The 231,261-nt window shown below is 38.6% G+C and overlaps 1 protein-coding gene across 1 annotated transcript; it reads left to right on the top strand.

The window, feature by feature from the left end:
* The first annotated feature begins 73,103 nt into the window (after positions 1 to 73,103).
* On the top strand, positions 73,104 to 231,060 carry LOC150081713 (uncharacterized). The gene is made up of 7 exons (XM_090380293.1): positions 73,104 to 73,216; positions 163,020 to 163,129; positions 171,414 to 171,505; positions 175,236 to 175,337; positions 198,803 to 199,314; positions 205,849 to 205,982; positions 230,879 to 231,060. Exons 2-7 carry the CDS (start codon positions 163,033 to 163,035, stop codon positions 231,058 to 231,060), a joined length of 1,119 nt encoding a protein of 372 aa, XP_090236419.1. The 5' UTR covers positions 73,104 to 73,216; positions 163,020 to 163,032.
* Positions 231,061 to 231,261: the final 201 nt, after the last annotated feature.

Below are 231,261 nucleotides of genomic sequence, written 5' to 3'. Positions count from 1 at the left end.
AAACCGACGTTGGTGTGGAGGCGGAGGGGGGGGATTTATTGTCTCATACCGATTTTCGAATAATTTAAAAATTAAAGAAAGAAACAAAACCACAAATTCCTCTACTTCTACAATTCAATACGAGTATATTACAGAGAACAAAAACATGCAGCCATAAATTGAAACATATATATTATAGACTACTGTAAAAATCATTCGCGAACAGCTCCACAGATCATAAATTATTACTGAACTTTGAACTTTCCCATTTAAAAGCTATCTACTTAAGTCATACTATTAAAAGTACCATTAACCAATATATCGGCTTTGTATTCCAATTGTTTATTTATTTGTGCCGATAACAATTCCAATATTCGCTTTGACCTTTGATTTATTTTTCATTTAATCTTACTTGGAGGATCTCGGCTATCATCTGGAGGTTTTGAAGACAACTTCTTCGGAGACTTCTGCTTCTTCTTTGAACCGGAAGGTCCTGCTGTGGCCATAATCCAACTAGTAACTGTTCGTATCGCTGTCTTGCAAGCCAATTACTGCCTTCCTGCCCCTAAATATTTTTCCCAATATGCCTAGTTATGACGCATTCCTTAAAAGGGGAAGGGCTTGCAAGAATTCATGGAACAGATATTTTCAACTCCCTTTTATATAAGTGAGTTTGCAGAATTGTGAGTAAATCAAAATATAAAACACAGCTATATTTAATAAATTAAAATGCTGTAAAAGTTTCAGAAAGGTAAGGATATTCACTTCGTAATCTACAGTAATACTTTGCCAACCAAAGAAGTACAGTAATTCTTTTCACGCAGGATTTGCAAATTATAGGGGTGGAAGGGGGGGACGCTATCAGCTGTTTTGTACGTTATCTACTCTTCGCCCTCGTGGGTAACACAATGAATATGATCACCGTTCTCCCCACACCGAGTGGAAAAGGTCCGAATTCGAATCCCGTCAATAAGCGAGGAATTTTATGGACTTTTTTCACAACATGGCTGAGTTAGTCGGTCTCACGCGAGGGTGCATGGTTTTTCCTCTCTAAAATTCCGATTTTTCGTCCAGAAAACAAGCAATTCGACTATGAAATACAAGTAATTTACATACAATGTGCGGGCGCCTCATAGCCTTAGCTGCTTTGGCGCCTAACGTGCAAGCATCAATTAAACTTTTTTAAGAACACAGAACAAAAAATTAGTTCCTCGTAGTTTTAGGGCATATAACAGAATGAACACGAGTATCTTCGCGTGTTTGCTTACAGCACGAAATTGGAATATAAGGTTAACCAGTTTTCTCTATTTACAGGTGTATACCAGCTGTGACTGAAGAAGAAAGGATTTGCATCACGAAAAACGTCACGTAGAAAAGATGTTTTTCAGCAGTAAAAAGGAGTGCTAGAATTTCGCAGGTCTAAAGGATGGATATCTTGTTAAAGTAGTTGCTCAGTTTGCGGGTGTTTCAAAAAGAATATTCATTTAAGACAGTATAGGGAATGATAACAAGATGATAAATGTGAACGGGACAGTTATCATCCTGGAATACAGGATAATTTCCCTCTTCGCAATGGTCTTTGATGAGAACACTGCGAAGAGAATTGCATAAAATGGATGTCTGGAGTAAGTTAAGAGTTAAGAGTTGCACATAAAAAAGCCCACCCGAATACAAGCTTAAACAATAAAGAGTGGAGATTTAATGATTGGAAAGTTCTGATGTGGTGTGACGAATCCAAATTTTGGCTATACTTTAATTATGACAGGCACCGAGTTCACAGGAGAAGCAATGAGACATTTAATCGAGACGGCGTTCAAGGTGTCGTACAAGCTGGTGGTAGTGATGGGCCACTGATGCTTTGGGCATGTTTTAACTGTTAAGAAGTGGGGCCTACTTGTAATACCAAATAGAATGGATTATGCCGGCCATACAAATATCCTGGATGATCAGATCGTGTCTTTTTCTGAATAATTGAGGACACTCATGATTTCGACACTCGTGTATTCCAGGATGATAACTGTCCATTCATAGGGCCTCTTCTATTTCAAACTGGCACTAGGAACGCGAGGGAATGGCAGAGCATTTAAATTGGCCAGTGTAGTCAATAGATTTAAATCCTGTAGAGAAAGTAGAGGACCGTCTTGAACGTTGGTGAAAACACAACGACATCCACAAAACCTGAATGAATTAGGAACTCAGTTGTTTTCGGAATGGCCAAATATTGATAATAACCATTTAAGGGATCTAGTTGAATGGCAATCAAGAATTAATGAAGAGATTCGTACGAAAACAGGGGTTACACATTTTAATTAAAAAAATTCACAGGTGGATAATTTTTGTCTGGGAGGGGACTATTTTTATTATTTAAACTCATAGAGTGATCAAATTAGGTAACCTCGGGATGGGATTCCACGGTTTCCCCACCCGGAAACTCAGCCATCGCGGCTGGTTCAATGGTTACTGTCCTTTCAAACTGTGTGGAAAAAAATCTGAGTTCAGCCGTCCCAAAGAGGGGAAGTCATGGGCTTATTCACACATTTTCATCAGCTTAGTCGGTCTCTGGCTAGGATTTTATGCTTCTTGGTTCAGGTTTTCGGGTTTTTCATCCAGTAAACTGGCAAACTAACCGTGAAATATATAATTTACAGACAATGTTAATGCTTCAATTCTTAGTTATCTTGGCGCAAATTCAAAGCCCTCTCCAATGGCACAGCACCATCACATGGTTTGCAAAAGAACTGAGTACAAATCCCGCTTCGGCGGTAGAACTTTTATTGGCATGGCCAAGTTAAGTGAGTCTTGGGTGGGAAATGTGTGGTTTTATCTGTTGGAAACTCAGATTTTTCATTCAGAAAACATGTAAGCCAACTGAAGAATCCCGCCATTGCAGACATAATATTCTAGTGTCTCATGGTCTCAGTTGCCTTGACGTTTTACACACACAAAAACAATCAAATTAAATTCAATGAAAATTCTGGATTTTCCATCGTTCCAACAGAACAATGAAAAGAGGGTTGGGATTGATATTCTTTCCTTTGCTGACCTAAATATCCAAGAATATTATATCTACTTGGCTTCTTATTTATCTCGAGTTGGATTTTAAACAGCTTATCTAGATTTGGTTGGTTGAGGTATTCTTTATTAATGAGTATGGGTGGGGAGGTCGATCCACCAGAGCAATGTAGTGTTATGGAAGATGTTATGGTTAATTTTTTCGAAGAGCTTCAAAGGGGTACACCCTATTTTCCTTTTGTATGAAAGCATTCCCCTGCAGAAAGTCACCCGGAATATACACAGTAGAGGTTCAATGAGGTAGGTGCTACAAACTCTCAGCATGAATAAGGTAAAGTTGTCAGGCCCAACAATTATTTTGTACGCTGTTCATTGGTACTGTAAGGTTTTCGTTATTATTATGGTATTAAATTTGGAGCCCTTGTGGGGGCTCTGAATTTAGCACAGTTAGTACAATCACCGTCCTCTCCACAAAAGGGAAAAGACCTAAGTTCGAGTCCCGTCAATTACCTGAGGAATTTTTATAGCCTTTTTCACAACGTGGCTGAGTTGAGTCTCAGGCGAGGGTACCATAGTTTTTTTTTTTTTTTTTTTTTGCCTGGAAACTCGAATTTTTCGTCCAGCAAACCGACTACGGAATACACGTAATTTAGAGACATCATATATGGCGCAATATGGCTTAGGTTGCTGATGCGCATAAAACCCAACAACAACTGAATTCCGGTTTCTGTTTAGTTCTTCACTTCTTCTTAGTGACTGTCGTAGAAGGTGGGTTATGGCGCTGGTTGAATCTTCAAGACGTACTAATGTCTTGTTCTGGTTGCTGGTATACAAATGTTTGTCTTTCCCCAACAACATGGGTATATTCATCAATTTTAAGTTCTCTATCCGTGCTGTTTGTTATTCTGTTGCATTTTTCTGGGTACCATTATTTTAGTTGTTGGTTTTTTTTAATACATTTTAGAAAATGAACTCTGTCACGCTTACAGGCTATCCTGTCTTTATGGTCCCTGCTTTCCCTTTTCTGAAGTTTTTTTTTTTGATGGTCAGTTTTGTATTTTGCTCTAGGAGTTTTGTTTACTTTTCGCGAGATCCTCCCTCCCCCATTAATAGTACATATACGATAAACTTCGGCGATTAGAGCTGCAGCTTGCTTTCTTATCAATTCACCTCGACAACCATTTCCATCCACATTGATACTGCATCTATGTCGATTCAACGAGAAGATACTGTATTTGGTTCAAATAATCTTGTTAAGTCCCTTCTTTCAGTGATTAGAGTTCAACTTGATGCATTTTAAAATTCAGATCGCTGGGAAGTGATCAGATTGAAATTTGTTGCTATCGTCCCCAGCGACCCTGGTGCACAGAGTTCAGCGAGGCTAAAAAGCGGAGCTAGATATTATCAAGCTCCGCTTTTGATTTATGTTTTTGGATGGACATGTTTAAGTCTTCTGAAACAATCGTGGGCAAGTCTGCTATAGGACGTATCGCTAACAAAGCCAAGCGTGTAGCACAGTTAGTGGAATCGCCGTTCTCCCCATACTGAGTGGAAAAGACGAGTTCTAGTCCTGTATGACATGGACCTTTTATGGTCCATTTTCACAACGTGGCTGAGTTCGTCGGTCTCTAACGTGCATAGCATGGTTTTTTCCGGGTTTTCGTCCAGCAAACAGGACACTCAATTTAGTCTCCCATCTTCCTAAAACCCTACAACTGATAATCACGTGTATGACAACTGAGCACTAAGTTGGTTGTCTCTAACAAGCGTTATGAAAATGGTTTCGAACACAGTTTATTGTCGTATGAAATTCACCATGGTAGAATATTGACATATGTAAAGAGTGGCACCTGGAACGTCTGTTCAACTTCTCCTCGTGTCTTTGGGAATAACAGAATCACTGTAAAAGAGCTAGAAACGTGATTATCGTAGGTTTGCGTGAGTAGTGTACATGTTCTGTGCACTTGGCTATTCAGAAGCATCTGTTACCTGGAGAGATAATTTTGGTTACTGGTCCACAGCATGGGAAGGTGGGTCAGTCGCAGCAGAGCATATACCGTCTCAAAAGATACTCTGACCCACCTGTTGTTGCCAGGTGGTCCAGGATCCTCTGGGGACTGTTCTAGAGGTGAAAACCATGGTACTGGTTATATATAAAAAAAAAAGACTGGTGCTGGCTAGAAAAAAAAATTACCATGGTAGAAGGCGTCAACTTTCCCCTTCATGTTTTTCCTACCATTCCCTATAAATTTGTAGCCAGCGAAGCAGCTACGATGTTAAGTTTTCGCTAAATCAGCTTTAAATAGTCAGAAAAAATCAAATTCAGATTACAGAGGATGGCCTGCAGCGTGGTTAGTTTTCGAGAGATTACTGTCGGTACACGAGAGGTTGCAGTTAAAGAAATTTACTTCTGTTTTGTGTACATTTTTTATATGTATAAATAAAAGTGGAAAGTTTACAATAAAATACATACCTTTATTTTACTAATTTCTTGTCAATTAATTTTATTTTGACATTGCAGTATTGTTTCAGTAAAGCTCACCTAGTGTGTTGAACCTTTTATAAACTGCAGGTGACCTACTCCGCCATAGATACGAAATGCACCCCCCTATCATTTGGCTGGGAGGCAATTTCACTGTAGACGCCATGCAGTCTGGAAGGCATTCTTCACCTCTACGGTGAATCGTTTTGTCTCCCATCAGAGCCAAGCAGGTTGAATTTCTTCTCATCCGAGAAAATCCACTGATCGAAGGTCCATTTGACATGCTCCTTAGTTTTTGTGGAAGAAAAGTGGTCGTCACCGTCCTCCCCACACCGGGTGGAAAAGGCCCGGGGTCGAATGCCGTCGATGACCTGTTTTCACGCCGCGGCTGAGTTAGTCTGTCTCAAGCGTAAATAGCAAGTTTTCATCCCCAGAAACTGCGGTTTTTCGTCCAGCTAAACAGACAAATCGACCATACGCAATTTACAGACATAAGACACAGCAAGGCAGATGAATTTGATTATTCGCGTGGCCTAAAAATAGTTTTTTGGGCTCCTTACACAAAATTAATCGGGCCTTTCATTTTTTGAGAGAGGGGTTTTTTCTTAGGACGACGGCCTACAAGTGCATTTTTGAAAAGGCGTCTTCTGACTGTTACTGCACTTGCTACCACTGCTGTATGTTCTTCCCATTCTCTTTTCAGCTTGGACGAAAAAGCTTCTATTTTAAGGTAAAAGCCCTGCAGATATGGAGAACGGCTTAGGTGTCCATTGCAAAGTTCTAAGGGGAGAATTTAATCCTTAAGGAAAATGAATTAGAAAGGTTTATTCACCCGCGTGGAGAAGACGCACCATGGACAATCGTGGAAGACTGTCTTAAGTTAAACTCTGGGCAGCGACTGTCGAACATAGGAAGAAGTTTCCTCCCAGCGTGGGAGGGAGGAGTCTAAATTTAAAGCAGGACTGGACGATTATCTTTTAGTAATCGTCCAAGTATTGTTTTGACATTTTGGCTAATGCAGAAAATTCTTTTGCACCATTCGGTCTCCGTAATACGTGAGAGTTAGGGAACTTTTCCCGAAAGGGAAAGTGAGGACTCGTAACGGTACGTTAGCTGTTAAACAGACGAAGAAGTTACATTTGAAATCAAGGAGCGTCTTAACTCAGTGGTTTTCAACCGGAGTGCCGCAACAACATTACAGGGTTGCTATGTAATTTGGTTTTAAGCTACTTAAACTATTTTGAAACTTATTTCATTAGAAATAAGTTTACGATATCCATTGTACCGTATCTTTTTAGTTTTGCTGTGATCTAAAATCGATGATTATTTAGTATGTCTTTATAAAGAAAGAAATTCATTATAAGTATATAAAATTCGTATTATGAAATTTAATTTTCTTTATATAATTCATGTAACAAATTTTTAAACACAAAGCAAATCTGATTATTAAAAAGTCAAAAGCAACTGTGTTAGCCATTTCTTTTGGCTTAGGGGCGCCGTGAAAAAAATTACTGGGACACTAAAGGCGCCGTGAACCGAGAACGTTTGGGACCCTCTAGTCTAGAATCGAAACAGTTAGAATCGGTATTTATCTGTGTTATTGGGTATGAAATAAGTTGAGATCTTACACTGATCTAAGGTGTAAAGCGAAGGCTTGCAGAAATACAAGCGTTCTACTACGGTGAAGAATCTTTTGGCAAAAAAAAACTAAATAAACAACTTTTATTTATAAAACACAGAATTTACATAAAAGTGGCTTAAACAAGATGGCTAACTATTGAAGTAACAAGGCTAAACTGATTTAAAAGCAGTAAAATTGTCATTTGGTGGTTTGACGAATATAAACAGCTGTATAAAAGAGGTGGTGTTCACTTGTTTCTTCTTCGTTGTAGTCCAGAATTCTTTTATGAAGAAACACCTCCAAATGTCTATAAAACAAATAAATTGTCATTAAATCAAGTAAAATTGGAAAAAACAAAAAGGAACTTTCTCCGTTGATTAAAGATCGTTAAATTTAGCATTTAACTAGCTCGTTATTGGAGTGAAGAAACTTTAATATACATGGAATTACAATATTTTGTAAAAAAGTAATTTAGATCAAACTACGCTTCTAGATTTTTTCCGAGTTAAGTGATAGTACTTAGACTATACTTCCTTGAGGTATTCTATCTACACTATCCTACCACAAATAAAGAATTCGGTTGAATTGAAACTACACAATGTAATCTCTGATCGAAACCCAATAGACAAATTTGCATATCCACAACAGTATTTTTAAAACTGTTAAATATTTAATCACGTACTTGTTGGAGTTGTGCAACATCAAAAGGAGAAAGTCCGTATCTTATGGGACAGCAGTATTGGATGTATAGTAGCCCATCTTGACAATCTTTTGATTCCTCATACACTTCTAACATTGTTTTATGCCATAGAACCAAGTTCTCATTGATTATCAGAAGATACACTTGTTCTGGGGGAGCATTTAAGGCTGACCTACATAAAAAAATTGAGAATAACATCGTTGAAAGTTAGACCATTCAAGTTCAAGTGCTTAGGATTATTTCAACACAAACAATTTTTTCATTTAGATAATTTATTCTAGAATAGCTCTGGTAATTGAAGTAGCTGGACTGTTACTTATAAATATAGTATTTAAATAGTTCTCTTCTCGAAAAAACAATCTGCTAACAGAATTTGTTATTGCTGCCAAAGCAAGTTAACTTGCTATTTTTACGGCCGAGAAAAGAAAAGATTTACATTTGCATGCAAGGCAAGAAAACAAAAAAATACTTACCTTACTGTAGACATGAATTGGCCAACAGTGTGCTCCTCTGGGGAAATGGCAAGTCTGTAACCCAAGCCTCCGTGGATAGGGTCACTCAGCTGATCCAAGGAAGGTTCCAAAACAATCTATGCCGATTAAAAGATCTTTACATTTCATAATTTTGAATTGCTAATTTTGCTTTAAGCAATCTTAACTAATCACATTAGTTAATGCATGTAGTGAATTAACTTGATTATTCAAAGGCGCGACCACTTATAGAAGTTGGATTAATAAAAGTGCAATGTAATTCTTTTTAAACCAGTGAACTAATCGTTTTAATTTTATCGCACATTAAGTGCATATTACGACGAGGACAACACTTATTTCACCTATCTCTGTCGAGTTAAAATAAAATAGCGCAAGCGTTTTGTTACTTAAACAATTTGTTGGATTTATGACTAGCATTTCACACATCTACTACGATTAACTTGGAAATCGCGCAATAATTCACGATTTGTTCAGTAAACTGAACACCCTTAAAAAAGCAACCACTCAGCATGTGCAAATGGATTTTCGGTGCTTGTCACCCAATATTCAACTACCACAGTCCACATATTTAATAATCTTGCCGCAATTTCCGATTTTAATGAAGTTGGGATTACTCAATTATTCAAAAAACCCAAGTTAACAAAATCCATCCTCTGGGAGTCCAGTTGCACTCTGACGGACAGTGAAAACTGTAGTTTTACCAGACATACGAACACGCCTAGAAACGCGGATGAAATCTCAGGAGCCGCACAATGCAGTCAAAATACAGCAAAGAGCTTCCAAATTCATCTGCTTATCTTAATGGGAATTTTTAAGACTTTAGGAAATACAAATCAATTGAATCAAGGGGGTTACCAAACCTTAAAGGTTTACTGAAGCGTACTGGTGCTTCGTTATGACGCATCATAGCTGCCACCTCAATAACCAATAATTCAAGACAGGTGAATAGAAGTAACAGCTATTCCAAACTGACGTTGCAAATACTACTTATAGCATAGAATGTATTGTCTTAAGACTTCCTTTATAAGTTTTAAGCAGGAATTAGAGCAAATGCCAATTCTTAAAATTCACTTAATATCTATATTTGAGAAACTTTCAAACTACTCGTGAAATTAGTGATACTTTATATTCTACCCTACTAGCATTAGTGCCGTTCCAGGGTGTTTACATGAGCATCAACTTACCGGAATCATCCTAGGATTCATCAGCCTGGCTGCTGCAGCAAGTGCCCTCCGCTGAGCTAGAAGAAATGAATAGGAACAATAAAAATTAAATTCTTATTCAGAAAACTAAGTGGGTATGACTTTCTTTCATTTGAAAGAAAAAATATGGAATCTAAATAAAATATTGTTCTGGGATTAAGATCCTTATATTATGAGGAGCGGGACTTCTGCCACCAGTACATTTAATGAGCCTGCAGATAGCAATGATTGTTTTGGAACGAATTTAATCTGCTTGAACTTCACGTTAGTTTGGTATGTGAACAACTAAGTTCAGCTGATTCTCTAAATTACGCAATTAGATCTTTGGAGTATGTTACAGTAGCTTAAAGAAACTTGACTAATCTGAAATTGAGATTAGTTTATAGGCTTGCTGCGATTATGAGTAAATAGATTTTAGTTCATACTTAAGACTGCCAAGAAAGATCATGTACCTCATCGCGATTTGGTAGACTTAGTTATATCAGCGGTTCTTGCAGGTTGCCCATATTAATATTTCGTCCGAAACGTTTTCGTAGTGAGGGATATGTCGGGGCCTAGATATCCTCAATATAGACAGCTCTATACATCATTTACAAGATTGCGCTGTAAGCAAAGAAAACATTTGGAATATTGGATTAAATGATCCATTTCAAGATCTCGGACAGCCTCACTTCCTATTGCTGAAACTACACATGTGAGGGCATAAATTCGAAATGAGGAAGGATGGTTGCAACTTATGAAAGGAAGTTTACTTTTAGCCAGCGGGTGTGCGATTGTAGGAACAAACTTTCATCTGCTGTGGGAGCGTGTAGTTTAAATGTAACTAGACAAATTCTCGGAGATGGACGGGTGAGGTCCATAGTTTTGGTCGATGGTCTGGAAGTTAGCTTTCTTGCATCATTTGCCACTACCAAGCTGAATTGAGCTTGTGGTTCTTGGAACCATTTAGCCAGTTTAATGTTAACGTTTGTTCTGAATTCGTCGCTGCAGGATTCTATTTAGCTGCCATCTGAAATTCTTTTATTAATGATACCGTTAATTCTATCCTAATGCCACTTATGCAGTTTTTGGATATTGCTGAGCATGCCGTAGCAACTCGTAATTTTGAACATTCATTCATTGTAGTTGAAACGAAGTACAAAAACTCAACTCATCCGAAGAATTACTTTCAGATTAAATACAAAGCCCATTTTGTTACTAAGCTTTAAAATGTCACGGGTTCCGAATGCTTTTAGCTTCGTGTGATGCATAACTTATGAGTATGCATCTAAGCTGAACTAAAAGATTTTTCCGAAGTCAGATTTTAACTTATTCATAGTGAATCCACTAAGATACTTCGAACTATGCTCAATGTTGGTATTAATAGAATGGTCAATTGGTGCAAGGAAGTTAGTTTATTTCGGGAAAAAGCTACTCAAGGATCAATTCTAGTGAACGAATTTGTCGATCTCAGTAACGTTTCAGAAGTCATGGAATAATTCTCGAGGATGGCAAAGGTGCATTTTTTCAGTCAATTCCGACCGTAAAATTATTGAAGAATCGATTTCTTCTGAAATTGGATATTTATGGTTCTTTCTGAAAGACGTGTTCTTATGAATGATTCTTGTTGAATTGAAGTGATTTTAAGTGAAATTGGGTACAGGAGCTTGAGCACCACTCAAATCTTTGATCCTTGGAGCGTGGGTCGTATTAAAAATACGAATCATTCCAATAACAGTAATCTGGAAAGGAAGATTATTGGCTTTAACAATAGGAAAGTGAACACTCCCTTTACCTTCTATAAAATAAAGAAAAAATAACATTTTTCGTTCACGTAAGTTCTGTTAAATGGTCCTTTTTCCGAGATAAAGCTCTTTCATCAACATTGAGTTAAACGATCTACTGAAATCAAACTACGAACGCGATCAACAGTTTCTGAAGTTGTCGAAACAGGCCTGCCGTTTCTTGGTCCAGTTCAGATCCTCTTAACCTTTAAATCGAGAAAGACAACTTTTGCTGGCGATAATCACTTGTCGCCATACACAATGTTTGCCTCGCTAACACCTACAATTAAGAAATTAATATTATGGAGCTGCTTCGTTACGAACGGAAATGTGCTGAAATGCATTCGAAAAGAGGGAGGATGCAGAGCATCTAGCTGCTTTCTTATAAAAAAGGTAGATGCACTCTATTACCATTATTATAAATAAAATCAGCGATGTTTCACGCTCGTTTTTTACGGGATAATACAGCAAGGCAGATCACTTTACGCCAGGGTTTCAGACTGGTGTCGCGAGCAAGTTTGCAAACTGCTCAAACTTTTTTTATTTTAAATTCAAAACCAAATCACTCATTTCGTTTAAACATCACTTTTATGAGCACCGAGGGCTGCTTAATACATGCAAGACAATTTTGTATATTCAAATACAGTGGACCTAGTACTAAGGACGGGGGAATATCAGGATGTGTAGAGAACAAAGTTTGCTCACAAGGAAAGTTAACCGTCGAATAAGATCTTAACCCTGCGGTCGCGCGAAATTCTTTTATACCAGCAAAAATTTAAATATCTATAACTCCATTCTTTGAACATTATGAAAAAAATCGATTCTGCATTAAAAATATTTAGTTTTAAAATTAAATATTGTTTAGACCTGCCAGACAGTGAATGCACATTTAAAGTGCAAATATGGGACAAATTACACTACCTTCGAAATTAAAGTGTTTCCCTGCTGGCCAATTAAACTGACAGGTATAACAAAGTCATGCTAATAGTAGTTCTATACTAGATAGAGTAAGCAGTAAATTAAAATCCCCAGAATTACGCAATCCGCCTCCCCCCCGCCCCGAAACGTAAGAAATTTATTCGACCTGCAATAAACTACAAATGGATTTATTTTGGGCAAATACGTTTACATCAAGGAGTTTTGTATCGGTGGATCTGGTCCATTTGCAATTACATGAAAAACTATGAATTACGGAAAGGAAAATAACTGTCCTAGGAATTTTTGCAGACTCATTGTATCAATCACCTAAAACGAAATTAATATACTTTGACTGCAGTGACCGTCTATTAAAACCAACGACAGGATCAACTTGGTCAAGTCATTTCCAGAAAGTGAATGCAGAAGGCAGTTCAGAGATTCTGCGCCCTTACTGCATTTTGATTTCAAGAATATGCTCTAACAATGTTAATGTCAAGCGAGAGGGAAATTACACAGCTGGATACATTTTATTAGTGTATTATTCAGATATGAAAGCCTCCTTTTACATTTGAAAAATACAGGACTTAAAATGTAAAAGTGGAAGCTAAAAAAAAAAACAAAAAATTGGAAATTCCAGTGATTTGACGACGTGACAAGCCGAAAGTGAATAACCACAGATAAACAAAGGAAACTGTTTCGTTCATTAAATGAATAAGGAGGATTAGAAAACATTAAACTTCAGCTGACATTATAATATAACGCGCATTAATGCTCTCACCCAGCGACTTCCTTTCCTTATAAGGCCTAAAATCAAAACGTTCGCTATTACGTCTGTCTGGACCATCTCCATTACCCATCGCACCGGAAGAACCACTTGCTTCTTCAGCCATTCTTATAGTTATACTTTAAAAATATAAAAACGACCTCGACTAAAAGAAAAACACTCACCTACTGTCACACTTTTCGTTTTTCCTTAAATAGTCTTATAATGGTTGAACGTACTGCCATTAGATGGCGTCCGTCATTTACTTACATTATGTAAATTCTGCATCTCCTTTATCCACGGAAACAAAGAAAATGAGGCAGTATTGGAAATAAAATAACACCGAGTGAAAATCTACGAATCCGGTTATTGCTAGGCAATTAAAATACGGGCTGAGAAACTGAGTAAAATATCGACTACTGTCTTTAAATTATAAATACCTTTCTTGTAACTATAATTAATTAGAATAGCGTAAAGTAACAATGACTCTTTGGCTATTATCAGATAATATGTTTAGATAGTAGAATATCATTTTTATGAACTCTAAGTTGTCTTTATATTACGAATTATGTGGCTAATACAGTTTTATTTAGCTCAGTCTACCCTTGGTTATATTGATTGCTCTCACAGACAGGTTAAAAATATATATACAGGATATGTTCTCTTGTGAGCTAGCATGAAAAATCAAATTGGCTTTAACTTTTTAATTACTTTTATCTTATTTGCATTACCAGTGGCAGTGACAAATGATGCAATAAAGCAAACTTCAGTATCAGCCAAAAAAAAAAACACGATACCTCCCATTTCACCTATTCATTCCCACCAATAGTTTGTCTAGTTCTTCCTTGAATTTCTTTAAACTATCAACATCCACAACAATAGATGGAAGTTTGTTCCAACAATCAACCACCCATTAGAAATTGGATAAAGACAAACTTCCGCACATCTACTCTGCAACCGACCTTCCTCATTTGCGAATCTGTGCCTCCTCATGTGCGTGGACTGAGCAAGAGGAAGAATCCCATTGGCATTGAGCTTGCTCAATCCATTCAGAGCCTTAACAACTCAGTCAGATCACCGCGAAGGCGTCTAGTCTCCAGACGCTGCAATTTACAGAACTGAACCCTTTCTTCGTAAGAGCACCCCTTCGTTCCTCTCACCAATCTCGTTGGCCTTTTCTCTACTCGTTCCAGCAGCTCCACATCCTTCCTAAAATTAGGCTTCCAGACCTATATGCAGGACTCATGATGTGGCCTGACCATTGTCTTATACAATGTGACAATCACCTCCTTATCTCTTCACCCATCCATTCGCTCCAACAGTTTGTCCACTTCTTCCTTGAATTTATTTAAGCGTTTTTTCCAGCAATCAACTACCCACTGGCTAAAGGCAAATTTCCCCACATCATTCGACGACTGTCTTTCCTCAATTTAAGTTTATGCCCCCCTCAGGTTTGTAATCTGATCAAGAGGAAGAATCCCATCAGCACTGAGCCTGCTCAATCCATTCATGTCTTTATACACCTCAATCAGATCAGCTCGCAGGTGCCTAGTCTCCAGACGCTGCATTTTGCAGAATTTAAGCCTTTCGTCGTAAGAACACCCCTTTCTTCCCCTCACCAGTCTTGCTGCCTTTCTCTGTACTTGTTCTAGCAACCCTACATCCTTCCTAAAATGAGGCCTCCAGACCTGCACGCAGCACTCAAGGTGTGGCCTGACCATTGCCTTATACAAGGGAACGATCACCTCCTTATGTCTGCTAGCGAAATTCCTGTATATAATTGACATAACCCGTTGAGATGACCTGACGGCCTAACTGCATTACTCAGAGAACTTCATATCTGCATTACTCGGAAAACTTCATATCTGACTGCACAATTACACTAGGTCTTATGCATTTTTCATTACCCTCATTGTAGTACTACGCAGTTCGTACGTTACTCTGGGATTACTTCTACCCATATGCAGCAGTTTTATTTCTCAATTTAAAATTTCATTTGTCACCTCAGCCTATATGTCTAACTTTTCTACATCCTGTTGAGTAGCATACTGTCATTAACAACCCTGACAACCTTTGTATCATCTGAAAACCCTGATATACCTTCATCAATATCATTGATAAATATAGAAAACAACAATCGGCCCAACACCGAATCCTGGGGAACTCCACTAATAATAATATTAATACACGAAGAGCAATGTCCATTGAACACTACTTTCTGTCTTCTTCCACTCAACCATACCTTTATCCATAGCAGCAACGTTCCCTTAATGCTACACTGCTCCAATTTGTACTGCAGTCTTTTAGGTGCAATAGTGTCAAAAACTTTCCTGAAACTAAATATATGATATAAAAATTATACACTGAGTGATCACTGAATTATGACCACCCCTATGAAAACTGAATGCGACCCGTTGATCACGTGAGGTACGAGAGTGCTGAGTTAGTCGGCCTCTGTAGCATAGATAGGGTGTCAGTGGTTTAGTAGGTAGTACAATTCCGAGCGTGATGGGTAAAAGGAAGGATTTATCCGACTGATAAAGGACAGATTGTGGGTGCTCGACGAGCTGGTACCTCGATTTCCCAAACGGCTGAGCTGGTGGGGTGTTCGAGAGCCACCGTAGTTAAAGTGTACCAGAATTGGCCTCAAAATGGTCAAAACTGCAAAGGTCAGCAAACGGTTGATGTTAGAGGTGAACACCAGGTCCGACGACAACAGGCAAACAGTCGCAGCATTGTTGAAGAGTTGACTACCCAATACAACATGGGCCAACCCGGAACAATATCTAGCATGACTATGCGTCGCACGCTCGCATGTATGGTCTATACCAGCAGACGACCCCCACGGCATCCTCTCCTAACCAAGGTTCATCGGCGTAAAAGACTCGCTGGTGCAAAGAGCATGCAAGTTGGATGTTAGAAGATGTGCTGGTCGGATAAGTCACATTATTTACTCCACACCGTAGATGGTTGTGTACGGATTTGGCATCAACAGCATGAGGCTCTTGATCCATCCACAGGGCTAACAACTCTTGTGATTTCTGTTGTCCACCAGCATTCTGGAAACCAGCCAGTAATCGGGGAATCCATCTAATCTTCATCTCCTCGTATATATATATATATATATATATATATATATATATATATATATATATTATCTCTAAATTGCGAGTGGTCCGGGGTTGATTTACTGGACGAAAAACAGCCTGAGTTTTCGGGAGTAAAACCATGCATCCTTCGCCTAAGACCTACTAACTCAGCCACGTTTTGAAAAATGTCATTAAACATCCCTCGCGTCATTAGCAGGATTCAAAATCGAGTCTTTTCCATATGATGGAGGGAGCGGTAATTATATTAACTCTGCTACTGGCGTTGTCCATCTTAGGATATCCGCCCTTAGATGGACAACGAATATGTCATCGAGCAATTTAGCAGGTTGTTTTAGAATGTCCATATACTTACTGAGACTTGAACATCAATGTCCCTTCATGATATGAGCTCGTGACAGTGTGTGTGTGTGACTTCCATGATATGAGCTCGGGATAGTATGTGTGTGATGCATACTTAAATCCAAAGTATTTTTGCTCACACGAAACGCGCAATCTCTCGCAACAATCTTCGATATTGATGCCGACATAAAAAAAGGTGTTCTTCCTAAAAGAAATTAATTTATACCTTCTCTTCTGAATATACAGTCAACCTGAGTTCTTATCTCTCACCTAAGTAACACTAATGAAATAAAACGGCCAACAAACGAAATATTGAACACAATTTTCAGAAGTGCCTCTATTGGAAACACACGCATCAAGTATGGCGGCGCACTGTGGCAAAGGTTGTTAAAGCGCTGTAAAACACACACAGAAAAGGAGAAAAACAGAGCTTTCTTAACAGTTCGGAATTAAGACTTAATCATGGCAGCCTGACAATTAGTATCAGTATTGGTAAAAAAATTTCTCAAATATCGGTCGCGTTCAAAAAGCATTTACCAGTCCAGGGGAATTAATTTATTTTTCCAGACTGGAAAATCTGTTTCAAAGTGGCTGTTCAACAACCACGTGAAGTTGGTCTGTTAGTCTGAGCCCGGAAGATGGAAAGCATTCCACGACTCTGAGACAAAGGGTGGGCGTACAGCTTGTTGACTTGATCATTAAAACTCGTGTTCTTCCAAACGAATTTTTTCTCTCTCTCTCTATGACTAGGCGAATTAATTAGGGCTTGTTGTTACTGTTGTTATCTTCACTATTGTTACTTATTCTCGGTGGGCACCACCACCCAGACGGCACCGTTTCAAGGCTTGTTGGCCTTTCATCGGTGGGTGGGCAGGTACTCTGGTATTGCGGACATGACAGTCCAGTTGTGAAGATAATCACACAATATTATTATCAATATTATCTATATTGTTATATCAAATTATCTTCTATAAGTAGATTATAGACCTAGTCAGGATCCTTAGTTTATTCTAAATTGAGATAGCGAGATTTCGAAGCTAATCAATACTTACGAGTCCGTAGAAATACCGTTCGTGAATTCCCGCCATTTTTACACGATAGCATAAGCTTAGTGTAGTATAGTGCATAATATAATATTGTCAATTAATCAGTAAATCTATTAATCTTGATAAACTTTATTGTCAATTAAATTGTATTTTTAACTCTATAAATATATATAACGACTTAATCGTAACAAATAATTAATACATAACTATAGTGGTACACGTGATACGGAAGTTGTATAAAGGGAACACTAGATACCGAAAAAAAAAAAAAAAAAAAATATATATATATATATATATATATATATATATATATAACATAACTGTTTTGGGATATAACTTAAGGATTTAATTTTTGTTTTAAATTTTATTGAATTAAATTGGAATCATGACTCTGACCAGAGCAGCAAAGCAAAAGGCTCAAGCTAATGGGAGTGCTGTGGTTCGGGGGAGAACTGAGGGGGGCAGTTGCCCTCTGAATCACAGTCTATTAAAATGCACTGTTTGCTTGATGTTTGCGGAGCAGTCGGGTACGGGACATGATACTGCCAAGGAGGATGTCTTTGTGTGTGCACGATGTAAGGAGTGCAAGGAAATCAGGCGACAACTCAGCGTTGTTATGGGCCTTTATGAGACCTTGAAGGACAGGGTGGATGCCCTCGAAGGAAATAAATTGAGGGGCCCATCAAGCTCTCAGCTGCCCACATCAACGCCAGAGCTTGCACTTGGTCATCAGGCAACACAGGGGCAGCCCCCTAGGCAGAATGCGCTGGTCCCACAGGAACTAGTAGTTGTTGGTGACTCTATTGTCAGGGAAACGGGGAACATGCTTTGTAGGATAGGTGGAATAGGACCAGGGTATGTCTGCCAGGGGCAAAGGTTGATGACGTTGTAGAGCGGATATCATCTTTTAAGGGCACAAAAGGTGATATAGTTGTACACGTTGGCACTAATGATATTAAGAGTAGGAGACCGGCGGAATTACTTAGCAAGTACAGGTCACTGTTGAAAAAAAGCCGTGAATTAGGGTTGAACTTGAAAGTGTCTGCAATTCTGCCCAGACACGATAGGAGGGAGTATATGATGAGAGCCTTGTCGATCAATTCGGCCCTGGAAAGATTGTGCAAGGCTGAAGGGGTAGAATTTTTTTCAGCCTGGACTGTACTTGTTAACAGGAGAGATTGCTTCTACAGGGATGGGATACACTTAAATAGAAAGGGTGCAAGAATATTTGCTGATGCTATCGAGGCAGTGTTAGGTGGGTCGGAAAACTGCTAGTTGGGGGGGGGATACAAGGACTAATAGATTAACAGTAGCCACTGGCAGAGGTGGAAGTGATTCTTGCACTGCTTCTATTCAAATGAGCAGAAGTCTGAAAAACAAGATTCAGGATATTTCAGAGATTGCTGGCAGTCATTGCGTTACAAGTAAACACATGGGTTGTGTTAGGGTAGCTAAGAATAGAAACAGGTGCATGTATACCTGCGTGTACACCAATGCTAGGAGTTTGGTAAATAAATTTGATGAATTTGAGGTATTGCTCAAAACATCAAAGGCAGATATTGTTGGGATATCAGAGACGTGGTGTCACACAGATATAAGTAATGCGGAACTGGAATTTGGGGAATACAATGTATATAGAAAGGATAGACAGGACAGGAGGGGAGGAGGGGTTATGCTATTAATTAAGAAACACATAAAGTCAAAGGAAGTGAAGCCAGTTAACATCGATGGACAGGGCAGTGTCGAGTCAGTTTGGTGTGACATAAGCATAGGGAAATCAAAATTGAGAGTAGGAGTGTGCTATAGGCCTAATGACTCTGATGAGTATAATAATATATTGTACAGGGAAATAGAGTGGGCCAGTAAATCAGAGAGTCTTATAATGGGGGATTTTAATTTCCCAGATATTGACTGGAATTTGTGGGTTGGTCACTCGCACACTAGCAAGGCTTTTGTGGATTTATTGGATGATTGTTTTCTACATCAGCATGTTCGTGAGGCAACAAGAGGGAGCAATACTCTTGATCTGATTATCAGTAGTGATTCTTCATGCATTAAGAACCTGCAGATAAATGAACCACTAGGTGGCAGTGATCACAGTGTGTTGAAGTGGGATTTACTCAAGGAGGTAACTACCATCAGAGGTAAAGGGAAGGGTTTTTGTTTTCGTAAAGGCGACTATGATGGTCTGAGACAGTATTTAAATTCTATACAGTGGGACCAACTGATGATGTTACCAACAGCAAACTCAAAATGGGAAGCATTCAAGGAACTAATCTTGGTGGCTACCAGGCTTTACATACCAACTAAGAAATATTGTTCAAGGTTTAGGCCTAAATGGTTGTCAGATGGACTAATGAGACATGTGGCAGAGAAGAAAAATGCATGGGATACATACAAATTAATGGGTGACATGGAAGCCTATGATAGATATAAGTTGGTCTGTAACCAAGTCACAAAGGAGATTAGGCAGGCAAAGGCAGACTACGAAAAATCCTTGGCAAAGGATGCAAAGAAAAACAGAAAGGAGTTCTTTACATACTTGAAATCGAGAAGGAAAGGGATGAATCAGATTGGTCCACTGGATATTGATGGTTCAACAGTTGAGGATCCGGCTCAGGTGGCTAACAATCTAAACGAGTATTTTGCATCTACATTCACGCATGAGGAGTTATTCAGGAAGGAGAATGATGTAGGTAAAGTAAACATTGGCAGTGAGCTGGATGATTTTGTAATAACTGAGAGGAAAGTGGAGGAGAGATTGTTGAGGATAAACATAAAAAAGGCACCTGGGGTGGATGGGATCTATCCAGTTATATTAAAGGAGGCAGCAAAGGAAGTATGCAAACCCCTAGCCATAATTATGAGAGCTTCTTTGGACTCAGGGGAGGTACCCATAGACTGGAGATGTGCAAATGTAACCCCAATTCACAAAGGAGGATCAAAGGCTGACACAAGTAATTATAGACCTGTTAGTTTAACTTCTGTTCCAGGTAAATTAATGGAGGCACTGGTTAAAGAAGCACTGCAGGATCATCTAGACAAGAATTCAGTTATAGCTCAGACGCAGCATGGTTTTGTTAAGGGCAGGTCTTGCCTGACCAATTTGATTGGATACTATGATGTAGTCACAAAAGAACTGGATGCAGGGAATAACTTTGATATTATATATTTGGATCTTAGAAAGGCTTTTGATACTGTTGCACATGGAAGACTGCTACACAATTGGAGCAGTGTGGCATTGGAGGCAAATTGCTGCTATGGATAAGGGGATGGTTGAGTGGCAGACGACAGAGAGTGGTAATCAATGGACACTGCTCAACGTGGACTAATGTTATTAGTGGAGTTCCTCAAGGTTCAGTGTTGGGTCCATTGTTGTTTTCGGTGGGTGTTTATGAATGATATTGATGATGGGATATCAAGTTTAATGTCTAAGTTTGCAGATGATACAAAGGTTGGCAGGGTCGTTAAGGACACTACTGACGCTATGCTGCTGCAACAGGATCTGGAAAGGTTGAACAGATGGGCTGAGAGGTGGCAAATGAAGTTTAACATTGACAAATGTAAAGTACTACATATGGGTAACAGTAACCCCAGAGCAATGTATCAACTCTGCTGTACTACACTGACAGTGGTGGAGAATGAAAAGGACCTGGGGGTAATTGTGCAGGCAGATATGAAGTTCTCTGAGCAGTGCAGACGAGCTGCAAGAGTAGCTCATGGTGTCTTGTCAATGATATACAGGAATTTTTCTAGCAGGGATAAGGAGGTGATTATTCCCTTGTATAAGGCAATGGTTAGGCCACATCTTGAGTACTGTATACAGGTCTGGAGGCCTCATTTCAAGAAGGATATAGAGCTGCTGGAACGGGTACAGAGAAGGGCAACAAGATTAGTAAATGGAACAAAGGGTTGCTCTTACGAAGAAAGGTTTAAGTTTTGCAAATTACAGAGTCTGGAGACTAGGCACCGGCGAGGTGATCTGATAGAGGTGTATAAGGCTTTGAATGGTTTGAGCATGCTCAATGCCAATGGGATTCTTCATCTTTCTCAGAATAATCACCTGAGAGGGCATAAATTCAAATTGAGGAAGGACGGATGTCGGATAGATGTGCGGAAATTTGCCTTTGGCCAGCGGGTGGTTGGTTGGTGGAACCGACTTCCATCACTTGTTGTTGAAGTTGATAGCCTAAACAAATTTAAAGCTCAACTGGACAGGTATTTTGAACGAACGGAGGGGTGAAATGGGAGAGGGTTTTTTTTTTTTTTTTTTGGCTGATGCTGAATAAGCTTGCTTTCTTGCATCAAATGCCTCTACTAATGCTAATGCTAATGCTAATGCTAATATGAGAGACCACAAACGTAGTTTTTTGCGTTACTTATTCGAGGTAGTGCAATACATGGCAACTCGTTGTGAAGGAGGAGCACAAATGAAGTACAGATAAAATGATGCCTTTTTACACTACAAGCGCAGTTTTTTAAGAGTGATCTATGGTGTGTTCACACCAATATTATATAGATAAAACATATTAATATTCCTCCGCTTTAAATCTATTTTTTAAAAGAAATTCGAAACCGTTTGCTTGTTCCATAATGCTTACTTTACTCCACCAGAAACTCACTCATTTAATACGAAATTATGATATTAATGATTTTGTTAACAGGAAAAGCCTGAGAAGAATTTATGTTGAAACTCTGTGTTTAAAAATCAGTTTGGTTGAAATTAGTCAAAATATATTTGAATTATATATATTTTTTGGGTTTCCTGTTTTTTGTAGGCTCTAGACACAAGTGACTAATGAAGAAGACAATCCTACTGTGAACTGATGTGGCCATAAAAAACAGAAATATTTTTATTCATCACAGTTATTGATAACGAGGTAATTGTAGTACGTTTTGTAGATACCAGATGGCAGCACAAAATGGTTTTAAATGATAGTCGGCCATATGGAATGCAGTTTTTATTACACAAAATTTTATGATTTTATTACTGTCTTATTTTCATAATTTTTCTGGAAAACAATAATTAATTTATAGTAAAAAGGCAGAGTAGAAGTAATTTACAATATAATGAAAGTAGCAGTTTTAAGTGGCGGCACGAAATTTTAGAAACTAAAATGGAATATATTATACGTACGTAGAAAAATGTGAGTTTATGGCCTGTGTGTCGTTATGGTACTGCTACATAATGTAATTCAATTGTTTCACACTAGATGGCAGGACTAAAATATTTCAAGTTAGAATGCAGTTCCTGTCAAAGAAATTATAGCTTAATTTGGGGAACAAGACGGTAGTTTGATTTCTGGTTAAAAAGCATGAATTTAATCGGTCATGCTAAGATTAGAAATTACTTTTGAATCACGCACAAATTTTTAAAAACTGAAATAGAATATACTATACTTAATAACAAATACTAAAACGTATACTATAAAATATACAGTACTATACGTCAAAAAGTAGGTTGAGAGAGGAAAAAAAAAAAAGAAAGAAAAAGAAAAAAGAAGTCTAATGAATTTCGAATATTACGAAAATCAACCGTGTACGTTTATGGTATTGCTATCACCCACAAAACTACTGAAACAACAATATCAAGGATAAAGATAGTTGGTATTAGTGGAAAAATAGCTAGTTCCCATAAAAGCCATAAATAACTTTAAAATTTTAGCTTTATATTAAACAGTATTTTGTTGTTTCGTTGGAGATTCGTTCCCGAACCGGCGCGCAGTGACCAATTACTTAAGTCTGTGTGCGCAAGTTCACATGGCATGCCAATTTATAATTATTAATCATGCTTTATGTCTGCACGCAGTTGTTCATTGGGTGATTTGTATGTTGCGCGGGCCGAAAAAGCCTGTGTGGGAAGAGGAAATCCTGCGATCACTGACTGCAGCTCCAATTGAAGAGACCTTTAAGAACACTTACCTTTTATGGACCTTTTTCACAACGGGATTGAGTTAGTTGATCTCAACCGTGCGAGGTTATCACGGTTTTTTCTCCCAGAAATCGGCATTTTCATCCAGCAAACAGCAGCAAATTGACCATAGAACATATGCAATTTACAGACACCATACGGCGTGTAATATTGTCTGATACACCTAAAACCCTACAACAACCAATCTACCTTAATTTTAATCTGCGGTTGTCCACAGGATTCGAATTCAGTCCTCTAAAAACGAGTGTCGTCTCCTTCTACTGCACAGCGCAATATGTCCATAGTAGCCCTTGACCCATTAAACTTACACTCAATAACAATTGCTACCACTGCGCGGGCAGCACAGTGGTATCGTCACCGTCGTCCTTACACTGTGTGGAAAAGGATTGAATCCCGTCGATGAAGCGAGGAACGTTTAACGGTTTTTTTTTTTTTTTTTTTTTTCCAACTCCATGGCTGGGTTAGTCGGTCTCAGGTGTAGATAGCAAGGCTCCCCCCTTCCCTCCGAAACTCGGGTTTTTCGTCTTGAAGAAGGCAAATCGAACAGAGAACACGTAATTTAAAGACACAATACGCATGGATAGTTGAAGTGACTTTCTAGGTGACGCTAATGTAATATACATAGGGTCGGAGGTGGTTGTCCCTATACCACGTACAGTCAGTGGCGTGATTCGATAGGGACAAAAATGGGAAATTACAATTCAAACTGCATATGATGCAGACTCATGTTATTTGCTATTGTTCGAGCCTGTCGGACGGTCTTGACAATCGCTTCAAATCCTGGCTGAGGTTTTCCACTAGCCTCGCATCTAGCTTTTAAAGGACTCAGTCACAAACTACGAAAAAATGTTCCTTCTGAGTTTATGGGTATAACTACAAATACCGATAATAGGGGAAAAAAAAGGAATCGCTTCCGGAATGAATAAAGTTATGAAAAATTCGGTGGGGTACGTCTATAATAGGAATTGTCACAAAAGGTTTCATTCCAGATTGATTTTCATTCTTTGCGGCTGATAAGAATAACAAAAAAAAAAAAAAGCAAAAAAAAAAAAACAAAACAAAAATGTTCTTCTTTAAGATGAACACTTCATGTTTAATTACTGGGCTTGGCTCTATTAAGGCTAAGTTGTATTATTTCAGACCGGAAAGGTGAGATCTTTGTTCTTGCGGCTTCTTTTCAACAATGATGGAGGCCATTTCATTTCAAAGGTTTAATATTGGAATATCAACAACAAGAATATCAAGTTTTTTTCTGAATAAGAAACACTTGTTCAGTTAGCTCTCTTGTATTTATGACATAAGGCACAAGCTCTATATATCCGATAGCAATGGATGAATACTACGAGGTGCGTTCAAGTTATGAGGGCTGCAAATTTATTTCTCATAGAGTACACAAGGGGTGACACTTGCTTCACTTTTTAACACCCACTGATAAATGGCAGAAGCAGTTTCTTGTTGCTAGGAAATCTTCTGTCCCGAAGAGCATCTTTCATCGTTGGGAACAACCAAAAAGGTCAGGCGAGTATGGAGGATGTGGGATAACCCCAATGTTGTTTTCTTTAAAAAAATTCTGCTCATTTCCAGAACGATGGGGTGAAGCTTTGTCCTAATGGAAACGAACATGATTCAATCTGTGTGGACATTTTTTCTGAAGTACTGGGAGGAACTTTTTTTCTTCAGAACTTCTTCAAATGAGTTTCTTGTCACTGTAGTGCAATTAGGTGCACAATGTGTAAGGATTATTCCATCAATATCACAGGAAACAGCAACTATAATTTTCTTTGCACTTGCAGAAACAAAGGGCAGACTGTCGTTTAGTTTCTGGATTGAAGAGTGGAACCCATGTCTGATCCATCGTGACACTCGAGGAAAAGAAAGATTCATTCACTGCATCATCTCGAGTGAGCACTGCGTCCCACAAGTTGACACTACAAGTTGAGTGAAGGATGCTATTTTAAGTATTATAAACAATGTGACATAGTGCATTGTGCTGCCATCTTCTGAAAACATTCAGAACGAATTAAAGTTAGACTAAAAGCAGTCCAGCGAGTGTACTTCGATTATTTTGGAGACCTTATAACTTGAACGCACCTCGTACAAGCAGCGGACACTAAGCTATTTGGGATTGTATGATGACTACAACTAGAAAAAACAATGCAAAATGCATAATTAACGAGTCTAATGCCACTCTTTTGGTGAGGGACAAAGCAAAGCTTGATGTAGGATGTTTTGGTTAGTAAAACGATCAAAGTACAACCACAACCAGCCAGAGGAACGGGAGATTGACTGATAATAAGTAATGATCGACCCAACATTCTAATACTGTTAAGGGGTTGTAGGAAAGGCATATGAACCTAACCACCACTACTTCAAAACAAAAATAAATAAATAAAAACTTTCCTTTATCGCTGCTGAGTTGGCCAAAGCTGAGGGACTGATCAAAGATGGTAGTACTCCTGCATGACTTTAAAGCAATATGGGTTTAATAAAGGAAAATCTGCTCAGGTCGCCATATGCTGTGTAATAAATACAGTGAAGAATATTAGGGCTGGAATGTGCTTGGATTGTTCAACTTTAAAGGAGTATACGACTGGATCTGGTGGGATTCTGAAGAGAATTTGTGAAGTAGAACGTTCAGGTAATGTGTGATGATTTCAAGAGCCACTTCGGTAATAAAAGTAGTTATTTTTTTATAAAAGTTCAAAAAACAAAAAAAAAAAAAAAACAAAGATAGCGGAAGAGGAATTTCAAAATCGCGAATAAGAAGTCTATTATGGGATGTGGTCAAAGGGTTTATTCTGGATGCTAAAAGTGCATTTGTTCTATGGAAAAGTTCCGCAAAAGAAAGATATCAAAATCAATGACAAGGGAAGTGAACTTAATTCAGCACGGGAACAGAAAGATGTAAGAAAGCAAGCTTTCTTACATCTTTCTTCTGAAAAAAAAAAAAACCCTTCCCATTTCACCCATCCATTCGCTCCAAAAGTTTGTCCAGTTTCTCCTTGAATTTATTTAAGCTACCAACTTCCATAACGACACATTGGAAGCTTGTTTCAACAACCAACCACTCGCTGGTTCCAGGCATTTTCGTACAACTGTTTTTCCTCAATTTGAATTTAGGCCCCTCAGGTGCGCAATCTGAGCAATTCATAGAACCCCAGAAGAAGAGGCTGACGAGCTCAATACGTACTTTACAATGATATTTACAGATGAAAGTACGTTCGAACAATAAGCAAAGAGAAACCAGGAGTGAGTTAGACTGCTGTAAAATAATTGATATAATCATCTAAGTCAGTGGTTCCTAAACCATGCTCCGCGGATCCCAAGGGAGCCGCGAACGGTTCCCAGGGGGATCCGTGAATAATTTCTGTAATGACTACTTTGAATATTACATATTTTTTAAAACAAAATCTAAATATCTTTACAGACTAGATTTCGCACCCAACCTGAGAATTCAGTTGTCGAGAATTCAATTGTCTGCAGTTGTCTGAGAGACCAAAAAAATATAAAGCACCATTCTTCACATTAGCAGCGTATGAGGAACCATTGATTGTATACTCAAATAAGGAACCATTGACTGTATACCCAAGTTTTTAGCTTGCTCAGTGGGATATATATCCCGCTGAGCAAGCTAAAAAACAGTCACATCTCCAATACTAAGGAAGGCAAGTCATCATCGTTTAGATGATTCTTTGAGATGGCGGACCACTTAAAACTGCACAGTCGCAGGCGTTGGTGGCACGTTGACTTAATGTGTTACGCAGTGTCGTCTCGGCACTATGGAAGCAGTTCCTCTGCGCGGGTAGCACAGTGGTATCGTCACCGTCTTCCCCACACCGGGTGGAAAAGGCCTGAGTTCGAATCCCGTCGATGACGTGAGGAACTTTATTGTTTTTTTTTTCACTCCGTGGCTGAGTTAGTCAGTCTCAGGTGTAGATAGCAAGGTTTTTCCCCCAGAAACTGGGATTTTTTCGTCAAACAAAACAATCAAATCGATCAGAGAACACACACAATTTACAGGCATAATATATAAACGGGAATATGTAAGAAATTACGGGTGGCCCTAATATTTGAATTTGAATCCCATTAACCACAAACTACCGCAGAGCTCGAAAACTGGTGCCATAAACATGTGAATTGGAACTCTGACAAATGGAGTACAGTTCTGTTCTCTGATGAGTCCCATTTTAGCCTACAAACAGATTCTAGACGTTATTTCATGTGAACACAACGAGGAATGTGGTAACATCCCTCCAACATCAGAGAAAGGGACATTTATGGTGGAGGCGATGTTCTGGTGTGAGACAGAATAATGATCAACGGCTGCACACAACTTCATGTTTTTGATAGGGATACCGTAACTGCGCAGAGGTACAGAGAATAGGTCCTAGACCTCTATGTGCGACTTTTTAGGGGTGTAGTTGGCCCAGATTTTCTTTTCATGCAGGACGACGCCACTGCACATAGATCTCACGTGGTGGAGTAATATCTTGAAACTGAAGATATCCAACGACTGCTGTGGCCAGCACGATCGCCAAACTTAAATCCGATCGAATATGTATGGAACGCCTTTGGGCATCGTATTGCACACAGACAGCCAACTGCTAGGTTACTTGGTCTGTGCTGGTGGAAGAATGGGATTTCTTGCCACAGAATCTTATAGACGCCCTTATATCGAGATGGTTCACCGCTGTTTAGACGTTGTTTAGACTTGTTTAGACGTTGGAGGGATCATACGCTGTACCGATGTCATGTGACCATATTTTGAGTATCTTGTATCGACTTCTACAATGTAACCGTTTTGGTATTTCTTATACACCTATAAACATCCCTTGTACTTGTCCGAAGTTTCTTGCTGTCTCCTTCTTTCATCGTTATTCTATGTACACCACCATACCAAATTTTATCCTGCTTCATCGTATAAGCTGCATGAGTTGCACCACATTTGCACCACAAGGGCGGGTAAGCTTCCCTAGAGATTGTACACGAGATGAGTGTAAATGAGTTTCTTCTGGCTTCGCAACCGCCAACCAATACATACTAAAACAAGTTTGGCTTTAACAACTTTCACAGTGATAGACTTAAGTTTTGTTCCTTTCACCTGGTTTCTGTGCCCGTAATTTTCTTTTAACTTTCCAAATCTTCAACCAATTCATGCATAGGATTCAACTAAGTAGTTATGTCAAAAAAATTAATAAATAATCTTATCTGGATTAAAGGTATTACATTATGGACGGTGCTGAAATAGGGACGTAGTCACTTTTCAATTTTCCTGTGAGAAGGATCCCGTGAATCCTTTTATACAAAATAAATGAATAAAAATATATTATTTTCTTTTTTATAAATTTCTGAATTCCTTCTTTTTAAGTCGTCAAAATTTCTTTTTGTTTCCTAAATATTTTACTGCACTGATTTTTGAATTTCTGATCTCTGTGTGATACATCGAATTGTCGCGCATGCACCAAATTGTCATACACCAAATTTTCACACAAAGGGAAACGTTATTCACTAAATTATCTCAAACACCGAATTCGCATGCACTGAATTGTTGCCTGCAGCGAATTGTCATGAACTGAACTGTCGTATAACGAATTGACGTGGGTCCATATGTATATAGAGTTCATTATTGCATATGAGAAAAGAATATATTTTTGGGTTGAAATAAAGAAGTAGAAATCACATAAATAAAGCCCTCGTGGGTAGCACAGTTGGTAGGATCACCGTCCACCCCACGCCGAGTGGAAAAGACCTGAGTTCGAGTCCTATCGATGACGCGAGGAATTTTTATGGGTCTTTTTCATAACGTGGTAGAGTTAGTCGGTCTGAGGCAAAAGTAGCATGGTTTTTTCCTCGAGTTTTTCGTCTATTAAACAGAAAATCGACCTCAGAACACACGCAATTTACAGACAATATACATGGACAATTTGTCTTAGTCGCTAATGCTCTTAAAACCCTATAACAACAACAATAGAAAGATTTGGAGTTTATGACCAAACTTGGCTACTAGGATGGTGCTTACCGCCAATGTTAATTGTTCTACCTACTGTATTTTATTGTTTGTAAAGAGTGCTTTTTTCATTCTGGAAGACGCCAACACCATTCCGATGAAGGTTCCGCAATCCTGGGTACTCCTGGGGACCTGGGGCATAACGTTCCATGAACAGTATTATTGGGAAAAAAAAAAGGCAAATATGGTGACAGAGTTATGACGTGGATATGTGTATATGTAAAGGGAAGCTCCTAGAACGTCAGTTCCTCCGCCTCGTATCTCTGTGAAGAACAGTACCACTGGAAAAGGGCCAGATATGTGGGAATGTAGGTTTGTGTGTATTATGTGTGTGTGTGTTCTGTTCTGGCCTCTTGGCTACCCAGAAGCATCAATCACTTGGAGGGATGATTCTGGGTACTCGTCCACAGCACGGGAAGGTGGACCAGTTCCAATAGTGCTCGTACTGTCCCAATTCCAGATCCTGACCCACTGATGTAGCCAAATTTTGTTCAGTTATACATTATATACAAAATTAAGACAAATGAGGTTACAATCAGTATCAAATGAGGTTTTAATTGAGGTCCCATTTCAAGACCATGAGAACAATTATGAGATAGTGATCCCGATCCCAGGTGACCCAGAAGAAGATGAAACTGTAGATAACAGCTGCCGTCTTTTCTCAAAAACTTCTCTGGCAAAACTTTGAAATTCCCAAAAATATCTTAGAATTCTGGATAAGTAAAGATTCCTGTAGAACACAATAATTTGTGAGAGTTCTTCTCTGATCCTCGTATTTAGTACATGAATATAGTACGTGATCCCAACTCTGTCTCACCGCAAAGACATAAATCTGTAGTAGCCATGTTGTGCCATTTTACCTCATCATAACTCTGTTATGATGTAAGGTAAGGTGTATTGATGTCATGCGGCACCAGGGGTTTCCCCCATCTCCGCGTTGCTTTCATTGTGGGTGTACCAGTTCACTGAAAATGCCAGAAATTTAAGTGTGTGGGTATTGTACATGTGTAATGTCATGTACCGTTGTTCATCTGGTCATTTAGCCGCTGGACCCCTGCTGGAGCCCAACGTTGCCCCACCTTCGCCCCGTGAAGGTAGACCAAGCACCCAGTAGACTTAGTTACTCTGGCAGGTCCTGCCGCTTAGTTTCCTGAGATTTCGGCGGCTAGGACCTATATATATATAAAAAAAAAAAATCATAATATGTATGTGTATATACACATGTATATACTCATTTCACTTGTCTGCATACACCATACGTTGTATGCCTATACACACCGCTGGGGGGTTTGATATTACGTAGATGGATAGGCCGAGACTGAGCGAAGATTATTTTGAGTGTTGTTAAATTTAGTGTGTGGGGCGTTCGCGTTGAATATAGATAGAGTAGGAGGGGAGACAGAAGACTGGGGGGTAAAGATAGAAATATGGGAGCGATAGAGGAGATGCCCCCAGTTGGTCAGTGAGGCATGCCCATGCCTCACCAGAGAGGAAAGGGGAGGGGGGGTTCGGCGAGGGGAGACAAGGAGTCTCCGCCCCGCCGTGGTAGGGTTGGAAAGGAATCGAGTCAGGTGCTCGATTCTGGTCCCCAACGAGTCCTGATGGCAGCGAAGCTGCATGGTTCAGGTCCGTGTGGCCCCTTTGCAGATTCAGGGTTCAGTCAGTCGCAGAGTTGTAGACCATGTCCTTTTATTCTCGTTGGAGGTATGGAATTTGTTGTGGAAAAAAAAAGAATAGTCCCATTTAGTTTCCGGTTGTGTTGTTATTTGCTTGTTGGGCCAGTGTGGCTCGGCGTCTGTTAAACAGTTTCTGTGCAAATTCGGTGAATGCCAAATATGGTCCTTTATCGTCCAGAATGAATTGCTCCTGGTCCTTGGGTGAATGTTGTAGTCTTGTCACCAGCTGGCAGCGGATGTCGTCGTATTGGTGGCAGTCATACATTAGGTGCGACCAAGTTTCTGGAACGCCACAAGTGCAATTTGGATTTTCAATTATTCCCATAGTTGTTAGTTTGGCATTTAAGGCACCATGTCCTGTGAGTAGGTACGTCACAAACAGACCAGGTGCGTACCAGGTTGGTAATTTAGGTTGGAATCTATCTACATTTGGAAAGAATTTATTTGTTATCCGACCTTTGATGGAGACATCCCATCGTGCCTGCCACGCCTGCAGCAGGTGGGTCTGGAGTCTTCTTTTTTCAGCAATGCGGTTATTTCCTGGATCTCCGTTGAAGTCAAGGTGTGTACAAGCATTGCCTTTAGCGAGCTCATGGAGGATGCCTCTCCTCACCACCTCTAGGTCTAAGGGGAGGGTTCCTGCGATGACTTGCAGAGCGTGTGTGTGCTCACTGTGCTACAGGCGCGAGTAGCAGTGAGTAGCATGATTCTATGTATGGAATCAAGTATTCTTAGGTTTGCAGCTCTGCTGGCCTTTTTGTACCAGGCACCAACTGCGTATGTCGCGATTGGTAAGAAGGCTGCTTTATAATAAAACATCATCGTTCTCTGTTTCAATCCCCAGTCTCTTCGGAGGCAGTGCAGTTTCTTATTTTTCTTCTTATGTAGTTTAGGTGCGGTTTGAAGGATAAGCGGGTATCCAAGATGATGAGGTATGATGTGGTAAAATCTGTTATGATGAGGTAAAATGATACAACATGGTGCACTTTATGTGGACTTCATCATTAGCCCATCAATTACTTTGTAATATCAAATGAAATGATCGCCGATTTGAATCTTCCATTATCAGCAGCATGTGATATTGGAATAAACAGTCAAATATGTCTGTTTTTTTCAATAATTTTCTTCCAAAGTGGAGCCTTCCTGTCGTGAATTCTGAATTCAATTCTTTCAATTATGAATTAAAATTAACAATTTTGGCAAAACTTATCATTCTTCATCACTTATGCAGATAACACAAAGAATTTTTATCTTCATCAAGTGCAACGAGGACACTGTTACTCATTACACACCAACCACCCTCACCACAACAACACGCCTATACCAAGAGCCACATAGAATAAAGACCTAGGCATCATCTTTGACTCAAAATTAAGCTTCACCCAACACAACACTCATAAGCATAGAAATCCAAAAAGCCACGTCGGTAATTAAACAGGAATAAGCATCCATACACAGCAGTAAAATAATCATATCTAATTCTGCATGTACCCGATTTTAACATTCGATTCCGAATGTGGTCTGGTGCTTCACAACGCACATTCAAGAAATTCTTTGCCAAATAATACTGGATCTTTAGTTGGATCAATCGGAAACTCGCCTTTCCATTCACAATCTCCAGAAAAATCTAAAGCAACCTCAAAATTAAATCAGTGGAACTAAGAATCAAAACAGCTAACATCACCATATTCGCCAATCTCGTCTCTCAGATAACCAACGAACCAGGTATTGGCCAAATCATCACTCAAATACCTGTCAGAAACATACTCATGAAGTCATCCGCTTTTCAAACAAACCTCATAAGTACCCACCGGATGGACAGGCTGTTCCCACTCAGCAATACAACTCATAAATCACTTTAGGACTGACACTCTCCTCAGTATCTCAACAGAAAAATCTATCGAGAAGATATCCTCGGCTTGTTTATAAACGTATAACACAGCAAGAAACGGCAAAGTGCCACAACAGAAACGAATGAAGAATCAATTAGAACTGAAAACAGCAGATAATCCAGACCAACAGACAGAAATCAAGTTCCACTCCAAAGATACTGATGTAACCGTTTCGCAGATTTTAACTTGTGTCTTCTTAGTCCTCAGAGCAATGAAGAACTTGACTGTATCTTTGCAGCAATAACTTATTTATTGCCGAAAAGATTTGTTTATTTTTATATTTATTTCTTTATTATTATTTATTTCTGCAAAAAGTATTTATTTATTTACTCCGTTAACATTATCTCTCTACAATTGGATTTTTGAAGGCTGTCTGTCAATCCACACTAGTTAGAATTCGTGTCTAATTCTGCATCAAATTGGCAACTAATGTGGGCAGGTGGAAGTGAGTGAGTGTGTGTGTGATTTCGAAATGACACACATTGATACAACTACAGTGGACACTTTCAGCATATATATTCGTGAATAATATCAAACTTCGATGAAGTAACCAATCTGTAGTTTGTAAAAAGCAAAATTTCTTTCTTTTGCAGTCATCTCTTTTTCAGAATTCTGTTCCTTTACCTGCATTTTGTTTTACGTTATAAGACAGAGAAATTTCTCTAATACAGAAATTTAAAATTAAAAATCACACGGCGAGGCATTGAGCACACTAGTTCACGAAAGTGTTCCACAGGTATTTACATCAATGATTGCTACACCGCTGTCCATAATTCCGTCGTATTCCTGGGTGGAAGATCCAAAGCTCGAACAGACCTTTCCACAGCATACCAAAGGTGCTCCACAGGGTTAATGTTCGGTGAACGGGGAGGCCATTCCATGGTGGTAAAATATACGGAGTGCTCTTCGAACCATGTTCTAGTCACCACGGCTCTCGGCTGTGGGGGACGCGCATTGTCCTGCTGGAAGAGTCCATTGCCTTGTGGGTGTACGATGATTATGAAGGTATGCAGATGACTATGAAGGTATGCAGAAGGTCTGCAAGGATGGACACGTAACCTGGACAGTTCAGGGATGCGTCTAGACGTACCAGAGGTCCTAACGTGTGCCAGTTGAACACGGCCCAGACCATTACCGACCCTCCACCTGCCTGAACAGTTCCTTGTTGACATGACGGGTGCATAGCTTCGTACAGTTTCCGCCAGATACGCACTCTCCTGTCCGCTATAAATAACTGGAAACGGGACTCATCGGACCAGGAGACCCGTCTCTAATCATCCAAGGTCCAGTAACGATGTTCTTTCGTCCAGTTGAGGTGTGGAGTCCTGTGTCATGACGTTAGTATGCGGCTCTATTGCAGCTAATGATCGCCTGATGGTCTTGGTGGAGAAGTTTCTAGCACCTCCCTCTTTGAAGTTAGCGGTGATTTGTGCCACTGTCGCTCTCCGGTTGGCTGGAACAATGCGAAACAGACGTCAACGGTCACGTTCATCCACCATCTTTCTCCGCCCACAGCGCTGTCCACGATGAGATGTTATTGCGGAAATGTATTCCCGATACACCCTTGCTGATTATCGAAAGAGGATAGTGCAATCAATTTCTGTACCACCTCCGCGATAGAGTGACCCATGCGTCGGGTGAGTTAACTACTTTCAAAAGTCGATTAACTCGCGACGTTTATCCATACTGACATCGAATTATCATCTACGTGAATGAAGTGATGCAGTGTACCTGCCAAGCGGTGGGTTCGTCCACTAGCGAGAGGGGGTGACAGCGTCGCGTTGCCCAAGAACCAGTCATATTTTTGATGACATCAAATTTGAACATAAAAATGTTTCCCCTTTTTATAAGGGTTTGCAATTTACAAATTAAAGTTTAATACCTCGGAAATAAAGGCTCTTGAGACATGTTTATAGGATATTTTCCCCTGTTGTTTTTAGCTTAGACTGTACTCCTAAATTTGAACTGTTTAGTGCAATTTTGAAATCCCTGTACACTAAACCGTAACTTTATTAGGTAACCTATATAACAGCGAATAGTTCCCTCTATAGACTTCACAATAACTTGGATTCGTCATGGCATGAACTCAACGAGGTGTCGAAAGCGTGTAGCAGAGATGCTGGTCCATGTTAACTGAACTATTTTCCATAGTTGTGCATCGTTACTCCAAAGAGCTTCACCTCATCTCACACGATTTTTGTGTTGTTTCAGTATAATTTTGGCTTTTGACTTGGTGCATTATCACTTTGGAAGAATCCATTCGCAGACGGATACACTGCAGCCATGAAGAAACGAGCCCGGTCGGAAACAATTTTCAGATAAGCTGTGATATCCAAATGTTGCTTCACTGATATAAGGGGGCCTAAAGTGCACAACAAAAACGCTCCCCAAAAAGAAGCAGAAAAAGCACCACTAATTACCAGGAAAAAAATACGGCAAATAAATCTACGATTAGGGTTACACCGACAAGGTCTGATTCTGCTACCTGGGTCCCAAGATATCCTAATATTCAAATCAAATAAAATTATAAAAACATAATAAATAAAATAAAAATAAATAAATATAGGTATTAATGGCCTCCAAAGAGTACGCACATACACATAACCGAAGTATTGTCTTGTAGAAGTGTGTGTTCACGGGTCGACTAGTGTATTCTCCGGGGAGGGTATAGAGGAACCCCACATTCTACGCCTGAGAATAGCTAACTGCAACCTCGAAAGAAGAAAACTTTAGAAATTCTTCTAATTGTCAAACCCAGACCTCTCCAAACTAGTGGCAAACTGTGATATACCGTGCCATTTAGACTGCCACAGAGGACAAAAAATAAGAAAACGTCAAAGGAATGTCCACCCTGATCAGTGCAAACGCACGAATTCCCACACAAGGAGACGCACTCTCAGATCCATCAAAGTATGAACGCCACTTTCATAATAAATAAATGGAATGAAATAAAGGCAGACAGCTCACAAGCATCAACTCCTCAAGGACCACTATCGGGCCAAATGTCAACGGATGTTCCGAACACCAAGTATAACCGTAATCGCAGCATTAATTTGCTGCATTTTTCATGGTATTTAGTGTTCCTTTTTGTACAATATTCTTGGAGATACAACCATGTTTGTCTTTGTAATAAAACTCCCATCATTGCACACCACCACCACCCACCACCACCACCACCAGTCTACATTCTTCAAAAATGGTGATGGGTCCATATACTCATACTGTTTTCGCAATATTCTGGTCACATCAGCATGAAAAAGCAGGAATCGGGATTCATCAGACCAGGTAACGTTTTTCTAATTCTCCACTGTCCAATGTTGGTATTCCCGAGTCTGCTGTAACCGTACCATTTTGTTTTTTGCTGACAGGAGTGAAACCCGATTTGGTCATCGGTTGCGATATCCCATCCGTGACAAGGTATGATGAGTTGTGCGTTCTGAAATACATCTTTGGTTACCACAGTTGAGCTGCGTTGTTTGACTGAGTGTAGTCTTTCTGTTACTCTATACAAGTCATGTCAGCATCCTTTGGCCTCTCGTGGCAACCAGCTGTTACGACTATAGGATGTTATTTGAATATTGGACCAATCTCGTTTCACATGAGACATACTCTCACGCGAAAACCCCAGCAGGGTTACAGCTTTCAAGTACTTATACTGGTGCTTCTGTCGCCGACTACTATGCCACCTGAATCTTTCCTCTTGCCCATTCTCGCATTGAATTGCACATATAGAGCATTCCGAGACATCGTTGATGTTTCACCACTTTGTAACACGGCGGATTTGAGCTAGTGTTCCGGAACCGCCATATCTCAGATACGCCTACCCCTTTTCATGACAGGGGCATTCCTTTAGGGTTAGTACAATGCGTTATAAAGCGAGTGAGCAGACAATTTGGGATTTATGTATAATCTGTGATGGAGAACACTCTGTATGCACACTGCCCATCTTCACTATTCTTATTTGGACACTAATATTTGCCGGAAATTGTGTGTGTGAATATGACATAAACAAATCCTTTGGCTTGTAAAGGTGATCAGAGGTTAGGGGTTCGGTATGTGGTGCTAAAATACCTAAGAGTCTAGGAGATGTCACTATACTGTGACTGTACTTGTCTATACTTTTCGGTTGGCTTGCTGTCTTCTGGATGAAAAACCCCGGTTTTCGGAAAAAAATCCAAGTTATTTCAATGAAACTAAAGATATGAGGCGTCGGTATATTTCCTTCGGTCGATAATGTATCCTTCGGTCGAACTGCCTCTTTGCTAGGCGAAGTACTATACTTTACGGGAGGTAAAAACCCATGCACCCCTCACCCAAAACCGAACGTCTCAACTATGAAGTGAAAAAAAAACGATAAAGGTTCCTCCTATCGAGACGGGATTTGAACACACACAGAGCGTAACGATGGTAATCGTAACTGATGCGCAGTTACGATCTACTGAAGAGTCACTACATGCTCTTCCGGTTTGATGAACAGTCCTCGTGGGTAGCACAATTGGTAGGACAGCCGTCCTCCCCACACCAGGTGGAAAAGATCTGAGTTCGAATCCCGTCGATGTCGGGAGGAATTTTTATGGGTCTTTTTCACAACGTGGCTGAATCAGTCGGTCTCAGGCGAGGGCAACATGGTTTTTTTCTCCCAGAAACTCGGGTTTTTCGTCCAGCAAACAGAAAATTGACCTCAAAACACACGCAGTTTATAGACAATATACACGGGGCAAGTCACCGGGACAAGTGGCCTTAGTCACCGGTGCTCCGAAAACCCAATAACAACAACAATCTGACAAACATTTTTGTGCATGAAGGACGCGTACTACCTGTGGGCTGTCCCAACTATGAGGTTGAGAGGAGAAGGTGTCGGTAATGTTTCTCGTGGTGTCAACTAACGTCTGCAGTTTGCAGTAGATGGAACCACGAATACAGCGTCCTACAGTGATGTTCAGTTCTTTGAGGTCGGATGACAATTTTATGAAAAAGGCCCTTATGCCTTTCAATATAAGAAGCCCTGAAGTCCTCGCGGATAAGACAGTGATTACATCCGGAAACTCGGTTTCTTTCTCTCAGCATACAGCAAACAGACCGAAGAATATACACGCAATTATAGACAAAATAGGCTAACGCCTCATAATCCTTAATTGCTTTGGAACTTAAAACACACACACATGGGGGCAAATTGACAACTCCCTGAATAAGAAAGAGCTGCGAATGCATGGTTTCAATGAGCATTGGAACATTACAGTGGCCAGAAACAGATTCCTGTCTCGAATCAAAATTTAAATTTCTGGGAGGAACTGGAATGCAGAATTAGGGCAAGACGAAAAGTGCCTTCCCTTAGTGAAGGTCACCAATTCATTAAAGGGACAAGGAATCACAACATTACCAGTTTTCTAAGAAATCAGTACAAAGTCTTCCACAATACATCGAAGCAGTCATTATGTGAACGATTGGCCAATACTATTAATTTCTATGAATTTTGTTCATAACTGTTTCCCCTGACTTTTGGTGGGACAGTGTATATTTGAATATAGCCACGTCCTCTTGGCGTAGCTGAAATAAACATATTTATCTAATCTGCGTGGTTGGCTATTTGGAGGAGGGTAAAGTTAAACGTTGACTGATGTTATGAAAGATACGAGAATAATGGCGCATCATTTAACAGTCCTTTTTTATTTTCTTCTTTACATAGCCCAACGAACCACTCCTGGATGCAGCAGCTAATTAATAACAAGGGTAACTAATTACAGTAATGATCCACTTAAAAAGAAGTAAGTAATTTAATAAACTTAATTTAGAAATTCGATTAAAAAACCAGTATAAAATGGGGAAGATCAGATTATTTTTTCATACATTTCAGCCAATAAACATCGAAATATTTTCGTCACAATTTCTTTTAAAAATGACTGAAAAGTAGTTTTATTTTTCTTACTTTTGCATGCGTTTGGAGAGAGAGAGAGAGACTTCCTACAAATACAAACTCAAAGCCTAGGAAACTCTTGGCCATTTCAAAACGAAGATTTCACGGCAGGCCGGACCACACTAAACATTTGGAGGTAGAACAATTGAGGAGAATAAAACGATTCATTCGTTTTATTCATGATAACAGTACTTATAATTTCTTCTAAATTGTGTTTTCCAAAGCTTTAGAAAATACACAGTTATCTATTTAACACAGTCATTTTTAAAAATGTTTCAGAAGGCAATTTCAACGTAACAACAATGACATTTGAAGAGTAGGACACAATTTATTAGTGCAGTGCATAAAATGGAATTTCCTGAGAAAAAGGTGTTAGTTTTGGAACATTTCCCAACAGTAATCAAATTACAAATTACCAAAGTGCAAAAGATTCAAAAATATACACGGTGTTTCAATTAAAATGTACCGATATCTTGAGATATTTGAGATATTTTGGACCGAAAGTTTTGAATTTTAATGTTAAAATTGGAAAGCATTATCTTTTAGATTTCGCAATTTCTAATTTAAAATTTTGACCTATCAGTTGCTTTTTCCTCAATGGTAAAGATGTTCTCCGTCCTCCATTCAGTTTTAAAAACATCATTGGTGTACATCTGAAAGCAGGGTAAATCGTTTAAATGTATTTGAAGATAATAATAATAATAATAATTATTATTATTATTATAGTCAACCGAAAATTAAAGAGATCGAAGCCATGGCAGAGGGAGAGGCCTACAAATACTTGGGGATGATGCAGGCTCAGCAGTGACAGCACAAGGAAATTAATTCCTACCTGACCGAAAAGTACCATCAGCGACTCAGAAGCCTGCTGAAAGCAAAATTGAATGGACGGAACACAATTAAAGCCATAAACACTTATGCAGTCCCAGTGCTAACTCCTTCGGGGTCATAGATTGAACTAACACCGAGCTGGAGGATATCATGAGAAAGACAAGGACAATGATGACCAAAAGCCTCCAACACCACCCGAAATCTGCCGTGAAGAGACTGACAATTGCCTGGGTAGAAGGAGAAAGGGGCTTGATAGACCTCATTGAGCAACGGAAGACAGCGATAGTTAACCTGAAGGATTACTTCCAGAAACACACAGCAGCACTCCACCAGGCCATAAGGAAGATGGCGCCTCCGTAGCCAGGTGGGAAGGAGCAGCAGTGCGTAGCACACGCTTCTTGGTTAGACCGGGGTTCGAGCCCGCGACCACCAAATACGGAGGATGTGGAAAGGTCAGGGAATGACAACCGCATATCCTCGGAGCAATATGGCCTTAGTTGCTAATGCTCCTAAAAACCAAAACAACAAACAACAATAAGGAAGATAGACAAGCGGTATACCCCACTCAACCTAAGCGAGGAGTCCCCCCCCCCAACCAGGAGGCAGAAACGAAGCTAGAAAGATGAGCAGTGAAGGTATTCCATGGCAGACACTACAATGATCTCCAACACGATCACATAGATAAAACTGCTTCCAATGCATGGCTCACGAGCGGGACGCTCTTCCCCGAGACTGAAGGATTCATGCTCGCCATTCAAGACCAGGTAATCAACACCACGAACTATAGAAAATGCATCGCCAAGGAACCCGGAGTGTCCGATGCCACCTGGCCTCAGAAACGATCCAACACATCACCGCGGGAAGCAAGGTGATCACCCAGACTGAGTACACTCATAGACACGACCGGTAGCCAGGATAATACATCAGAAGCTAGCAAGGAAATGCCAGTTCATCGAAGAAAGTGTACCATACTACAAGTACGAACCTCAGGCAGTACTAGAGACCCCAACCCACAAGCTGTACTGGGACCGCGCCATAATAACGGATAGGACAATCCCGCACATAACCCTTGTGGACAAGAAGGAAAGGCGCCTCCGTAGCCAGGTGGGCAGGAGCAGCAGTGCGTAGCACACGCTTCTTGATTAGACCGGGGTTCGAGCCCGTGACCACCAAATACGGAGGATGCGGAAAGGTCAGGCAATGACCGTCGCATATCCCAGGAGCAATATGGCCTTAGTTGCTAATGCTCCTAAAAACCAAATAACAACAACAACAACAACAACAAGGAAAAGGCTACCTATCTGATTGACATAGCCGTACCCAACACTGGCAACCTGCAGAAAACCCATGGGGAAAAATCAGGAAGTACACGAACCTCAGACAGGAGATCAAAGAGATGTGGCATATGCAACAAGTAAACGACCATCCCGATCATCGTGTCAACCACAGGTATGGTGCCAAAGACCCTACATAACAGCCTATTAGCAACAGATCTCCCAACGAACACCTAGAAGGAACTACAGAAAGTCGCAATCCTGAACACTTGTAGGATAGTCAGAGAGTTCCTCGACCAACAGTTACACCAGACATAACAATAGCCATTCTGTGTACTTGGTAGCAATACCCGTCACGGGGTGGAACCCCCAATCAGGGAGAAATAATATAAGAGCAATAATAATGATAATAATAATAATGGTCATAGAGTGGGAGGACACGATACAAACTGCCAAAAGCGCGTGTACCGAAGAGCGAACATTCAGACACGTTCGTTTTTTTCTATTTTTGTTTCTAATAATATTGGTTTATATTCTTTAAAAGTTTATGGAATTTACATATCAGAAGAAGTTTCCAGACTAGACCGAAGACGGGAACAATTTCCCATTGAAAAAAAAAAAAAAAAAAAAAAAAAAAAGCAGTCGATTAGGCAAAATTTTCATTTATAAATCGAAAAATCTAAATGGTAACACGTAGTCCAATTTTAACAAATGAATATCAGCTCAATTATGACATAAAAAGATCCTTTTTAATTGAAACAGCCTGCATATCCTCTAGTTTATCTTCTGTTATACGGATGATAAACTAGAGGAAGTTGAAGCTCTTTTTTGTTCTCCTGAAAAACCACTATTGAAGTTTGAACAAAAGTGTGGGTTGTCATATGGGAGGGCAGATCAAGCAACAAAACGGTGAAGCAGCCACATCGAGTTCAGGTTATATATGGGTTCAATCATGCAACTACTAGCCACCAATGGTTCCCACATCTGCGTCATAAGTACTGTTGTGAAGAAATGCATTGACACTGTAAAAGCCAGAAAAGTGTTGTGTGTGTAAAGTGTAATGCTGGGTTCTGTTGTTATGTTATGGCTTTTGGCCGCAGACCGCCACGTTGGCCGTACACACCGCTAGGAGGCAAGCTAGGCTGCCCAAGAGTACCTCAAGTTACAGTTCCTCTAGTTAAAGGTGAAATATAAGCTCCAGCAGGCAAAAGGGGAAGGGGAAGAAAGCCACACAACCAGTTGCTGGGTTGAAACCAGAGATCCTATCCATTCCAGAGATCTGGGTTAACAACATCCAACCCTGGGAAACAGGGTCAGCAGAGGTTTGCGGTTGTCAATTTCTGCAGTAAGAAAACAAGTTAGGTAGGGTCACTCCAGTAGGTGCCACATCAGGGCGTGTGGTCATTCCAGTAAGTGTCAAGTCCAGAGATAAGTCGATACAGTGTGTCAGGTCCAGGGATATAATCGTGTATATTTTTAAAAGCGCATTCCCACTTTCAGTTTCAGTTTTGGAAAGTGCTAAATCCGCTAATGGTTCTAGTTAATGTGACTCAGGCGAAGATGCTGTTGTAGGATTTTAGGCGCATCAGCTGTTGTTGTAATAGGGTTTTAGGAACATCAGCGACTAATTGCGTGTTCTGAAATCGATTTCTGTTTGTTGGACGAAAAACTCGAGTTTCCGGGAGAAAAAACCATTTCTACCATCGCCTGAGACCGACTAACTCAGCCACATTGTGAAAAAAATACCCTTAAAATTTCCTCGCATCATTGAAGGGATTCGAATTCAGGCCTTTTCCACCCGTATGGGGAGGACAATGATTATACAAACCGTGCTACCCAAGAAGTTTCTCTCCTCATGCGAAGAGATGGGATTTTCTGCTAGAAAGATGGCAGTCATGGATGGTTCAGTGGTTATTACTCTTGTTCTTCCACATATGAAAAGTCCTGCATTCGATCTATTTCAATGCGGAGGAAATTCTACTGTCTCTCTCTTGTTTTTTTAAACTGTGGCAAATTAGATTAATTTCTTCGAGAATACCACAAAACAAATAAGCCGACTAGAGTACAGATGCCTCAGCGCTTATTCTAAACAGCCCAACCTAGAGATATTCGATTTTTTTCTCAAACGCGCATTCATTCTGGTATTGATTATACGCCATTTACAGAGTGGAACTCTGACACCGCGTGGCCTTAGTAGCCCTGGGCGCTTACTTTTCTGAAGTGCGGCTTCAGAAAGAAGCATCAAATCAAAATAGAATTTCCTCTAGCATCTAACCTAGAAACAGTCCTGCAAAACTAATTAATCATTTAGATCGCGGCTCACTAAATTATTAAAGATGTCAATAGTTTAATTTCAGTCCCAGTAGGTCAATAATTAGCTTCACGGTACAGTCGGTTCCTCGATATTTCGTGATCCAAAGAAAGCGAATTCATATATTTTCTACCTAAGCATCTTTAAGCGATATCTTAAATGAATTCTGAAAGAAAACTCTTATCGCTCAAAGTATTTAGAAAAAAAAAGAGAAAGAACTACATCTGCTGTCCACACATCTCGAATAGCGGGTAATTTTCATTAGTAGCGCAAAAAAAAAAAGATAAAAATACTTTTTCTTTTCTTCCGAAGTATGGCAAATAGACCAACATCATTAAGGCCAAATTCGAAATTATCGCGTAGAAGATCACGCAGCACGTGTGCGAAAAAGCGCAGATATTTCCCCAATTTAAATCGAATAGACGCTATTTATACGATGCTTTCTTAATTTCCATCCCGTATTAACGTTTAAGAAACAGTATTCTACGGTGATGTGACTTCCTCGCCGAAATAGATAGATAGATAGATAGAGAGAGAGAGAGGAGGAGAGAGAGAGAGAGTCAATTATAGTTCTTCAAAGAGCGACTCTAAAAACCAGTTAATTTGCTCGTTTTCCGAACCACTTCAACTTCGAAGAAACAGGGTTTAAATGAGAAAAATAAACATTATTTATCTTCATTCGGCGCAATCAGAGCTATTTCTTGACAACCCATTAGAATCAAATCTCCTCCATTAATATCTGCGCAGTTGGCGATAGAGAGAAATGTGTCTGAACTATTTATTTCGGCTCCTCTTTTTAAACAGTGGCATTTACACCCACGGATAGGGAAGTCTTCAAAACGTCTGAAATAATTATGTTTCACTTCTCGGTTTTAACTGCTTGCCGCTTTGCCCCGAAATCCCCTCTGATGAGAGATAACGTTGAAAATCGCAGAATTGACGATGAAAAACTCACTAAAAAGTGATAAATGACAGAGGGATATTTGCTGGAGCTCTCTCACCGACTACTTCAACGTTCTGCGAAAAAGTACCGATAAAATGCCTTTCTTTTGTGGTATTAGATTTTTTTGCCAGCTTCTGATAGAGTTGCTCTCTCTTTCTCTCTCTCTCCGTCTCTCGCAATGTATCGCTTCTCCCCTCTTTCTCTCGAGCTCAGTATTTCAACTGATGCCTCATTTGTCTTTCGAAAACCACACCGTAAGTCCCCCAAAACTTGAGAGCACTACCACTCTAGTACAACAGCACGCGCTCCAGTACGGGACTTATTACCCATAATCCCTCACATTAGTCTTGTCGACAGCGCTGCTACGAAAAACAGTTCGGGATCATTTTTTACTGGAGCCCACGACACCCGCTGTGTCTGGGCTCATTTAAAGGCCGCTCCAGTCATATTATAATGCTAATTCTCGCCTGGACGGCAAGTCATAGATTTGCCGCCTGTGACGCGTCTGTTCCGCGACGAGTAGCAGTCCCTTTTTGATGAAAGGCTTCTCGCCCATTAGGGGTGACAAGATGCTAAAATTTCGACATTTATATCATTCCCCTCATATCATTACCCAGCCGTGGCTCGCACTGTTTGTGCTGTATATTCATTGGGGCGTAGCAAACGAATTCCACGACTCCAGCCCCCTCGGGGCGCATGCGTCGCTGAACGAACAGAACCCTTCGGTCTCCCGCTGCGTAGGCTTTTCCTGCAAACCCTCGAAACGAGAAAATGTTAAATATTACCTAACGACCACGGACACGCGATATTCGCGCGCCGATTCAGTCACCTAAAAGTTGGCGGTGAATGGGGAAACTGGACGTAAAACTTTGTTATAACACCACCAGGGGGACAGTCAGATGCCTGCATCAGCGTCCTGCTTTTCGTGGAATCTCGACAGAAAGTATTTTAAAGCTGACACTTTCGCATTCGGCGAGGGTCGAAGTGTTTTATACAGCGACTAAACGTGCAGTCAGCAAGAAATTCGAACTTTGTGATCTTTGGCGTTTTTGTTCGAACAAACTGTTTAACTTTTTTTACGACTGACAGTATGGATTTTAACTTGTTTCCCTTTAAAGTACTTTACGTTAATAACTTTCAACTGACTTCACAAGTAGTAGTTAATGAAGTGCTTTATTCCAAGCGGTGCCTATAAAAACATCATTTTTTTGTTATTTTTTTGTTATTATTATTAATATTATCAGTTTTTCTTTTGGCCCGCTTAAAATACATTGCAGTTTTTTCGATAAATGTCTATCTGAAGCTCCACTGTTATAATTTGTTTAATGGCGTTTCAGAAGTTGAAAGTCGCTGTGAGAGAGAATAAAAAAATATATATGTGTGCTCGTGATAAACTTCAATGAGTTTTTAAAATCATTAAAATGTCACATACTCTGCTCTTGAGTACGTGTTTCTACAATCTACTGAGACAGCAATAAAAAATAATCCGATGTAAGAATTCTATGATAAAAATATAAGCTTCACAACACAAACAGATCCTACTGGGCCTACTTTTGTAATAAAAATGGCTAATTAAAGCAAACTACTTTTTGTTTGCTTTAATTTGTTTTACTTTTGTAAAACAAACTTCTGTTTAATCGTGGTCACGCGCTAAGTTTATCTAACATGACCACGCGCTACCATTGTTGATTTCCATACGTAACGTATTTATGTATTCATAGCAGAGGAGGCACACACAGTGTCGAAAGTTTCAGTAAGTATTTTATTTTACTTTATCAAAAGAAGCGAGCGCAGCTCCCTACTTATTATTATTATACAATACTTTAGAACGAAATGAGGCAAATAAAATTAAAATCTCGATTGGTCTGATTTTAAGTTATTAATCGCTATAATTAAGCCTAAGTGTTAAGCAAAGAACATAAAATATGGATTAATCACGTAGGACAAAATGGGATGCTCCTGTAGTAAAATTGTTACAACCACCATTCTTATACACTGAAAAAGGTTCGAATCCTGTTGAGACGTACAGTGTTTTGTCTAAAGTTTTTTTTTTGGATTAAAAGATAACTACCAATTAATACACTATTACACAGAGACTCTTACTTTATTAACAGCATCACATTTCGGTACTTAATGCTGTTAATAAAGATTATAATGGCGATGTAACAGTCCATTAACTGATAGTTATCTCTTAATGGAAATAATCTGGGAAGGAAACGACTCTTTTTAAATCATGATTAGGGAATTTTATGGACTTTATTTTCACACAGTAGCCAATCAGTCAGTCTCAGGCGAGCACTACAATTTTATCTGTCGGAAACTCGAGTTTTCGTCCAGGAAAATTGACCCGAACAATACAAGAAATTATAGACAAAATATACAGACCTCTCATGGACTTAACTGCCTTGTCACTTCATGCTACAATAACAAGCATTAAAAATCCACACACACTCCTGATTTATTGTCGAAACTTAAAAATCCATATATTATTGTGTAGCAGCAATTTAGACGATTAAATAACTGAATCAACAGCTGTATATGAAACGTTCTATCGTATTAGCCAGACATTTTGGCTTATCACCTCACCAAATAGATTGACAGTAAAAAGCGATAGGAACAGCTGAGTTCCGGCAAAAATCAATAGTATAGCGGTCACACATATATCTAAGGCATCAAGTAAGAGCACGAACCCATATATTATGCGGTCCAACTTCAAGAACAAAACTGTGCATCATATAAAGTAGCTGTTCCATCACTTGCATAAACACTTTCTACCAGTTAAATTGCCGAGTATTACGTCTAATAACTTCGTACATTTTACTTTAATCATTTAACTGCAGTGGTCGCATATTTTAAAGATCTATTGGTAAAAAAAATTGATATAAAAATCGAATGCATCAAATAATCCAAAGTGGACACAGATGAAAAACTTACTTTATACTTGATCGTGATACGAAGCTGTTATCAGTTCAAGGAACTAAACTACACTGCACAACACTTAGTTAATCAGAGATTGAATGCTGATCGGTAGACGATTGCAACTATAAGAAGATAATTAAACGGATCAGTCAACCACAAGACATTCGTTTACAGGTATTACAGAAAGGGTAAATAATAACCTAAAATTCGTGGAGGAAAAGTAAATAAAAGTCTTTCCAATGATCTCTCATGTGCGAGATCATCACAAGGAATTATCTGAGTGTTCCATCATAAAAAATAGCTTTTTTTTTTCTTAAGAGAAGTATAATTCTCTTTATTTGCAATGTACTGGTACTGTTGAAAGTAGTAGTCGTACCAGTGAAACTGAATTCTGGTTCTTAGATGATATTCTTATTCTACAAGACTGGAGCAATTCCTTAGCATTGGGTTGTTGCGATCTGACACTCGCTTTCTAAAATGAAAAGCAATCTGATATTTCTGTATATACGAGGGTCATTCTTTAAAGTAATAATTGTCCTTCGGACAGAGTTGTCACTCGTTCGGAGTGGCCAGAATTTGAATCCCGCCGAAAACTGGAGGAATTCTTGAAGGCATCTTGAGCAATCTGAAGTGCATCAAGTAAGGATATAAGGAGTAGGGTTTTCTCCCGTGAGTTATTCTGGGTTTTTCAACCCGCACAATAGTAATAACATATTGGTACAAACCAATTTAATTCATTTTAGAGTGGAATGGGGGTTAGAAGGAAGGCGAAGCTGTTATTGTTTTTGTTTTTGCATCAGCATCACAGGGCATCCATATTACACCAATATTGCACGCGTGTGCCATTGTGTGTGTTCACGTTTGATTTACATGTTGTGCAACTGAAAAATCCAGAAGAACTCACTAGAAAAACTCTTCTCCTTCCAAGTGAGCTGGCTAATTACAGATCCCATTGAAGAGGGCCTTTAAGAATTCCTCTAGTGTCCCACCGGATTCGAACCTAGAACATGGTCGAAATGAAAAATTTTAAGAAACGGAACGTTCCTCAGATATGTGTAGAAGGAAGTTAACCCATGACAGTTAAATATCTGAAATTACAGATGCGTATGATGAAACATAATGGCGTTCCGGCATCCATTCCGTGCTCTGGCCTTACATGTCCAAAGGAGTTACAAGAGGCGAAACCACTGTACTTTCACGGAGAATAATAGGTGAAGTAAAACCACAAAACTTCCAGAGGGACATTAAAGTGATATCGTATTTATAGCCCAGATTTGCTGTTTTTCTCAGAATTCTAAGAAAGCTATTCCCACCTGATTACTAACGTAACTTCCTCTTCTTTAAAGATAGGAACGCCACCTTCGTATACAGGAGTAGAATTTAAAAAAAAAAATGTTAGTTCTGAAGTTACTGTCATAATGATAAATTATATGTGACGCGAATATCCATTTCATGGAAAAACTAAAAACAAGTCAGCATGAAATTGGATGTTACAACTTGGAAATGAGATTCAAGGTCTCGTACATTTTGAAACCGGACAAATCGAATTCCTTTTCGTTAATACTTAGGTAGAAAGTGCCAAGTGTTGGTAGTTCTCGACAATTTTAAGAACTGAAATGTTTGTCATTGCCAATCGATGTGCCAACCATCCTCAGCAAGGAATGGCCCTCGCAATAGAGGAGGTGGGGGAGTATAATTATAAAATATAAAGGTGTGGATCACCTTTATATTTTGAATTTGAACTATTTGAATTTGAATTATATTAATTACAATTATTTTGGTTTATGTCATTGAGTTAATGAACTCAATGACATTCATTGCAAAAATAACGACCAACAGCTAAAGCCCAAACCACGAGAAACAATCCCAGACGGTGACAGCACCATCGCCAATCTTCACAGTTGGGACAAGACTTTAGTAAATAACATTCCACGGGAATACGCCAGACACAACCACGAATGTCGGATCGAGACTCGTGTACCATAATTCATCACTCCATAACAGAGGTTACCAACGTTCCAGGGACCAATTACGATTGGCTGTGCACCAGGAAAGTCGACTGTGCATTGCACTGCATTCTGTGATGTTTGATTTGTGTGCTGATATCGTACTAATATCAATTGTGTTTTTCCGTTAGAGTAGCGCACTAACGTTTCCATTTTGGCGAATACGACAGCCACCATTGGTTTAAAGTGTTGCAGTTTTGCTACAATGACAGGAACAGATTGACTGTTAATAAGGAATCCTATGGCGACTCCCCGTTGAAACTACTAATAAGCTCAACGCCTCCATGATCTACTGCATTTCGCTGATCTGTTCACCTCTAGCCTGAACGCAGTTGATTTTATGTGCATTTCTGAGATGGAACGTGGATGGAGAGTATAGTTCTGTAAGTTCTTTATTTGCCCTATATATATACATACACACACACCCTATATATAAATCGAGTCGCGAATATAAATGTAGTTCAGGATGCTGTTATTAGGTAATTCTGAATAGACTGAATTTTATGTGAACATACATTCGGTTCTCACGTATTACAGTTACAGAGTTATAAGCATTTCAAATTTTAAGTTGTGATTTCGCCTTCACCTTCTTTCACTCCGTCTAAACATTCGGATCGCTTGATCAGTTACAACGTACGTAATCGATCAGGTCATAGCTTGTAAGCCGTTGTGTGGAAAAATGCTGGAACAGACCGTTTTATAATTGAGTATGGCCATAATGTTCCCAAATGATGAACGCAGATACATTTTGTACGTGGATATTGCAAAGTAAACGCTGGAGTGTCAAATATCGACAGAAATTTCCTAACAAAACTCCAAACGAACATGTAAGAGAGAGAGAGAGAGAGAGAGAGGGGTTGAAGAATTTTCCCATGAAGCGCAATTTAATCGAGGTGGAATCGAGAATGCATATAATTTATACTTCTGGTTTGAGTACATGGCACTTCCAATAACCCAGTGGTAGCGTAAAAGTAGAGTTTTCGCGCTGCATTTTGTAATCCATGATCCACGTGATACATATAGTTGGGTGTAAACATAAAATAAAACATTATTATTATTAATTTACAATACTTCACCAACCAAAACAACTTTCAACAATGATTTTCACTGTACATTTCGTACGGTATCATCAAAATCACCAAAATGGACCATTCTAAGAACGTTTGAAATGTCACCTGTGATGGACAACCAGGCAACCCTCGCTTTTGAGGTCTTTTGATCGGTTTTTGCACAATGTGCAAAAACCGATCAAAAAGTCCTCCCATCAAGAATGCATTCAAACGCAGGTCTTTTCCACACAGAATGGAAGAAGGGGATCAATAACCACTGTGCTAACCGCGAAGACGAAATATCATACAATACCCATAATATACTCAGACGATACCTCAATAGATTTGGTACATATTCTAAACAAACCAACACTTACAACAAAACGTTCATAAATTTCACCAATGACTATCAGAAACGATAAGAATGCAACTACTGAAGCTTGTGGGATACAAAACTCGCCATCCTGCTCCAATCACAGCAATAGCCGTCCATAATCATAATTTCACTCCTACCAGTTAATCGCCCTTTATCCATTGCAGTGTCTTCCAAATAATGGCACATCTCATCCTTTTATATAAAAGGCGCCCAAGTGGACTGCATCAATTCCTTACTAAATTCTCTATAGCATATGGCGTGTTTATCATTTTAAACCAGTTCTTTTGTGGCACCTTATAAGCAATGTTTTGACTGGCTAAATATGACTTTTCACTTTATATATCTAAAAAAATTAAATATCGCTCCATAATTCAGGTTCAGAATATTCAAAACTGCTGTATAGCGGCCAAAACATTCGTCACAGCCAATTAGCCTAAAGTCCCCTCAATCCCATACTTGTTTTCCCATTTGTTTATATTGCACTAAACTGACTAAATAGAATCTCAATAGTTCTGTTCTATTAAATTCATCCTTGATTTTATGTTGTTGTTTTTTTTTTTTTTTTTTTTGCGATTAAATCATAAGTTTTGTTCCTTCTTTGCGTATATTATACACATTGTGGATACACTCAGTGATCACTGAATTATGATCGCCTACCTAATACCGTGTTGAGCTACCGTTCGCACAGATAGTAGCCGCTATTCGCCTAGACACCGACTCCACTAGATGTCTAAGAACGACCATGCTGCCTGAAAGGCTTTCCACAGTGTTAGAATACATAAAAGTTGCGTGTCCATACGCCTCACTTCCCGTTCAAAAACACCCCACAGACGTTCAACTGGATTGAGGTCAAGCAAACTGGAGCCCAATCAAGATGAGTGATATATTCACCGTGCTCTTCGAATCACTCAGACATAGTGCGGCCTGATGACGAGGAGCAGTATCGTCTTGGAAGATCCCGTTTCTGTTTACGGGAAAAACCAGGGGTCCTAGTTCTTGGGTCCGTGGACTCGTGTTGCTTACGCCATACGCGAAGCGTCTGTCGGCGTGTTGTACGAGGTGTTTGGACTCATACGATCTGCACACTCGTTTCCAGTCCTCCAGTGTCCAATCGTGTTGTTGACACCACAGCATTCGTCGTACACGATGACCAGCGGTGAAGAGAGGGGGGGTCTCTTGGACTGTCTGCTATGGAACCCCTATATGTCAGAATTTGCGGCGCATCGTCATCTGCAATATTGCTCTTGCATTTCCCATATTGTATTGTAATGTCAACTGTCGCACAGTGACCTGCCGTTGAGCCCGCACAATGAGCTGCACCCACGAACCTTGCGTAATCCTTTACATTTCTGTCGGTGGTTTGATCCGTTTGACATTATTCTTTTTAAACCTTAACCACAGTGAGCAGTGAGCAACCGACAAGACGTACCGTTTCTGTTTGACACACACGCAGTTTAATTACTTTTCGTAATGTTTTCCTTGTTTAATTTCAATTGAAAATACGAGTAGCTCAATTACTCCTTGAAAACTGTTCATTAATTACAGATTACAGTTATACCTACCAAAATGTCATTTTAAGCTCAATTAGGGTCTCATTGATTTCGATGAGTTGAATACAAATTTGAAGTTAGATCAACGGATTTAGAGAGAAATGCTTATTGAGATTTTAAAATAGTATTTGCATTTGCTTTTTTTTTTGTAACGAGCAAGAACTTCTTTGACTTCTTCTCAGTCTGCCAACACACTGGTCTTCCACCTCGTTAGGTGACGAATACCTTGATAAAAACGTTCAGTGCGTTTTCATCGAGGCCAAAAAGTCAATGGTTAGTTTCGGTTAGTTTTGTTGTTTCTGTTGGGAGAAAAAAACTGAGGTTTTTTGGAAAATAAAACCACGCAACTCTCGCCTGAGAACGACAACCACTTTGCAAAAAAAGCCCATAAAAAAATTCCTCGCGTCATTGAGAGGATTCAGACTGCGGCCTTCCCATCTGATGTGGCTTAAAAAGCCCTAAAAAATGAGAGAAAACATTCTGGAAATTGAGGAAAAATTGAGCACTGCAGCAAGATCTAGAAAATTCCTGACTCCAGAATTTCTCAATCAGCAGTCCAACTAACAGGAACGGATAGACTAAAATTTAAGTAGATGAAAACTAAAATATAAAATATTTTGCGAACTGCGAATGATAGAAAAAAAGAAACAAAAAACCAAACAAGTCCACTATATTTACATTTATTTATTTCTTTCCTTTTTGTTCAATGTAATCTGATTTTATCGCTTTTACCACAATTCCAATTCATCTTCAACAACAGCATCCGTAGCCGAGTGTCAAGCGCGAGGGGGACCAACGTGCACGCGCTTTGAGCGACAGTGGTTCAAGTCGCGTGGCTACTAAATACGGTAGAATGCTCTCGTATCCTCCCCATCCATCTTGCGAACTGCTCTGACATTACGTGGTCGTCTCGGTGTACACAACAGAAACGTTATTTATTGCATAACTGGACCCAAGTGTAATTTCGGTATAGTTGGTCCCTCACACTCTTCGAAGCAAGTGGTGATTACAATAGACAGACTGTCCTCCCTATTCATAATATTGCTGATAGGCTTGACGTAGGCGAGTGCAGTAGCACACGCTCTTTGGATGGACCGGGGTTCAATCCCGTGACTGCGATACGATTAACGTTTGTATGGATTGATTTATCGTAAACTCCAGTGACCTGGTGGTCATTGTCGGAGTATAAACAAGAACATGTGACTAAATTAAGAGTTAGAGAATTCATGATATTGCAACGTTTATATGCTGGATTCAGCTCCTAACTGTTGGTTTCTTTCGTACCACCGAAGTCAAAGTTTTAACTGGAACGAAGCCAGTTTGCCAATTATATTCGAGAGACCGATTACGCCTTTGTAATCTCAGACTTTTATTTATCAGTTTCAAATCCAGGTGCTGCTTTGCTTTTCGTATATCGTACTTCCTAACATGTCTAGAAAAACAATTAAGACAATGCCCTCCTCGTAGTTCCTACTGAGAAATCAACCATCTCTGTAAAACGCCAGTCTTCTCACAGCAGCCTTCTCTCCCTTCTACAACCTGCAGCGAGTTGCTGGAGGCTCGACGTTCGCGAAGAGGTTCTGAGATAGCCTTTCCCCCGTCGCAACCCTCCCCCTTCCCTTGGCACGCCATCCTGTTAGGGAGAAGTAGACTTAGCAGCCTCCCGAATAACCGATCTGGCTGCACAAATCGGATAATCAGGTCGTTTTCGTCCTCATTAGCCATTCATTTCGGGACTTTACCTAGTTACCGGCAGGCGTCGCACGACCAAGGTTTCTCTCGGGGAATGGAAGGCGCATGTCGCCGCTCGCTGCCAGCGTAGCCACGCCACTCTCCGGACTGACGGCCGCCTAATGTTCCCGTTGCTGCCCTTCGCCATTCCCACGAGACACTTCGTACCCTATTGGCTAGGCGGTTTCATGGTTTCTCTGCGACAGTAATTACCTTTCTGAGAGTTATTTTATTAGTCGGCAGGCAGAGGTGGACTGGCTAATGGAGTGTGAATTAGCAGGGGCGCCATCAGTATATCTATGTCCGTTGTCGTTCGTCTACCCCCCTCTCCCCTTCCACCTTCCCCAACAATGTCCTCATCCCTCTATTGTACGAAATTTGAGGGCCAGTAGATCTCTGCGTAGAACTGTCGTGTGGCCCAATTATAAGTCTCTAGTGTCAGATGATTAGATCATCTCAGATATGGAATCAGATAGATAAACAGCGCTGCTGTGCACATTGCAGGTATGGATGCGCCCGATCCTAAGGCTGTTCTAAAAAAAGCAAATAAAAATAAATAAGAAGATGGCTTTTGGAATATAACTGCTTTATATAAATATGTTTTCTGTTTATCCTGCAGAACGACCACGTTGGAGTTTTACGAGATCTACAGAATACAAGAACAGCGGCGTAACTTTTAATAATGGTCAACTGAAATGCGTGTACTAGTATCCTTGCACCTACGACGGCCCTGGCTCTTAAATATTATGAATTAAAATTTTATTCTTCATTCGCTATTTTTTTTTCTCTTTTATTTAATATTCCCTGAAGCTTATTTTCTTATATTTTATTTAGCTTTCAGTCTTTTTGTGTGTGTGAGAAATAAATAAAGATATAAGATTTCTTGATACCCTAGAAAGAACACAGGAGTTCGTCGCATTGTTAACACTCACACACTTGTCCCTTGGGCAAAGGAGAACATCCCACACTTACGTTGAAACTCCTTTCTATGATTGGAAAAAAGTTACAGTGTGGTGTTGTTTTACGTCTCAATTTTTGATTGCTGTATATTTCTATAGGAAGGAAATTAATTAGATGCTCAAACTGAGCAAATGGAGAAATATATTTAAGGATGCTGTCACGCATCGTTTTGTTAGAGAAGCGAAATTAAGCGAGTGAGACGTCCTTGATAGAATCATATTCTAGCGAGGCAGAAGTTTGAAACGAGAAGACGAGTGTCATCTCGTTTTCCAGGTAAGTCCAAATAGTTTCTCAATAATCTGTTCGAAAAGTAATCTTGTTGGCTGCAGTTTTGAAATTGAGAAGTAGCCTCGGGGAAGCGTAGATTAAAATCTATGACTTTTAAACCACAGCACTTCTTGAAGACTGTTGACGAAACCTAAACTTCGATTTTAATAAAATTGAAACTTGTATTTATGAGTAGGGAGATCAATATTGATCCAGAGCACTCTCATAACTCCATTGGTAATTTTGTTTCTCAACTAGTCGTAATAATTGAAAATGAAGGTGGCCCTGCTGAACGTTTGAAATGAGCTATGGATACTACGTCCAAAGATTTTGTGGTATTTTATGTTTCTCCGAAGTAATAAATAAATGTATGTTTAAATATTTATAATAATCGATGCCAATCGATTCATTTCTTCGATTTGGTTGTTCATTATAAATATTTTGCAGCTGGTGTCATTAAACGAACATTAATTTACTGGAGAAATGCACGTAGCACACACTTTAGGGACTTAATGACAGCGAGAAGTCTAAACTGAATTAGATTACTGAAGGGCATATTTAATGTCTACTTTCAACCCGAAGCTGGGAGGGTTAAATAAATAAACTCATCATTTTTTTCCCATTTATATTCCGGTTTGAAACATAGAAGAGTTTAAAAATATGGTAACTACAAGAATATTAGCATGTTTTGTAGTATCATGTAGCATACTTAACTCTGTACCCTGACCACTGGCGTACGTGTCTGCAAAGAAGGCATAATCTTTCTTGTTGAAGGTATGCGTTACGGAAACCCCTCGTACAAACAAGGTTGTACGAGGGGTTTCCGAAAAGTAAGGTACATTTTTTCTCTGGATGATGTTAAATGATACGAAGTTGAAATTACACACCAAGAAATAAGTGAACATGCACTACTTCTCCACAAAGTCTCCAGTTTTATTGATGCACTTGTCCCAACGATGGATCAGTTTATCAATACCAGTACTGAAGAAGTCCATGCCCACACGCAGTAACCAACATCGCACAGCCTGATGAGCTTCCTCATCCGTGGTGAAATGCTTTCCTGAAAGGTGTTTTTTCAGAAGGCCGAACGAATGGAAGTCTGAAGGCGCCAAGTCTAGGCTTTAGGGGGAAAAAATGACAGAGTTTCTCAACGATTACGCCGCAACCACTCACGAGTGGTGTGGGCAGTGTGCGGAGTTGTATTGTCGTGCAACAAAATCACGCTGCTTGTCAGGAGTCCTGGTCGTTTGAGTCGAATGTTGGCTTTCAGTTTTTCCAACGTTGCACAGTAAAGCTGTGCATCGATTGTTCCTTCCTTCGGCAAGAAATCCATCAACTGAACCCCTTGGCGATCCAAGAACATTGTGGCCATGACTGTTCAGACACTGGGAACAGTTTTGAAAATTTTTGCGCACAGGAGATTGTGGATGTTTCCAGGTCATGGAGTCCCGTTTGCTCTCCGGGGAAAAGTGATGAACGCACGTTTCGTCTACTGTGACTATGCGAGCGAGAAAATCCTCTCCTTCGTCGCTGTATCGCAATAGGTTCTCCAGACACATCCCCATGCGTTTTGCTTTGTCCTCCTCTGACAATTGTCAAGGACATCGTGAACAACCAGTTCACGGTGAATGTCACTTGGTGAAGACCCTTTTGCTGGCAAAAAAGCGAATAACTTCACGAACACCTGTTTTGGACCACACTGGAATGGTAGCCGCCATTTTGCAACTGGAATCTGCTCTGAGGCGACAGTACCGCAACACTGCACTGGCGGTCTTTTTGAACTTATTAACGGGTCTATCTGTCCACCGCGTTTCATCTCATTCCCTTTCACCATTATTAAGAAAAAAAATGTATTACCTTACTTTTCGGAAACCCCTCGTATGTCACTATGATCATATTCTAATTAAAGTGCTTATAAATTATTAATACGAAGAAGTACATAGACTGATAAAAAAGCCTAGGGATCTGAAACAGACCATAACGCAGCCTTATTATTTTCCACGGTAAAATAATTTCGGACTCATATTGATAAGAACTTTTTCTTTATTAGGATCCACCAACAAACTCTCAAAGATTAGTAGCAGGATTATGAATCATCCTGTGTATAGCCCAGTAACGAGCCCAGTATCTCGCGGCGTTTATAGCTGCTACACGTTGTGACATCGATTGCCTTATTACGTTATTCACCAGCGCATTTGACCAAGAGAGTCCATGCACCTCTGCAAGAAAGGTAGACTGCGGTAAACTACGCCTCATAGTTGTTTTAGAGAACAACCCACATGTGCATTGCAACATTCAAGTCTGGGGAAGGAATCATGTAAGGAAGATAAGGCAACGCCAGTAGCATTGACGGACACTCTTAATCTGAAAAAATTCTGGGTGTGAAGATTCTAGAATGACAACAGGTACTGTTTTGTACTGATGACATATAAGAGGGCTGTTCAAAAAGTAGTGGCAAAACGGCTGTTCAAAAAGTAGTGGAAAAACGGTTGTTATAAAAAATCGAGTTTTATTTATAACCACACTGATGAATCAAATGAAAGCAAGGATTCGATTGTCTAAATTTAAATTACGCGCCGCTACTCGTGTAAATTCAGGGAAAGGTACTAATGCAATATCAACTAAACAATAGGAGAGTTGGCATCAGCCCGAATGCGTAGGAAATAACGGATGCAACCAAGGTAGCATAATGCAGTGTCATTCAGCTTCTTACAACCGAGGGCGCCTCTCCAGCAGAAATTTACTGGCGTATGGGAAAGGTGTTTGTTTACAGCTGTATATCACGCCCACTAGTGTAGGGATGGGCAAATTATTATCGTTAAATAAGCAAAACTATAAAGAATTACCCTGCCAAGAATAAACACACACCTGTTAGAGAAGAAAATATTATCTTGGCGGATCGGAATAAGGCAAATGAAGAAGTGGCCAGGGAGCTGAGCATCAGTCATGGAACTGTCTTCACCATCATCCATGACAGACTGTGGAGCCTGTCTCCATATCGTGTATTTGTCTCTCCAAGTGTTCGATATGTCTCTAGCCTAATTCAGGAGTAGAACAGAATCGAGGTGACTAGTGCAGAGATTCAGTATAAGGATTTTAGCGACTTGAAATGTATTGCAGCCCTGGTAGGTAGTCAGCACCTTGAGAATGAACAGTAATCATCCGAAGTGGAACATGTGGAGGATAGCGTTGGGAGCTTCTGTCCTGGAAGGAACTAGTCGGAGAGTTTATGGTGTTTTTAGCCAGTCAGCAATAGCAGTGGTTTGTAGCTGTGGAGGAGTCTGTATTTGTGGAGATCTCAGTTTTGATTCCAGAATTCGCATGCTAAAACTGATTTTTGCAGCGACTGCAAAACCAGTTTTAAAAAGTGGAAAAAATGTATCTTCCAATGGACTGCAACTTAAGTCTGTTCAAGACATCTCTGGACTTAGAATACTAAAGCCATGGTCCCATCCAGAAGTTTGTGGAGCAGTTGTTTTTGATGTTAACTGGTGGTGATAGTGAATATAGAAGCCAACCAACCAAGCTTGGTGTTTTCGAAGGCAGGGAAAGAAGGCAAATAGCAAAGAAGGTAAATTATGATTACGACTTGCAAAACCAGAAATAATTTAACGTAGAATGTGAGGTCAGGAGGATAAAGTGTGAGTGAGGGAAAGGAAATCGGACCTGGAAAAAAGTTGAGACGTACCTCTGAGCCACATTTTAGGGGTTTCTTCACCTCTCTCTCTAAATATTATACTCGCAGACTAAGGATCACTAAATATTAAAAAAAAAGGCTCTTGGAGGAGGTAATTTTTCGACAGACTTGAGACAAAAGAATGAGTCTCAAGAGAATGCCATGTGAAAAGAATGAGAAAAAGAATGTGGGTTCCTGAAAGACAAACTGTAAACAAGCTCGGAAATGAAGCTAGCGGTTCACAAGCCTCTATACTACGATAAGGATGTGGATTTGGCTGCTGTTGGTATACGTTTAAGATGCTGTGAATTAAAAGTAATTAAGGAAAGTGGATAATCATCCAAGGCTTTTAATATTGTTTTTGCCTTTTCTGCCTTTGCTGGAGGATAAAAAAAATATTAAGGAGTGCTCTAAAATTCTATTGAAATGAAATGACTGCGCAGGAATTCTTTCTTACAATTTCTCACGCTTATAGAGAAATTCTAAGAAAGAAATTTCAGTTTGTCGTTATTGTTCAGGACGTTACTCTAGTTATTTGCGATATTAGTTGAGAATTTCAAACTACAGTGTATTATTCACTGTTAGGTCAGTATTTATATATAAGCATATCATTTAGAAGAAATACAATGCGTAACTGGAAATGCTTCTGATGAACGTGTAACACAAGTGAAGAAGCCAAGAAGGTTTGTCAGAGGTCACAAGACTGAAAATAATTTAATTCTATTAAGGAAGTGCTTTTAATGGAACGTGAGAGATGTTTTAGTTAATCTGTATCTTAAAAAACACGTTTCTGGTGCATGGACTGGAACTAGGTATCTTTACAATCATTTAACCAAGGATACTACATTTACAACAAAAATATTGTTGGCTGTGTAACTGAATTACGATACAAAAAGCAGAGATGTAAATTGTTAAGATAGTTTGTCTATAACTAATCAGGATGGAGGTCCTGATAGCCAGTAGAGAACTACGTTAACTATTGGTTAATATATACTACAAGTTATCAATTTAAGGTTAATTTTCGTTACTACTATGTATTAGGAATTAAAATCGAAAATGAGGAGTGGTTCGAGAAAAATTATAAGAATGAATCGGAGCAAAAGGTAAAATATGAATCCAGAAGAATACAGCAGCATCTGTTCGTTAACTTCTGTCGCTGTCAGTCATATGCAGTTCAAAGTGTTTAAAGTTTATATATATGCAGTTCAAAGTAGTAAACATCTTGAGTAGAAAGCATCTTGAGTGGAAAAGGAAAGCGTTGAAAGGAATATATTGAATACTTTACGAACTGTACACAGAGAGAGAGACCCAATATATTTCCTTTCGACCAACTGTGTCACGGTGGACAAGAAGACAGTAGGTGACGCTGCAATCGCACGCATCACAAATTCAGTGAATTCTGTTTTCTCGAACGTGCACCAAACAAGCCCGGCACGTGTTTACCAACCACTCTCTAATTACGTACTCTTAACTGGCTGCCTTTCGTGAGCGGAAGGTTAAGGGTTGAGCGCCTCTGTAATATCGTGATATACAACCTCTACGCGCGCCGTGAGCCCCGCTGGTGACCGTCGGTAGATTCGCCGGTAATCGATTTTGCTTGCGGTGCTCGCACGAATAATTAAAGGTAACCGTATAAATTAGCCTAATGACGTCGCTAACAACGAGACGATTGCTGTAATTCCGCAAGGGCTTCCGCAGCGAGCAACTTCGCGTGATGCGAGACGTAGGGGCGTGGTCGACACTGTTCCACGCGAGTTCTAAGTACCCTTTCCTTTCCTGCCGACAGGTTCTTTTCCGGAAACAAGACTGTTCGAAGGAGAGAAATGCCGCTTGTGATGCGTCAAAACTGATTTTCGCTAATTTGGGGTTATGTACGGTGATGGACGCGGTTTGTGGTAAGTCACTGCACGAGCCAATGCTGGTCAAAGTAGAGCGGAAGGAAGAAAATTCCGGCGTAAGTGAAAGCGTGTCTACGTATAGGTGTGGGTGTGTGTGAGTAAGCTGGCGTTCTTCTCCAAGATCTGGGAGGAAATGTGTGCATTAAAAGACTCCATTGGTTGCATTTTCACACTTCCCAATTCATATTCTTGAGACGAGAATGACTCAAACAAATGCAATAAGCGGGAGTGGGACGTAACCTATTATTTTTCGCACGCTAACTAACGGAACCTTCAATCGGCTTTTTCTGTTTTAATTTTTAATTATCTTTAGCGTCTTTGTCACTGATTACGAAGAATCGGAGTTCACAATTTGACATCGCCTCCGTCACTGTCCTGTTAACGTTCCTAATCCGTAGCCATTGGAAATACCCAATCCGACATCATATTGTTTGTCAGCAGACAATCCATTTCTCTAATTCTGCGGAAAACGGATAATAATGCGTCGCCAGATGCTCCAAGTTATCCATTGAATCTACTCATGGTTTTAATTATTGGAGAAGATGACGAATGTGTGGTTATTTCCTTGGTTACTTCTTTCCAGAGTAATATTTTTTTCTCATCAGCTACCCAGACGATAAATCTTCTCAGAATAGTAACAGTAATAGCTATACAGGAAGCCAGAGGCTTTCGCTGCACTAGCCGAAAAAAAACCCGAGTAGATAAGAAAATACGAATTATTTGCTTTCCTCCTTACATAGATAACTATCCAGTTGACCTTTGAATGCCCAGCTCTGTAGCCCACATATTCGGAGTCTTTTCTCATTTGATCGCCCATATGCCGATCTCACCAAGGTCTTTGGACCCATTCAAAAAGCTTAATGTCTTTTTTCAGATGAGGTCTCCATACTTGAACACAGTATTCCAATGTGGTCTTACAATTGCCTTATACAGTGGAACTATGACCTCCATATCTCTATAAGATAATGTTCGATAAATCATTAATAGGACACCATGGGCTTTCCTGGCTGCCTGTTTACACTGATCAGAAAACTTCACATCTGCCCGTATTATAACTCCCAGATCCCTGTTTTTCCTCTACCGTTTTGAATTCAACCCCACCAATTGTATAACTTATTTTGTGATTGCTATTTCCAAACTGTAAGACTTCATATTTTGCTGCATTAAAACATACCACTTCTTGACCATTCTTGCAGCCTATTCAAGTCATCCTTCAGGATGACTTGAATAGGCTGCAAGAATGATCTGTACCAAAGATCTTGGTACAGATCATTAACTAATACTAGCCATTGAGTCAATTTTTCAATATAGATCAAAGAAGTTGCTCTTCTACTGGTGTATTCCAGTACAAACAGTGAGGCATAATCTCAAAACGCGGCACCAGAGTATTAAGGCCTTAAGAAAGCTTAGCAGATACAGTTTGGAACTGAAAAAAAAACACTCTTTTTGTGATAAAAAAATACAGAAATTACAATTTACTGCAGTTTCGTTTTGTGGGATAGTTTTTATTTATTTATTTTTTTTATTTGAAGCGTTTTCTTTTTTTTTTTACTCTTGAAACTTTTTTTCACTAATTTATTTCGAATTTATCATCATTATAGAAGTCTATTCATTATTCAAAGTTTTAAGGCAAACGTTCAGCGAATCCATTTAAAACTCCATTTTGACTCATATTTTTCCAATTTTTATTCCAAAAACGCTTCTTTCTCAGTTTGAGATATTTCAGTTGCCATAACTCAGTGTACACGTAGTCTCACTAAAATAATTTACAGATAACGTAGATCGTACTGAATGCACAAATTTCTCTCAGGTCCAGTTTCGTCACCAGTTCACAGTGATTAATTTTTGTTGGTGACAACAAAAATACATCCATCCGACAGCAAATACTCCTTTTCAGGGGGTGATTGAGTCAGCTGGTCTCAAAATGGGTGTAGTTTTTTTTTTATTCTTTGCTAATTTAGGTTTTTCATCCAGTAAAACAGCATATTCTTCAATATACGCAATTCACAGTCAAGATTGATTGCTTTACTTAAATCAAGTCTCCCCGCCAACTTGAAAAGTTTATAAGAATACAATAGCAGTGCATACTGCAACGAACACACTGAGTCATCCTGGCAAAAGGTTTTTATTAGCTTTCGCATGATAAGATATCCATGGATTTCTCTCTGAAGAACATAATCAGAAACTGGTATATTATTTATCTGTACGTCCTTCGTGATAGTATAGTTTGTTTCGTTTGTCACTCATTTGGAGATATCTGGGTTCGAGTCCCGCCAAAGACTGAAGGAATTCTTAAAGATCTCTTCAATTGGGAGTTAGGCACTCGAGCACAGGTGGAAGAAGTAGCCCCCCATGAGTTATTCGTGGTTTTTCAGCCAGCACAACATGTGGATCGGCCCATGAGGAAGGAGGCTTTGGAAATTTCTCCAGGCGTCGACAGAACCTAACCGAGATCTCTTTAAACGAGAAGCAGACAAAATAAAACTGTACTGACTGCTATCTAAACATAACATCAGCCAAAATGAGATTGGTTTGGCTGATAAGAAAGTCACTGGTGCACTGCCTGTGTTAAAGATTTTATGATTAATTCCAATTTTTACGATTAATTCTAATGGCCAATTAGAGAAAATCTACCGAATTAAGTGTTCTGTTCTGCTAACTGTAATTACATTAACTGCGGTTAATGCAGTTCAGTTAGCGAAGTCAATTAATTAATGTAGTGGGGTTTGACCTGTAATGCAGAGCAGTTGGTGGAATGGCGTCTAGCTTCTTATTTTTAAATTCCTAAATGATTCCAACAATGAACTGAAGTTACACTGCTTGAACTCAAGAGTTGATCCAGGTCATACCTCATATTAAACTAAAATTGTTAATAATTGAAAATTGTTAATAATTGAAAATTGTTAATAATTTTAGTTCTTTTTTGTATTTTAGCATAGTGGTCCAGATTCTTCCCACTCTGTTGCTCTTCCTTCTTAGAATCCTATTAATATTACAAAAAATTGATCCTCGCAAAAATATTCTTGTACAGTTTGATGTCCGTAAATTCACATTGACAAATATAAACATATAATACTGGAAACCTTATAGGTCTGTAAAAAATTAATTATCTCATCAAACATATATTGAGATAAAATTTTATTGTACACATCCAAAATCAAACTACAGTTATGCAAGACAAGACATCTCCCTTATTCTTGGGTTGCTTAAATTTCCAAGAAATACCCTGTAAGACCTGTTATCGGAATGATTGGTCTGAGAAGGTATACTTACCCCAACCAATGCCAAGATAAACATTGGCATTGGTTGGGGTTCGTATCCCGTCGAAGACGAGGAGACCTTATTGGCGTTTTTTCAAGAGGGACTAGTTGGCCAAGCTTGAGATGTAATGTTGTCCCACAAGCTATCCATAAAGTGCTCGAAATTTGCAACAAAACATAAACTAAGTTAGATTTCCCATCATGACGCATTTATGTACGTAGGGAAAACGCATCCTTTGTTTTGCTTCATGAATGCTAATTATAATTTGAATTTGTTATTGAATTCCATTTAATTAAAAAGCGTTTTCTTACAAAAAAAAAAAAAAACAGAAATTTTTTGTAAACAATATTTCAACAAGTGATTGTTCAAATATTGACACTTCAACAAGTGATTCTGGTTAAGATGAATATTTAAGAAGAAATCCACTCAACCGTCCAGTCTACTTAAACTTGAGTTTCTCCAACTAGATTGGAGAAACTTTGTTTGTATTATTATTATTTTTTTTTTTTTATCTCCCTTGAAAAGACGAGACTGCCCTTGGATAAAAGGGTGATGATTAAGAGGACAGAAAGTTCCAGGATGAAATACAGTGAAAATATGGTTCAATTTTAAGAAACTTGGAGAAATCTCAGCGTTATTGGTAATATTAACATGCAGTGTGTAGATAAAAACAGTTTTGTTAAGCGGTAATAGCAATGAAATTTCCAAAATGCTAGGTGTTTCTGTTGGCCTTGCCTACGGGCAAATACAGCCCTACCAAAGATGGCAAATGATTCACTGAATGCAAAAAATTCTCCGGGTAAACCAATCCAATTTCTTTATAGTAGTATCCGTTATGCCAACCTTTGTGACATTCACCGCCTGTCGATCGCAACCAAATTAATATTTCCACCCAGTTTTAACAATCAAATTATTGAGTCCCCGGATTGGAAGCAAACAAAAAACTCTTTATCTGCTGAACTAATGATAGTCTGTTTATCCCAGCCAGCGCATCCATTTTCCAAGTGGAACGACTGCTGCGACACTTTCTACATTATTCACTGTCTTTTCATTACTTAGCTAACGCCAACTCTCTGCTACCTTCCATCCTTCCATATTTTAGCTTCCATTTTTATTCGTTCGCCTTTAAGCTGTTAGCCAGCAATGAACAACATCGTTTACCTAGCAGTGATACATTTTTCATTCTAAATTCTTGCAAATTGAACTAAGTCACACTGCTCGATAAAAGACTCCCATCTTGTGTCAGCAGCCATTGCTATCGGGACTATGAAAGGTGTCGAGGAACGTTAATCTATAGCGTTGCAACTGTTAGGCGCTTATCCGGTTACCTGCGCTACCATTTCAGGAGCTGTCCGGAGCCGGAGGACTTGTCTCTAGTTAGAAGAGCTAATCCAATTTCCAGCGGCGATAACACGAACTTTAATTCCATTCCCTGAGGACCGGCGCGGAAGATAATTGATATATGACAATCCGAAGTGACGTCGAAAGACCCGAAAGACAAAGCGACACCGCTTCGAAGCTGAATAATTCATCAGCACCATTTGCTGTCGTCGGGGACTGCTGAATCAGAGGGGTGACTCCTTTCCTTCCCGCACTGATGCAGCCTCAGCCTTCAGCACTAGAGGTGGTGTCGCTCGAATCTTGCCTTAACTCCATTTGTCATCTTCGCTAATCCAACTTCTAAGAGATAAGAACTGCGGCGAATTTCTTGCCGAAGGAGTGTTTCTTTTTAATAAACAAAAACAAAATTAGCAGTTCTTATACATTTTTAATTGTAAAGACAATAATAAAATTTCTTTTTATTATTTTTTGTTGTTGTCACGTTTGTTTGTTTTTAAACTTCTTGGACTGCCAAAGAAAAAAAAAAAGAGATGATTTATAAAGTAAAATTTAGCAGTAGTGCATTTCTAACCAGACAATAAATAGTAAGGATTTTTATTATGTACTACAGCTACAAAAAAAAGTTTAATTTTATTACCGTATCTAGAAAATTAAGAAGATTAGAAAATAGCAAAACAATACACGATGTTTTGGGCTTCAATTATCTTACTTTCTTCAGGGAAGAAGTTTGGAGGACTGGGCATACCATACTATCTTCCAACAGAGACTGTTCGTACGATAACTTGATGAAGTCAGCTTTGAAAATTTCATTACACCAACCAACTCAAAAAAAGCTTATTCAATGTATACATAAATCACTGGAATATGAGTTTAAGTAGATAAGGGACAGGAGCAGTTATTGTGTACCTATCAAGTAATGCGCAAGTGAGCTTTAGTAATAAAATTTTGCACAATTTAGCCCCTTCAGAGGTCCTATTTGCGTGTAACTGTATTCCGTGTAAACAGAGCACGCGACCTTCGACTCGCCTGGCGAAACTATGCGACATCGCCATCGTTAACACACGCGAATGTAATAATTTGTTTTCCATTCACATGCGTGCTCGCAGTGCATTGGAATAAGGACGATGTAAGGTTTATGCGCACGTATATATACGGATTTGCTGCATTGAAGTAATTTATTCTTTATGCATGTTTCGAAAGCGTTTATTTAACTTTATTGCATATCGATGGTGCGGACATTTGCACTCTGTCGATTCTATGAAAATAATTCGCTAATAGCAGATACATTTTAAGAAGTAGTTGGTTTTGGAATTTTGGGTTGAACTATTGGTTTCTCTTTGTTTGCTTTTACAAAGAAAAAAAGAAAGAAACCGTTCAGCCTGAGTCTCCAAGACTTGTCATATAGTGTAGGACCATGAATCCACAAAGTTATTTTTGACCATGAATCCAAAAAGATATTTTTCCCTATCAAGTAATGCACTACAGGTTCAATTAACTTCTACAACATTTGCTGGATTACAAGAGTTGTTCATATCGAATGTCACTGTAAGAGTGCCACTAAACATATCTATTTTTAATTTTATTAATTTATGAAGAAATAAAATTATAAAAAAAAATATTTCGATTTCTGCCCAAAAGACAAAACCTTCATATTGTTGCGTTAATGTCATTCTTGGTAAAGGCCAATCAATGTAGAAGAGTCATCTATCGCGATATGGTGTTATGTCGTTTGGGTTGTTGTGATTGGTCATGAAGCCCAGGTGGTCAGAAACTACTACCATCTGGTTTCCATCCCTGCCATGTGAAGGCGGGACATTTCCGATAGAGGTATTTTTTTTTTTTTAAATTGAATCGCACTCCTCCGTATATGTCCTGCCTTGTTTCAAAATAAAAGACATTCATCGGGATTATTTTAAACAATTTCTGCTTTAAGATCAACAGGAATTGAGTTTTATAAGCGCCTCTGGGAGACTAAACACCTAATAAAAAGCTGGAATCTGCCACAAAATGATGCTGTATTAATGATTATTGTAAATTAAGTTTATATTTCTTTATTATAACAGCATAAATTTTCTGTCTTGCAAATAATTTAACTGGCTGAAATACCAGATACGGTTATTCGGTCTGTTAATTAAGTGCCTTCCCAAAATGAAAGAATTGCAGCATGTGTAGATTATGTGTGTTCACAGGCTGATTTTATGCAATGCTGCTGAAAAAGAATAACTCGTAGAAAAGCCCCTGACAATTTAAGGCAATTCAACCCTCTTCGAAAAAATAATGTCGCACTTCCATCGCCAGGGATCAGCTAACTATAGCCCCGATTGAAGAGGCCCTTATCCTGCAATCTACGAGGAGGCTAGAACCCAGACCTAATGAGTGACAAGTGGTGAATACTGTACTGTCACAAAGGGCAGGAACATCAAATGAGCACTTACTTAAAATGCAGGCACATCAATCAGAATAACGTAATTAACTGTGGAGTGTAATCCGATTCCAGCTGCATTATTGTGTATAATGTTTATATTTTATAGGCCGAAGCATTTAAAACTTCTACCTTCATTCATTCTACCTTCCTTTTTTTATAAATTGGAATTATATGAGCGTGCTTTTGTAATATTTACAAAATTATATTTTGTAAATATTACAAAACAGAATATTTACAGAATATTTGAAAAAAACAATGCACTTTTAAGTCTTCCTCTCATCGTCATTTAATGGTATAAAGATGCGAGAGTGCAGTAGTACATGCGTTTCAGTTGGCTGTGATTCTCCGGTCGGTTTGCAATTTGCTGGACGAAAATGCTCGAGTTTGCAGGGGGGGGAAATCCATGTAAATCTCGCTTGAGACCGATTAACTGAGCTACGTTATGAAAAATTCCCATAAAAATTCGAGTCGTTGACGGGATTTGAACTCAGACCTCTCCCACCCTGTGTGGGAGGACGGTAATTACATCAATTGTGCTACGTGAGATCCGTGGTTCAAGCGCGCTTGATTGCTAAATACGATAATTTTAATTGTCAAAATGATTAGTTGTGCAATCCTCTAACATCTTTGATTGTGCTGGAGGATGAAATAGGATAATTCAATATGGCTGGGAGGACTGGACTATAGTATAAAGTGAAATAACTATTGCAGGTTATTTATGACAAATTCATGTCTCAGATGGTGGCAAAAATACGGATATTGTCTAGATAAGCTACAGTTTTTTTTTTTTTTTTTGAGTACCACAGTGCACAGAATACAAGGAAAAATGAAAGAATAAATATATACAAAATCATGTAGCACTTACATGAGTTCCAGAAAATCTGTACGTTGAACCCTAGTATGAAGTCAATGTATAAAGTTTGAAGAGACTACTTTCACTTGTTATCTTTTTATAGGTACAATCCTAAGAAATTCGGATCATAAAGATGGAAAACTTATTAAACTTCCACATAATATTGCTAATTCAGTGTATTTCTGAATTAGCAAATATATATCCCCTGATAGGAGCAATCAGGGGATATTTTTAGGGGGAATTTCATGTGTTGTTGAGGCGGATCCCAGGGTTTCTCCCATCAGCCACCGTTGTACATCTTGTGTAGAAGCTTAAGCCAAAACTGGCCATTTTTATTTAGTGTGTTGGATGTGTAAGTGTAGTGATATGGTGTGTTGTTATGTTTTCGGCCCGTACCTGGCTCTTAGCAGATGGGATGTAGCAACACGTGGTCATTACGTCCCACCCCATTCCCGCCACGTGGAAGCGGCCAGGATCTACTATCACCTGCTGGACTAATCTAGGGCAAAAGACCCGAGAGAGCCCAAATTAGGATGAAATGAAAAGGCTATAGAAGGAGAAGTTTGGGAGCTGGAGAGGTAGGAAAGAATAGAAGAGAGGAGGATCAAACAGAGGAATCCTCCAATAGTTAGAAGAAATAAAGCAAGACTAAAGGAGATAGATGTGGAGAAGTGGACTGACTTCTCATGCTATGGAAATAATCCCAAGGAGGATTCCATCCTAGAAGCTAGGATCAGCAAGATTTCTTGAGATATAATTATGTCTAATCTCTTGTATACATTGCTCCAGGAATTTCCTCGGAGAAACAAGTTTTTTATTTATTTTGTTTTATTTATTTATTATTATTATTTTTTTACCCCAATCACGCTATAAACATGTTCCGCGTCTTCAGAAGAGCACCAGGAATTTACACTATATACAGGAACACATTCAATGTTCAGCAGGGTATATTTGATTATAATGAGTATCCAAGCATCATCAATTCCTGATAAAATTATCTCAAATTAGCAAGTTTAAGCTCCTCTCTTCTTTTAAAAGCACATGAGGCAAAGGTGTTCAGTGCTATAAATGTTGCTTGAGATCGGATAAGTCCAGGTTTATTTCCCATTGTGAAGCTGAAACGAGCTGCAGGTCACACCTGTAGTCTTGATAATATTGACAATCGAAAATAATGTGGTCAACATTCTCTTCCTGTCCACAGAGACAAAGCAGGGTAGGAGACAGTCCTAATTTGAATAATTTGCTATTAATACTCCCGTGGCCGGTGAGTAAAAATGTACCATGCAAGCCGGGTGCAAACCACAAAGGTTCTCTCTCTCTCTCTTCCTGAACTCCTTCACCGATGGTAAAAACTCTCTGGTCACGGCGCCAAGTTCCGAAGCTGACCAGTCTCTTTGCCATTTATCTACATAAATGGAACGAAGCCTTCTTCTCTCAGATGTTAAAGAAGCATCTAGGTCAAGTTGCACATCATCCAAAGTAACAGGTATTGATTTCTTCAGGTAATAAATCATATATCTGTATTGTATTTCATAGTTTAGAGGTAATTTTCCCAATAACACCCGCAAAGCCACAGTAGAAGTGGTTCTCATGGATGAGAGCAATCAGATAGGAGCTTTTCATGGATAGGATTCATCAGATAGGAGCTTTTCATGGATGGATAGGAGCAATCGGATTTACCGCCAGTATTTATTTATTCACCAAGAATTATGCGCATGTTACTTTTCAAGAATATTGTCCATTATATTTAATGGAGTTTAATGGGTAATACTGCTTATCCTGATTCTCATTTATTTTCTTTTTATTTGTCAAAATGTGCTTTTAAGAATGAATCAAGATAATGTGATTTTAATTTTTTATTAAACGAGAAATCCAACTAATCATCGATTTCAGTGGTATTCTCATTTCCCATTTAAGTGTCAAAGAAACAGGGAAATGGCAAGTGTCACCACTTGTCATTCAAGATTTCGCTTTACAATTATAATCACTAATAATTAAATTATTAATTAAATTGGCTTTATAAAGCTCTTCGTCTACGGTGGAATCGAAAGCAGAATTTTCAGCGTGAGTGGACTGTGTCGAAGCCACTACACCGTCATATAAAATGTGTTTGTACTATTATTAAAACCCCTTATAGTTTCGCTTAATTCGATTACAAGTCATTTGTAATTCAATACATCAAGTAAACGTTGAAAAATGTTATATTCTTCTATATTCATACTCCGGGATGACTATATAATGTCAGAGAAGTTCACAAGACAGAGAAAGCACCTAAGAACATCATCGCATTTAGCAGTCTTCAACGATGGTTAACTCAAACTCGCGCGCACAAATCTACTCTTGCGAAGACTCTCTGCTGAAATAAGTATTCCCAAGTCTCTGCCGATGATAAAATCGGCTTTCAGTATAACTACTCACTGGGGCACCAAATACGTGTGGTTTCTAAATTTTTAACTTAAAAATTGAAGTAATGATGGGCTACTACTAAATTAGACTTTTCCAGCCGCAAATTCAAATTGAATCCGACACCTCCATGTCTTTGAGGAATATCAAAATAACGCTGGCAGTTTTATTTCAAAATTTTAATTGATAAATTTTATTAATTAGTAGAAACATTTAAAAATAACTACAGTTAGATTACAACCACCCTCTGATCATACATTCGGAATACATCTGTAAGTGAATTTATAAGAAAGAATACTTTTATTTTATGTATTTGTAGAGATTATTCTCAATTCCGCCTACAAAACAAAGCAAACAAGAATATGGTAGATTAAAATTACCTCTTTCATCAATTAAAGAAAACTATAAACATGCAGAAAACCACAAAATGAAAGAATTTGAAAATAAAATTAGCTAAATCCACTTAGTAATTCACCACCGGCACTCAACTTTCTGCTATCTATGGCCTTATCATCTTCACAAAATGGCCTCAATGGCCGCGTGGACTTGCAACAGTTACTGAAGTTTTTTAAGCAGTTTATTCGGATTTTTTTCAACGATTTTTCAACACACACAATTTACAGAAACCGTATAATTCAACCAATCCAACTCAACCTTCTTCAACACTCGGAATCTGCTAACACTCTTCTCAACCCGGATACGAATCAACAGCAATCATGCTGTCAGTTGTACGTCGATTCTGTTTGAAGATGAACACAACAGAATACCAGGATAAAAGTTTTATGATGAAACTTTCATAACATTGCTACGAATTGACTACGCCCATCAATCCGGAATGAGCGGATTCAAACACTCCAGTTCTATATTTAATAAATCCAGTACGATCACTTCTAAGCTCACCGGTACCATTAATAATTAAATTTTATCATGCAATATATGTAACAGTACTTATCTTTGGATCGATAGTAAGATAATTATAAACAGTAATGGATAATAAGCTTCCCTTATTACATATAACACTAGGTCTGTATAAATCATTAAAAATATATGGAAAGTGGGTATAATTTTATCGATGTAACTGCATTTTTAATTTTATACCGGAAGGGCTAATTAAAACTCCCTCGTATCAGCAGATAAGCTCTACTCAAAAGTATCACCACGGATATCATCACTCCCCCTCCCCTAAAGTAAGATTACGAACATTCTTTTACTCTCCTAAACACAGTAATTTGACATACTTAATGCATACTCGTTGCAAATGGTGGAGAAAAAGAAATAATTGATCTCATTATGTAAAAAGATTAGCAAAGGCGAAACAGAATTAGGCATATTAAGCCTTATTAAGAGAAATATAAATGATGATGGAAAAATCATCAACATTATCTTTTATAAGCAAGCTTATGTGAGCCACTGTCATTCGGTTAATGTCTCGATACATTCTTCACATTTTTAGAGAATTCAGAACGAAGATTGTTAACATCGTGCTAAATAAATGGCTGATAAGGAAATAAAAAAGAAAAGAAAACCTAAAACGACTTATCAAGACCCTTAATCACAACTCCACAAGACCTAACGTATGAATAAATCATTACAACCAAATTCTGTCCATTTCCTTATTTTAGTCGAGCTCATTTCCTAAAACCTCTCCTATCCGAGCTCCCTCTATTCCTGTGTCTAGCAGCTATCATCAGCGGTAATAAAGAGAAATTGTCGGCGTTTTTCAAAACTGCTAACCACTTGCAAATTCTCCAAGGCACCGTAACAACTCATTAAAAATCGTGCATCAGTTTTTTAATAAATAAATAAGCTTCTATTTTCCCCCGCTCTCTTTCCCCGTTCAAAAAATCTCCCGTGAAACATTATCCTAATAGAGTTGGACATTAAATCACTACCGTAAATATACCTCACTGGCAACACCAGGAGAAGTCGTAATCAAGGAAATGTCCTTCGGAACCAACATCGCTCTTTTCTAATTGAAAATTCACTCTGCGGTCATTTATTCTCGAATCTGTGTCAAACAAACCACTTTTTGGGGCAATAAACGAATTCATTTCAACAACCACGCCTACCCTTGACAGTCGTCCAATAACGGGCTAGCGTCTTTTGGTGTCAGTGCTGAGAACTCCGCCTTCGATAACTAACTGGTGTTGTGATGGTGTACAGATACAGTTTGCCTTGGGCTCTAGAAGAGGAACCTCATGTGAAACTGCTGTCGCCGCTCAAGATGAAATGTTAATTGTGTTTTCTTCTCTCTACGTCTTAAGAGGATAAAGTTCATAAAATCTAGCCGGAGAGGTAGGAGAAACCTTATGTTTTTAACTAAAATTTTACGATATCTCAGTCTTCATATAAACACCGCTTACTTATATATTTCTTTATAATTTTTGTCTTTTGCAATCTCTTTTTTAATGGTTATTAAGCTAATGTATCTCATTTGGGTTTTCAAAGAATAATATATTTCGTTGGTAACAGTTAGTCAGAAATCTTTTATTATCCTTTTCTTCGTTTTTGTGGTGACTTCTTTGTATTTCATAAAAAAAACGTTTTTAAGTAAAATTCAGAAAGAACCGTAGGGCTTTTCCCCCCCTAGAGTATATCGTTACACTATGAGAAGTTCGTTCCTCGAGATTAAGAATAATATTGTAGTTTAAAATATAATTAATATGAGAAACAATGTCTAAGCTAATTCGACTACTCCAGTAACTTATATAGTTTATTACATAATTTTCTGTATTTAAGAAATACTTTTTTTTACTATGTGTGGTTTGAGATGAGAATAGATCAAGGAGGTTGTAACTGTACGGAGTTAGATATCAGAACAGAGAAACAGGAAATCAAATGCTTACTAATCAGTACGGCATAAGATGCTCTGAAGTTTAAGGTACTTACAGTTCATGGTTTACATTTCAAGGTATTCAAAGGAAAAGACAAATTAGACTTTTCACGATTGGTTTCATTTTATCGCACGAGAGCAACGTTCATAATTCTCATCAGCATCTCGTCTCGTTCTTTCTGCAGTCTGCACTTTTTGTTTCCTCTGCCTCCCATCAACATCCCTCCAGTTTTTCACGTCTTCTTTTCTTGGTTTCATTAACATAATTATTTAAGCTCTTTTATTTTATGCGGTTTTATAATTTTCTGAAAAATTGCAAAATTTTCACCGTGATGAATCATTTTGACTGACAATTAAATCATCATGGCAATGATAAACTTATTAAATAAACGGACATTTAATAGCAACGTATGATAACGTATCGATAAATGCAGGTTATATATCTGGTGTGGTTGGAATTGCTACATTATTTACCAATTTAATACAATCAGCAGGTGAGCTTCTTCGGAGAGCAGAGGAGTAATGCTGGGTTGCGACATTTACAGGGAAATGCACAGTAAGCTTTCATCTGCATTGTTCAACTAATTTAAAGAAAGAATAAAATTAATTCACTTAATTAATAAAGTCGTTATCTGATTTTTAACTCAAAGTGAAATAATGTAACCGCCAGTAGTCGTTATTAAATTTGAATTACATAGAAATAAGCTTTAATAAATTCAGACTGAAACAACGCCATTCCAACTCTACAAGACAACTCCCATTTTAGGATCTCTGCTGGAAATTTTTAAAAATTATGTTGATTATTAACTAGCGGAGAACAATGATGTCTTGTGCAGAAAACAGACCGAAATAAGATCAGCGGTAGAAATTTTAGGTAAAATTTTATTTATTATTTTAAGATTATCGTCAAGGGTATTAAAAGAACCATGACAATTATTTTTGTGCTGTGTTTAAGTTGAAGGAAGAATATTAGTGCGGTTTAAACATAAAATTTAACACGAAAACTAACTCTTTATGATTTCTCGTTTCACAGATGATTAGAAACTTAACCTGCCAGTGAATATAAGAGTATGACAATTTAATCAAAAGTAAATTTGAAATTAACTGTTCCGTTACTTCAGCTATTTGCATTTGTTAAGATGTTCCACTTCTAGTACGATTTTATTATTAAAATTTTGTGATTAATTTAAGTTCCATTGTGACTGTTATTATGATCACGTCGGTATAATGACATTTACTAACAACCCATGGTTGTTAAAAAAAAAGCTAACAACTTGTTGACAACATTCATATATCGGAACGACGGGGATTACAGTACGATGAGACAGAAAAAGATGTACCCAACACCTTTATATATATATATATATATATATATATATATATATATATATATATATATATATATATATATATATATATATATATATATATATTGCTTTCTTTCATGTGACAGAAATTCCTTCTCTATAATTCCCCAATCGAATCTTAAAATTCTATAAAAGAAGCAGGATTTGTTTCAGTGTAAATTTTCACATGGACGATTTTTTATTGTTCCAGGTATGGTTCATCCAGAGTGGTAATTCTCTAACTTCTATCTGCAGCTGAAGTGGGTTATGTCGCCAGAAAGCTGGCTGAATTTCTCTTATATTATAAGGAATCCGGAAATCTTTTGAGTAGCATCTCCACTATCGTCTTAGTACATTAATTAATTAAACAGAAAGACATTTTTTAAAATAATGATACTAGTATTCAGGGAAATGGCATTTTCTGAATACTATTGTCCTTCTACAAATACATAGATTTCTATAAATACATTTTTGAGATCTCATATATCTCAAGGAGTGAGCAACCATACATGCGACAATTTCTTTCATGTTTAGAAAACTGTTATTTGCAAAAACTGTTCGTTATTCTGAAGACAAGCTCAGACAGATCTGTATGATGCGATATCATGAGGTTTCGATGTGCTTAAGAGTGTGCTATAGTACCTTCAAGCTATACACATCTAAGTGATTAATTTTGGTATTTTAATAAATTAGTTACAGAATACAAATTCATTTAAATTCTGTTCAAAGTGCAGGACAGTGTTGTCTAACATAGGAAAGTGATGATAACCCCTTTAAGTATTTTAATCACATTAAAAGTGATTTTTATTATGAGCAGATTAAAGCGAGGGCTCTTTAGAAGACATCATGACAACTAAATTCTTATAATTGAATAGAGAGAGAAAGACTGAAAGAAGCAGAATATTTACATTTACTTGTAATTTAAAATAATTCTAAGCTTTTCAACTAAATAGATTGAGACTTTATGACCATGAGGTATTTACATTTGGGAGAAGTGGGGAGGGATGATGCAGGTAGAAAATAAATTCCATTCACGTCTGGTATAGATAATTAGCACAATATTATTTAACTGGTCTAAGTAGTTGGTTTAGTTGCCAGATCAATTAAATTTTGATAATAACTGGGACAATTTAAACATAACAGTGTTTAGATTTTTTGTCACAGGTCATCTATTTTCTGTAAGAAATCAGAATATTATTTAAAATATTCCTATATCTTCTCTAATATGAGTATCCTCTTCACGTTTGCTTATTAGGCATATATGTGATTCGTACGTGATGACAGGTAGTGTGATGTAGTATGCGCGAAATACCGGCAATAACGCATGTTACATAAAAAAGAATTGCAGAGATGAAGGTGAATAATCTATCATAAGCTTTATGAAGAGGGTACTCATATCAGAGAAGATATAGGATATTTTAAATAATATCCTGATTCTAATCTTTTCAGATGAAGACAAATGCAACAGAAGAAAATTTCTTTAGATAAAGTTATTTATTAACTTACCTCTCCCCCCTTCCTGGCGGATAACCTTATCAAATATTTTTTACCTTTTAGGAATCTGTTCTCTCCCTCACACATACATTTTTCTGAGAAGTTAAGTGATGCCTTTCTTTACTGTTGTTTTGTGCATCATTGTCTGTGAAATGTTTTTGCATTCAGAGTACGGTTTATCTGTTGGCCAGAGAAAATCATGGTACCTAGGAGAAAAACTATTAGACAACTTGAAATTGACTGCTTGTGGGAAGTGACAAAATGAAAAGTAAAATTTCACAAGGACATCAGTCGAACAAGAATCTAACCACCCCCTATAGCAGATATGCACTCGTTCAATCAGTCACGGAGTCCCTATATAGTTCTATTAAGAATATGGTTTTCAGTTTAGAGCTTCGCAGACAGTATCGTAATCACTGAATTCGATAACCACAAATGTCCAAAGACCAATATCATTTAAACGCAAATGACATTTATTTGAATTAACATAAACATTATGTTTGAAGTAAACATTAAATTAAATTAAAACAGATTAAATATGATGATGAGGAAAGAAGGAAGTCAGCGCACCAGGAAAGAAATAAGCCAGAGATTGGAAGAGGGGAGAAAAAGAAACGAGGTTGCAATCTTGTATCACTCAAAAAGTAGTCCCTTGGCTCTTTCTTCATATTTTCACGAAACCATCTGAAAAATTTTATATCTATAAAACTTTCCATCAACTGGGTGTAGAACCAAAAAAAAAAGACAAACTGTTGTTTTCCTTTTTGTTCTTGAGCTAAAATAATTAGGATTATGAGGTGTTAATATATTATGCCTGCAAATTGCATGCAACCAATGTCCGTGCAACCCTCTCTGGAGATCCAATAACTTTGCCACAGCGTGAATAAAATCCATCAAAATGCTCCGCGTCTTGACGATATTTGAAACTGGGCGGTTTCTTCACAATATGGAAGGACGACGATCGCTACCCGCGAAGGTACCATCAACATACTTGCATATTAAAAAGAGCATAATCTATAGGAAATGGAACCTTACTTTGTTATAGCTCACACGTTTTATAGACGACTCTATACAAGATACAGTTTCGCTATCGTTTTAAACTACCTACTGAGACTACCATGTGCCTATACCTACACTTAATTCAGGGACTAATAGGTGCTATTAAGGTACAGAAGAAGTACGACAGTTTAATGATGATTTTAATAAATTTAAATTTCCGTTTATTCTTGGATGAGTGAGAGGAGTTTAAAACTATACACTGTAAGAACATCATTGCATTTTGTGGTTTCAAACACGAGGCGTGCTAAACTCTGTACTTGCCTACTGATCATTCGGCTAAAAATATTTCCTATTAAACTAAATAACTAATAATTTAAATAATTTCCAACAGATCGAACTACATAAAAGCTTTCGCTTAGAAACTGACGTAGAAGAATGCAATTTCTAATTAAGTTGTCATTCTTTAGACAAAAAGGTTATCTTTAAGGAATTATTTGTTTAAATTCACCATTTGCAAAATTCCTTATGTGAAGATATAATTAAAATGAAAATTTTTATCTCTACTCACTTTTCCAAGCCTAGAGATTACATTCATAACACGAATACCAGAAGGTGATAAACCTGTCACGTCAAGTGTTAAACCAAAAATGAGAGGAAAATACTTCTAAACGAATTCATGTCATCAGATTGTATTAAATTAAAATTGTATGGACGATATTTCTTCCTCTTTTCGTTCTTTTGTTACTGTCTGATGCGTATAATATTATTTTTTTCCGATTTTATCTTTGTCACCAAGAGTTTTTCCAACGATCCTGTTCTGTTCCAGGAAGCTTTATCGTGTCAGTTGAAGAACCATGAAACAGAAAAATAAAATTTGAAGTACTTTCCGAAATTATGACAACGCTCGTCAGGCATCCTTTTTAAATATTTTTATATGTCAATAAATTTTGTACTACTGTTAAATTTTTAGTGCATTGGTACTTCGAAAAAATATGGACAGTACGCCCGATCAATTTTAATAGTACAGTGATTCTGACAGGTTGATTCTCTCTCTCTGGAATACAAACTACCGATGTGATTTGAGCTCTAGCGAATGGAAATAATTCAAACTTTTATTTCATATATATATTTTTCTTAACTATCCATCTTAATTACTGATTAGACTTCTATTCTTGACTCCAATCAAGTCGAATAAAATTTAGAAAAGCAATGGAATTAGAGAAAAAACCCATTCTGCACATCTTTTAAAAATAACGAAAGAAAAAAAGATACCGGGGGTGACCCTCCACGATCCCCACTGGCATGAAACAAAAAAAAAAAAAAAAAAAAACATTGAGAAGCGTTTGATGATGAGAAACTAAGGATTTAAGCTCTCATCTTCAGCCGATACCCTAAGATTTTACAATTCTTTGGAATTTAAAAACACCACACCAGTACACTGGTTTTGAGTATTTTTACTTGAAATGTAACAAGACCTTAATAAATAATTAGTATTATCGGAAATTCAATTTCAAAATTGACTCCATATTAATATATCGAGTAAAATTCAGCATATTAGTTTTTCCAATATTAACATCAATATTTCATTCGAGTTTGTATTAACTGGTCTCGTCCGGATGCGGGAAGGTCTTCACCTTGAGTTATTTCGGGGTTTGTTAATCTCTGAAAACAGTGAAACTGACCTGAACACACGTGGCTACATGTCCATACAGAGAGGCGTGGAATGCAAGAGGAAACTAAGCATCTAACGTATTCAAATTCTTATTATTATCATTTTAAAATCGCGCATACCATCTCTATATTCAAGATAAAATATGTTTTAAGTTAGTTGCAATAAAACAAATTTTATCCTGACGGTAGTGTGGATAAAATTTGTTTCGTGATATAAGCAATTTTAAAACAATAATATTATTTTAAAAATTAAAATAAAAACAGAATATTCACACAATTCTGCTTAAACTTAGCCAGAGTAACTGCCTCCACCTCGTTGGGAACGCAACCCGCTGCTTAGAGGTGAACTTCATGATATTCAATCTTCTGTTATTACCAGAGATTTTATATTTACCCCTCTGGGTGTTGTCTCACCTATTAGAGAGAACAATCCTTCATCATTTATTTTAATTAACCCTTTCAGCACTTTACATATCTTAATCAGATCTCCCCTTAGTTGTCTGGTTGTCAAACTTTGAGGTCCACTCACCATCTTCGCCTTTCTTCATATATGCATCGATTTACATTCATCACCAAGTTGGTCGTCTTTCTTTGAATCCTCTCCAGAAATTCTATGTATTTTTTAAGTGCGATCTTTTATCCAGAGAGGGAGAGACAACGGCCTCAAAAATTAGTTAAATGACCACGGGTTTTTTGTGGGGGGCTCTTCTCTACAAGATCAAGATCTGGAGACAACGCAGACAGCACAAATCAACATAACTTTCGTTCCCTAAAAAGTGAGCGGTGTAGCATTATGGCCTATTTAAATAAAGTTTGCAAAAACATTTACGAAAATAATGTAGGATTTGAGAATCTCATTCCGATATCTACGACTCGTTAAGACAGACAGGAGATATGAACAACCATTGATGGCTGCCCACTCCTTTTAACTGCAGCCATTGATATTTGCCCCTCTTCACAGTATTACGGCTATATAGCAACTTCAAAGCTTTCTACAGAGATGTTCCATCTAGATTCTGAGTCAGCTGATTTTATTTTGCTTGATCTGTTAGGAACACCTAGTTCAATCCGTTACCATCCGAATTTAGGTGATCTTATCATTATTCTAGCTCATTATCCAGTTCAAAGATATCCTTTTCTTTTGCGCTGGGCTTAAAGGAATGCAGGCTGCGGGTCGCCTTGCAGGCGACCCGCAGCCTGCATTCCTTTTTCGCCTGCATTTCTATTTCGAATTCTCCTATACACGTTTTGCCTCGAAGCAATCGTTCTTGCGCAAAGTTCTAACGGAAGGTGGAGTCCTCGCAAGTAGCACAGTAATGACCGTCCTCTCCACACTGTGCGGAAAGGTCTGGATTCGAATCCCGTCAATGACGCGAGGAATTGCTATGGGCCTTTATCACAACGTGGCTTAGTTAGTCGATCTAAGGTGACGAGAATAGCAAGGTTTTTCCTCCCTGAATCCCCAGTTTTTAAGTCCAACAAAATAAACAGACTGACCAGAGAACACAACCTATTTTAAGGACATAACACACATGGGTAGATGAGCTCTCTTGAATAACCCAAATGCGAAATATTTTTAAGCGAAGTTGGTATACTGTTAGTCTCCATAGTGCTGCAGCTGTGACCATATATCAGTTATCCAATTAACAAGTTTCTATTTCTTGTAATTTCTTCCTTAGCTCGATTATCATATTATCGTCAACATTTAATCGTCTTGCCGATAGTAATTGGGTTTAGCCTGTTCCTGTTATCTCTGTTACTATTTACCTCCGACAATCATCTAATCTACTTTAGCCAAAAAGGGCATAAGTGAATAACAGTTCACTTATGCCCTTTTTGGCACCTCCGACAATCGTAACGCTCTATGCATCTCTACTCAAATTAAGAGCCCACCTCTCCACTCAAGAGGTTTCTTGGGGTAGAATACTGGCTCCTGAGATGGTTAAACCGGATGATGGACAACTTTATTATTTCCAGGAGAACGTCTATAAAACCTTGGAATGAAATCCAGGAAAATCCCTCCTGGATCTTACTCATCTCATCATTGTCAAGTGGACTTACCTTATTGCTAACCTTCGTGCAGGGCACACCAGGTGTGAGGCAACACTTAATCTAAGATTCTTAGATCCACCCTGCAGTGCAATGTTTCTACCAGCACCATCGGTTCCCACGACACTAAAATTTTTGAAGTTAAAAGTGGTATAGGAACCAGATCCTGAAACAAGTTTAGAAACACGAAAAATAACGATGATATGGCCTCCACTGACTTCTCCAAAATCAATTTGCAGCATGACCAATTGTCAATAAGTACACCAAGGACAACTTGAGAAGTGTATTTTACACTTCTAAAGTGATTAAAGCAATATTACAAGTCGTACATCCCCAAATTAACTTGTTACTCGCTATTGTTCTTGTATTCACATCAGAAACCTCTTTCCTTCAAAGAAATTTAAAACAGATCTCTGAGGAAATCTCAACTACTAGCGTACACAGAAAATACTTTTTATTCCTAAAATTTTATTCTAGCTTAGATATCACATTTTATTATATTTGACGTCGTAGTACAAGTGACGAATGGGTTTTCCCAAAAGCTCATTCGTTAAGTCAATTGTTCTAAACGCATTTACCCATAAAAACAATATAATAAATAATGGTTCGTTCCTCAGAGTAGCCCGCAAAGCCTATTTGATCCACACGTAGCTAAAATACAATGCTTGAAAATGAAAAGCAGAAATAAACACTACTGCAATTAACAAAAACAACACAATTCCTGATTTATGCACGATTCCTTTGGCTGATGCAAGCGTTGAGAGGAGCTTCTCGAAACTGAAAAAAATTGTTTGAGGAGGAGGAGGAGGCTATCCTTTTTTCTCCTATATCAGTTCTTGCACCCGAAGGCTCTATGAATTCTGGAACACCTGCTAGAGGAGGTTGCAGTAAAACAGTTAAAATTTCATTGTAACTTTTATTGCAGTCGAGAAGCCCATTGCGGACTCAGTTGGTCATGGACGATTGGTGAATGGTTTTTCACTTCGAAACTTGCACTTTCCGTGCACCGTCCAAAAAGAATTAAACCATCTGTAAAATACAGACAGACAGACAAAAAAAAGCCAAACTATTATATTAGAGTCACCCAGTAATTTCTTACATATACCTGTATTTGTGTCTGTAAATTGCGTGTGTTCTGGTTTTTTCACCAGTTTCTGGTGAAAAAACCTGGTCCTCTGCCTTAGACCGACTAACTCAGCCACGGAGTGAACAAAGCCCATTAAAGTTCCTTGCGTCATCGACGGGATTCGAACCCGGGTCTTTTCCACCCAGTCTGGGGAGGAACACAGACAGACAGACAGACAACCTTTCTATTTTGTTCCAGACTCGATCTATTTTTGTGTCGCCCCTAGGCAGTACTTAATTTTTGGACAAACCATAGGTCGCGAACTCAGGAAGCTTAACAATACTTCATCAACAATCGAAACAAAAGGACCTTACAATCAGTTTTTCGGGATTGAATATCGTCACATACATAACAGTTTTAAGCTATTATTTACTAAAAATTTCTACTTATCGGAGCACAGAAATGAGAATTACCTGTCAGCATTAAAAGAATGACGGATGTCTTGAGTTAAAAAAGGGAATTATTTTTAATAAAAATAATTACAATTTTAATGTTTAAATATGGTTTTCCGAAGTGATCTGGCAGAAATCTCACCGGAAAATGAATTTCCTCCAAAACTACGCAATATTTCAGAAGCAACTTGAGCCTCGTAAATCCTTTTTATTTATTTAATTTCAAAGATGGCTTATGAAAGAGACAGGTGGCACTAGATATTTTACAGAACCCCCTCAAAAAGGAAGATGAACGAGTCATATCTGCAAAATGAGGTGGCTCTCTATTTGAGGCCTGAAAACTGTTCATTAAGAAAATCTTGGATATGCATAAGGTAATGGGGCGCAGTATCTATTTGCCATAGAACACCAGACACATTAACTCGGGGAATGTCACGTACACTTTTCAAATAACTGAGGCTTCACCAGACTCGAACAATAACATATCGCTACCTTTCCCACACGGTTAGAAAGCAGACTCATCATTGAAAATCAAACGCTGAAAATGTTATCATCCTCTTCCTCCCGAGCAACTTTTTCCACAGAATCTTTTACGTTTTAATGTATTGAAAAATGGATATAACATGGTATGGATGTACTAATAAAAGAGGCAAAATGTGCCACTTGCCAGACAGTGCAGTAAAATTACTAAACTATATTAATTATGCGGAATATCATCATCAAGGTGGAAGGAACGGAATTTTAAACCCCGGGCATACTAGTTGCCAGTTTTAACTCGAATAAACGAACTAACCCTGGATTAGTCTGCTCACACTGGAAACGATAGTCGTGCCTACTTTTCAAATTTTCTTTCTTTCTACTTCTTGTTAAACAGAATTCCACAGAGAACTCAGAGAGTATAGTTTAAAGTTTAAAATATTTCCGTTCACGCTTTTCCTTGCCTTCTGTACTAATTCTGAATTCTAAAAATATAAAAATTTTAAAATTAAAAATTAAAAACTTTAAATTTGAAATGGATTCTAAAATTTTAAAATTTTATGGCTTATGATGTAAACGTTTTGACAGCCTTCTGTATATCGTTGTTGGAGAAATGTATGATGCTTGACTCGATGATAACTCGATATCACCTCTCCTATTCTGATTTCAAATTTTGTAAATAAAATACATAAATGTTCAAATTCAAATATATAAAAAAAGAGAATTAAAAATCACTAATGTTGTCAGTCTACTCGTCGTTTTGGTCTCTTTGGTTCGGCTGAACCCCTGCAGCCGTTCCTCCCTGGATGCACCCCAGCATTATAGTCATATAAAAGTGAAAAATACGACACTGAACTCTCAATGTCGAATGTCTTTAACAGAACAATCCAGTTCGCAAAAGATTATGTCTTGGCTACAGTTTGAACGATTCGAATCTTCACTGCCACTTAAATTTTCTTTTAGGCAATCGAACGTTTTATGTATGAACCGTTTGATTGGGGTGAAGCACAGAGCAGATTTCCTTCATTTCGTCCATAAGTCGCTTATTTTATTTAAGAATGGTGATTAGGCAATTGCACGACCTAACAAATTTGACTTTACGCTTTTATGGATATAAAATGAGATCTGCACCCAGCAAAACTAGTTGTGGCACGCGCTGCTTTGGCAAATGACTAATCTGAGAAATAAATCTGCCGATTCTTTGGTGGTTTGCCGTATTCACTCATTTTACTAAACATAGCCGGGAAATGTGTTGGGTCGGTCGGATAATGGACTGCTGGATAAGAGATGTTTGATTGGATACTTTGTTTATGTTTTTAATAAAGCGTTCTCAACGTGAACGATTAACATTAATTTTCAGCTAATTAAATTCTTCTACTGCGACATACACGCGGTGGGCAATACATTAGGCATGCCATTCCCTCTGAAGGGAATTCGACTGTGCCCAATATCTGCTTTCAGTGTTTATATCCAAATATTAGAACAGTAAATATCGGGTATAATTCTGTTTGCTGTTATTCTTCATATAACTCTATATATAGACTAACAGAAACGCTTAGCACACACTTATGACTGTAAAACGAATAACTCTAGGTCTACATGGTTTTGAACATAGAATTATAGTATAGAGATGCGGATCCACGTCAGTTTGTTGCAAGACAGTTCGGTGCATGATAATTCGCTGTATGTGAAAATTTAAACTAGTTCGAACCCTTCCAAACCAATCTGAATACGTGCCCCAACCAGTCAGCATCCATTTACTGTCCAACTTCAAACTCATCTTTTCTTCTTCCTCATTTATTCATTCAATTTCCGTTTTCTGGAACATTCTCCCTTCATACTCATTTCTTGAAAATCTATAAACGTTCAAATCTAATGTCAACAAGTATCGCAGTAGGCGAGTGGTCAGGTGCGAGGGGTGCATAAATACGCACTAAGTGACTGGGGTTCAAGCCGTGACTGTTAAATACGGTGCTGTTTCTTGTATCCTCTCTATCTTGTGACTTCCTCTGATCATGAGGTCCTCTCGAATACAAACAAAATTTATTATTTGATCTTCTCAACCTTCAATCCATGCACGGTGCTAAGTTCCATAGATTCTAATGTTTCTCGTGCTTGGGGTTCTCATAAAAAAAATCGGTGCATTAAACAGTTCACTGTGTGACAATTTGGGGAAAAACAACTGGTGGCTACAATTAGGTGTACCACACAGAGATCAGAAATTAACAAAATCATTGAAATAAAAGGTTAGAAAACAAGAAAAATACAGAAATTTATAAAAAAGAAAATGTTTTTTTATCCATTTATTTTGTATAAAACTTTCAATAAAAACTATAACGCGGTTGATAACTGAATGTCAGAAGAGGACATTATCCATCCGACATCCATTAATGATCTCTACTTTTGGTCTCTGGAATAACTCTCCCCCATGAACATTTTCTAAAAAATGCAACTTATAGAAGTGAAAGTAAAGTGCGAACAAGGTATCCAATTTAACTGTAGCACTTTTTAATAGTATCTTCTAAAAAGTGGGATGCAGCAAAAAATTATGTCATTCACTAAATTGTCTCGTACACCAAAGTGTCATGCACTGAACTGTCGTACAACGAATTGTCTTGCAACGAATTGACGCGATCCAAAGACTACAGTACGGATGCTACGCAGCCTGCTTACATCGAGAGCACAGAGTATGGATTTTTAGCATTATTGTGCATGTATCAGTCGGCATCAGGGGCGTATTCAGGGATGGACAGAAAGGGTTTATGTCCCCCGTACCCAAAAATTCGAAATTAAAGAAAAAGAAGGCAGGAGGCGTTGAAAAAAACTCAAAACTCTGGTCACCATTCCCCCCCCCCCTTACTATACCTGGACCTGGTCGCCATGTCCCATCCTTAGGATGACACCTGGATACGCCACTGGTCGGCATGATAACAGATTAAGACTGGATTCTGGCTACTATATGTTTGTTTTATTGTAGATTCTCATTTGTGGTTTGTGCCGCATTGAGTACACCACTGTCGACTGGGTCATGTGCTCAAAGTTCAAATAGTTTGGATAATACGGCTCCGGCGGTCCCTTGTGAAGTGGACATAGTCGTTAAAAGAAGCTGATCAGAATTTAAAATCAGTAGTGGAGGCTATTAATGCACTAACTACAGTCATCTATACCCTTGACAAATTATAGAATGTGATATCTTTCTATAAGAATTAACCTATCGGTCATCCAAATGGATGACCAGATAGGTTAAGAGTTTAACAGAGCAAAAGAAAAAAAGCATTGGATAATTACAGATTTCTCGCGAGAGATTCATTACGAGGATTTAAGCGTATATGAAGCAAAACCACTGATCAAGTGAGACAAGCGAAAGCTGAATATGAGAAATGACAAACAAAGAGAAGTGAAAATGGAGAGAAGAACTATTTTCGTAATTGAATACAAAAATGAGATAGTGAATCAGATAAGCCCTTTACTTGATCGAAGGAAAGAAGTTAGAGAAAGTCCAGAGGAAGGAGGCATTGGTACTTTGCAACGACCTTTACAGTTGAAAGACAGTTTGAATCACGAGGGAGCAGTAACAACAAGTCAGACTGCTCTAAATTAAGTAATATGGCAATCACTGAGAAGAGTTTATGGCAAAAACTATTGGAGATGAGCGAAAATAAGGTTCCGGGAGTGAATAATATACACCCAGTTACTAAAGTGGCTGTATGTGAGTGCATTATCTCGTTGGAATGTTAATGAAATCAATAGACTCCAGGGCGATCTCCCTAGACTGTAGAAGTGATAAAATTTCCCCAATCCACAAAGGAGGTGAGAATGATGCTCAACTGCTATAGAGAAGTGAGTTTAACTTCATTGGTGAAAAAGATCATGGAGTCTGTGGTTAAAGATACGATATAGGATCATCTCGTTAGGAATGGGTTAGCGAAGAGGAAATCTTGTCTGATCAATGTAGTTAATTATGACAAATTCAAAAAAGAGATGGACGCAAGAAACAACTATGACATTATTTATCTTGATTTCGGTAAAGCTTTTGATACGAGTCCCCATGAAAGTCGGAGCAATTGGGATTGCTGGTGTGATTTTCGTTGGGTCAAGGGTAGGCTAAAAGTAGATGATTGAGAATAATCATAAATAAATATTCCTCATGCAGGAGCAGCGGAACAAGTGGGGTCCCTCACGGATTGGAGCCACTTATATTTCTCATCTTCCTTAATCACGTGGAATATACGGGAATTTCAAAGTTTGCTGATGATTACTTACAGCTGGGAAGGGTGTTTAATGACCAGAACCAAGCCATTTTGCCTCAAAATGTCTTAGATTGGTGGTTGCGCAGATTGTCTGAAAGATGGTAACTGACGTTTAATGCTTTCAGATATACGATTTTACACCTGGAGAACAGGAATCCAAGAATTACTTATAAGCTGGAGGGGGAGGGAGTTTAAAGTGGTTCAGGACGAAAAAGATTTAGATGTTGCGATTCTGTCAGACGTGAAATTTTCCATGCATTGTAAACAAGCGGCATGCAAGGCATATGGCAACTTGCCTATGATATATAGATTCTTCGCAAGTAATGTAATTGTAATAGCATTCGCCGTATAGTGCAAGAAAGCCACAGGCTTTTGCTGCTCTGGCAAAAAAAAACAAAAACAAAACAGGTTGATAAGAAAATACAAATTATATGCTTCCCTCCTCACACAGGTAACTGTCCAGTTGACTTTTGAATTTATTCAAACTGTCAGCCTCAACTACTGGCGAGGGCAACTTGTTCCAACAGTCAACGACTCGCTGGGTAAAAGAAAACTTCCTACAATCTAATCTAAACCACAACCCCTATAACTTGAATTTATGGCCCCTAGTTCTGGAATTATTTATAACAGTGAGAATTCCACCTGCATTAATTTTATTAATCTCTCTATATACGCAGAAAATTTCATATTTGCCCGAATTGTAACTCCCAAAACTCTTTTCTTCTCCATAATTTATTTGGGGGTTGCTATTCCCCAAATTTAAGACCTTGCATTTAGCAGCCTTGCATTGATGGCATATAATCTGTAGTTTTGAGAGAGAGCGCGAGGGAGTGTATTGAACCATTAATTATGAGGGAATCTTTGGACTCATGGACGATCTCTTTGGATTGGAGAAGTGTCAATGTATCGCCACTAAATAAAAACGGTTCTAAGAGTGAAGTTGGTAACTATAGACAAGTTAGTCTAACTTCAGCGGTAGGAAAAATCTTAGAGGCAATAATTAAGAATGCAATCCCGGGACATTCAGATAGATAGGACATTCTGAAGGATACACAACATGGCATGGCTTTGTTAACGGAAAATCATGTTTGTCTAGCTTGGTAGGCTATTTTGACACAGTCACTCATGAGCTGGATTTAGGGAATAGTTTCGACATAAGTTTTTTTGGATTTTAGCAAATCTGTCTCTATCCCTCGTGAGAGGTTACTGTATAAGCTTGAACAGGTTGGGGTTACTGGTAAGATTCTAAGATGGACTGCTGGGTGGCTGCAGATGAGAAGGTCGTGATTAATGGATATTCTTCAGATTGGTGTAACGACAGGAGTGGAGTTCCTCAAGGATCGGTTCTCGGACCACTGTTTCTCATTTTCACAAATGACATCGATGAAGGAATAGAAAGCGTGATGCCAAAATTAGCAGATTACGTAAAGGAAACATCCGGGGAAACGACATTCTTTTTCCACTAAAAGTAGGGGAAAATGATGTTTCCCCGGTTCGAATCCCGTCAATGACGCGAGGAACTTTTATGAGCTTTATTATCCATGGCTCAGTTACTCGGTCTCAGCCGAAGGCCATACGGTTTTTTCTCCCGGAATCGCAGCTTTTATGCCCAGAAGAACTAGCAAAACGACCAGAGAAGGTCGGTTTGGTTGTCTGTAACTAGGATTACTGAGAACAACCCCATCTAAATGGATGAATAGAGTTGTTCTCAAGTAACCTTAATATGAGTTTTTCTTTTTATCCTAAGTGTAATTCATATACATGGCAAGCGGTAAGACGCATACAAATACCAAAATATTGCGAGGTAGGAATGGACAACTGGGCTGGTAATTAAACCCAAACAAACAAAATAAATTATAATGTTTTTTTTTGTTTGGGAAGTGAATAGCTGATTATCAATAAAAAAAATACGGCCACGCAAAAGCGAAAATGAGGTTTTTGTCTGAGTTGTGGAAATGATTTTTTGTAATTTTTATCTAAGTTATTCAAATTTCGGTTTCTGTATCTTAGGATAAAAATAAAGATTTATATTTTCACCTTCAACCTAAGTTTTAGCAGATCTAGCAATTCATTTTGGCTACATAAATAAACAAATGGTCCTAACTTCTCACACAACTTTTGAGCTGAACTCTTTGCTAATAGCTATAACAACTGGAAACAGAAATTATTTAAGAAACCGGCTTGACTTCGATTACTCTAAGTCATCGAGCAGAACTTTCTTAAAATGCAAAAAGTAATGCAGCCCACCTTAACTTTTGAACATGATCTGGATGTTTACGGTTTACTGTGCTCGCTCATGCAGTGTGGAAAAGGCCCGGGTTCGATTCCCATCAGTAGTCGAAGCTGACAAACACTCTGTTCGGGACATGAAGAATTCGTTAAGGTATTTTTTCATACCGTGGTCGGGGTGCAAAACTGCATTTTCTTTTTTTTTTTACTTCTTCCAAATCGAATTTATAAATTCGAAAACAGAAACGGATAGATACATAGGCGCGATTTGCAGATAAATACGCATACTGATGCCTCATAGTTTTAGTTACCTTGTCGCAAATTCCAAGCAACGCAACTCGTATCATACAAACCAACAAAAATCAACTTTTTTATTAAAATAGCTTTCATGTTACATACTAAATTTTTCGTCAAGCATTGTGAGCATATCAGAATTCTAAGTTGGCCACTGAGTTCTGTCAAATAACAGCGATTGATAAAATACTTCTAAAAAACAATACTCTCAGTAAACAAATCAGGATCAATTCCTGCAGGTTTACTTTAGAAAACGATGGCAACCCCCATTATCGCTTAACTTCCGCTGCTTTGTAATCATTTACAGGAAAAATATCTACGAGAGAATTATCTGTGTGAGAGAGAGAGAGAATAATCATCAGTTCGGGAATTACCATTTGATATCTATCCTTTATAATAAGGTACTCGCTAACCAGTTACTTTTTCTTCAGATCGGACATTTCACTCGGCTTTAAAAAGACGTGAAAAGATTAAAATCAATCTACACAGAGTAATACACTGGAGCAGCGTTAATTTGTTTTAGACCAGCGCGATCAATTCGTTTTCGTTTCAAGAAAAGGTTAAATGGAAAGATGATATCCAAGAAATAATACAATCGCAATACACCACACAAACAGTTTTGAAGGAAGTTAAAACAGCTGATGGAATTCTTGCAACACTTAAGTTAGCTGTCTAATAATGAATGAAAAGCAATGAATATCAGCCGTACCCAGAGGGCAAGGTGGTATAATACATAGTCTCAGAGGAAGTTGGCCTAGTTCGTTTCAATTAACAAAACTTAATATGTTCATTACAACTAGCAGTAGCTGTTAGACTTAATGTTTATCAACTTAGCTTCCACGTTTGGTAACACCTTCTCTCTTCTACCTAATATCCTTTCCTGGTGTGACCAACTTACAGTTCTCAAGACACCTCGATTAGCTAGATCTTTGCGACCTCAATATTATGAAGGGATTTAAACAACCACATGAGAGTTAATAAGCTTGTAATCCAACTGAAAGAGAATACTAATGACCGCGTGGAATTTAAGCATTATATATAATAGTCGTACATCCTATGGAAAGCTTTATGCGCACCCTAGCAATTAACCGCTGGTTTCAACAAATAGACTATGCTCAGGCAAATACATAAGAATTTGTTATGAAATACTGTATTAAGATTGTACTTATCTATATTCACTGTGACAGGTGACAAAATGAGGCAAAAGCTAATTATAGGCGCAGGAAAATTAGCAGTTTAATTGTGTAATTAAAGAAGCCTTGCAAAGAAAACAGATACTCGTTTAGTATAAATGTTGACATTTTATTGTTAATGAAGTCTTATCATTTTAAGCTACGCGATATGGTGAAAAGACGTTTTGATTAGTAATACACCATAGACAATAAGTGATAATTTACAGAGAAATAAGTAAACTAATGATCTTGTTCAAGACATCCGTCTTTGGCTAAATATCAGAGAAAGTTTGATGAAACTCAAACTGTTGCTGTAGACATTCCAAAGGCCTCGTAAAGTTTTGGTAAGGTTTGGTAAACAGACCTAAGCACAAATTGGGTGGCTAGTTTCTTCTCTCTCTTGTATATGTCATTGCGCATATTAGCAATGGCTCCTTAAAGTCAAACGTCTTTTAATGGTAGATACTTCATAGCTTAATCTCATCCAGAATTATGATAGTACACTTCAGTCTTCTTTAACAAATCCTGCGCAGCACAAACATTATCAAAACGAATGCCGATCTTTAATAGTCAAAGGAAAGCTTCAAGGGATGGGGATGATAATCTATTCAGCATCACTGCTGGAAAAATAAACTGACACTGTTCTAAAGTGACATCTTACTTTCCTCTAAAACAGACTGAAATGCGCGTCAATTACGGTTCATTTCCAAAGTCACAGAGCTCATTTTTATTCTTAATTTATTTCCTGTACTACGGTTCTCAAGCTTGTAATCCAACTGCGATAACTTTCCACCTATTTTCCTGAAGATTTAAAAGAAAAGATATTGAAGTCGAATTCTAATAAATTTCTTTTTGCTTCGTAACCTTTAACCGATCTACAGTATTAAGCTTCAAGATTTTTCTGATTTTCAGCTTTTTGATTTTCTGATTTTCAGCTTTCTGACGCAGTTTATTTAAAATTAAAAAATAATTGTCAGTTTTTAGAGGGATTGGCGTAAATTAGCACATTTTTTTTAAAATTCTTATGTGAAGGCGGTCCAGGACCAGACTATGAGACTACAGATGTGTATGGCAACCCCGCTGCGTTTACGTGAAGACACCTCTACCTAGCAAAGCCGATCCGTGTAGTGGTAAATTTGTATAGCGTAATGCAGTATTGAATTATGTGGTTTGTGTTGAGTGATCAGCCTCAGCCTAGCAGGAAGTGGAGGCTATTCCTTGCCTCGTGGAGGCGGGACGAATTTTGTATTAGCATTCTAAATGTATTGAGATAATGATAAATCCTGTTCCATCTGTACCTTTTCTGTCTCTCCACTCTTGCTTTAGAGGGGGGGGGAGAGACAGGGTCATCCCACATCTGATAAACAGATGTTAGCAACCTACCCAATTGGAATTAGCAAATAAAAAAGTATATAAGTCCAACAACGCATTGTACCTGGTAATTAGTTCTTAATTCTAACACCGAAAGCCACAATCTCCTTCAAATTCGTATAGCGTTCACAGTCCAAATTCCTTTTAATATTCACAGGAAATTCCAAGTCCAAAGTCCAGTAAATATACACAGAATTGAAACCAGAAGTCATTTTGTGTCTCTAAGCATTATGCTGCAATCTTCTCAAATCAAAGGAATGTATTTCAGCTTATGTAGACTTCGTCACGAAAATATTCCAGCATAAATTCTCTATTTCTGAGAAATATCTATGCCAAATCATTCACAAAACAATAGTTTTCCATATATGATCGTATCACTTGCCTAAAACGTACCCACAGATTCATCAATGAATTTCTGTGTGAAATTTAACATACGCCATAGCCTTCAAATAAACAGGATTTGTATAGAATCCTAAAATCCTATTACGAGTAGATCCATTCCTATTCATTCTCGATAAATGCAGGAACAATCATGAAAAAATCCATCTTTACTAACCCAATTATATAGATCGGTTAGTAATTCCTCTTCTTTCACATCCCGATTGGCATCAAAGATAGTAATGAGTGGATTAAGACACAAAGGTCTTTTAATCGTGACAGCGTAACAAACTAATAACAAGCTAAACTAAACGCAGGATGTACAGAGAAATACTCGCTCAACTTCTTTTTTTTGTAGGCATTTCCACTGGAGCCAAAAATTCCCCTTAAAACGATGAACACACTATCCAGGAATGTGTACTATTGATTTCCACCTTTTCTCAACAATTATATCGCTTACTGTTTTATGAGTTCCATGGAAACACTCAAATTCATCTCACACATTCTTCTACAACCGGGTAATTTTCACTCCATTACGCATTTCGGCTAATCGGTTTTATTTTATCACGAAATGTTATCTACACCATACGTCAACGACCTCGGTCTTGCTTCTGTTCCGTTCCGAAATGTGTGTTTGTCCTGCTGCACTGATAAGCTAAGGTTGATCAGGATTTATTGAGCTATGTTGTGTGTACGTGAGGAGGCATTAAAACTGTTCGTTCTGTCTGCCGCATGCGTTCGGAAATTACGTCACCGTTTCCTTCGTTGTATGCCTCTTCAGAAAGCGTATCTGCTTTACAATAATCAAGTTCAGGTTATTTGGTTCGTGGTTTTTCCTTGTGGATTTGACAGTTCCACAGATGTAAATGTCAAAAGAGATGTGACATATAGACAAAATTAGCGTGATCTTGAATAATTAAAACCAGCCATTTACTGAACTTGCAGTTCTAATTCAACTTAGTAGCATTTCTGAGTAATGGAATTAACACATTATTGAGCAAGTTAGAAAGTCCTGTATTCTTATAAACTACTCTTTTTTTATTATTTTGACTATAATTAAGTGAATGTCTGTTGAACGAACATGTAACATTTAATATTTTAAGCTTCACATTCCACTAAAATAAACCAATGCTCTCGTTTGCTATCTTTGCAACTAGTTCTATCATTGCACTGCCTCCATAGCGTGTTCCATTGATGCAAAATTACCACACAGTGGACGAAATTACTACATATGATCCTCTGGCACACTTGTAACAAAAGAACCACTGGCTGTAAGGGAATCTTCATCGGTAAATACATTCCTGCTATGATGGACGCTAGTCTTGCCCAAAACATGGTCAGCATTCCATTTAGTGAGAGATCAGTTTGGCTAGTATTTGAAAGTTTCAGAAATTGATAAACTGTTATGGAAGAATATAGTGGACAGAGTTCTTACAATCACCAGGAAGAGCCCTCCCAGCATTTGTCCGCGGCACGGGGATCCGGTTGAGGGTACGAAGACAAGCGGGGATAGAGGAGAGAGGCAATCTCCCAGGCGAGTGAGGAGCAGGAATCTAACAGAGGTAGGGGACTCTATAGAAGGGTGGAATGGCTCCAAGAGGGGCGAAGGGATAGATAAAGATGAAAAGGTGAGGATCAGAGTTGGCTACTAGGACACTCAACTGACAGAAGTTCAGCACACCGTTGATCGCTGTAGTTTTCAAGAAATAATCAGCGTGGCGCAGAAGGCAGTGGCGACCACAATAAAATTGTGCCCTGAGGATTGTCATCCGGTGGTATCATACAGTGCTGCCGTATGTCACAACGGTGATGAAGAAAGATGAGTACAGCAAATGAAGAACCGATCCCAGTTTTTGTGGGTAAAACAGGAAACAACAGTGACATAGTTCTTCATTTGTGCTTTTATTGCCTTGAATTGTGGAACAAAGTTCTGCGGTCATCTAGGGTTACTCCAAGGTATTTAACTGTATGTTGATTCTTAAGTGTCTGTCCGTTGTATTGGATGGTAGGTGCCCTTTTAATAACAAGTCTTCCTTTCAAGAAAAGAGTTTTTACATGTGGTGACACATACAATCCCTTTACACTGCAAGCTTGTTAATTTCGGTCCACTCAAGGCCGACAGTGTTTCGATGGCTGCTCCAGTGCGTCCCTCCATGATGATGACTAAATCGTCGTCATAGGAGTTGTGTGATGTTGAGAAATTTTGTTGGGAGCCAGTCGTTCAGTATCATTTTCCAGACTGCTCAAAAGATAGATCCTCGGGGAGCAGCTCCTGGAAAGATGATAGGTAATGCTGTGATGCATTGTCTTAATTGTAATCTTTCTGTGAGAAAAGTAATCACCAACGCATTTTATTATTATTATTATTATTATTATTATTATTATTAGTTTATTTCTTTGTTGAGGAAACACCCCTGGGACAGCCATTGGCTAGAAGGGTGTGAGTTACATTCTAAGGTGTGAAGCGGACCCCATGAGCCAAAGGTTACAAAGTCCATGGGACGTTCACCCTAAAAGGTTGAATACAGAATTTTGAAATACATGAGTAATTATGATTTTATAATAGAATATTTAAAATTTTGGCATCTTTGACATCAGAATATTTAACATTTTGACATCTTAAGTTGACATCTACAATACTGAGAATATATAGTTAAAAGGGATCAAAATTAAATGCAGTTTTTGAGCCGAGCGGCTGTGCACTACAGTTGCACCAGATGATAGGAGTCGGCAAAGACTTTCAGTCTGGAGGCTTTTTCGTTACAGAGCTTTTCCGGTTCAAATCTTAGTTGATTGAAGAGTTCTGTTGTGTTTGCTGGAAAAAAGCGAATTAGCCTGTCCAGGTTTTTTAAGTTGCTTTGAAGAGTATGTCTTGTTTCAGCATTCTTGGTGGCTTCTCGACGAGAGGAAACAAGCTGTCAATACTGGGAGCGTCTAATCTTCCTGTTAGCAGTTGGGCTAATGTGAAATGTTTCTTGTGTTGATTGTCTTGTGTTGTTTCCAGGGAGGAATGCTGAGATTGGAAAGTAGGATGGCTCTAGAGATAGATAGTAAATGGATGGTTCGAGATCCTGTTCAGCCATCTCAAGAGCCAGTATTCAATACTACTAAGGAACGCTTTCTGGTTGCTCGGTGGGGCAGAGGACCAAATCTGTGAAGCATATAGTGGGATGGGAAGTATATTTCAAGATATACTTTTTAACAAGATCTGGGTTTCTAATGCCAATTAACTCCTGTTTGGTAGCCCAGAGCGCTGCATATGTTTTTGCTTTGATGTAATCAAAGTGCTCGGAGAATGTTAGTCCCTCATCCCATTTTAGGCCAAGGTCTACGTGCGACTTAACCTTTAGAACTTCGCATCCGCTTACCAGCATAGAGATATTGTTCCTGCTCTTTTTCTTTGAAATTGTCATCTGGGCAGATTTCTTTGAGTTTAAATGTTAATTTAATCTCAGTATAGTCATTGAACAATTTGCTATTCTCGCCCTCTAGAGCACGCGCGGCCATCATACGGTGTCAGATGCTCCCTTGAAATCTTGAAGGTGGCGTGAATGAGGCTCTCGAAATGGTAAAAAGAGCCCCCGTCCCACTGTTCAGCCACCTGATCCCGTATTCTGCTCTAGAAAAACACATGGGAATAACCAAACAACACACCAATACCGAAAACAAACAATAGATACAGACAACGTTAGGAAAAATATTTACGCTCCAACACGCATTCTGGATTTGTAACTGAGTCAATGTTGTAACGCAAGCAGAAACTTAGGGCTCTAATTTTACAAAATCAAATCATTCCAAACAACATCAAAATTCAAAGCAATGCTGTCAAAAATGGGGCCTGGATTCATAACGACCTCAGTTTGATTTTGAAACGATGCACGTAACTTCTCAAAGCACTTTGAGGGTCGCCGAAGTTAAAATAAACCGTGTCTTTTGGACCATTAAACAGTTAACCTTTGAGATCAAAGATTCAAACCTTATTATTCGTTATACAACCATGTGTCTCTATGCCTCTCTCATTTGATCTGTAACTTCATCTTCGTTTCTCAGAAGTCCCTTGGTTAAGAGTACTGGATAGAAAGACTTTATGACGATACAAACGTACTAGTCACAAGAAATAATCAGAATTTTCGCTTAAAAATAATAATTCCTCTGGAAGAATTATTCTTTCGATAGAATGTTTCTAGCCAAGCAATAGCAAAAGTTAAGGAGCTTTCCATCAATCTCCACCAGCTCATTAAGAACAAGCTCCATAAGAAAAATTTTAAAAAAGCATTAAATATCTGAATTCTTTCTACTCACTTTCAGTTGAGTCATCAAATGATGTGGTCCTTCTAACGTGGCTCTCTAATTTCATCAGTTCCGAGAAATTATCTCTGGTTTGTTGAAATCAAAAAAGATAAATCTTTTTCCCAGGGAGAGGTTTCATTATTATTATTAAGGATGTACCCAAATGGAATCCTTTGAAGATGCACTTATCTATTTAATTCTCTTGGGTTTTAAGAGGTCCAGAATAACTCAGCTCCAACCCAAACACTATAGTCACTAAATCAATAACAACATCATCGGGGAACTATAAAACTTAACAGATATAGTATTTACACTCTTCCCCTTAATCGTCCATTATAGATTGTTATTTTAGAAGACTAAAATAACACTCTGTACTTTGTCTAATAATAACCAACTTAATTCTCATAACATTACATAAATCTGCATAAACGAGCTCAAGTGGGAAAACAGCATTAATGTACATGAGTTGTCACAAGCTTCAGATAGGTAAAAGTAAAACTAATTTTGCTATAAATTGCACGAATTTTATATTGTGAAGAAAGTCGCTAGGAGTTTCCCGATCTTGCACTTTAAATGAACAACACCACAGCTGTCGTATGCCTGAAGCTTTTGCTATAAGTTTATTTGAATTCTAGCATAACGGCGTGGACAATTTTAATGGCAGCGATGCACAAACTCGATGAGGAAATTAACATAAGTCATGGAAGCATTCGAACCCAGGAGAGAATTAAATATTCTTTATGGAAAAGGAACATACTGTGGCAATATTAACAAAAGTAAAAAAAAACTAACTAAAAGTACAAAAAGATGTTTTTACATTAGACTATTTTGGTAACGGTGGAGCAGTTGATAGATTTGAAAATCGGTTAACTCTATCACCGAATGAAGAGACCTTTTAAGAACTCCTCTGGTCTCCAACGAGATTGAAATTCAGACCTCTTCAAAAGAGTGGCAAGTAGCAAATCCACTGTACTATTACGGAGGGCAACTGATTATATAGTAGCACTTGTTGGCACTGCCAAGCTTGGACAGATTCGTGTATATATATACACGAAAAAAGAACATACGCATCTTGGGATTAATTGATTTCAGCAAGATTTGCAACTACTGAGTCACAAGCATTGGTTCAGATTCTTCAAAACAGTTGCCACCTTTCACCTCGTATTTTAGAGTTCTAAAAACTTCGAATAATCTTTCGTCCGCTGTGTTAGTGCAATTCTGAGTAATTTGTCCTCTCATCAGGAAACCTGGTGACGAGTGGGAGCACCATTCTGTTAAAGATCTCGGACATCACCGACGTTGTCATTTAAAGAAATTATTCGGTTAAAGTCGGCTCATTTTTTTCTTTTAGATTTTCAGTACAAGCCTTTCTCACTCGAAGGTAATTGAAGGATGAAGAGAAAAAATAAACCCAACGAGATTAATACCCAACTCATAAACAATACCCTTTAACTGTAGTTTGTCTACAGATTGCTTATAAATCCTTAATCTTAAGAATGCATTCCTTAACCTTTTATCACGTTACTGCTCCGGTGTCACGGGTTCTTAATTAAAATCAAGCCTTCTTTCGTCTTCTTTAACGCATTTCATTTTTCCTACTATGTACTCATCAAATTATTCTTCTGTCGTCTATATTTTTCATAAAGTTTACTTATTAAAAGCATTTCAATCTTTCCTGCACACTTACAACCTTTTTTCTAGTCCTGCGCTCAGCTCTTCGTTTACAATGATATTTCTCGACCATCCCTCCTTTCCCTTTAATTCTTGCTACTTACTTTTGTTCTAATTTAATGGTGATTTCAGACAACATACTTCTTTCATTCTTTCGTTTTTATTTTGAGATTAGAGCGCTGCAACCTATATTAACCCCATATTTGCATCCAAAGTGGGTACATAGCATTTTAAAGCCATCCGTTCACTTAATTGGTTTCTCGCAGAAACGACTGCAGTGCATTTTTAAAATTTCTCTTGAAACGCCTCCCCATCATGCCGTAAAAATATGACGTTATTACAGCAACGAGAGCAAGTTCACCTATCATATTGTAATGGGATTCTGAAGAGATAAATTAGTTTAGAACTGGATGTAATGTTTTTAAATCTAATCGCCTGTTTACTCTATTATTCGATAGTTTATTTGCATGCATCATTATTACACAATCTAAATCATCTCTCAGAGTTATGAGGACTCACTTTTTCCTCTTCATGGAACTGACATTTGTTAACGCTTCATTAGAAAAATAATTCCAAGCCAAGAATTCATCTGTGACATGATTTTTTGAGCTCTGAAGACGCTTTTCGTATGTTTTAGATACAAACTTTGAGATTTGTTAAAGTTTCTTGTCAGGATGTACAATTAAATGCTTTCTTTCTTCTTTAAGGAATTTATTTAATTATCAAATAATCGATATAACATGTAAGAGAGAGATAATTCGTATGTATTAAGCAACAAAGCAAGGATGGATATGAAACATCAGCATCGTGTATTCTTCAGGCAGTTTGCTGGACAAAAATCGCGAGGGCCCCGAAATTAAACGTGACCAAACTGAAACTTTGAATAAGTAAGAATGTTTCACTTGAGTATTTTATGACTGTGCCACGGGATAAGTTCTTGAATGCTATGGATGGCTGTTCTGTCGAAAAGTAGTGAGTGCATTAATGTACCTTCATTTTTGTACGGTTTCGTTGTTTTGTAATTTTGTAATTGTTTTTCAGAACAATATATGCGAACATATATTGTTCTGTAAAAATATGACGTTATTACAGCAATGAAACTCGATTTTTCATCCAGGAAATCGCCCGAAGAATGTAGATAGACACAATATACTAACTCCTCGTAGCCTTAGTTGCTTTGTCGCTTATGGAAACAAAAATATCGTCTACTTTATTCAATTAATGTCCAATTTTCATCCCAATAGTTTTCAGGAGTCAATTCTATAAAAAAAAGCTGCTAACGTTTTACCACTAATGAAGTGTAGGAACAGTATCGGACAAGTGCACGACTTTGGATTTGAGCAGTATCGTTTTGTACTGTTCACAGGCTTCGTGAATTTCCCCACAAAGAAAATTAGATTTTTTTTATTAGTAAAACATAAAACCAGACCTTTTAGAACACATAAAATTTAAATAACAGCCTTGATAACTGCAGTTGTAGTAGATTATTGTTGGAGCACTATGGTTTCACTCGTCCATGACTATTATTGCTTTAAAAAATTTAATTTACCTGTACAATATGAAGGATGAAGTTTTTCTTTTGGCCTAATACTGTTTGGAATGACACATTTTCTTGTATTATGATATTAACGCTATAGGCTCGTATAGGCTTACTCCTCTTTCCTATTTGATAACCTTGGCTCTGCATAAATAAATTAATTAATTTACTTCTATATTTCTAAAAGATTCTAAAACTAATTACATCTTATTTCTGACAAAAAAATAATCTCGCTCACTGATAATTAATTTCAGTAATATTACCAGTAATAATATTTCTAGATAACAACAGATTTCTCTACTTTAAATAACTTTAAACTGTAAACATTCTTGGGTGACAAACATATTCACAAATACTGCTTCCTCTGCATCCAAAAGTTTCTTTCGTTCAGATTCCTTAACAGCTACATAAATTCGCCTTACCATAGAATGCTTTCTCCAAATCTATGATGGCGTGCGCATCAAGTAGCTGTTCAATTTCTGCTGCATGCCATTCTTACATCCTCTCGTGGATAATCACTGTTCTCCCAACACCGGATGGAAAAGACCTGAGTTCGAATCCTGTCAAAGACGCGAAGAATTTTTATGGGTCTTTTTCATAACGTGGCTGAGTTAGTCGGTCTCAGGGAAGAGTAAAGAAGGTAAAAGGTAAACTGCAGCCATTATCAACCGACTGTAGGATGGAATCCTCCTCAACAATTCATGCTGAGGGAAATGGACCATAATTTGCCACACTGGTCCAGTGCGGGTTGGCAGATCGACCATATTTAGAAGTCAGGGGCTTGAACCCCCGGTCTACTCAAAGAGCGTGTGCTACTGCACTCCCGCCCCTGACCACTCGGCTACGGAGGCCATCGGGGAAGGGTAGCACGGGTTTTTCTTCCAGCAAACCTTTCTCTAATTGCTAAAATTGTTCTCGTATTTACTTATTCAATTCGTGTTATATTATTTATTCTGTTTCGAAAAGCAGCAATTCCATCTGACGCTATTCTTCGCAGTCATGTGTGGTGAGTTAAGAATCTACAGTTAAACTTTTGTAATGTTTCAAGATTAAGTTTAAGATGGAAACACCAGTGCTCCGATGTATTTTATTTTATACAGAATTCTTTGGTAAAACGTAGTTTTATTTTATTTTTTCAGTCTATACAAATGTCTGTTTTGTTTGTTTTTTTAGCATAGGGTTAGGTCATCTGCAGAATTCATTCACAATTCACAAATTAAGTTGAAACAGTTTGTTTTTTAATTTATGACAATCGGGTTGGGTTATGATAAAACCCAAGCAGTCCTGGGAGTTACTTCAAGAATAAAATCACGCAGCAAAGCGATTAACTGAATGGCGAATCATGTCAAAGTGCTAAGTGAGCCGGCATCCTAAAAGCCAGTTTTCCGACAGAGTTGCGCGACGATTAAGTTACATATAAGCAAAGTGCTTGAGAAGCACACTGGGTTTTCTAGTCCCCGATAAAAAGAGAAAAATCTCTTCATTATTCGTTAGAACAATAGATAGGTATTTCGTATTTTTCAAGAGAACAGTACTTACATCTCAGTAGGAGGAATGTTTATATCTCCCGAGGTATTATTACTCGCGAGAGCCACTGCTATAGGAGAGTACAATAATAAATTCCGAGAGGAGAACGCCAAGTAAGGGCGAAGAGCACTAACAATTAGCCTAAGAACTGTATTGCATCTGTAAACAGAACTATCTCAATAAATGTGGAACGCTGAAAGCCGAGAATTTGCTCACCATCATTACATTTACAGATGTACACCAGAGATCTTCATTTGAGGACAGATTGAAATAGGAAGAATGTATCAGTACTCCGCAGACTTCAGAATAACGGAACGAGCTTGAACATTAGTATTCCGATGCATGCTCTTCCACGCAGTGACATTCAGAAAGTGTCTCAGACATAATCACTGGTGAATAAACAGGTCTTGAAGTAAATGGTGGACATCTTCAGTACTTTCTCCTGTCCTTTCACGGTTCTCGAGAAGAATTAATATTATTTTAGGACCACTTTAAGTATGCCACGAAATTTAACAGAATGCAAAAAATATCTCTTGATCACAGAAAACAATTGTCATTATTCCAGAAAAGATGGAGCAGAGATTTTATTGTTAACAGGAGAAAGCAACCTCAATCTCGATTCTTAATTAGAAGGCCATTATAAACAGATTAAAACAAAAATTACTCGATTGAGAAGACTATCATTCTTTAAAATTTGTTTTATACTCCCTTAAATATATTGTAAACGAAACTGAATCTATAAATGAGATGTCGTTCGGCTTTATGAACGTTCCATTATTTGTTATTCATTTATATACTGGTGAATCTTCGTCACTGGTGGATTAGTTGTATTATCAGTGACGAAGATTCGCTAGTATTGCCGTTAGGCCGTTTCGCTTCAACGTCAATTTATTTGTCACATTATTACAAACTATGTATATTTATGCGACATGCATAATGTAAAATTAAATAAATATAAGCTTGAAGCGGCCATGTTTAATATATCGCCAACCACCATATTCGATTCATGACTACAGTGATAACCTTTTTACAAATCTAAAGTATTTCACTGAAGTCAACACCATAATTTATTGTGACATTGATTCTTAGAGAAGCCACTTGACCCTTTTTATTGATTCCGTTAATTCCAATATTTCGCGTTTCATTCGTGTGAAGGAAATGGGAATTGAACTCAAGCCAACCCAATCAAACGGGCAACAGCAATATCATTTGTATTAATCGCGAGGACCGGGAGGCTCCTTGCACACGCAAAATGAAAACGGCAATTGTATCTTCGTGCCGACCACATATATAGCACCAGTGCACTCCCTTTTCGAAAACTTGAACTGTTCCTCAACAAGGGGAAGGGATATTCAGAATGCCTCTTCGTTTCTCGCAGCATTAAATGCTCAGTAACGCTTTCTTCTGTGATCCCACACCCCGCACAGTTCAGCTCGCATCCAATCACATATCGTGATTAGAGGCCGAAAAGTGAACCGAGAGATGAACTTTTATCGATCACGGCACATAGGGAATTAATTTACTTTATTTACTCACACAAGTCGGTCCATGCTACAGAAAGGTCTTTTAGGGATTTGTGCTGAGATTTTCTGTTCAGGCATTTGATATTGTTTACTTCTTAACGATGAACTTCCATTTGAACAAATCTGGCTGTTGTTAAATAGAAGACGATTATAGTCGACTTTTTGGTTACCGAAAAATCCTCCGAGGTAGAATTATCTCTCTTAATTAAGCATCAACACGCACAGTTCTGTGGGCACAACGGAAGGGTAAGAAGACATGCGAGAGAGAGAGAGAGAGATAGAGAGAGAATGGCGAAAAAGAGAAGGGACCGTCCGTCCAGTGTCATCATTTTTCATCACAGAGAACACTTAAGATAAATTCTTCTTTATAAGTGGGATATTTAAATTTATTCGGATTATATATTGGTAATAAGGGAAGTAATTTGCACATATATTTTTTGCAGAATTTCAGGACTTATTATATTCATAGAGAGCTTGATATTTGATGTTAAGAGTTTTACCGATTTCTCCTGCGTATCCATATCCCCCCTCCTAAAGAAGTATTGCTACTCGGAGCTCACCTCCAGGCCACCCATTAATTGAAAATTATACAGTGAAGTTTTGGCAAACACTTCTAGAATACAGTACAGAGTTTTTAACCTCTAAGGTACGTTTATTTGGTAATCGAATGCACCTGAAATGTAACGCATTGAGTACATTACCTTAAGTTAACTCTGTCATCACTTGATAAAGGAGAACAGACTACATTTTTATAATGAAGGTCCAGCAAATGCTTCTTTTTCTTAAAATACAGGTTCATGATCCTGAATAAGATACCTCATTCAGGATGATGATTCTTTTCCTAAATCGGGTTAGTGATCTGATTTCAATTCCTTTACAAATGATAATCGTAATCAGAATGAATTGAGATCTGCTATATATGAAGCAACATCGTTAATGCATTATTGACAAGATGTACACGTCTTTGTGGGTTGCCAACGAGGCATTTCAGGAGCCGATACTCGATCCCTATTTAAATGTTGTCTTCCATTCCACCTCCAATATAGCACCTATAATCCTTTACAGTATTGGTAGCCTTTATCCTAAATACCATATCCACCACTTCATATCCAAAGGCAAACATAGTTATCACGGAATCGTACCATTTTGCCAAATTTGGCAATTACAGAAGCTTTTAAAGAAATCGCACATTATCAAACTGTGGAGTACATGGGAAAAACGGAGATTCATTCGTCTTCTCCGTAAATCTCATCTGGTCGGAAGTCACCACTTGGGGGGGGGGGGATTACAAAGTGTTTCAAAATATCTATGTAACTGCCTTTCAATTAGATCAGACATTTGGCATTGCTGCATCTAAATTTTTGGATTCATGTCCTAAGATTAACAAAACTAAAAATGAAAAAAAAAATGTCTCGTCATGATGAACTCCACTCCAAAGAATTCCAAATTCAATGCCACAAATTTCAGCATATCGGAATGGCTGAAAGTGGCTGCACTATTAACAGCTGAACGCCTTTGAAGTGGCCTGAACCAAACCTACCATGCAGGTGTGCAGCGCTCATGTACACGTTTAACATCTTTAAGGTTCTTGTTTGGATAGTGCGAACTCTTCTTCTTTGGGATTGCCATTTGAAGTAAATGTGAAAATACACATTAAAAGGTACACACAGAAAAAAAAAGTCTGTATTTTTTTTTATTTTTCTCTTCTAACATGTAATTGCATGAAATTACAATTACAATGAACTCCATGCAATTACAGTTACGAGTAACCTCAAATTAACTGGAGTGACAGATATCGGTGTAGACAAACGATTAGGTTTATCTATCACCTCATCAACATTTACTCATAATAGTAGCGTGCATATCAGTATGATGTATGGCTTCCATTACCAGGGATATAGTGGCTAAACGCCACTATATCTCAAGGGAATAAAGTAGGGAATCGAAGATGTGGCGAATGTCATGTTGTTGTTTTTGTTGTTGTTTTTATTGGGTTTTAGGAGCATCGGCGGCTAAGGCCATGTTGCTCCGTGTATATTGTCTGTAAATTGCGTGTGTTTTGAGATCGATTTTTTGTTTTTCTGGACAAAAAACCCGAGTTTCCGGGAGAAAAATCCATGCTACCCTCGCCTGAGACTGCATTGCTCTACCAATGTGAAAAAGACCCATTAAACATTCCCCACGTAATCGACGGAACTCGAACTCAGGTCTTTTCCACCCGGTGTAGAGAGCACGGCGGTTCTACCAACTGCGATACCCACGAGGGCCGGCGAATGTCATCTTGGTAACTGAGACATCCTTCTTGAAGTTGTGCTATGGCTTGAGCAACAGCGACAGGGGCCGAGAAGCGAAGGTCAATGAAGTCCCATCACATTCCCAATAAGCCAGATGGGCGACAGATGTGTGACCTTGCAGGCCAATGATGCATGTTCACATCACTGTCAGGATATCAGAACATGTGGGCGGGTATTGTCCTATTTGGGAAGGAGTGCAGAAAGGGCAGAAAGGTCTTAGAATAGTTTAACATAATATCTTGCCGTCAGCGTGCCATCAATAACGACGTGATGTGAATTGCTACTGTAACAGATGGCTCTCCATGCCCTAATTACAGGCCCAATACGTTGCTCCTTGAAGTTGGCTAAATTACTTCTGTCCCCCGCTTGTTTTCAGGCGCGTATATGGTCATTCCTGGATCCCTGGCTATCTTTCTTTCCCTCATTTGTGCCCCCATATTGGCACAGACAGGAGTGGTATTACAAGGTTGTAAATCTGGCGAATTGTGACAGATCTCTTTCTGCTGCTAGTCGGCGGATCCGTCGATCCACACGTTCTGGCGTTCTTTTGATGTCACCAGAGCCCTGGCGACGCATCTGATTAACCTTCTATATCCATTTTTTTCTGACAGCGACGAATCGTTTGGGCATCACGATACACACGACCGGCGATGTGCCTGTTGCCGGTGATTTGCCTTCTGAACATTCAGCTTCTGAAAACATGTGATCTGACTCCTTTCAAAGTACGTAAACTGACGCGCCCAACATTGTCTTAAAGGTATTAAAAGCATTGCATACTCTCAGACAGTCATTTCCTCACACGCTGTTTGGCCTATTAATGTTTTTACACGTTTTAATATCTATAATCTTCGGATTCCAAGGTCCGGACGGTAGCAGATAGGACAATTGAACATTCTCTTGCGAATATTCAGTTTGACATGCTAATTGTTTACGTTCACATAAATTTTAATGCATAACTGACGTTCACATGCGTCAGTTTAAATGATTCATTTAAAATTTTGATCAATACTCAACGGTCCAATTTTTCATGATCATAACGGAGTTCTTCCACGTACACTTAAACGTTGTCTGCGTTGGTAACACACTGGTATGGTCAACGCCCTCCCCACACCGGGTGGAAAAGACTCGGGTTCGAATCCCTTCGACGACAATAGGAACTTTAATGGGCTTTTTTCACTCCGTGACTGAGTTAGTCGGTCTCAAGCGTTGAGAGCAAGGTTTTTTTCCCCAAGAAACTGGAGTTTTTTCGTCCAGCAAACAGGTAAATCGACCAGAGAACGCACATAATTTTTTTTTATCAACATTGCTCATCTAACTGTGACACTAAGAAAACAGATCTTTAACTACTAAATGAGCTAACTGTTACACAAAATGCTAACACCCGGATGCTAACATCCATTCCAAAATAAGTCTCGACTAATAGAAACGTTGACAATCACACAATCAAAAGTTGTTGATAAAAGTAAAAACCAAATAGTAGAAAAACATCGAAAGCCAATTAGTTTCAAGAAAGAAAAGTAAGTAAATAAACAATACAATTTAAACTTAAATAATGCGTGACTTTGCATATATTATAATAAACGATACGAAGCTCCTCCATCAGACTTTGGATTCAATGTGTCATATGCCATGAGGCATGTTGCAATTGGCAACTCGTAGTTGAGAGAATGAAACTAATAAATGATTCTTTAATGCATTACGATTTTTCATTAGCAACATTAATTTCAAAAGACTTCATTTTGATGGTTTATGTGTAAGTTCTCAATAAAATCTTGCGGATAAATTTGTATCCGGGAAAGGAGTCAAACTAAATGTATCAGAGGGCAGTTTTTAACATTATTGGAAAGTTTGATGCCACACACGGGAACTAGGTGGTGATTGCGCTAAGTAACGCATGAGCTGTTTTTAATCTTGGATTTAATTAGATGTAGGGATTTAATAGCTAAGAACATTGAATTACCACTAATTAATGTTGATAATTCATTTTAGTATTTTTAATTATCCTAATGAATTTATACTGGGAATCTGCTCACTTTGACAGAGGGGAGAATCGCCGAAATCACCCTTATATGATTAAATGTCATAATTTTTTTAGGCAACATATGTAGGCGAGTGTGTGTTAAATTCCAACGCAGCTAAGGCATAAGTATATTCTGTCTGCCCTCGTAGGTAGCACAGTTGGTATAATCTGAGGACCTGAGTTCGAATCACGTCAATGACGCGAGAAATTTTTATAGGTCTCTTTCGCAAGCCCTTGTGTGGGTAACATAGTTGGTAGGAGCGCCGTCTTCCCCACACCGGGTGGAAAAGACCCGAGTTCGAATCATGTCGATGAGTGAGGAATTTTTATGGGCATTTTTCACAACGTGTCTGAGTTAATCGGTCTCAGGTGAGGGTGGCATGGTTTTTTCTCCCAGAAACTCGGGTTTTTAGTCCAGCAAACAAAAATCAATCTAAAAACACACGCAATTTGTAGGCAATATACACAGAGCAATATGGCCTTAGTCGCTGATGCTTCTAAAACTCTACTGCAACAACAACAACAACTTTTTCACAACGTGGCTGAGGTATTCGGTCTCAGGCGAAGGAAGCATCAACACCGTCTCCATTACTGGCCAAGTATTTTTCTGGCTTACCAGCCCTTAATCAGGGGACGTTTGAAAATCACCTAGCACGGCTCCCTGGCGAAAACGCCTCGTGTGTCAGACCACCTTTCCTAGGGAAAAGTGGTTAGGGGTGCAAATCGAATTTCGGACACCACAATGCCTGAGAAAGCTGACCAGCCTGTACCCTTTCGATGCTCCTACTCTTAATCCATGCATAGTAGCATAACATTAACTTTAAATGCTTTCAAATAAAAGAGGTAAAATGCAAAATGAACATCAGAAGACGAGCATTAACCAGCTGGTATCCATTAATAGTCGGTTGGTCTCCGGGACAACTTACCTCCATTTCCTAAAAACACAACCTACAGAAGTGAAAATAAAACGTGAACAAGTGTCTTCTTGTTTTCCAATCTTTAACCTATTCGTCGTACTTTTTTATAGGCTCGCCCTAAAAAACGTGCGATGCGCATTAATAAACGAAAGTGGATAGTATACGCTTTATCAAAAATATGAAGCGCTATTCTGTAATCATTGAATCAACCATTTATAGCATAGCATGTTAAAAGTTTCCGTTTTTAGTTTTGTCATATGTGGAGTTTGCCGAATTCTCGCATAGAATTCGCGGAACAGTGGTACCCACCGGATTGACACAGCTTCCAAATTGTCTTTCACCAAACTGTCATGTACCGAACTGAAATGAACCCATAATTTTGTGCCTTCACGGGTAGCGTGGTGGACAGAAAAATCGTCTTTCCCCACATCAGGAAGGGAAGGACGGTGATTATTTTAGAATTCAGGCAACTTGAGTTCTAAAATTTTACGGGTATCTTGAAACTGCCTGAATTCGAATTCTGCGAGGAATTTTTATGGACTATTTTATGCAACGAGGCTGAGTTGGTCACAGGCGAAGGTTGTATGTTTTTTTTTCCCTCCCGTAAACTCAGTTTTTCATCCAGGAAATAGGAAAATAAACCACAGAATACACGCAGTTTGCAGATACAATATACATCTCGTCTCGTCGCCTTAGTTGCTTTGCGCATAACACACACACACAAGTTCGTAGTTGCTAATATTTTTAAATTATTGTAATAATTAAATGATGTGAGGAGTGAAAGTCCAGCCTTTGGTTTGGAAGGTGCCTTAAAAACATTGCAAAACGCTCTTCGGAGGGCAACAAATATTTACAATCAGTTAAGTTATCCAGTACCGAGTACTTTTTCTAAGTGGAAAGCAAAGACTTCTCAAAGAGGCACAGCGTGGTGAAAATTACCACGTTAATCACAGCGTACTCATCAACAGAAGGCAGACCATTAAGAGTAATGTCAGAGTGATGCTTCAGTTAAACAAAAAAATTGAGAAACGTTAACTACTGAACGGAGGTACCATGCTGCGAATTCATAATAATATGGAATGACAGAATTCAATTAAAGCAATCAAGAAAATCTTAGCGTGGTAGCATTATCTTTATAATACATAAAATTTTATAATATAAGTTGTAAATTATGAATACATTAAACAGAATAGACAGCACATCGCTAATCACATAGTTATGAATGGTAAAAGTGTTCATTAAAATTTTACTCTTAATTATTAAATACACCGTGTTTTTTCTGATAAAGTAACGAAACACAAATCAAAACGTTAAGTAAATTATTTATATCACGTGGTGTGGTTTCCTCCTCTAACACAAATCTCTAGTCTCGTTTCTGCAGAGAAATAATTTCTCCAGTTGAATGTTAATGTTTTTAGCCAGACATGAAAGAGATATGGAAAATTACGAGACGTAATACTCAGATCAATGTGATAACTGTTTCCTGGCTCTTGTTAATCAGCAAATGCCAGTAACCTCTCCTTCTCTGTATACACCAGTTTTTGCTTTGTCACGACTTCTTCAAATTTCATCTTTGCGACAACAGAACTTCAATTACCTAATAGTGATTGTGTAGCAATTTCCAGGACACCAATAAGTCTGCAATTATTGTACGAAATCAATAAAGCCTTGATCCGAATCGACACAGAAAATTACTTTCAGGCACGCATCGCGTTATTTTATTTCTCTACGGCTACCTTATGTTGGTGAGCATGTGGGAAGTCATTTTTGTGACTGAGGCATGTTTGGTGGAACCTCTAATTCTAGTAAAAAACGATGCGATTTCTTATTAGAAGTAAAACTTGCGTACGATGATTAAAAACATTTAATTTCATCACATAACCAAAAGTTTTTTGGTTATGTGATGAAAATCTAACAGATGAAAATTGTGAAAATCTAACAGATGCCCAATACTGTCTCAAATTAGCTTCCTTGGATATACATCACTTGCCATCAGTTTGAAAATCGAAGAGGAAGATTCAAATTTTATTCTGACGAATAAAAGAAACTTACTAAAGCCTTTACAAACGGGATTCATGTCATGTGGCACCAGGGGCTTCCCCCATCTCCACGTTGCTTTCATTGTGGGTGTACCAGTTTGCTGGGAATGCCAGAGATTTAAAAGTGTGTGGGCATTGTACGTGTGTAGTGTCATGTACCGTTGTTCATCTGGTCATTTAGCCGATGGATCCCTACTGTGGCCAAACGTTGCCCCACTTTCGCCCCATGGAAGGAGACCAGGAACCCAGTAGACTTAGTTGGGTCTTCGGGATTCATTAATAGTACATCTCAGGAGGGTTAAAGGAATTTGAAAGAAAAACAACAAACTGAGTCCAGTGGTGGTCTGGATTAACTAATTCAAAACAAATGCCAAAAAAGAAAAAAAAAATTCCTGTCTCTAGTCATTCTGTTCATCAACGTACCCAGTGAGCTTATACAGACCGCAATCGCTTGCCGACTATTAATTGGATAACCACGAGAGTTTCTTTGATTCACCGCTTCAGAATGCTTAATTCTTACACTTCTGATAATCAGCGGATGATATCTATTTGGACACTATTCGTATTTCGATGGATAATATTCAAATACATCGTGTACGAACTCATATATATTTCAAATGGAATCAGTTACTGTAGATGAGTATTTAAATAATGGATTGTAGGACTGCTCGAATTTGTAGCAGTCCAAAATGACCTAAGAGAGGAACATTTTTGATACACGATCACTTGAAAAGGGAAATGTCTGGAAACCTGTTTTCAGAATTGCATCTCATTTCTAGATCGAAGTACTGTAATGTCAATAAAATAGCAAAAAATAGTTATCCTTAGACAGCTCTTCCTAATTGCACAAATTTTCCTCAAATACATGCGGAATATCGCACGAATATCATATATATTATTAAATTAAACAAAGATTAAAAACTATAAATACTCAGTGCATTTCTTGGATGTAAAATCGAATTCATTTTAAAGCATATCTTTTAGCAGCGAGCACTGATCATAAACGAAGAAACTTTCCGTAACGTTTATGCTATTTTTACAATGTAAAACTGAGTTGCATGTTGGAAGATAAATATAATAGCATAAAATATTTGTGTCCTGTTTAATTATCATTTTAATTATCATCTATTTCACGTGTTTTTTTTTTTGCATGAAGTATATCATATTATTAGATAAAGATGAAAGTAAAGGATAGGTTTCTAAACCTGTAGTTGATCTAACAGTGAACAATTCTGAACAGAAAGTCTTGTACATTTTGTTGGGAAGCAAGTTCCAACCAGGATTTGATTTAGACAAATAAAGAAAAGAAGCCTTTTCCGAGAATGACTCGTTGCTTCCTAGCACGTCGTTTCTCCTTCCAGCATTAAAAGCTACATTCATCAGAGTGATCAATAGTTATATTCAATGACATTTCGTTAGATTCTCTATCGGAAATTTGATGTGTGGAGCTTCTAGAAGCATCTAGCCCACGGGTCGGCAACCTCCAGCACTCATGCCAAAGCGGCACACGAGATGATTTCATTTAATTAACCCGATAAAGCACTGCTACGAAATTCATAACAAAGACAGAGAGGTATGCTAGTATTTTAATTTAATTTTAAAGTGAAGTTTCTTAAATGCATTTCAAAAACTTTTGCTTAATTTGTTTTAAAATTTTATTACTGGAACATAAAATCGTACCTCAGAATGAATTCAGCAAATCCACTTTTAAAAAGTTACCAAACCAGAAGTACTCGTAGCCTTCAGCGCATATATTTGAATATTTTTAACATTTAATTTATTCTATTTTATGATTTTATGATAAATTACTTATTTGTAATATTATACTCTCTGATATTTATATTTAGAAAACATTTTGATATTACTTCCGTATTTCCAGATGTCATTAACTATTACAATGTTTAATACTCGCATATTATTTTCACTATCACATACAATTAGACTGAACTTGACTATACATGTGCTGAGCTGTCTCAATTAATAGAAATATCTTTAAAACTTTTCCCGTTGCAAATTATACATACTAAAAAAACATCAGAACTTTCAAAAACAGCTGCAGAAAAAGGTAGTATCTGGGTTTTTTTGATGCATCACTAATTTTCATAGTTCGCCAGTTCACATGGCCTTTATTGTGTATTATGTGGGTTCACAAATCGATCTGCTGCTGTTGTGCAGACTAAAAACGAAAAAACCCGAGTTTCCGGGAGAAAAAAAACCGTTCTACCCTAGCCTGAGAATGACTAACTCAGTCACGTTGTGAAAAAGACCCATAAAAATTCCTCCCGCCATCGATGGGATTCGACCTCAGGTCTTTTCCATGAGAAGAGTATTTTCAGCAGAATATTGGCTCCTTAAGTGGATGTTAACAAAATTGTGCCTACCTCAAGAGGAAAGAACCACCCGCATGGCCCAGTCCCTTGGCATTTGCAGGTTTCCTGAATAAGAAAGAGATGGATCGTGTTCTCAGAGAAGATGATCGTAGATCTTACCTTCAAGCAAAACTTTTGGAATACTTGTTCTAGAGGATCCCTCCCAGCCAAATCAATTGTTATACACATCAGCTATTTAGAGTCTATTGCATCGTATATATTGTATCTGCAAATATGGTGTGTTCTGTTGTCAATTTGCTGTTTGCTGGACGAAAAGCCCGAGTTTTCAGGAGAATAAACCATCCATGCTACCCTTGCCTGAGACTGATTACCGCGTTGTGAAAAGGCCCATAAATATTCCTCCTGTCATTGACTGAATTCGAATCCGTATGGGGAGGAGGATGATTATATCGATCGCGAGGGCCAATCAACTGAGATCGGATACCGATTTCAAAGAATCGAGTTAACTCGGAGAGGTTCCTTTCAACGCAAATGCCCTCAGCTATCCAAACCTCAGAGTGTGACTTCCTAAGGTTTGCAAGGAATAAGAATTACGTCGAAAGATTTTACATCCAGCGATCCTCTCAGCCACACTCCTACAAGGACTCTTGGATGATCAGATCAGTGCACTTCCTTCACTGTAGAATAATGAGCTTTCGTTTATTTTATAGTCTTAAATTCTAAGCTCATCTTTGTTTTCATATGCTGTTAAACGCCTGGCCACGGCCGAAACGGATTTGTGTATCGCCAAATAAAGGTCATTTACTTACTTAAACGCTTAAAAAAAACAGATACCTTTTTGATTATGTACAGTTTATAGACTGGAATCATGTCATTAGTCAGTACAATATTCTTAAATGCTGTCGAATAAAATCGCTGCCTTTCTTGAAAAAATTTTTAGTAACCATCATGCTGCTGGTCACCAAAGATGCTCATAAAGAAACCTATCTAAAGAGGTAGGATTCTTACTCAACTCCATTTTGAATTTGTTGAGTTTGATTCCGCGAATACCTTGAAGCATTTCCTCGAAATTCATCTCGTGTTCCCGCATCAGTCACACTTTCTGAGAGCAGCAACCGCACAGGGCGAGAATGACTGGAATAACTGGGGGTGGGTGGCTAGTAAGAAACAACCGTAAGATGGAATTTCGTGATGGAATTTAACATCCGGGACAGCAGTTACTTATTTTATTGCTAATTTTAGTTCATACATCTTCCTCAAGATCCCCCTAGGCCTATAAAGAAGCAGTGTTATATGAAGAACGTGCATTTTGACAGTGTCTGTGTGTGTATGTGCATGGAGAGTGATGTTTCATGAATTAAAAAACTACCGGCAGAAGATGTTGGTTGCGTTGGTGAAGGTCTCCGGAATGCGTCTTGCGAAAGTGAACATCCACGCAGTCGTGGCAACCCAGGAGAAGTGGGAGACAAATTGGCGGTGATGTATGAAGAGAGTAACCTTTCTCCTTGTTCCCAATTACCTCAGCCCCGCTCACTAAAGCGCTGCGTCTATCCCGCAGACGCCCCGTAAAGCGTAACGTTAATGGGAATGACCACCAGCAGTAGCCGGGTATAAACAGAAGAGCGTCGGCAGCTCGGAATCGTGGCTAAACGACGGCAGTAATGTTTGCCCTTTTCCGTAACCCTCTTCCACTTCTGATTTAGACAAGTGACGGGAGGGAGGCCTTTCCCGACGAAGGCTCGTCGCCTCCTAATACATCATTTCCCCTTCCGGCCTCATAAAGCTACATTCATCACGGTAATCAATGGAGCTATTCAATAACATCGCTCGTGCAGACAGTTAGGTCCTCGCGTGCCTCCCCGCGCCGATAGGTTGTCCTGTCCGACTGCTTCCGGCCACGCAAACCATTCGGCACGTAACGAGTCTCCAGTCCCACCTACAGGATTGTTAGCCTTCCTGCAGTGTCGGGATGGGATATGACGAGTTCGTGTGCGTGCAGCGAGCTTATTCACTTCGAAGTACAGGAAAGTGCTTAATCGGCACGCACCAAATATGATTACTGGCCGCACAAATAGAAATGGCGCGGTTTAATTTTTTGATCAGTCGGTGGATGATGGCAATGTCCAGTTTTAATTGAGGTTTTGATTTGATTGTGCATATTGGGAAGTCCTACTTTTTTCCTCCATAAATTTAATTCCCCGTTTATAGATTGTATATATATATATCTCTCTTTCGTATTTCTTCTTTCCACTTTCGAAAATCTTCGTCTCATTTGGACAACAATGAAAATTACGTTGAGTCAAAGGACAATTTGATTCCATCAAGACTGGACAGTATCTGGAACGTGACCAATTTAAGAGCTACTGAAAATCTCCACAATGGATATCATCGCTGTTCTCTTATACCGAGTGGAAAAAGCCTGGGTTCGATTCGCACCGCCGGATGGAGTTCAAAAACACCTCCCATGAGGATGAAGGACTTTTATAACGTCTGTCTTTTTTTGTTTTTTTTTTCCCTAACACTGTAGACAAGTTAGATGATGTCAGACCAGTTTGTGTGTTGATTTTTCTCATGGATATTTGTGTTTTTCACCCCAATAGATAGATAGGCAATTTACAGAAACGATATAGCAACCTTAGCTGCCTCTGTGCAAATTCTAAACAACTGAACAGCCTTAAAAACAATAGTTGAAGTAAGATGATATTGATGACTTTTATTTAGATACGCGGTTACAACTGTCCTTCTAAATTGTCAGTCCATTTCAATTAAGCAACCCTCTGACAAAACAACTTTCATTGGATGTTTGTTTAAGATTGCTTTTTTGTTTCTAAACTAATTCCCAGAGCATTATTTCGTGCTATAAAACATTTTATATGCAGTACTATAAAAGAAAAATAAGCAGTAGTTAAAATAAAACAATTCTACAAGATGTAGTATAGAAGAAAAAGTTCTATAAGCAGTACTATAGTATATACAATATCGAGAGAGAGAGAGAGAGAGAGAGAGAGAGAGAGAGAGAGAGAGAGAGAGAGAGAGAGAGAGAGGGGGGGAGGATTTATTCTTTGTATTAAGACAACAGTAACTGAGTTTCCTTCTGGTTATTCGACTGTAGTAAAATGTAACCAGAATGGGAAAAGCGCGTGATCTACAGACTTTGAAAAAAATCTTATCGTGGGTGGACGTTTATTAGTAGCAACCACGACCCCAAAAGCATCCATCTCAAAGGTTTTTAATGACTAGAAAGTAAGCAGAAGGTATAAATGTGGCAGAAAAACAATACTTCAAAGCGAAGCCGTCGTACTCTAAGAAGGACTGTACGAAAAAAAATAGGAAAAATGAGCTTAAAATAACATCTGAACTCAACCACGCCAGGAACTGCCATTTTTCAACCATAGACAAGGGTTGAAAAACGTGGTGCCAAGAACGTCATTATTGGACAGTGGAACAATGGAAGAAAATCATGTGGTCAGACAAATCACAATACAACTTGTTTGCACTGATGGTAGACAGAGAGTGTGGCGTGATGGACCTGCTTGCTTTGTTAAGACAAGCCAAGCACCTGGAGGTGGCAACTTGGTATGGGGAATGTTTTTGTTGGCACGGATTGGGTCCGTTGATACGGGTGGAAGGTCCAGAATTTTGCATCAGATCTACTGCACCTTGCAATGTTACCCGTTTATCGCAAAGGTGATATTATCCATTTATGGATGACAATGCAACAACGCATCGTGCAGAATCGTGCAAGAATTGTTCGGAGAACATGACAGCGGTCCACTCAAAGAGCGCGTGCCATTGCACTCTCGCTCCTGACCACTCGGCTACGTCAGGCCTAACTGTTAGAGAAACAGATCCCACAGGCATGTCGATTGAAATGGTGCAAAATATTCTGTCAAATGAATTAGCTATGACAAATGTTTCTACTCGTTGGGTCCTCCGACTTTTGACAGTTGATTCGAAATGTCTTCAATTCGAAAATTTTTGCTCGCTATCAAGCAAATCCTAAAAGTTTTTTGGCCAGATATGTAGCTATGAATGAAACATTATGAAAGGTTTCTAGCCTCGAATAACGAGGCAGACTCAGAATAATGGTTTAATAATGGCTAAATATTTCTTAACTTAGTGTTTTGATAGAATTATAAAGGTCAGTAGATAGAAACGCGCACTACAGTGCGTAAGGAAAATGAATTATTATGATTGTAAGCAATGCGATCATGTGTCATAATGTTTGACAACACAGACACTTTCCTGTAAGAACAAAGAATTCATGAAATTAAAATTAGCGAAAAGAAAATCCAGAAGCAAACTTTCAAAGGTTCTGCCCGAACATATTAAGGTAATGAGGACAGACGTTACACTTTGGGTTTAATCCAATAATTCGCAGCTACCACCGAAACAAAAAAAAAAGAAAAAAAGAAAAAAAAGAACCTGAAGAACGAATTAAATCGATTCACGTGTTCCTTAACCTTCCTTTTTTTTATACAAAGAAATGCGATTATCTCAACAGACTCTCTCTCTCTCTCTCTCTCTCTCTCTCTCTCTCTCTCTCTCTCTCTCCCTCACGTGCACACTCATGAAAGTGTCCTTGTTATAAACTGAATTCCTCTGAGGTCTGCAAACCCAACAAAAAAAAAAAAAAAAAAAGAAGAAGAAGAGAATGGGGAATTTTCCTCATACGAAAACTCAATAGAAAAATCACGGACTCAGTTATTGGTTTGGATTATTGGAAAATCTTAGAATCTGTGGACAGTTAATTGAATCCTTTTTAAAATGGTTAGATTCAGTCACAAAAACGCGGAGAATTTAATCACTGCTAAATAACAGGGTTAAGTATGCGTGGACAATCATTATATAAAACTGTTTTTTTAAACTTTGCTGTGGCCACATTATTTCCCAATCAAGAATAAGCGTAAAAATGACCACAGAAAACGCGATATATAAACAAATTAAACGAAACTGCCGTACAATTAAGGTCCACGAAATTCTCCCTCCACTTCGAAGTAATCAAATAAATAGACTGCAGATTATTTTAATAAGTTCCCATATGTGTCATAAATAAAAGTAATAAATTTTCTGTTTATGCTCTGGGATGGGCACAGGGTCAGCGTAGTTTAAAAATAGAGAGAATAGAAGAACAGCGCTGTATTTAGCCATTACATGGACTAGGACCATGATCAACTGAAACGCATGTACTTCGGTATCCTTCACTCCCCACCTTAACTATCTCAGAAATAAAATCAGAAATCACTCGTCACTATTTGCAAGAATCACCCGCAAGGACTGGGGCATAAAGAAGAAAACTCTTGCTCTTTTTCACAAAACTGTGTTCCTGCCAATCATCCTCTATGCCTCGGGTGTCTGGTACAAGAAAGCAACCACTGCAACTAATAAAAGAAAACTAGAAACCATACAGAGGTACATCTTGCTGACTATCTCACGAGCTTGTAACACAGTGAGTACACACGCGTTTCAGGTGCTCACGGGTGCCCTCCCCTTGGACCTGGAAGTGATACGCAGTGGACTCCTCTACAGCCTTTCCAGAGACATACCGGATACCTGCCTAAATTTCACATTAAATGTAGCCAGCGAAACGAAAATAGAGAAAAGAAGACTAACTGTACATCTCCAACAAACCTGGCAAACACGGTGGCAAAACTCAACAAAAGGGCAAATAACGCGAAAATTCCTCCCAACTGTCTCGGCCGTATACCCAAAATATCCAAGCTGGCTCTCCCCAGGATTGCTGGCCACGTACCTCCTAAAAAAAAAACTGGCCACGGCGCCATCAGATTCAAACTGATGACCTTTGGACTGAGCAACATCGCCCTCTGTCATTGTGGCTTAGTGGAAACGTGGGAGCATTTAATGTACCACTGCAATCTTTAAGAAGACCTCCGATGCCGACTAATTACAGAATTACATTATGTACCAGAGAATCAAGAGGAACGCTTACTGGAGGAGGAGCACAGCTACAAAGCACTCAAACTTTGCACAAGATCTTTTTGACAGAAGGCATACTCTGTCAAAAAGCCACAATAGCGATTCTCAGGCCCACAATATATGACTTTGCAAACAACCGTATAAGGTGCACGGACAGTCACCATCAAGACAATCCACAAAGGGATTGCATCCCAGGAAGAAACAACAAAAGACTATGACTCCAGACATAGACATAAGTAACCACAGACTGGACTAAATACCCACAACTACGGACCTGACTAAGGCACCTGTCCTGCTGCCAAGTGACAACCACAGACAGGAACCTACACCCGGATTGGACAACTAGAACCCAACCAAAGACCTAACTCAAGCAGACATGCAGCTGCCAGGCTATTCGGCGACCTGTGCCGGCTCCTTTGCCGGGCACACTTTCCTCCCTCCCCTGGCATTCTAGCTTCTTTAAATTATTTCGCTCTCTCCTCGGCCATTAAATTTTCAAACTCAACCCCTTCAAACCGGGAAACATGTATGTGATCAACATACAACGTGCAAATTTTTTTTTTTTTTTTAGGTCCTTGCCATTGAAATCTCAGGAAAATAGGTGGCAGGACCTGCCAGAGTACATGCAAATTACTAGGTACCTGGTCTGCCTCCACGGGGCGAAAGTGGGGCAACGTCGGGCCTCAGCAGGGGCCTGGCGGCTAAATGGCCAGAAGAACAACGGTACATGACACACATTTCAAGATCCATACACTTTTAAATCTCTGGCCTTTACAGTGAACTGTATCACCACACAAAGTAAACTACGCGGAGATGGGGGAAACCCCTGGTGCCGTTTGACCCCAAACACACTTTACACTTTACTGCGGTATCCTGTTCCATCGCGATTGACCACTCGGCTAATGGTGATCTTCTAGATCTACGTGTTTCGAAAAATGTTTATGAAAACATCAAGTTTTTCGTTCGAGTTTCTGGAAGAAAACCAGCATGGAATTTTACGTTTTTCTTCTTTTCTTATTGAGAAGTGTTAGCAACACTATATTTCAAATATTGATGCACTTCTGTAACATACTACGTTCGCAAGAGTGCTAAGGTAGCACGCCCCTCGACTCGAGTGTTGTTTGATATATAGTCTACCATAAAAGGAGTTATCTGAAGTTGACTTAATACCATTTTTCGATGTAGTCTCCTTGTAACTCAATGCCCTCTTTCCAGCCATGCTACAGATTCACGATCCCAGTTTTTTAGTCGCTTTCTTGAATGTCCTTAAAAAAGAAGTGTGCAGTCCATATCACCTCCTCATCTAATCCAAATTTCCTTCTCCATAAGTTGCTTTCAGTTTAGAGAATAGGCAACGGATGGAGCTAGATCTGTCGATGGGGGCAACATTCATAGCCACCTGATGAATTTCAGCCATGGAAACAACCGACGCAACTGATAACTTGAAAAGGGCACGACATACTTTGTTGTGCCTTTTTCATTCTCTGTATCACTGCGCTCAGCCATGTGCCAGACATGGCACATGGGTACTCATCACGACAAAACAAAATTAAATTTTTGGTTAATTTTCTGAAAAAAACATTATATCTCTAAAAATATTTTAGCGTTTAGAATATAGCGATTTGAACTGGATGGAGTGAAGCAAATGACTCAGTAATGTATTTAAGAACTCGCATATTTTCGTATAAAGCTGTAAAGAAAGGAAGATAACTGCCTTTGTAGCTAGCATAATGGTTTACGATCACCATGTGGAAAAGTCCTGTGAATTCTGTCAAGACGGGAGGAATTTTTATGCGCTTCTTCACACACTGTGGCCAAGTAACATTTTAGTCATGGGTTCGGTTATCTCCCGAAAATTCGAGTGAACAGGCAAGCCTACCGAAAAGAATACACAAATATAAATATAATATTGCGTCATGAACTTCAACTGTCTTGGCGTTTAATATAAACAACCTTATCATGTTAACAGACTTCGCATGATGGAACATTTGTTGCCATAAGTTATCTTTAAATTGTTTCCAATCAGGTGCATCTCTTCACAGCTGCAGGGTATCCATCTGCGGATGGGTTCTTCTAATATGATAATGCTCTATCTGACAAGGCCAGAATTTGTATAACACTGGTTCCGGGTACATGGGAGCGAATTCAACTTACTGCGATGACTTTTGCAGCCACCAGATCTCGATCTGAGCGCTCGTGTGATCAAGTAGAGATCCACAATCAGTTGTAACTGTTAGGAAAGCAATTAAGTGGACCAACGTTTCTGTGGCACGCTTTCGACACCTCGCTGAGTTCATGTCACAACGAATACTGGCTGTTCTGAGGGCTAGATCTTTACACTTTACAACGAATGAAACACAAACTGGTTTGTCAGGTGTATCACAACTACAGAAACACGAATAGGTTTCGCAGATTGATCATAAATACTGGAAATACTTTGACAGATGGATCAATGGATCCGCCATCTGTTTCTTCTTTGATCCTTTGATAAAACACAAAAATAAACAACTAATATAAGATGAAAACTAATACTAAGCTTTAAAGTCGATGAGCTCAGTAACCATTATATTTTAACCCTATTACTGTAAGGATAGCTCTTCATCCCTGTATTTCAAACAAAATATTAATTTTGTTTGAAATACGGGGATGAAGAAAAGTTCGTATTTTGATTTATAAAGAATTTGCATATAGGCTGCCAGGGCAGGTCGTGGAGTCTTGTCAATGATATATAGGAATTTTGCTAGCAGGGACAGGGATGTGATTATCCCATCCTACAAGGCAATGGTCAGGCCACACCTAGAGTACTGTGTACAGGGCTGGAGGCCTCATTTTAGAACGAGTACAAAGGTAACAAGATTGGTGAGAGGACCAAAGGAGTGCTCTTACCAAGAAAGGCTTAAATGCTGCAAATTACAGCGTCTAGAGAGTAGGCACCTGCGAGGTGATCTGATTGAGGTTTATAAGGCCTTGAATGGGTTGAGCAAGCTGAATGCTGATGGGACTCTTCCTCTTGCTCATACTAAGAACCCGAGGGGACACAGTTTCAAATTGAGGAAAGACGGTTGTAGAATAGATGTGCGGAAATTTGCCTTTAGCCAGCGGGTAGTTGATTGGTGGAACAGACTTCCACCTTTTGTTGTGGAAGTTGATAGCCTAAATAAATTTAAGGCTGAGCTAGACAGGCATTTGGAACGAATGGAGGGGTGAAATGGGAGTTTTTTTTTTTTTTTTCTGATGCTGCATAAGCTTGCTTTCTTGCATCGTATGCCTCTACTAATGCTAATGCTAATTCCTTCTCTTCTTGAATTTTGAAGCTTCATAATATTGCTTAACATAGTGCAACGGACGGAAAAAAGCAAAGACAAAAAATTCAACTGTTGGTAAGTGGAATACAAATTTAACGATTTAATTTTAAACTGCTCCTCAACACCTGTTTCTGAGGGAATTGTAGAAAAAGGGAAGACCGAGTTTGTTGTCATTTCGAACTATAGTATACTCATTGAGAAATTAGGTTAATAAGCAAATCACGCCTTGTTCTTGGGGCATCGCTGTCCGAGCGTGGGGTCTCTTCCATTTCATTTTGTAAATATGTAATTACATATTTTGTGGCCTCTTCCCACTTAAGGCCTCATTATTATGTATAATCCAGCCTGGAGTATATTCAGTGTTAACGCGATGAGGCACATGGCTGATAATTATGTTTAAATTGTCTCTTGTGTTCAGGCATTGTACTAGAAAAATCAAAGGACCCAGAGACCCAGATCAATGTGCCCCCGTTTATCCTACTGCTCCCGCCAGCCAGTAGTTTTGTGTTCGTGCATGAGTGCGTTTACGACCCCATCAATGACATATGCAAGAGATATCGATAAAACTGTGGGTGGGATTGCCGTGTGTTTTTTAGTATTTAAAGAATGGAAAAATGTAGAGGAAAAAAATTACAGACAGCTGCAACTGCAAGTCTTGGGTGACGAAATGAGACATATGGCGTTTGAAGCTGACCGTTAAGATGGACCATTGCCAAACAACAGAAAAAATTGATTGATGGTTCTAACGCAGGAATCTCACACCACCAATTAGCACCCGAAACCTGAGAACTTTGTAGAGAATGGACTATGGTAGTCGGAGACCAATCCGCACACTCTTGATCTCCAAGTGATGAGATAAAAATGACTACAATAGTTTCAAAGAGTGGAATGAGGACGAATGAAGGAAGGTCACGTGGTTATATTAATCTTGCCTTTGCACTGTTGCGAAGTGATAAAACACCTCACGCAAGAAAGAAACCTCATGAGGCACTGGATCGGCCTCTTGAGTACCAACAATACGCGCTGCAGCCGGAGGAATAATGGTGTGTGCTGTGATATATCCTTGATCCATCGGCCTGCTGGGCAGCTACGGGGACAAAGACAACGTGGAGATTTAAGAGTATTGCAAATAAATAATAAACAGTTCAGAAATTTTACACTTCCAGTGCAACGAGAACGGTAACTCGAGGACAATAATGTGATGGGTCACAGCGCTAAATGTGCACCGAAAAAATGAGGAACACACGGGAACTTTAATCCAATTGAGCGTTTGTGAGATACACTAGAATGACGTCTACATGAGCCCCTCAACTGCAACTTCAACAATTGCAAGAGTTTTTGTCGACTAGAATAAATTGGGACATGGTCCTAATAAAAATTAAGACGTGGTCCTAATAAAGCGATCATTCAGAATATTTGTTTATATTAATATTTTTTATTGATACCTCACACTACAGAATACGGCCCTTTCGGGAAATATAATTCCGATCAATAGATGCTGGCATTTTTCAGGTAGCCATACAATTTACAAATTGCATTGAGCTAGCTTTGCATTAGGAACGTCTAATCATCACCTGACTTCTGTGAGCCTCGGTCATTATGGCAGCCACAAATCACACTGTTCCGGTAGAGCAGAGGTTCCCAACCACCGGTACGCGGGCTGTGAATGAAACCACCTGCAATTTCCCTCATGGGAGGGTAAACTTTTTAAATGTTAATATCTTACTAAAGAAACTGAAAATATAAAAACCTCATAAATTGTATATTTTTAATTAATGAATATGTTTTTCTGTTTTTAGTAGAATAGTTCGGTTTTGCTTAACTAATTATTCATGGGACTTTTCAAAACAGACGTATGTACTTATTAATTAACACACCGGTACGTCTCTAAGATACCAATGTGGTTGACCGGTACGCGTGCTTATAAAGGTCAGGAACCTCTGCGGTAGAGTAATCCGTCATCAACAGCCAATGATACGTTCTGAAAAGTGTCGCTTTCGGAAAAAATCGCGGTTGGCAGGACTAAGGTTCCATAGAAAATAGGCATTGAAGGAAAAACAAATAAATATGCAGCTAAAATACATGGCCCTTGTGGGTAGGAAATTGGTAGAATCGCTGTCCTCTCCACACCGGGTGGAAAAGACCCGAGTTCTAATCCCATCGATGACGGGAGGAATTTTTATGGGTCTTTTTCCACAATGTGGCTGAGTTAGTCGGTCTCAGGTGGGTAGCATGTTTTTTCTCCCGCAAACTCGGGTTATGACATGTGCGTCAATGGGAAGGTTGACTACAGGAGCCAAACTGTCTGTCTCGGAACCTTGGTTTGTCACGAGGTTAGAGAAACCTCGTGAGTTTAATGGCAATCATTCTTTAGGTGTGACGCGAATATAGCACCTTTTAACTCCAAGTGTGACAATTGTTTGGGAAACACCGGGATGCAGCGTAAACAAATCTTTCTCTTCACTGCCCACTAGACCCGTCTTTTTGATTAACGGAAGTGAGAACAATCACTGCCTTGTTCTTTTGTTTAAAGAGACTGGATTGAACCGCGTATACATAAAAAATAAAGATACAAAAGTGGACTGTAGAATTTTCGTATACAAATATAAAATTGCGCTGTCTCAAATCCCAAATTCCCAAAGCGCCGTTAGGGAACGATTGCTGTATAAGGGCAAAACCGAGCGTCACATGGTTGCCTTCAAGTGTGGAACGGGTCAAACCACCTCCCTCCTACAGAACTGTAAAGGATTGCGCAAGGTGGATGGATGAGTGAAGCGAAGGGTGCATCGTATCGTACGGGCTCAACGGCAGGTCACTCTGTGACAGTTGACATCGCAATACAATACAACGGAGAATACAGGAACAATATCGCAAATAACGATGCGCCGTACACTAAGTCGTAGAGATTCAACAGCAGACGACCCAAGAGAGAAGATGCAGCAGGCCGACGGACGCCTTCGCGCGTGGCGAAAGCAACACGAGACCATGGACCCAAAGTGCATGGCGCCCACTATCCAGGCAGGTGGCGGTAGTCGCTTAATATGGGGCATGTTTTGCTTGGAAGAATTAGGACCCCTGGTGCGTATGGACCAACGTTTCATTGGTGAGGTTTACAGGCAGCCCTACCCTCGTGGGTAACTCAGTTGGCAGAATCTCATGGGACTTTTCAAAACAGACGTATGTACTCATTAATTAACACACCGGTACGTCTCTAAGATACCGATGTGGTTGACCGGTACGCGGGCTTATAAAGGTCAGGAACCTCTGCGGGTTCAGGGAATGACCGCTGTCCTCCTCACACCGGGTGGAAAATACCCGAGTTTGAATCCCATCTATGACGTGAGGAATTTTTATGGGCCTTTTTTCACAACATGGCTGTTTGTCGGTCTCAGGCGAGTTAGCATGGTTTTTTTCCTGGAAACTCGGGTTTTTAATCAAGAAAATCGACCATAGAACACACGCAGTATACAGACAATATATAGAGCAAAGTGGCGTTAGTTGCAGATACTCCTAAAACCCTATTACAGCAACACAAACGGCAGCTCTTAGGAGACCATGCTTTCATGTTGCATTTCTTCCCAGAAAGAAACGGGCTCTTCCAAGACGTAGATAACGCACGGTATCATCGGGCCCGCAATGTGCATAAGTGGTTCGAGTAACACAATGAAAATATCACCCATCTTGATTGGCTTCCTAATTCGCCTGACCTCAATCCAGTTGAAAATATTTGGGATATTTCAAAATGGAAGCAAGGCGTACGGACACGCAACTATCATCTATTCCGAAACTGTGTCCGTACGCCTTGTAGCATGACTGCAGATCCCTATAGACGTCTTCAGACACCTAGTAGAGTCAATTCCCAGGCGAATAGTAGCTGTTACCCGCGCGAATGGCGGCCCAATACGGTATTAAGTAGGTGGTCGCAATTCAGTGATCACTGAGTGTATATTTCAATATTCGAAGTCTAGTCTTTTCTGGTATGAATGCCCTTCTGTTGATCTCACCAGGCTCATTGCACATCTTTGGAACCTTTCAAGAAGCTCTTTTTTTTTTTTTTTTTGTTTCCGGTCTCTCTCCATACCTGAACACATTGCACGTGTGTTCATATATAGTGATATTATTATGACCTTTTATCTCTACAAATAAACGATCGATAAATCATCGATATAACACCATGAGCATTCCTTGCTTCCTGCCTACACTTTTATCTTTTACTGCTAGTCATCACACTTTACATGGATTTGCCATCAGTCTGGACTTGATCAACCTCTGGGAACCGTCTTGTTGTTTTCAAGGAGCTTTTCATAAGCAGCATAAGGCCCACAGCCCTTTGCTCCTCCCATCTTTTCTGAACACACTGCATTCACCATAATGAAAAATTCGCCGTCCCCCTATCTTGGAATGACCCTTATGTTTCGATTATTCTTAGAACATCAGCATTATTTGATTTTACCAGGAACTCATGTTCGCAAATTTTATTTACAACACGGTTGATAGAGACAGATCAAGTTTTGGAATTGTTTTTTAAATTATAAGAGTAAAGAACTCTTACAGTTATTTACTCAAGTCTTTTTCTGTGAAACGTAACTGCTAGAGACCGGTTTGTTTAATTCATCGGGTCTTTTCATGTATATAAAACTTACGAAGTATCCCATAAAAGCTTTCGGGGAGAATGCAAGTGTAGCTTCAGTCGATACCCTTAAGCTGAGTCTTACTAGAGCCTTCCCTCAATTAGAAGTTACTCGGAACCCTTAAGGCCTACTCTATGGCATCAGCGGTAACTCTTATACCACTCTTGTACAAGTGAATTAGAAAATTCACTTCCAAATTCATTTTTGAAGATTTACTTCAGAATTAAAAAATCCCGTAAAAAACAAATTCCATTTATTAGGGTAGACTAAGGTCAGAAACACGTTTCTCTCATAGGCTTTGCAGAGCCCTCAAGTCTCGAGTTGATCCACAAGGCCTTCACCATATTGTCTCTCCTGGAAAGTCTGAAAAACTGAAGATAACAACGGTATTTTTGCAGCATGACCTTATATTTCTTGGCCAAGTCATCAATTCTGTTTTGTTTTACTTCTTTAGTCCTAAATGTACAACCATACGCCCTTTAGTTCCCTTAGGAAATGACGACGGGTTTGTAACAATATTGATTTTACCACCTGGTTCTGTTTAATTTGTCTCAATTACAGAATACATGACCACTTTCCCTAATAATTGAATCACCGGTGCTAAATTCCATTTATTAGGGCAGACTAAGGTCAGAAACGCGTTTCTGACCTTAGTTGAATTTAATCACATGATTAGTGCCACACAGGTATATTTGAATTCATTTAAGTTTATAAATTTTCACAGACCCATATTTACTACATGTTGGACAATGTCATATTGAAGGGCAGGAGAAGAGAGAAGCATGAAAGATTGTATCAATTATGATAAAACTATATCAGAAGCATCATGCGGTAAGCACGAGTCGGACTCCCGATAACATGGGGAATTTTTTTTCTTGCCTGAAGACGTCCCCCAGTCAGACTATGGTAACCCCGTAGTATATATGTGAAAATAATGTAACCAGAAAGCCGATTAATGCAGTGGTGTGTATGTTCGCACAGTGTGCTGTTGGGTTATGTTGTTTTTGGTAAGTGATCGGCCTCCTTATTCCAGTGAGAAGCAGAATATGTAATTCAGTGATTTCCGTCCTTGCCCCGTGGAGGCTGACCATTTAATGTCATCATTCCAAATGCTTAGTGTTGATAAAAGAATCCCACTCTGTCGATAGCCAACGAACTCAAGACCAAAGAAAGTCATAGAACCCAAGACCAAGTTCACGGCTCAGAAGTCCTGTTTCACTTTTCTGTCCCTTAAAAGTTTTACAGATAACACGGGTTGAAACTGTCACATTTGGGACTCCTAAGAGTTATCTTATCTGCTCGTGTGTATTATGTCCGTGTATTCTATGTTCGATTTGCTTGTTCTACTGGACTAAAAACCCGATTTTCCGGGGGGGGGGTGACTTGCTTTCCACGCCTCAGATTGACTAACTCAGCCACGGAATGATAAAGCCCATAAAAATACCTCAACTCATTGACGCGATTCCAACCTTAGACCTTTACCACTGAGGCGAGCATGTGGTCATGCATGGTTCTTGAGAATTCTCAAGAACAAGAATAATAACTTCCCGTCTTTCAATTTATTTCCACATGGAATGCCAATTTTCATTTGCTTTCACTTATATAAATACATTTAAGATTACACGTAAGTTCATAAAAATAACATTTAAAACAAAATTAATATCTAAATTTTTGTGAATACTATATTTACATATTCTTGACGAGAAAGGTTTAATTAATTTATCTGGTTGTGAGTACATTAGGCTGAAAATTCTACGATCGGAACTCCAGCGCATAAGCCTGAGGACATTCTCCTTCTTTTGAGCAGATTCTTCAATACGCGATATGTTTTCCAGCAAGGCATTTTGACAATAAAACGAGGGAAATATTTTATTTCTAACACCGAAATGATGTACCGATCCAATCGCACCTAAATACAAACGTGAATTAAGTTTTCAGAGTTCCGTCCATAGCTTGTATCCACCGTAATCATCATTCACCGAGGATGGCTTCCTTAATGGTAAACTAGCACCACTCCATCTGGTATGTTATCAGTACTTCTTACGATATGTTTCTTTAAGGAAGGAAGCTAATATTCTCGCTTTCGTCTCTTTATCTCTACGGTGCTAGCCTGGAAGACTGTAATGTAAAATAGCTAGTCAGAGAAATCCCTGATCTATCGCTCGTTTCTAGGATTCATCATCCAGCAGTACGGGCCGGGCTGAACTATCATTATATTTGTACATAATGTGAGCACAGCGCTGACACGTAGCGACAGAGTAATAAGGTAACGGCGTTACTTCCGACACTAAATCTAGCAGACCGGAATGATGTGCTGTATACCCTATATTACAGAATGTCATCTATGAGGTAAACACATTTGTACTTATGGTTCTCTACGAATGATTCTCTCTCTCTCTCTCTCACTGGCTCTTATCCATCTCCATGGTTGTTCTTCTCTCTTTAAAGTTCAGACAGCTTAACCTCGCTGACAGGTTTCCAATCTAATATATTATAACGAGGATAAGTGACTTTATTTTTAGAAATCATGTTTAACGAAACGAATAGGTTTGTAAAACGGGAGATGACTGCAACGCTAATGTACTCTGAATATTTCAATCTAAACGCTGATAAAGATTTATCAGGATCGTTATAGCGTAATCATCTTAACTCCTTATAAACTTTGAATCATTTCCTGCTGTTAAGGAAGAATAAGAGTTTCTGCTGAGGAAAATATTAAATCTTTTCTTTCTGTAATTCATTAAAGATAAAGAGAGAGAGAGATTCGTTAATTTAGCCGAGCGACTTGTGATCATAACCTCTTTTGTCAAAAAGCCTTCAAAATAGTTGCGCTTTTTTATTAATCATTTATAATGTCTAACTTTCAATTCCACAACTGTAATCCGAAAGGATATCAGAAGTACATATTCATCTTATTGGTCCTTTATTCATACAACGGACCAATTTATAAATGAATGATTGTGTTGCATCTGAGATACAATAAACGTAATACATTACCAGGTTTAACTAACTAAATTTCAGGTAGCTTTGTTGTTGTAAAAGTTTAACAAAATAAAAATCCAGTAGCTTTGTTGTAAAAGAAAACGAAGGGGGAACATTGCGGAATTTGTTAAAATGGTATGTCCGAGTATTCTTGGATAAAACGCGTCGACTAAGATGAGATTCCACACAAAGTTTTCCGCGCTTTTGTTGAACAGTAGAGGAAATCGAGTCAAATTAAGAAAAAGTCTCTGCCTTTTGCTATTCTCATGATCTGTCTTGGATCGAGAAATTTTTGCTTATCTAAAGTCAAGGCTATAACGAAAAATAAATTAAAAAGAACATTTTGTTTTCGAATCTACGACCTGCTATAAGATCCATCGTCCATAAACTTTATATATCTTCTCAGAATCTGTCAAATACAGTTTCATCAGATTCTGATATATCGTATATGTCGACAGTGACTGTCCCATCATGAAAATATACGTGAACCACAACAAGTCACACAGAACGAGCTAAATGATTTGTTGAGAGATTTGGGTTTTCCAAAATGTGCTTAAGAGATTCGGATCAAGACTCCAAGATAAAAAAAAAAAAAACAATTTATCCAAGGGCACAGATTTTTTCAACAAAATCTTAGTTTCCTCGGTCAGTTAGAAACAGGGTGAGCGATTCTACCAAGATATAAAGGAAACGGAAAGAAAATACCATGGAAGGTGGAATAAACATCACTGCAGATTGGTGATCTTTGAAAAGTGTTATGCATAAAAGAACAACCATAAAAGGTTCATTTGAGACCAAAACTCCTAGTATTTATACCTGATATAAAACAGAGTACATGAACTGAAACATTTTGACGTAGTTCTGACTGACAAACACCAAGAATTTTGGAAACATCAAAATCTGCCCAGAAGAGTGTAATTTAACCCGCTTCATCTTAAATATTGAGAATTAACATGTGAATGGAATGAACACATAACACAATACCTAATTAACGACAAAACGCTAAAACCAAGGGAATTGGGATTAATGATTTTGTGCTATATGTTTAGCACAAAATATTGGGATAATTTTGTGCTATGCGTTTAGCACAAAATTAATTTGTGCTAAACATAAAGAAGAATTAGTTCCTGATATGATAAGTTATATTAGAATAGCTTTAGAATTAACCTCTAATTGTTGTATACCCAAAAGGTTCTTCGAGATATTTATACTTAAACTACCGGTCATAATTACATTTAGATTTAAAACTGAAAGTGAATGGAAGGAGGAGGTTCCAAGTAGTAAACTAATTTAAATTTAAAATATGGAACAAATTATACGTTAAAAACTTAGCGTGATCTTGTTTCCTTTTCCTACCCTAGCCATTTTAAATTTCTTCATGAAAACTTCGGGATAGGTTGGGTAGGGATGGTTGAAAATCAGAACCAGAACACAAACCATAAAATTTCGTAATATGCATTTCAGATGTTTTATTTAATATTCATGACGTTGATGAATATTAAATAAAAATGGCAACCCGTGTACAAGTTATTATTGCAAGCATATTTTGTTGCTCGTCACAATGGTGGTAACCATGATGAAACCTTGGGGGAAATGTTAATTAAAGCCAATGTAAATATTTCCTGCCTTCGTACTTCAGCTTAGAATAATCCGAATTTCTGTTTTAATTTTTCCTACTGAGTATTACAGACCAAATAAGTATACTTAAAATTAAATAATTTATTACTGATATTTGAGCGAACTTTAAATACGCATATTCTTAATTATGGTCTCATCTTTTTCTTTAATAGGACCATATTAAAAAAATAAATTTGGCAATGGGAAATCGGTTTATAAAACATTAAAATTGCGATTTCAATAAAGTGTAACTGAGTAAAGTATAGTGATAAAACTATTTAGATGAAGAATGAAGACCGAACATCCATATAAAAATGATTCAAGGTTTGAAGACGAATATCTGTATATGAACGAGTGAGTGAGAAGCAAACTTGCCAAATAACTCAAGCTTGTGGAAGGAACCCATTACTATTCAGATGCAAGGAAACATTCTGGCTGGGTTGGTGTGTATTGTATATAATTATCGTTTTAGGCTGAACTAGACACAATGTACATTTCGATGTCAGATTTTACCATCCATTTTGATTCGAAAATGCTGAAATTTTGGCCCTTTCAACATAAAAGAAGTGGTGTCTGTAATTTAATGTAATGTTAGCTTGTTTTCAGGCAGAGGTGCAGTTTCTTCAAATTAACCAGCTTTAGAATACAAGTGCCCACACGGGTAATACAGTGGTATGATCGATATCCTTCAACGCCGTGCGAAAGAAGCCTGAGTTCGAATCCCTCAAGATGGAGGAGCTTATTCTGGACTTTTTTCACCACAAATATATCGCAATTTAAGTGGGTTGAAACCAGGGTCAACTGAACTTCAGCATTGAAGTTCAACAGAACTTCAACCGAAGTTCAACTCGCCCACGATAAAATTAGTTCAGGTTCAGCATTTGTGTGTAAATTACATCGGCGAAACTAGTTCCAGGTTTACTACTCAGCGAATAAGTTTTATGCGTTCTGATCTAAAAATAATGATATTCATTAGCTTTTCGTGAATTGATAAAGTACAGTAGCAGTCTCTCTAACAGCAAACAATCTGCTCTGCTCTTGAAGTCACAATATACAAAGTCCATTACGACAAACGTGGTAGCTTTAGCACCTAACGACCAGAACTTTCACATCTCCTGAATATTAGGCGGCATAATAAGACTAATTGTGTGCCTTCAGACAAAGTTATAGATACTTAAGCGCCCTCCCAGAGAGACACTGTTAATTACAGACACTGGGTTTAAAGGGCGTGATAATGTCCTTCTCAGTTCCAATAGTTCCTAATCGCCAAGTTTCCTCAAAGTGGCTACCGGAAAATATCTGCCGGAAGCATGATATAACAAAAGTTCCGCAGCAAGGACAATATAACAGCGTCACGCAATACACCTAAAGTGAACAGCAGTTAAGCATACAACAGCAGTCACTACCCTGGAGAAAATGTTCGATAATAGTATCATTAGCATAGGATTATGGGCAGTATAGTGACAATATTGGATTCGGGACTAATTTCTGTACGACGCCTTGGAAAATCAATTTACGTTTCTGACCTTCGAATTGGAGTTGAACTGTACGTGTGTTTCTAATTTTCCTAAATCGGCATCGTGCTTTTATTTGATATTACAAGTAGATCTTTCTAATAAGTAATAACACATACGCTTATTATAATTGAGAATAAATTTAAATGGGCCGTCTTTTTCAAAAATCCTCATATGAACGTCTTGAGCATTTCAACATCAATAATATTATCGCTCTTTGAACAATGGCGGTTCACTGACAACATCTAAAGCACCCCAACCGCCAAAGAGTAACCGCTATATTTCATTATTTCAACTTCCTAAGAAAAGTGAATTCTGTGTGCTTGATAAACTAAGTTAAGTGACGATAAGGACCTGTAATGGATAAAAGGGTAGGACTGTTTATACATTAATGCGGCAGATGAATCAAAAAAAGATTTTTTTGTGAGGTTAAATAAAACTTTCGTGGAGATTAATCGCATAAAAAAGCAAACTTTCCTAAGACTGCAGTCTCGCTGTTAATAATCACCAAAAATAGCTGCGATGGACTACAATCGAAAGCAAAATCAAAAGAAAGCAGAGAGCATTCGTACTAAGGTATTTAATAAGATGCTCTGTATCGTGAGCTTTTGTATCCCACTGTAGAGTTTGATTCTGGTAAGTTCTGTGAGTGTTTCCCATGCGTGACTAATTATGCCTGGGTTCATGGCTCGAAGTAATGAGAACAAATGTCTTCGGCATGCCCGACAAAGAGAAGATGCAGGTATTTAAATTACAGACACCATTCCCACCAGAAGAACCTAATTAACGACAAATCTTTCGCACGCAAGTAGGTATGAAACAAGACATGAAGGATCACTTGAAGCCTGTTCTTTATATTCGCTGTTCTATGTTTTATTTATACATAAAGATGTGAATAATTTTTGTTTCTAAGTAAATCTTTTCATGCAAGAACCTTTAATATTGTAAAATCTATGTGAAGACAGATACACATTGTCTGGTTTTAACTAACCTAGGTCTAATGAAGCAAAGGCTTTTTAATGTTGCGAAAAAAATTGAGACAGATAAAAGGGCCAATATAATACTTAACTATCAAAAGGAATCTAAAGTGACGAGTTTTGTTCACTTCTACCAAAATACAAAAATTCGATTAAGATAGATATAAATATGATTCACTCACACACTTTGGTTTCATTAACAGGAAAAACTGGCTTTTGAAACAAATATTTTACAGACAAATTGAGCTTTATATGCTGATCTAAAATATCTTTATATTTGAGCAGCATCAAAAATAAATTAACCTTAGTCAAAACTCCGAAGTTTAGATTTTTTTTATGTTTCGCAAGATGTTCCTCAAGGTTCATCCTTGGGTCCGCTTTTATTTATTGTTAATATTAACAATTTGTCAACTTTATTTTAGTCTGATGATTGAGTGGCAACTCTACGCAGATGATATTAAACTTTACAAAGTTATCTATTCTTCAACTGACAGTGATGAACTCCAGTCTTGTCTTGCTTCCCTCTCACTCCGGCTCAATAAAAATAACTTGTTGCTAAAGCCATTAAAATGTCAATTATGTCGCTTTTGATCGAATCGTGCAGTTCTTTATTGATGATTATATTGGAAACTCTCTAATTGCAAGTACACTCAAGGACTTGGGTGTCTTATTCCGATCTGACCTTCATCCCTCTTGCCGTGTTGATCGCATAATACCTCAGACTTCCAAAGACTTCTTGGCTTAATTAAGCGTTCTTCCTCGATTTTTAAGTGTGACAAAGTTATAATTCTTCTCTATAACTCTATAAGCAGCTTACACTTCCCATTTTTGATTATTGTGATGTTATTTGGTCCCCACAGGAGATATCTTTCTCACAGAATTAAGCTAATTCAAAATGAAATTCATTAAATTATTTTACTTTTGAAATCGCTTTGCCTTTCACCATCTAAATTATGGAGCTCTTCGTCGTCGTCGTTTCAGAAACGATCCTCTTCATTCCAGACGACAACTCCATGAATCTCTTTTTTGATTCTTCGATTCTATCGATTCTTCATTTCTTCTTGAACAAATACCTTTCAGTATACCCGATGAATTTTCGTTGTAAAACTAATTTCTCACTGCCTATCCCTCGTACTCTACACTTAATAGTAGCCTCTGTTCTGTTTTCTTCAGGTATTGAATAATCACAATATTGATTTTTACACTTAAGCCATTTTGTATATATTTTAATACTAGTGACTGCTTTGTATTGGTTCTATGTAATTCTCAGCTTTATCACCAGCATTTATAGTCTGCGTGCCCTGTTAATGAGAATATTTTAAATAAATAAATATAATCTCTCAGGTATTGTAAATACCTGTTAGGAGGATAAAATGATCAGAAATGAGTGAAGCATAGCAATTCACTCATTTCTGATCGTTTTACAGATTTTTGTATATCATCACAGAGAACCATGGCAAAGTTGAACCAATGTTTAGGAGCCGTCCTACATAGCATACAACACATGCCCATATAGAACATCTCCCCCCATCCTACTCCACATACGCTATATTTTTGTAGGTAAATAAAATCGAATTGTAAACAAAAACTTTTTAAATAACTTCCACACTGTGGATCCACATCGTTCCTCATTTTAGGAAGGATGTAGATCTGCTGGGAAGGGTGCAGAGATGGGCAACGAGCTTGTTGAGGGAATCAAAAGGGTACTCTTATCAAGGAAAGGCTTCAGTTCTGCAAATTGCATCCTTTGGACACTAGGCATCTGTGGAGTGATCAGAATAAGGTGTTTAAGGCTTTGAATGAATTGAGCAAGTTCACTTCTGATGATGGAATTCTTCCTCTTGCTTAGGCTACACATGTGAGGGGACATAAATTCAGATTGAGGAAGGATGGTTGTAGGATAGATGAGCGGAAGTATTCTTTAAGCAACGGGAAGATCTGAGGTGTTTAATGGATTGAGCAAGCTCATTGCTGGCGCATTCTTCCTCTTGCTGAAGACTACACATATGAGGGGTCATAAATTCAGAAGAATGAGGAAGGATGGTTGTAGGATAGATGCGAAGAAGTATTATTTCAGCCAGCGGGCAGTGGACTGTTGGAACAAACTTCCGTTATTGTGGAAGTGGGTAGTATGAATAAATTCAAGGAAGAACTAAGCAAATTATTGGAGGGTACGGACAGGTGATGTAGGAAGATTTTTTCTTTTTTTTTTGGCTGATGCAGTATAAGCTTGCTTTCTTACATCATTTGTCACTACTAATACTAAGCAGATATTGTTTATAATTTGAGTGGCATCCACCTTTTATCAAGGTAGCGGCTAGAAATACTTTTTTGGCATTGCGAAGGGTGTGAATGATTGAGGTTTTTTTTTTTTTTTTTTTTTTATGATTCAGAAAAAGTTCTTTTCTTGCATCATTTAGCCATCATTACACCAATGTTTATAATAAACTAATTATCTATTTTGACATATGTACGTAGAAACCAACTTTTTCTACGAGGCGTCATTTTCAGATATAACGCTTTTTTAAAAATGATCAAAGACTTTATAATCACTTTCTACGTGGTGGTTATAAAGTCATATATTGTGCGCAGATACTTTCTATAAACTTAATGTATTTAGGCATAAAGAGTTTAAAGAAAATGCTTCTACGTATAATATATAGATCTTTGATTGAAAAAAAATTACAATAAATTTTAGTGTCAGGTTAAGGAAAGGTGAAATAATTCAATGTGCGCAGATGATGTGCATATATGATGTATTGCTGTAGCTTCCTAAAAGTGATGGAAATAAGTCATACGATTAGCTCATCCAAGTTTGTTGTATATCCTATGAATATTTTGAGAGGTTACATATTTTGACCGATTATTACCTCCTCCTTTTTCTCAATTACAAGGCTGAATTGGATTCAGCCTTCTAAATTCGTTGCATGCCGAGGACGATATTGTCAGCCATTTCTCGCTCTTTCATGTCTTTTTTATCACACAATCTATCCTGTTCATTCTTGAATGGTTGTTCTTTTCTCTTCTTTTTGTGTCATCAACTTCCAGGTTTTATACTTTATTTATCAGACGGTTCTTTCCATTTTTTTAATATTCCAAATCATTGCAATCCATTACCAAACCATTGCAAAGATTGCAATCTTTGATTTTCATTGATTGCTGTAACCAGTAATGCCTTGAATGTACGCATTATCTATTTGGTCCTTTTGCCAATCTGAGAATCTTCATTTCCGTGACATGTAACTTCTGTTTCAATTCTAAATTATACATTTTTGAAGTAATATTAAAGGATTTGCATTAATAGCATTTTCATATTCCATATAAAAATATAAGGTGAAAAGCTGAACAATCGGAAGAATAATCAGAAGCTCAGAAACCCTATGACGCTATTTAATGAGATAAAAGTTCTAAACAACATTTAGCTAGGAAGTCCGAATAATTTATACAATATCTTCTGCGCAGATACTTTGTTTAAACTTAATGCATTCAGACATACAAAGTTTAAAAGAAAATTCGTCTTCTTCCTCGGCCTCAGTGTATTGCTGATTCGTTCGCTGCCTCTGCCTAATTATTTATAGGGAATTGCAGTGTAAAGAGATTTTTCTACTACTTAATTGAAAACACGTTGGCATTCTTGTTTTGTAGTCAGTATCCAAGAGGAAAGGATGAACAATTAACACTTTCTTACCAAAGAAATGTGTTAGAGATCGTAATAAGATTACTGTTCTTCTTATCTGAATTTCCATAATACGTTACTTGGTAAAATGTCTGCTAACATTTCCATCGATTCATTCCAAGACTTTTCAATGGTATTATACATATATATTTATTCTTCTGAACGTTTTGACTGCAAGAAAAGTGTTTAAATAACTTCGAATACATTTAATTTCAGGAAAATAGTTCCCTTCCATTTATCAATATTAGCATTTTCCAGATTTCAAGAATCGTTTTTGATGATTAGAAAATGTTTATTATTATATTCCTTGGTTTAGTTATTTCAGCACGGGATCGAGTCTATATGCAGACAATCACATTCAGACAGTACGATTACCGGACTGGTACTATTTGCTGACAATATGCTTGCCCGACGTGATCCATTTGTCGATAGCGATCGATGGACAGGTTTCATTTGGTGACAGTTTACTCGACAGACATGTTAAATTTGCCGACACTACACTTTCCTAATAGTAGTCATTCCCCAAATGTACAGGGAAATGTAAGTTTGGAAAATTTAACACCGCTACGTTAAATTTGTTATTTGTACAAGAAATTGTAATTTTTCCCTATCCTAGTTTAGTAAAAAGATGGGCATTTATTAATAATCATACTATCCATCTGGTACCTAATGCCTGATTGCCCGTTATGCTCTGAGATTTAGTAATATTTTTTGGCATTCATAATCTATCCCTCACGCTTTCTCATCATTCGTTACGTTGGTTTTTTGCATTTCCATTTCCATTGTGCATTGAGTTTTTTGGCTTCGTTTCCATTATTGTTTATCCAATAGAATTTTGGTCCTATCCATTATTTATCCAATAAAATTTTGGTCATATCAATTGTTTTTATCTAATAAAATTTTGGTCCTATCCATTATTTATCCAATAAAACTTTGGTCCTATCCATTGTTTATCCAATAGAATTTTGGTCCTATCCATTGTTTATCCAATAAAAGTTTGGTCCTATCCATTATTTATCCAATAAAAGTTTGGTCATATTAATTGTTTATCTAATAAAATTTTGGTCCTATCCATTGTTTATCCAAGAGAATTTTGGTCCTATCTATTGTTTATCCAAGAGAATTTTGGTCCTATCCATTGTTTATCCAAGAGAATTTTGGTCCTATCCATTGTTTGACCAATAATGAATTATATACTTACCTACTTAACATATTACTTAAATATTTTACATTAAATACTTAAATAATTCCACTATAAACCGTTGGTTTCAACAGCTTGCCACATTGGTTATCTAAAACATTTTTCACTGATTTTCGTGTGTATTTCTCTATAAAATTGGTTATCTAAAACATTTTTCACTATGTTCGTGTGTATTTCTCTATAAAACACTAATATTGCATTATTTCCGTAAAACAACCCACTTCAGAGTTTGCCACTATTATCGATATGTAGTGGTACTATTCCCATCAAATAATCTGTTATTTTCGAAAGTAAACAATTTATTATTAGAAAAAATAATAGATATGAGACTAAACACCATGCGCAGATGAAAATGGGAAAGCGTGATGAATTAGATTATCAGATATTTGGAATAGCATGTAATATGATTATTAATAGGTGTACCTTGTTTTAATGAGCTTGAAACAATGGCATGTTTATTGATTTAACAATTTTCAACACGCACACACTAAAAAGAAATAAGCAGGCAGGAAATAAAACGCAGTAATGTTGAACAAATATACTGTAGGAAAACGGGATCTATCCGTACCCGAACTGTCGGTCAATGGAATTTATCCGTAAAATGAATTTTCGGCAATGGCTGCCCATCAAGAGAATTGTCGTCAAATGGGACTTGTCTGCCCAGCGTGTTGTCGGCGACTATATTGCAGTCGTATCATCTTAACATGGCTGTGGGCAAACCAAACTCAACCCATTTCCTCACATTCTAAGCTGGCAGGAAGCTGGAATTGTGCAATTTTATGAGTTGGCTATCAAAAATTTTCCCACTTTAATTTTTCCCCGATTTTCTCTAAAATAATACAATATGTAATTTAATGACATCATTCTTTGAGGGGGTTTAGCTAATCTCTAAATATCGCAATCGAGTATTTAGTCTGTCTCAAGTAAAGATTGTATAGTTTTTATCTCGAAATTCGGGTTTGCGATCCAAAAAAAGGAAGCGGGCTATAGAAATCATGCCATTTAGAGTACACAATACACTAATGCCTCATGGCCCTTAATTGGTTTGGCACAGAAACAAAATCATATATAATAACAGTTACTGAGATTTCATATAGTTGCTGTTTAAGGGGTAGTTTTGGGATTGCTTGAATCTGAACAGCACAATTGACCAGCATGTTTTTTAACCAGTACTTTTTAAAATATTTTGAAAATTCAATTTCAACTGTGACGTAATGGTTTCACAAACCATTCCCACCCTCCTCTCAAAAATTGTTACAAAAATCTCAGACTCTATAAACACAAGCACGATACTTATATGAATAGAATGTCTTATAGAATGTCTACAGTGGTGGTGCTTAAATATCCTCTTTTATATAAGTATAATTTCACGTGATAGACCAGAGACTGCTCGACCAGCATTGGAAATGTCAAGAATGCCATTCTTCAATTAAAGGCCGTCCTTTATATTTAAAAATTAAGAAAAAAACTAAAATATATAGATTTTTTCCCATTCGTTTTCTTTATTTTTGAGATAAACAAAAGAACGTTAAGAAATTCGCAATTCATTAACCTTCTTAGAGAGTCATTGAAAGGTTGAACTCCATGATTGGGGGTTCCACCTCGTGACTGGCATTGCTACCAAGTACACAGGGTGGTTGTAATGTCTGGTGTTATTGTTGGTCGAGGAACTCTCTGACTATCCTACAGGTGTTCAAGATTGCGACTTTCTGGAGTTCCTTGTAGGTGTTCGTTGGGAGCCTATTGCTGCTAGACTGTTATGTAGGGTCTTTGGCACCATACCTGTGGTTGACACGATAGATCGGGATGGTCATTACTTGTTCCATATGCCACATCTCTTTGATCTCCTCACTTAGATTCGTGTACTCCCTGATTTTTCCCCCATGGGTTTTCTTCAGGCTGCCAGTGTTGGATACTGCTATGTCAATCAGATAGGTAACCTTTTCCTTCTTGTTCACAAGGGTTATGTCCAGTTTGTTGTGCGGGATTGTCTTATCCGTTATTACGGCGCGGTCCCAGTGCAGCTTGTGGGTTGGGGTCTCTAGTACTTATTATTATTATTCATTCTTCTAGTGAGAAACTATAATCCGACCCGAATGAAATTCCTATTGCAGTATAACCTATTTTAGCTTATTTTCTTTTGGGCCAATTCTTCGTTTCGTCTTAGAGACCGGCATAACATTTTAACTGGTTTCTATTAAAATGCAAGTTTCTTTCTCAATGAATTTTTGAACTATCAAAACATCGAGCGTTTACATAGAAATATGCTTAACAAAGTTAGAAGCAGGAAAGATAAATGAGCGGGATATATTTTGGCTACATCTGAACAGTCCTTAAGTATCTCGGTGAAACTGCGATTAGAAGCAAGACGTTCTTTACTTCTAAATCTTCGTTCAGTTTATAAGTAAATTATATCTCGTGTTATCTGTTTTCTTACTTTCTGAAATCACAAACCTCACACAGAAACAACTTAATTTTCTGGAATCTATTATTGTACAACGATGCGCAAGTCATTACCTTAGTTCCTTTGTCTAATCAATTTTCTCCTGCTGGGAAGGAAAATAGAGAAAAATTGAGTACAGATGAAAGAATTCTTTGACTCCTACCTTTGATTTATATAATTATAATAAACAGAACCTCGTTGGCTGGAATAAGCAGAAATTAGCGTATATAGTTAAGATCGCACTTCTTTATCAAGGTATTCATGCATTAGGTGAATCTGTTAACTCAGATGTAGTGAATACTTTTTTATATCCTCTGCTTCAATTAAGATTTCCCTAGAAAGTTGTGAAATTCCGACTCTTTACAACGAGCTTTTAAAAGCAAATTGAAAAGTTCGTATGTATACATTCGCAATAATTCTTAAAGCTGCCTCGATTAGCCTGAGGGTATTCCCATTAAATCTTTCGCAAATTCTTTCAAATCTCTAGGATCTAAAGCAAGCAGATCAAAGAATTAATATTAACAGCATGAGTGCAGTGCAACATCACGCTTTTCAAGCTTTTAAAACTCGTCCGCACGCTGATACTATCCCGAATTTTATATTTCTATCATAAAGTAAATTATATTTTTTGGTTGGTGGATGTCTATCCTCATTCAGAGAACCTCATTAATGTTCATGTACATTGTAAGAACACCATCTACGCCTTTTCATTTCGAAAATGTATTTGCTTTACACTCTAAATACTCCAAAAAGAAGCGCAATTCGCTGATAAAGAAAAACGGCAAATTATTTTATTTGAAATTCACAATTTTGCAAAAAGATTGGTGCTACATTTTATTTTATTTGGCGTTTATCTAACTTATTTTTAGTTTTTGCAATTTTAATAAAACTTACTTTTATTTTTTAACTCAATTTTTAAGAATATCATCTCAGAATTGAGCTAAAGTTTACCGTTTTGGTTTAATGATTTCTGATTTTAAAAATGGATCGTTGCTTTTATTTATTTTTTGTCAATTTTAAGTCGTTCTCTATTAACTGTTTATTAGAGATGAATTCATAATTTATTTTATAAAAAATACAAACCACATTAGCGTTAACGAGATGCAAAGTATTTTACATGCCAGTACAAGACAGTGAGTAAGGCCCTTGCAAAATTAAAACAGTATGGGAAGATACAAGAGTAAAGGCAGTTACTGCTACAGTACGTGGACGCCTTTTCTCATCGGGGTTAGTACCACGTCTTCCAAGAAAAGAAAAAAAACAAGCACCACTTTTGATGCAAAATAAGAAGAAGAGAAGAATTTCATCCTGGCAGTATCCTCTCCACGGTGAAACATTTTGCATCTCAAATGATATGAGACTGTATGTTCAGATACAGGAGTTGGTCGTCTTGAATTTGTGAAGGGTACAGTGAATGCTGAGGTGCACAAGGCCATTCTCGAGACAAAATACTTCGCACAATTAGAGATCACTATGGGGATGCTGCCAACCATATTTTTCAGGAGCAGTCTGCTCCATATCATACACTGCTCGACAAAATTAACAAAATTTTTTTTTCGTGAATATTTTATTGTAAATAGCGTCTCCGAAAGTGAATATTTGATATAATAGGCATCCTTGCATGCAAAATCCTGGTATGTATTCAATAGAAATCGATCTTACAGAGATCGATCTTATAATCTTACAAAGCTGCCCATTATGAAAATTATTCATACCTATAAAAACACGGGTTGCGACCACATCATTTCATTCCAGATTTTTGGCTTGCTCAGTAGGACAGCCACATCTCCAGATGGTAAGTCATCATCGTTTATATGATTCTTTGAGGCGGCGGGCCATTGGATGACTTGAAGGCGGGCAGCAGGCAGGTGGTACGTTGGTTTAATGTATCACAAAGTGTGTTTCGGTACTATAGAAGTAGTTTCAGGGAGGCAAGAGCCATTACAAAAAAAGGTGGCCAAGGTCGCCCGAGGGTTAGGTCAACCAGAACAGACAGCTATCTAATTCTAACAGCAAAATTGAACCATACGATGTCCTGTCATCAACTGTCTCTTGAGGTTGCTGCGGCCACAGGTGAAAACATTTCCAACCAGACTGTGTTAAAGCTCATTTCAAGTGGACTCTATGCAAAGAAGCCAGTGGTTTGTATTCCATTAATCCCAAACCACCGCGTCGAAACTAGTGCCATGAACATTTGACTTGGAGCCCTAACAAATGGAGTACAGTTCTCTCCTCTGATGAGTCCCGTTTTAGCCTACAAACATATTATAGACTTTATTTCATCTGGAGACAACGAGGAATGTGGTAATATCGCTTCAGCATGAGAGAAAGGGACACGTAAGGTAGAGGCAGTGTTCTCGTATGGGGCGGAATAATGATTAACTGCCGCACCCCTCTTCATGTTTTTGATAAGGGTACCGTAACTGCACAGAGGTACCGAGAACAGATCCACGAACCCTATGTGTGACTGTTTAGGGGTACGGTTAGAGCAGACCCTTTCATGCATGACAACGCCACCGCATATAGAGCTCAAGGGGTGGAGCAATATTTTGAAACTGAAGATAATTAAATAAATCTTAAATAAATATAATTTATTTCGCTGTCTTTATTATCTATAGGTGCAAAAATGGTTGAAGGATAAATTAATTCGCACAGTAACGTGGCCTGTGACCAGCTCAGACCGCAATCCAATTTAAATTTGTTGGAACAAAATGGGTGTTTCAGTAATGCAAAAGAGACCAAAAACCACTTAGAGAGTTGCAGGAGAGATTAATATTGCAGTGTTAGTTCAGAAAATAAAGGCAAAGTTTTATAAATTAAATATACGTAAAATTAATAAAATTTTAAAATACAATTACCATTAAATTTTATAAATAAATATACAATAAACAATATACCTGTTAACGGCACCTCACCCTGATTTCTCTGAGTAGGATAGTTCTATTCTATCAAACATTAAACACATTTTAACACTTGCAAATAAAATCGTTCATTTGTTATAACAAAAGTCTGTATTCCTAAGCTAGTAGTATTTAGAAAGACATTGCAATTCTTCCTTTTAAAAATCGAATGTCGTATTCTGCAATTATATGTTATATGACACGATGTTCTTGAAAATATGGGAAAGAACTAGAATACTAGATGTGCAGAGTGAGGCAATAAATTCACGTGCACGAAATATATTGCAATAATTTTATCATTTCTTTGTTATCACGTCTGCAATACTGCGTGGTAGATTGCCATAACAAAGAGGTTGAATCCCAGATGCCAGTTATCAAGAGGTCGAGAAGACCTGAATCGAAAAATACTGAGTGAACTTCAGACGTTTCTAGAAGTTGGGTTGACTCATATAAAAACTTATATTTTTATCTTTATATGTATTATATTGCAAAATAAACACAAATAAATTCTGCCTAAAAATATAAAAGGGCCACAAATGTGTTTGTGTATGAGGGGGCTATGATGATTTGGTATCATATCATGCATATACGATATACTTCAAAAGAGCTCAAGAGTAGTGGTGCATAAGGCAGTCGACGTATCGCGTTTAGCAATGGGGTGGGCTTTCTTTTGGGGGCGGCGTACAATTCGATGCGATCTCGCTATGCGTATCTGTGGTCATTCATTATTGCAGGGCACAGCCAACCCTTTATTGATGGAAATATGCTATCGGTGAATTATACAAAGGGATTGAGCTGTTTCGATTACTGCCAAAGCAACTTGGGCTACGAAGGGGTAGCCTATTAGGTCTCTAAACTGTGAGGAAACGGAACAGAGAACTACCAAGTAAATGTTGAGTACGAAGCAGTGAGAAATTAGTTTTTTATAACGAGAATGCAAGAGGAGTATAGCGAAAGGTATCTGTTTGAGAAGAGATGGAGAATGAATAACACAGGTTACGATGTAAACAAAAAGGGACCCGAGGAGTTGTCGTCAGGATCAAAGAGGGACGATTCTGAAGCGTTGGCAGAGAACTTCATAGTTTCGACGATGAAAGGGAACGCGATTTCGAGAGCATAAAAAGTGAATGAATTTGATGTGAATTCGCTCAAGTCCATGAGAAAGATATGGAGACCAAATAATATCACAATAATCAAAACGGGAAGTATCAGCTGCTTATAGAGAAGAATTATAGCTCGTCATTCTTAAAAATCGAGGAAGAACACTTAAGTAAAGCGAGACGTTTGAAAGACTGATATATTATGTAATCGATATGGCCAGAGGGATGAAGATCAGATCGCAATAAGATACCTAAGATTATTACGTTTAAGTAGATATTAAAAAAAAAACCAGCTGACCTTAACTCAATTCGACATCATATGGCTATACTAAGCTCGACGGGATCAATTGAACTGGAAAGCTGGTTCTAGATATAAATTAAAAGTAACTGAAAATCGGAAAAGAATACACACGTAACTACACCAAACAGTAAGAAGCTCAGGATACCTCTATTATAATAAACATTAATATCCGGAACCCTCGGAAATTGAATGGTCCCAAATTTTGAATTTTTCCGGATTTCAAAGATGGCGGAGCACCATTGCAGAAGCGCATTTCAGTGAATACTAACAACGGAATTTATTTATATTTGTAAACGCTCATTTTGACTAGAAGATAGCATTTAACTAGTTTTACCAGTAGTTAAAATGTAAATAACAATTCAATTGGTGAAATGTGAAAAAATGTCAAATGCCAAGTCACAGGAAATCTTGTCCTAATATATCGATGGATGTACTTCAGAGAAAAAATATTTTGGCAATGGAGAATAAGAATAGTGTATTGTGCAGAAATTCAATAAATTCTCGCACGTAATAGCGAAGATTGCTAAGTTACTAGGACTTCATGTCCATAGAGTAAGTGGGAAACCAAGTTTGACTTTGAGCCACCTGTTATTTTTCTTTCTACTTTGGTCACGTACCTGACGAGCTGTCTAAATAGTTATAATGGCGGCAAGAAACCCTGGTTGCGTGGAATTGAATCTATTGCTTGTGCGCACCAATAAGCTGCTTATGGAAGAGATTTACCATAGATATATATTCCTTCGAGAAGACGGTAGTAAGATTGTGAATGCAAGGTGCCGCGATCGACGGAATTTGTTAAGTTATTAGGTAGACTTTCAGAGCGGCATGATAATAATGTGCCACAAAAGCAATCGGTCTGTTTGAAATTTCAATGGCACTGAAGATCGCTGGGTCGAATGTTAGTGATGTGATCCGCAAACAGAAGCGGACTGGTGCTGAAACCGTAACGAAACGACCAGTAAACGACCCACGAAGGCAAACTATTCCATTAATTAACAACTCGCTGACCAAAAGAAAACTTCCTGAAATCCAATCTAAACATCATTCCCCGTAATTTTAATTTATGGGCCCTAATTTTTTTCAGTTGCGGTCTCTATGCTTGAACACAGTATTCCAAGCGTGGTCTTGATTGCCTTGCACAGTGGGATTATGATCTTCCTACAGGCAAACGTTCGATAGGTCACCATTATGGAAAATGCTTATGGAAAATCTACTTTTTGTTTACTTTCTTGCCGCCTGTTTACACTGCTCGGATAATTACATGTCCGACTATATAGTAACTCACAAACAAATCCCATCCTTCCTCTACTGTTTTTAATTGAACCCCACTATGTGTATAAGCCATTTTAGGGTTGCTATTCCCCAATCACGCCTTCTCTCCTTTCGTTCATGTCGTTTAAGAAAACCATAAACAACAATGATACTAGAACCAATTCTCGTTGAATCCTACTTCTTAAGTTAACTCAATTTGAAAGTAATCATTAATCACAACCCTTTGTCTCCTATCATTCAAGCTATCATGCGATTCATCTAAGGATTTTCCCTGCGATTCCAACACGTTCCATCTTATGCATTAATATGTCATGCGGACTGAGCCAAATACTTTGCTGACATCCAAATAAAAATTAATACAGTTTAATAATCAATAATCTATTGTGTAAGATTTGAATAATAAGTATAAAAATTAAGCAGACAGAACCACTAAATGGTATTAATGGTGTTTATAAACTGTAGCGGCAACGTATTTATTTTTTGTTCTATTATAACGGGTTTATTCATATGGAGATAAAGTTCATTTATTAAATTTAAGGAATAAACTATATATTAGTATTAGTAAAGCAAAAGGATGCAAAGAAGAGAACTTTTTCTACATCAGCCAAACAGAATACTACCAATAATAATAATAGGACAAAGACACCACAAACCCGGTAAATTACAGACCAATTACTTGTCTGTCTCCCAACAATGTATAAGATCCTGACCAGTTGCATAACTAAAACTATATCAGAACACTTGAAGCTGGAACATCATGGTTTATCAGCAGAAAGCATGTAAGCAGATGAGCAGAGGATGCGAGAAGCAATTGATCACTGACGCTGCACTTATGGAGGAAGCCTACAAGAAGCACCGCAATCTGTAAGCCGCCTACATCGACTACTGCAAGGCCTTCGACTCAGGGACTCATAGTTGGCTAATAGAGACACTGAAGATCTAAAAATTCAACCCGAAACTAACACACTTACCAGATGCAAACATGGCAAAATGGAGGACCGCGATCAAGGTCAAAACGTCACAACCAGACCGATACCCATCAGAAGAGGAATCTTCCAGGGACATGCCTTGAGTCCGCTATGGTTCTGTCTAGCACTCAACCCGCTGTCCACCATGCTCAATAACAGAAAGTACGGATATACCCTAAAAGAAGGGAGGAAGAACCTGTACACCCTCTCTAACCTGATGTATATAGATTACATTAAACTCTATGCAGCAACCGAGAATCTACTCTAACTACTCCAGATCACCGAAAAGTTTAGCACTGACATGGAGATGCAATTTGGCCTAAACAAATGCAAGACCCAAATGCCAGCCGAAATTACCAGCTGAAGACCCGTGAAGAGATTGAAGCTATCAGAGAGGGACAGATATATTGTTATTGTTATTGTTATTTGGTTTTTTTTTAGGAGCATTAGCAACTAAGGCCATATTGCTCCGGGGATATGCGGTGGTCATCCCTGACCTTTCCGCATCCTCCGTATTTGGTGGTGACGGGTTCGAACCTCGGTCTAATCAAGAAGCGTGTGCTACGCACTGCTGCTCCTTCCCACCTGGCTACGGAGGCGCCGACAGATATACAATATTTGGGGATGATGCAGGCCCACCAGTTAGAACGCAATGAGATCAATGCCCGCCTCATCGAGCAATATCATCAGAGACTCACAAGCTTGCTTAAATCAAACTTGAATGGCGAGTACATGGTCACAGTCATAAACACTTATACAGTCCTAGCTTGAATCAACACCGAGTTAGAGGAGATTATGAGAGCGACCAGAATAATGATGACCATCCGCTGCGAACATCATCTGAAGTCAGCCATCGCCAGACTGACCACAGTCCGGAAAGGAGAATGGAGGGAATTGGCTGATCTCATTGATCAAAAGAAGACAGTTAAAAACACAACCGGCACACAACACTCAACCTCAACAAGGAGACCACACTCACACAGACAGAAGAAACAAAGATAGAAAGATGGGCGAAAAAGAGACTCCACGGCAGACACTACAATGACCTCCATTAAGATTACATAGATAAGATGGCTTCCAACGCATAGCTCACGAACGGAAGGCTCTTCCCCGAGACAGAAGGATTCATGCTCGCCATCCAAGGGCAGGTAATCAACATCACGAATGATGCCACCTGGCCCCCAGAAACAATCCAGCACATCGCCGCGGAATGCAGGGTGACCATCCAAACAGAGTATACTCACAGACATGACCAGGTCGCCAGGGAAATACATCAGAAGCTAGTACAAAAATACCAGTTGATGAATAAAAGTGCATCACATTACAAGTACGAACCTCAGGCCGTACTAGTGACCCTTACTCACAAACTATACTGGGACCGGGCAATAATAACGGACAAGACGATCTTGGCAACGCATTTCTTGTAGTTCTTTGTTTTGATTACCTGGTCTTGGATGGTAAGCATGAATCCTTCTGAATATTCGTACAACAGACCAGACATAAAACCCTCATCGACCAGAAGGAAATTGCTACATACCTGATCGACATAGAGCTGCCCGACACCAGCAACTTTTAGAAAACCTACGAGGAAACGATTAGGAGGTACATAGACCTAAGACAAGAAGTCAAAGAAACGTGGCATAGGGAACAAGTAATGACCATCGGGATCACTGTGTCAACCACTGCCATGGTTTCAAAGGGCCTCTATGAGATCTCAACAGCAATAGCCCTCCCAGAGAACACTTACATGGAACTGCAGAAAGCCACGATTCTGAACATCTGTAGGACAGTAAATGAGTTCCTCGACCAACGAAAATAACAATAATAATAATATTAAGGGGACACAGTCAATCGTCCCATGCACGTGATGCCAGTACTCGTCAAGGGGTGGAAAAAATCCCATAAAGGAGTAAAAGTTTTTAATAATAATAATAACAGAATATTCATACTCTTCCCATTCCTACAAGGTTTTCATTCCTACATCTAATTCTGTTTTTTAAATTTAGCCTGAATCGCTGTCTTCACCACTTGGAGAGAGATTTTATTGAAATGTTCGACAACCTGTTTATTTAATATTTATATTTGTTTACTGGTTCGTATCTCAACCACGAATGAGAACATACCTTCTCATTCATTTTACTCAAACCGTTTCAGTGCTTTATATTCTTTTATCAGATCTCCCCCTTAGATGTCTGGACCGGGATTTGCAGTCCCCACCTTCATTACACACATTTCTGGCCTACAAAGCTCTGTATTCATCACAGGGTACAAAGGAGGAGTTGAACTTTCGTTCAGGTGCCGTCCTACATAAGATACTTTACATGTCTACATGCATCGCTTTGCACTCATCACCAATCTGGTTTCCCTTCTCTGAATCATCTGCAGAAGTTCTTTCTTTTTTTAAGGTGCGGTCTCCAAACCCGAATATATAATTCCAAATGCGATTTAACTTGCCTTGTGAAGATGGATAACGACGGTCTTTTCCCTCTTGGCAAAGACCCTATAAATCATAGAAAGAATACACTTAAAAAAGTTTAATACCATGAGGACAACTGTAATACCACTCTTGGGGTTCCAGTATAAGGAAGACGTGGTAAGAGAATCCATCTCCCAATGGTCAACCTATGGAAGAGAAAAGGATGTGTTCTTGTACGGTGGATATTTCAAAAGAGGAGCCACTGAAGTTTTTTTTTCTGCGTAAATTACACGATTTAAATAAAAAGAAAACAGAAACACGCAGAAACTACATTACTCCTTTCATGCTACTTCTAATTTTGCTTTCCGGTTGTGCATGTATAATTAGGATGACGGCACCTAACACAATTACTAGGTACTGACGTTGTTGCAGTTTACCTGAGAATTATTTTCCATCTAAATTATCGTCATTTTCTTTCGACATGTTTTTGTGCTTAACCTCAAAAAAAAAAGTAAAACAGCCAGAGATAAAGAAGTCTTAAGGTAATGTTTGGCTTTTGTGATTTTAGAATTAGTTTTGAACCAAACCTCCAATTTATAGAACTTTTTCTGTCTCCCTCTCATGAGGAGACGAAGGGCATATCCCAGTCCTGTGTGTGATAAGGAAAACCTTCAATTAATAAGTTCTAACTTGCAGCACATCTGCGCTTCAAAGTAAATTAATAGATTACAAATTACACTTTTCAAATGGCAGTTTCTAATTGGTAAGGATGGAGTTTACTTAAAAAGAAATGCGCAAAGATCTTATCTGATACGATAGAAGAGGCTTTAAAGGTTCAGGGAAATTGGTAATTGGTGGGGAGCATCAGGCAGGAATTGGTAGGGCTGTAATATATGTTCAGGGCTGCTTTTGCGTGCTATGCTGTATCGTTCTGCGGTTTGGTCTTCGGAGCCTCTTTCCCCCTTGAATAAGTTCTGTCTTCGAATGTTAGGTGACCCATCAGATCGCCAGGGTACATTTCAAAGTCTCTGGATCAACCATTTATACTAGAGAAGTTTATACTTGATACTATATACTAATTTTATACCCTGGACGCCCTCGTGGGTAGAATCGCCGTCCTTCCCACATTGAGTGGAAAAGACTTAAGTTCGAGTCCCGTGAAGAATTTTTATGGACTTTTTTACAATATGGCTGAGTTAGTCTGTCTCAGGCAAGGGTAGAATGGCTATTTTTCTCACTGAAACTCAGGTTTTTCGTCCAGGAAACAAAAAATCAACCTCAGACTCGCAATTTTCAGAAAATATATATGAAGCAATATTGCCTTAGTCGCCGATGCTCCTAAAACCCTACAACAACAGCACCCTGAAGACGTTGTTGTTGTTGTTGTTGTTGTATTATACGGGCATCAGCAACTTAGGCCATATTGCGCTGTATATAATATTTCTGTTAATTGTGTGTGGTCTGTGGTCAAAGAAAAAAAGAAACTGTTCAGTACGTCAGTTTAATATTGGAACTAAGAATGCTGGCCGCTAAATACTCCACCGGGCCGGACCTATTGGTAACTAATTCTCTAGGTGGCTTCCGAATCAGCTAGTGCATAATCTCTCTGCCAGATAGTGGTTGGAAGGAGTCCAAGTACTGTAGTGTATATGCGGGGACACTGTCGAGGTTACCTTATGTGAAGGAGCTAGATATATTCTTGCCGTGTGTATGCCATATCGAAAAGTTTCATTACTTCATACAACATTTTCTTCCTTCCTTTTCTTACTATTGATATATCATGAATTGTCAGACTAATAGAATAAATTTATGTGCGAAAAGATCGAAACCCACAAACACTTCTACCTTCATTTCACAAATATATGTGGTCTCAGTTGCAATCTCAATGATGTCCATTTCGACTTATAGTCTGCCAAACCTCACATACGTTTTCTGACAGAATTCCAATTAAAGGGCGATTCAACCACTGCTCATCTCAGTTTCCTAATTATTCGCTGTATTAATCCTTTCGCTTCAAATTAATCCGCCCTACCATGGAATATTGTTACCCGAAAGTAGTTCCCCGAAAACCTCTCTCAGGCTTCTAGATTTCATTCAAAAGGGGACAGTTAGGTTAATAAATGACTCAACTCTAACGGAGGCTCTCCACTCTGTGTCTCATAGACCTTCTGTGTCTGCTGCATGCCTTTTCTATAGATACTTCCATGGGTTCTACTTTTCTATAGATACTTCGTTGTTCTACTGAATTGTCTTCTATAATTTCCGCTCTATTGCGACAAAATGTATTCACTGCACCGTCTGGCGATGGATCGAACCAACCTTTTTCACACTGTGTGACATGACAGCAACGCTATTTCACTGATAACGCGAGGGTATAGTGAGAATGCATACTATCTGGTCGTCTCCACAGTCAAACCTTTTTGAAATTAATATCGTTAAATATGTTACGGAACAGCATAAAACAGATGAGCAGTGCATGTAGCGGTACTCCTATTAGAAGGAAACATCGTTTAAATAATTCCTAAAAGTTTATCGCTTTTCGCGACATTATACTCCAGAAATTAAATATGATCATGTAGCGGTGTCGCCGTTTCGTGTGTGAATTTTCTGCTGTCCACAAAGTGTGTGGACAATAGAAACTGATAGTTGAATTATTTATACTAAATGTATAAATAAAATCAACCCGCATTAAGAAAAGAAATATTTAATTTGAATTTATGGTCCCCAGTTCTGGAATAATTTATAACAGTCAAAATTTTACGATGTCCTCTAAGACCCTTAAAATAGACATGTATCGTATCTTATGTAGGACTGCACCTGAACGAAAGTTCAACACCGTCAAGACCCTTAAAATAACTCAATTAGGTCTCCTGTAAGATGGCTAGGTACCAAGCTCTGTAGCCCACATTTCAAAGTCTTTCCTCATATGAGTGGCCATTCGCCGATCTCACTAGAAGAGTTGCCCATCCTTGAACCCTTACAAGAAGCTCGATGTCTTTTTTTTCGGCTCGGTGTAAAGTGATCACAGTGTTTCAGTTATATAATTACTTTATACAGAGGGATAACGACCATCCTATCTCTACAAGCAAATGTTCGATATATCATATACAGGACACCATGGGTATTCCTTGCCGTCTGTTCAGAGAACGTCATGTGCCACCATATCGTAACTCCCAAATTTCTTATTTCTATTGTTTTTAATTCAACTCCACGAAAATGTAAGTTATTTTGGGGTTGCTGATCTCCACGTGTTAAGATCTATAATTTTTCTCCATTACAACAGAGCTGCGACGTTTCTGACCATTCCTGAAGTCTGTCCGGAAGAAGCATTGCTTGGCACTGGTCATTAACTACTCTAACATTTCTCAAGGAATGTTCATTACCTCCTTAGACTGCATCTTTCAAACACTATAAACACGCTGTTTCAGATGTCCCCATAGTCAAAAGTCTGCTGAAATTCGGTAGGCTGGGATGTGGAAAATGGCGAGTGATAATTCACTTTTCTGTTTCTCCTAGAAGCTTCTCTTCTCTTTCTCCCGTATGCCGCGGTACACTGATCTTCTGCAGGACTTTCAGACTAATTGCTAGATTCAGTTAGAGATTGGATGTCGAATTTTGTATTTTCACTAGCTTTAGCGCGCTTTAAAAAATTTATAAACGTCCTTGAGAGTGTAATTGTCTAGGGAAATGATGAAAGACCCGATATTTCGATCTGGCTAAGTGACTAACAGGTGATGTGTTGAGAGGGCAAAAAGTTTGGAAGCACTAATTCAGGCTGTATTTAGCGTGAAGAACCCAGAAACGAAATAGATGACATTACCGAAGACGATTTATTTATTCTCTAACAGCATTACCGAGACGGTTAAATCTTCTCATTAAAGGCCTATTAGCTGGAAGCAGTTTCTGGAATTATTATGTACTGGATTAAAACTGTCTCCTTGCACTACTCGAAACATTGAGACAAAAAAAAAAGAAAAGAAAACGATCAAAGCCACAAAAATAATGGAGGAAGCGCACAACAGAAGAAAGTTTCTGCAAAATGAACTATTTAAAAAGGATGCCTTGTTTTTTATCAGCAGATGATGATGGTAAATATATTTCAGCAATGAAGGAACGTTCATCTACTTATGATATGAGAGGACACGGGAAATCCATCGGGAATTCATCAAATGCCAGTTTTGTTAATATGCCAGTTATGTTAATATTCTCTAGGGATGTCAGATGGTCGGATTTCCTTTTATTTGTTCTTTTACGGGGACTTTTCACAGCGGCCTTCAACCCGCGACTCAATTTTTAATATTGTGGGGCCGGCCCTACGGCCCCACGCCGGCCCCGCGCTCAAATGATCTAAATAATAATATCATCCGCGTCTTTTCCGCATTTCTACCGAGGAGCCTATAAAAACACCCCGTTACAGGACCCCAGGCCCCTCAAGTAATTCTTGAACAAGGCCCCCCCCCCAAATTTTGGGGCCGGTTCTGTGCCCGGGACGCGGCCATGCTTGCAGTTCTAAGTGTTATGTCCCTCTCCAAGCTTAAAACGAGCACGTCACAAAATATAGTTTCACTGACTTTTGAAAATCGTGAAATATTACATTTTTTCTCTTTTGCCTGCTTATGATGTTTTCTGTTTCTTTCTCAATATTCAACATTATTAAAACTATCGTACATTCAACGCTTCTATTACAGAAATAACAGTTTAAATTTACAGTTACTTTTATCATTACCATCAACAAATTCTTTAGAAGTATAAATTACATCATCATATTTGAAAAAAAAAAAAAGAAAGAAAAAACGTAACCTGCTCCATTTGATCCAAATATCCCGATTTCTATTATTTGGATTAATGAGGGAAAGGAAACGGGCTAATATGGCGAACGGAAACTAGATATGTCCTTTTATCAATATTTGTACAAATGTGTTCACTTTTACAGACATGCAGTCGTTTACCTCTCGAGTCTTAAATAATAGAAAGGCCCTTTTAGTATTCAGTAACTTTTATGATTTTTCACTGAAAATCTGATAAAATAACAACAGCGACAGTGTAAGTGAATCAGGGGTCCATCCTGGGACCCCTGATTCACTTACACGCACGACAACGTGGTTCTGACTACATCGGCACTCTCTGGTGAGGAAAAAATAATAATAACAAAGCTTAATTTAATCCAAATATACTACCGATCCAATACGCAAACTTTATGTTTGTTTTCTAATCTTGTGATACAGTTTTATCATTATTTATTAGAGTCAAAATTCGATGAAAAGACAAGGAAACTTCATATTATATAGCCAACATTGCTTTACAATAAGTTTATATCTATGAAGAAGTGGCGATAATCCATAATTAGCTTTTTCAAGATCCTTCGTGATATTTCTAAAGAAAATTCTTCAGAATGCATACAGAAAAAAAAACAGATAGAAAAAAATTGATATGCCATGTTATTATCCCTGTTTTTTGTGTGTTTTTCCTGTTCTTTGAACTCCATTGAAGAGATGAAAACATGGCTGATATCATGTAATTTTACAATGTGACTTCAGCAAGGCATGCTGAAGGGTGAGCCAGAAAACAAAATCAGAACTGTACAGAATTAGATGATCAGTGAGTATTATTGAACATGTATACTGGAAACTAATTATAGCAAATAAAATGCTGAAGCAACAAAAAGATGAAAAATGTAAAATTCGTGAATGGTTTGAAGAAACAATAGATCAACTTGTTTCAAAGTGGTTTGCTCTAGCCACGAATATGTATATATATACATGGACTTCGCTATATTCGTGCATTTTATTACTCTGTAAAGCAAACTGATTTACACGTTATAATATCAGCGTTTCTAACATGTTCCACACACAGAGTATATTATCAATATTAGGAAACCAATCAATACAGAACATATAAAAGGAGGGGGACTCCAGGCCTAAGACTGAGAGTCAAAGATGTGGCATGTGGAAAAGGTAATGATCATCCCGATCATCGTGTCACATGGAACTCCAGGAAGCCACTATTCGAACACCTAAAGGGTAATGTGAGAGTGCGTCGACAAACAGTAATAACAATAATAATAATAACCAGGCACAACCAATCCCCCATCCACTTGGTACCAGTTCCCATCATGGGGCAGAAAAAAACTCATAAAGGAGAAAAAGATTTTATAATAATAACAATTCATCAGTCAGTTTCTTACATCACCGCGGGATGTAACAAAGGATGGCAAACTGCCCTGGAGAGGTTCCGGGAGGCCAAACTTTCTAAACCACTATACAGCCTGTTATCCAACTACTTCTCGCAGCGTTCACTGATTGTTAGGAGTGATTCTAATCAGATTTCAAGGAATGTCACCAGAGGTTGCCCACAGGGGTCCATCCTGGGACCCCTGTGTTGAAATTTAGTTTTCGACTCCAGGATGAACAAACGTTTTGAGGCGATATCTATGATCGTAGACGCAGATGATCTGACCATATTAGTCAAAGGAAATTCCAGGAAGTCTCTTGAAGAGGTAGTCAATAGGGTCCTACAAGAACTTGCTGTGGGGCAGATGATCATCAACTCTAAGTATCTACTAGTAAAACGTCTCAAATGTTGCTGAACGGTAGGTTAGACAAAGGGCATCCTCCTCGAATTAGATATAAGGGACAAGCTATTAAATATAACCCAACTACAAAATACTTGGGAATCATTTTGGATGATGATCTTAGCTTCATACCTCATGCATGATATATTAAGGAAAAACTGCAAGTTATTACTTTCCAGGCTGAGACAAGTCACCAGACAAGACTGGGGCCTTAAGGGTCACTCTTTGAGATTATACTACAACTGAGTATTCTTGTCAATTATCACTTATGGTGCCGGCGCCTGGGAATATAGAGCAACCTAGTGTGTAGTAACTAAACAGCTTTTGTAGGCACAGCGTGCTGCCCTCTTAATAATGATGAGAGCTTGTAGGACGATTTCTAATATGGCTTTGCAGGTCCTGACAGGCAGGATGCCAATTCAATATGAAGTCCAATATAGGTATTTGAAATACCATTTGAAAATAGCTCATCCTACTTCTCTTGATAATGTGGAACTTGACTTTAGTACTCCAATAACAACTGAACTGAAAAGATTGCTCGCTATTTATGTTGATAAGTGGCAAGCTGGTTGGTCTGTGTCAGAGTTGGGAAAGGTTTCAAGAGAGTATTTACCAAACGTAAGGGAATTCAGGAAGAAAGAACTTTGGTTTGCTCCTGGATTATACGGAACATTCTTACTGTATGGCCATGGCAGTCTAAACAGCAAGCTTTGTAAACTCGGTCTGTCTCCCTCCCCCACTTTGTCTTTGTGGGGGTTAGGAAAATGTGGATCATATCTTCTTGGAGTGCCACTATTACACTGACTTCAGGAATGAGTTACAATTGATCACTGATTTCTTACTAGGGAGGAAAAATTCTGATTGATTCAATCACAAACTGCATTTAATGCTTTTAACTTGTTTGCAACACGTGTATTTAAGTGTCCAGAGGAACTGAGAACTGCTATTTTGAAATAGTTGGAACTGGAATAAATTATATGGGTGTGCTGAATGTGTTTGCTGATATGAAGCTGTAGTCTTCTCCTAGTGTATCTTCGTTATATGAGATTGTATCCCATGATTTGACATGTTTATTGGATTTTCATTTGATACTACTTTATTAGTAGTCACATGTCTCTCCCTATCATAATGACTGTCGCTACTTTCCTAGTGTTTGAAAGAAGTAATGCTTAACTATGTCAACTGTCTTCTTTTCCTTGGCACATTGTTTCATGAGAATTAGAAATAATCTGTCAGAAGAATAGAAGTTCTCGAAGTCAGAAGAATAGATCCTCGAAGCCAGAAGAATAGATCCTCGAAGTGTATCTAGTAGGATAAGGATATACCTCTTAAGTTGAGGGGTTCGTTGAAGAAGATCCTTGACGATTGCCAATCCTGATTACAGGATAGGATTCTGCAAATCCTAATTATAGGACGATTATGCCACAAGAAGTGGCTACACTTTGACTGAAGACTGTTTCCACCTCCTATCTCTCTCTCTTCTTTTATCTTTGATAAATTTCTCCTAACTTCTCTTTACTACGGCGGGTCCCTTGATCTTAACCCCCCCGCTGTTACTATTCTTTCCTACCTTACACATCCTCAATTACTCCCACTATATTCCCTTTCCTTTTCCTTTATTCTGTCTATCCAGAAATTCTGTTCTTCTATAGACAAGCAAGATGGTAGTAGATTCTGGCCCACGTGGCGGTGATGGGAGGGGGGGTGGGACGTGGTGACAAGGTGTTACCGCTTCCTACCTGCATACCTACACATCCACACATCCAAAACACTACATACAAATGGCCAGCTTTGGCGTAAGCTTCAACACAAGAAGTGCAATAGTGACTAATGGGGGGGGGAACCCTGGGGTCGGCCACAATAACACATGAATATCCCTGTACCCCCAATTCACAAAGGATCAAAGAGTGACACCTGTTAGTTTAACTTATGTTCCAAGGGAAAATAATTCAGTCACTGCCAGTGGCGGATCCAGAAAAAAATGACAGGAGGGGCACCATTTTCTGCACTAGATTGGCAATCACATCAGCTGAAAATAGCATCAGTTGAAAATAGCAGGGCAACAATGCAAAAATAGATAAAATACTACGTTCATATTGAAAAAAAAAATTTTTTTTTGTCTAAAGGGAATTTAAACGATTGGTTTAAATTCCCTTTAGACAAAAGGGAATTTAAACGAATTTAAAAGACAGGGGACATGTGCCCCGCTGCCCTTATCCTGAATCCGTCACTGGTCACTGGTAAAAGAGGAATCAGGAAGTAATCACCTACACAAAGTCGCAATTATACTTCAAACACAGCATTGGTTTTTTAAGGGGAACGGGATCTAGAAAAATTAGACAGGTGGGTTGAGAAATGGCAACTGAAGTTTAATATTGATAAATGCAAAGTACTGCATATGGGTAGCAGTAACTCCAGAGCAACGTGCCAACTGTGTGGTACTACACTCAGAGAAGTGAAAAAGTCAAAAGACCTGGGGGGGGGGATAATTGTACAGTCAGATATGAAATTCTCTGAGCAATGAAGACAGCCTGCCAGGACAGCTCATTGGGTTTTGTTAATGATATACAGGAATTTTACTAGCAGGGATAAAGAGGTGATTAAGGCAATGATCAAGGCAGATCTTGAGTAATGCATACAGGTCTGGAGGCCTCAATTTAGGGAGGATGTGGAGCTGTTGGAAAGAGTACAGAGAAGGGCGACGAGATTGGAGAACAAAGGAGTACTCTTATCAAGGCTATGTACCCGCGAGGTGATCTGATTGAGTTGTTTAAGGATTTGAATGGATTGAGCAAGTTAAAAGCTAATGGGTTCTTCCTCTTGCTCAGACCACACACATGAGGGGACATACATTCAAATTGAGGAAGGACAGTTGCCTTTAGCATTACTATCCTTTTGATTGCTGGGTGAATAACTGTTATTATAGAGAGTCAATCTTATTTTGGTTGTTGTTGCTGAAATGTATTAATTGAAATACATTCGGGCGGATTTAATGTGTGTGATTTAGGGTTGTTAGTGGAAGCAGAAACATGATAAACTGGTTTAGTTTCTTCTCAGTATTTAGGTGGAAACCTGTATCGTGCATCAATTAAACAAAACAAATGTCAAAAGTTCCGTAGTTGAAATCATAATAAGAATGAGAACGTACAATTGTAATATGTTCCTATTTTTATTTTTATGGTCCCACACATGGTCCCACGATTTCTAATGTATTAGAAATTGTGGGACCATGTTTCTAAATCGTGTATTGGAAACAAACTTATGAATTCATTTTAATCGGATGACAAGTAAGAAATATGAACCCGCTGGTGTGAACTTCCAAAGTCAATTAATATCTTACAAAAGATCGTATAAATCGATGGTCAGAAATAATGATTCACCTAATGTAAATTCTGAATATGCTGCACTGAGTGGACAAACATCTACCTTTCTACAACTGTTTGCCTAATTTAATTCTGTCAATATTATTTAAAAAATTTACAACGGAAACAACAATATGGTTACAGCTGAAAACGTGACGTACTCTCCAGGATTATTTTTGTTGTGTTCCTTGAACCATTTCATCATACAAGAACAATCATTATATCATAAAATAAGTTAACTAAGATAACTCATAGAGAGATGATAATTGCAGAGTTTCAAATGATTAAGGCAAATTTTTCGATCAATGGGAAAAAACTGTCCGTATAACCTTCAACCTATCGATTCATCATAATACGATAGACATAATTCTCAAATATTTCTATTACACTGACTTTAGTATTATCGGTGGTGCTATCAGTACTGAAATTATGACAAAAAATTCGAAGAGCAATATTGATTATTAAAATAACTCATGTCCAAGAAGAAGCACATCCGAATCTTTAACACAATGGCTGATTTAGTCGGTATAAGGGGAGGGCAGAATGTTTTTTTCTCCCAGAAGCTCGGATTTTTCGTTCAGCAAACAGCAAATCGGGCACAAAACACACGCAATTTATATATGGTGCAATATGGCCTAAATTGCTGATATACCCAACAACAACAACAACAAACCAGCCCTAATTACTCATTCTATGATTGCTTTCCAGGAAAGTGAAATGGTATTCGCGGAACTGGGTACATTCGGTTGGCTTTGAGGAACCCTTTCTTTTGTTATGAGGCTCCCAAAACGTTTCTTTCTTTATTTTTAGAAAAGTTTTGGGGGCCGTTTCTTGTTGAGACCCAGGTATGTCGCAAACAGCGCATCTACTTTTACACGGCTCTGTTCCTTTCGCTTCAAAGATGGGTGCTACTTGCACATATGTCCGCTCTGATATAACTTGTCAGAGAGTTCCTAATTTAGAATCTCCTCTAACTTCAAATCACTTTATCCCATTCTGTGAAATTCTTCAGTTACCTCTATCGTTATCCCAAATCTACAAATCACTCGGAGCATATTGACTTTTGAACTTCAACTTTCTCCAATATAACTAGTGTTCATTCTTTGTCGCATCACGTCACATATTGAACACATTGAATAACAACTGTAACACGACTGTGTGCCAGCAACTTACGATATGCAAATGACCATGTACAATGAAGAAGTCTCGTATCCCAGCTGTCGCCGCTCGTTGTATAATAGTTCTACGTGCATAACATGTGTGAAGAAATGGACTCAGTCCTGGACCTTATTGTTAAACCTTGTACACTGGTAGGCTGATCTCAGTATTGCAGTTGTATAAACAAAAATTTACACTTGGCACGTCACGACCAGCAAGGTCTTAATCAGCCTGTATTGGTAGTAAATGAAACTCCTGTGCTCATATTTTCTTATATTCTCATATGCTTTACCTAAAAACAGCAGATAATAGCAGTGTAGTCTCGTAAGATAGGCAAAAAAACTCGCACTTACTGTGTTCATTTTTAACTGCTTTTAATTTTCTGAATTGTCCTTGTTTTTGAAATATTCCGGACATCGACAACTAGGGCCATAATGCACCAGTTCATGAGTAATGTTACAGTCCGAATTCATACGGTTGTGTTGTGTACAATACATTATGTTATGTACAATGTGTACAATTGTATTATGTACAATATGTGCCCAAGAGCTAATTCTAAGTGCACGCTAAAATCACGGAATAACTAGCAGCCGTGAAAGACTCCTTTCGCTTGAGATGGGATAACTACAGTCCCGATAGGACAGGACTTTAAGAATTCTTCCAGTCTCCGAAGAAATCGAACCTAGACCTCTTTAAGCGAGGGTGTAGTTCATGGTAGATCTCTGAGGAGATGATAACTACCATCAAGACATGCCAGAGCGGTGGCATCACATGATAAGGGAATGGCAATTATACCTTTAACAAGAAGTGGTATTTAATGATGGTATAACACTACGGTAAGTCTTCGTGATAGATATAGACAGTGAAAGGCTCCGTCCTCCCTACGCCGGATGGAAAAGACCTGAGTTCGAATCCCGTCAATGATTTGAGGATCTTTTATGGGTCTTTTTCACAATGTGGCTGAGTTAATTGGTCTCACGCTAGGGTAGCACGGTTTTTCCTCCAGGAAACTCGGGTTTTCCGTCGCAAACAGCAAGTCGACTACATTATATACAGCGCAATATGGCTTAAGTTGCTGATGCGCCTAAAACCCCACAAAACCTTGAATAGAATTCTTATTAACGTGTTCCTGTTGGCGAAGGAGAGCGCCATAGAAATATATCTGCCTTGAACTTGAACAGAGACTATCTTTTTTGTCCTGTAAATAACTGATTTTTCAAATTTTCTTTACGTTTTTAGAAATAACAAATTTGAGTGTAATCAACAATATGAAAAATCCTCAGTATTTAATCGTCACATGGTCTATTCTTTGTCAACAGATCATATCTACCATCCATGTTTTCTATAATATTCAGAAAACATAAAAATCAAAATGAATGTTAAAACTGCTTGACAATATATATTACTGCTTGTGATCGATATTTGTTTAGCACAAATTAATTATTTATATCTAATTCCATAAGCAACGAGTATTAAACTTAATGTGGCAGATTAATTAAATTTCAAGTACTTTAAGTAATTTTTTTTTTGTCCTGTAGGTTGACTGTCACCATGTTTTGCTACCACTGTCCATTGAATGTCTCTCCAACGACCGTTGGAGCAAGGCCACCTCCTATACCTTTCTCTATGTACTCAGCTGTCTCCCCATGTAAGTTTATTCATTTTTTAATTCCTGACTATATTGCATAACCTATGCAGGAGATTATTCTTCGCTTAAAGCAATCCTGAATCCAATGACATATGTAAAATCATATTCTCATACGTTAAATACACAGAACAGAAAAGAAAGTTTATATTTAATGACAAATATTTAATACATTTGTCATTAAACAGATAAAAACTGAAAAAAAAAAAAAAACTATGGGGATTAAATCTGCGGAGACCATAATATTCGGATTCTACTGAGAATAGATAGATTCTTAAACTTCACCCAGTAACATCAATCAAGTTACTTTTAATACTGCAGTTTCCGTTCAGTAGAAACAGGAGACAAAAACAGTGGGAGTCGATGAGCAGTCATAACATCATATTGCCCAGGAGTTCCAAGGAATGTAACTTCATTTCACCGATATGATGGAGGAAGAAACGCTTACAGAAGAACAAAAAGATCCAAGCTATACCAGAAAAATGCGTCCTACATCATTGTGGAATGGTCAAATCACTGTTGAAACCAGGTTCTCCGAATCATTTTTTAACTAAAAATGACATTATTTCTTATTTCATCCGAAACATTTGTTAATTGATTAATGGTATTTTGGTGAGTATTTTGTGATGCAGCAGCAGAAAGACACCAACAGAAATGAAGGTGAATAAATCCACGAGAACCATGAACATTGAATATGTTTATCCAGGCTGTACGCCTCTGCTTCTCTTCGCAGGCCCTCGTGGGTAGTAGAATCGCCGTCCTCCCGACACCGAGTGGAAACGGCCTGAGTTCGAATCCCTTCAACGACGTGAGGAATTTTTATTGGCCTTTTTCACAACGTGGCTGAGTTAGTTGGTCTTCCCAGAAGAGGTTAGCAAAGCTTTTTCTCCAGGAAACTCAGGTTTTTCGTTAAAATATAAGAATTTTAGAAGAGACAGTGCCTCCATATTTTCCCTCACCTATCTTCACCTTAATTGTATACACTAAGCATATTTATCCAATTAAAAAGATTTTAAATACACGAAAAGTGTCTTTAAGACCTAGATTTTCATTTTCTGATTCCCATATTAAATGGATAACAACTTTTATAACAGAACTTTCATAAAATTTTAGTACTTTTATATTAATACTTATCGCTATTCAGATTATTTTATTTTATTTTGTTTTTTTATTAAAAATAATAAATCCCTTGATTTGGACGAAACAAAATAAATTAAATCTAAGATTATTGTTTTCTTCAAGTCGATAAAGGTTCAAGTTTGAAACCTTTATCGTGTTTGGATATCGATGCCCTTTATGCCACACTGTATTAAGTAAAGTTATGGGTACACACGTTCCTTCAAATGCACTCGTTAGTATAAAAGGAAGACATCCTTGTGGCGATATATCCAGCTGGAAGTGGAGCACTTGTAACGAGAAGAGGCTGAACGGAAAAGTCTTAATGAAAATAACAGCTCAATGTAATTAGACAGTTAATTAGGTTACTTTACAGAACATTGCTAGTTTGACACGGAAATTAGTTCTTTTAATCACACAGCCCAACCAATTACCTCGTGAATAATGTCTGCATCCACACTCCTGCTACTTACATGTAGGAAGGGAGACAGAGAACTGTTCTATGGGAGATATATATCAAGAAAGTTTTAGAAATTGCTGTAAGATGAATTCTAACAATCTTATTACTTTTATCAAACTATTTGTAGTCAGATTTTTAAAAAAGCGTTAACTGAATGACATGGTTCTTTGCTGTCACTGCCGATATGAATTCTAACGCCATTCTGCTAACGAAACTCATGGGTGGCATTCATCGAGTCATGAATAATGGAATTTTCTGATATACGCAAAGTCGGTACACATGCTAGTTGGAAAAGAAACACAAACACCACAGTGTATGAAGTACAAAATAAAATGGGAAAAGAAATTAAGAGGCCAGTTACAAAAAAATTAAGCAAGTTAATCCACTTAATTTGCTGATTTGGTTAATCAATGAATAGATCAATGATTTGGTTAATCAACGAAAAAATTTTGATAAAAGGATGGAATTTTAAAAACTGAATATACTCTGAGTATATAGTGTATAAAGTGAGCAAGCATTTGATAACTAAAATAAGCAATTTAAAGATAAACGACATTACATAACCCCGTTTATGGTACAATGCCGGTCTCGCGATGCTGGTGGGAGTTATTTGAACATATCTTAGATCGCAATTAATGGTTAAGTGCTAGGCAGCAGTGGCAATCCTTTCCAGAGTCCAGCAATCTCCATTTGCTTTTTTATTTCTCCTATGACAGCTTCCTCTTCTGATAGCAATTGCTCCTACTGACCACTTGAGCACACATTGTTTCCATTCTGAATATACAGTAGACTTTATATTATCTGGAGGCGAATTAGCTGGTCTCTGTGACCCACGGAAGTCTAAATTAGTCTAAATCAGATGATAAAAAGAAATATCGAACGTTGCAGGCGTTGCTTGTTTACATTTCGCAATTTTCCTATAGACACGTATCTTATATAATTTTTCAGAAACTTTATCCTCACCTTTACTTTGCTAGATTTGAGGTGTAGTTTGTTATGCGTAATTAGTTGGAGTTCTTTTTGTATAACTTCGCCTCTTTGCATCATTTTGCCACTATATAAATGTTAAGAGCAGACGTTCAGAACAGACGTTGCAACTTCACCGTAAGTAAAGATAGTTGTGCCTAACGCTGACTAACTCGTGGCTGAGTTAGTCAGCGTTAGGCGAGGATAGCCAAGTTTTTCCCCTCCCGAAATTTCGGGTTTTTTTCATCAGACAGAACAGCCAAACCAACAAGAGAACACACGCAATTTACGCACTTAATACCACATGAGTAGATGAGTGTGTTCTCTCGGGTAACTCTAACATGAAATATTTATTAACTTTTTTTGCCCTAGTATATTCGTAAGAGTATGTGGGTTCGTGGCCGATTTGCACTTTGGGGAACAAAGCTTTTGAGACGCGGAAAGGACCTAGGTTTGACTTCCATCGCCTGCCTATTCTTGAGTACCTTAAGTTTTTCTCTGTTGGTCAAAATTCGAACATCACATGCCCATGTCTGTAGTGGCTTGAATGTTTCACTATTGTCACTGTTTTCGTGATTAGCTGATAGTCATAATTGCGGACTTAACTGTAAGGGGAAACACTCTATAAGGAAACATATTCTGTAAGAAAGACAGAAGGCACAGACTACCAGGTGAAAAAAAAAACAAACTAACGATGCATCAGCTTCTTGATGGATACATAGTAATACACGACGAGACTTTAAAATTTAAATTTAAAAATTAAATTAAATATTAACGCTAAAACGAACTGTTGAATTAGTTAATAGACGAAATGATGAATTGGAAGGCAATGTTGGAAATGTGTCGCGAGATAGGACAAAATGTTCTTGTCCACGATTCTTCCCAAACATGGTGAAAGCATTGTCGATTAACTCTAGGCCTGAGGGACTCTGCAAGGCTCATGGGGGGAATTTTTTTCAGCATCTGCATCTTCGGCTTTAGTTGCTAGGCGTAATTTATTTTGTAACGACGGTATTCACTTAAACAGAGGAGATGGAACGGTTGTTGGTATTGCCATTGAGAAGACATAAAGGTTTGGGGAACTGTTGTTCGGAGGGGGGGGTAAGGAACTCAGCACACGACCAACTCAGGCCAATGGCATGGTTTAAATTACATTTACATCCACTCTGAGAGCGCGTCTGTGCAACCTTTAATTATTCTAAACACTGAAAGGGAAACTAATAGGAGTAAACTTCACCAGCACTCTAGAAGCACATGAAAAAACACTTAAAAGTAACTACTGCAGTGCATTAGGGGAGTCAAAAACTATAAACATTGTCTATGTAGTAATTCCAGTAGTATTGTAAACAAATTAAATGAATTTGAATATTTTATCGAGTGAGCTAAATGCTGATGTAGTTAGGCTTACTGAGTCCTGGTGCCACTCAGAGATACAAGATAAAAAATTTCATTTAAGTGAATATTGAGTGTTCAGGAGAAACAGGGAGGCACGGAGGGATATGGTATGGAGTGATGCTTCTCAGATCAAGGTAATGCGAATATTTAGTCATTGTGGTATTAAACGATTTGCAGTAAAGGGAAGATGTCAGTTGGAGTATGCTACAGGACAAATGAATCTAAAGAGTATGACAAAAATCTCTTTCGAGAGAGCACAAGGGCCTTTAATATCCTAAATCGGGTTCTATCTGTATAGGTTTCTTAGTAAGAACCAACTTGATAGTGAGGAATAAAAGCAAACAGCACAATACCATAAAACGGGTTGTATCTAAAGAAATCTGTGTGGTCATAGTAAAGCTTAGAGCTTCAATTTCAAGAGAGGGGACTATATTAGAATGAGCTATTTCTTTGTCTTCATTAACTGGAGAGGCTACTGTAATGTGTTAGATAGAAATATGGCATGGAACATATTCAAAAGATTTATCCTCGAACTCCACAAAAGTATTCACACCAGTGGTCAAGGTCTTTATATACTGTGATTTTAGTGTTTTGCACCAACCTTGCGTAGAAGTAGAAATAAAAACACCAGGGAAACTAAACTTTTGATAACTGTATTTATAATAAATCAAAATACCCGCATCTACAATAAATTTAACTTTATAATAAACTCTACATATAAATTATTAAAATCTGCTACATTACAATCAATACAATGCATAAAATATAGATTAAAACGATAAAAACCCGTAGCTTTCAAAGGCTCAGCAACTTGCTGAGCCTTTGAAAGCTACGGGTTTTTATCGTTTTAATCTATATTTTATGCATTGTATTGATTGTAATGTAGCAGATTTTAATAATTTATATGTAGAGTTTATTATAAAGTTAAATTTATTGTAGATGCGGGTATTTTGATTTATTATAAATACAGTTATCAAAAGTTTAGTTTCCCTGGTGTTTTTATTTCTACTTCTACGCAAGGTTGGTGCAAAACACTAAAATCACAGTATGGATATACCCAACCTCAGAGGCCTGTTTGAAGAAGGTCTTTATATTGCTGATACATCCTGGAATCACGTGATTTCAGGATGTATCAGCAATATAAAGAATGTATAACAAAGCCACCGATGGGCTAAGATGGGCGAAAGCTCATTACGGGAAATTGCTACCAAGAGAACCAGGAAGGAGGATAGGGAGTTCTTATATGTTAATGCAAAAAATAAGAGAGTAAATCAAATAGGTCTCTTAATTCCTTGCAGTGGAATATCCCATAGAAAGGCTAGCAAAAATAACAGTCGAATAGATATTTATCGACGCTATTTGCAATCGAAAGCAAACTCGAATCTTTGGGGAATGTTAAGGAGTCAGATTGCTGTAAAATAAGTAATTAATGTAATGATCTCAGCGAAGCGTTTGCTAGAAAAGCTACTAAAGATTAAAGAAGTTCGAGGATCCAATGGTATATATATTCAGTTATAATTAAAAAGGCTGCGTGCGTATGAATGTGTTAAATTGTTGAGGATGTTAATAAGAAAAAAAAATCACACAGACTGAAGAAGTGCTCGTGTCTCCCCATTTCAGAAAGGTTGTGTGGTGTGTGGAGACATGAGCGTTGGGTAACTATAGGCCAATGAGTTTCACTTCTGAGGTAAGGAATATCATGGAGCCTGTGGTAAAGGATGCACTTCAAGACCATCTCGTCAATAATGGTATCCTGCATGGTTTCATTAAAGGAAGATCATGCCTGACGAATATGACAAAATAACTACAATGTAGTCAATATACAGTCAATATTCATAATATTCATATTATCCCTGATGAAAGGCTGCTATATAAACTGGAAGAAGTTGGAAAGAACTTACGCTGTACCGCATGCTGACTAAAATATAGGAGACGGTATTTTCATAAATGGTCAATCTCAAGGGTGGACCATTGTAACAAGTGGTGTTTCTCAGGGCTCAGTGTTGAATCTCCTCCGTTTTATAATTTTAATAAATAATATTGATGAGGATAATAAGGGAAACTCAAAATTTGTTGATGATTGGAAGGTGAGAAGGGTGGTTAACAAACCGAAACGGGTCATGTTGTTTCAAGACTTGGATCGGCTACATATATGATCCCAAAAATAGCAACTAAAATGACAGAAAAGGAAGTCATGTATAAACTAGAAAGTAGTTCAAGACGAAAAAAAGGTTTAAGTTTTGCGATTCAATATGATATGAAATTTTTCGTACGAATCTTCAGTCAATAGTAATATTGCTACTATTGACTGAAGATTCGCATGAGTGAAGATAACAGATTAGCGTATTAATAAATTCTGATTGGTCATACTTGTTATAGGACGTTTAAGATATACCTATCAGTGGAATATTAGTCTTAAATTATTTCAGTAGTGTGTTCTTTTTCACAGATTTAGTAAACTTTGTAAGATTTTCTAATTTCTCTACTAAAAATCAAAAATGCGTCTTTCTCTTCTGCGAAATAGTACAACAAAATTATATTGTAAAATAATATATTGACTAATGAAAATTTATTTCAAGTCAAAAATAATCAAACGATTAAATGATTTGTATAATTAAGAGTAGTATTCCGCTCTTTTTAGTTTCTATACACAACATCACCAGTGAATCCATCCATCCAATGAATCCAACAATTTCACATAAACCTCAGTTTGCGAATGATATTCCAGAATTACTGGTAAAAGTTTTTAGTCGAGTTATTTAATAACCACTTTGTTTGCAGTTGTATCTTAATGGTCTCGTGCATTAGTTTGCCGTCAAAATATAAATATATAGACAGAGACATGCGCACAAATATTGCCTTGCTCTTAGATGGTATACAATGAAAAGAAACGCACGCACTTGAAAAGGTGAGGGAGAAATAATATCCCCGCTATCTCACTACCTCCTGATTCTAATTCTGTAACATTTGCATATCCCTCTTCTGCTTATTTTTCCCTAAGTGCCTAGAGCGAACGCAACTATCTTCTTATTCCAAAATAAACGAAATAAGCGAAGGTAATTCTCAGGCAGTGCAAAATTTGAAATTTCTAAACCTCCACTCTTCTAATATTTTTGCAAGGTTTATCATCTTTCATGATACGCTCAAAGTTCGCATATTTCTTACACGAATGCGAAATTTTGTTGTCTTGCGCGTTATATGTGTATGTGCTTCTCTAGCAATCGTTCCTTCCAATTGTAACCAGTTTACTTTTAAGGCGAGTGAATATTATGAAGTTTCCGAGACGACAAGAATGCCCATAGGGTTACACAGTTTCAAGTATTACGGCAAAAGGACTTTGCATTTTTCATCTGGACGAAGAGTTAAAATTGGCGAAAACAGAACTCAGCTGTCTATTGCCTTTGCGAAAAGATTCCTAAATCAGACTCTTTGTATGCCTGGTCGCCCAGATAATAACCTTTGTCCCTATTGACTTGATTCAATTGGGCACACAACCAGGTTTTCTAGTTTGCTGACTGCTAAAGTCTTTCAGATCATTTCAGCACTCCAATCTTGAACGCACACATTCGTGCCATTACAAAGAAACGCCAAACACTGCGGGAAAATGATGTATATGAAATTTCGGTACCGATTATCTTTAAGAAAGAAGTGAGGGGTGGGTAAGGGAACGAAAGGAGGTGAAGTAACTTTGATCTGGACGCTCCTGAAACAAGTCGTTGCCGCCTGGCTTTGAATAACTTAGCTCCAGGCTATTTGCTGCATCGCACTGCCGTCGACCAACGCCTAACAATATTCTCCCTTCTATTTGCATTATGATCTACCGTTCGCAAGAAATTGAGTTCTTTTTTTTTTTCCCTCTCTCCCTGACTCTTTCCCCTCCCTATTACATTCTGTCCGAACGTCAATCTACCAAAAGAAGATTAGTCAACAGACATGTATATTAGATGCGCGAGCACCATTGACTCAAGCAAAGAAATAGCTAAGCTTACAATTTATCGAGTTCATTCTACTTGTTTGCACTTTCGTTGGCTTCAGGTCTCCACTAGAGGACCATTGAGCCCACACAGATACGCATTCCGCATTGCCCGTCGCTAGAGGGCAAGAAACATGTAATGAATTTACTAGCCTCATGAGCGATGTATTTGATTCAATTTGGTGCCCATTGCCTTTCAAGTATGGGCTACTCGTGTTCTCGCCACATGACGAGATGAATGCACGCTCGATTTTGGGGGAGGGGGTGCTGCGCGGGGGGGGGGTTTATCGTATTGAATTTTTCCGGCAGTAGCAGATTGAGCCATGCCATTTTCACATTTTCCTCACACCCACTTTGCTCTCTCTCTCTCCCCACAGACAGCAGCTATGGCTATCAATCAGATCTCCACGACGATAACTTCGTACGGAGGAAGCAGCGAAGAAATAGGACCACATTCACTGTACAGCAGGTTGGTACCACTCTCCGTTACCATGGAAATATTCAAAGTTTTAATTTTGATAGCATTCGGTGAAATAAAGTGTGTTGCGTGATTCCTATATAATTTTAATGTTTTGGAAATTTAATAATGATATATTGAAATGGTTGCTTTGCCTTTTTTAATCGCTAAATGAATAATTAGATTTATAAATCTTAGTTTCTATGATTTAAGTTGATAATTGGGACTTATAATAGCCTCGATGACGCTTCAAGTAGCTCTTCGGAAAGTCATCAGAGATTCAAGTAAAAACGTTAATGATTGCAATGGGAGCTGAAACAAGCGGAGGTAATTTTGTTAATCAAAACCGATGAGAGTACACACGTTGGGTTAATATAAATATAATTTACAATTTCTATCACGCGCAGGTTCTAACACGTCTTTAGATTATTTAAGGTTCATGAGTATTTATGGAAACAAGTTAGAAGCAATGTCTGTAAATAAGCTATACTTGACTAGCTAAGAAATCTCATCCACCATATTTTACTTAACCCAAACGAAGCAAATATGCATTACTTTGCCAATAAAAAAAAAGGAGAAGAAAAAAAAGTACTTATCACTCGCCCACGTTGATTAGTTAATAGCAAACATCTTGAAACAAAATGAAAGAAACAGATGAAGTCAAAGGAACATGCACTGCATCTATATATATATATATATATATATATATATATATATATATATATATATAGGGTGTCCAAAAAATGTATGCGCACTTTATCAGCCCATAACTTAGTAACCTTTTTTTCCTTTTCAGTTGCAAGTTGGTGGTAATAATGGAGAAGACCAGACATACATTTGAACAGCGGAAATTTGGTTTGAAGTGATATTGGAAGTCGGAAAATATCAACGAAGTCCAGAGACAGTTTAGGAGTGAATACCACACTAAACCACCAACGCGGGTCACAATTTCGCGTATTCGTGATGTTTTAAGCGGATGGCAATGTGCAAAATGTGCACGGGCAACGATCAGGAAGCCCTCGCACTTCCACGAACCCCACGAGATCACAAGAGGTGCTGGAACTTTTCTGACAAACACCAAGGAAATCTGTCCGACAAGCTGCTCGTGAAACGGCAATCCCCAAATACAGTGTTCATAACATTTAAATCGTGCAAAATGGAACAGCTACACTCCAAGATTAGTGCAGGCCCTGATCGAAGGCGATCCTGATCGTAGGGTTGAATTTTGAGAGTGGTTTTTAAGAAAATCTGCAGAGGACGCTCTGTTTTGCCAATAAGATCGTTTGAAACGATGAGGCAGCGTTCAAATTGAATGGTACAATTATTGTTCGTACTGGGCAACCAAGAGAATCCACACGTTACTGAGAAAAACAACATGTGCATTTACTGGGCATTATAGTGTGGTGTGGATTATCATCCTTGGGTTTGATTTGCTTTTTTATGCAACTGTTAATGGCGCTCTTTAACCTCAACTTGCTTCAGGAATCAATCGTCCCACACATTCGTGAGCTATTTGATTATGGTGATGAATTTTATTATCAACACGATGGAGCACCTCCCCATTTTGATTGCGATGTTAGGGCTTATCTGGATGAAACTTTCCGAAACAGATGGATTGGACGAAGAGGCAGCGTTGAGTTCCCTCAGCATTCGACTGATCTAACGCCATTTGATTTTTATTTAGGGGGATACCTCAAAGATAAATTTTATGCCAAAAAAACCAGCAATAATCGCTAAATTGTGCAGCAATATCATGAGATACCTTAGGTGATGTATGCATTTCAGTTTCTCGACCATGTCAACAGTTCCTGGATGAGAATGGAGGAAAATTTTAACACTTGTGTTGATGCATATTTTTTCTTCATTATAAAATTGAATTTATGTAAATAAACATATAAGTTATTAACAATCAAAGTGTGTATACATTTCTTGGACACCCTGTATATATATAGATGAATCTCTGAATTTTAGAAATGCCAAGGTCAAGAAAATGTCTTACAGGCGTGTGAAGCGTCCAGTTGAAAACTAATCTTTAAACATCCCCAATAAATTATGCTCTCCAAAAATACAAGATAATAATACCATGATTCGGGAAGAATTCAGTTTGAGTTCAACTTGGAAGGTACGTTACATACATTTTACATCAAGAAGGAGAGAAAATTCCAGAAGAGTTCACGCCGATGGTATATAATGTTTTTAAATAAGCTATGTGAGCTGAATTTTATTTCTTTTCTCTCTCTGGAAGTTTCCGATAAATTGGAGTTTCATTATTTAGTTTTATTCAAGGATTAATGTAGGAGTTTGCGCTCATTGAAGAATGGTATTCGTTGATCAGATTATTTTGTAAAAGTTGAGAGACGATTTCGGTTAAGATTTCATATAAATGAACAGTAAAAATATCTGTTTAATGTTTTTATCCATTGTAATGGATAAAAACAATTTCATCCATTACGATGGTAATCTATTTTACTCATATAACTAATCTGTGAAAGCTGGTAGAAACCTTGCGAAATTTCAGCTAAAACTGCTACATTCAGAGTAGCGGATTACCAACACTAATCAGCAGAGGAGTGAAACATCCTGTCTTATGGTACGAAATGGATCTTCACGGTCTACTAACACCAAATAGGAAGTACGGGCGCGCGTGCACACACACACACACAAGAGATGCCATCCCCTTACCCGTTGACTCACTACTTTGAAGTTTCCCTTGTGTGTTTCCCCAGAAAAGTAGGCGAAGCACGGATACAATGACCAAAACGACAGTCCACAAGCATCAATAGAGTGATGCCATGTTTTAATGCGCAGTGATCGCAGAATGATTACACATAAATGATCGTGCAGGAACAGCATATAGTTCAGATCTTACGCTTGATATCTGTAAGGCATTAGGCAGATATTGTGGGCAAATCAGAAGTGAGAGAAGCAAGTTGCTATCTCACGAATGATTTTAGTTGTATAAAAATAAAGATATCTCACGTTATTTAAGTACCTGAAGGATGGCGTTCTCAGAATTTAAATCATTCCATATATAAAAATGAAAACAGGCCAAGGTCATCAGTTTAGAAAAGGCTAATGCAGGGACGATTCCCACAAAGGATTGGAAGATTTTTTTATTTATGCCAGATATCTATCGGAAGCATTGCAAATAGAAAATGAACATACATTTAGAAATGCAATCATATGAGGTTCGCTAACTGAAATCAGAATTGGAATATTCTTTCTGTAACTACATTAAATTTTAGATATGGGGCTTATCCTCCAGTTCTAGGAAAACTGCAGAATAGGCTTCAGGATAACGGGACGAACTCACAGACTTTTCACAGAAGAAAATGTTTTCTTGGCAGTATGACAATTGATGATGTGGTCGGAGAGATGGATATCAGTCAAGGTCTTCCATATTATCATCTAAGAAACTGCAGTACTGAAAGGTCTGGACGAAGAATACCTTTTTGGATCGCATGGTGACTGTGAATGAGTCAGAGAGGAATGAGCGCAGCGTGCAGTGGTAACATCACTCATCATCACGACCGAAGCATTTGAGCTGACCGTGGCTCAAATTCACGTGACCACAAAACACGGTTAATAATATCTTATATATATATATATATATCTATCTTATAAATATGATTTCTTATAATATCTTATAAATTTCTTGATTTTAAGTTAAATGATACTTGCTACCTTAAATTACTTAAAAAGATTTCATATTTTCTAACTATTTTTTTCTCTCTCAATGTAGCTAGAAGAATTAGAAAAGGCATTTGCACAAACTCATTATCCTGATGTATTTACTAGAGAAGATCTGGCAATGAAGATCAACCTGACGGAAGCGAGAGTGCAGGTAGAGGCAACTATTGTGAAAACTGTTCCTAAAGCAGAATTTTATTAATAGAATTGATTGTAATTTAAATGTACATTTTTATTCAATTCGACAGTTTGTTTTTACATGCAGGTTCGGCATCCTGGGCAATAGGGAATATTTCTACGTGTAAAAATATGAATAAAATATCACCTTCTTGGACTCAAGATGATCGCGAAAAATTCAGGAGAATTGATGGAACGAAACACTTAAAAGTATTTTTATTTAAATTCTTACTAGTATTTTAACCGTAAGTTACAAGGTATCCCTCCGTACTGAATCAGCCCTTCCTCACTAAAAGTGATTTGTAAAAATCTCTAGCGGTTGGGGAAGTTCTATACATAGAGGAGATCCAAGCAGTTCTTCTTCTTCAGGAGGCCTGTAATACCTTGGAATAAATATTTGATCCGCCCCTTCCTGAATTGGTGGATCCAAACAGGATCCATCTGTTTGGATCCACCGAACTAGCGTGGATCCAAACAGGTGGATTTTAAAAACTAGCGATTACAGGAAACCATTTTTCTGTACAGGAAAACGCTTACGTAGACTAAGTTATCTCATGTTTCTAAGACTATTCAGATCTTCATTAGGGAATGGGTAGGGAGAATTGTTATCTCTGAATTCGCAATGTTCCAGTGGCAGAGCTTCCTCGGTTGGACAGTGCCCAGCTGTATTTTAATGCTGGACCAAAATCCTTTATGTTATATGTCATATCTGATAATACACTTCTCGACAAAATTAACAGAACAAAATGTTTTTCATGAATCTTATCGTGAACTGTGTTGCCGAGGGCGAATATTTGATATTAATAGGCATCCTGGCATGCAAATTTCGAGTATCCAATAGACATCGATCTACCACCTTACAGAGCCACACATTATGCAAATTATTCATGCCTATAAAACATGGGTCGCGACCACATCAGTTCATTTTTTGGCTTTCTCAGTGGGATAGCCACATCTCCAGTATTCAGGATGGCAATCATCGTCGTTTAGATGATTCTTTGAGATAGCGGACCGTTGGACGACATGAAGCCGGGCAGTCGCAGACAGAGGTGGCACGTTAGCTTAATCAATGATTTATCGTACGCTGTCCTGTAGCGATAGGAGGTCATAATACCACTGTATAAGGCAATTGTAAGAATACAAATTTGAATACTGTGTTGAAGTATGGAGACCTCATCTGAAAAAAGACATCGAGCTTCTGGAAAGGGTCCAAAGACGGGCAGCTCGAATGGTGAGTTATGGGAGAGAAAGCTATTATTATATAATAGTTTTCGCTGCCATAACTACCGCCTACCACAGGATGCAAAAAAGCCAAAGCTAAAACAGGTCCACCTCCATAACTGGATGAAGATGAGAAGCAGAAATATCGAACATACTGCACCGAGTGTGACGCAGGATAAAGTCACTCTCGTTCAGGCCTTAGGCAATGGGGTAAGTTCGAAAAGTCAGAGACAATCTCCCGCTGACGACAGTGGAGGAGTGGTGCTCTCTCTCTCCCATATGGCTAACCACAAATGAAGAGAAAGACAATCCAGCCCAACCATCTGGAAGTGATTATTATTATTATTATTATTGTAAACAAATTTTTGATGAATAAATTGTATTGTATTATTATTATTATTAGTAGTAGTAATGGTATTAATCATATATAAACCATTGTTATTATTTTTCACTGCTTAACCCGAGCGTAGCTCTTCATTAAGCTTTTACTGAACTAATAACGTTTATATTTTCCCTAAATTCCAAAGTAATTTTAATGGTGCTTAAATGGAAGCTGAGAAAATATACTAGCCGAGACAATTAGGGGATCGCAGTTCAATTTATGACACAATCTAACGTATCAATATCCACTGCAGCCGCAATAACAGCACACGTTCACGAACTTACATGCAGATATAAATTAGTAAGTTCTCCTACAAATACAGGCCAAAAACACGCAAATTCAGGCATAAAACCGCTTAGTTAATTACAATATGCCTGTCAATTATCGTAGTGAAGCACCTGAAAATGTCGCCTTAGACGCTTGGTCATCAAGAGGCTGGACAGTCACAAAGCCAAGTTGCAGCATGGCTTGATATGCGATGAAGTATTATTAGCAGGTTAAAAAAATTAAATTAAATTAAATTTTCTGTTTATACTCCGGGACGACCAAACGGTCAGAGGAGTTCACAAGATAGATAGAATACAATAAACAGCACCGTATTCAGTAGTCACGGGCTTGAACCCCGGTCACTCAAGGCACGTGTACTTACGCACCCGCGCGCCTGACCACTAGGCTACGGCAGCCCTCTTTTTGTGGAATCGGTTACACGAAACCCTGACCGTCTCTAGACGTCTAGCTTCGTGTAAGCAAGGCAAGAATGCCATCTCTTTCTTCGCCCATTGCAATCTACGCTTGAACTAATAAATATATAATTTTTTATTTATCCTACCAAAAAGAAGAAGAAAACAAACTTTGGTGCGATTTAAATTTTAGAGTATATCAAACGGAAGACCGATATACCCTAAAACTGAACGCCACCCAGATACTCCCGGGCACTTTGCCACGACAGGCATACGAGTGGCAACCGAAACTACACATTAATCGTATGCAAAGACATGGACTTTACGCGAGAAAACCTATGATTGCACAATATGATATCATTGAGAACCCGATTTCGCCAAGAGAGAAAAATGTGGGCACTTGAACATCGTAATTGTTCTGACGAAGAATGGCGTCTGTCCTTTTCACAGATGAGTACAAGTACAGCAGGCCGCCGTAGCCTAGTGGTCAGGCGCGCAGGTACACATAAGTACACGTGCCTTGAGTGACCGGGGTTCAAGCCCGTGACTGCTGAATACGGTGCAGTTTCTTGTATTCTGTGTATCTTGGTAAACTCCTCTGACTGTTTGGTTGTTCCGGAGTATAAACAGAAAATTTATTATTTATTTACAACCACCTAGCATTCTTGCTCATCTTTGTCGGATTCTCACCGGGTTCGAGTGTGGCGTAAAGATGAACCCGAGACAGTCCATCTCCACCGGCATGAACGCAGTCATTTTGGTGGAAGTGGATTCGTGGTACTGGTTCGTACAGATCTCTACATCATCAGAAACGGGTACCCTGGCTGGGAGCAGATAATAGAGATGAGATCCTGCATCCTTTCTTATGCCGGGCCGAAGAGTTCTTTCTAATGGACGAAAACGCTCAACCCACCGATACGAGGCAACAATATGCAGGAAGATGAGGGTAACGTCCATATGGAATTCTTCTCACTTTTTGTATTAATCGTATAGAGATGCTTGGAACACTCTGGGTATTACAGTTCTTCCAGACCATCGTGACATTTAATCAGCTGGGAACAGCACATCAACAAGAGATATCTTTATTTTATCGATGATCGCGAACCCGAAATATGTGGCTGTTGCTTGAGACCATACTGATGTCGTTGATAACAAAACCTACAAGCTTACTTAACTTTGCTTTGGATGTGTAATATTCCAATAAAGATAATATTACTGTTCAAGTTGCTTTGAAAGCTTTCGACATTTAGTTCAGAACTGAGCTTCAACTACATCATCCACTGTATATTTCATAATACACAAATATCTTGTATAAATATGGTTTATATATGTTGTTATTATCTCATAATTGTTTTTTATTTTATTTTATTTTTTTCGCGCTGTGTGGTCTGGATTGTGGTTCTCCATTTTGGACAGGAGCTGCTTGTTTGCTGGATAAAAAACACGAGTTCCGGTTTTTTTTTCTCGCAAACAAACACCTGAGCTATAAGATCGAAACACACCCAATTTAAAAACAACATATGGATGCCTCATGACCTCAGTTTCCTCTGAACAAACTTCAAGGAAACAAAAAACGAGTCAGCTTTGCACTAAGCTTACCAAACTTGAAGACACAAAGAGAGAGATTTAACATTAAATGTCTTAGATGTTTAGGACAGGACTTAATTTTGAAAATTACGTTGATTGATTATTTCTCGTCGTATTAATTAGCAAAAGGAAAGTCGAAGAAAATGCATTTCTGCCCTTCATTACCTAACCTGGTTCATTTGCGTTTACTACTGATCGTGCTCCTTCGATCAAAACGGGTTCTCCATTGTGCGTGTGAATACTGACCTATTCTAAAGGTTTTATTCCTTCGCTTCCCTCTCTTTATGCTTAGGTAAGGCAAGTTGTCTCACCCCAAGTAATTATCCCCCCCACACACATACGAATGATGCCTATTTAACTAGGCGGCGGGACTGAACCGAAGGAGCACGCAGTGTTGATCCCCCATGGCTTACTTTTCCACACATCCCTCTAGGTGTGATATATAACAGCGTCCCGGCTGCTGATCTACCACCGCACACTGCGTCCTAAGGGAACAGGTTACCCGCGGGCTAATCCGACTTCAGCCTCATTACACGTCGCTATCGGTAAGGCCCCAGCTTCATCAAAGGCGCTCACCGCCGGCTTCACACGGCTTCGACTCTTTTAGCGGTTTTATTCCGTGCATTTATAACACGGGTGTAACTTAATGGGGAAGATCTACTGACGGAGGGGGCACTCCGTTATTACACACTTCGCTTTATGACGGAACGAAAACGAGCTTCTAAATTGATTATCTGTAGAGGTTGCTTTAAATATTCATCGCAAAAAATCATATTCGTAGGTTATCTGCCTCATACGCAGAGACAGAGACAGTGAGATGCGATGTATATGCACAGAACTGCGTATGGTTTAATCAAAATGTGAAAGCAACGGGCGGACTGGAGGACATTTTTTCGCATCATTCTCTTCCCCTCCACACATATTGTGTTTATACATTTAACAGAGTGGGAGTTCCCGTTTATGAAATGTCGAACATGTTATCTGTGGCACTCCACCCTCCATTCGTTTTTTAAGCTAGTTCAATAACAGAACAGCAAATCAGACTGGAAAACAACAAACGGGATAGCAGAAGTTAGGGCAAAAGCCCCAGGTTTCGGTACTAATTTAAAAAAAAATAAATGTTTATAATTTAATCACATAAAGTTTATAAAATCACATTTATGTGATTATGATGTCCTTATCTCTACTAGCAAATGTTCGATAAATCATCGATAGGACACCATGCAACCTGTCCACAATTCTCGGACAACTTCATGCCTGACCTTCATGCCTTCATGTATCGTAACTCCCAAGTCCCGTCCCTCCACTACTGACTTTAGTTCAACTCCACCAAGTGTATATGTTATTTTGGGGTTGCTGTTCCCCAGGTGTAAGACCTTGCAGTTTACTGAATTAAAGCATAGCTGCCACTTTTCTTGACAATCCTGGAAGTCTATCTAGGTCACTCTGAAGAAGCTCTGCTTGGTGGCGATCATTAACTACTCTACTGATCTTAGTTTAGACCTCACGCCCTCCATCCCTTCATAGATGTCATTTAAGATAATAAAAAACAACAGTGGTCGCAATACTGATCCTTGGGGAACCCCACTACTTATATTAACCCAATCTGAGGAATAACCATTTATCTCAACCCCTCTGCCTGATGCCCTCAAGCCATCGTGCTATCCATCTAAGGATTTTCCATATGATTCCAGCCTGCTCCAACTTATAAAGTAACCACTCATGTGGGACTGAGTCAAATGCTTTGCTGAAATCCACATAAACAATGTTGAAATTATTCCCTAAATCCAGCTCACGAATGACCTGTCAAAATGGCTAACCAGATTTGTTAAACATGATTTTCCCTTTACAAAACCATGTTGTGTATCGTACAGAATTCCATTTCCATCTAAATGATCCTGAATTCCACCCTTGATCATTGCCTCCATGATTTTCCCTACTACTGAAGTTAAACTGGCCGGTCGGTAATTTCCCGTTACACTCCTAGAACCGCCTTTATGTTCCAATTTACACGAATCCAACGGAATCTCTCCTGAGTCCAGTGATGCTCTCATAACTAGCCTTAATGGTTCAGTGCACTCATTTTCCGCCTCCTGTAAGATTATAGGGTATATGCCATCAACCACAGGAGCCTTACTCGCCTATAGGCGCGAAAGTTGTCATTAAATAATCATTTGAAATTTCAACATCATTAATTACATTTTTTTCAACTTCACTTCCATAATATCTCATTGACACAAAAGGTTTTTTTATGTAAATATCGATGGAAAGTAATTGTTGAGTTCATTTGCAACTTCAGCTATGTTATCTAATACTATCCCACGTCCATTACATAAGGGTCCAATCTGATTTGTTCTTCTGTTCTTTGCATTTATATATGTGAAGAATTCCTTAAAAACTGCACTCTTTGCTCTCTTCTTTATTATTTATCCCCACTGTTTGCTCTCTCCCAGACTCAGTAAAGATACTATAGTGAAAATTATACTTCGCTTAATAAAACGTCTTTCTCCTTCAGAAAATGATGAATATAATTCAACCATGGAAGACCAACATGGAACAGAACATAAATGTTCCGGAAATTCTTTCCAAAATAAGAAATTGCCTGACTCCAATGAGATTTTAAAAGATGAACTTGAGATGGAAATTAATGAAATACTTTTAACTATTTTTGCTAAAAAAGTTCAAAGCCTAGAAAATATGGACTGAGATCGTCTTCGATTATCTCAGTACCAGAATAGAATCCGAAAAGGCGTTTTCTGCCCCTAATCAAATACTGTATGTACCAAAATTAGATCCATTTTAAACGATCATACAATTAATTGCTTATGTTTCTTAAGAGCTCACTTTATTCGGACAGGTAGTGTGGATGCTTAAACATAACTAAACTTTGCAGTATTTTTTTGTTTTTACAATAACTATATTTTAATGATTTTTTTAAGAATATTTATTATTGCAATAAAAGTTTATTTAAAACAGGAATTCAAGTAATTACAGTACATGTTTTTTTCCTTACTTTATTGCACCTAACTGTCATCAAAATTTATTGAGAAAATACCGATATCCCGGTTTCATAAATTAAAAATACCGATATACCGATATTAAGATTTTGACCGGTATTGTAAGCCCTACTGTGGAGGTACTTTACCACAAGTTTCACCGGTATTGCACTACGCACTTTAAATAATGGCCTCCCCGTTCAACGGACATGAACCCTGTGGAGCATGTTTTGGATGCTGTCGAAATATCCTTTCGAGCTTTGGATCCTCCACCCAGGAAGACGACGGAATTATGGACAGCGGTGCAGCTAGCATGGATGGAAAAATACCTGTGGAACGCTTTCGTGAACTAGTGGACTCACCCCTCACCGTGTGACTGTCCTTAACTGGGCGAAAGGTGGGCTTACCCGTTACTAAGTAGGTATCCCACGATTTCTGCCCACTCAGTGTACCTTCCATTGGAACAGGGCTTTTTCATTTGAAGTGCTTAGTGCTATACCGGAGAAACTCATTGTGAAGTGTCTTCATAAAACGATATTGATGCATGAGCTATGTACAAATCTGAGGCTTTCTTCCCCTACCCTGTACTGTACTATGTTATATAGCATTCATAGCATATTGAAGCTTTGTCCCTAAATGTTTTATTTTATATCAAACAGGGTCAATTAAAGCCAATACATTTAAACTTTTAAGCGGGAGATAAGATCTACGTTGTGCTGCAGACAATTTTTGAAGATATGTTAACTCTCTGAATTAATTAACAACATGATCTGTGCGCTTCATGACGTTGGGTGGGGTGTTCACTATGAAACTGTTTCGAATTATCGTCGAAGCAACCCAGAGTATTATGTACAAAAAACAGTATGCATCTTTTCAAGAAAAAGTGAATTGCCAAACTAGGTAAATTTGTACAGCAACAAAGCTTTTGAACTTAATCGGCAGTTAAAAAGAAATATATTCCTTGTAGTTCTCTCCTCACCAATAGTCCTATGCGATGTGTTCAAATATTTACTCTACGTTTCACAAAAATGCCTTGTTATACAAAACAAGAAGGAGGGATGGAGGAGAAAGGCGTCCCCAAAGCGAGAAATGAGCAGGAATTTGAAGGAGGTGAGGGGGGGCCCCTATAAAAGGGTAGATAGGATGTAGTGGCCCTCACAGGACCGAAAGAATAGATAAAGCTGAAAAAGTGAGGGCCAGAGACAGCTGCGAGGGCACTCAATTCACGATCCCACACTGGGAGATATATATCCCAACATCCCCAGACGTGCCACTTGTGAGCAAGAAGCTGCACCCCATCAACAGAAGAGAGAAGTAAAACCCTGCGTACAGATCCCACGCTGAAGAAGCAGTAGTGTTGGAATAGCTGTATACTGTATAGGTTTCAGGACATAGCAACAATGGGTATTACCGCAAGGACCCTTTATGTTTTCAGCATGAAAAGGTCGTCGTTGTCATGCGAAAGGATTCATAAGTACACGTGCTCTGAGTGAGAGGAGGATGGGAGGATCGATGGATACGCTGAATAGAACAGAACTGTTACAAAAATAGATAAGAGTTGATAGATTCCTCGAGATTTCCAACAACGTAACGCCATCTCTGTCTGTGCCTATGTCGGGGAGTATGATCAGCAAACGATTTCAATAAGTGGGTTGCATTAGAGCCAACTGTTGCCATTCCATCGTTGGAATGTCCCAGCAGTGCTCCCTGCTGGAGCGCTGCTGGGACAAAAATGGCATCTTATAGTCTTTAGTGAGAAATCGCGTTTATCCCTGTGATCAAGTGACGGCCGTATACATGTCTGGAGACACACCAGAGACAGAAGTAATCCGGCTTGCATCAGGGAGAGGTTTACTGGGCGAATCGTGCTTTGTGGGGCCATCAGTTAACAGGCCATTACTAACAACCAGATAACGGAAAGACATTACATTGAAACCATGCCCTCGTGGGTAGCACCGTTGGTAGGATCGTCGTCCTTCCCCCACACCGGGTGGAAAAGACCTGAGTTCGAATCCCGTCGATGACGCGAGGAACTTTGATGGGCTTTTTTCACTCCGTGGTTGAGTTAGTCAGTCTCAGGCGTAGATAGCAAGTTTCCCTTCCAGAAACTGGGGTTTTTCGTCAGGCAAAACAGACAAATCGACTATAGAACACACGCAATTAACAGACATCAGACACACAGCACAGCAGATGAATTTAAATATTCTGCGGCCTAATATAATAATAATAAATCCAACTTCTGATAATTCAATGACCGACACACTTTAAAGACCGTTAGTTGTACCTAATGTCCTTACTCGTGCTAAAGAAATTGCAAACTCTTCGAAGTCCATTTGCTCACCGGTTTGTTTTCCTGCTAATGTTTACTCACGCCTTTACAGCACCCTCAATTCCTACGTCACTGCGGTAGAAGACTCGTTAATTCGACGTTCCACTTGGGAGATCAGTCGAACGTGCTAATCGTTTACGTTCATATACATTGCAATTGTGCATGAAAATTTTCAAATGAATGCGTCCATTCTTGCTTGTTGGGGCAATTCCACTGATGACTAGTGTACATTTGCAATACTGATTAGTTTGTGGAAAATAAAAGGCACACTTGCCTGTCCCGGTACTATGCATGTTGTAAATGGGCCCTGTATAGTTCTGCCATCTACAGCAATACATGGAGCGATCATAGCGATTGGTCAGCGCGTACGTAGTCTATAGAGTTACAAACTACACCTATTCTAATCCACACGATATCACCAAATACGGTAATGTTCTTGTAAACTTCTCTAACCTTATGCGGATGTCTACGAATATAAACAGAACATTTATTTATTTATTGAATAATTGAATTTTATGCAGTTTAAGAAAATTTTAAGCTATGGTTGGGATTATTTTAGATTTCTTGCGGAGGAAACTAAGGCCATCCGAAGTACACTACTGTAATTGCAAACTTGTTTCTAGTCTATCGTCAGCTTACCCGTTTCCTCAGATGAGAAAGCGCCCAACTCTCGCCCGAGGTTGATTAACTGCGCCAGGTAAAGAAAATAGTCCATAAAAATTTCTCCCATCGAGAGGGAAGTATTTGTCAACTTACGTGGGATGGGAGTTCGAATACAGTCCTTTTCTACGTTGTATAAGAGATCAGGGTCTATTGACTCTCTACCAAAGAGCATCATGAGCTAATCTAATTATGATAACATTGTTGTAGACCATAATCTGCTCCAGGAAGTGTCTTTTCTGTGATAACATTGGAACACCATCATTGCTCAATAAGGATGTAATCAATCTGATTCCTTGTTTTATGATTCAGAAGATTTCCATGTGTACAGCCTTCTCTGCTGCTGAAAGCAGGTGTTACTCTCGCCCGAGATTGTTTAACTGCGCCAGGTAATGTTACAGGAAGTAAGAAAACCCTTAGCCATAATTATGAGAGAATCCTTGGACTCAGAGAAGGTCCTCACGGACTGGAGATGTGTCCCCAATTCACAAAGGAGGATCGAAGAGTAACACGAGTAATTACAGACTGGTTACTTTAACTTCTGTTCCGGGTAAAATAATGGAGTCACTGGTTAAAGATGCATTGCAGGATCATCTAGACAAGACTCCAGTAATAATTCAGACACAGTATGGGTTTGTTAAGGGAAAGCCTTGTCTGGCAAATTTGATTGGATACTATGATGTGGTTACAAAGGAACTGGATGCAAAAAATAATTTTGATATCATATATTTGGATTTCAGGAAAGGTTTTGACTCTGTTGAGCATGGAAGACTACTGTATAAATTGGAGCAGAATGGTATTGAGGGTAAGTTGCTACAATGGATAAAAGGATGGTTGAGGGGGAGGGGAGAAGACAGAAGATGGTAATCAATGGGTGCTGCTCTTTGTGGACTAATGTTATTAGTGGAGTCCCACAGGGTTCGGTGTTGGGTCCTCTGTTGTTTTGTATATTTATCGATGATATTGATGAAGGTTTATCAGGCTTAGTATCGAAGTTTGCAGATGGTACAAAGGTTGGCAGGGTTGTTAATGACAGTAATGGCAGTGTGTTATTGCAACAGAATCTAGAAATTTTGGGCAGATGGGCTGAGAAGTGGCAACTGAAGTTTAACCTTGACAAATGCAAAGAACTGAATATGGGCAGAAGTAACTCCAGAGAAACGTTCCAACTGTGTGGTACTACACTTAGGGTGGTAGAAAACGTACTAACTGTGTTGTACTACAATGAGGGTAGTGGAAAATGCATAAGACCTGGTGTAATTGTGCAGTCAGATATGACGTTCTCTGAGTAATGCAGTCAGGCCGTCAGGTCATCTTATGGGGTTTTGTCAATGATATACAGGAATTTTGCTAGCAGGACAAAGGAGGTGATTGTCCCTCTGTATAAGGCAATGGTCAGGAAACGCCTTGAGTACTGTGTGCAGGTCTGGAGGCCTCATTTAAGGAAGGATGTAGATTTGCTTGAGCGTGTACAGAGAAGGGCAACAAGATTGGTGAGGGGAACGAAGGGATCCTCTTACCAGGAGAGGCTTAAGTTCTGCAAATTGCAGCAGCTGGAGACTAGGCACCTGCGAAGTGATCTGATTGAGGTGTAATGCCTTGAATGGGTTGAGCACGCTGAATTCTGATGGGATTCTTCCACTTGTTCAAATTACGAACCTAAGGGGGCATAAATTCAAATTGAGGAAAGACAGATGTAGAATAGCCAGCGGGTGGTGAATTGCTGGAACAGGAAAGTTGATAGGTTAAATAAATTTAAGGAGGAACTGGACAAACATTTAGAGGGGATTGTTTTGTAATTTTTTTTTGGCTGATGCTACATAAGCTCATTCACTTGCTTTCTTGCATCACATGCGACTACTAAAAACAAGGTTAAGTGCAGCCATTATCAACCCACTGCAGGATGGAAGCCTCCTCAACAATTCATGCTGAGGGAAATGGACCATAATCTGCCACGCTGGTCCAGTGCGGGTTGGCATATCGACCGTATTCAGCAGTCAGGGGCTTGAACCCCGGTCTACTCAAAGAGCGCGTGCTACTGCACTCCCGTTTTGACCACTCGGCTACGGATTAAAAGACTGTTCAGATGACAAAATCCAATTAAACTTTCACCTCGTTCATTTCTAGTGCCAAGACCAAACCTACCACATTCCGGATTAGAAGAAACTGTCTTGCCTACCTTTGCATTAAAATCACCCATGAATATCAAAACATCCTTTTTTGGGACCAGATCAAGAGCCGATTGCAGATTTTCATAATAAACGTTCATATTTCATCTGTGGATGTTGTTGTTGGTGCATATGCAACTAAAACTGTGAGATTTACTGGCTGGCTGGCTCTGAAGTCTAATCGTCATCATTCTACTATTAATAGGATGTTCATGGTCTCTTCTTGGATACAAGAAGAGACCATGAACATTCCTTATTCAAAATGACAGCGACACCTAGTTCTTTTACTTCGTCACTTCCAGAAAAAACAATCAAAAACCCATTTCCAGTTTTGAAATGACCTTGTCCTGTCCACATGACTTCGATTGCTCCTAAAATGTCAATTTTCTACCTATCCATTTCATTGATGACCATATCCATCTTGCCTTCTTTTAAACTTTTGACATTCCATGTGGCCACGTTTACCCTCTTCTTTCTTAAATTTAATTTTGCAGGTCACACAGTGACATCTGGGAACTGGTTAACAGCAGTTTATGGAGTTGTTTTTGTTGTGGTCTCTGTGGCATCAGAAAATATGGTGGTATGGCATTGCCTACCACATGGCCGATTTTGAAAGGGGCCGGCTTTAATCATAGGAAGAGTCATCGTGTTTACTCATTTACTATTTGTAAATACTGATAGCAGAAGCATCATCGCATCGCGGGACACCACAATTGAATGGAACTGAGTTTTAGGCTTATGAAACTTAACCTGACAGAGATTTGATATTTCTGTTTATGAGTGGAGTGAACGAGAATTGCTATAGCTTCATAAGAAATCTGTAGCAAACCTAGCTCAGTACATCTTTCTCAAAATAGTGACAAAAATTCTTTTTTGGTGCTGTTATCTGCTTTGTAACTACTGATCTCAGTCCATCAGTACTGGAGATACGACAAAGGATACTGAACTTAGACTATATAACGGATGCTAGATTTATTCGTAAAGGTGAAAGAAGTTCATGCACTTGTTCATATTGCTTTCAAAATACGCTGAACTGATTTATTCTTTATAGCCGTTCTTCCTTGCTGGTTTAAGCTGAATACTAGGCGAACATACTAAGGATCGCTGACTTAGGTCCATTTGATAAAGGTGCTTGAACTCAAGATTGCAGCGTTTCTTTCTGACCTTAAAAATTATTGAAAAAAAAAAGCCCAAAGTTATAATATTATAAGCAATTTATTATAAGCTTATTATTAGCTTATTAACTTATTATTATTAACTTATAACTTATTATTAGCTTATAAGCTTATTAACTTATTATAAGCAATTTATTTCTTTGTGTTACTAGTATCATACTTTTAGTTATTCCCCATTATTATTATTATTTTAAAACCTTTTTTCTCCTTTATGGGTTTTTACCCGCCCCGTGATTAGCACTGGTACCACGTGCATGGGGTGGTTGGTTGTGTCCGGTTACTACTATTATCGTGTGTACCCGTCTCGGTGATTACCCTGCATCCTGTGGTGATGTGCTGGATTGATTCTGCAGCCAGGTGACATCGACGACATGGGTCAACTGTTACTACGGGATCCTTAGCGATGTATTTGCTATAGTTCTTGGTGTCTGCGCACAGTGGTATTGTTACCGTCCTCCACACACCGGGTGGAAAAGACCCGGGTTCGAATTCCGTCGATGACGTGAAGAATTTAGTGGGCTTTTTTCACTCCGTGGCTGAGTTAGTCGGTCTAAGCGTAGATACCAAGGTTTTCCCGCAGAAATTGGGGGTTTTTTTTTTTTTTTGGTCCAGCAAAACAGGCAAATCGACCAGAGAACACATGCAATTTACAGACACATTACATAAACGAGTATATAGAAAAAATTCTGGGTGATTCAAATATAATTTGAATTTATTTATGTTGTCTTATATGCAAGAAATTACCAGCCGACCGGGCTAGCCAGGTGGGTAAAGTGCCTACCTGGCAACCCAAAGGTCGCGAGTTGGTTCGAATCCCGCCTCGGGCTTGGATCAGAGTAGAAAATGACGAAACCTTGGTAGGTGCAATATGGCCACAGAAGCCGATGCGCCAACAACTAACAAAAAAAGTAAAAAATAAATAAATTACCAGGTATAACCCAAATATAATAGTTTGGTTTTTTTGGATACTTTCATTGAGGATATTGTCTTTCTTGAAGATGGCCTTCACTTTAATGATCAGCTTCTTACTTCTGTTACCCCGTTGGTACTGGGTGAGTTAGCCTATCTTCACTCTTATCTCTTCTGCTGTAGCCTTCGTTTCCAAGCTGGTGGTTTCTTGTCTTCTCGTTTTGCGTTATGTATTTCTCTGGTTTCCTTCCGTTTAACCTGGTGGCTGCTACAGCGTCACAGTAAAAGGCTATACGGACGGTGTCTAGTGTTACTTTCTTGTTGAGATAATCCGGTGTTATTCGCGTATTGAGGTGGCCTGTGACTTTCCACATGATTCTGTTGGGTCTCTGCTTCAGTATGGCGTGGGTCTTTGTGGGGGGCTACATTCCCTCCAAATTTTAGAGCTTTCTTCCAATCTTCTTCTATTCTGGACATCGCGATCTTGTCTGTTTCTACTTCGGCTGCTCCAGGTTGTGTTTCTTGTACTTGCTGTTCCTCCTCCAGTTCTGGTTCCTTTATGTCCGTATTCGTTGTTGTTTGTAGTTGGTCGCTCACATCTTGCTAACTTTTTTTCCAAGATTGCAGGAGCTATCGTGTTCTTTTTGACGATGGTCTGTCTCTGGTCTGCTTTCGCTCTTCGGTGACCCGAACAGTCCGAAATCGTTCTAACCACTAATGTGTAATTTCGTCCTGTACATTGTCATGTCTGTCTCTAGCTTCGTTACTTCGAAGTATGCTCGCATGACGAATATAGTAATTTCAATGCTTCATGTCATGCGTTGGCTTCTTCCTTCCTGGGTGGTTACTAGTGCACTTGCGCAGGAAGCATTTCCATATGGTTGGACTGGGAGGTCTTGCCCTTCAGTTGTGTTAGCCATAAGGGAGTCAGCGCCCACTGTTGCCTGCGGAAGCTTGTCTTCAACAACAACAGGAGATCAAAGATGTAGCATAAGTAACAAGTAACAACCATCCCGATCATCGTGTCAACCATCGGTATCGTGCCAAAGACCCTACATAACAGACTAGCAGCGAACACCTACAAGGAACTCCAGAAAGTTGCAATCCTGAACACCTGTAGAATAGTTAGAGAGTTCCTCGACCAACAGTAACATCAGACATAACAATAACTACCCTGTGTACTTGGTAGCAATACCCGTCACGAGGTGGAACCCCCAATCAGGGAGAAATAATATAAGAGCAATAATAATAATAAAACAAGGCCGAAATTCAAGCGATCATCTATCTCTCAACGATGTACGAGATCCTGACCAGCTGCATAACCAAAAAGCCATCAGAATACTTGCAGAACCAGAACTTTATGGCCGAACAACAGAAGGGATGCAAGCTGATGAGCAAAGAATGCAAATAGCAATTAACTATTAATACCACAGTTATTTATAGCGCAAGCCTACAAGAACTGCCGCAACCGGTATACAGCCTACATCGATTACCGCAAGGCCTTCGTGACTCCGTGCCTCATAGCTGGCTAATAGAGACGCTGAAGATTTACGAAGTCAATCTGGCAGTGACAAACTTCCTAGAAGCAACCATGGAGAAATGGCGTACCACCATCAAGGTTGAGAATATCACAACTAGAACGATCCCCATCAGCAGAGGAATCTTTCAGGGAGATGATCTTAGGCCACTCAACCGGCTTGCCCATCACTCAACTACAGCAAGTATGGACATAACCTCAAGGAAGGAAGGAAAAACCTGTACACTCTCTCCCACCTCATGTACATAGAAGACATGAAACTGTACACGGAAAACGAGAAGCAAATCCAGCAAGTACTCCGGATCACCGAAGACTTCAGCAATGATATCAGGATGGAATTAGGTCTAGACAAATGCAATACCCACGGATTGCATCACGGGAAATTAGTTAGCCGAAACTACCACATACAGACTGGTAAAGGGATCGAAACCATGAGAGGGAGAGCGACCTAGAAATGCCTGGGAATGATGCAGGCTCAGCAGTTAGATCACAGGGAGATCAAGGCCTGCCTGACCGAAAAATACCATCAGAGACTTTGATGCATGTTCAAAGCAAATCTAAACGGAGGGAACATAGTTAAAGCCATAAACACCTACGCAGTCCCGGGATTAACATACTCCTTCGGGATCATAGATTGGACTAATAATGAGCTGGAGGACATCATGGGAAAGACAATGACAACGATGAACAAGAGCTGCCAACACCATTCAAAGTCAGCTGTGAAGAAACTGATAATAGCTCGAAAAGGAGGAAGAGGCCTGATAGACCGCATCGAGCAACAGAAGAACAACAACTAACCTGAAGGATTACTTTCGGAAAAACACAACAGCACTCTACCAGACCATAAGGAAGGCAGACAAGCAGCATATCCCACTCAACATAAGCGAGAGTGCCTTCTTGCCCAGACGGAACAAACGAAGCTAGAAAGACGGCGAAGAAGACACTGTAGGGTAGACTCTACAATGACCTCCATCCAGGCCACATAGATAAATTGGCTTCCAGTGCATGGCTCATGAGCGGAAGGCTCTTCCCCGAGACTGAAGGAATCATGCTCGCCATTCAAGACCAGGTAATTAACACCACGAACTATAGAAAATGCATCGAAAAGGAACCCGGTGGGTCAGATGACACATATCGACGAGACCACCTGGCGTCACAAACGATGCAACATATAACCGTAGGATGCAAGGTGATCACCCAGACAGAGTACACTGACACGGTGTACTCTATCTGGATAACCAGGATAACACATCAGAAGTTAGCGAGGAAATACCAGTTGATCAAAGGAAGTGTATCGTATTACAAGTATGAATCCCAGGCCGTACTAGACACCCAAACCCACAAGCTGTACTGGGACTGCGCCATAATATCGGACAAAACAATCCCTCACAACAGACCAAATATAACCCTTGTCGACAAGACGGGAAGTGCTACTTATCTGATTGACATTGCGATGCCCAACTCCAGAAAACCCACGAGAAAAGATTAGGAAGTACACGGATCTAAGACAGGAGATCAAAGAGATGTGGCATATGCAACAAGTAACGACCATCCCGATCATCGTGTCATCCACCGGTATCGTGCCAAAGGCCCTACATAACAGCCTAGGAGCAATAGGTCTCCTGGCAAACACCTACAAGGAACTCCAGAAAGTCGCAATCCTGAACACCTGTAGGACAGTCAGAGTTCTTCGACCAACAATAACATCAGACACAACACATGTGCACTTGGTAGCAGTACCCGTCACGAAGTGGAACCCCCATCAGGGAGAAATAATAATAATAATAATAATAATAATGCACATATAATTCAAAAACAATGATCACTAAAACCATGCTCACATTCTTAATGGAAATATGATTAGGAATCCTACCTTCTTATATTAAGTACTACAGAACTGATTCGGTTATCTCTTGAATTAATTCCAAAAGATATCATTGGGAGTTACTTTTCTTAAAAGAAATTCTCGTTAAGTATTAATCTGAAAATTATTTTAGAGAGTTGTTATTATTTTGGAGTTGTTTTTCTCGTATTTTACACACTCCCACCTAACACAATCTATACACAACATTGTAAAGAATTCAACCTCCCTGTCGGTGCAGACACGAATACTCTGAAAGCACCTACAATAACAAAGAGAATAAAATATAAATTTTAAAAAATCAAAGCTTACACGAAAATTTCAGTAAATTGAAACTCTTAGTTTGCTGGTACCAGTGAGGAGAAATTCAAAATAAATACAAAAATGTCATCGTCAAGCGCTAAAGTGGGAAATGAGAGAGTGAGAAAGCGAATATCGAAAACAATAAACCATCAGCTCTGTAAGGTTTCATTCACAATGGCACTCTAATTAGGTTTTTCATGCCTCTCTTTATTTCGTGCACGTTGCAACATCGCGCATGATAATAATTTAGTCTGTCTGAGAAAGAGAGAAATTAAAATTACTGAAGGAACCGACAAGGTAATTATTAAATTTAAATGGTACAAGAGGGAAAAGTACAGAAAAACAGATAATACTGCTGAAAATTTACCGTTTTCTATAAAATAGTTAGCATTTATATACGATTTCAGTACCATCAGTATGCTGTAAACCAAACAAAATCATTACTGATTCACCTTCCCATTTTGCTTCTGAGACTACCAATAATTTAGAATCGACGCAATACCGATCATTCTAAAACTCGAATTGTACAATTCCTTGGGTAGAAAACTTATAAACAGTCGCTTAACCATTAAAAGGACTCACCTTTGCTAGGTAAATTCCCTAAAAACTCCTTGACGAATTCAGGGTTTCCTCTGGTCAGCTCCAACGCATTCGTTTCTATTAGCATAGGGTTAATTTTATTATACTCTCTCTCTCTCTCATATCTCAAGTTCACTTTCATCCCTAAAGAGCTCATCTAAAATTAAAATACTGCTTCTGAAGGACCAATTTTTCCTAGGATTCAGCAGTGAAGCAAGAAGGAAACTAAGACAGCCAAGGGACCTGGTGCAGTAATAAGATTTTCAATCAATTGTCACTAGCGAAATATCAGACTCAAAACGGAATGCTGTAGCAAGTTTATCCCAGGACTAATTAATCACAGGCAATCAAAAGATATTGAAAAGCGCCTCAGAACGAAGAGTCAGTGCGCCAATGCATGGATATCAATCTAATTTGTTAGCATTTACTTTTAATTGTAATTCCTTTAGTTGAAAACAAACATGATGTTTAGACATTGTAATATCTCCTCGCCTTTGAGTAAAAGCGAATGCGAACTCTTGTCTTTTCTCTAGGGCTTTCTCCTTCACACAAATTTGTATGATTAACGTTGCTCTTTTCTATCACCATGGCCCATTGGGAAAGAATTCTCCATTTAACAAATTAAATAGAAAATAAAATTTAACATATAACTGTACAGGGAGTTCGCGAATTACTTCAATAACTTCAGATAATAATAATAATAATACCATATAAATATACCTCAAAAATACACCTTATTCTCCTTATTCGTGAACTACTATTCGCGAATCACGAATTTACTTTTAAGAGTTTTTGAGGATGGTCCTTTCTCGTTATCGAATGACATCATCTCACAAAGTATAAATATTATTTTAGGATATTTCACGAGAGTGAAAATTGCCTGTACACAGAGCTTCAAAAATATAAAATAGTTAATGATATTTGGTCTTATTGAAATTATAAAAAGTTGGGAAGACCGCTTTGTCCATTCATGTGTTTTTCTGGCCAAGCAGGATTTAAAGTTCCTTAATAATCAGCAATAGTTTTATCGATCACTGTAGATCATACCTTGCCTTCACAACGATTTACCCTGACATTGCACTACTTTCAAATAAATGGCATCACCAAAAGGCGAACTTCCATTTACTGTATTTTAAAGACAAAATACTGATCTGGCAACCTAATCCAGAATTTACTGGTTCCTCATCAAATATTCGGTGGTCCCTACTAAACAAAAATGTGGGGTTACCTTTAGGCGATGCTATTTATTTGAATGTAGTGCGATACCAAGGCAAGTTGTTGCAAAGGAAAAGTTTGTTCTGCTGTTTGCGTAAGATCATCGCATTAACTAAGCAGCTTAAATTTTACCATCCGCAAAAACCCACGACAAGGAAAGACAATCTTACAAACTCCATACAAATGGATGAGAGTTCCTGCATTAATGTTGTTTATACAAAGGGCAATATACTCTGAAAGCTGTAAAAAAATTCGACATTGTCGAAGTCCCATCCATTCCAGATTGTCGATTTGCTGGACGAAAAGCCCCAGTTTTTCCAGGGTGGGGGAAGCCTTGCTATCTACGCCTGAGAGGAAGTAATTCAACCACGGGGTGAAAAAGCCATTAAAAGTTCTTCGCGTCATCGACGGGATTCGAACCCGGGCCTTTTCCACCACTGTGCTACCGCGCAGACACCAGAATATTATTAAGGTTCTAGTATATTGTTATTGCAAGCGAAGATTGTCTTCAAAGTTGCATTTTATTTTGTAATAAATTTTGTTAAAGGTTCGCCACCACTGATACTGCGTGTCTTATTCATAGTATTTTCATTCTATCGATACATTGTCTCACCCTGTACAGCGTATTATCTTATCCTTATAGAGCAGAGAACTGCGCTAATGTATAAACATGTTATTGTAAATATTTCCAGAAAGATATTGGATGATCTTCTGCTGTGGATATTGGGAGATGAAGAGGAAAGCTTAGGATAGGAATATAAAGAGAAGTAGTTGTTGAGTTTATGCCTGGCCCTGCTCTTGGCAGAGCAATCAATTTGACTATGATCACATCACCTTTACATTTTGATAGCGTAATTAATAATAAAAAAATTATGGGAGAGATGCAAGGGGCAATTAATTGCGTATCACACGTGTTTTTTACAACTTTTACATTAACTTCATGTCCTCCACCACAATATAACGGTTTGCCACTTTCCTATGGTTTGGAGATGTCTCGATTTAAATCTTTTTGGCGACTAGAAGTATCCTTGATGGCCTTTTCAGGTTTTTCCGGGTTTCTTCATTTAGCGTTGGAGGACAGTGTGAGCACGTGTGTATACATTCAGTGATCACTAAATCGTGACTACTTAACAATACAATGTTGGGCCACGGTTCTCATGGATAACAGCAGCTATTAGCCTTGGCATTGACTCCACTAGATATCTGAAGACGTCCGCAGGGATCTGCAGCCATGCTGCCGGATTTCCACCGTCTCAAAATAGATGAGAGGTGCGTGTCCGTACTCCTCACTACCCGTTTTAAAACATCCCACATAATTCGGTTGAGATCAGGCGAATTTGGAGGCTAATTAACATGCGCGAATCGCTCGTGCACTGTGCCACGATGGCAATGGCATTATCGTCTTCGAAGATCCCGTTTTTGTCCGTTTAAAAATGCAAAATGGCAAGGTGCACGTGGTCTCCTAAGAGCTATTGGTAGAGACCTCATCAGTGAAAAACGATGGTCCGTACGCACCAGGAGTCTAGTTCTTGGGTCCGTGGACTCGTGTTGCTTGCGCCACACACAAAGGCGTTCGTCGGCGTGTTGCACCAGGTATTTGGACTCATCCGACCAGCACACTCGCTTCTAGTCCTTCAATGTTCATCCAGCATGTTGTCGAAACCACAGTATTCACCGTCGATGATACTCAGCGGGGAGGAGAGGGTGTCTCTTGGGCTGTGGAACTCAATTGTTCTGGGTGTGCGGTGCATCGTCATTTGGGACATTGTTTTTGCATTCTCCATATTATATTACGATGTCAACTGTCGTAGAGCCTGTACAACGCGCTGCACCCTTCACTCACCATGAACCTTGCGTAAACCTTACGGTTTTGTCGGCAGAAAGTGGTTTGACCCGTTCGACATCATTCTTTTTCCAGATTTATCAACCAGATAACCGGTTGTAGATAGCTTTGTGAAACACTTTTCACAGGACTATCTGGAACCGATAGTTCGTTTATGTGATGTTTCTTGTGATTTTTTTTTTCATAATGAGTTTAAAGAAAAGCCATAAACATTTTGTATTCTTTTCCTAGTACTGGACTGATTTCTTGGTAAAATTGTACTATCACTATATATTGTATTGTATAAGTTATATTTTGTTTATCAGTTTATAGCTTAATTCACATAAATTTCTGTAACGGCATTTACTGATTACTGCTCCGTTGTACATTTTAGGCGTGATGTAGCGCCGAATGCTCACAATAGCATATGACCTTTGAGTGAATCGTGGTTCAAGCTCTCATAACTGCTAAATACGGTTAACAACTGTATTTGTTGTAAATTTATCTGACCTGCTGATTGTGCTGGAGTATAAATATGGACATTTAAATGGGCACTTGCCAGTTGGTGTATATTAAATTTAATAATAAAGAATAAATGAAACAACTTTCTGTTTATACTCCAGGGCGATCACACGGTCAGGAGTTCAAAATTACTCGGAATACAAGAAATTTTCTGTTTACATTCCGGGACGGCCATATAAGGTCAAAAGAATTCAATAAATAAAGATGTCTATAAGAGTATCCGTATGTCTACGAACAGTGGCTATGATCATTGTCTTCTCATAAAGGGTGGAAAAGGTCTGAGATTGAATCTCGTCAACGACATAGATGAATTTTACGGTCGTTTTCGCAACATGGTTGAGTTGGTCGGTCTTGAACGACAGCCGCATGGTGTTTTTCTCCCGAAAATTCATCCAACAACCAGCCAACTGCAGAACACGCATTTTCAGACATAGTATACGGATGTGTCATAGCCTAGTTGCTTTGACGCTTAACACACACACACAAACACACCTAAACTATAGTCCTCACAGAGATACACAGCATAAGTTTCGAGGGCTGAGCTGCTGCTCATAAGCCATCAATCAACATCAATAAACGCAAGATGTTGTTCGCAATGTTGCCCAGCCCATTGTTCTTCAACCATAGACCAGTGGAAACTGGTCCTATTGGAGCAATGAATCGGGTTACAAAACCTTCCAATCAGACTTTCGATTATGAGTATGCAGAATGGCTGGGGAATGTCATATAGCGTATTGAGTCCTCGATGAAGTTCGAAGAAGTGTGGGCTGCTCGTGGTAGGCAAATATTTTAGAGATTTCAGTGATGCCTACACTGGAATTTCTAAGTGGATGGACCTCTCCATGTTCCAGCATGATAATGTTCCATCTAATACATCGAGCACAGTAAAACTCTGGTTAGAGGAAAGCTAAAACTTTACGTCATTATTCGTGCAATAATAATCGTATAATAAAGTTAAGTTACTACCCTGTTTTTTAATGTAAAGGCATATATTTTTATCCTTAAACGACCCTGAAATGGCATTTACTCGTATTACAAATAAATAGCAACATAACAGACTCTTTGTGGATAAGTGCTGGCCTATTTTTAGAATAAAACAGAGGAAATTCGCGGTAATTTCCTTGAAAATATGAGTAGTTTCATGCTTTCAATTTAAATGTAGTGTTCTTTCGTATCAACATTTCGAAACCATGTTTCAGGCGCCAGAGACAAGTGGTCACCATTGAATAACAGAAGTACAAGCGTTTCAGTGACCGTGGTTCATGCCCTGTTGACTATATACGGTGATGTTCTTGTATTATCTCTATCTTGTCACCTCCTCTGACATTATGTTGCGGTTCCGGAGTATAATAATAGAAGATTTAATATGTAAATACTATAAAAGTATTAAATATCACGACAAGTGAATTATATGAGCTCTTATTACAACACACTTATTGATTGTTCATCTTAACAAGAAGAAAGTCAGACTAAATCACAATTTAAATTCTTTCCAGGTGTGGTTCCAAAACAGAAGAGCCAAATGGCGGAAAGCTGAGCGGCTGCGAAAGGAGCGTGAAGAGAAGGATAGGCTACCTCAGGATGCACGCAGTGCCGACGGGAATGCCGAAGACGCAAATGACGAGGACAGAGGAACGGAAGGAGCACAAAGCAATGACGAAACTAGGCAAGGGTCATCCGAAAGTCGTCCAGATGACAAAAAAGCAGAAGTAGATGACCTCGACGACAGCAGTTCACCAGAAGACCACGAGGAGTCGTCACCGAGGCCGTCTATGTCTCAACCACCCGCCGTGTCAGACGCTACGACGGAGGATCAGTCGACAACTAAAGCTGTCGATGCGTGCGGCACTATAACACGAATAACGGACGTAGTCGCCGACAACCCATTGATTAGTTCCCGCCCGCCCCCGGGACTTCCTGACACTTCATTGCTTAAGGATTCTGCTTCCTGTCTCAGCCCGAACTTCTCGCTCAGAGCATCGTCTCTCTTCTCTTCCCTCTCTTCGAGGTAGGTAACCCTTAGTCGGCCTTTGAACCACTGAGGTGGAATTATAGTTCCCAGAACATGTGAAAGTGGTAAACATTCTTGTATGATAGTTATTCTTAAAATTAAAGGCGCAAGAATAAGAAAGCCAATGCACGGCCAAGGAAATAGAGGGTGGCATTAGATTCATTAACAAAATTTCAATCGAAATTTTTTATCTCTCTGAAGAGGCAAAAATATGACACGGACTTCAAGCAGCAAATTCCCACTTCCATTATTATAGATCATAGGTTTTGTAACGAATCCCTCTATGAAGGATTCCCTAGAGAAATAATAAACACTTATATAAATACTTGAACAATTTCATCCATAAAGGAAATTCGCAACATTTAATATAAATCATCGACTGGGTGAAACCATTTTTATAAAGGCCGAGCATTATTAAATATGAAAAACCGCTAGATGAACGAGAAGAATCAATGTTGAACTTGGGCAATGGTGATCAATATTTTATCAAGGCAATTTTCACGTAAAATGATGGTAAACAGAATTTCAGAATCATTACAGAACGAGGCTGTTTTAACCTCAGCTTACCTCGGGTTTCAAGAATAAATGGCTTGAATAATTATTACTGGATTGCTTAGAATAAATGCAGAGGCAGTTATGAAGTCCATGATATGCCAGTAGCTTAAATAACCCTACACCCCCGCTGCCCACCAGTATTGACCAAGGATATTATCATTATGTATCTCTTCTTGTGAAGAGATACATAATAATACATGCGAAGTGTGGACAGACTGTGCATTAAAACTACATTTAATCGGTGAATTTCTTTTTTCCACGCAAATTATAGGGAAAAAAAAAGAAATAATAATTGCCTGATTTCTATTTGTCCGATTTTAATGAAATTTGGATGGCTCGACAGATCTTTTCATATGAATCAAATATAAAATGTCACGAAAAGCCGTCTACTGGAAGTTCTTCCATTACATGCCAACGGATGAATATGGTGAAGGCAAATAGGCGCTTATGCATATACGCTCAGCGATCACTGAATTATGACCACTTACCTAATACCGAGTAGGGTCATCGTTCTCAAGAATAAAAGCCGCTATTTGCCTAGACATTGACACCACATTGAAGATGGCTGCATCCTTGCAGGATGTACCCATCCTGCTTGCAAGGTTCTCCACAGTGTCGGGATGGATGACATTTGTATGTCCATAAGCTTCACTTCCTGTTCCATAACATCCCACAGGTGTGGGATGTTATTATCATTATCCAACCGTCGCGTCGCTGAAACCTGTTCCAAATGATGCCGAAGGAGCGTAACTTGGTGTTGATCTATCTTTGCTACTAAAAGATTTTTGGATCCTAAGAAGGTGATGCATTTCCAGAAGGTTAGAAATAGTTAACCTTCCACTTAACACAAAGTGCAAATCGAGGAGAAGTGGCCTAAACAGCGATTGATAAATGATGCTCGCATCTTGTTTCCGAATATTTTAAGAAGAGATCACCCTACTGAGATGGGTCGAAAGTCCTTTCGAATCCTTAGATTTTTAGGTTTCGAAAATAGATTTGACGATTTAGTTGTCCCATATTCTGGGTATCTGAACAGACTTAAGAACACATGAGGGTGCCGTGTCTACAATGAAGGTAAGTTGCTAGGTGCGTTGACAATGAATAAGGGGACCGTCAGGGAGGACTCTTGTCTTGTTCAGAATTTTGTTTATCATTAAAATTAGTGATTTGCGTAGTACTATATTTTAATAGTACAGATTGGTTTGAGGACTTAGAACAGGATATGGGGAATTGTGCGCCACAACTCTTGAGCATCGAAACGCTGAATCCGCTCATTAAGATGGGTCCCGCAAGGTATTCTTCTTTCGAGTATTTGGAGAGATCTGTTTGGATTGTTTCAGGAAATTTCATGTATGTCATGTGTGAGTATGTTTGCCTCAAAATCTTGGAAATTATGTAGTCTTCGCAGCAGTGAAACTACAAATTCTTACCTTCTGGTAAAAGTCACGAGTGATCCCATGTTGCTCTTTAGCAACCATGCTAAACCAACTACCAGATTCGGCACGGCATAGTGCTGGAAATTTTTCAGAATTCCTATCGAAAGTCAAAGTTGAAAGGGATTTCCCATCGCAACGAAGGAATTCTTATGGACTATTTAGAATTAACTTCTAACAATCGAAACAGAACATTTGATTTGAATTGAATTTTTGTTAATGCTTTTGTCAAAACTGCCCCTCAGAAGAATTGTTATATTGAACTGACTCTAGTCTTATTAAACGTTTAGCGCAGTGTTTCACAATGAGAAATTAATATTGAATTTGCAGAATGAACAGAATACGTTATGAAATGTAGAATTCGCATGAATTTGGAATTTATATAATGTAATCTGCAATAACACACTGCTCTTCGGTGATTATTATCTAATATAATTACCCTCTCTAATTATAGTTTACCTAATAAGTGAATTACAGTGAGAATTTATAAGTTTTATTATGGAGTTTAAAAATAAATCAGTACTTTCAAGTGGTTACGTCTTACTTAATTCAGTTTAATTCATTGAATTCTAAGTTAATAAGATTTCATATGTTGTTTCTCATACTCTTCGACTCTTTAATTCTTCCTTAACCTTCAGTTTCCTTAATTTTTAAATGGCATGCCATTTTAGATGGAATTGTAAAATGCTAGCGTAGATAAAATGAAAATGGCATTGAATAATTTTGCAGGGAGGGGCAGTAAGGAGTAATGAGTAAGGAATAAGGAATAAGCAGTAAGGAGTAAGGAATAATACAGGCAATGAGGTCTTAAACTGCGCAACCTGCATGCCAGTGGTTAAAGTGCCCCTCACTCACCTCTTCTGACGGAGAAGAAAAGATGGGCTCTAAGAAATAAAACTTTGCGGGTGCCTTTTAGGGCGAATTCGATCCCGAATGAAGTCTTAGAATCTGTATATCATCGATAAAAGGTTTTGTAGTTGATTTTAAAAGTGACTCGAATATTTAGATTTAATAATCATTTATCATAATAATTCGTTACTATGACATGTTTAAAAATTAGTAAAGAAGGCTCTTCTGTGGTGACTTCAAAGAAGTAGATGCGAATATCATAAACTAATTTGCATAAATAGATAAATAATTAAAATTCATGCATATTAATATATTAACCTATTTTCATATAAATGAGTGCTGTCATTGTAAATTAAAACAGTTGGTGCATGGAGGCTGCAAAATTAAGTATTAGTACACTGGGCGATAGTTTATTGAGATGGAAGAAATATCCTCCGAAGCTGGCTTGTCCGTCATCATGGGAGGAAAGAACAGCTCTTCCTGATAGCACACTGGTTACAATCGCCTTTTTTCTACAAAATATTGATGGAAAAGGCATGAATCTGAATCCAATATCGAAGGGAGGAATATTTTTCGCAATGTGCCCTTAGTTTTGGTATTAGCAAAGATGCAAGGAAGCAAGCTGATACAGCATCAACCCCCTCCTCCAAAATCTTCCCATATCACCTGCCCATCCCTTCTAATAATTTGTCTAATTCCTCTTTAAATTTATTCAAACTACACATTAATTAATACCAGATGAACGTTTGTTCCAACAGTGAACAAATATCCGCTGGTTGAAAACAAATTTCGCACATCTTTCCTTCAACCAACTGTCCTCAACTTAAGTTTATACCCCTTTATGTGTATTATCTAAGCAAGGGTAAGGATGCCGTCAACGTTTAGCTTACTCAATCCAAGTTTCCCGATGCTGCATTTTGCAGACCTGAAGTCTTTCTTGGTAAGAGTACCTTTTTGTTTCCTTCACTAATCCCCCAATCTCGTTTCTCTTCTTTGCACCCTTTTCAACAGTTCCACATTCTAAATTGACGCCTCCTAACTTGTATTCAGCATTCAAGACGTGGCCTTACCATTGCCTTATATAGCGGAATAATTACTTATTATCCCTACTTGCCTCCGTAGGACCTCCGCAGCCGAGTGATCAGGGGCGGGAGCACACGCTGTTTGAGTAGACCGTGGTTCAAGGCGCCTCCGTAGCCAGGTGGGCTGGAGCAGCAGTGCATAGCACACGCTTCTTGATTAGACCGGGGTTCGAGCCGTGACCACCAAATACGGAGGATGCGGAAAGGTCAGGAAATGACCACCGCATATTCCCGGAGCAATATGGCCTTAGTTGCTAATGCTCCTAAAAACAAAATAACAAGCAAACAACAACAACCGGGGTTCAAGCCCCTGACTGCTAAATACGATCGATCTGCCAACCCGCACTGGACCAGCGTGGCAGATTATGGGCATTTCCCTCACCACGAATTGTTGAGGAGACTTCAATCCTGCAGTGGGTTGATAATGGCTGCAGTCTACTTTTTTTTTTCACCTTTATCCCTACTTGCAAAATTCCTGTGCATCATTGACAAAACACCATGAGCTATACTAGCAACCCATCTGCACTGCTCAGAGAACTCGTCTGGCTGCACAACCCTGCCCTTCCCAGATATTTTTCGTTCTCCACTACCTTGAGTGTGGTACCATACAGTTGGTATGTTTGAATTTCTGATGGAAAGTATTTATTAGGCAACCAAACCAAAATGCTTCAAGATAATTCTTTTAGCCACGGAGGGCTCTGACAACGAAACACGACATCACTGTAAAGTGAAACTAGTTATGGTTTCACTTTACAGTGATGTAAAGTGATGTTTAAGGTAAAAATCTTGATAATCTTAACTATTGCTGTGACCTCGCCTCTAACAATTTCCATTTTTTTGGGTCCATTTATACAATTTAGCGAAAAAAAAAGTTTTTCTGACGAAGCAGAGATTTGAAGTGATGTACGTTGTTGGTTACAACAGGGACAGATGTCTTTTTAATCGGTGGGTATCCAGAATCTGATAAACCGATAGCTATAAGCGCATAAATTTTGTGCTGGAAAATAAATGTTATATTCGGTTTCCTGCTTATTATTTGGCTTACTTTGTGGCTCTCACTTGTATAATGACTTCATCATGAATCAGACGAAGTCAAAATTTCATAACATCTCAAAAATATTTGAATATGAATGAAATAGTGATTAAACAGTGTAAGTAACAGGAGACTCAAAATTTTAGTGACAACATTGAAAATTTGTAGTGGTCTTCCTATTGTAACTCAACCCGAAAGAACCGGTAATCAAGTTCCTCGCCTTTCTTGTTAGGATATCGCCGGCCACCAATAGATCAGGTGCAAAACTGAGCTGAAGCAAAAGATTGCAGGTTCTGTAATGAAGATTATACACGCGGTTCTTCAAGAAAATCTAAGAAGCATACCTAAAGGTGTAAATCTGTCGATCACAGCAGGCAAATAATGGACAGGCTCTCAAACTTCCGTCCATCCTCCCAAATGTGAGGACGTTTTTCATACAGAAACAGATGAACTTCGCCGAAGTCAATGAGCAGAGCGCCCATCTTGCTGGAAGAGACTTTCTCTAAGAAAGTCAGCTAAAGTCACGTTCACCCGGACTTTCTTAACCATTCTTAGAAAAATTCTAGGTGAACGATTTCTTAGGGAAGTGAAGAAGAACAGTAAACATTTTTTTTATCTTGAAAATACAAGTAAAACGTACGCCTTAGGGAACCATGGAGAATTTTAGGTGAAGTAGATGGATTTTAAATCCCTATGCTCACACAGTACCGACTACGTGTCCACAGAAATGAAAGGGCACCTGATTACTGTACACCATTAAATAACTATTTTTCATGAAAACCTTAAATACGAAATTATTAGACCCTTTAGTACTTAGTATGGTGCAAGAGTTAAAGTTTCTAAAATATTCTCAATCATCCATCATCTGCAACATTTAGTAACTAAAATCATAATGGCGCTTGCTTGCTTATAATTTCTGTACCAACTTTTACTTGGGCGACTATAGATGAAAACGTCATCTATTACAGAAATTCCACAATTGAGCAACTTTGCAACTTCTCGTCGGCTGATTTCTTGGAACCGTAATAGAACATTTGCACAAGCTGTTACTGAAAGTGTCAGCTTTATCTTGAGAGCCTACACTTTTTCTGTGAACCGGCAATCTTCTTTAGAGAAGTCTTCACGTTACCAGCAAATGAATTGATGAATTGGAAATTGCCTTTCGAAAAGCAGTGTGAAACTTTCCTTCCTAGTTTGTGGCAGAACAAGATCCATGAAAACAGAGAGAAAATTCCATATTTTTCATTCATGTTCCCACTTTGCTACTAATATGATACTCCTGGATAACAGCAGTAACTGACTGTCACAGCAAAATAATTTTGAGTTCTGCTATCTCTGTACCATTCATATTAAACAATTATACGAGATGCTATGAACTTTGTTTGTGGCATTGCAAATAACCAGTGCAGCCACGGCCAAGAAAAGAAGTTTTGGAAGGTAGGATTTCTACTTATTCTGAAGAATAACACTGAATAACTGTTTTCATAAGGGAAATTAAAATTTTGACAGTCAGTATATATGTCATGTAGAGCTGAAAGTATGAATTTTCATTCATTTATTTTTTATTTGTTTAATACAGCGGACCACTGGGGAGTCAAGCGTGTGTGGACAGTGCTCTTAATCAATCTTTGCATACAAGATTTCCACTTCCCCCGGTTTACTTTCCTCATCATTTGACACACCAGTTTGGCCCTCCAACATTTCCCATTAAAGGTAAGTTTAACTAAAGTTAATTACGAGTATTTAACTTGTTACTGACGCTATGAAATTTCAGTGTTCATTATATGAATGAACATACAGAAATAATAAGGTACAGACTAATTAAGAGATAGTCACTGGAATGAAGTGGGGTGTTTCTCTGTTATACCAAACATATAATGTACAATAACAAATACTTTTCACACAAATAAAATTCGTTGTAATGATTTAATGAAAATTCTCTGAAAAATGCCCAGCATATCACGCATAAAAATGAACGGATAATATAAGAGAACGAGATAAGACAGGTTCGTCCAACATGTTTTGGCCATGGGCCAAAGCTTGCCGAATCTGTTTTGAAGTATTGAGATTATGGAAAAATAGTAAAAAGAAGGCTACGCCATTTGCAATTCCCATAATTTGGAGGGAGCTTACAAACCGCTATGATGACTGCTACTTTTGCTTAATGTAGAGGGATACAATGCGAAGAGTAAGAAGGGCAGCGTGTATCCTAATATTCTCTGCGCAGGTAGAACAGTGGTATCGTCACTGTCCTCCTCACACCGGGTGTAAAAGACTGGGGTAGGAATCCTGTCGATGACGCGAGGAACTTTAATGGGCTTTTTTCACTCCGTGGCTGAGTTAGTCGGTCTCAGGCGTAGATAGCAAGGTTTTTTCTCCCTGGAGTTTTTTCGTCCACAAAACAGGCAAATCGACCTGAGAACACACGCAATTTACAGACACAAATATGGGTTTATGTATTGAATTATGGGTAACCCTGATATAATATTTTTTTTGTATCCTAATATTCTATCTGCCTTTAGACCAGTCCCACATGGAGATAACCTGCCGGTTCCATGGTCTACACTTATTTCGGAGAATGTAGAAGCAGAGAGTGCTGAAAGTGAAGCTTCTAAAGATGAAACTGAAATGCACACTCCTGGAGACATTGAGTCCAATACCCCTCAACTGCATAGCATGAATTGATTGATCTGGTAAGAGATTTAAACAAAAATATTCTAGCACATGGAACGTTTTTCTCATAGTATAGACATAGAGAACGAGAACTAGTCCTCCAATTTTCTGAGGACAATTCTATGGCTTTTTTCAGTAATATAAATGACTTAATGAACTATTTAGGAACTAGTTACAATCCAACACAGTGGAGACAGTGGAGCTCCAGAATGGAAATAAATATGGGACAATTCCAGTAGCTCATTCCGTGCATTTGAAAGAAACATATGAGAACTTGAAGAAATTATTGACAAATGTTAAGTATGAAGAATATGGTTGGTTGGTCTGTGCTGATTTTAAAGTGATAGGCATGTTACTTGGACAAAAATCTGGCTATACAAAAATGTCTTGCTTTTTATGAGAGTGAGACAGTCGGACAAGGAGTATGCACTGCTATATGTCATGTCTGGCCAAAGAGGGACAGTCTGTTGCCTGGATCAAAGAACATAGTTCATAAACCACTGGTAGACCCCAAAACCGTCCTCCTTCCACCTTTGCACATCAAGCATGATGAAACAGTTTGTGAAAACTTTACATCAGGAAGGTCTTTGCTTTAACTACCTTTATACTAAATTCCTATCGATTACCCAAGAGAAACTAAAACAAGGTATTTTTGTTGGACCTCAAATTCGCAAACTGATGAGGACCCCAGATTTGAGAGAACTATGAATAAAAGAGAAAAACAGGTATGGATTAGCTTCAGGTCTGTTGCTGAGAACTTCTTAGGGAACAACAAGGATTCCGACTACCAAGAATATAGTTAAAAATATGTTGGTAAACCATAGGATCTGGGCTGCAACATGAGTGCCAAGGTACGTTTTTTACGCTCCCACATCAACTACTTCCCAGAAAATCTAGGAAGTGTTAGTGAAGAATAGGATGAGAGGTTTCACCAGGCCATTAAAGATACGAAAACGCGGTATCAGGGGAGGTGGAATGTCAGCATGATGGCTGACTATTGCTGGGTGATGAATGCGACCTGTAAATTAGAAGGATCTGCAAGAAAATCAAAGAAACGAAACTTTGACCCATCATAGATCAGTTTACAAAATGAAAGATGTTAGTGGAGTTTTTACCACACTGCCCTTTTTAATAGTGTTTTCAACACGTATATAAATATAAAAGTCTGGGAAGAGTAGCATTTTGTTATAATGTCAGGGCACAAATTCTGCATAAGTAAAGAAAAAACATACTAAACAAAAGTAAGTTTTTGAACGAACAAAGGGTAAGGAGAAGAAAAGAAAAGAAATTCAAATAAGGGAAAATGTAAGAATCTCTTTGAAATAGTGCGTACAATTGAATAAAAAATAAAACATTACAAAAAAATCTTTTATATAAAGAGTAAAACGTCATCAGAATTGCTTAAAGTATTCGGGCTGAATTGAAAATCACGAGAAAATAGTTTTTTTGATTATTTGATGGTTCATAAAAAGTGTGCATGCAAAATCACATTACACCGTTCATCCCACCCATTGAAATTCCATTCCCTGTACTTGCATGGTTGAAAGGAAGAGGTTATTTGTATCTTCATCTGATGATGCAGTTCTGCTGCTGCTATGGTAACCTTATAGTAAAAATAAGATGCCGAATCTTACAACAAATATTGCTATCGATATACTCACTTTCTTATTGCATATTAGTCAAATTTTTTTACGTAGGTCATAGAGAGAGAGAGAGATGCAATGAAGTTCAGTTTTTGGTATCAATATTCCAGCTCAGTAATTGGTCATAAACCTCGCCAGAACAAATTCGTGAAAGTACTTACTAGACACCAAAACGATATGAAGGAAAAGTATCTTATTAAGATATATTCTTCTGTCTATTTTTATCATTTCCCAATGGCAAAATTTAATACGAATTCGTCATAACATTCAGAAGGGTGGGATTTTCCAAGTGAAATTACCGAGATGTACAGGGAGAGAGAAAAAAAAACAAAAACAAATTGGCAATAAGTTTGTCATCTATGGAATTGAAACTTGTTTCTAGCTACTAAAGCTTTAGTAACACGAAAGTAAAGGGATTGGTGCTTACGATGTGTGGAATAATTATTAAATCTATGTTCGTATGGGTTTATACGGTTTCTTAGTGAAAATTAATGTGTATAAATAGAAGGAGAGGGAAAGCAACGATGTGTAAGAAAGAAGGGATTGTGTGTTAGAAGATAATGAAAAAAAAAGAGATTTTGAAATAAAAACAACGTTGATGGAAACAGCGGTGGAGGAGCTAAACGAATGATGAAGAGTAATAAGAGAAAGAAGCCATAAACACGTATATAAACGATAATTTTCGAAAGTAAGAAGGAAAATAAATTTTAATATTGATAGCTTTATGACTATTTAATAATCTCTGTGCATAGAATTTCTCTGATATTCGAAAAGACAAAGCATAATACGAGAATAACTTTCGTTGAAGTTTTCAATAATTTTTATCATCATTAAATTTATTATCTCCCAACAGAAAACTTGGCTGAATTCGCTATTTATGCAAGTCAGTCAAGCCCAATGTTGAGTTCATCTAGCAATAGGTTAGTTTAACGTTTATGTTTTTTTATCTATTGTTTTGTAACTTAGGAGGAATAAAACATATAAAATAAAATGGATAAAATAAAATATACAGAGATTAAGTCAATAATTAATTACAGAAGTTAAGACAGATTAGGTCCGACTTATTACTTTAAATACGTTCAGCGTCTGTCCAAGAAGAGTGCAGGGATGTCGGGAAGATGCTGCAGGCTCTCAGGAAGAGGAGTTGAATCGTTCCATTGAAATCGGACGAAAAATCTGCGCAGTTTTAGGCCTCGAATTCTTCGGAATGGGTTTGACGCAGTAGTGTGTCCAAATTTGAGGTACTGAAGATGTTCGCGAAATTTCATTAAAGATATGTAAAAGAACAGCCACAATGAAGACACAGGATATTTTAATGATGAACAAAGGAAATCTATCAGGCCCAACGGTAGCTTTGTTGGGTAACCCGTTTATTACTTTCAACAGATTTTCCTTTGTGATATTAAGTGTGGACAGGGGGAGTCAAATCGCGTAAGGGGGAGGGACGATTAGATTCTTCCTTACACAACTCTCACCAAAAGTACTGTCTGCTCATTCTATGAAGAGGCTCTCATCCATCTGAATATTCCTGCACTGCTTTGGAAATGGCCGCTTCGAGCTTACTAATCTGTCAGCTTTATATCTATAGTTGGCTTGTCGTTTTTGCTTCAGAAAAGGTGCCCGTTTCTTTTTAAAGTTAATAAAATCGTGTGTGGTTCCTGAACTCTTCCATTTCCTGAAGGCACGCTGCTTATCTAGAAAGGCGGGCTTCAGGTGTCTTGAGAACCATGGTTTAGTTTAGTCCATTTGGAGATTTTGATGATTTTTGAAGCCCCTTGAATAGCCATTGCTGTCAGGTGAGAAGCAAGGCCATTAGTGGCTTCATCGATTGGCAGGGTGGAAAGAGCATCCTAGTTGATTGAGGTGAGAAAACTCATAATGACATCTTGCTTGATGAAATTAACTGAAAAAATGGTTTTGGTGAGGACTTCATCATCATCAGGATGCATCGACGGGAAAGTAAAGGCAAAGGTTAAAGACGTTAACATTTAAATGATAGGATCTAGTTAATTCTCAGGAATATTCACTCAGAACCATGCATTCTACTTTCTGTATTTGGTTTTCGGCCAGTCATTTATAATTGAAATTCAATTGAATCTTTCATTTTATTCCGGATACAATTCTTTAACCAATATTTAACCAATTTCACACTGGAAACATTCATAGGTTTCTGGGTTGGTGAGGGGATTGAGAAGTCCTCCTCTTCCTCTTCCAGATATCACTTAAGAGAAACGGAATCCAGATAGTGTCACACGATAATACCAGAGTGTGATGAAGCTCACGACTCTGAAAAGTTCTCTGATCCTCTCCCAAATATTCACAACAAAAAAGGCTGGTTGATAACTGATGACCACTTGAGGTTATTTTTGACAGCACTCTCTCCTTCCGTAACCATCTAGATGTCCTACAGTCACGCTTTCGAAGCTTCGTTGGATCTCAAAAACACAACTTCTTCATGTTAAAGATATCTCCAAAGAATTCTACAGCAGCGAAATCTGGGCCTGCGCACCTCCCACGAATGTTATAAAAATTACTCCTCAGAATTCTGGCTGATTAAATGGGCATCGGCCAAACTTCGGCTCCCCCCCCTCCCAAAAAAAAAAACATATCATGGGTATATTTTTGGGAAGGGAGGAAGAATGTGTATCAGAAGAGAAGAATTATCTTCACAATGAAATATTTGCCGGTGTCATCTCCGAGCCAAACATCAATGGCGGGTGCCATCACCTGGACATAGGTCAAAACCTGCACTTATCTGTCACATCAACAGACTGTGCATAACGTGCAGGTTCATACCTAAACAACTTCTCTCCATCATTCTAAAACTGCAATCCCAAGGAATTCGACATTGACAAAAAAGTATCGTGAAAGATTCTTCAGTCTTCTCTCCACCTTCTCTTCATCTTCAGTCCACTTTCAGTCCCGGAAATCCAGAACCTGATGCAAATGACCTTTTGAAACATTTTTGTATCGTATAATTCTCATTTTTCTATCAAATAATTTCTCATTTTCTCATTTTTCTATCAAATAATTTCTCATTTTCTCATTTTTCTATCAAATAATTCTTAGCTTTTACTTTATTTGTGTTTTATTTATTACTGTTTATTAATTACTTACCTACATTGTTAATCCCTGGCCTTCTGGCTACAACAGCGGTGTTAATTTTTGTCGTTTTGCGATAAACAGTATTTATTCATTCACTAATGTGAATCTTTGTAATATGGGAAAAAGTGCACTTCAGTTCTGCATTCTTTGCTTTTAACATTATGATATAAGATTCCCTATCTGGTTGCTTACGAGGCGTTAATATTTGGACAAACTGTATGTCAGGGATGCCAGAAAGTAACATTGGACTAGACCGGAAAATTGCCGAAAAAATTTTGGGGGAGAAAGAATTGTAGAGATTGAACAATGGCTAAGAAAACTACGTGTTATATCTCTATATTAAAGTGGCATTTTCCAAGCTTTAATTTCTGCACTCCTCCAGATTCTGACGAAACATTCCGAATTTTCAAGAAAAATCCTGTATCAGAGGGGTCCCAAGGGTGGTGCTATTTCTGTCATCTTTTTGAGGTCGCTGTCTACTCCTTCCTCTCTCTTATTATGGAATTCATCTCTAATGCAGATGAGATGAAGATGGCCATTACCAGTCAAGATACTGAGTGCGATTCACTTCGATAATGCATCATCTTCGATAATGCTTTCAAATTTACTCAGATATCTCAGAATCAAGTACCTCTATCCGTCACAGTTCCTTCAAATATAATAAGAAATTCTTGGGATCAATATATCACTATCCTCTTAAAAGACTTACCTCGCTCAGCATTAGCTCGTACTGTATTTTCACTGTTCTCGTGGCAAAGTAAGAAACTTGAACATGCTCGTACACCGCCTATACAAAGGCAGGTTCAAAGCAGAACATACATCAGCAACACTGGGATGGGAGAGGCCATTCCATGAGTCAAAAGCGAAATCTGTGTCCAAAAGCTCCCCTGGGATACACCACAGCCTACTCCAAGTAAATAGAAGTGAACAGGTGAAACGATGTCGAATGACACCATAACCTCTTTCTTAACAGAATCTTTAATAATGCGAATAAACGTCAAGCTTCTACTAACCATATGACATGTAACAACAAGGGATGATAGCAACTGCGACATAAACTTGGAGTGTTCATAAATCGAGGTGTCATAACAAGCAAAATCCGTTTTAAAGGGATGCCTAATTTATGGCAACCCGTAAAACTGAGGTTGCTGGCATCCCGACGTACGAAGGCTCTAGCTATTTATTAATCTAATTACAAAATAATAACTAAGGATATTACAAAATAAATATAATGAACAATAAACCAACTGATTACCTTCAATATCACTTTAATTAGTGGATCATGCGCAAACGTTCATAAACTTTCATCAAGCGTCGACGCGTAGCAGTGCAATCACATAATAAAAAAACAAAACGTTCTGTAGAGCCTTAAACCACTCAGCCTTTCCCCCCCCCCCCAAGAGGGCCTCCTGGCATAGAGTCAGAACTTCCCAAAGTGTGGTATGTGCCACTTTAGGGAGTACACTTGAAGCACACCCCTTCATGATGGCAGTGTGTCCATACAAATCAGACGTCTATCAATAAGACAACAAGTCATGTGGCAAAACCCGGGAGGTTGCTAATTGGTTTCATGAATATGACAATGAATTCTCCGCCCTCCCATGGCTGCCCAACTCACCCGATCTCAACTGAATTGAGTACGTTTGTGACCTACAGGAAAAGGACAATCGATGCGACGACCCTTCACATGAAAATGTGCAACGCATGGGTAGCACTATCGCAAAATACTCTGCAATACCTTGTGGGGTCCATGACAAGATTTCTACGGGCTGTATTAGGGGCAGAAGGTGGCCCCAGTTGGTACTAGATAGGTATTGCTGATGCAAAGCCAACTCAGTGTATATTGTTGCACATATACTGGAAAAATGATCTTGATAAGTGAGGAAGTTATTCAGCAGACAATTTAGTCATAAAGGATGGCAGGGTTAACATATGAGATATATATCAGGCAAGGAGTTTTTGGTTTACAGCACCAATTGATTCTTGATTAAGGCTCAGTTTTAGACGTACAGTGTTAGTTGTCAATTTGCGAAATCGCAAGTGAGCAAGAAATGCATTTTTATTATTGGTCAAGAAGGTATGAACTTTCAGAAATCTGCATTCTGCAAGCAAACTCCTCAAAAAATCTTTCCGATAATGGCAGAACTACCATACTGGCAGATCCAACAACCACGGAGGATCCCCGAGAAGAAAGCGTGGCCCAACGGCTGATTTCGTATGGTTGTTAAATATCACGTGAGGATCGTATGGTAATCTGGCGGGGGACGCCCAGAAATTTGCTAATGCGCCATAAAACTCTAAAACAAACAAGCCCAGAAATTATAGTTTCGCCACTGCTTTCCGAGTAAAATATTAGATTGAAAAGGTGAAGCACGTTTGTTGTAGTCCGAAAACTATGCCATAGTGTGCAGCCTTTTTCATTTTTGGAAAATTTGTTCCGTTTTCTTGAAATTGAGAAAGTCTTGGTGGACTTTTGTCTTCACCATTTACAGAACACTTTTATGGTCCTTCAGGAATACTCATTTCAAATCAGTCTAGAACCAGTGGTTGGTCCTTACGGAAAACGCTAATAACTTCAGGTGCACCTAATTTAGAGATTCTTATAAAGTGCCGGCCCTCTGCTTCTTAAATAGAAGTTTACAAATGTCTTCCTATTCCCGATCTTAAAATAATGAATGTTTTCGTGTGATTCAAAATTTGACGAAGAAAATGTTCCGTTGGTCACAAAATTTGACGAAGAAAATGTTCCGTTGGTCACAAAATTTTTTGGATGCGTACCAACGAATAGAAAAGTTAAAGGTTATTGGTCAAAAGAAGAAGCAAAATCTAGCGTTATTCTTTCAATCAGGGAATTTATGGTATCATCGATCTAACATTTGATCACTTCTTGTAGGATAAGCATTTTCTTGCACTAATCCAAAGCTGGATGGGCACCAACAGTGCCCATTCAACTTCCATACCATAACTTTGGATTTATGATGGGCGTTGGAGTATTTGCTAATATGATCCAAGTTTCTTCGTCCAATCCCTACTAAGCAACAATATTATGTCTGCTTCGAGATAGCCTATATGAAGTGTCCCCTTGTTGCTGGTGGCACTACGGTATATAAGGTCTACTTCAAATGGAGAGCTACTACGATAGGAGGAGGAGGAGGAGGAGGAGGAGTAGTCCTGTTTTTGTGTGACAAAGGGTTTCATATAATTTGTCTTCTATGCTAATTCAGACATTTATGAGGCATTACTCATTACGATAAAAGTCTGTAGTGTACTTTAGATATAACAGTAATCTACTTTCCCGTGTCCCCTGGAAATAATAAATAATATAGCAGACTAGCCTCTCAACTAACTATATTTGTCAGAGACCCATATAATTCCACCACAGCTCAATAACCTGCTAGATCTCATGTTAAACAGACTCCAGCTATTCACCATTTCTGTTATCAACGACCAACCCACAAGAGGTGAAAGTAGGCTTGGCCTAATTTTGCCTTTGGTGTCTAATTGATGCGCCCTTAAACATATTTTCAATCTGATCACAGTCTAATTACAATCCTCATAATGCTACCTTATATTTATTAAATATCAAAGACCAATGTAAGAGCCAACTTATGACTTCACCGGACTGCCTGGACCCTAAGAAATGTCTATATACTGCCAGCTGTATCCCATAGCAATACGCACCATTTCTCCCACTATGGGGAAATGGTGCTGATTATTTGTTATCGTTGTAATGAATATATTGAATAGCAATATATTCATTACAACGATAACAATACGATCTTCTGGTATCTGGTGAAAAGTTCCGCCACCACCTTAAACGGAACTAAATTCCGGAGAATGGAAACCAACCGATTGAGGATGGCAGATATGTTTATATCAAAGTCAATTCAAGGTTTAATAAATAATGGACCTTGAAAAGCTGTTAGGCGATACGTTCTATAGGAAGTAAATCGAGGTGCGGTTTGTCAGGCTTCTGTTGGCTGACTACGACTGTGAAACGAACCCCAACAACCGTCCTAACATCAAATCATGAAGATTATGAAGATAGGCAGCGTGACTCATGTGGCTCATGTGAACAATTGTGCATATAAACACTGCAAGATTGAACTTTTAGTTAATAGTAAATATTATTAAAGTATTCATTATTTACTGACCAATCCCCTGGAATCTACTGACGTGAAGGTAATTTGTTTCTTACCAATGTGTATTTATCTTCTTATTTTTATATTTTGGTAGAACAAATAAAGATTTATTTTATTTAGAAGGTATCCAAACATGCCTTATGTACCAAACCGCTTCAAAGTACAGCTTTTCACAATTTTACTAATATATATCAACTTTTTAAGAGCCATTCATCATTTTTTTTCACATTTCTGTTATTACCAACGAAATAACAGTTTTTAAATTTATTCAACCAAATCTATGTCTTTATTAGAGAAATGATTAAGAATTCATACAAATAATTGGAGTCTTTATCGCATACAGTTTATTTTAAATTCTCCTTACGTTTTGGAGAAAGCAAGTGATGATGATAGTTTCTTGACTTCCAAATGTTCAATCTAAAAGTGTTTAATTGCTAAGAAAGTGGTTTCTATGTATCTGATGTTGTTGTTGTTGATATGGGGGTTTGAAGGCGCATAAGCTACTTTGGCTATAATGCGCCTCTGTGTTTCTGAAACTGTCTTGCTTTCCAGCCACATATGAGCATGTAGGATCTGATGAAATTCATGGATTTCATAAAAAAAACAATGTGAAGCGACGCGCATCTAAAGGATGTCTTGTATTTACTTTGCATTTACCTTTAGGACAAGCGTGCGAACGGCCAAAGGGGAACTTGTATTTGGGTGGCAACTTGTTTGCAACCTCGTCTTCCTTTATATAGATTCCAGAGTATAATGTTGAACAGTTCCATGTATAAACTCTTCCTTGCAGTTGTATACCTTCTCAAACAGATAAACCAACTTGGCAAGAGCAGATAATTCGACTTCCTATGATTTGCAGGAAAAATTCTCAGCGTCTTAAGATGAGGTAACAGATCAGATGGGGGGAAACAACCATGAGTTAGAGACGAATTCAGGGAATGGGGGAATTATAAATTTAAATAAATTTTCTGTTTATACTCCAGGACGACCAAACGGTCAGAGGAGTTCACAAGATAGACAGAATACAAGAAACAGCACCGTATTCAGTAGTCACGGGCTTGAACCCCAGTCACTCAAGGCACGTGTACTTATGCACCCGCGCGCCTGACCACTAGGCTACGGCGGCCTTCCTCTATAGCCTTCCTCTATAGCTTATATTCATTATATATAGCTTATATTAATTAGTCTTCCTCTATAGCTTATATCACGGCCTCCGTAGCCGAGTGGTCATGGGAAGGAGCGCAGTAACACACGTTCTTTGAGTAGACTGTGGTTCAAACCGCTGAGTGCAAATTACAGTTGATCTCTCAACCTGAATTGGACCAGCGTGGTAGATTATGGTCCATTTCCCTCATCATGAAGTCTTCAGGAGTCTTCCATCCTGCAGTGGATTGATAATGGCTGCAGTTCACCTTTTTGTATAGCTTATATTTCTCTCATATAAATATATTACAATAATAAACACAAAACACCAGAGAGCAGCATCATTTCGCAGAAGCAAGAACAATGTAAAAATGTTTCTGCGGCACAAACTAAAGAAAAATTGTCGTAGATCGTAGCAACACAGCAAAGAAAAAGTATCTTACAAGAGATACCATGAAGGATTACGAAAATGGAATCCTACCTTTTCCTTTGTAGCTATTCTTCCAGCAGGCGGAATTTTCGAGAGAAATTCAATTCGACAGTCCTTCGCTAATTCATTCTGAAAACAGATAAAAGAGACTACTCATCTAACAATAGGTAAATAATGTACAAAATTCTAATCAGCTAAACACTGTGTTCTGTGAAGTTAAAAAAAAAAGGAAGATAATGCACACTCTCTCTTTCTCTCTCTCTGCAGTGTACAGTACAAATTAGCGTAAGTAACAGTTCCTTATTCCGTGAGTGTTCTTGAGGAGGGTGAATCATACATATTTAATTGTTTACCGTGGTTGCATCAAATCAAAAGGAGGCGTTATTCTATAACCTTACGCGTTTACATAAAACACTACCTCGGTAACTTTGTTGCGAATGACTAATTAAATTTAATTATGGCCATAATTAAAGTTTCATTAATTACTTTGCAAGGACTTGATGAGAAATCTAATGGTAATCGTCGTCTCTCATTATAGTAGTTTCAATTAAAACGTTAATGCAGCCGAGGAGGTGGGGGGAGGGAATAAATCGTGTGGTACAGCCTCGCTGATGTACAAATGTCCCGGATGTAAAAGAATATTAATCCACAATGAACTCTGGTACAATTCAATTTAATTAATCAGAAAATCAAAATTTATGGGTTAAACCGCTTGAAATGTGCTTTCAGGGTATTAAATTTCCTCACATTAAGTTGCTTCTCCATGATTGGGTAAGAAAGGAGATGCAACGCATTATAATCTCAAGTTCCTGAAGCTTTGTCTGAAGAATTTTTGCGAATTATACAAAATTAGAATATTTAAAAACTTCTTTAGATGATTTGTTTGCGATTTTATTTATAAATTGAGTTAACATTTTTTAATGCATTCGACATAAATCGCTTTTGCTACTTTAATTCGCTTTCAATATATTACCTTTGATATTCCACACCAATCGACATGTGCGTCACTAATTGGGTAGGACACAGTAGTTCCTAAATTGTGTCCTGGTACCCTGGTATGCCGTGAGATTAGGTAAACCTCCAGTGAGTTTAATCAGTGGAGATGTCACTCAATTGATTGAGCTCAGTGGAGGTTCAACCATTCTTTGGGTGCCACCAATATAGCGTATTTTAACTATGAGTATGAAGAATATAAGAAACAGCACCGCATTCAGCAGTCACGGGCTTGAACCCGGGTCACTCAAGGCATGTATACTTATTCACCCGTGTACTTGACCACTCGGCTACGACGGCCTCATGAGTATAAAGAAGAACTCTAAGAAGAATGACTCGAATGACTAGCCTTTGGGAACCACTGGGGTGTAGCGTAAACAATAGAGGGGATATACAGGAGTAATTAAAAGCTTACTTTAGACCAAACTATAAATAAAGGCCAATGATAAAACATGGAATGTTGGCTAAGCTACGCAGAAACGAAAAGCACAAAAAAGTCCTGCACAATTAAGGCCAGTCCTAGAGTTCAGAGAGACCACCTCCGATAATTGACGTTGAAAGAAAAGGTCAGCAAGGAGAATTCTCCTTGCATGGATTGAAAGTTGGGATGCCAGTGCATGGGGCCCACTATCCTCCTAAAGACTGGTCCTGTGCACAATTGTTGACACAGTTCTTCGTTGTGAAGTACACTCATACCTACTGGCATGGCTCCAAGTGACCATCATCTTTCTTTAGACCACTAAATGAAGGAGGAAAACACATCCACACAAATGACGAAGGCCGAAAAGCTGTGCACGAGTAGTTCAGCAAGCAAATAAAAAAAATTTTCTTTTTCTGACAGTATCCAGCATTAGTTTCGCGATTGAATGCGTCAATTGTAAGATGAAGAGACCGCGTTAAAAATAATGAGGGTTCCTCACCACACTCTTGAATAAAGAACTATTTTTTTAAACCTTTGCCGTTTTTACTTGAGCACCCTCGTACATTTTTATTTCACAAAATCTATCTGATATGAATATAGAGGATACGAGCAGTCCTTATACTAAATGTTCATTATGAGTAAACGCTCCTATGGAAACTCGAGCGAACTGCCATCCAGTAATTCAGGATATACCAAGTTCCTTGGAGAAACTTGATAAGTTATACAACATGAGTTACACTTATTCTGCGTGAAAGCCGGATGTAATTCGAATTAGTCCGGAGTTGGGACTTAGACCTCGTTGGGGGGTAAAGCCTGCTTTACGATTATTCCAGACCATTACTAACACTTATCTGCCGGTAGTCTCTTGACAGTTGGTTCTGATCTAAGTTCGCACATTAAAGTCTAGGAAATGAGAAATGGATAAATTAGTTTTGAAATGAATGTTACGAAAATTTTAGGATCGTTGCATGTAAAGAGCGGCTGGTGCCATGTGTGAAGAATAATGCATGTAATCTTACTACCCATCGAGTATGATTCGAAAATTCTTCATTTGATAAACACGCAGAATGGTGTATCTGGAATCACAACTGGAGGATTCAGTCCCTTAGAGTGTATACTATACATACACACTTGCTTTTAATATCTAGGATTTAACCGAAACTATAAACCTGTCCATATCTAGGTGATTTATAATTGGGAACGATCACAATGGTCTTCATGGCAAGCATAAATAAGAGCATCTTAATACTGAATCGAGTAAAAAAAGGAGTGCTGCCTAAAACACAAGACAAGAGGAGAGTTCCATTTGAGGATCACTGTTGAAAACATCCTTACAAGTGTAATCGAAGGGCTTTAGACAACCAGTCTAAAATATACTGGGAATAATATACTGTATATTATATTTCGCATGCATTTAGAAGAAAAATTTCTTTTGATAATTGAATAAATTTCCATTGAAATCTCATATCCAGAAGAGCATCCGGGTTTGGCTGGGCTGTTTAGTATTAGTTTAGTATCAGTTTTTTGGCTGTTTAGTATTTGTTTAGAGTGTTTAGCATCAGTTCCCCCCCCCCCCGTTTAGTTAGAAGAGTGAAATAATTCCCGCATCCCCGCTAACAGTTCTATCTGTTCCGATATTGAATTCAATCCATTTCCTTATGATGAAGAAGAATAGCAATAACAAGCAAGAGGAAATACTTTCTAAATCTAGAAAAGCCATATAGATCAGCGTTATTGGTTAAATTTATGTATATGCAGGTGCTCAAAAGCTACAAATAAACAGAAAAAAAAGTAACTTTAATGAAAACCCTTTTAGATTATAAAAAATACAGCAATCGTTAGAGAGGTAGTTTGTACAATTTACCTTAAATGACGAACAAATTTCGAACTGAACTTATAGACTTATGCAAATTGATTAATGAACAACAGAAATGGCACATCCATTAACCATGGAAACAGAACTTAACATACTAGTATACTGGAAGTTTCAATTTCCAATTGCTTAAGGACAGACAACAATTCATTTACGTTTTTCGATGGGGGAGGAGGGGAGCTGTAACTGAAGCCCACCCTGCCCAGAGTTTTTCACGTACGTTCTGCCGGACGGAAGTCGGGAGATTCGGCTGACAATTCCATACCGGCTATACTCCTCCCCGCACCCATCCCATCCCACGGAAGCATTGATGATTAACCAGTGGATCTCTGAGAGGGACGGATATTATCGTATTTTAACAAATTAGAGACTAACTCTCCTGCAAAAGGACAAGCATAATAATTAAGGATCTCATCTTGATACCTAATAGAGTTTCAGCGATCAACGTTAAATCACTAACCACAAATGTGTCGCCTTTTGCGAACTCGGCAGGATTGAATTTGGTTCCTCGTTCCCTCCAAACAAAAGCACGTCGAGTATCTGATTGAATGCTGTGTCTCAACTTATCACTTAGAAGCATCATGGCATATTGCTCCTCGGTATGACTAAATTCTGCGAGCACCAATTCAAACGGGCTATTTTGTGTATAGAAGTGAATGGAGCACAGTTAGGAAGCTGATCATCGAGCATAAAGACCATTCGCATGAAGCTTTCTCCAGACGTTATGCCTCGATACAAGCCCAGCTGGCCTTCGCAGGTAGCAGTGGTCATAATCACCATACTTTTGCCAAAGGCTTGAATTCGAAATAGTTGTACAATTTCCACAGCGTAGCTGACTTAGTTTCAGGAAAGGATGCATGGTTTTTCCTCCCGGAAACTCGGATTTTTAGCCCGGCAAACACAATGTACTAACGCCTCATAGCTTTAGCTGCTTAGGCGTATAACAGACACGGACACAGACACGCGTTGGTCTTTCCATACGCCTTCTGCAACCATCAAGCAACTCTATTACGTACTCTCTAGTAAATTAGCCGTTATCAACCTCCTCAAAGTCCGAACCTCGATACTAAATGCATTGGAGTCCAAAGCGCAAATAGTATTTGTCTAAGTCGGGAAAAACATTCGATTATCTAAATATTGTAACTCTTTCTTCTGAATATACTAACCTATTTGTTCCTAGTCAAAGTTGACATCCTGGCTTTTCTCCATTCACTAATGCACAACAGAACAGCGTATCTCATTAATCGTAATATCACCTAAGTCCGAACTATCTACACCTGATGAACAGCGCATGGCGATATTTTATCGATGATCATAACTGTCATCAGAAACAAACTAATGGTCCTCACCGCCAGTCTCCATTATTTTGGATTAAAACTAGACCTTGAAAAATCTTTCATTATTTTGAAACAATCTCCAACGCTCATATAAGCCTCAATACAGGGCACGATAATAACTTTTTTAGTAAGCGCAAACAAGCTGGTGGTACATTCGACCCCAAGCTTAGGATTACCATAACGGATCAGTTCTCTCCAAGACAAGCTATACGCTGAATAAGAGCAAAGAAACATTTTCAATTTAGGGTTACCTGAGCAAATAGCTCATGCACCCATAGTATATTATCTCTGTAAATTGAGCGTTTTCTGTGCTCGGTTTGCGCGTCTGAAGGACGAAAAAACTACGTTTCCATGACAAAAAAAAAAAACAAGCTATACTCGCCCCAGACCAACTAACTCGGGCGTGGTGTAAAACGAGCCCAAAACAGTTCCTCTCGTCATCATTGGCAGGAAAAAATTGAGACCTTTTCCAATTAAAACCAATGTGACACTGGCAAGCATGCTTCCATCGTCGTAGGCGCCTCCGTAGCCAGGTGGGAAGGAGCAGCAGTGCGCAGCACACGCTTCTTGATTAGACCGGGGTTCGAGCCCGTCACCACCAAATACGGAGGATGCGGAAAGGTCAGGGAATGACCACCGCATATCATGGAGCAATATGGCCTTAGTTGCTAATGCTCTTAAAAACCAAATAACAACAACAAATAACAACAGCTTCCATCGTACAGACTATATACCAACTGGATATAACATACTACACTCGCTGCCAAAAAATTAGCAAACGCTATTCAATATCTAGTAGGCCACCTTTTGTCCGAATTGCAGCTCGTATACGTCGTGGCATGGATTGCCCAAGTGTCTGAGGGAGTATAACTCCACATTCTTTGGCCATTATTTCGTCTGGATATTTGTAAGCTGCTGTACTGTGGTAGGCAGAGAACTATTAAGCTGAACTGCTCATTCGAACAAATCCCAAATATTCTCAATTGGATTCATATCTCGAGGGCCAGGTGGACAAGGTAGATATCACAAATCTTGGGAATGTTCCATGAAACATTCAGATATAATTTTTGAACGATGGACAGTTGCGTTGTCGTCTTGAAAGCATCCACCGAAATCTGGATAAAAATGAAGCACTTCAGGGTAAAAGTTAGTCCCATACGACAGAAAGACATTCATTGGAGATAACACGACCTTTAAAAGTATGAAAAAAAAACAAAAAAAAATCAACCTACCATAATATCACCTTCAACTGCTTGAGGATTGGACACGAGCTAGTTTGGACAGTCCATCGGGTTCACGCCACACTTTCATCCTACCATTCGTGCAAAAAAAGGGGATAAATCGATAAATCGAGACTCATCTAGTCTTGGCATTGAAGGCACCACTCCAGTTGTACCTTTCGATTTTTTACCGGACGAAGTGGTTGTCATATAGGCACGCGACTAGCAAATCCCAGATTCTTCAACTCCTACTGCATAGTTTGGTTGAAAATGAGTCTTTTTTACGAGATTGAATTTTTCAGTTATTGGATGCACACTGGATCTTCTTCTATTCTGACACACAATTCGCTTTAAATTCCTGCGGTCTCACTATTGGAGTGTTCCTTTTCTACCGCATACTTCCTTCTAAGGCTGCATTCTCCTTTAGTTTTTCCATTCATTGCATACTTTATAGATGGTGTTTTTTTTTTTTTTTTTTTTTTTTTTTCGGTACACCAAACGAGCTCCAACACCACACTGAAAATCGAAAAGATCACCTGTCTTTCCCATGACCGGATTGTTACTTTTGCATTCTTACATTTATCTGTTGACTCCAATCGCAAAAGATTTCAAATTTTTTTTTCCAATGAGTGTAGATATAAACACTGGATATTAGGGCCACTCGAGAACAATCTCATCTACCTGTGTGTATAATGTCCATAAATTGCGTGTATTCTCTGGTCGGCTTGCCTGTTTTGCTGGGCAAAAAGCCTGTGTTCTTGGGGGGGGGGGACTTGCTATCCTTGCGCCTGAGATAGATTTAACTCAGCTGCAGAGAAAAAAAAAAAAGCCCATAAAAGTTCCTCGCGTCATTGACGTGATCCGAAGCGGAGCCTTTCCCACTCGGTGTAGGGTGATCCATGTGTAATATGTCCATAAATCACATGTGTGCTCTGGTCAATCTGCCTGTTTTGCTTGCAAAACCGGAGTTTCCGCGAGGAAAATCCTTGCTATCCACGCCTGAGCCAAGTAACTCAGGAGTGAAAAATAGATCATAAAAGAAAGTTCCTCGCGTCATTAACGGGATTCGAACCTTTTCCACCCAGTGTGGGGAGGGCAGTGATTATAACCACTGTGCTACCCGTCCGTGCAGATCATTCACTAGATAACTCGACATCTTCATATAACTGAGCAAGAACTACATTAAGATACCTGAAAACAGTCGTATATTCTTTAGATTTAAACGCCACAATTGAAATATGTATAGCATCTTTCATTCTGAAAACAATACTGGAACTATGTGTTAGTTGTCAATACTGGACACTGAAGTCGGCAGCCCAAAAATAACGTCTTCCTCCATAATGAAGTATAGCAAGCATGGCCACCTGGTTGCAATTCCAATGGGTATCTCAACTTTTCTGTAGGGAACTTAAACCACTGTTATGATAGTTGTTGGTACTATTAACTCCTCTAATTTCTAGATATATGTCCCTTGGACACATGGCAGTGGGATATCCCACCATCCACACTCAGAGCCACTCCTGCTCTTCAACTAAATAATGACAAGCCGGAAATCTCAACAGGTTTTATCCTGTACCCAGATACTTCCTATTATCTAATCTTCAAAGATGCTCATACTAGACTTCGTCAGATCCGAAGCACAGACGCAGGGCGGCTGAGCTAGTTCCTCTTTTAAGTCGCCCTTGATGCATATATTCCAGCTGATGCTCTCAGCTGCTATCTAAGCGCCAAGAACATGCATGCACTTGCACTGAACATTTATAGATATCCGTGTATCACTCTCTAGAGTGACACGGGCATTTTGCCCTGCCAGACGATATCGAACATCAACAAGATCCTCCAACGCGGAGTACTCAATATGAAAATTGCTCCAGAATGTGGGGAAAAAATATCGAATTTTATTTTACTGTGTTTTCTATGTTGAGATAAGCAATAATTGTTAGAGGCTAACTGATCTTTTAACGAGATTCAGAATCAGGTCTTTTCCTGTATTGTAATACAGGGCATTAGTAACAATGAAGAATTTTAATTTTTCCACGTTTTCAACTTCAGGAACAGCGTACCAGAGAGCTCTGCCTGGAAAAAAAAAAAACCCGTATATGTATACACTATATGGGCACCTTTCTTATTCTAGATTATTCTCGATGCATGCTAATCTTGTACAGCTGTCTTGTGTTACTTTCAACTTCCTGTATTTTTGATATAAGTTTTATTATTTATTGATATTGGATTGCGTCTTTGTTACTAAATAATATCAACCCCCAACCTGGAGGGCCAGGGTACCTCTCTTAGTCTGGTTCGCTATAGACCTTCCCAGCTTGAGTGGCCCTACCAGCAGCAAGCTACCGCCGATATATATACCAGGTCTATGATCAGAACACCAGTGTATGTGACTTCCCATCATATACACTGATGTTCAAAGAAAATGCATCACCTCTTAAAATTGTAATTTTAAGAGGTGATGCATCCATCCACTGTACGTTTTGGAGCATCTCAATTGGCAGGAATCTGTCGCCCTTCCTGAGCCTCCACGCCAGGGACTGTAAAAAAGGGAGGGTTCATAAGGGTTTCGGGGGGGATCTCGAGTTACACATCTGCCAAAAGCTTGGTTTGGGCATTTCTGAAATGTGTAAAGTGTAAAGTGTTTGATGTCTAACGGCACCATGGGTTTCTCTCATCTCCGCATTGTAAGTGTAGTACAGAGGTCTGTGAAAGTCTGAGGTTTACAAAAAGTATATGGGCATTGTTCTGTTGTATAATGTTCTGGTATGTTGTATCTCTGACCATTTAGTCTATGTGCCCCTAGTGAGACTCCCGTTGCCCACACTTACCCCGTGGAGGCATGTTAGGCTATCCAGTAAATTTATATTCAGCACTCTGGCAGGCCCTGCCACCTAGTTTCCGGAGATTTCAGTGGCTAAAAAAAAAAAAAAAAAGCGTGGGACATCACTTTACTACACTGGTGTGCAAAATTTAAGGACTAGTCAGGTTTTCACCTGTAGCTTCTCAGGATCTTCGTTGGTGTTGCTTATTATTGTTGCAAGGATATGGGAAAAGCATACCAAAGGAACCTCGTGAGGTACAGAAATGATGAAGGAAACAACACCGAACAGAAACAAAACGGTACAGAGGGACTTTATTCAAAAATGGCAACATAACACTGGCTGCCATGATACAGATGCATCATTGCCAAAGATGGAACAAAGGGAAGGGATGGTCTTCAGTAGGAGATATGGCCACCAGTAATGCGGATGCAGGCTTTGCACCGCCTGTCCATACTTAGAACAATGTTGTTGATAATTCTTGCGGTAACATCGTCCATTCCTCTGTCAGCGCCATCTTCAGCTGGTGAACATTTTCTGGAGGGTGTGGACATGCCGCTAGGCGTCTCCCCAGAGCGTGCCATATGTGTTCGATGGGATTTAGATCTGCCGAAACGGGCAGGCCATCCATACGAACTTTCTAAAAGCATATCATATCAACAACTGCAGTGCGATGGGGTGTGGCGTTATCATCCATAAACACGAACTCGGAGCCAATGGCACCTCGGAACAGACGTACATGGGGAAGGATTACCTCAGTACAGTAGCGTGCACCGGATACAGCAACGCCTTCCAGTATCTTGAATTGTGCACGGCCATCCAAGATAACGCCTCCCTAGACGAGAACACCTCGACTGCCATATCGATCCCTTTCAGTGATGTTTGAGGGGTGATACCGTGTGCCAACCTCTCGCAAGATTAGCTGACGTCCAGAATCGCTGCTGAGACTGAATCTACTCTCATCAGTAAAGAGTACCTTAAGTAAAGATTTTGTGGTTGTAACCTTTAGAAATAGTGTTGGTCCTTAAGTTTTGCACAGCAGTGTAGAACTAGGCCGAAAGGGTTAAAAGATTGATTTGAATTTTTAAATCGAGTTAAATAGACTGAGGGCTGACAAACACGATTGCAAAAGTTAGAGTGGGGGGAAGGTTAAAGACTGAGGGGAATGATAGGCAGAAGTATGGGGGACAATAGGGAAGACGAAGATGTCTCCAGGTTGAGCAGTGGGTAGAACTCACCAGAAAGAGGACAGGGTAAAGTACAAAGTGTGTTTAGGGTCAAATGGCACCAGGGGTTCCCCCATCTCCGCGTGGTATACATTATAGTTGTACCAGTTGACTGGAAATGCCAGAGGTTTAAAAGTGTATGAACTCTGTATATGTGTAACGTCAAGTACCGTTGTTCTTCTGGTCCTTTAGACGCCAGAGTTTTGCTGAGGCCCGACGTTGCCCCACTTTCGCCCCGTGGAGGCAGACCAGGTACCCAGAGAGAATGGGGTAGCAGGAGAGCGAGGCGACATGTCGTCTCGCCCCCCCCCCGCTACACCTATCCTCTATTAAATGGGAGTTAAAGAGAGCCGGGCTAGGGTGCTCAGCTCATGCTGCCAACAGGCCGCTGTCCGTCTTTATTCAGTTCTTTTGTCAGTCTTCATAATTATCCAGTGGATCTTCGTTAGTGTTGCTTATTATTGTCGCTATTGATCATGATGTGGTTGGTGCGTGTTCAGGTCACGTCTTCTTCTGTACAGGGCTTCGGCAAACTTTGAGAAGGGGTATATATTCCTGCCTTCCATCGAGGAGGTGTTGTTCTCTATCTCTGGGCAAGAAGGTGATCCGGGTGATGAGCTGACAGCGAAGGTTATCACAGAGCTGGCATTCATGCATAAGGTGGTGGCGGCTCTCCAACTCTCCACACTAGGAGTGGAAGTTTGTGCTTGAAAAGCACCCAACGATAAAGCCAGTACTCATCAGATTAGATGGTTTTTAGCGTGGTTTTCACTGCTGATGTCCAGATTTCAGATCCGTAGGTGACGACTGGCTGAACAAACCGGTAAATATATTGAAAGGCGTATTGAGCCTGTGTGACATGAAGGAGGCGTTGTTTGGCTAACCATCTGGATCAGCAGACCTTGTTGTGAATATCTGCGACATGGCGTTTAAAGCTGAGTTTAGGGTCAAAAATGGCTCCGAGATCTCTGTACTTGGTTACTGGAGGGATGGAGGTTCCTTGAGTTTTCAGGTTTAGTTGAGTTGGGTGTGATTTGAGTGAGAACACCATTTCTGCAAATTTATTTGGATTAATCTGAAAAGAGAACTGTACTAGGTATGTAACAAGAGTTTTTAGACGGTTGATGATGGTTTCGGAAGCGGTCTCAGGTTGGTTGGTTTCATGGATCCGATAGAGCAGTTTCAAATCATCTGCGTATCTGAGAAAATCCGTTTGCTGGCACAGGAATGGATGGATGACAGCAATAAAGAGGAGCCCAGAAAGGATTCCGTCCTGGAGAAAACCTACATAAACTTTCCTAGTGAAGGATTTTTTTATTCACAGTCAGGTGAAGAACCCTGGTCGTAAGAAGCGACTTTAAGAATTCAAGGACATTGCCTTTGATCTGGTATCCCTCCTCGCATAGCTGAAGGAGGGTCTGGATATAGCTCTATAGTTCATTGAAGCTCTATATAGCTCTATAATTCGAATATAGTAATTCGAATACTTTTTCTAGGATATTGTATATGTATATTTCTCACGTGAGTATTTTTCCCTATGTGTTTTCTTTACGTAATTACTATATTCGGTGAGCGTTTTTGTCTAGATCCCAAAGGATTGCTTGTATTCTTTCACAGCCGAACAGGAAAAAATTTTTGAAAAATCAAAGAATCAGAAGCGAAGTTTATTATTGATGCTTTTGTCACTTAGTTTTGTTATTTTAAATAGCCTATACTTTTAAGTTATATTTAATTTTATTATTCACTGAAATATCAAAATAGTCTACTATATGGCATTTTTAGCTACTTGTGGCTCTTAGGATGTGTAATTGCTTAATTTACGGTCCTTAGTCTATGTCTAGGACTTTCCTAGAATAAACTTACATAACAAAAGTTTACGCCATGATTAACTTAGTAAAGAAGGTAACATAACAGCATAGTAGTTGAATTAGCATGACAAATTTAGCATTCAGAGGCCCAAAAGTATGGAAAATAAAAAACACAGAGAGGCCTACAAATACTTTGGGATGGTGTAGGCTCAGCAGTTAATTAAGCAGGAAATTAAGGCCTGCCTGACCGAAAAATACCATCAGAGACTCAGAAGCCTGCTGAAAGCAAAGCTGAACGGAGGGAACACAGTTAAAGCCATAAACACCTATTCAGTCCCAAAGCTAACATACTCCTTCGGGTTCATAGATTGCACTAACACCGAGCTGGAGCATATCATTAAAAAGACAAGGACAATAATGACCAAGAGCCGCCAACACCACCCGAAGTCAGCCGTGGAGAGAATGACAATTGCTCGGAAAGGAGGAAGGGGCCTGATACACCTCATTGAGCAACAGAAAACAGCGATTGCTAACCTGAAGGATTACTTCCAGAAACACACAGTAGCACTCCACAAGGTCATAAGGAAGAGAGACAAGCGTATGCCCCCACTCAACCTAAGCGAGGAGTTCCCTCCCAACTAGGAGGCACAAACGAAGCTAGAAAGATGGGCAGAGAAGACACGCCATGGCAGACCTAGAATGATCTCCATCAAGACCACATAGATAAAATTGCTTCCATTCCATGGCTCTCGAGCGGGACGCTCTTCCCCTGGACTGAAGGATTCATGCTCTCCAACCAGGTAAAATAAATTATAGGCAATACATCGCCAAGGAGCCCGCAGTGCCAGATGATACATGTCGACGATGCCACCTGGCCTCAAAAACGATCCAATACATCACCGCTGGATGCAAGGCGATCACCCAGACTGAGTATACTCATAGACACGACCAGGGAGCCAGGATAACACATCAGAAGCTAGCAAAGAAATACCAGCTGATCAAAGAAAGTGTACCGTACTACAAGTACGAACCCTAGGCAGTACTAGAGATCCCAACCCACAGGCTGTGGACAAAACCCTTGTGGACAAGAAGGTAAAGGCTACCTACCCATGAAGAAAAAATCAGGAAGTACACGGACTTAAGACAGGAAATCAAAGAGATGTGGCATATGCAACAAGTAACGACCATCCCGATCATCGTGTCAACCACGGGTCTGGTGCCAAAGATCCTACATAACAGCCAAGAAGCAATAGGCCTCCCAGAGAATACCTACAAGGAATTCCAGAAAGTCCTAAATCTGAACACTTGTAGGATAGTCAGAGAGTTCCTCGACCAACAGCAACACCAGACACAACAACCACCCTGTGTACTTGGTAGCAATATCCGTCACGAGGTGGAACCCCCAAACAGGGAGAAATAATAATTATTATTATTATTGTTGTTGTTGCAAATACAAAATACACAATACAAATATTGTACGGTATTGTATTATTATTTTGAAAATAATAGTGGTAATACAATTAAAAAGTTCGGCTTTGTACAATCAATATTGTATTTCATGTTTCTGTGTTTCCTGTCTTTGCTCATGACAATCCATAAGATCTTTACGATTTAAACTAAGCTTGATATCAAGATGGCATTCATATTTCTGTCAAAATCACATGTAAGGAAATAAATAAGCTCACATGTGTGTATTTCAATCCATTTTAATCATTGTGCTTATCCATCAAGTCCGTATTTACTTATTTCATTATTATTTTCTTCCCGTTTCAGCGTTTCCTTTTTGCACATGCTGCCTGCCGAAACCTATGGCGTCCTCCTGCTCACCGACTCACACTCTTATCAGCAACCCTAGGGATCCAACCTCCACTAGCGTTTCGGAACTAAGACGGAAAGCCCGCGAACATTCTCAAGCAGTTCTTCAGTCAGCTATCATGAATCCGGCAGACCTATAAGCCAGGAAGAGCACTAGTTGGATGTAAGTCGTCTAAGTTATTTTTGTGTCAACTATCAGAGGAGCTGGACCGTGATGCACGAGGTGAGGGGAAGAAAACTGACTTGTTTTGCAGATCGCGTTTCTGTGGTGCATGGCTCGTCTCTCAAGGCTGTCTGTAAACATGAACAACCCGATCAGTGATAACTTCTCCATTGTACAG

The sequence above is a fragment of the Mastigoproctus giganteus genome, chromosome 8 (genome assembly GCF_048544385.1).
Source record: "Mastigoproctus giganteus isolate SK-2022 chromosome 8, ASM4854438v1, whole genome shotgun sequence".
In the NCBI taxonomy this organism is placed as follows: domain Eukaryota; kingdom Metazoa; phylum Arthropoda; class Arachnida; order Uropygi; family Thelyphonidae; genus Mastigoproctus; species Mastigoproctus giganteus.
The sequence above is the reverse complement of the archived record's forward strand: the minus strand, read 5'-3'. Positions and strand labels throughout refer to the sequence as shown.

Excerpts from the sequence above, each read along its gene's own strand:
- LOC150081713 (XM_090380293.1), top strand. The coding sequence starts at position 163,033 with ATGTTTTGCTACCACTGTCCATTGAATGTCTCTCCAACGACCGTTGGA. Across the intron at positions 175,338-198,802 it reads TGACGGAAGCGAGAGTGCAG|GTGTGGTTCCAAAACAGAAG; the intron begins GTAGAGGCAACT and ends AATTCTTTCCAG. Across the intron at positions 199,315-205,848 it reads TTCTCTTCCCTCTCTTCGAG|CGGACCACTGGGGAGTCAAG; the intron begins GTAGGTAACCCT and ends TGTTTAATACAG.